Source organism: Falco biarmicus, chromosome 13 (assembly GCF_023638135.1).
Source record: "Falco biarmicus isolate bFalBia1 chromosome 13, bFalBia1.pri, whole genome shotgun sequence".
NCBI classification, from domain to species: Eukaryota; Metazoa; Chordata; class Aves; order Falconiformes; family Falconidae; genus Falco; species Falco biarmicus.
Window position 1 is genome coordinate 6477102 of NC_079300.1, and position 266918 is coordinate 6744019.

At 43.0% G+C, this 266918-nt stretch overlaps 3 protein-coding genes across 6 annotated transcripts; 1 reads left to right on the forward strand and 2 right to left on the reverse strand.

Moving 5' to 3' along the window:
• Nucleotides 1-13083: 13083 nt before the first annotated feature.
• On the forward strand, nt 13084-222712 carry FNDC3B (fibronectin type III domain containing 3B). 2 transcript variants are annotated; one of them, XM_056358484.1, is made up of 26 exons: nt 13084-13290; nt 52901-53039; nt 62397-62472; nt 115727-115803; nt 123522-123765; nt 126225-126515; nt 146652-146710; nt 153003-153160; nt 155372-155431; nt 158231-158369; nt 158705-158758; nt 166934-167058; nt 169650-169824; nt 170394-170480; nt 173421-173559; nt 174132-174203; nt 174647-174765; nt 175585-175690; nt 177426-177598; nt 179781-179894; nt 182034-182183; nt 186036-186316; nt 194144-194356; nt 207022-207188; nt 210383-210510; nt 219175-222712. In XM_056358484.1, exons 2-26 carry the CDS (start codon nt 52929-52931, stop codon nt 219484-219486), a joined length of 3630 nt encoding a protein of 1209 aa, XP_056214459.1. In that variant the 5' UTR covers nt 13084-13290; nt 52901-52928; the 3' UTR covers nt 219487-222712. The 2 variants fall into 2 exon arrangements, with proteins under 2 accessions (XP_056214459.1, XP_056214460.1); XM_056358485.1 differs by lacking the exon at nt 13084-13290 and adding an exon at nt 33281-33482.
• A 10477-nt stretch (nt 222713-233189) lies between these two features.
• GHSR (growth hormone secretagogue receptor) lies at nt 233190-239577 on the reverse strand. Its single transcript, XM_056359165.1, has 2 exons — nt 238500-239577; nt 233190-235455 (listed from the first exon to the last, which is right to left on the reverse strand). Exons 1-2 carry the CDS (start codon nt 239251-239253, stop codon nt 235151-235153), a joined length of 1059 nt encoding a protein of 352 aa, XP_056215140.1. The 5' UTR covers nt 239254-239577; the 3' UTR covers nt 233190-235150.
• A 6430-nt stretch (nt 239578-246007) lies between these two features.
• On the reverse strand, nt 246008-256599 carry TNFSF10 (TNF superfamily member 10). Of its 3 annotated transcripts, none has more exons than XM_056357905.1 (5): nt 256328-256599; nt 252433-252585; nt 250812-250854; nt 249955-250074; nt 246008-249259 (listed from the first exon to the last, which is right to left on the reverse strand). In XM_056357905.1, exons 1-5 carry the CDS (start codon nt 256451-256453, stop codon nt 248811-248813), a joined length of 891 nt encoding a protein of 296 aa, XP_056213880.1. In that variant the 5' UTR covers nt 256454-256599; the 3' UTR covers nt 246008-248810. The 3 variants fall into 3 exon arrangements, with proteins under 3 accessions (XP_056213880.1, XP_056213881.1, XP_056213882.1); XM_056357906.1 differs by having other exon boundaries at nt 246008-249256; nt 256328-256598; XM_056357907.1 differs by lacking the exon at nt 256328-256599 and adding an exon at nt 254314-254436.
• Nucleotides 256600-266918: the final 10319 nt, after the last annotated feature.

Below are 266918 nucleotides of genomic sequence, written 5' to 3' on the forward strand. Positions count from 1 at the left end.
GACTCAATTTTGCCCCATCTCTTTACCTTCATAACTACGCTTACTGACTCTTGCCCGTCAAAGTAGTTCCTTGTCCAGCTGATAAGCACATCCATTGTTCGATAACCCTACAAAGTGACCATGTCCCCTTCATCCCATTGCCACTGTCCTGGCTTCACAGACTGACTTCTGTGAATGCCAGCAGAGGTAGTGAGCTGAGCTTGCACAATGTGTCTTGACAGACAACCAGTCCCCAAGGGATGCCTTGAAGGCTCATTCCAAAACACTGACCTGTCATACTTCAGGTGGGATGACAAGTTCTCAGAAAACCCATGTGCACCAGCAAGAAGCGTAGGTATGCAACGAGGAGGTCAAAGACCAGAGGTCCCAAAGAAGAAAGAAAATATAACCTAGTCTGCAACTAGCACTGATACCATCTGAGAAAAATAAAAATCTTCCTCTCTTTCTGTGCTTTCTTACAAAGCACAGGAAAATAACATAGCCGGATTCCACCCTCCCTGAAACTGCTGAGGCACGTAAACAAATAAAACTGTACTGGACATTAAGGAGAACTTGCATTAGGGCAATACCCAGAGGGGAATAGCTCAAACAGGTGTGTGTATTGCAGAAGTATGGCATGTCCCTTATCACTGTTGGTCATTTATAATTTAAGTTCAAAGTACAAAACCAATTCTGAAGTAGTTCCAAAAAGAAAAGGAAAAGAAAATTGTTCCCGAGAAGTCAGCATGCTGGCTCTGACTGACATTGGCTACAAACGTGCCTGGGTGAACAGCGCTGAACTGAATCTGGAGTTTGAGCACAGACAGGTCATTTCAAACAGTCTTACATTAAGCAACACTCTTCACCCTGGGGGAATTCTCCCTTCCAAACACTTCCATTGTTCCACATGGGCTTTCTCTCAAAGATGTCAGCTGTTCTCAGTGGGTTTTCTTCATCTTTACTCATTTTGAAGATTTTAGGCTGTTTTGGGAAGCTGCTGTATTAATTTTCTCAGATGTTTTGAGTTCTGAAAAGCTTTCACCTGCAAAGGATTTATCCTGATGAGGAATTAATTCCAGCTTTATTTGCAGAAGAAAGAACTGTATACAAACTGAAGGATGCTTGGCTTCTCGGACACTAACATAAGCAATTCTGAATGGAGATCTGTTAGGGTGTTCTGGATATTTGCATGTCAGTATGCAGTAAAAGCAAGAAAATGCAAATAAGTGTTCCTGAAAACAGCACTGGAAAGCAAATATTTCTTTTTTACATACCCTAAAAAGACCTTGTTATAAGGATCATGGTAGCAAGAGTCCAATACCAAGAGGCAGAAGTACTAAACTTCCAGAGCAGGAGATGATGAGAACTGGCTGGCTCACAGCAGCAGAATCAGGACCCTTCCCTCCTAGGTCACAGCCATACCCCAGGGCAGCTGCCTGTGGCACCCATGTCACCACTACCATTCAGGTGCAGTATGGTTCACAAATATATGGGACAGTTAACATAAAATAGCTTAAAAACATAAAAAAACATAAAAAATTGATATCAGAAGAGAGATGCATAAACTGACCCTTCATCTGTGGAAGAGTTAGGAGGTAGGGTGAATAATGGACGGATGGAGAATTTGCCAAGTATCAGGATAAAGAAACTGAGCAGAGTAGAGGACTAACGGGCAGCAGAACTAGCAGAGTTCTCGAAAAAGGACAAATAATGGATAGAGGCAGCAAAGACAACAAGGGCAGTAAAACACTGGCACAGGTTGCCTGGAGGGATAGTAGATGCCCCATCCCTGGAAACATTCAAGGTCAGGTTGGACCGAGCTCTGAGCAACCTGATCTAGTTGAAGATGTCCCCGCTCATTGCATGGGGGTTGGACTAGACAACCTTTAAAGGTCCCTTCTAACCCAAACCATTCTATGAAGTACACAAAATATGAGCTTTTGCTGTGTAAAGGCAGCAACTATTTATATTTACTGTCAACCTACAACAAGCCTGACTCCCGTGACCAGATTCTTCTTGCTTAGGCTCCACCGAGATCCCTAGCTCGGTGTTTTATTTTAGCTGCATCTCAGCGTCCAGGAGGATTTAAGCCTTTGAAAATTCTTTTAGGTGGAATTTGGGCTGCATGAATCTAAATGCAGGAAGCCTTCCTGAACCCCACGGTGTGTGGTTTGTGCACATATGCATGTGAGTGCATGCATGTGCTCATCAGGGAAGCAAAAAGAAGGAACTGAGGCAGCAGACACATGACTCAGGGTGTGTGCGAGATTGGTAACATAACCCTGGTACTGTTGGATTATCAGCGAGTTTTGATCTTCACTCTGCATTGGCTGGGCTACCTCCCAACAGAAAATGCTGCCGGCAGCATTTATGCTTAGTAGTCAGTTATCCATGGGAGCAGGTAAGGGATTAGTGACCAGGTAGGGTTTCATGCCCGTCAACAGGGTCAACACCGTAGCTGCTCAGAAACACTTAGCAGGAGAGAGGAAATAATACAGCTTTTTCTTTCCAAACCACAAGTCCCTTGTATTTGAACTGAAAGAGAATTGTCTCTCTTTGGTGGAATTTGGTATGTGATGTGCCTGGATGAGATGTGGATCAAAGTCATGCTGCTGCATGCGCTTGGCAGCAATGCTGGCTTAATGTATAGCTGTCCTGTTTCATCCACTCTTGCCTCACTCCTGCAGCCCACCACTCCGCCTCTGGGCCACCGCTGCTTGTGCCATCTGCAGCCACTCATGGAGATGCCTGGTTGGAAGAGAAAACGTAAACCCAAGCATTTTTAGGAATGCTGGTTTTCAGACAGATCTATTTCCTGACCTGATTCACAGCACTGATGCAGAAAGCAGGAGGACCATCACGTCTGAGAGGGCAGAGCACGGAGGTACCAGCCAGCAGTGAGGGGCAGCAATAGCTTAAGTCTCACTTGCTGCCGAATGTTCTGCATCACAAACCTGTAGCTGCAGTTTGGGGAGCAAAGCTCAGCCTAACCCAGCTTGTATTCTGACCAATGCAGAAATAATGCAGGTTTAGCTGGTTTTCATCTCTGTCTTTGAGTTAAGGGGCATGAATTCAGGTTTGCATCTTTCACCCAAAGAAACCTTATTAAGCCGCTTGTTTCTGTCAATGTAATTAATGAGGAGATGGCAAAAGATAACTCTTTCATCGCAGATTTCAAACGCCATTCAACACAGCTTTAAAGAAATCCCACTAATAATGTCTGTTAGTCTTTGAATGCAATAGGGTGTTAACAAGCTTACTTTAAAGTTTACCTGCCTAAAATTTCTTCTGCTCTCCTTTTCTTAGCTTTCATTCTCTTAACCTGTGTCCTAACTGGAAAAACACCTGATCATTCAACTGATTTATCACAAAAAATAAAAATGTACTTGTTTTTCCCTTCTTTAGCAGTATCTTTTGGCTCTTTAATATGTAGCATTTGCACCATCTCACTCCAGATGTGTTTCCTCCATCCCCTGATTAACATAGCTAAGTTTTTGTAAGGTCTGGATGTGTAATTTACAGATTGCAAGAGTTTTCTTTTTCAAATTCAGTGAATGGTGTTTAAAATACTCAGGTGCCATTTTTTATTACTAAAATGGAGTCACAAAGCCAATTGATGAATGGAGCTGAGCAGTTTTCAGGATCAAGTTCAAGCTTGTAAAAAGAGATGAGTTACTGAGACTTAAAAAAATAATAGTTTTCTCTGACACTCAAATCTTTCCCCAACAAGAATAACTGTAGCTCTCCTTCTTTCTTTCCACGTGTACCATTATGCAAGAAATGTAAAGTAAGATACAGAGAGATCTTGAGTATTTGTTGAAATTAACATTCTGTTCATCGCTGGATTCTCTTTGTGCCAGACAGAACTAGACTTTCTCCAAACAATTCCATCTTGGACCCTGATCCTGCATGTGCTTACTTGATTATTCTGAATACCTCAGAGTACTCTCACAGCTCTCTCATATAATGAACTGCCAAGTCTGTTTTGAATATGTTAATCTCAGGGTAAAGTTAAATATAAATACATGCCCCAGCACTCTGAAGGACTGAAGCATTTTTGGGTTAATCTCTGAGGATTTTAGTGCCATTCAGAAGAAATGATCAATATCAGTTCATTATTGCTTCCAAGTGGGCACAGTCTTTCATGAGAAATTTAGAGGAGCATCATTACAGAAATGCTGGGATACCTATTTTATAGTTGCAGAAGAACAAAAACACTAAAGGACTAAAGGAGTGGTGGGACAGTGCATTCATTTTTTGGACAGGACAGGATTAAGAAGTGCTGCCATATGTGAGACCAAGTGTTTGTATGGTCTAAACCCTATCTGCTTGTTCCAGTTTATTTTTTAAATTCTGATCAATTAACTTTGAAAAGCCAAGCTTTGTGCCAGGTCATGCACTGTCCATCACATCCATCCCAACTATATGTTGAATCCCAGAGCAGATGCAGGGTTAACATAAAGGTGTCGCGTTGATATGAACTGTGCCGTGCACTCTGACAAATTCCGCAGACACGCTCGCTCCAGGATAAATACACTGTAAAGAAATCTGGAAGTATGCAGATCCAGTATTACTGCTCACGTAACCGTGGCTTTACAACCTCAGCCGAGAAGAGATGTGGTCCGTGGTAAAGGAGAGCACGGCTCTTGGGGCATCTTTGCCCTTTCCCACCCTCATCCAGCAGCTAGCAGGGCTGCGTTGTAAACACGATGGACCACAGACGGTGAGACCCTGCAGATGTTTGTGAATTTGGGGCAGTCAAAAAGGCTTAGTAGTAAACATGGACCAGGGGAACCCAAGTGGATTGCTGGCGTGGAGGGAGAGAGACCAAGGCAGCTTGAAAGAAGATGTGTTAGGTGGCATGGGAGGCAGAACTGGGTGGCATGGGAATGCAGAGGAAGCTGGACTCCAGGGGAAATCTTGAGATAATCCTTTCATTTGGCCTCTTACTGGCATTTCCAAGTATCTAAGAGTGTAAAACCTGACAGCAACCCAGGCACTGTAGTGCTGCCTGGCCGCAGTGAGGCTGAGCCCTTGGCTGTAGGCTGACGGTGGTGAGAGCTGCAGAAGTGTCCCGTGAGACGTAGGCTGGCACAGGCGCGGCAGCGTTAGCCACACGCAGGTACACCTCCGTATCTGCTGCCTGCTGGTGTTCCTAGGTAAGCTCTTCTCAACAGAGACGCTTAACAACCCTGCACAGGGCAGGGTAGAAACTTCACTTGAGACTTAAGTCTCTTCTGCTTCAAGGTGGGATAGCGCCAAGCCAAGGGAGAGGAGAAGCGTGAGGCACATCTCCTGCCACAGCAGGGCCGAGCTCAGGGCTGGCGCGCAGGGATGAGGGAGGGACCACTGTGCCCTGCTTCAAATGGAAACAGGCTGTGGGCATCAGGAATCAGCTCTGCAAATCTTGCAGATAATTTAGGGAAACAAAAATATGTGCTCCAGGGGGAGGAACTGGTAGAGAGTGCAACCCAAAGCAGACTGCTCTTTATTTCGCAACTCCATTTCTAAAGCTGAAGTAATGTGGGGAGAGGGGAGTAAGAAACATCTGAAATACATATGCAAAAGCTTTGTCAATCCTTCTAAAATGTCTATTGTATTGATTTAATCCTTATTGTACACAGCATAAGATTTATATTGTAATAGGAATAACTGGCATTTTTATGGCACCTTTCCCCTGTAACAAATCTCTTTTGGAGCGCTCAAAGCATATTTATAAATACCCATCAATTAAGCCTCAATAATCATTGTGTGGGTAATGGAAGTTGCTTTCCTGTCACTTCAAGATGTCTTTAAATCACATGAATCTTTAAGGCTTCAAAGAAAAACAGCAGCAGAAACCTGTGACGAATCCAACCCTGCCGCCTTATTCAAACATGCCACAGTCATTCCCCCAGCTCTCTGCCAGCTCTGTGGTCAGCCTTGAAGTCAGATATAGGTTCGTTTTTCACCTATCAGCCATCGAATGACTCGGGACCGACGCAGACACCATTTCACGTCACTGCATGTTGCAGCTGTGGTCTGCCAGGGTGCACACAGGCAGGCAGGAGCTGAGGCAGCACGCTGCCTGTATCACCACCCTGGTAGCGGTTGCTCCTCCCTTAGTCAAAAATAACGTCAGGTTTTGTCAACCTTTAGGGCGTGCTGCTAGATATTCACTTTGTTAAAAAGAAGCGTTCAAGGTGGGTAGAATTTGAGTGTGATAGTGTGTGTGACAGAGCATGACGGAGAGGTTAAGCCTGGCTATTTATAGTAGATAGAAGTAACAGAATTGTAAAATAAACATTATTTTTTAAACCATTCTAGCCTGAGGCACAGTTAGCTGAAGAGATTTTTCCAAGGCCATACCAAAACATTTATATTCCAGGCTCAACTATTTATCAACATGAAATAGATACATTATCTCAGGCATCACCTTTTAAGTCTGGAAAAGTTAGCAACTTGGTAAATAATTCTTAAAACGTGATTGCTTTTCAGAGTAACACTTCATGTATTTCCATGCAGTTTTGGGGAAGCTCTAGGAAAATTCCTTCATGGAGAGGAATCTGATGTAGAATTTTCTTTTTTTTTTTTCTTTTTTTTTTTTAGATGCGCTATTGAAACTTGGTGATATTTTTTTTCATGAGGACCTCCCACCTGGCACAAAGGCTCTTGTTTTATTGCAGCTATATAAAGCTTTTGAGGAGGCTTGTTTCACCGCTTTGAAAATCACCATGCTTTTCCATGATGTTTTCAAAGAGGACTTGCACGTGGGCATGACTGGGCATCTCTATTCAAAAGCAGCGAGCCTTCTGCTTCCACACTTCCAGCCAGGTAATCAGAGATGCTCACTGACGGCTAGGGGAGAAAAAAACCCCAAAAGACAGACATGTCTAGGTGTATTTCTGCTGCATTTGTGACTAAAAACACACTAAGCAAAATTCTGAGAGGAGGAAGAAACCACAAGTGCACAGCAACGTGGCAAAGGCTCTGCTGGATAAGAAACGTTGGGAGGAAGGCTGGGGTGAGGACTGGCTCTTCCCTAAGCTCTCACTGGGATTTATGGTGATCTTGTGATCTAGGGGCTGGAACTGCCATTCCAGCACCAGAGGGGTTTATGACTCTTTTATTGTTTTAAAGTTATTTGTGCATTCACTGTACGCATTATGAAACTGCTGTCGGTTTTCTTTATCTCTGAAAAACCAGACTTCTGAGCCACCGGTGTAGCTTCCTAACCACAGGCATGGAAACTCCTGAACTTTAACTAGCAGTGCTATCTAAGTAGTCGTCTTGGTTTTCCCAGGTGTTTTTTTTAAATTACTTTGGGGGAAAATCAGTAATGATGGTTGTTTCAAAAGCTTATATTTAATGCCTTGCTGTTGCAGAGCAAACCTGCTGAGTCACTGGTAATAGTTTAATTCCAAAGCTGGCAACGTTTCTCATTGATTGCCCTGCATACAAAAATCTCCACATTGTATAGGTATGTAATTAATAGTAGATAAGGCTGTCTATTTAAAGCCTATAAAAAAAAATATTCCTTGAAGTTGCACCCTGACGGATTTAAAATGAACATGAACTTTTGACAGAGCACTGTTTGTAGTATGCAGTATGAAGATTCTCAGTGTGCAGAGCAAGGCTTTCATGATGCCACTAGAGAAGTCAAAATAAAGGGCAGAAACTACTTAGGAATTCACTAGAAACCTTGGAGGGAGCTAGGAATAAAACCCCCATGTATAGTGCTTCCATTTGGCAAGCAAAATAAATGTTTACTTACTAAAGCGTTTATTTCTAAATTGTCAGGTGTGGCTGCCCTTTACAGGAAAGCGGGTGCATGACTGGCAAGGAAAAAGAAAGAATTAACTAGCAAAATAAATACTATGAAGAGGAAGGAGATACAGCACAGAGGAAAAGTACTGTGATAGAAAAGGGCAATGAATCAGTAGAAGTTTGCTGGTATGTGCAGAAATGACATCTGATTCTTTTTTCTTACAGTGAGAAGAAATTTAAGCATATTTTAAGTAATTCCTGCTTGTGTTTTCTCCCCGGCTTCTTCCTGTGTAGTTGGGGATCTTTTTTTTTTTGGTTGGTTTTTTTTTTTTTTTTAACAAGAAGGAAGATAAACTGTAAAGAGTGCTGCAGGGGAAACGCTGGGGATATAATCACCTAATTATGAATTTCCTGAATGTGCAACATGACCAGGAGCAACTGGACAGGATTAGTGCTGTATGTTTCATCTCCAGCTGTTTCATGAATACCAATCTACAAAATCGTCCAAGAAGAACATTTTTTTTTTCCATGGCCCTACTTTTGGCTTTAACATCGCAAGCAATACTGCTTTGTTTTCTTTAGAGCTTGAACTGAAACAAGAGCTTTCAACAAAACAAAACCAAAGCAAACCTAACAAGCCAAAGAACTGCTCAGTGTTAGGGAGATTTAACTGAAATATTTGTAAAATATCAAAAGGAGCATCCTTCTCATTGGAAAAAGTGGAACTAACACTGCAGAGATGTGTGATTATGAGACAATAAATGAGACTATTTTCTTCTGGTGCAGTGGTCAGAAGTTATTGTTTTGAATAAGCACAACTGGTGTGTGATCTTCATGGCAAGCTTCTTGAATTGGTTAAGTGCCAACACACTTTGGAAGCTCTGGCAGATGGGAACTTATTTAAACTTATAAAACCAATGTAGACAAAAATGTAAAAAATGCCCTGTGTAAGTCCTCAGCTTGCAAGCAGACAAATTACAAAGACAATGGTTCTTCTCATGGAAAAGAGGGCAACAGCAACATTTTCTTTCCACGATGCCTTTGTAAAGCTTAAGAAACAACTAACAGAATAATATCCCTGACAAACAACAATTTCTGGTGTGTCAGAAATCACATCTTTAGAATAATGGCCCTGGCGTTTAGAGGACTTCTTTTCAGCTGCTGGTGAAGTCCCTGGGTCTGTTGTGACTTCCAGTTGAGTTTAACTGGGCATATTTAGTGCTTAGTAGTAGCCTGAGAGATTCAAAGATCAGATTAAGGTCTTGCCCATTAAATGCAATAACAGGATGCCCAATAGGCACTGGTTTTATCACAGATGGATGTGCAATCCATCATGCACCCCACTAAAAAGACAGGCAGATAACTTTTATTTCAGAATCTTACAGTGGTTAGTCCTTTGATCTTATCCCAAGAATAAGACTTTTGGGGCTTAATTTCTGCACGTGTTATTGAGCACAAGAAATACTGACCTGTGTCCTAAAAAGGGAAAAAAAATCTGCTAATTAATACCATGAACACAAACTCCTTACCAAACTCGGTCAGTTCATGAATGCAAAAAGATGAATATATGCTCAGTGAATAACTGGCATTCATTTCCTCTACATAGAGAGGTACAGATAGAAATCCTGGTTCATGCTGATGTTTACATGCCCTAGTTATTTAAAAAGACCGTCCTGCCAAATTTTGGATTCCCTGCGGTAAAAGTGACCGTTAGGAACTACAAACTGCATACACTTGCCCAGAACTTCTTGCTTGTGCCAGTCTCCACTGGCACCGCCTTGAAAATAAAACATTGTAAAGATTGAAGGAATTCAATATGTTTTAATCTGTACAATCTAATCTGCCTTTAGCTTTTGTTTTTTCTGGATAAAAGGGTGAGAGAAGACTACCGTGACCAGATAGTACTGTGTGATTTTGAGTACTCAGTTGTTTAAATTGCACTAACTTTAATGGTTCATGATACGTAAAGATAAGGACAGAAAACGGGTTCATTAACAAGAAAAACCAGATAATGTGGTCCAGTCTTCATTCTGTGGAAGGAGTAAGTTATGTGATCACAAGGGGGAGGGAGGACAGCCCCTACATAATTTCGTTCTGAATGTTTTCATAAGGAGATCATCCAGTTGTTTGCTTTGAGCATCCTGCCCTTCCCTTTGCAGCGTGAGGTCCGAGTTAGGGGTGCTGCAGCGCCTGCTCTTAGCCTGCTGAGGGGTCACCTAAGGTGCTTCTTGCTGAGTACATCTCTTTTTTTCCTTCCAAGTTGTTGCTGGCCCTGAAAGTAAAAGTCTGAACCTGGAGCTCTTGCTATGGGTAAATGTGACTCGTTAGACACCGAGTCCTGAGCCAGCCCACCCCACAGCTGCTCAGAGATGTAATAACGCACATGGAGAGAAAACTCCTGCGGCTGCAGTCCAACCCGTGTTTGAGCAGAACCATCCACCCTCTACGCTGAAGTTATGTGGTATTAAAAATGACTGAGGGCAGTACACCCCACGTAAAAAAACCCAAAACAACCCTACAACAAACCAGCAGTATTTGTAAAATAAATCAACCAAAGCGTTCTCTGTATACTGTCAAACAGCACCCATGCCAAGATCTCAGCCTGTCTGTCCTCCAGAATGAAGAACGTGCGGCTTGTGGGAAAAGGAAAAGTTTAACTCAACAGAAACATGAGGAAAAGTGTCCTGTGAGAATAAAGACCGTCTTCACAGCCTTTACAATGATGCCCGATCTCCAAGGCCACATCCTGATTGTACAGAGAGAATTTCCACTGGCCCCTCTCTGGGATTTGTCACCAAATAGGAGGGGATGGCTGATGGGGATGATGGCAGAATACAGGATTTAGAATCGGTTTGGACCCAGCCCCAGTCAATGCTGCCTAAGTTGCTACTATGTGATAGCTAAACAATTCCTGCTCGAAAGGAGTTAAGGGTTTCTGTCTGGTCCTGGTGTGTCTGCAGCTTGGGAATGACCCTCCTGGAGACATGGATCCAAGAGAAAGGCTAAAGAAGGAGACAGCATTGTCCCTATGTCCCGCTCCTCTGCAACAAGCACACATGGGAAGGGAAACAGAAGAGATGCGCTACTGCATTTCAAATGCCACTTGCTTCCTGAACAAACAGAAAGATCTCGCTGTGACAAAACAAAAATCTGCATGTTATTGAAAAAAAACCCTGACTCCTCAAAACAGAAAAGCAATGTTCATGGCTTTGGTCTGTATTTATTTGGTTGATAGTTCAGGTCAATCGTTTTCTCCAGCGCATTTTGTCTGTCCCTGCTGTGTCACCATGTAACCTAATCCTTTTCCTTTTTCAGGGGCAAAAGATGTTTCCTCCTGGTCTGATTAATGCTCTTCCTAGATGAGCTGGCTCAGGGAGTAAACCATTAAAGGAACAGTTTTATTTGTTACTTATGTAGGAACTTTCTGAGGAAAAGCATTCCTTGCTTCACTCTCCTTTGCCCTCTTCCTTGGATTATAAGCCATGACCAGCTTCCACTGAACCAGCTGACAGTTGCTGTTAACCATGTAACAATGCTCTTCCAACTCATCAGGGCACTGTGGCTGAACAGAAACGCTCCAAGGAGAAGGTACACATTTGCTCCAGGCCCAGGCTGGCTTTGCTCTCTGTTTTTGTGAGTCTGGACACTTCTGCGGTTCCAGGTGAGACTGGAAATGTCCCCGTGCCTGAGGCCTCTGTTTTGGCTCTGCAGACGAGGACCTCGCCTTCCTCTGGCCCATGAGATAGAAAAGCTACAAATCAGTTCTGTGATTTCATTTCCTTCCTCTTTATTTCTTTTTATTTTGCCTTCTTCAGGTTTGATTCTATTTATTCTTCAATTTAATGTTATCTTTTTTATGTCATTCTCCAACTCAGCTCAGTGATTTCTTCCTCTCTAAACCGACGCCTTTGTTGTCCCTTTTCTCTAACTTTTCCTTCACAAAACAGTCTATGAGACCAAGTAAAGGCTTTACCACCCTAGTGAATAATTAATCTCATCTGACTCTGTAACTCAATCCAGGATCATCAAAAAGTCTGCATGTTTTGGGTCACTAATAAAACAAAACATTTTTCTACTTTTAGATTTTACTCATTACAAAAGTTTTTGCTATTAACGACGAACAATACTTAGTGCTGGCTAACCATTTCACATTGAAAAATCTTTCCCATGGGAAATGGCCGATTTGTTGTGTTTGTAGCAATTATCTATTTCAGATAACTTTATTTTCATTTTTCTGTGTTTTGGTCGTTTAAAAAATAAAAACCCCTCAGCCTGGTTGGGCATGGCGTTTTGGTTTTACTGAACTTTTACGCCAAACCAACTTTTCTTTAGACTTTAGAGTTCCAACAAGAAGTAGAACATCAAGGAGTCCTACGGGAAAACCGGTTGTGTTGATATTTTGATGGAAGCCGATGAAAATACACCTGGGCTGCTTACGACTCCACAGGGTTTTCTAGTTTCTGAAAGAAAACCTCACCCGGGTGGGTAGGGTAGATCAGCCGCTGATGAAAGCTATAGGGAAAAATAGCGCTGAGGAGTCAGTGACGGGGAGGCCGCAGAGCACATGGTGGATGGGTGACACGCTGCTGTGGAGGACGGTTGGCCAGCCCAGGGGCTGAGGCCACATCAGAAGAGCCTTCATGGCGCTGGCTGTGGTCTGTGGCGTGGGTGAGGCCGAGCGCTGGCTCAAACTCTTTGCTGTAGCCAGATGAACGCTCTGCCCATGGCTCTGCAGTGCCTCGGTGCAGCGCTGCGGTGAATGGCCACCACGGCTCCCCGGGGCTCAGCCCCACGGCCAGGGCATACACTTCTCCTGGGCGGCAAGAGTTTAAATAAATCAGGGCACTTCGTAAGCTCGGAAAAACACTGCCTGATGCTTCTCCTCCTCGCTCCCAAGGGATGGAAAGGCAGGAGTGAGCTTCACGGTGGGCCCGAGGGATCCGCTGGCAGGGAGAGCCCGGCCCTCAGCCCCCGGCCCTCAGCCGCCCGGGCCAGGGGGCTCCCGCGGCAGAGGCGGCCCCTGGGCGGGACAGCCTGCGTCGCGGTGCCGCTAAACGGGCCGCGGGGAGGGTCGGGGGGCGGCTGACGCCTCATGGGTGACAGGCGGCCGTCGGTAACGCTGCAGGAACGGGGGGCGGCGGGGCTGGCCCTCGGCATGCTGCGAGGCGATGCCACCCGCCCGGGCCCCGGCCCCGGCCCCGGCCCCGGCCCCGAGCCGCCCCGGCCGCGCTCCCCGCTGCCCGCCCCCGGGCCGCCCCTAGCGGCTGCCCCCGCTGGCGGCGGGGCGGAGGCGGCGGGGCGGGGCGGAGCGGCTGCTCGGCGGGGCGGGGGCAGGAGGCCCGGCGCGCCCCGCCGCCGCCGTCGCCGCCTCAGCCGGCTTTTCGGCGGGAGCTTCTACTCCAGAGTGCGCGGTAGCGTGGGCCGGCCGCGGGCCCCATGTGGTGCCGACATCACTGACATGGCGGAATCCCCGCCGAGCCCTCCTAGCGCTTGCTCCAGCTAGCCGGGACTCACCGCCGCGCCCGGCCCGGCCCGGCCCGCCGCCCCGCACCAGCTCGCCGCCAGGTAAGGACGTGGCGGGGGACGGGGGAAGGGGGTCGCGGGCGGGGAGCGCGGCGGCGGGGCCGGGCTGAGCTGTGCTGGGCTCGGCTCGGCCGGGCTGTGCTGGGCTCGGCGGGCAGCCCCGGGGAGCCGCGTCCCCCGCCCCGAGGCGCCGCTGCCGGTCCCGGCTCTTTTGTTCGGCGGCGGGGCGGGAGCTCGGGGCGGCCGGAGGCGGCTGCGGCGGGACGCGGCCGCACTTGGCGGAAAGTTTCTCCCGGCGCCTTGCCCCCCCGCCCCCCGCCCGGTGCCTGTCGCGGCGCCCCGGGGCCCCGCCGGCTCTTCCCCCGCGGCGGGCGGCGCCGGGCGGGCAGGCGGCAGCGGCGCTGCGAGGGGCTGGCGGCGGGACGGGCCCTCCAGCACCGCCCGGGAACCCCGCGGGGCTGCCAGCCCGGCCGCTGTCACCGCCTCCGGCCGGCCGCTGGGCTCCGGCAGGGGGAACCCGGGGGGCGCTGGGGGCGCTCGGCAGCACGCGTGGGTGCGTGGGTGGCGGCGGCCCGCGCCCTGCCCTCGGCCGCCCGCCGCGGGAGCCGTGCCCGTGGGGCGGCGGGGTGCGGTGCCCGGGGCCGGCGGGGGCGGGCGGCCGCGGGGTGCCGGGCAGGTGGGGACCGGGGCTGCGCCTCGCCCGCCGCCCCCTCCGTCCATCCCTGCCAAATGCCGGGATCCAGGGGGCACGGCGGAGAAAACGCTGGAGAAAGGCGCGAGCGGCTTCTCCCGGCCTCGTCCTCGCCGCCGGCTCTTGCCTTTGGCGGCTTCGGGAGGGAAAACCCTGGAAACTTTTTTTATTTTGCTTGCCAGACACCTTTTTTAAAATGGCATGCTACCAGGAGACGGAATGAAAAAAGAAAAACTCTTTTAAAAGCTTAACCTCTCTTAGGTTAAGACCACATCTGCATCCCTCCCCTCTACCTTCCCCCCTTCCCGCTTCTCAGAAATGTGCTATTTAAATAAGGTTTTGGCGAAGGTACTGCGGCTTGGAGGTAAATGTAACGAACCATTTATCCCATCTATATTTGTAGAATAAAAGGCGGGGGGCAAGCATGCCTCTCTCCATATTAGTGAGTTTGTATTTCATTTGCATTTCTTTGTGCACTTTGAGTACCTAAAATTACTGGCCTGACTCCTTAAAGTGGTAGTTTCCCTGTGACAGACGGGGAAACAGAGATACGGGAAAATGAAGTTTCTTGTTTGGTGGTTTTTTTTGGTTATTTTGGATTTGTTGTTGTTATTGTGCTTTTCGATTTATTTTTTTTTAAACTTGAACGCCGTGCTAGATTTGTGAGAACAGAATTCACGAATCCCAGTTCCCTGTGCCCTAACCGCATTTGCTGTATCCTCTAACCACTTACCCTGCAGAACCCAGGGCTCAGCCAGTACCTTCCTGAAAGGTGCCAAACCAGTCTAACTCGAGCTTAACAATGTGCTAGGTAATGGGATTTCAAACTTGCATGCATTTTTAAGTCTAGAACACTATTTCTCAACCTTTTTTGCAGCTGAGCTCGCTTTAAAAAGGTTGAGACAGGCAGTGCCACTGGTCTGGGCTCTGCTCCTTTCTGATGGGGATTGACTGGTCCAGACACAGATGACATGATGAATGCTTGGCTGAAAAGCCAGATAAAGGCATCGCTTCCATAACCTCAGGGATAGGCAGTGGGCTGCCTCCCAAGTGAAGGCATCTTGCTCCTCTCACCCATTCCACCGGTGGTCTTGCCCACCTACCACCGGCATCTCGGCAGTAAGAGAACATGCTGCCGGTGCTACCAGTAAGAAAATGATTCTTGGCGATGTTCCCGGGGTCATTTCGGGTCTCGCACAGAAGCGGTCTGTTAGTGCTTTTCTCCTAATCTTCAGCACTTTGTGGTTCCCTCTCAGTTTTTGAAGCAGTTGTGCTTTGTGGTTGTATTGGGACCCTGCTGGGACAGAAATGTCTGCTGCCCCAGAAGTATCGCATATTGCTCTTCCCAGTTCAGTATCTTTTAGCTATTTATGCTTATAACGTAGCTCAGAGATGAGTCTGTGTGGAAGTTGATATATTTTACAAATATTTCTCTCTTTTTGTTTTGAACCACCGGGACTCATCTGGTTTGGGTTTGAGGTCACTGCTGGGACAGCGATGAGAGGGGTTTTTCATACTGTTAGCCTATAGTTGGCCAAAGGATAAGAAATGAAGAAAGTTACATCCAAAATAAGCAGATATTCTTCTATAGCCAAGAAGCTCAGAGCTGTAACTCCATACCGCAATCATTTTGTCTTTACTCTCGGAAAAGTTTGCAACTTCCAATCTGAAGTGCGTTTGTTCTGGCTGTGGTTTTTTTTTTTTTTTTTTTCTACGTGTGGTATTTAGTGAACTGAAAGAAGATTTCTGCATCATGCCTCTTCCTTAGCAGAGAATTTATGGGTTTTTTTTCCACCTTATAGATTACTATGAGTGCTCTGATGAGAGAGAGAGAGAAGCAGTTAAACTTCTACAGTTCATAAATATGTGCAAGAAACTATATACAGATCAGGCAGTAAAGTTCTGCATGTGTGGGGTTGAATTCATGAACTTTTTAATTAGTATAATTGGCTCTTCCCTCAAAAACATAGGTTGTCAGTCTGGTGAGCGCTAGTGCGGAACCAAAGTTTACAGTATGAGTAAATGTTTGTAGTGTGGGGATCTTAATTCCTACAAAATACGTATAATTACTTAAAAGTCCAAGAGCCTGTATACAGCTGAATAAAACAAATGATTCTCCACAGTGCTGTTCTTCTCAGTGTAGTTCACCACTCCTCTCAGAAGGGAAGATGTGAGGGAAGATGGAGGGAGCTGTGGGGAGCTGCAGGACGGGCAGTTTGGGATGCCCTCGCAGGGCGTCTCTGCCTCTCCACCAAGGATGCTGTGGTGGTGGGTGTTAAGTCTGGAAATCGGGTGTGCCAGTACATCGGAATGGTTCTGTGCAATATGCTGTAGGTTGTCAGAGTCCTGTTTGTTTGCAGTAGCCTTTAATGTGCAGCAAATAAAGAGCAGAGAAAGCCAGCAGACCCCTGTGTAAGTATCAGCTGTGCAAAATAGCAGTGAGGCAAAGGCTTTCTCAGACTTGTTGTTGCACAGAGGACTTGTGCCTAGGTGATCTTTGCGCTGCTGAGCAGCAGCAGCTGAGCGGTGGAGGATCCTTTAGAAACAGGAATATCAAAAGTCGTGTTGTTTACGGCCGAGGTTTAGTGTCCCTGTGTGATCTGTCCCTGGAGATGGAAGGTATGTGGGAAGAGGGAAGTTCTTCAAACAAGGCAGTGGAAAGAAAGAGAGGCTGGGTACACAACGGTAACAGGCCATCTACAGGCAGGAATGTTGGGCTGTCAGCAAGCAGATAACTCCAACAGTTTCCAGTGGGGATGCGGGGCTTCGCGGTTTTTTTACCAATTTATTGTAAGCGCCGCTTTGCAAAATTGAAGTTGTAAGCCCCCTCTCTGTTGGATTACGGACAGCCAGGAAAAAAAGCACAGACTAATTAAATATGATTTATTGTGGAATTTGTAACAGTGTTGGAGAGATTAGTTGCCTTTCAGAAACACTGCTGCGGGTGTTAAAATTTGTGCTCTGCTCTGGATGAAAAATGATGGTGCTGTTGAGCAAGTACACAAGAAGAGCGTAGCCTGTTAGTATGATCCTGAGCAGCGGTATTCCCTAGAGGTGCCAGGTAGTGTGGCTTTGAGCAAATCTTCACAGTGCCTTTAATTGGGAAAGGATGCCTTTTCTTGAGCTTAGAGGTTAAAACATAGGGCTTCTCCAGTGACATGCTTTCTGCGTTTGATCTAAGGAATCCTTTGTTTACAAGTAAATTGTGGTGTTTGTTAGCAGATAACAGACAAAAAGCCAACTACACCACCAGCTGTGTAAGAAACATTCTTTATTGGCATTTCTGGTGGTGACAGTTTATAACAGTGGTATATACTGAAAGTTACTGTTTAGATACTCTGGTTATTAAGCTGCAGCTATGTATAATGTTATTTATGTGATATGAAGCAACATACAATTCCTAAGTAATATAAGCATATACGTTCTATTATTTTTTGAAGAGGACAAAGGTTGCAGCTCATGCAGTGACATGTGGCATTTACTTCTTCTGGCGTCTGCTTCTAGTTCCTCTAGAAGCCGCTCAGTGAAGCGACAAGATGGATTCAAGAGCAGGGTTTCTGCTCTTGTTTTGGTTTTGTTAGATTTAGGATAACTGAAGCCAAACACTGGAATTCTCTGGAGATGCTAATAGGCTTGTCTGCTTTCTCTTTGTTGACCTGGTGTATAGCTATTCTGTGGCAGCAATGCAAATACCTTAAAGCATGTTTTATATGTGAGTCTCTAATAATTGCCTTATACGTAATTATGGATGTTTCTATTATTAGGTCCTTGCAAAGGACTCTAATAATAGAATGTGTGTATGTGTGCATATATGTATTTAAACATATACTTCATGCTTTCAGGAATGCTTCATACGGAATGTTTTGAAAAGAGAAAAAAGAAATTGCTCTCAGGAGGCTCTTAATAAAAACTTCAATACGCAACAATTTTAGATGACCCTTGCCACCCTCGGAGATCCTTGGGATGTTGTGGGCAGATTTCCCCACGCTTTTAATCTAAGCTAGAAAAATGTCAAATGTGTTCTGCTTAGTTTGTAGGTCATTCTCTGGGCCTCTGTACAGCTGTGTCAATTTTTCATGGTTGCTCCCTGTTCCCCACACACCCACTAATAAAATGCTAACATTTATAAGCTAAATCCCCATGTTATCTTTCGCCCCAAGTATTTCTGCGCGATTCTTTAGTCAAGGCCAACGCCGTAGTGAAGTAAAATGGTGTGATTGTTTCGGACCTGGGTAGCAGAAACAGCATAGGAGTAGCGAATTGTCCTGATTTGTTTTAGGATCACCTTACTATTTTTCTTTAGTGTAAGATTAGTTAGCCGCTAGAATTTATTCTACTTTATAAGTTGCCTTTATTGTGGAAGTATATGCCTAGTCAGTGGCAGTTCATATAACGTGACCTTCTGCTTGCTGACACTTGAGCTGATGTAGGTATGTTATTAAGTATTATGCATTGTTCTTTGCTCGTTATTTATTTATTGATGTGGAATAATGCAGCAGAGAAAAAAAGATGATAGCGTTTGTGATAATGAGAGTAGGTTTTCTTCTGGTCAGTGTATTTCTTGCAGACTCATGTAATGTCAACTCACAGAAGAAAAAGAATCGCTTTCGGTGTCTTGTTACTAGCAAACGTGTGGCAAACTGAAGCATCACTTTATTAGGATAAATTAACAGAGCATAAGCAACACAGAACAGCAGAGGTGGTGGGTTATTTGGGGTGTGTAATGCCTGAACTCAAAAGCCTGAGTAGTGGCTTTTGTCTGTAAGTACTGACAGAGGTGGTGGCGTTGAAAAGCAAAGGCACAGCTTGGGCTTGACTTACTTGACGAAGCATGTTGCTGTACCATGTGACTTAGTCTTTTGCCTTCCATTTGATGTTTTAGCGTCAAGGATAATGGCTTAGATCGAAGTGAAAAGTGGAAAAAAATCCTTCTTTTGTGACCAGATAAGGCATATTGGCATATACCACGTACCTGATTCTTCTAGATGTATTTCAACTGGGTGCAGGTTTGAGACCCAGCTGAATACCTGCCCGCACATTCCTCTGTTCTTAAAGCAGAAGGGTGGTTACATGGCTGGTGTTTCCTTTGAGTTGCGTTTTTGGTTGGCTTGAACAGTTGAAAAGTTCGCCTTGTCTTTCCCAGTTCTTAATCCACTTCACAGATATTAATATCCTGTTCTTTTGTGAGATACTCTAAAGCTGTGAGGAAATTATTTTTGTGGTGTAATTCCAGTAGATACCTTTTTAGTAATTGTATTAAAAATTGAAAAAAGGGGTAGAAAGTGAGGTGTTGGTTTTCACCAAAACCTGTTGGTGCTGTTCCTCTGGAATACAATGCTGCCTTCAGCTGAGGCTACTTTGGGAGCGATGACTTCTAAGGTGAGAAATTTGTTCCTAATCAGTTGCACTGACTGAAGGATGAGAACACGTTTTTTGAGGGCTGGTTTCCATCAAGTCATCCCCTGAGCTGGGCAGAGGGGCACTCGACTGCTGTCAAATCTTCTACTTTGCCAGGTTAACTAGGAAATTTGTTTTCAAAGCCTGCCTTGGGGAGGGGAGAGCAACAACTCTTTTTATTTTCTGATGCTGGAAAGTGTTAGATGTGGCATCTCAAAGAAAAGCAAATGGAAAAACAACTATTTCTTATTCTGGATTTTTGCAGAATTGGCTTCTGCTTTAATGAGTGTTCTTATTCTAAGGACTTCTGCCTTTCTTAGTGTTGTGCTTGCCCATCATTTCTTTGGCACGCTTATTCATTGGCTGCCCATGGTTTCTGATACTAAGATAGGGTTTTTCTTTTAATTATATCTCTGTATGGTTTATGTTCTTCTGGTGGTTGCACAGTTGTTAACCTCGCTGCATGGCTGAGAATCACCTTTATTTCTGCTGTCGCACTGCAGACCGGAGGCTTGGGGTGCAGCATTTGGTGTTGCAGAAGTGTCCGTCCTGAGCAGCCAATGCCATCTGACAATCCATGTGTCTGGGGAACTGAGCGACTAGACACACAGCGCTTAATTTGGCACAGCGTTTGCTCTTTGCTGGCTTTTCTTGAATGCTTCAGATGTGGGTGAGGGAGGGGCTGCAGATCTGTTTGTGGCACGCTGCATTCCCTGCTGTCCTCTTCCTTTTTGCTTCGTGCTCTTGTTCACGCAATGGGTGTGATGCGTGGCCTTTGCATGACTAAAAATGCAGGCATGTGGACACGAGGCAGTTGTATGGGAGGAACGTGTCCATCCACATGCGTAGTGGGGGTGTGCCCGGCATTACTGCCGAGGTGGCTGTGTCTTGGCTCAGCGGTGGGTACAAATGACACAAGAAGGCTGTGGTATGTAATCCCCCAGTACTTCAGAAGAGTCCAAGTGGCCTGATCGGGCAGGACCACAGGGCACTCCTTTTGGATCGTAGGTTGAGTCATTGTTGGTGGTACCTGTCAGCCAGCCATGCAGGGAGAGAAAATCCATGGGCGTCTTCAAAAGCTGGTTTTGAGGAATGGGTCAGAAGTTTTCTGGCTTGTTTGGTAAGAGCGTACATGGATGAAGGGTGATGGGGATGGAAGCTAAGAATTGGAAATGTAGGGAGGTGGCCTTGTGTTGTGGCTGTCATGTAGAGGAGGGACCACTGAGGCATGGGGGTGGCGGTGCTGAAGGAGTTAAGTTGTGCGTGGCTTGCAGCACTGGGTGGTCTATGGAGAGCTTAGACTCGGTGACAAACCCAGAAGCAGGTTGAGCTACAGGAAGGTTGATGGTGTTTATGGGGATGAGAAAGAGATGGCAGAAAAAACAATCTTGACATTAAAAATAAATTATTACTTTCAGTCTAAGTTGTCAGTGCCTTAGAGAAAGGTGCTTTCCTGTGTTTGTGCTGATATCTGAGCACGCGTATACGTTGTTTCCTCTTACATGAGTGACCTTATGCAGTTGGGGGGAGGTGGGGAAAATGGCAACTGTGTGGCAGATAACTCGCCTATTATAAACTCTGGAGTCTGACAAAGTTTAAAATTCCACATCGGTGCAAAATGACTTGATAGCTGCAAGCATGATATGCTGCTCGTATTGCACACCGTGACCCTGCAGGCATTCCGCTCAGAGAAGTTAAAGCAGATTTTTTACCGTCTGGAAAGTTATGTTAGATGTTTTGAGGATGAAGGGTTAATTTTCTAGGAATTCAGTGGGTGTATTGATACATTCATAAGTTTAGCTCCCTTGACGTGGTTTTTGTTGCTGTTCCCCGATCACACCTCTAGTGATTTAGGTTATTGTAGATGCTCTCCTGGTCTCAGGTAATACTGATGAAAGTAGCTCTCAGAATAAGCAAGTGAAGCGTGATTTTTCCGATACTTCTGTTTCCCCTAAGCAAGTAGGTGGTTCACACCTGTGGTGCCTCATCAATTTCTATTTGTATGTTTTTGTCTGGGTTTATTTGTTTTAAAACTAAATTACATTTTAGTAGGGCAGGACCTCAAAACAACAGCAACAGAAACCAACCAACCAAAAACCTTAAAGGACCAAACCAAAATGACTTCATATGCCACATTCTGGTTAACTTCAGATGTAGTTGAGGTAATAGTGTCTTATGTTCAGAGGTCAGAATTAGCCAGCGGATTTCACCAGACACGGGTGTCTTGTTGCATGTTCGTATGCCGAGTATATGAACTGAGAACATCCATATGTATGTTCAATATCGTGTTCAGTGCGTGTCTTGTTGCATGATCCTTGCAGGTACTGTGCTGTGCTGAGCTGTTCTGCGGTGCTGGGAGGGCAGAGTGCCGTACCAAGGCAGCAGCTTACGGCTCACGGAATTTTTTGCTGCTGTGTCATATGTTCCAGTTTTGCTTCGTGAAGGTCTAGAACCACACGTTTACAGGACTTGGTGCGGAACGTGGGGGTTCCATTATTGGTGGAACCGATACACAAGAAACCTTATGACTAAAGAGGAAAAAAGACAAATTCTGGGATTTTCAACACAGCACAAGTTCCGCAGATTTTAACACAAGATTGGGCAAAAGCGATCAGAGTTGTTAAGGTTGCTCACGCTTACATACAGTCAGCCTTAATCCTTGTTTCTTGTATGTCAGCTGGTGGCAAAATTAACTTGATTCTGCTCTGCACATATTTATTTTTGCAACTCCATATGCTGCTCTAACAGATGTTTATTATTGCTTATTAAGTTCTCTGGTGCTTTTAACGACCACACAGAAGATAAACATCCTCTGTGACTTTGTTAGATGTACAGTGCAGACTTCTTGTTGTGGATTTGAAGCCTGTTCCTCAGGTCAGCGTGCACCGCAAGCAGCGGTCAGGGCGCTGGATGCCCACGACTGCTCAGATTATCTGAAACGGAGAGGAATGGTCTTGTTACCTAATTAAAGTGTCAGCTCTCTACAAGCTCTTGTGTGTGTGGTATTTTATCTTTACCTTTTGCCCTCTCGGTTAACAGAGCTGGACGTGCTTGTCCAGATGTTCCAGCTGCCTTGTTCAGTGGGCAGGAAATGGTGATGGGATGGAAGTTAGGCAATCCTGCCGAGTGCAACCCGAAGGGTCGCGGATCTCTTCCATGGCAGCCACTTCTGGATGAAGCATAAGAGCCAAGTCATTCAGATACCCAAAAATTAAAGTGTAGCCGTCTTGTACATTAAATAGGTTGCGGTTACAGAAGTATCTGAATAGGTTGCTTCAGTGATGTGTGAGAGCTGTTATGTTGCAGTAAAGGCAATATTTGTGGATATAAAACACTGAAGTTAGACATCAGCCGTTTTACTTCCTTTTGGCATTTCTTGATCAGGCAGTCAAACAGGATGATATTATGCTCTAAAAAGTTGCTTTAAAATGTTTTTCAGTTCCTCAGACCTTCTAGACTGTTAGTGTTGTCCATGCTAGCAGATCTGGGTCATTTCTCATCTATCTCAATAAACCCTTATTTCTCTATTTCCTTCTTCCTTCCTTAAATTTTCTTAAACTACAAGGTATTCATCTCAGTGCATCCTGAATTATTGGGTTAGTGTAAGGGAACAAAGATGAGTGAATAAGTGGTTGTAGTATCTTCAGAAATGCGAGAGTTGCGAGGTAGAAAATACAAATATGTGAAGACAAGGAATATAATAAAATGAATGAAAAAGTTTGCGGGTAGATAGTGTATTATTTGTGGCTCTGCTGTCATCTAAGATTCTGTGGTGTTCTCTAAATGAAATATAAGCAAGTACAGTAGTATGCTCTCTTACGTGATTGAGTTCAGTTGAACAGTGATAGTACCGCCTTTGAGCAAATTTGATGTATCCTCATCACAGGCAGTGACACGGTTCTGCCGCAGAGCTGTGGGCAGCGCTGGGTAGGGTTGAGGTGCTGCTTTCTGGCTGTGGGTTAGCGACGTGGCAGTGGGAGATCTGCCGCTTCCCTTCGGGAGGGGAATACAGAGCGTTGGCCGGGTGCCTGGGCTAGCCTCGGGTTTGTACTTGGGTTAGAAAGCGTGTGGGGATGGCAGGTTGGATCTGTCAACTTTCCTTCTGTCCTCAGGAGAGGTATTACTCAATTAGGTATGTGTGTGTGTGTGTGTGTATATATATATATTTAAGGTGTCTTAATGATGTATCGGTGTCCTGGCTCTGTAAAGCCAACAAGGTTTAACTGTCTTCTGGTGGTTCCCTGGACGGCTGGATGTGCAGAGCTGCCCCAGGATCGGTGTCCTGCCTGTGCTGGCCTGCCGCGGCTGCTCGTCTTCTTACTGCATGGCAAGTGCAAGGCAATTTGAGGGAGCTATATGCAAAATTTAGGCAATTCAGATGAAGAAAATCTTACAAGCTGACTCTCTGTAAATATGTTGGAAGTGCTTGACTGGTTCTGCAATGAGTATTTTTTATTGGGTATATAATGTTTAAGGTATCTCTGGTTTAGCATTTTTGCACATCCCCACTTCTCCCAGAAAATGTTTCACAACATTCAACAACTAGTGCATTTCTAAAAAATGCAAAGGGATTTGGCAGGTGGAAAGGGGAAACAAATGAAAGCCTGACTCTTGTCATATGCAAAAATACGCAGTTGGGAGGAAGAAACAGAAAACAACCATTTTTATCTATTCTTTTCTAATGCATTAGACAAAGATTTAGCGTGGCTGCTCGATGTTTTTTCTGCCAACATCATCTCTTCCTGACCTTTGTGATCAGTGTGAGCATTGAGGATTTGTAAAGCAGATACAGAGACTTTGCTGTGCAACTACTTGTACTGTTCGAGCATAGTGTGAGTGTGGTCTGGAAGTGGTGGTACAGCCATGAAAAAAGGCATGCACCAAGGGGTGGATTTTTATTATGCTTTTAATAGAGATGGGAAGGAAGAGTCATACTTTTTTGCTAGTCCTTCTGGGACTTACTTTGAAAAATGTATACATTCTGATCACCTTTGTTAGGGAAAGACAGAAAAATTTGAAGTGCTAGTTGTGGGCAAGGGTTACAAGCGTGAGTGGAAGTGTAGAAAACCTTTCTTATAAGATAGAGAAATATTAAACAAGGAAAAAAGTTCCAGTGAACTTCACTATCTCTAAATCCAATAGATGTAAACACTGTGAAGGTGTACAGGACTATTTAAGCCAAAAGCCAGTGTCAGCAGATGAATGCGTGGATGCAAGCTGTCAGTAAAGACTTTTTCAGAATTTGATCAGACAGCTTAGTCCAAAACCAGTCCAGCTATCCAAGCAAGAGACTGCTTATGACAAGCAGAAAGACCTAGTGAATTGTAATGTATAGAGCTTTATGCAAGGCTATGGAAGAGTATGTGGCTGTTGTATTTTCATGTATGGATAAGGAGCGTACAAATGGCAGAGTGATTTGAAGAAGTGGGAGAACAGAAAAGGACCTTTTGTCCTGGAATATTGTGACAAAAATACTCCAGGCATTCATTGCAACAGCAAAATTTATAAACCTGATCTTTTTTTTAATGTATCAACATGATAAAAAACATAACTTCACGTGCAAGCAGACATGAAAAAAAATGGATGTGTGGAGCTGTATAGTATTGGTGCTGAAACTTTGATATGGCTGCGATCATGGTGGAATTTCATTCCTATAGCCTGTTACTGATACTCACTTTTATTGGTAGAAGGTCCTGATGTACCATAGCTTCAGGAAAGGAGATAGGCAGCTTTCAAAGAGCTTTGAACATCAGGTCAAACGATAAAGGTGTTTTCCAAAGCTGTGTTGTGACAGTGGTGGATCACTTATCAGAGTAAAGCCCAGAGGTTTGTATCCAGAATTTTACTAATGATAATCTCTGGGAAGGAGCATGTTAACTTCAGGATAATTGCAAGCTTCAAAGCAAAATCAGAATACAAGTTCAACTTTGTTTATGCTTTGGCACTGGGGGGAAAAACATAACAAGATTGGTGTTCCACAAATATGAGTTCAAATAATTAAAAATCAAAATGTCTGAATTTATATTTGTCGATATAAGATGGTAGTTATCCAGAAAAACAACATGAAACTTAAAAAAACCCCAAAACACCAACACACAAACCACCCAAAAAACATTAGTGAACTGATGTGCAATGCCAAAATAGAAATATTTTCAGTTATATGGAAAGGAAAACCTAAATCGAGTCACCTGCAACTTCGGAAGTGGCTGTACAAACAACAAATTAGTAGTTATGCTCGCACCAGTACTTTAGAAAAGGAAAAATCAGCATGGAGTGAAGGTATTATCTAGCTAATTGCTTGGTAGCTACGCTGAAACTGCTTTAATACTGGCCTGTGGTGTTCCCTTTCTCAGCAGAAAGGCTTTTGTCAGGCAGCAGTTAATGTTTCTTGGAGAGAGAGGATGCAGCGAGTCCTTCTGCCGGCTTTCATCTGAGTGTTTTCTTCTTACAACAAGGAGTCACGGGAACTTGTTGACAAAGCTGTTTTCTGTGATTGAACTGAGGTTTTGTTTTGGGTTGGTTTTTTTATTCCAAAGAGTCAGGTTTTACTTAAATATATCAACACTGTCTCATTTAAGCTTGTGTGATGCGCTTTCATTTCTGAGCTACTTGGGGTGGGGGGTGGGTGGGTGCGAAATTGCTTTAATTGTCTTGATGTTAATGCAGAAGAACTGGGAGCTTGTTTCCATCCATCAGTGCTGGAGACTTGAAACAAAAGCCAAGCAAACTTCCAGATGGTTGCAGATCCTGGATCCCAGCCACTGCCCGATGCAATTCAGTACGCCTGCCTCTATCACTTAACTGCTTACAAAACTGCTGTCTGCCTGGCTTCATAAGCGTGGACTTCGCTTTCCTTGGCAGTGGGTTGAAGGAGGAAGGTGAAGCAGTGTGGTGGGGCAGGAATGGTCCCTGTGGGGTCCTCAGGCTTTGGCCAAGGCTCCTTGCCAGCAGTGTAAGGATTGGCTTGTGAGTTCTCCAGGGTTATAAAACACCCAGCTGTTGACTTTCAGAGTTGTGTGACTGGGCAGCTGAGAACTTGGATGGGCTGGAGGATGAGCTGTATTGACAGAGGAACAATGCTTTCACAAGCATGCACACATACTCCCCTCACTCCCCTTTTGGTGCCGGGGGTGTGCGCTATCAGAAATCCTGTCGCTAATTAATAATCACAATAAGCCAGTGCATGTGAAGTGGGGTTCTTTGTTTGGTTGGTTTGGTTTGTTGTTGTTTGTTTTTTCCATTTAAATTAAAAAGTCTCTGGCAGGGGAGTTAATGAAATGGCTGGGAATGGCGTCTTGCATTGTGGCCTCTTGTTCAATCATGGTTGACTTGGTGCAGAGTATGTCAGAGTTGATTTTATTGTTCTGATGGGATTTCAGCCCAGTATGGCAAGGGAGGAGTTAACATGGGCAATAGGAACTAACTTAACTTCAAGGGCTGGTGGGAGAGCAGGAGGGCAGGAGCTGGCTGGAAGAACCTGGCTGGGAAGGGGGAAGAAGGGGCAGAGGGAGCATGGAGCATCCCTGGGCTGGGCAGGCAGGGGACCTGCCAGCAGGTTGGCAGGGCCACGGCACAGGCAGCAGCAGTGGTCTGTGGGGTTTTATTTAGGAGTGGCTGGATGTGGGCAGCTGGGTGCGGTGGTTTAGATCCCACCTACAAACTGCTAAGCATTTCCTAATTTAGGAAGCTCCATATGACAGAGTTTGCAGTGTGAATTTGTAGTTGTCAATGTGGACAGCCAGAAAGGTCCTGCCAACTGATAATTTTAATTAGCGTTACTGACCGGGACAGGCTGTCAATTGTAGTAAGAAACCATTAAATAAACGTTGGTGAAAAATGAATGTGGTCGTTCCTTTGCTCTCCGTAGATACCAAAGCACCTCACAGAGGCAATGCATTTCATTATCCCCATTTTACAGCTGAGAAAACAAGACACAGAAGTGAAATAACTGGAGATACTTGTTTGCTGGGGCTTGCTCCAATTGAGGCTGGACTAGAAGTCTTATTAGTGGTCTGCATGTGTCTGGGGGTTTCCCTCCCCAGCAAGAGACTTGACAAGCCTCCTGGCAGTGCCTGTGTGTGGTTCCAGTACCTCTGCGAGCCTCTCCCAGAGGAGGATTGCTGACAGCTTGGCAAGAGGGTAATAACTGTTTGCGTTCTACTTAGTATGTTATGTTGTATCTGTAGGAAGTCTTTGTAAAAGGCTGACTTGTTACAGGTGAGGGGGGTGAAAATGGTTTTCTTACAAATGCCAGCTAAGATTTTTGCAAGCTAGTAAAATTGTCAGTAGGCAGTACAGCATGCGCTTAATTTAGTAAAGTTATAGTTCTTTCTTAGAAAGGGTAAGGTTATCCTGGCTTACTTGTAATTTATATTCCTGGTGAGCACATAAAGTCCTACTTCCCTAAGAGGAGGAAATACCGTTCACTTCCCCTGGCTGATCCCATCTACTTCAGTAGCTAATCTTCGGATTTCGGGTTTTTAATGTTGTGCCCAGCTCTGATTTGCCTGGCTGCTGCTTCTGCTCACTGGTTCTTATTGTTCTTGAATGTCCGATCCTTGTTGGCCCTGGGACCACATAAATAAATCTTGCGCGGCGCTGTAAGTCCTGCTGGAGCGCCATGCGTTGAGCTGCACCCATGGCATGGCTGATGCACAAACCGTGTTATCAGCTCCCCATTTAAGCTGTGGTCAGTTAGCTGCCAGCTCTTAATGCTTTGAAGATAATTCTTTTTGATTATGCAGTGCTAACTCATTTATCAGTGTTGCATGGTACTAAGTCAAGCGCTGGCTGAAGAATAGACGTGTGCTAACACGGCTATCTTCCCAGCCAAAGGTGTAATCTTGTTAGAGGGTGCACTTGGATTTGTTTGACAGGACCTGTTTTATATAGAACAGCAATGCTGATTATGTTCATATATTTGAATTCCTTTTCGATGGAATCCTACGCTGACTTTTGATTGTTTTGTCTGAAAGCTGTGCCTTGCTAATGGGATGTAATGGCACTGGTCATCTTGCATCGCTCTCAGCTACTGGTGCTGCATCAGTATGGCCTCCCCTCCGTCCCTCCACACCAGTGCACCCTGTTGTTGACAGTAGGTTAGGCATTTCCTTAAAGGCTTAACCCAAAACTTAATTGCAAGATTCTGGGTTTGACTTGGCCGCTGAGGTAATTCATCAGGCTGTTTCTTGCCTTTTTTGAATACTGAGCAGAAAACCTCATTAAATGCTTTTTTCCTTGCACTGTTAGCTGTATTTTCATTTCTGTTTTGCAGTGGGGTTATACTACTATTAGATTTCAGTCTTTCCTGATTTATTTTTAAAAGCAGCTCGTTTTCTGTTTTCCTGCAAGTTGTGATTATTTTTTTTGGTTTGACTTGTCTTGACTTCGGTCTTGGTTTCATTTAGCAGTGTTCTGTAGTTCTAGTTCACTTTCATCACAGTTCTTCTTTCCCTCCTTTACTCCTTTTTATGTTGCATTACATTTATATTGTCTTTCTTTTAGCATGGAGTCAAGATAGCTTTTTAGCCAAAATTTCCCACTTTTTCAAACAAGGGGATCGTAATTTCTCATTTCCAGTTGTCTGTCTTTAAAAAAATTATATATTTTAAATGAGCTTACAATTGTAACATACATAAATTTTCTTTCAAGTCAGTTTTTCCTCGCAATCCTCATCAGTTTTGGGAAATGAACATTCGTTGTTTTAAATCTAAACTGCATGTACAAACTCCAATTAATCTCCCTCTAATAATGTTTGATTGCTGTGGTGTTTCAAAAGCTCTCATGGGATGGTCCTGACTGGTTCTGTGAAGATGAAACTTCCAGCTGTTGGGAGCTGAGTGTGCAGAAGCCAGAAGGATAGGAAAACACTGACATTTTTTTTCACACATCTTATATAGTTTTTATGTGTATGGTGTAGTGAAGTTTTGTTTGCTCTTGAGCTATGTTTGAATTTCCTTTGTGGTGTAAATCAAATAGTTCTCTAAATACTTCGTAGGCAGTGGGGGAAGGAAATGGTTTCACAAGTGTTTGCTGTACAGAACTTGGCGGATCATCCCAGTGAAGTAGTCAAACATCATGATATTAAAAAAGGAGGTGCTGCAATCCAACTCTGCGTGTATATTGATAGATAAAATACTACAGATGTACATCAAAGTGCAAGTTCATGGCCTGATTACACAGCTCTAACTTCGCGCTGCTGCTGAAAGGTCAGTCCTGCCTCCAGCACCCTTTATTCCTATTGCTCCTCTTGTCTTGCCTCGGCGAGTTAGACCCCGGGGTTGGTCTGGAAGTTAAACTGCGGTCTGACTTGCCTTGCCACTGGGCGAGTGCCATCCTGGCACAGCGAGAGGGGCAGCAGCGGGGGTTCTGGTGTGGCTCCGCTGGTGCTGGCTTGGCAGTAGGCTTGCTTCAGCCTTCCCTGAACCTGGGCTCAAACAGCGGAGCTGTGGCTTCCGAGGTGTCGGTGGCGTATGGTCCTTCCTGCGGCGGCGGGGTGCCCGAGTGGGGCATGGTGTGCCTTGGGGTACCCCCTGCGCCCCGCCGGCTTCCCGCTGCCAGGCTGGCTCCCCAGCCACAGCAGCACCTTCCCCCAGCAGGCAGGGATGTTCCTGCTGGGATGTTCCTGCTGAGGTACAGTGCGAGGGGGTCTGTCCTCGTGCGGACATGTGATGTGTTTTACTTTGGCTTTAGTCTTGCAGTACTCAGGCTTTTGAAACCAAACCATAATCAAAAAGATGTTTGAAACCAAAGCATCAGTGATCATTCTCCCTGTCTGCTAGTCTTGTCCCCTGACCACCACCTCCCACACGAAAGGAAGAGGGTTAAGAGACGGTAAGTGCAGAAGTGTTGGAGCTAAAAGCCTCCTGGTTTCCTCGGGGCTCTGCTGTGCACATGTGGGACAGCTTTCTCTTAAAGTGTTCCTGTAGTACACCTTAGGAAGTGATGTGCCGGTTAAAAGAACAGCTCAGCTACCTGGTTTTGATTCAAATAACTTGCTCTCCTTTAGTGTTTGCTTTAGCTATCTGTCCCAATACCTCAGTTTCTTCCTCTGTTGAAACCGTCCCTGCTCTTTGTTTCTCACATTTGAAGAGACAGGCTTTCACATCCTCTGTTCGACAAGGCGAGAAGGCGTCAGGAAAGATCTTCCCTTTCTCTTCTGAACGGCTTGAGGCGGAGATCTTGTCTGTCTTTATATTTACTCACTGTGAAACGCGTTGTACTGAATAGCAGCCACCTAGCCTTCCTGGAACAGCGTGTGCTGCAAGAGCACAAACACCCGGGATCCGTGGAAGGGCTGGGAGCCGCGGGCAGAGGTGCGTGGTGGCTTCTCCCACGGCCGGGGTGTCCCTGGCAGCCCCTGCGACCTGCGCCTCTCCTGCGTTGTTTGAATGCAGCATTAACGCTGTGCGGTAAGAATCTCTCCTAATTACTCGCTGCTAAAATTTGGTATTTGATAGCTACTTAGAGGCAGAGGCAAGAAAGTTTATAGATAGAAGTCGGTCACTGCTTGTTAATTGAAGTCTGTCTTTTGTCAGGGATAATTAGTGCAGCATTGGTAAGAGATAAACAAAAGTTCAGACGGAATACAGCTGAGCTGTAATCTGCTTATGGTAAAGCTGAAATAGCAAAGGGTGTGTTTGGCTCGAAGTGCTTGTCCACGGATCTTTGACTTCTGTCCTTATGGGGGAAGGGATAGTGAGCTTTGAGGCGCAAGCACGATTCTAATGCTGAAATACAGAGGCAGGAATGAGTAACAGAAAGGTATCTGTAACAGAAGTGCCTCTTCTGTGTGTTGGATCCCGGGCGGTGTAAAGAACTATTAGATTATTAACATGTCCTTTTAGTAACGCCTCTGTTGGAAATCTCAGCTACTAGGATGCATCCAAAAAGAAGCCTACTGAGATATGGAGCAATACTTCATGGAGACTGTGGTTTTTCCACCCAAGAATGTAGCCCTTGGGTCGTGTTTCCCTGTGTGTGTGTAGAGAGATAGAGTTCTGCTCTTAAAGCAGTGGGCTTAACTTAATTGAGGTCAGCTGCGTTTATATAGGTTCACCTACACCATGGCTACATTTGCGCTCACTGTTGTTCTTTGCTTGCATCATTGGAGACTTGGTTTCAGCAGTAGGCTTTGTCTGGCCCAGGGGTGGGTGAATGATTTCAATGTAGGCGTGAGGGAGAGTTGGGATGCTGGACAGGGAAAGGTCTGTGTAATGCAGAAAGAATTCCAAGCATCTTTTTGGTTAATTCTGTTTTTTAGAGGACTGCTAATGTGGCTTGATGGGAACTTGCATGCTGAGTGCAGCTTAAAGTTTCTTGATCATTTCTGAAAATGTTTTTGTAAAGTCTTCCTGAAAATCTTTTTAAATTGCCAATAATTGTACGTAAGACGAAACAACTCAAAGCCCAATCTTTTTACCTTTATTTTTGCAAAACTACTGATAATAGCCTGGCAAATACTACAACGCTGCATCTACTTTACTTCTAATGAAGAAGAGCCCTGATCCCATCTGATTCAATTAAATGTGTGCTTTCCTGCTCAAGGACTGAATTTTACTGTGCTTGGTATAGTGTACTGAAAATGCCTTATTTTTCCTACCAATTGTTTTGATTTTAAAAGGAAAAACTTATTTCCACAATATTTGCAAATGCTACAATATTCCTCTGCAAAATGTGCTGCTGCTGTTTCCAGAACACACAGAAGGGTTTTGGATGCTAGGATTTTGTTACTGAAGTAGCGATGGTGACTTTTATAATTAAAAAGCAAACAAACAAAACCAGCTTGTCAGAAATGGAGATCGGAAATGTCCGTTACACTAGACACTTGGGTTCTGTAAAACTGGATTTGGAAAAACATTGAGGGCACTTTATATCCTCTGAAACGCTGCATTACCTCTTCCCTTTCCCGCACCTTCCTACAGACACTTATTTTCTGTAGCAATTACTCAGGTTAGAATAAAACTAATAAAACTGGCAAGCATATAGGGAGCCTTTTCTCTGATGCACATCTGCATAGCTTCATTGTTTTCAAGATATTTGTCCCCAAACCTGTTAATTTTCTAAGCTGTTAAAATTATGTTGTCAGTGATCTGATAATCTTCAATGGCTTGCATTTAGATTGCACATTCCTGACCGATAATGTGAACCGATAGCATTAGAGAACTGGTTGAGGGTCAAAGAAGTGCAATAACGGGGATGGAGTTTTTTGAAGAAGTTTTTCCCAGATTAATTAATACCTGTCAACATCTATTTCTCAGTAAGCTTAATGGTTTTGGAGGTAGAGATGCTGCTTTGAGAATAAAAGTTGAGGATGCAGCAGAGTGTACAGTTCATATGAATAGTGGAGAAAAACTCAAATACTTTTTGTCATGTCTTCAAATGATTTTTGTTGCATAAGACTGTCTCGCAGGAAGCTTTGAATCTTGTGGATTTGGTTCAGGTTTGTCAGTTAACTTCAGTGGACTGAAAAGGTCTTATAGAACCTCACTGGAAAGATTTTGACCATTGTCTTAGTTTCTTAACTTTTTTTCTCTTTGGTATGACTCAGCAGTGGTGTTTAGCTAGATTGCTTAGATTAATTTAGGAAGTGGCTTTTTTTTTTAATAGGTCTGTATTTTGTTGTACGCTTGAACTGATGGCGTATAATTAGGCACTTCATTTTGCTTCCATTTGACGTCTTTTAACTAGTTATTTGGGTTGCTTTATTTTGCATTACTTTATTTTCGGTTGATAAAGTACACTTCTCTAAGGGTACAAAATTAAGAACATACTAATTGCACAACAATTTTGGCATGTGTAGATTGCCTCGGTGTCACCTAAGGACAAAGACTTCACTGCTTACGTTGCTGGCTCTCCTCCCTGCATGCCCTGTGGGCAGATGTGTCGGAGCAGACGCTCTTCAAATTCTCTTCCTCGCTCCTGCAGTCTAGTCAAAGCTTGCTGGCAATGTCTGACATAAAGTACTTACCCTTGGAAATGGCTTGATCTCAGCTTTTAAATGTTCAGACCCACTAGTTCAGTGAGTTTGAGGGCTTGGTGGTGGGACAGCAGGCTGATCTCAAAGGAGTGGAGACATGAAGGTATCGCATATCCGATGTGAATTACACCTGGAAACCAGCAAGCTTCATCTGGGAGCTGTCATGAGGTGAGTGGGCAGTTGTGATGCTCCTTCGCTGATTTGAGTAAATTGTGATTGCAGGTGTTGAATATCAGAGAAATAATGCTGTGGCTATAAAACGTTTGATGCTAGAAGCACCTTTCCCCCAGGCACTGAGCGCTCTCGAATAAACATGACTTTAGTATGAAGTGCTTGCTCTGATTAGTGAGCAGATCAAGCTGTAGTTTGGATTTTGAGTTGAGCATCAGTTGTTCGTGTAGGGCACAGAGTAGGATCTAACCTGTGCCAGCTAGCAAGGTGAAGCCAACAGAAATTGGGAAAACCCACTACAATTTCCCTTTTGTTGCTGCAGTGCTGGCTGAAGCCTGAGTGTGTCCCAGCATCTGGTGTTTGACAAGATGCATACTTCTTTCTGCAGAGCTGTTTTTAAAAGTGAGTGCTTACTGTTATGAAAACTGGGTCTGTGGCCGTAGTTGAGTAAATATCTTTAGGGGTGCTCTGCCACAAGAGGAGGCGCAGGAGGTTTCTCTTGTGAAAGTGGCGATTTCTCCCTTTGATCCTGTGTGGCTTTTTAAAACTGTGGCTGTGTGTTTATATTTGAACTGTATGAATAAAATCCCCTCTGATATACTTACCTTTGAGCTTGTGTTAAGGGTGGTGTCAAGGAACCTAGCAGGCAATGGCCCTGCACGTCGTGGTGGTCAGTGGGCGTCGAGCGTTGCACTGGGTGCGCCAGGGTTGGGAGAGTGTGTTAATGTATACGGGCTGTCAGGACGCAAGAGTCGGTGCATGGGGACCTTACCTTCTAACGGGTATTCTGTAGCCACAAGACTGTCAGCTGTTGCAAGTATAATTGACTGAAATAAGAATATCCTTTGGCTAAGGCTGTATTAAAACACCCTGAAAAGCCTGATGGCTTATGGGGTGCTAAAAATGGTAGCGGGTGTTAATTTTAAGTCTTCCACAAATCAAGCATTAGCCTCTAGTTGTCTCCAGTCAAACCGCAGTGATATTATAAAGAAGAGAGATATTTAAATAGAGACTAACAAAGATGTAAAGTGGAAGAACTGTTTATTACTGGGGCCAGATTTGGATGTCTGTTGATTAGCAGCATAATAAATGACACTTAAAAACCTTTAGAGAAATCTAATCTAAAAAGATCTGTGTGTTATGGCTGCAATTTTGTGCTGTCAGAGTTTTTGTTTTTCTTCTTGAAATGCTTGCTTTCTGTCATTGAACAGCCACCTTTACTCCCGAGATGGCAGCCTTGGCTTTACCTCAGCTGCTCCTCTGCATTTAGCTTGAGATGTTGGTGTCCTTGTAGGAGGAAACAGCAGGCTACTGATGTGTCCGAGTGCCTTAAGGGGATTGAACCCTGATTTTCATACAAGTCATTTAAAGAAATTTAACAAGTTTACTTGTTAAGCTACTGACTGCTGAGAAAATGTTAGACGTGAATTGTCGACTTAGATACAGTTTGATGGGGCTTGAAGCTGGTCAAGCAGGGAAGAGTTGCATAGCAGGTTATGGTGTGGCTGTCCCCCGGTATCTACATCATGTAATTTTGGTGACTTCGTTAAAAGCTTAGAATGTCTGTACAGTCACTGTTACCCCCAAAAGCCTAATGATGAATGTTTGTTCGGCTCCTAGTTGGTTGCACGGGGAGCCCAACTTCGAGGTGAGACAGGCACCGGGGGCTCCAGCACCACCCCCCTGCCAGATGCTTGAACATGTCAAACTTTCCCTTACAACTACACGTCTGTTACCATAACTTTTGATCCATTCTGGTGAACGGACTGGCTCCTGGCATGGGCTGGAGCTGTGCTGCTCATCCTCGCTCCCCTCCTGCCCGTGCTGCTGCCAGCTGCCTGCCGCCGGGATCTGGCTCTGGAGACCGGACAGGATGTTTGCTTTTGTGGAGTGCGGTCGTTGAGGAAATTAAACGAAGGGATCTCTTGAAAAGCTGAGGCACCTACATCAGATTAGGCCACCAAGATGAGGGTTGTGGGCATAATGTAAATAAAGCAGGTTATCAGGAGAGGTTGAGGAGGATGTGCTCTTGGTAGCCGGCGTTGCTTGGAAAGCTGCCTTGCATCTCGTCTCTTGGGACTGCAGTGTGGTGGCTGGAGTTGAGCATGGAGAAAAGGGAAAACTTAAGGAAATCTGAAGGAGCTGGTTATCCAAAGGTGTGAGGCTGCAGCCGCTGGGGGGGATGCGTGGGGGGCCCTTCCCGGCCACCCGAAGGCATTACGTGCCCACTCACACGCCAACAGCTGGCCTGCGCAGTGACAGTGAGGAGGAATGCACAATATTTTGAGTATCATAAAACTGGATATCCTTTGTGCAGGGTATTTCCTGTCCACAAGATTTTATTTTTCAACAGTACTATTGGCAGAAAATCCACAAAATGGAAGTGGGGGATGGAAACTTGTGCGTTGCAGGAGATGAGAAGTTGCTAGTTGTTACGCCTTAAGTGAAGAAATAGGAAGGCTTTGGAGGAGAACAGAAAAATACACCCCGCTTATGTAGTGGTAAATCACCAGTGTGTCTAGTTTCGCAATGGATATTTAGTGGCTGGTAATTGTCACTGTCAACAACGTACAGCAATTAACCATTAGATTCTTTTTAAAAAGAGACTTTTGAACATCATGATTAAAAAATCCTTGACTTGCAAGGAGGGCTGAGCCTGGGGAGAGGGACAGCTGGAGCAAAGCGCTTCAGACTGGTTCCACGTTTTGCCTTTGCGTTCGTAATGAATTAAAGCCTAAATCATAAAGCAGGATTTAATTGGCGATTTGTGATCTGGTTAACCCTGTAGTAAAAGTAAAGTGTACTTTAGCGCTGCTGCTGCCTGCTCCCCCATTGACTGCAGGGTTCGTTTGCAGTGCAGCGGGGTCAGCAGCCGCTGGAGCGGCAGAGAAGTGCTTGTAGCTTCCTGCTATGAAAATACCTTTGTGAGACTGTTTGTATACGCTTCCTTCTGTAAACTGCAGATAGAATTCACTTGATCTCATGAATGCGGCTGCGTGTTCTGGGATGGCTGTTTCTAACAAAGACCTACAGCTATTAAGTACAATGAGAATTTATTGTTTACCATAGTTTTTTTTCCCTTTGGTGTGTGTGTTTCTAACGACAAGTATAGTCGTAAAGGATTAATTTGCCTGTAGACATATCTCAGTTAGCAACATGTATTTAGCCATTTAGTCACATTTACAGAAAGAAGGCGGAGTAACGAAGAGGTGAGGCATTAACGACGTACCCCTGTTCCTATCTTCCCTGTGCTAATAAAAAAAAAAGACTGTGGTAGGTGTGTGGCGTTCTTAGGGTTTATAGCTGGATTTTGGTTTTGCAAGTAGGAGGATTGTTGTGTGTGTTCTTCCCAATGCATTTTCCCTGCATCCCTGGCACCCAAGAGAAGGCTTTCTGAAACAACACTGAACTCCGCACACTGAGTTTGCACTTTCCGAGGCTGGAGTAACATGTTACAACAGAAATCCAAGTTGATGAGAACATTTTAGTCGTGGTGCAAAAATGATCTGGAATCTTTGGTATGTGCCAGTGGCAGGAGCTGTGCTTCCCGCTACACCGCTCTCTTGAAGCGAGTGTGTGTAAGGCTTTGGGGTACAGGCATGCTGTGCTTTTCGGCTGAAGGGCACGCTGTCAGCCTACAGCTTTTTGTGGCAGGTTAAATCCAGGAAAATGAGAGGGAGAAGCTGAGATGTTTGTCTTTAACGCTTTGCTTTATAGTCTTTAGTAATTCTTTTAATTTGTTTGTTTCTTTCTAAACATGGTTTAAGCATTCTAAGGTTCTTAAGGAAAATGAAGGTAATTATACCCGTTACGTAGACAAACACATATATATGTGTGTATACCTACTTATCTCATGACTTATGCGATGATTTCAAGCCTCTGTGATTAGATATGGGGAGAGTAAGACCCTGAATGTAGACTACAGGAGATAAAGCTGCCAAGGGAAGCTGTAAAAGTAGTTATCAGTTTTATTGTACTGATGAACAGTGGCCTGACACTATTGTACTAGACAGAACCCACCTTGTTTTGTATTTGGGGCCACTGGCATGCCTTTAAATGCTAAAGTTTGGAGCCAGCAGCGAATGTTATGCTCCTGTTCTTTATATCTTCTTGCCACCGATTAGTTTTTTCGGATAACGTTTACAAAAAACATTGTGACCTCTACCTTGTGTTTGACAACGTTACACGACGTTTAACATAAAATCTAATATAATATCCTTTTGTCTGTCATACCTATTTCTATTTGGGATGGGGAGCTCACTTTCTTTAGTTTTACATTACTGGTTTCCCAGTGATTAAGTAACTTGATGATAAATGTTGGTCCTTGTTACAGTATTAGTTGTAGTGCAGTTTAACGTTATATGCAAGCTGTCAGACCGAAGTCATGTTTTCCCCATAGCGTTCCTTCCTAGAGAGAGGGAAGGATGACTTCTGAGAGTGGGTTTCCAGTCTGTTAGCTGGTCTAAAAATTCTGTCAGTTTACCAGCCAAATAGCTCTGCTGTTAGGTACCACCATGTTTCTTCATTTTTTGATTAGTTTTCTGTTAATTTTTGGAAATTCTTAACCCTCCTACAACCCAATGATGCTTCAGCATTCATGTTGTAAGCAGAATGCAGTCGGTGATTGTACTAACTGCTTTTTCTTTGTTTATTATTAGCCTAAGTACTTTCTCCATACGTAACAGGTAGGAGGCTCAACCCACTCATGCTTGTCACAAGAAGGAAATTACTAGTAACAAAGTGATTTTCCTTAATAGATTCAAGAAGTGTTCAAAACAAGCCTTCAAAACTGATGTGTCTCAGCATGTTCTTAATAATAAACATATCATAGTCTGCTCAATTTAGGTGATTATCTCATTCGTTATTTCTGACCAAGTATTCTTCAGGGATTTTGGCACCACTAATGTATATGGATGAGAAGGAGGAAAATCAGAGCATCCACTGTCTCTTCAGCTACAGATTTAAAGACAGAAGTTGTAGCAGGTTGAGCATCTGATTGAAACGATAGTAAATCTTGTTCTGCTCTTCCTTGAACAAAGAAGAGGCTGAGGGTGAGGTGACTTGTAATGGTGCTGAATTTCATAGTACTAATTTCCAAGTACTTAAAACTGTAATGGGCAGTGATTACTTCTTGGTGTAGAGCTGCAGCACTCACATACGTTGTGCTCTAAGCAGTTGCTTTATGAAGTGTAAGGTATCTCTGGCACCTATGGGATGATGGGGAGGTACGCCCAGCAATCTGTGACTTAGATTATTCATAACAGGGCTTTATGAAGCAATGCCTAGGAACACAGAACAAGATTAGAGAAAAATTTTGCAGTTGAAGTTTCATCTGGGGCAAAGGAAAAAATTAGTCAGAACTCATTAAGGATGGGGGAATTGCCTTAGTGAGCATCAGGAGGAGGATGAAATGCTCAAGAGTTATTTTGGTACTGGAGGGGTTCCCTGCAGCCCACTCCATTGCTTACGTACTCCTCAGCAGGCTAAAACAACTCTGAACACGCAGACTGTCTTTCCGTACCATCCTGGAGCTCTAATTAGGGACTAGAGAGAGAAGTGGGAGGAAGAATATGCTCATGTGAGAGAGTGGGAGTGCTTTTTTCCTACACAGGTCCATTACTATAAAAATTGGTGCATGGAGGTGTGTCATCTTCCTCCCTGGCCCCAAGAGCAGTATGCTATGGTGTAGGTAGAGAGTCATTTCAGTTAATTTTAATTATTATTTTTTTTAAACCAGATATTAGCATGTCAAATGATGGAAGAATATGTACCCTTCCCCTAGAAATTAGGGAACAAATGAAACCCACTTGAATCTCTCAGACCTGTGAAGCTTTTTGCTGGAAGAAGTACTGGGGTTAATGGGTAGGCTTTTGTCACTGATTAACCGTGTACTGTATGGTTAAGGTGGGTATCTGTATGGGCTCCTTTCTGCTGTGCGCTGCCAAAATGAGACTGAACTGGGTCAGAATGTAAATATTAAAGAATCCAGATCGTGCAGTACTTTCGGTGATAGCACCTGGGTGTGCCAGCTTATCCACACAACGTACGCGTGCCTCGATAGCGTTCCCCTGGGTGTTAAAGCAGTGGAATAAAATGTAGCTGGGTGGTGGGTCAGTTAGGTCGTTCAGGTGGGACTTCACTGGGGAAGGCTTGTTCCGTGCTGCTGCCTTCAGAGTATCAGCAAACCGCAGAGTTTGCTGATACTCTGAAGTTTCAGCCTCCGCTGTCACAGATAAGCTACTGTTGACCACCATTTTAATTTTTAAAACTTATTATATATATATACTGTACGTATGTATTTGATGTGGAACTCATTCTGGAAGGACATAAACTTACTGTAATATTTTTTGCTCCATGGGGATTTCTGTGAATCTCTCTTGCAATAAGCAAAGTGAGGTGCATGTCCAGGAAAAGCTGAGCGCTGAAGTCCATCAGGACATGTGGTGGTGAAGTGCTTTATATTTATGCAAGATAATGTAGAAAACATTCTCAAAGAATTAGCCTTTCATGTAGGTTCAGTCTTTTTCCTCACATAGGTACATCCAACTTGAGTTTTGAGGTGGATTTTCCTATGTTTGAAGGACTTGCACTTCTTTTTCTGATCTGTTTATTGAAATTCAGTGGATGAAATGTGTATTATTTGTACCTTCTCCGCAAAGATCCAAAACTGCTTACCTTTTTTTTTTCAAGGTCATTTTCCCCACCCCCAGGTGCTAACCAAGTCACAGTCCATTTCTTGAAATTCAGGTTTGCACGTTTTAGGGTGCAAAGCTACTTTTTTCTCTGCTTCGTTATGGATATTTTTACATACTAGCAACAGTTTTATTTTTACGTACTTGTTGCTAGTCTGCTCTGAGCCTTGTGTAATGGATCTACCCCATGTTTGTAAGTCACAAGCAGGTTCTTGATGCCAGCCTAGGAAACAAATGAAGTTTACCTTCTGAAAGCTGGTGGAGCAAAGAAAGAGAAGTGTTTTGACGTCAGTACCACAGACCCTGTCCCAGCAGGACGACTCCAGGGTTGGACGTGGAAAGAGGGGCAATCCTTGCTGCATGGCTCTGTTGCCTTCCATGTGCCTTTGCTCAGCCCAGGCGAGGCTGTTTGTCACAGCCGTATGTGTCGGCAGAGGTGGTGTGAAATGCTCCCGGGACAAACACAGACTAAATAACTTTTGGTAGCGGTTCGGGCTGGAAGGGCTCTCAGCGTGGGGCTTGACAGCAGCCTGCTTTCAGCAACAGGCAGGCCAGGAAGTTTATGGTTCCCTGCTGTTCTGCTGGAGTAGTGTCTTGCATCCGTGGGGCTGGGGATGCCGTTACGGAACCAGGGAGAGGGAGGCATGTACTCGGGTATCTCGCTTACAGAGCAGAAGTAAAAGTGCATTTATCTTATGAAGTCAGGAACTGTTTTTTCTCAATCAAAGACCCACTGATCTTCGGAGAGACCAGTCTTCTCCTGGCATACCTCTACAGAGTGCAACTTCAACCTCTCTGGGGATTTCTTAAATGCGTTTGAACAGACTGTAGACTCTGGCACCTCTGAAGTTTGGTGTGCAGCTATGGAAATGAATTTCTCCAGGTGTAACAATGGAAAATGAAACTGCGGTTACATGTGGCACGAAGCTTGGAAGTTGGTTTGCTTTCTGCTGCCTATCGGTTTAAGGTTTTTTTGCTTGGCTAGAATTGAGTAATTTAAAGGATGTGGAAAGCTAACTTTCATTTCAAGACTTTAATTGTCTTCCTTGGAGCTGTGTGTCATTGTATCAGTAGAGAAGCGTAAAGAAGCATGACTGTCCCCTTTTTGATTAAATAAAAAGTTTGCGTTAAATATTGCAGTTTGTGGAGAAATTTACCTTCCTTGACCTAGCTCAAGTTCCTCGTTCTTATTATTGTCTTGTACATGTGCCTCTTGACTACGCCAAAAGAACTCTCTGTTGCATTCTTTGAGGCCCCCTTTGTTATTTTCTATCTTTAAAATTTTACTTTCTGCAGAGTCGTGTGGCCAGCTGGTGCAGGAGGGCTCGCCTGCAGGGCTGTTGCCCCGTTGCTCTGCAGGCAGGGGTGTCCAGCTGTGCCTCAGCGAGCACCCAAGCTGCCTTCTGTCAAGGCTGGTTTTGATGGGAGCCTGCAGGTTAACGCTGTTTATCCTAGATGGAGTCTGTGTAGGCTTGGATGGTCACGGCTATGTCCTTTTGAAATTCTTAGGAAACAAGGAGCTCTGGGTATCCATCTGCAGACCTAGCGTAAAAACACATTGTTTTCTTGCTTCACTGCCTCTTCTCTCTTTATTTTTTTTTTTTTTTTCTCAGTTCTCCTACCTTTTAGCCTAAGCTCACAGTAACAGCAAGCTGTTATAATGTTTTATCCTGTTTTGGAGCTAAAAGCAGTAGGGTAGGATATTTCGGATGATAGTTTGTAATTAAAAAAAACTCCAAAGAACCAGAAACGGTAGGTTGCTTTTAGATCCACTCTTTCAGGGATTGTTCCCAAAGGAGCCTGGCTGGCAATGTGCTGTGAACTGGAAGGTGCCCGCTGCTTGCTCTGGGCTTTGGGAGAATTTTCATTGGTCTTCAGAAATTTCTCATTATGTGAAAAATAATTAGTTTAAGGTGCGTTAATAACCTTTCAGTACCGCTGTTGCTTCTTCTTGTTCCGCTCACAGTGAAAGCGGTAGTATCAAAGTCAATAGGTGAAATATTAGGAATTCTAATTAACAAAGCCTTATAACTTAGTAATGAGTAACTCCTGTAACTAGGAGTTATAGGAATGGAGCTGTCACCTTCTGACTGCCCTCAGTGCGGTCAGAGAGTGTCACCTGCCTGGCACCATGCCATGGTTCTGGCTGCCTTTCAACCAGCACTGCTGAGTTTGGTGTAATTTTTCTAAGTGATGTTCGTTTCCCAGTTCATGATACAAGTTGCTCAGTACTTAACTGTGCTGTTGTTATCAAAGAACAATGTGTTTTTATTGAGGGTAACTTTCAGCCTTTCATTGCCTGAATGGATTGGCAGAGATTGGGAATTAACTTGGTTGGAAGGGTGAGGATTCAGAATTAAGATTGATACAGATGATCCGAGTGCTGGTAACCCCACTGGGCTGTCTCCTTCTGTATCAACAGAACTTCATTTCCCTTCCAGTCTGCATTGCAAACTGTGCCCCGCTTCAGACAGGTAACAAAACCCAAAGGTTTTCCTTTTTTAACCATTTAATAAATAACTTGAGCTTTATAGCTGCATCATTTGGCATATTCAGCATGGTGAAGATTCGGTATTTTCTGTCTAGACAGAGACCCTGTCTTCAGTTCTTAAAGAAAACACCCCCCCCCCAAGTACGCTGCATTTAAAGATTCAGTGCTTTTGATCCTTGATGCTTTATTATCATCAGAGATAAAAATCAGATACCTGGAGTAGGAAAGGCTTCTTTCCTGTAAGGTGCTGGATACCAGAATTACTCAGTCAAAAATGGGTCAATGAATTGATGAATTTGTGTGTAGTTTCTTTTTTCGTTTGTGGGGTTTGGGCTGGTTTTCTTAATATGAATTCCTGTCTATCTCTAATTAAGAGAAATCTTCTTAGTTAAAATACTGTCTTAATTTCTATGAAGCAGTTTGGGAAAGTAAAAAAACTCTTGCAAATTTTACTTTATTCTGGAAAGTGAGTGATGATGAAACAAAACTAACGTGTTTTTTTTTTCTCCCAATGGTGAAAAGTTCTAGAGTGATGAGGGTTCGGTGGTGGGTTTGGGGTTGGTTTTTTTGTTAAACGTACAGTCTAGGCACTTAGATCCTGTGAACATGATGATGATAATGGGTTCAACTTTCCTTCTACATGGGAAACTTCTCCTGCAGCCATGCAGAGCTGCGCCCTTGCAGCGGCCGCTCCGTGAGAACATGTGTTCTTGAATCCTGGGGCTGAATGGGAGATCTCTCCCAAGCAGTTTCCCACAATAACACAATGAGCCACTTTGTCAGTGCAGCGTCAGCCCGGAGTCAGGTTAGCGGTGAATGGCAACAACAAAAAAGTTTGTCTTGCACAAAGGTGTGCTGAAACCTTGTCGTAAATGGAATTTGGTATGCGTGCTTTTCAAGCGCTGCAGATTGATATGATAGATATCCTTTTTTTTCTTTGTATTTAATCAGTGGTAAAAAAACCCCGAACCCACCCCATTGATTTCAGTAGATTCTCCACTGCACAGGAACTCTAGAAGGGATAACTGAGGTCTTTGTGATATTACTGCAGAGAGACTATTATTTGAGAGAGCAGAGTTGAAGGGGAGGGTATTTGTTGCCAGATGCTATGCTTATCAACCTCTGACCATGATTAATACTTTGGCTATTAAATGGTAGAAGAAAGCAAACGGGTGAAACAACGCCTTATCCAACTTGCACCTTTGTGCAAGAATTTCTCTTCATGTAGAGGTTTTTCCTGTGTGCCTGGGCATGTGCATGGAGTCACAGCCCGGGTCCGGGGGAGCTCAGTACTTGCTAATAAAACTATTAAGAGTGCATAAAGATGTACTCTAGTGCAAATGTCTGCAGGATCGGGGCCCAAATTGTAGCCAGATGTAGGTCTGGATTGAAGGGGTTTGTTCCTCCTCAAGCAAATAGTTGGAATAATTTGGTATTTGCTTGAAACAGTGTTTAAGTTTACTGAGTATCTTTTGCGACGTTGGGACTTTTTGTTTGCAAATTGCTGTTCTCAGAGGCCACACAGAGTGTAGAGAACCTGAAAAGGATTATCATTTTATTAAGAGACATGCAGTGTTGTCTGTTGCATGAAATGGTGCTTTGCCGTTAGGGGACCGGTTTGTGCTGTGGGATGTAGAGCTGTCAGGGCGCCGGCATCCTCCCTCCTTGCGGGGCATGTGGGGGGCCCGCAGCTGGAAGAGCTCTTTCTTCTGCTGACCAGTGCAGAGGAGGGTGTCGGTGAAACAAAGGTCCTGCTTCGTGCCTGTCCCTGTTTGATGTGGCTTGTGGTCTTCTAGAAAAGCACAGAGATGCTGAGTGCGTTTGGTGGTGTATTATACAGCTGTTGATTGATCAGTGCCCAGAACTCTTAATCAAATGTCTCCGCAAGGGTGGACGAGCGGAAACAAATTAGTTAGAAAAGTTGATTACTGCTTGTGTTTTTGCAATTGCATAAAACAACTTCCCTTGAAAAAAATATTTAAAGTAGTTGCCATTGAAAGCAACCTGTCAGAACAAATTTTATAATTGGACATTTTCTAAATGTAAAAAATTCAAATTAAAAATGTAAAAAACAGTGTAAACAGTCATGGGGAAAAAAGAATTTGCCATCATTGTGCAAGAAGTTTACCTCAGCCTGTTGCTGCTGTGAGAATTGTGTGCCTGCAAACTTCTTGATTTTTGCAACTATGTCCCTTGTGAGTCGTCTTTATCCATTGTGATTAATGTGGAGAAAAGTGAGGAAAGGAGGGTGTGAGGATGGGAAAGATGGAAAGGAATAGAAATAGCAAAAATGAGTAACATAATTTTTAGATTGAAGAAGAAGCCCAGAAAAAGCCAAATGGTGAGTGTGAGTTGTATGCAGGTTTTCTCTGTGTAGCTTGCTTTTATGCCAGCGGTGCAGGCTGTAACGGTGGTGGGTTTGCATGTTTTAGAATTGATTTTGAGCAGCAGATGAACTTGCTGCTGTAATAGCGTTTGCAGAAGTGAGAATGCTGTGGAGCCATTGGATTAGCTCGTCTGCCTGTGGCTTTGTGCTCAGCCGTAGCTAATACAAGCCTAATAAAATTTTTGGAGATCTGTTTCACTTCTGGTGTGTTTTATTCCCTTAAATCTAGTGTCATTACGTTTTCACTCGAATATGACTGCCTTTGGGGCACGTGCGCACCGCAGGCGTGCGCGGCGGTGGGAGGAGGGTGGGCTGGCTTTTCCTACACAAGTTTTCACAAGATTCCCCTCCGGAAAACCAGGGAGGGGGGGGCGGGGGGGAAAAAAAAAAAAAAGCCCTAATGGCGTGAAGTTTATCTTGGATAAAAGACTCCTTTGTGCATCAGCTTGATTTATTCTGGTATTTCATCAGAGCTATTATATGCTGATTAGTTGTGCTTGCCTTGTGAAATAAGACACCCCTGCATGATGCTGTTTTGACCTGATCTTCCCATTCCTGGTCCTTGATTCTGGTACGTGTTAGAAACTCTTTGGTTATTCAGTTTCATCCCAGGGTTGAGCTAGGACCCCCCCCCCCCCCCCCCCCCCCCCCCTTTATTTTTTCTTCTTTTTTTATACATTGTCTCTTCCTAAATTACATTTCCTATGAAGGATATGCAGCTAGCTGCATTGCAAATTGTTGTTCTTTAAAATAATGAACTTTCAAGACATGAAAATGTGAGGTAAAATTGTAGGTCTAAAATGCAAACTACTGAAAATCATCGTACCGTTACCCTTCGGATAGCTGCCTTAATCTCACACTAGTGTGGGGAAAAATGCCGTTAACTTTCCTTGATCCCCTATAGAATTGAAAACTGCTGATAATTCCATCTTAAGAGATGGAATGTACTGCAGACTTTGAAATAAAATAAAATTTTATTTTAAATAAAAATAAACTAGAGGGGAATAAACCCACTGATTAATTACAGCGGTTAATTTTGGGGAGGATGTTTATGCTTTTCAGCTTGCTGGAGCTAGGATCTAGCTGCTGGTGGCCTTGTCTGAAATGGCACAGAGAACAAGGGGGCAGGCATCTTACTGCCTCTTCAGAAAGGGCCAGTGAGCTTTGTAGGTATGCATTCCCTCTGCTCTGTTTTCTTTTGTCATAACAGATTTTAAAATTGCATGTATTTCTTCAAAATCATTACGGAGAAGCCAGTCTGTTGGATGCTTTCAAATTAATCTACCGTGTTTGCAATTAAATAGAGAAAGAATGCTTTCAGGTTTCAGTCGCTCTTCAGACGGATGTGATTTAACTAAAGTAATGAACACACATCAGACAAGAACAAATTCCAGACTGTTTGTGCCTTGACCAACCATCTGTGCGCATACCTCCAGGTACTGCTCATGTCTCGAGAGGCTTTTCTACATGAACAATTATTACCACTCCTTTCTGAATTCAAGTGGCAAGCCGTGGCAAGAGTCTCTTGAAAGCAGCTATATTTACCGCTCTTTTTAGTGAAAATATAATTGTGTTATGTATGTTTTAATTAATCTTAAATTTCAACATGTGCTGTATAAAATACAATAGGAAAACAGGGCGTTCATCTCTTGCATGCAAACGCCAGCATCAACAGCAACTCTGAGAAGAAGCACTTGTCATTTGGAGCCTTCCTAGTGGGTTACGTACTCATTTTAGATTCTTAGTGTCTGAGTATGTGTGTGTACAAATAAGTCTGTGGGGGTGTGCATAATACTCTGTTTGTACATCCTGGCAATTTATTTTCCTAGTTGTTTTTCTCTGGAATTGTTTCTGAGTTTGTTCAAAATATCCCTGGAAAAAGCACCCATTTCTTCAACTGTATAATGATCAACAGTGACACGATTTGACATACCAGACTTTGATACGGTTCTTCAATTCCACAAAGTCTCCTGGAAAATAGCAAATGGTTCCAAGAATATTTCTTTTTATGGAAGAGGAATAATGTGTGCTGCAGGTAACGGCTGCTGCAAATGCGAAAGGGTTTATTTTTTTTTATCTATTGCAATTCACTGTGTTTCTTTCCAGAAGTGAGATTTCTTGTGGAAATATTTGAGTTTTCCCAGTTTCTGGGGCCTGTGTTTCTAAAGCTGTGTTTGCCTTCTCAGTGGTGCTAAGTAGAACTCCTCTGACATGAGCCCATGATTCCATACCTCTTTTTTTTAACCATGGCAAAACCATTTTAAGGAACTGCAACTTCTTGCTCCAGTTGTACAACGCAAGTATCTGAGGGTCAGTGTAACGCGGTGGGTGGGGGAGCCTGCCTGCATTCAAGCCAACCGTGCAGATGGCAGTGGAGGGCTTGGGGCTGGTTGTGGTATTAGGATGTGGTTCTGAGGATGCAGATCTGGTAGCAAAAATACTTTCCTGCTGTGGTCAGAGCTGCCAATTTCTCAACGTCCTCATTGCAGAACCTGGTTTGTCCCAGGACAAGCCAGGGAAAATGGCTGGTAGGAGATGGAGTTGTAGAAGAGGGTCTCATAATACATACATATATATTAAAAAAAAAACATGGTAGAAAGGAGCTGATATTAGGCTGTATAACCTGATATTTAAAAAAAATAAAATTAAATGTGTCTGACACAAGCCTCTTCTGTCATCCTCAATGGGATGTTTTACAGTTTCGAAGAACGGGTGGAGACCATTTCTATAGCACACAGCTTTGTTGAAGAGTAATAGATTCTGTCATCTTTGAAGCCACTCTCAATCTTAGTTGTCTTTGCAAGGAATACTTTAGATTGGTTTTCTTTAGGGGGGGACTGGGCATGTGTGTACCATACATGCCAATACCATGTAATTTCTGGGGTGGGTTATAAAGGCAAGATAGCTTATGGTTACTGACTGTGACAGCTAGACATCTATCCTAAATTTTGGAAGACTGAGCAGCAGCGCGCCTCTGGCTTTCTCTGGTGGTTGCCTTTGAGAAGTATTTGAGCCTAATCTCATGGAAAGCAGTTGGAGAAATGGATGGTCTCATTCAATGATGTGGCAAGTGGCCAGGAGGGGCTGTGGTCGCAGCTGGTTTGGGAGGTGGCTGGGCCGTCAACAGATGGCTTGTCATGCCTGAGGACCAATCTTGTAGAAGGTCTGAGGAGTTTTTGTTGGCTTGTTTATTAATTGCTGCGTGCGCTGTTCGGGCTTGTGTGTGTGCATGCATGCACCATCTATGTATTAACTTGATCATGTTGAAATTGTGAGGTGGTTTTTTTTTAGGTTGGAAAGAGTCTTCCATTTAGAGTTTTATACTGTCTGTGTTCCACATATTTTTCTATAGTAACTCTAGGATTGAAGGTGGTGTAGCTTCGTACTCTTCATACAGTATGTTCTTTCCTAATCACATGGAATAATCTTTAAGCACCGCACCGAGTGCAAATTGTGTTTAGTACTGGATTTTTGTTGTACATTAAATGAACTAGGATATGTGGCTCTACTAGGTATTGGAAAGCTGCCTGTCATCTTTGTAGTACAACTTTTGTAACTCCAGATGATTCTGATAAAGAAGCAGAACACTTTGTTCAGTAGCTTTTAATGGTCTGCTGCTGGGGAAATAAAAATTGAGCCTTTGCAGAGAGTGGTCATAGGACTGAATATTCAGAACCCCTCTTGGTTTTGCTGGGTTCTCCGAAATTGTCTGCCGTAGCTGAAGAGGTTCTTCGGCTTCATAAAAGGCAGGAGGTGGGGAAAAAAACCCCACAAAAAGAAAAATGTTCATGGCTTATAGTCCCATTCATAGCATGGGTAAAACTTCTAGGAAAGGTAGGATTTGAGTATCTTGATCTGGTTCATGCTGAATTTCAGGAGAACTCTGATGTAACCTGTTGGGTCACGTGAATTCACCATACATGGACATTGGTTTTTAGATAGTCACCCTTTGTTCTTCTCTGTGTTTCAATTTTTTCTCTAGTGCCATGTGCAACCAGATTATGTATTACTAATTCACATACTGAACTAATTTAAGGAAACAGAGTCATCTCGGTGATCAGTAGAAGACTGCAGAACCGAGCTGAAGATCAGATTTGTAACTGTAACTTGCAGACATCGAATGGTTTGGAGGTTTGCTTTGGAGAGGAACCTCAAACTTGAATAGTTATTTCTTCTTCCTTGCTCTACAACAAGACAGCAAGCTGTGATTTCCCGTATTCCTGGAGGTGGCTAGAGATGGAGATGCAGCTTCTCGCTTCACATTGGCGTTGCTGTGCTCCATCCCAGCCAAACCTAGGGGAATGTAGACGCACAGGAAATACCTTTGTTAAATTTAAATGTAGTCAGCTTTCTAGACAAAACCCCAAATTCGAGTTAGTACCTGAAAAAAAAGCTGTGGGTTAGTATTTGGCAGTTCATATTTTAGCTAAGGAAGAGTTCTCATATCCTGAAATGTGACCTGGCTCTTTGAATTCTGGTCCGATGTTTTCTTCCATCAATGTTCTTGAATTCACAGGAAAAAGAAAGTGCTTGTCCTCAGATCTCACCTTCTTCATATTAATTGTGTTTGCTTATATGAGCATCCCCTGAGGAAGGAGGAATCCTTGGTTTTACGAAGGGTGTGAATGCCTGGTGAATAGATCTGTCTTACGTAGGATGGATGAGCAAATAAGCTAAAAAAGTGCGTGCAGCCCGTTTCCAAAGGTTTTGGCTTTGGTGTGAAGTCTTCCAGTCTCATGGTAGATGTTTTAACCATGTCTCATGTAACTCTGCCCGGCGTACATCTGTGTGAAATACTGCTAGAAAAAAAGTCTGTGGCCAGCTGTGCTTTCTAGCCAGTACTGCTGCTGGCTTTATCTCTGGTGGGGTTGTACCAGACCTGACAAATAAAGGAAGCCCTTTTTATTTCTTTTTCTCTCTTTTTTTGTTTTGGTTTTTTTTTTTTTTTTTCCCCTTTAAAGTGAGGCAAGTGTAGACATGGCTGTAGTGACAAACCATTAATAAAGCAAAGGAATGCAGCTGTAAAACTTTAAATAATGACATGTAGCAAATAAATGTCAGCATATTGGTGGTTGTGCCTGGAATGGAAATATTACTAGGAAAATATGTAGCTTCAAGCTACAGTCTGGCTTTTTTTCCTTAAGAAAATAGCATCAGAGTGATGATTACACTGTGTTAAAGCTGAGGCTTTCAGATTCGGACTAGCTGAAAATGTCGTTTATTTGGGGGGGGGGGGGGGGGGGTATGGTATTACATGGGTTTAAAATAGTTCCTGTGAACATCGCATTCCTTTAAAATAATATTTGTAGATGACAATATATATACAAAAATTATAGATACATAATACATGCATAACCAATGTAGTTCAAGGTACAGCTGACTATTGACTAAATCAGTCTGTTTCCATTGGAAGTTGCTAACTCGTATATTCTCACTGGTGTTCAGTATTAGGCTTTTTCAGTCCTTTTCTTAATCCCAACCATTTAGGAAATGGTTTTAAACCCTCACGTGTTCTCTTCTTCATCATCCCAATTAAAGAAACAAACCCCCCAAGTCACACTGCCCCGTCCCTTCCCGTCCACCCCCAAAACCCAACACCTATGTGTATTGGTTGTGAGCTTGGTTCTTTCTCAAAAATAAAACCTGAGACCGTGAAGTAATGCAAAGGAAAAAGTTTGGAGAGAAGCTCCAAATATTGTGAAACTTCAGGGGGAAAAATGCATTGAGCAAAGCTGCTGGGCTGCTGGACAGATTTTTGTAGCTCACGTCATGGCTGGGGCAGAGCTCGGAATGACTAAGCCAGGGGGGCTTTGGTCACCGATAGAGCTGTGCTGGCTCAGAGCTTGGTTCTGTGGGCTGCGGGAGCGTGCGGCAGGTGTCCTTACTCCTTCCTCCGTGGGTGTATGTGCTGCAGGGCAGGTTATTCAGGGTGGTGGTGACAGTAGGACTAAAACACTGCTGGGCGCTGCGACAGAGCAGTTGATGCAGGCAGGGGATGGGACTTGAAACACGGCTGTGGTTGTACCATCCTCTTGACAGCTGTGTCTCAGGCTTTGCGAGAACTTCGGTCCTGTAGTTGTTTCAAATAAAAGGAGGGATTTCATTTGAAGGTGGGTGAAAATAGATTGCCTCTGTTTATGTCTCAGTGATGATTAAAAAAGTAGTGTTTTCACGTGGATAAGAACATTCAGAAGAGCTCTGAGAATCATGCTAAACTTGGTACTAAGTTAAATTAAAGTGTTGGTCTTGAGATGCATGGCTGGAGGTAATGACAACATTTGCGTGTCTTCAGGAAAAAAACCTGCAATTTTAGTCTTCTGGCCCTACTTAAATGTGATGGGGGGACCTGTGTGACAGCAGTGAAAGGGTAGATGTGATTCAGTCTGTGTGGGCACTGCCATCACTTACAAACCACCCAAGCAGTCCTCCTCAGGAGCTGGGTACCAGCTCCTCGGCAGGCTGATGTTTCTGACCAGTAAGCCACTCCGCAGGTGATGGAATTGCAACAAGCTCTAGAAGAGGCTGATGGAAATGATGAAAGTGTGTTTGAACTGTACTGTTGGTTTAGTTCTTAAACTCAAAAAACCCCAACCAACCAACCCAAACCCCCTTAGTTTAAAGCCTAGCAGCACCTGGGGGCAGAGCAGCTCTGGGGATATTAAGTTTGCAGTGTGCAGCATCTGTGGAACTGCACGCTCCCACCCTGGTGAGGTTGGCTCAGCCCTTCCATCCCCTCCAGAGCAGATGACTTAAACAACTGGGTTATGGCTCTGTAGTCCAGTGCTCCACGTGAATACTAGATCCCACCACACTTCCCTTGTGAGTGGGGATTTCCCTGTTGCCCTTGGCCAAAAATTTCCCCCTCTCAGGTGATCTTGTGCCAGCTGATTATGTGGCTGTTATCAGCCACCTGTTACAGCACTTTTCTTTTTTCCTAACTTGCATTTGTGATGTATATGAAATTATTCAGGAGGACTTTGGGATTCTCTGGCACGAGAGGTACTAAGGAGGCTGCCTGATCAGCACTGGACCTCTAAGGTTGCTTTGCTTAGGAGTTCTTGTGCAAAAATCTGGATAAGCTAAGTATGTCATCCATCTTATTCACTGAAGAACTGGATTATTGCCCCATAAATAAGTATGATGGTACCCTTAATGCTGAGTTTATAAACCAGTCTCCTTGTGGTTTTAGTGATGCTTATATATTGCATCAATTAGCTGTGAAGAGGGAGGGTGTGCTGGAAGCGATAGATGTTTCTTCACAAATCCTTGAGGGAGATTTCTGTTGTCGTCTGTATAGCACAGGGTACTCGGAGCATGAGGATGTGCTGTCCCTCCTGCTCTGGCAGAAACCTTAATTGCTTGGATCATGATTAAGTGGAAGTCAGGTGCCTGTTCGTTCTGTTACAGGTGGCAGTTCACTGTTCACCGGGCCTAGAAAGAAAATAAATATGTTTGGCTTTAAACTGTGGCTATCCAGTGAAACTGATGTGATGCCTTAACCATATGGATGATGCAGCACCAAAAGCTATGGTAGCAAGAATTCAGGAACAGAGCAAATCTTGAAAATATCTTGGAACTTGATTATTTCAGCTCTGTGATGGGGTTGGAGAAGAGTGGAAATCTATTTGCTTTCTGGAAGTCTTGCATGGCAACTTGGCTTCTCACGCTCTTTTAATCTAATGGTGAAAACCTCCATTTGGTGCATCGGGTTCCTGTATGCATCCTCTTACAAAAGCAGGTATCCTGCTTAGGTTGCTGCCTTGATGGCAAAATTCACACAGGTGCTGGTGACCTTCTAAAATATAAGTGGGTTTTCCAGGGTCTGTAACTGATGCTTCTCTTGCAGGAAGCCCGTTGAGGAAAATTCTCCATGAATGTACGTCACAATGATGATGACCGACCAAATTCCGCTGGAGCTGCCACCGTTGCTGAACGGGGAGGTAGCCATGATGCCTCACATTGTGAATGGTGACGGATCACAGCAGGTCAGTGAGCTTTGCAGAAAATTACTTTCAACAGTTTTAAGTGACTTTTTGTAGTTTTAAGCGACTTTTTGTAGATTAAATAAACTATTGGTGGGCCACCAAGGGATTTTAAAGATGGGGAAGATAGGTTTCCCTAGCACTAGGGAGGGTGGAGCATTACCTGGAAGGTAGAAATCTGTCCTTACCCTGGAAAGACATTAAAAGCAGTGCTTTGAGTGTACCGTTAAATTTAATATGATTATTTGCATGTGTGTTCATTGAAGTAAAACTAATGGGATTGAAATTATGGCTAAAAATGCTACATGTTTGAAAGCTTTGCAGGGGGTTAGTTTTATGATTTAATTACTCTACTGTTGCCCAGACATCTTGCTACTATCTGTGATGAGATTTTAAGAACTTAAAACAAAAATGCTGACATTGTGTTTAAAAAAAAAAAAAAAAAGTAAAGAAAGAAAAAACTGGAGAACTTAAGATGAGTCCTATGATGTCTACTATTATTTGCTTACCTAAATGTATGGATCCTGGCAGGCCTATGTATTACCCTGTGCTTCATTTTAAGAAGCAGAAGGGAGTTTTGAGTGGGCTTTTGAAGGGAAGGCAAGTTTATAGTTGCCTTTGTATTTTTCTGGAGGTATTCTCTAATAAGCTTGATTGGAAGTAGGTAGGATGATTATAAGACCGTAACGATGCCTTCATGTCAGGATACAGCTTGGAGGTTCAAGCTGATCATTGGTAGGTTTCCAAACCTGTCACCTTGGGTTAAGCTTTCTCTTTGTAGAACATCTACCCTAGCAGTTTTTCTGTGTTACTGTTTGGTTCCTTCCTGATTTGAGACATTTCAGCAAAGTATTTTAGCAAAGCTAGAAATAAGCCATACTTCATGATTCAATATCAAATGCCATTCTGTTACTACTTATTCCCTTGATCACATGTTCTTCCTTCTAAGCTGTGTTTTGACTAGACCAGCCTTAAGAGGAAGAATAATTTCTACTTTTCTTGCAAGCTTTTAAGTCTGTTGGCTTATCTAGGTTCTCATTATAATAGAGATTTACATGGCTGTGATTTTTTTTTTAAAAGTCATTTCTGCACAGTGTGCTTCAACTTGAAAAAACAGAAAAAGAAAGCTTTTAGTGGCTTCATTTACCAAGTCCAATATTAATATGCTTAAGGAAAGGAACAGTCTTACGATACTGGATAGGATAATTGGTCTTCACATATGCCCTTTCCTCCTTGCTGGAAACCATTTATCAGGTTAGACTGTCCTGTGGGTCCTTTGTGTTACAGAAAGAATAAATGAAGCCTTCTGAGCCCTCCTTTGAGACGGGGCTCTAAGTCCAGTCATTGAATTTCCCCGTCAGTGATGACTCAGCAGCCTTGCTTGGCGGATGCCTCCATTGCCTTTAAACTGGCTTCTCTTCTAATGTGTTGGAGTAAAAAGAATTGCTGACGTACTGGAAGTGCATTACATCTTGCTTTTTCTCTGCTATGCAACTATGACTCGGCAGAACAGTTTTGGGCCAGGTTCCTTTTCTGCGTAAATGTTTGTTGGATGATGCTTTTAGACCTCACCGCCTTATCTCTTTAAGTACTTGTAGCTGGAATACCAGTTTTCTGTGAGACTATTTTTAGCCTCTAGTCTGGATGTGCCCTCATATGTTGCAAAGCTTAGCTGCCTTCTATGCTTTATTATTTTCATCCTATTTGTGAAGCTTTAGTTGATGTCTTCACCTTTTAAAAGTGCAGTTCTAAAAATGGAATGAGATTGGAATAAATGCTTTGATCTTTGTGTAGAATAGCAGCAAATGGACTACATTAATTGCTTTTAACGTGATTTGTTACGGAATATAGAACCAAATGTTAAATGTTTGTTGAAAGAGATTTATCTTAGTTACTTGTAAGGCAGGAGAACAGCCTTCAGATTAGATTTGTGTAAGAGTGACTTCCTTAAGAAAGATGGTTTATATTGCTCCATAAATAGGTGCTAGTTTTATAAGGACATGTGCTTTTCCTGGCTTTAATTACAGTCTCTATTAGAAGCTGGCGGTAAGCAAGCATCATAGCTGAGCTGGTGGGAGACGAGGCGTGTGGAGTTTTCCAGAGCGCAGTGTGGCCAGCACACAGATCAGTGCCGCATACTTTGGAGCTGACAGTACTTGCTTCTGACGAGATGCTCTGGACACACTTGCTGTCTCAGAGAAAAGGCTTTTATTAAAAAAAAAAAAAAAAAAAACCAAAAAAAAACCCCAACAAACCCCCCCCCCCCCCCCCCCCCCCCCAAACCAACCAACAAACAAACAAACAAACCCAACCACAACAGTTCTTATGTAGAAAAGGGCAGACTGGAGCTGGTAAAACAACTTTGCCAGCAGCCAGATGGAGAGTGATGCAGAAGGCAATTCTGCCAGTAAACAGTCCTGTGCTGTAAGACAATTGCAGAGGAACGCTCAATTGTTTTATCTTCCTGGGTATGAGTGCTGCAGAGCACTCTGCTTGACGGTAATCCCTCTTCTCTAGACTACCCAAAATGGCATTTCTAGCACTGGCTTTTTTTAAAGTTTCCCACACTTAATTTCCACTTCTGCTGACTGTATTTAATGTTTTCATGTCCCTTCCAGAGCTGCTGCTTACTCTCTTTTTGCTTCTAATCCACTTCTAACTCCTGTGGGGATTCAGGGAGCGATAATTAACCTTTCGGTCCAAGAATTTCAATGGTTTCCTGTAGGTACTCCACTGCAAACTCTAAAAAGCTTGCAGTATAAAGTGGGAGGGCAGCTAGCTGTGCCATAGCATGTCTGTGCAGAATGCTGGGTGATTTTAATTTGGTAAGTTTTATTTTGGCTTGGTTTGCTCACTGCACCTGCAGTGGTGTAGCAAGTTTTGTGCTTGCCTGCTCTTTGTAAAGGTGTGTTTGCCAAACCCTGTTTTTTCACTGTTTGGCTTGAGCCCAGACACTGTAGGTAGTGCTGTGCGTGCTTGTTCTGGTGTTTTAGGGTCACACGCTTGGAATAAGGGAGATGAGAGTACCTCTGAACGAGGAGCAAGGTTTGGTACCTTCCTGTAGCACAAGTCTGTGCACCCTGCAAGAGCTTGAAAGCATTTAGTTGTGTCTTATACTGCACCTGAGCAGTAGCTGAGCTTTGTGCCAAAAAAAAATAGAGATGTTAAAATTTCACGAAAGTATAAAGTTTGATAGATACTTGCAGGAATGTCCTTTTAGGGGAGAGAGGGTGATAATTGCAAATGGGAAGCTTGTTTTCAGGAAGAAAAAAGTTTATAACTGGTACACGTATAAGGTACCTGAGAAGCATCAGTCCATGAAAAATGGCTATCAGATAAAGGATGATGAAGTTTCCTTCTGTTTAAATATTCTGATTTTTAAAACACTCAGTAGTCTTAGGCATTTAGACTAGAACAGATAGCAGAAGAGTAGCTTTAGCGGAGTTAACCCATAGGCAGTGTTTGCTATCTAGGAAATCTCTGAACTGAACTTTTCTGAAGGAATTTTAACTGAAGGCTGTTGGTGGGCAAACTCTGAGGCTGTTCTCATAAGTATGTTTCTCTGTGAGTACAATGAAACACAGAATTTGCTAAAACTTCATGAATCTTAAAATTTCCTGCTTATCTGAGCAATTTGCTATGCAGATATACAGATTGATTTATTTTGTAAACTGCTGCTGTGAAGCATGTTGAACTTGTGATAAATGAGGGGGTTCAGGATCTGTCACTTGTGGGGCTTGTCTATTGGTAACGCTCATAAACTGAATTGCTTCATGCCTCTATTTGCTGTTCTATGAAAAAAAGGATAGTTAAGCCCAGAGCACCTATCAAAGTATTGATTTCTGAAAGTCACTGTTTTATTGTTTTAAGATGTAGCATATTCCTCGATTATTTTTTTTTTTTTTCTTGCTGAAGAGAGGTTGAAAATACTTATTCTACCTGCTCCTGTGTGGCTGAGGGAGAATGCATGGTCCTGAGAAGAATGTTGCAGATAGCATGGTGTGAGCTCTTTAGCCCTTCCTGTGGGACAGAGCTGGAGACTCATCGGGATCTGGGGAACAGTCTTTTAAAGTACAACAGAGAATGGACCCAAGTGATTATTCTGGTTTTGGTGGTTTTTTTCGGTTGTTTTTTTGTTTGTTTTTGTTTTCGTTGGTTTTTTTTCCCCCCAAAGATGCAATATATTCCAAAAGTACTGCACTATAGAAATTGTAAATACAGTAGATTTTAATAATGTAAAGCATTTGTGAGGAACCTGTGGCTGGATCCCAGGTGGTGCCTATGATGCCATGCCCCCCAGCTGTATGTAGCTTGATATATCTAAAGAGGGAAGGGAAGATTGGCCACATTGGGAAACGCTTAAGGCAGCGTTTCAATAAGCCAAAGTAGTGCAAGTGGCTGTTCAACCTTAGCAAGGAAAAGTTTCTCGTAAAGTGGAAAAATTTTAGAGCAAGCATTGGATTGTATTGCATCACGTGGGTGCAAGTGGGTGTCCTCCTACTTGCTGCTGCGCCTGTGCTCGCAGGTGATGTGCAGCAAAGCAGGCAGGAGATGATGGCCTGTTTTGAATGTGGATTTTCTTGTGTGTGCTTAAAAAACCCACCTGCATAAGTCTATCAACACTGTGCAAAACAGATAATAGCATATGCCCTTGGTCCTTATCAGGGAACATTTTCTATCTCTGTATGGGACTGTTTACCCACAATATATATAGTTTTATATTCCTGAACCTGAGCTTTAAGCCTATGTTAGACTTTGCTAGTCTCTTCCCCTGCTCCGGGTAGGTATGGGAGATGGACAGCAGGACCGAGGGGGACACCAGTGACATGTGTTTGGCTCATAATGAAAACATAGTCTGGACACAGAGCAATTATTGCCAAATTGGGTGTGTGTGATTGTAAATATTTACAGTAACTATGCAACTTAGTAACGTTAATCAGTCTTAACAAACACAGCTTTAAATAAAATGTAGCAACAGTAACATTCTTAAATCCCAAATAAATGCAAAAAAAAAAAGTGTGTTAGGGAGATGGCAAGCTTTCTCTGAGGGTGTAGGAGATAGGGCTGGGTTCAACACTTGAGTGGATTAAACTGCTAAAGCAAGCATCAGAGAACTTTTTAGGGAGAAATAAAAAGCTTTTGGGACTGTGCTGCTGACCTCGCAGCTGTCATGAGCTCCAGCTTTTTGGACGTGAGGGGGCCAGGGGACTGAAACTGGGCTGAAGTGACATGGGACCGCACCCTCGTGGTGCTGCCGGCCAGCAGGGTGGGCTCAAAGTGACTCTTCAAATTATCTCTCCTCTTGTTGCCATCTCATAAACGTGTGTACTTGGGATGATGAATATTGGAAGAGGCATAGGGCAATTAAATATCATCTGTGTTTGTTTGCATTAAAATAAAGATGTTATCTTTAGACTTTTTTATTGCTTTCCTCAGATTTTTAATGAAACGCTTCAGAAACAAGGCGTTCTCGTGAAGATCCCTTGTGTAGAAAGGAAAGAGAAAAGCTGCGTTCCAGGCTGCAGGACACAGTTTCGTTGTTTAGGAGGGCATGGGGAAAAATAAATCTTTGAATTAGTTTGAAATACTTTGTGTGTATAAACAAAAGAAGTCGCGGCATGCCTTGATACATTTTGTCCCAGGCAACTGGGACAAACTGGGGGTGTTGGCTGGAAGATGGAGAGTACCTAGTGCTTGACATGCGCTGCCTTTAATGGTTTGATTTCAACTCTGCAGTTCGTTAGTAAGTGCTTTTGCAATTGCAGGCTCTTGAGGGCGTTGTGCGTGGCCAGGGTGGGTGCGGAGGGGTTTGGGTGGTGGGGTGGGTTATGTGGGCAAACCCCAGTACCCCAGCTTTGGGCGGAGGGGAGGAGAAGAGAGGCGGGGGGGGGGGGGCGGGGGGGCAGGTTGCAGCCTGCTGGAAGGGTTCTGCCTGCAGTGGGGGGGCAAGCAGAGGGTCTTACTTGAGGAGCAGCATCCCGATTGCTGCTTCTGGGTCTGAAGCCACCTCAGGTATGCATGCTTGTGTGGCGACCATCCTCCCTGCATGTCCAGCCCTTGCTCCAGTGCTGTGTCACATCAGCTATCCCTGTTTGCTGTTGGTACAGCTGCCTGCCCCCAGCAACAGCCCTTAAGTGGGGTGTTCTGCTCCAAAGGTGGCTGATGTGAACATCGGTGCAGAAGAATGTCTTTTGGTATCTTCAGAACTTTTTTAACTTTTTAGGAAAGCTACAGTGTTTCATTGCTATGCAGATCTTGCCTATAGTATAACTTCTAAGTCCATGATGTGCACTGGTGGTTACTGGTTTTAGCATGTGCTTTTCTGTACCACTGTAGCTGAAGGTTGATTCCTTCACCGTTCCGAGAAACCCTGCCTAGCTGGAGATAGCCTTTTCAGTTGTACGTGGAGGCTTGACAGCTCAGGGCCTTGGGCTCTCTTTTTGCTCCTTGGCTCTTAATTGTTCTGAATTTTGCTGAAGTGAATGAATTTCACAAATGTTCGTGTTTCTTCTGTAGCACAAAAAAACCCCTGCACTGGAAGTACAGATCTGGTGGGGCTGCTGTCATTAGGTGCAGAAGCCCTACTTGGTTTGATAGCAGTCATTGACCTCCTTTTGAAAATAATTGTGCTTGCGTATATATTTAAATGTTTAAATATGAATAAAACCGGATTGGTAATGGCTTTCAGCCTTGTAAAGTGTTAGGAGATGAGATGGTAAAAATCATGTGCATTTCGGAAATACAATTTTGTGAACATTTGAAGCTGGACAACTTACACAAGAACCTGGGAAACCAGGATTAGTTTTACTGGATTTTAGGTGACAACTGTGGTAGAAGTTGGTATAAATCATTGACTGATGGAATAAAGCACTTTTTTTCCAGCAGCAATATTGCTTTGAAAAGGCTTGTGGCTTCATTGCACAGTGAATAGTTGAAGAACATTATCCCTTCAATGTATTTGATAGTCAACCTCAAAACACAGTCCTGGGTGAAAATATTTTGTGGTCTCTTGTCTTTATTGGGCTGTACTTAAAATTCAGGCAAAATAGTGTAGTCCCTGCTCCAGACAGGCCAAGCAGAATTGGCAGTTGTTATCCTGCAGCATACGAAGGGGAACTTTGCTGTCTGACCGACTTAATCCCATGTTTTGTGACAGTAGGTAGTGCTGAGGTGGTGGTGGGTTTTTTGTTTGTTAGTTGTTTGGTTTTTTGTTGGTTTTTTTTTTTAATAAATGTGAAATTTTTAGGCTGTTGCACTCTGGGAACTGTTAGTAAGGAATTGTTTGTTTCTATATATGTAACATTTTGTATGTAAGTCCCATGGGCTTGTGATGCAGGGACAAAGTGATGGCTGCTGCCCTTCAGGAAACAAATTTATCGAGGGAACAATTTGTTTGTGTTAAAAACACACACAATTAGGCAAGGATAATGCTACTTCATCCTGACTATCAAGCAACAGCTGTTATTGGGGATATAGTCTTTTTTTTTAATGCAGAAATGCAAGGAATTATTTCCAAAGCCCAACGGCCGGCATGCTAGTACAGATGTGTGGGCTGGTGATGGACCTTTGGCAGTGGCTCCTTGAAAAGAAATTTCTAAGTCATACCCTTTTGATATCTTCGGGGTGGACATGTACCTCATGTGGCGAGACCAGTCCCTCTCTCATGGTCAGTCTTTTATCTACCATCAAACTCAACTCTGCTTTAGGGAAAGGATCGAGCTTTTCATGTAGGAGACATCAGTCTGGTTAGGGTGGGTATTTTGAGGAGCTGGACCAGGTTCTTCCAAAGGTTAATGGTGCATCTGGTTTATGTTAATCAAGCGTGTTAATAAATAACCAGCTTTAGAGTGGTTGGTTTAGACATACAGTGCAAATGAGCTAATGAAATATTTTTACGATTTTTTGCCTCTGTTTCTGGTTTGTTGGTTTGTGTTTTGGGTGGTTTTTTTAAAAGCTGAATGACACTGCATAAGCTCTGTGCTGCTTTTGACCTGATGCCCATATCCTGTGATGGATAATCCATGCCTGCTCATAGCAAAAGAGCATTTAAATGCTGTCACTTAAATGTTGATTTTCCAGCGATTAGGGATGGAATGGTGTTAACAGTGCCTTTCACCTTTTCTGAACTATTTGTTGTGCTCTGTGTGCTGGATCAGATCCACCCTGATCGCAGATCCCTGAGAAATTACCGTTGCAGGCAAAATAATGCCGTTCATATGTTATTTTTCTGATTTTTAGCTTGTGCTTTGAAAATGTTGCTAGAACAATGGGTTGCTGTAGGATTACTGTAATTCAGAAGGTCTTCTGGGTCATAATTGTCTTAGCATTTAGTTTAAGGAATTCAGAAACACAACATTAATTCAAATTCTGTCTTTCCGGATTGAATGATTAAATTCTGCATGCAGGTGTCCTGGAATATAAAGATCAGACATAAATTTAGAGAGAGCTTTCACAAAAAGATAAATCTAAATTTTCAATTTATACCAAGATTAATCCAGATTTTGATTGAACTCCTGACAATGCAAAGTTAACAGAAGTGTGTTTAAAGTATTTGAGTACAAGTTTCACAAGTAGCAAGAGCATGGGATAAATGATCACTAGTTCCCAGTGAAACTCTGCAAATTTTAAACCCATCATTTTAGACACCTGAAAATTAATAAAGGTGAGTACAGTGTACACCGAACTGGGATGGGTTTTGGTGCTTCCTGGTCTTTGTTGCATTTCTGTATCTGCAGGGTTAGGTGGTGGGAGACTGAGGTTATATTTTGACCATTTAAAAAAGATATTATTATATTAGTTATTAAATAAATAGTTTATTACTGGTTCTGTGTGCAAATATTGAACTGTGTGTGTCAGGATTTTGCTTAACTAAGTTCTGTAACGTGTAGGATCGAAGGAGAAATTTTTAAAAATGCGATGAATCGACTCACCTTACACTGTAAAAAAAAACATTTATTCCTGTGAAATTGAAATCCTGGTATGCCTTGATGCTGCACGCTGGAGTTTGCGCTCTCTGCTCTCATGTGCCAGTGGTCTAAATATTTATGTCCTTAGCTATCAGCATTTGGCCAAGTTAACAACAATGTCAGGAGTGTGGTGGTGGAACCCGAAGCCATAATTCTCACCTGCACACAACTGAGTTACATCTTTATTTCAGCTCTTAGAGTTTAGATGACTAGGTAGGCTGTAACTCTCTACTGGCTCTTGGCCACTGGTGGTACCCAAAGATGCAGTATGCCAGTCTGTTCCCTCGCTACCCCCTGTATCTCTTCCTAAGTAAGGGGAAAACAGTTGTTGGCTTGGAGAAAATTATTTTTTTTTTAAGAACACTGCAAAACAAATGTGTCTTTCTTTTGGCAGGTCTTTTTGGTTCAAGTTAATCCAGGTGAAACCTTTACAATAAGGGCTGAGGATGGAACCCTGCAGTGCATCCAAGGTAAGAGGATACAGGAATGTATGGATGAGCATTGCTTGCATTATGGAAAACTGGTTCTCTCACCTCCACAAAAATGTGACATGCAGTTCTGAAAATACAGTGAAGCATTTAAGAGTGAGAAGCTGCGGACGTGGCTGCTGTATGTTTTATAGAACTTTAGTATCTTGGAATGAGTCATTAATTTATTGCAAGTCCAGGAGATTTCTCTTTCTGTTCAGTCATTTATCACTGTTTTTAAATTTTATATATATGCATATTCCTTACAATGAAGTAATACATATGAATGAGAGGTCTCCAGTTAGACTAGTAACGGACTAAGTGGATTTCTATGAAAAAACTATTTTGTTTTCATACAGGCATCAGGAGGGATAGAAAATGAGCAGAGAAGTGCAGACAGTGCAGAGTGCTTGGAGAAGCCAGACTGGCTTTGAGGAGAATTTTGAATTAGGTCTTCAAAAGCAGAGATAGTTAATTGTGTAGTATGAAGAAAAGCACGTAAGCAGTCTTTTGACTGCTGTCTTACCTCTTGGTAAAATTGTGCAAATATGATAGGTAGTGTTTCTGGTTTTTGTAAGAGAACCCACATAAAATCTTTCAACAGGTCTGAAGGGAGAAGCAGCAAAAGACCTTTCAGATTGTATATTGAGTAATGTGAAGAGGGTTTCTAGCTAGTGGCAAAATACAGCTTTGAGGTGAAGCAGATGTTTCCCTCGGTATAATGATGTCTACAGTCATACAGGAGGGTTAAATCGAAATTTGAAGGGAATAGACTTTGTGTAGCTGTTTTGCTGCTGCTGTTTCCAGTGATATTTTTTTTGTGTGCTTGTGCTGTTACTTTTTTGAGAAGGGAGGTAGGTGGTGTTGCATCCCTCATCCCTTCCAGATCTTGTACCATTTAGGCAGCAGCCTCGGTGGGCTATTAATTCAAAAGGCTTTCCTAAAAAAGTGATAGTAATGGAGGGGGGGAAGTCAGTTCAATTGTGGAACTAGTGAATCGCCCCTGTATTTTTGACTGTGAATTTCAAATCTACTCAAGAACGACTGTTTCTTAGATCGATTACGAAGGTCATACAGCTCAAGGATGACTATGCTTTTTGTTAAAATTTGGATTAGAAGGGACCCCTGGGGGGTCGGTCACCTTATCCAACCTGCTGCTGAAAGCAGGGATAGTGCCAGAGGTGGATTGGGTTGTCCACAATCTCCCGGATTGTCCACAACCTCCTGGGTTGTGAAGCTCTGAGGGTGGAGTTGCTCCCTGGGCAAACTGCTTCAGTGCTGCACCGCTCCTGTCAGGAAGAGTTTGTCCTTTTTGTCTATTTAAAATTTTCCATCTTGCAGTCTCTTTGCATTTTTCTGTGCCCCCACCCCCCCCCCCCCCACCCCCCTAAACAGTGGAGGAGTTGGTGATTGTTACTTGAAATTTCATCCCCATGGAAATGACAAATTAATAGTTGTTTGAGACAGACATTACAGAAGCTTCCCTGAACACCATCCAGGATTATTTGGTCTTGATGAGCAATAATAGCAGCAATTTAAAACTGCTTGTTAAGGTTTATAGCCAACATGCTGTGTGGTAAGAAATTGGCCCACGTGGCAATTAACAGAGGACTAAAGCTGGCTACTCCTTTTATTTGAAATGAATACTTCATATTGGTTAATGCATAAAAAATTCCCATTACAAATATGACACCATTTATTTATAACTTTTTTCATGCTCAAACTGTTGTTCAGGCAGTGTGTTTAAATGAATGCAATTTGAAATGTCCTGGTTCTGTAATCCCACTAGTTTAACATGTTTGTGCTAATGGGGCTTATTTGGTACTAGTCAGCAGTCTTTCATAAAATTAATCTAGAATTTGTAGCAAAAGATTGTCACCTTGTTTGGTAGAGCTGCGGTATTGACCACCAAAGCATATGTGTTTATTTGTATACACTCTTGAATTTCAGTCTGAAAATTCTGGTACTCTTTTCATGCTAAAGCTTCAACTCCTACTTTATTATGAAATATCTATATTGCTGAAACAAGTACATGCTTCGAACACAGAAGAGCACCTGACTGTATTGTTGTTGCTTTTATTTCTTTGATAAAGCTGTGTTCACAGTGCAATTGCGGAAAACTTAAATAATATTAATGGTGATCTGTTGCAGAAGAAACTGTAATCAGCCAACAAATGTACTAAGGTTAGGATTCGTGACAGTTCTGTTTTTCCTGTGCTCTGAGGTTATTGTAAAAGATGGACTTAATCTGTCTGCAGTGGTTTTGGAAATTACACACTCCCTTGCTCCATAAAACTGACAGTGTCTTTTTTTTTTCCTTTTTTTTTCTTCTTGATATTTCTGTGATACAGAATACTCTGTTTAAAGGTTAATGTATGCCCTTTATGTGGGGCAGCACTTGGACAATAATGATGCATTTTCCTTTGCTCGCACATTGCACTGTGATTGGCAGGCTACGGGATAATTTTAGCACTCTGTTAAAGCAGAATGGAAGTCGCTTTTTGGACAGTGTGTATGCCTCTGAGCTGGTAGCTCCCTGTTGAACGGACGATACTCGCTTTTTCCTTGCTGCCACGTATTCAGTGTTGAGACGCAAGATGTGCTTGTAAATAGGATTAATTGGCATTCACAATACAAAGGACTACATTACTGTAAATCATGTGGCTCCCCTGATTTCAGGGAGTGAACACTGTTATTAAAAACTTGAGATGTCATGACTTGGTTACACTAAAGTGTTCAGGTTACATGAAAGCTGTTCTTTGCTTTGGAATGTATCTGTTCTGCAGGGGCAGTTGTTATTCTATGTGAGCAAAGTGGTTTGTTTTTTTCTTTTCATTTTTTTTTATCTTTGGGGAAAGCATTATTTTTATATATGGCTTTTTGAGATGTTTGAAATCCTTGGTTTGTGCTCCTTGAGCGTGGTCTGGATACCCTGTGAACCAGTGCTTTGTACCCAGGACCCTTTTTGGCTCCATGCCTATGGCGTATCTGGGGGTGGCTGATGGTAATGCGTTAGAGGACTGACATGAAAATAGTGGAGAAAAAGGGCTTAGTGAAACTTCATTTGTCTTCTCAAGGTTGGAAGAATGTCACTTGTTTGAGGAAAACCTCTGCGGAATATCCTCTGTTTTAAATGCCCTGAAGTGTAATTAGCCACTAATTGAATAACCACTATTTAAAACCAGAAAGAGTAGATGCACATTTGATGTTCTCTGATGTTTTGGACTAGTGGAGAAATCCTGAATACAAAGCTTTTTTTCTAGTTTCTCAGAGTTTCACCGGTAAGATAATCAGTGAAAACTTTGAAAAATAAAAATGCCCCTATTTGAGAAACTAACCCCTTAAATACTATAAAACCAGAATACATGTGTACTTTTGATGGAATGTGCAATGTGTTACAGCGAGCGCTCTCTTCATTCCTGCTTCCTATTTGTGTGTAGCCAGAGGTGACTTGTTCAGGACCCTGATTACGAGCCCCGCAGATGACAACTGGGTGCTGGACTGGGCAGCTCACCAGCGCCGGTGGCTGGGAGAAGTGTAGCTGGTCTGTGGTTTCCTTGGAGGGACAGATTTAGAGATTGATCAGTCTGGTCTTTTGGAGAAACGCGGCCCTCGAGGACGGGTCTGTGTGGTACAGCACACACATCGGGAGATGCAGGGAAGCCTCTGAGCGGTTCTGGAAGCTCTCACCGGGACATGTGTTACCAGCTGGCTTCCGAAGGGCTTGCCTCTTCCATCCCACGTGGTAGAAGAGATGCTGTGGTATGTGACTTCTGTAGCCTTTTGTAACAACCACCAAATAAAGGAATAAAGAAAGGCGATGTTGGGGATTCATTGAGAGGAATCTTTTTTTAATAACTGGTAGAGGCTGAAATTGAGTAGAAGACGGGGAGCTGATGCTGCCTGTACCCCTCTAGGCTGTTAAACACTTGAGTGCTTGCTGAGTATCGAGGCTGGCCACCTGGCCTGTGTTATAAAGTGGGAACATAAAGCACATCCTTTGTGTGCGGCTGGATGACCGTTCTTTGTTCCTTTTAAGCCATGGGCGTGTTAATGACACAGTATTAGTGTCCTTCCTCTGAAAACCGTGGTATCCCTGGGGGACAGGGGAGGAGAGCCCTGCTCATCAGCTGCCCCAGCCGAGCTTTGGGCTCTGACTGCAAAACTGTACCTCTCTGGGTGGTTAAAGGCAGACTGATTTAGGATCTTAATTTAGTATTTTTGAGAGATGAAATGTGCATATTTTAAAAGCTGCTCTCTTTATATAGTTTTGACGGATAGTAAATACTTCATAAATACGTCAATACTTCAAATACTTCATTTCCTTTTTGTGTTTTTCCACTTAATTTTTCACAAACTCAGGACTCGACTGTTGCCAGCTCTGCAAGGGAAGGACGAGGGCAAGGCATATCCTCACCTGTTTCTTTGCTTAGCTGGAACTGTAGACCTTGTATTTCCTTTACATGAAAGATTACTTCTAGCTAGTGCTTTGGGGTAACCACATTAAATGAAATATGGAAGAGAGAACGTGGATCTGATCAACTGCAGAATGGAATTGAAACAGCCCCCTCTGTATTGGGGGAAAAAAATATTATTCTGCTTTCTGAATTTCAGGATAAATGAATTCTGGGTGAATCTGACATGTTCAGGAAATTCCCCTTTCCATTATCTTTAGATCTTTGGTAAGAACTTCTATTGCTGCATGAGAGTTGTGTCATATGCTAAATTACTTAAAAACACAGCAGTTTCTGCATAGTGCGGGGCAGTGAAGCTGTACCTGAGGATCTGTTCAGTGCATTTTGATCCTAGAAGGCAATAATGCCAAGCTGTCATGTGCAGTGTGGTATGAAAAATAAGGACAAAATGATTACTCCGGTGCTACATTGCCACTTGAACTTGGTTGTCACCCACAGGTTGAAAATACATATGTATAGAGTATACAGATTGCATAACACTTCTATCCGTTGATCACGCAGAATTGCTCAGTTATTGCTAAATGAACTTTCTGTTGCCATCCATCTAAATGATACCTAAGCTGGGTCTCATTTTCTGCCACAAGCAAGGCAGACTGAGTTTTCTGTTCTGTAATTTTCTGTATGTATGCACAGCATGCAAAAAACTTGTAACAGAAGAAAGAACAGGTAGCAGAAAAACACCTGGCGTGATAAAAATGGAAATTCCTGCCGTATTCAGTCTAGCCCATGCTGTTGAAAATACCCTCTTGAAACTTACCTCTTGACTTTGTTCAGTATCACAGCACTAGGTCTGGAATAGTGAAGCACAAAATTTGTATGCAAAGAAAAAAAATATGCTAATGAAAGAAATTATGCTTTAATTCTAGCATTGCACAGGTGAACAAGGCTGTGCATTAAATGGGCTTTTGTGATGTTTTCAGGGACAAGATACAGATGTGCAGTGGCGCAGAGGGGTTGTAGCTAAGTTTAAGCATGAAGTAGTAGACAAGGACCTAAGCTGCCTTTGGGTGGTTACATTTTGAAATGAAAACAGGATAATAAACATACATAGCTTACTAATCCTGGTATTTGTTTCAAGTGATACTTTCAAGTTTTTGCCATTGATGCTGTACTTGAAGCTCTCCAGGGCCTGTGCTTGTTCTTGTCTCATAAAACAAAGAATGCAAGAATTAAATTTCAGTGCTGCTTTTTCTGTGGCTCTAAAAGCCAGTAACTCAAGAGAAGGGCCAAAAGTATGCTAAAAATCTAGCAGTGGTTTCTCAAATGAAAGATTTCCTGGAATTATTATTCCCTTAATTTGATGGGTGGGTGTGGTTTGGTGTGGTAATGCAAAGGAACGAGTAATGTTAAAGGCTAAATAGCTGCAGATTTATGTAGTGAGTGTGTGTGTCAGTGAAATAGGGCTGTTCAATCTTGTGTAAGCAAACCAAAAGGCGGCTTTATTTTTTTTTCCCCTTTAGTATGAGATTGGAAATGAGGAAGTGAGTCAGTTTCTTGGGGGGAAGGAAGGAGTAGAAAATAGGTGGGAGATGGTGTGAGCAAATGTGATCCCTGTGGCTTGTTACTGGGTGCGGATGGAGGTGCCAAGGTGAGAGCAGTGAAGGGCACGTGCAGGCAGCTGGTGGGTGTCAGAGACTGGGGATGAAAGGAACTGAAGGAGGTGGGACAAAAAAAATACAGGATCAGGCAGCTGGCTGTTTGTGTGATTCTGTAAGCTTACCTGTTGCATCAGCTGCTGAGAGCATCTCCCTCCATCGCTCTGCAGGTACAGAGGCAGATGATGCATTGCTCCTCGGTGTACCTGGCTTTTTTTCAGTCTGAGATGAAATGATAGCAGCACCTGAAATCGTGTTGCTTTGGAGAGGTTTCCAGAAGGCTGGAAATAGGCTTTAGTTGAAGGGCAGCTCATGAAGTCTGAGGGGGGGAAGGTACACTGGGCATTTCAGGACAGCCGCTGCCTATACACTGGTGAGAGCCAGGAGCTGGTGCTGAATTCTCAGAATTTGGTCCTTGGTTAAGTTTGAAGAAATTAATTTACTACTGTTTTCAAAATGTGCTGCAGAGCACTGCATTGATCAGAACGTGAAATTCTGCAGGAAGAAATTCTGCATTCTGCAGGAAGAAAAGCATGCTTCATCTGCCTTGTGTGTGATGCTAGTTGGGTGTCTGCATCAGGTCAGGCATGTTCCTGGGACACGGGAAGGGCTCCTGGGGACACACCTGCCAGGGTGCACGGGGGTGGGATGGGATGGACATGCTTTGGTGATGTCAGGGAAGGGAGGGAGGGGTGAAGTGCAGAGTGAGCTCTGACTTTGCTCCTGCTTGTTTCTCCAAAGTGTTTCGGCTCTTTCCACCTACATGCTGGTGTGCAGACTGGTTACGCAGCTGGAAAAATGGAGTTTCAGTTCAAATTGTTTTGGTCATTAGAGTTTGGAGAAAAATGGTTTGGGTAGTAGTGTTCTAAAATACAGCTGCTCTCTTGATATTAAACAGCTTTTTTATATTTTGTTTATTAATTTTTGGCTCAATTTCTTTCCCTTTTACAGTAAACACCCTTTTCACCCCAATACGTTTTAAGACATAATTCTTACTAATCATTTACATCATCTTACTTGACTCGTGGTACTTGGTATTTAAATTTAATACTTGATGGAGAAACCAGGCCTCCAATACCCATTGGCCTCCTTAGCATATCAACGCATTTAAATAAGGTTTAGATTTATTAAGGTTCTTTCTGTTAATGGATGAACACGGAATTATCAGCACAAGCATCCTCCAGAACAAAACGGTGGTGGAGAGCTCTAGTCTGGAGAATCTTGTGTCGCTGTTTGTAATTTTTATCTAACCAACCTTGCTGTATTGGCCAAAATACTTATTTTCTTCGATCAACAGAGTCAGTATCATCCTTTAGAGGCATTGTCACCATCTTCTAGTTTTGGTCACTTCAGCGTGATGGCAAGCTCGGCTCTGCAGCGCTGGCATGTCCCCCGGCCTGGGTTCAGTCATGCCCCTTGTTGGGTTACGTTTGGATACCCATGGTGTGTACTCTGTAGTTTTTCAGAGGCATAGCTATAAATGACCTGTTGTTAATACCTAACCATGTGATCACAACAGATATTTTATTTTCTCATTGTTGCCTTATTATTAGCCAGAAAATGCCAGATTTTCCAGTGGAGCCTTTTATCCTCGGTGTTATTTTTGGTGACTTCACCTGAAATTCAGACACGGGCTCTTTAGCCTTTCAGTGTTTGGTCACCTTAGAAAACTGAGGTCCTGATTGTGCATCATTTATTCCTTCCATGTGCAATAACTAACTTTCACGTTTCGATAGCTTTGTGTAACTTGTGTTGAAATCTTCTGAGAGAGCAAAGGGATGCTAACTCAGAGTAGATTATTTTTTTTTTTCCCTTGTGAGTCAAATCAGCGTGACAGTGGCACCATTCTCCTTTAATCTCGTAGGTTTTGTTTTTAGCACGCTACAGTAAAGTATAGGAAGCCATGTAAGAAGCCAAAAGTAAACAGTAGGATGCTTTGTTTACTGTGTGAACAATCTTAGTGTTTCCATTTTAAATCTGATAATGCTAAGAATAATCATGGAAATCTGTTTCTGCATGTGTGCAGATTAGATCTTGAGGAAGATGCACCTGCGCTAGTCGATTTGCTCTATGGAGTATATATCCTTTAAAAATACCTTTCCATGAAAATACAGTGAACTGGCAGGTATTACTTGATATAACTCCCCTCATGCAAGACAAAAGAAAAAAGAAGAAACTTGACACGTAACTACATTTTAACTTGGCTCAGTCTTTCCAAATCCTAAAGTTTGAATGTTTTACACTACTCATTGTGAGGAGAGAGAGGGAGAGAAATGCTGCTGGAACCGGGAATACTTTCGGAACACTTGGAAACATGGAAACTCTAAGCAGTTTGTGAGAGCCTTGCTAATGGTCTGCATCGGTGTAGACACAGAGCGGTGGCCACAGTCTTTCCCGACCCTGCAGCCTCTTCTCAGGTCCCTTCCAACGCAGCCCATGGTGCGATTCCCTGGGAGAGCCGGGCTGTGCTGCCGGGGGCTCTGCTGCAGCCGGCCACGGTGTGACCTGGCAGCCAGCGCCCTGTCCTGCTGACGTGGCCTCCCGGCAGAGCAGCTTGGCCAGAGCGCAGGGGCAGGGGCTGAATCATCAGCAGCAGGAGAAATAAATACAGGCTCCAGCTATTCTGGTTTGCAAGTATATAACAACGAAGCATCCTGCTTCGCAGGAGAATAACACATAAGTGAGCAGAAAAGTAGTTCATGAAGTTTGTTCCTTGGTAAAATGAAGATTTTTGATTTGGTTTCGGTTTGTTTTTTTTTTTTTTGTTTTTTTTTTGAATGCCTAAGAATCTGCTGCTGGGAAATGCATTTATCTATAGAATTAGGACAGCAGACTTTGAAGACAAATGTTAGAACATAGTCAGACCTATAATTTCAGACTTTTTTTTTGGCTTTGTAAATATGCAGGACTTGTATTTGGGGTTTGTGTCTGCCCTTAGTTCTTAATTTACTTGTGTGTGTGTGTGTGTGTGTGTATATGTCTGAAAAGATCAGTAAGTGTGGTACATGTAAACTAATTTGAAGGGCACTTGGGAAGACTCTTCCATACCAGCATGCTGTCAGGTTTTGAATGCCACCCAATATCTGTGGATCTCTCCCCGGGACGCAGGGGAGCTATGTGAGGGTGTCGGTACCTGCAGGAATGCCCAAGTTGTCAGTGTTCATCCTGCTCCAATGCAAGTAATCCTCCAAGTGCGAACCCAGTACATTCCAGTCAATGGTGTCAGGATTTTAAAATCAAAGATCCACATTCTTTACCCAGTCTACTCAGACTACAGACATTGCAAACACGTTAGTCGGTGCTTTTAATAGTCTTAAAGCATATTAGTGCAGTTATAGTTCCGAGTCAGTAAATCAATGATATTCAGCTTCGTAATCTGACACAATTATATTGGTTGACCAGAAGAGTCAATAAATGATTCCTTCAGCCTTATTAAATTCCATTACTACTCCTCACAGGCAAGTGTTTGGTTTTCTATACTTGTTACTAGTTATCCTCTTTGATTTTGGTTCATGTTTGTTTTGTATACGTGATGAAAACTCACCATGGTGCAGTGTGATTTGCAGTGTTACATAAAGGTTACCATTACAAAATAAAGCTAGCACGTGCTGTTATAACCAGAAATAGTTCTTTGTATAACATTATTGCACAAGCCTTACCCAGTTTTTCAGTCTCCTGGAGATGAAAAAAATGCAGGGACTAGGACAGCAGGAGGGATGAGAAATGTATAGGTATCCTGGCGTTACTGCAGTGCGAGCTGTGTCTCAGGTGCCAGATGTAACAAGCCTTCGTGCATTTGGTGTGACATGCAGGGGGACGTTCGTCTTAAGAGGATGGAAGGTAGATTCAGGTAACTGAAGTCCTGCCTGTTCCTCTTGCTAAAAACTCAAGTAATTGGTGTGGCAATGGGCATTAACCTTGATTTAAAGAGAGCATGTTACCCAGATGAGAGGAACCGACCTCCAGGTCAGTTCTGCCATGGGCCTGTCTACGTAGCTTGTGCGTTGTATTGCTGTCTGCCTGCATGCATAGACTTCACACCCTCAGGTCACTTTGAGGAAGGACCTCAAGCTGGAGAAATGTAAATTGGGTGTGTTTAACCTGTTCTTCAGACTTCCCAGTGGAGAAGATGTTACCTCTGTTCAGTCGTGGTTTTTCCCAGATTCTGCTGCCTAAGGACTCAAGGTGTTTATTTAGCAGATGAGTTTTTCAAATGCAAGTGTCTGAGGCTTGGGAACCCATTGTGCTGTACAAAACAGTGCTGCTTCTGCCTCTAATGATACACTTTCTGTATTTTAGCATATCAAGAACTATTTCCTTGCAGGGGAAAAAAAAAATCTTTTTTTTTCAAGTTCATAACTTTTTATTAACTGCCAGTTCATAACTTTTTATTAACTTCATATGGTCCATTGTGACTGCCCGAAATTGGTATAACAAATACTTTTCTGGTATTTATAAAAAGGCTGAGGCGGGTATTTCCTTCTATGTAGTCAGACTGTTAACCCGGGAAAACAGAAGTTAAGCAGCAGACTCAAAGTGGAGACTTTTCCTGACTTGCCCATTTGAGGGGTGAAGCAGGGGGAGGTGGAAAGCAGCTTGGTAGCAACTTCCAAATACTTGTACCTGGAACTTCACTTAGGGAACAGCAGATGAAATTCCCTCCCTGAGGGAGGCTGAGGAAACACTCTTCACATCTGTGACAGCCATGTAGATTGTCTATCAATTAATTGTGAAATAAGTTAGGAGCTGTGGGTGGGGGATGACATAATCATTCAGGGCTTTTATTATTATGTTTCTTATTTCTAGTTTTAAAGCAAATATCAACTTGAATAAGTAATGATAATGAATTGACTTCAGATGTGTTGGTGGTAAAGAATGTAAATTGGATTGCTTGTTGGTTTTGCTGAAACTTAAATTGTACTTATTGCCACTATTAAAAATAAATACGTAGGAGTTGTTGGAAGCTCTGTCTGAATCAGCTGTTGATTCTGCTGTTGTCAGATTTCTTGGACTGATTAGCTTTCACTCCCTGAAAGCCTGACCTCGTCTATATTTAGGTATAGTATGTGTGATCATATCCTTAAGAGCAGTCTCGTTTGTTCCTTCTTGCACCAGCATTTGCTTTCAGTTGCTGCAATATGGTGGGTTTGGTGCCTGTGACATCAGTAGAACATTTTCTGTATCATTTAATATTTTCATTAATATAGGTTTGAAGAATACATCTTATTAACAGAAACAAATTACTGAGTCAGTTTTGTAATGAAAACATCACTGGCTTCAAAAAGGAAAGAAAAAAACCCACGCAACCACACTATCAAGTTTGAAATTGTGTAACTTTGGACAACCTTGAAGGCTGTAGGCTGCCATCCAGTAGTATCAGTAATAGTTGTCCAAAAAGCAAATCCAGAATCTGAACTGGTATTGTAAAATATTTAAGGCCAAAACAATGGAAACAAACAAACAAACCTACACTTGGATTTACTCATTTACACACCGCAGAACTTAAGTTTATTTTTTCCTTTCTTTATCAGAGAGCATCAAATACAACTTAAAGATCAAGCTACTCCTGGAGATGAGTGGGGGGTCTGTTTTTTTTTTTTTTTAGTGTTCAGCACAAGACTAAATTCTGTCATAATTCGTGCAGTTTTTTTTTATTGATGTACCCCCTGTGTGTTATAACATAAGGCTGCAGGGTTCTGCAAATGCTTTGTTTATAAGCTGTGTTTGGTTATTGTAAACAACTTTGTGATATATTATTAACAACAGTTTTGGTGGAGTGTGTTGGTTTTGGTTGCCTTTTTTTTTTTTCTTTGTTTTTGTAAGCTTCCCTCTTGTTTCTGTTGGAAGTGTGATGGAGGAACACATTTGTCTGTAGATGGCTTGTCAGCAGCAGTGCCTTCTCCTCTGTGTTACTGTTAATTCTCTGACAATACCCTAACATAGGAGGTTTTTCAAAAAATACTTTGTTGCACAAAGCGCATTAACTCAGTGTGCATGTGAAGTATTTCAAGTTATTAATCAGCAAGGTTGGTTGGGTTTTTTTTTTCTTCTCTTGGCAAGTGAAAGGCTTGTGTCCCCACAGGTGTGGAAGAAGGAAGCAAGTAACCTGTGCAGAAAGCCTGGTGTAAGGCTTGCAGCAAAATATATTCTTGTTGGTACATTATGGGAAGGCTTTGCTGTTGCCAATGGTGGCCAAGCAAGAGTCTTCATTTTATTGTAGCTCAAAATACTAGGGTGTTTTGTCCATACGGCTTTCAAGCAAAGTTTTGTAAGTAACCATGTAGCCTAGAACTGTCTGTGTCCTATTTATCCAAACTTCACCTTTTAAGTGATGCAAATGTTAAGCAAGGTTATACTATATTATTTACAAAAATCTGGCCTAAAATCCGTAGGCTCATAGGCTTTTGATTATCGACTCCTGCTGCTGCTAAGGGGTCAGTCTCTTCCAATGCCATCTTGCCTAGGTCACCACAGATGACCTCGGCATAGCATTGTAAAATACTGTTTTTGTCTCCGCAGACTGTATTATCTCATCATAACATTTTTTGAACGTTTCTAGCTGAATTGTTTTGAACGTTGGAGCTGTGCCTGGAGAGGGGACTGAAACACAATGTCCATCGTTCTCAATTGTGTGAGCCGGAGCCTTTGGGTGTGATGACGGCGTTGGGTGAGGAGGGTGGGAGGGAGAAACCAGTAAGACCATGCCACTCCAGTTCCCGGCACCTGTTGCTTTGCTATTTCTATTAGCTCAAACATGTTTAATTTCGAGTATTTGTGCATGAATATACATGTATGTCTCTGTGTATATCTCTACATATAGAAGTGTACATAAACATACACAAATATATAAATACATACACATGAACATATATATATTTATATAATCATTTCATCATCTACAGACTGTTGCTTAGCTCTCCGAAGGTGGTCCAAGTGTGGCTCTCCTTTTGGTGGAAGTTTATGTATTTTTTGGTAACAGCACGGAAATGGCAAGCAAGTGCCAGTGGGTGATTTGCCTGCAGGATTTTCGCTGAGGGTTCATTAAGATTACCGAACAAGTTAGAAGTAATTTGTTTCCCTTGAGGGAGATTCTGATATTTGGAGTGTTTATCAGTCATCTTCAAAATGGAATGAACATAATTGGTGGCTAATTGTTTGCAAGAGCTGTGAAATACAATTACAAGAGTTAAGCTGAAACCGATTGTGTTTATGAAATCTAGCATAAGAAATACTATATTAATCCTGCCTCACTACCAGGAAACGCAATTAGTGTAATTAAGACTATCATATTGTAATTTTCTTGGTGACTAGATGCTTTGGCAGCCGCTTTCCTCTTCCAGCACGTTTGGAGCAGAGCACATTCCTCTCGGCAGTTTCTTCTGCTGCTGCTGCCAAGGGAATTATAAAATTACTTTGTTTACCCCTGTTGTAGGACGCAGGAGATGCGACCAATCTTGAGTGGCAAAAATGTTCAAACCCCTGCATTTCAGCGACTTGGCTGTGGTCACAGTGTAATTTGGCAGGCTGCTCCTGTGTGGTAAATGCAGCTGGAAGCCCCATCTGCGAGCGAAGGGAAACGGAAAGTTTGGGACTCCTCAGTGGTGGTTCTTAAACGTTCACATTGTTAACTGGAATTTCACCGAAGGAGCTCCTTGGATTGCAGTTCACCTAGCGATGGCTGCCGCTCCTGCATCCGCACTGCATCCTGCGGTGTCTGGGATGCAGAGACACGGGCAGATGCTTCCATATCTGCTGAGTTGGGGCAGATGAGTAGGGTAGATGAGTATTGCTATTAGGCTGTCATTAACATCACATAGTATGTCATGAAAAGTAGGTAAAATAAATAGCTTCAGCTATTTGTATTGAAGTAAACTTTAGTACTTTTAAATTGGTCGTAGAAGTAGTAATTCTGTATATCTCCATGCTGGTAGGGGAAAAACTTGAGCAGTTATGGACCAGCACTCTTAAACTAGCTTTTCGTCAAATATGTATGCTGATGGATTTGTTGTAAAATGTGCCCAGGTCAGAAAAAAAATTTAGTATGGAACATAGTTGTTGTTGCAGTTTTGTATGTCACTGCTGTGAATGCATGCAATTAAGGGATAATCGGTGTAATGCCTACTTTGAGCTCTTCTTAATGGTTTAATTAGATCTCTGAGTTAAATAAACACTTTATGCTTATTTTGCAAAATTTTCCATTGGGAGCTCATCACATGAAAGTGTATGTGCATGTATTTATTTTTTAAACATGAAGGATAATCAGTTATTTAATTAAGCTTCTCCTGAAGTTCTCTCATGGGATATTCTTATATGTTCTTATGAGCTGCTTGAATAACTAACGTGTCGGAATAGATGAGGTAAGAGGGATCACAAATGTGTCAATTGGAAAATGCATGTGCATGGTAATACTCCAGATTATTATTCCAAGGTCATCCAGGTGTCTGTCCTTTGTGGCTAGAAGAACCAGTGTACATTTTCCTGTACTTTGCAAAACACTTTAACCGTTTCAGATCACCGCGCTAGCACCAGATGGGAGGATCTGAGCGTGGCCACGGGCTGTCCGCAGCTAACGCAGTGCCATGGGTACCGGCCGGCCGAGCCCTGTGCGGGTGCCTCCCCTCCCTGCCTGCTGCTGGCCACCCGGGCTGGTAGCCCCCTGGGCTGGGGCCCGGCCCCCTGCGCTGGGTGCTGGACGAGGGGCTGCGGGGCAGCTCTGGGGGGTTGCAGGGATACTTCCCTGCCCCATTCCTGCAGGGAGACTCGCCTGGTGCGCACCCACAGCTTCACTATATGTCAGTGTACTTGGAAACCAGTAGGAAGCTACTGTCCGGTTCTTTTGATCCTATTTTCTATTTATTTTCATTCTGTGCATTGTTTTTTCTTTAAAGACTCTTTCTGTATTTTTGTGCACATCATGTCTATCGACATGCCCATTGGAACTGCCTGGAGCCTGTCGAATAAGTTATACAACTATCCCTTCTACTATTTCATGTCTCTTTGTACAAGTTCACCCACCCTAGAATGCTTGTAAGGATATTCAGTATCTTACTTTATTACCTACATTTCTAGAAACTCTACTCTGCCAGGGTATGAGAGTTCACTTGGAGTTTGGTGGGAATTTATTTCTTACGAAAGGTCTGAGCAGTGTGCAGCCTGGCCAGCAGGTCCCTCCGTGTGCCGGTCCCCCCTCATCAGCAGTGACGTTATTTAGAGCAGGAATGGCGTGTTTTCCTGGTGGATTCCTAGCCCAGGAGTTGTGGCTTACAGAATGCTTTTGGGGAAAGCGCAGTTACTGTGTGAAGGGGTTCTCCCCTTCCTCTATGGGGTATTTGATAAGTTACCTTCAAATGGTTTTAACTGCAGAATTAGTTGATATGCCACTTATGTTTGCATTTAAAGAAACTTCTTGTAACTGTCTGTCTTAGGATTGCGCTACCAGGTAAATAACAACTGTGGCTTCCAGGTGGAGCCCCCACCTTGTGATGCTATTTGTAAATACCACGCTAACCGCTAACCTCATGCGATGTTGAAGGCAGTTGTAATGATGAACGCCCAGGAGAGCACTCTCTTCAGCCGGGGCTGTGACGGTGGGTGGCTGCTGGTGTGTGCGAACGGGGAGGGGGGGGGGGGGCGGTTGTTTATGGCCAGAAGGGTGTACGGAGAAACTTTTATACTCTGCTGGGTCTTACTGCGGTGGGCTGCTTTTGATGAGCGTATATGCAACGCCAGAAATGTTAGTCAGATTCTAAGTTGAAAATTGTCCTTGGAAACTTGTGTCTCAGAACACGGTAAGATGGTGAATCTGAAAGAACCTGTGGTGAGGCGTGTGGGAGTGGTAGACATAATAATTATGGCTGTAATGGCTAATAGTGTTACAGTGGTTCCAATCAAGTAGAGATCCTTGTCCTGCAGAACATACGGAAGCATCCTGAATGTGTTTTAGTGTATGCCATGTGTTTTAAAAAAAAAAAGGGGGGAGGGGAATGCACTGCACATGCACAACACCACAAAACCCCTAAAACTGAAAAAAACCCAACAACCCACAAACTCTAAAGTCTTGGTCCTATTATCATAAGCTGAATTTTTCTCCTTTCCACTTCAGCAGTTCCTCTGCAAGTGGGGCTTAACTCCACAGAAGGGCAGGGTGTGTTCAAAGGCTCTGCAGTTTATTTATTGATGCCCTGTCTTTATTTGAACTATGGCCTTTTAATATGCTCAAATAACATAAGCTTACAGTTTCCTCAGGCTGAATCTAAGACTAAAATTGTTTTGTTGACAAGCACAGCAAATAAAATGAATTAGACTGAATTTCAGTTTTAAGGCCGTTCCAGATACCTGAGCATCAAATTTGGGTGCTCCGTTTTGTGTTGCATCATATACACCAATGGAAAGAAACAGAGGTTTACAAGCCGATAGCTGGCGTTTACCAACTGCTGCGCATTCACATAGTTATTTCCATTCTATATATAGCCAAAAAAACTTATGCACAAGATGGGTTAAGTGAATTAGGCAGTTATTTGAGCCAGCTGCTACACTAGAAATAGAACTATAGCTATTTTCTAACCCCAGGCTGTGTAGTTGCAATATTCCTCCAATACTGCTCTGCCTCCTCTGCTTGCAGCTTTTTTAAAGCCCTTGTTTCATCATTTTAGGAGGTACTTCAAGGACCATTTTGAATATCCAATTTGGAGCATGTTTTTTCTTGCTTTATTTTTACTTTAAGATGGATGTGCTAGGCAGGCGTAGTGGTTAGTCTTATCTGCCTGGGTTTAGTGATCTGCTGAATGCAGTTTGTGCAAATGTCTGGTCAATTTTAAATGGAATTTTTTTTTATAACTAAAAATGTAATGAGAGTCATTAAAGCAGTAGTAATTCTGTTTTAAGTACAAATGCAGTTAGAGACTAAGAAATGGCCTTTCAAACCAGATAGCCCTTAAAAGCTGAGAGCATGCAACGTTGCTGATAAGGAACGCGGCGCTCTCCAAGCCGTGCATGCTCCCACATTGCTGTCATCAGAGCTGTTCATGTTTTCAACAGTTGGTAGCAGAGCTTGCTGTCCCCACATGTTTTCCACCCCCTTCAGTAAAAAGTGACTCTGTTGTACGTGGCTGTATTTGCTGTGTGTGGAGCTGCTTTTTGGACTCCCTCTGGAGACAGCTGATGCTGCTCCCTGTGAGATGTGGCCAGGAGAGCTGCAGGCTCCGCGGGGCGAGAGCCTTGTTCAGGGAGGCCGGTGGTCCCTCAGGTTTCTGAACAGCCAGTGGTGCAAATTTGCCCCCCTTGGAAGGAGTTTCAGAGCCTGTAAGTGAAGTTCTTGCTCTGAAACATTGCTTTTTTAGAGTATTTCTGAGTAAACGGAGGGAACTAGATGCTGGAAATCTTAAGAGAGATTCAGCTGTTTGTCAGCCAAGGTAACTTGCTCCAAAGATAAGAAGTTGTAGAGGATCATGCTTGAAAATGTTAATTGTATTTTCCTGTGTTGAACTTTTGGACAGAGATAACAGTGAAAAATAGTGTTTTAATTCCCTATCTTAATTTTATTTGGTTTGTTGGCACCCACCAGTGTTGTTTCATTGTAGAGAAGAAACTCCAAACCATTTCTGCCCCTCTCCGATTCCTTCTCTTTCACATTTTACCTGCAAATTACTAGATCTGCTGGGCTATCTAACCTACATTTAAGCCTTTCTTCTACTGGTATCTCAGAGGCAGGATGATGATGCTTTTATCTTGCTGTGATGGTGGATGTGGTGCTACTGGCACAGCTTTCAGCTCGGTTTAATGGCTACTCTGTTTTCTGCTGCTCTAAAGTAGTTCTCTTGTCCTTTTTCTATGGGTGGAACAGGGCAAGCCTTTCCTGATAAAAACAGCAGTTGTTTTGTACCAAACCGCAACTTCTTCAAAGTCCAAGTGACCTGACCTGACGATGGATAGCTGCTGCTGAAAGACATGACCTCATGAGGTCTTCTCCACCCCTTGCGTCATCTCCCACTGTTTCCTTTGCCTGATGCTGGCATTTGCCTGACCCATTAGCCTGGTCGGGAAGGCAAAACTGATCGTATTTTTTTTAAAAAAACCACACCAAACCAAACAACCAAACAACAAAACCTGAAGAGTGCTTTTCTGCCATTTAGTTTCGACTCCCATCGTTCAGAGGCAGAAAAGAGGAGCAGGAGGTAAGAAGGAGGAAGAGGGTGAGACTGCCACTTTAGTGGCACTGGCTCACAAACTTATTTACTCAGTCACTAATTATGCACCCTGGTAGGAAAATCATGTGAGTTACAAAGGTTTGGATTCAAGAAAGCCACTCGTTGGATTATTTTGTTCTGTTTATGTATGCTTGGAAGCACCTGCTTACACAGCTTGCTGGGTGTGCGTGCTACAGGCTTTGGCCAACGGTAGGGCATCAGCATGTGGGCACCCAGGAGAGCAGTCTGGGACCCTCCTGTCTTCAAGACCCTTTTTATTGTTTGTTCTGCACACACCCTTACTGTGGGGCTTTTGAAACCCTGCCCGTAAAGAAATCATCCATTGTGCTTGAGGTCACTTCAGGCTTCTTTCTACTGTGAACCGCATTGACCATCTTCTGAGCGGCCCCGAAAGAAGTAGAAACTTCAGATGCCCAAGGGGGACCTGAGCAAAGTAGGTGCCAGGCAGTCAGGCCTGTGGAGCAACACTGGCAGGACTGTGCCTTTTCTTTTAGTTACTTGGGAACCATTTAACTTATTTTCAAGGAAAATTGAACAGACTTGTCATGGACCAGCAAATTGTAAGGGGCACACAAAGGGGCCATCCGTGGAGTCCCTGCTCCTCCCTGGCCCCAGCCTAGGAAGCTCTTCCACTAAAGTGTGCTGCAAGAGAAAATTCCTCCCTGATTTTGGAGTGATATAAATTCTTCAGTTCAAAAGCAGTGGTCTCCCTTTTTATTGTTTGCCTTGTTCTTCTGCCCAATTACCGGGAGAGTAAACGGCTCCTTTTGGACTTAGGAGAGCTTGGCATAACTTATTTAAAATTCAGAAGAGGAATGCCAGTCTGCCCTACTCTAGATCTTCCTGACTTGCAACTTGATCTGCATGTTTTGTATTGCGTTGCTTCAGTGCACCCACTCTATGAGAAACATTTGTGATTTTTGTACCTGCAGCATTTTTCCACACTGAAGGTCAGCTTTGCCACTTTGGGAGCTGTAACTGAGAGTAGCCTGATGAGTTTTAGAACTTCTTTCTGGATGTTTCAGATGGTGTGTTTTGCATTTCTGAGCAATTCACCATGCTGTGGCTGAAGTTCAACAAGCAGACATTTTTCTGATCAACTCAAATAATTAGAATTCTTAGGATTCCTGAGATGCCCTAATACTGAATGGTGTGTCTTTTTGTGGTTGGTTCAGGGGTTTTTTGTTTTGTTTGGCGATTTTCTTGGGGTTTTTTTGTTTTTCTAACGTGGTCATCTGCACCCTTGTGATCAGTGGAGTTGTAGGCAAACACAACTGACCATGTACTGCTTTTCCTAAGCACGTGGTTGTTCCTGGACATCCTCCGAAGCCACCTGAAATATCCAGTTTTCACCCAAGTGAAATGCTACTTGGCATCATCTTCCTCAGTTGATGCTTTATTGAGATACAAGATAGCTTCTCAGTTGTTCTCCAGAAAGTGTTTTTGCTGAAGAATGAGATGACAACAGATCACCCCTGTACAGCTTTTGAGTTAAGTTGCGTTGCCAGTTAGCCTGCTTGAGTTTTGAGTGAATTTGATCTAATTCTGCCAAAGGCTTTTGAATTTTTGATTCTAGAAGTTCAAGATTAAGATAGTTGAAATCTGCTTTTTGGTTATCAGCATGCATCCTTAATGACTGTTATTTATTCTTGAAAACTTTTCCTTTAAGAATTATCTGTATCTGGGGCTTGGTTTGTCAGGGCTGTCTTGTAGCTCTAGTTCAAGTATTCCTGACTCTGTTAACCTGTTAATGCTGGAGTTGTCAGGAGGAAGATGTCTGTAATCAGATCGCTTGCAGGCAGTGAGCTGATGTGTACAGTATCGCATCGGTGAGTACTCATGTCGTGTTCTTTGCTGCTACAGGGGACCTTCATAAGATTTGATGCCTTAAATGGGTAAAGGAGCTGAAGACATAGGTCTGCCTCTGCCTTCACTTTTGCTTCTGGAGTGGAAATAAATATGAAGTCGCTGTGTCTTCAGGCAGGGAATCCACGTATTTAGATTGAAAAAAAAATATTTTTAGCTTGTATGTTCTTTTCAATACACTTACTGTGTGTTAGCTGTGTTGTTATGGCTTTAAAAGCTGTGAAAAATTCTTTGACTGTGGATTCATCTTAAGACAGACATTGATTTATTGTATGCAGGCTGACTTGAATGATCTCTAATTGGTATGTCATTAGTCTATTTGATTGTTAATGGCTTAGTCTGATGCTACTGTTGGCCCTACATGAGTGTTCACAAAACCTTTCTCACCTTGAAGCATCCTGTCTGGCGATCACATCAAAGTAAAAAGGTTTGCTCCCACACTCGTGCTCTGTTTTTTTAAAGCTAGCAGGATGATTTGTAGGGACCCCCTGATTCATTCACCAAGCGGTGTCTGTTGAGCAGAGCGGTGCTGGGCTGTGTGAGCATCCTCCTGCCTGGGTGGCAGCTGGTTCGTGGCGCTGGGGTTCTGTGCCGGCGTGGTGCTGACAGCCGCACGGTTTGGGCTGCAGCCTTGCGTGGGCGTCCTGCACCCACCCCTGCACCACCAGCCCGCTCGTGCTGCGGGGTGCCCGGCTTCGCAGGCTGGCTGTGGCTGAGGGTGCTGTGTGGGCTGTACGTCTGCCTTTTGGGGGGCCTGTATGTGAGGCAGAGAAACAGCTAAATTGGCAGTTCAGTATAAGCGCCTGTATTATCTGTGCATACATGAATTTTTGCCAGAAAGCTTCATTTGCATTTGTAGAGGTGAAAATTTGTCCGTTGTAAGTTTCTATTTGTCCTTGTACGAGAGCACTTCAAAATTACACTTCCCAATAGAAGCTTTGCATATCTGTGAATTAATTTCCTTTCCAGTTGGCTGTTTTCCCTTTCCCTTTTCTAAGTTTCTGCTGCTGCTTGAAAACTGGAAGTGTTCCTGTTGGCCTGTAAGTGTCTTGAAACTGATGGGGATTTTTTTTGGTATAAAATTTCGCCGGCGCACATGCTTCCCTATCATGTTAACCGTTGTCCTGTATCTGCTGGAAGCCGAGGGTTTTGTTACCTGTAGACAAAGAGAGGCTCCTTGGAGGTGTCTGCCAGCAGCAGGACCCAGCTCTCCACCTGGGCCTGCGTACAAAGGGGCTCTGTCCTCATGTTTTTCTGTAGCTTTACAAAGCCTGAAAGCTGAGCTCTGTGGGGAAAACAGACACAAATTCCACGTTCGGATTGTGAGTCGGGTGTTTCAAAGGGGAGCAGTGGTGCACCTGCAGCCTGGTTTAAGACATTATCGTGTAGTTACTATCTCGGTAAGCTTAGGGCTTAGGTGCCATTTCAAACACAAAACACTAAGAGGGAATGCTCTTTGGCATAACATCTCTCTCGGATGTGACAAGAGGCTTGTTAGCAAAATCTATAACCTTGAGCATGGAGATGTTCCGCTGACTTTCGGTTACGAGTCTGTAGCACCGATAACCATTTATTTCCATGCAGGGATTTATCAAGTGGAGGAGGATGATCGTATTTCCCTTACGTAGGGCCTAAGTTGAAGCCTGTCGTCATGATAACCTCAGCCTTGCATCTCTCTATGCTAAAACCTTGCTGGGCACTAGCACCGCTCTCAGTTTAGGCTGAAAAAACACATGGCATGTGTTTGTGTTTTGCCAGTGGGCAGTTGCCTTAATGCCAGAACGCATTTTAATTTACAGTGAAAAATACATACATAGCAGGGAGAAACAATTTCTTTTGACGTTTCTTGAAGCAGAAACAGCTGCCTTCAAGGTTTTTATTTTTTTTAAAAAGCACAGTGGCATCTCCCTTGATAATCAGAATTACAGCTGAGCATGAACAGCAGGGCATAGTTCTGCACAGAGTCACTTAGTGAAGTGTTGCAACACAGATTATCTGACGTGAAACAGCTGTATTCATTACTAATAGAGCAATTTGACAAAACACCAACATGGATTTTTCCCACAATAACAGATGTGTGGTGTAGAGTGCCACCCCCTCCCCAGATTGCCAGCATCTGTGCGTCGTGTCATGCTCCTAGGTGCGGTGCTGCCATATAGCCTGCCAGAATGGATGCATTTATTTTAACGGTATGATGAAATAGTTATGTTGTGACTAATTGGGATCCGTCGTCTGGAAAATTTTAACAATTTGGAAGAAAATGTTTCTGCCTTGTTATTACTTAATAATAATGGTTTGTGGATGCAAATGTATCTCAGCTTCCTGACACATGCCAAGTACATCCAAACTCCCTTCTTTTTTTTCTTGCTGTCAGCTGTTGAACAGGCGATAAAGGATTTGTATTTCAAGATACCCCTCTCTGGTTCTCCCCGAGAAATGTGTAGTTGTTGCTAAACTGGCATATGGGAAAATCCATACGTTGCAGCAAAATGGTGAGAGGTTCTGGACGGTGAGAATTGGTTTTCCTTCTTTCTCCACCTGTGTAAGTCAATCTGTTCCTCCATGTTTAAGTTCTCAGTAGAAGGATCTGTAATTACAACTTGGTACAGCTAAACTGGTATATGATACAGGTCACCCAAATATATTAGGTAGAATCAGCAAGAGTATTGCCTTGGGAACATCATTGGCCTTTGAAGTAAGAGGAAGGGAGGAGGGAGAGCAGCAGGGACTGTGTGGGGAGCGGGGAGAGGTACATGTCTGCAGACACTTCAGAAATAGAGCTTAGATTTATTTCTGTTGTTCATTAAAAATAACAAACAGTCCTGCTTGTTGAAATGCAAGGTATTGAATAGCAGAATGTGATTATAGTTAGTTTTTTAGAAGACAGAAGGATACTTCTCTCTGCACATCAAAGCGCAGAGACAGTGATTTCGTTTCCAGTGTCCGTGCAGTAATGTTTTTCTCAGCTGGCTAACACTGAGACTTGCTCAATTTCTCAGATTTTTGGGGATTTTTTGGAGAGATTTCTCAGGTATTTGTTCTCTATGCCTTTAGAAGCAAATAACTTCAAAACCCTGTTTTTGTATTAGCCTACCAATAGCTGTCACTAAATATTTCACTGGAAGTGTATTTGTGGGGAAAAAATGAAGAGCACAGAAGGTGAGAAATCCAAAGAATCTCAAAAGTCCCGTGGGCTCTAGGAAACCTGAGATGAAATAACTGTGAGACAGTTTTGCTTCTGGTTCACTTGTTAGTGTGATGACTGACCAAAGAGTTTGTGTTCGTATAACTTTGGGCAGTTAGTGGAGGTAACCAGCCCCCTTGGTTCCCTCTGTAACAGCAAGGGCATCCCAAAGGGTGCGGTGCGCCGGACAGCCTGAGGCATGGATGGGGGTGTTGGTGGGCACCTCAGGTACCAAAGGTTTGGTGGGATGGTTTGGGTTAAAGCCTTTACAAAGACCAGGCTTCCGTGAAGCTGGCTGAGGTGCTCGGTCCTTGCTCAGCTCCTGTAACAGGGGCTGCTTTGGTGCGGGAGCGCGGCCAGAGCGAGTGTGTCGGGCAGGAGGTGTTGCTGCTCTGCTCGGGTTGCCCGCTTCAGAAACAGGCACTTCATTTTCAAGAGCAGTAAGGGTATAGCCATGATACTCCATCAATGAAATACGAAGGTGTAAAGAACATTTTTGTTTCAGAGGGTCATAATTTTGGGGCTTTTTGTCTCGTGATCTAAAAAAAAAAAAAAAAGTCTCCTCTTAGCAGCATATAAAATCTTCAGAGTGCAAAATGGAAAAGAAAGAGCTTTCTAACATGGAGTTTTTGGTAGCCCAGCTCTTGCTGGCGCACACGTATTCTGGTTACAGAGGCAGCAGTTTTAGGCAGACGAGGTCTGGAGTCATGTTGCAGCCCAGAAACGATGCACGGGACAGTGCTGGTGGGATGCTGGGGAGCGCCACAAGTGACTGCTTCGATGACTCCAGTGAGATCAACGGGACAATTCCCAGGCCAAGCTCTCAGCAGATCAAATGCGATGCCTGCTTTCATCGCAGCAGCCAAGATAGCTATCGTTAGCCAGACACGCAGTTGGCACAGGAATGCCGAAAGCCTTGTCAGAAGCGAGGGTGAAAGAAACTGTCTTTCAGCATGGTCATTTTTCCCTCACCTTCAACTTTTTCAGCAGATGTTAATAAAGTTTTAATAATGCAAATATTTGTTAATAAGAAAACCTGACTTGATACTTGGAAGCAAAATTATGTGAAAACATTTTTCTGGCTATTCCTGCTTGCAGGTTTTATAATTTAAGTTATTCTTTAGTGTTCAGGTTGCCAGGACAACTTGCTGCATTTCTTCAGTAATGCAGTAAAAACAGTGTCCTTCAGATTTGTTAATTGAACCTAGGTTTCATAAACATGACTGGGGAGACAAAAGTATGTTGTTGCAAAACAGGACAGTATCAAACAAAGCATTCATTTTAAAGTTAGCAGAAGAGAATAGGGGATGACTGCAGGTGGTCTTTCATGTTTTGGTTTAGACACATCTATTTTTAAGAAGGAGTATGAGCAAGCTGGACCGGCTGTCATGGTAAACACCTACAGCAGGCAATGCTCTGCATTCACTGAGGTGCTTGGATTAACAAGTTTCTGTCAGAGCTCTCTCCTCCTTGACAGTGTCGTCAACATTTCTGAACATAGATAAAGTTTTAATGGGGGAGTGCATGCAGCTGGAAAGCAAGATGTCTGCGATGCTATAGTGATCTGACATACAGCTGATGCAAATAAATGCATAGCTATGGTTGTCTTACTGTTAACTTATTATCTGTAAGAGTCCTAGGGAGCTTGAAGACTTATTTTTCTTTAAAAGCATGGCTGTTTCTGGCATATGCTTTTTCAAAATTGTTAGCTTTGTCTACTGCCTGTGCTTTGTTTCAGCCTGACTAGTAAGATTATTTAGCTTTGACATTTTCACTGTTCTAGAAAAATGTTTTTAGAACAAAGTCTAAAAAAAAGTTTAATATATACAGATAGGAACCAGAAAAATCAGATTTTACTTTAATTATCTGCCAAACTTTGTGCACATTTCTTCTTACTTACTTTAATATTCTGCCAAACTTTAAGCACTTTTTTTTTTTAAAGTATAAGAACTCAAACAATAACAGTTGCTTGACTTGAAGCATAAGCTGGTAATGAAATTGTTTAATGACAAAATAATATTAAAAAATATGGAAGTTAGACTGCAGCATCTAACTCATTTTACGACTTGTCTGGTGTTTTCCTATGTTAAGAATATGGGATTCCTTAAATACATCTCTGAAACTACATTCTTTCAAAAAGCTCAGTGAGGTTGGTTTCTGCCACCCTGTCATGTCGTCTTGAGACTATAATGTGATAGTGCATCGTGATCTGTGCCTCTGATGTGTAGATCTGTTCAAAACACAAAGTGGAAGCTTCAAATGCGTGCTTATGGATTCCTGCAAGTATAAAAAAGCAAGGAACATAGTTTACATTGAAGGAAAAATGCTTTCTGTTAAGTCCGACTTGAGAAGACCAGACATCCACTTAAATATTTGTGGGTTTATTTACACTTTCGATTATTCTTTTTCTTCAGCAGCTTGTTATACCCTTTAAAAAAAAAATTAAACTTTCATAACTGTGTGCCCATAAATACTTTGTTAGAGACTGACCTAAACTGTTAGACCACTAGAGTAGAACATGAACCTGTTGGTGGAGCTCCTCAGTATATCCCCCTCTTCCTTCAAAATTTCCAGTGTTTTGTGACAGAAGGCTGAGAAGAAAGAAAATGGCAACATTTGTAATGTTTTGTGTGCAGTATGTGGGGGTGGACTAGCATGCTACAAGGTTGGTTACATACATTCAAGAGAAAACATGTAAAATTTCTTTTTGCTGTCCTAAACTGGTTGGTGTAACAGACTTGCGAGAGACCATGGATCTGGTGTTGAGATGCTTTACAATGTCTCAGGCAAGAGAAAGGTATCTTTCTATGATACGATGGTATGTATATAGTCTGCAGACATATACATATATTAGCATGTCATATATTACGCTAATTAAGATTTCGATGTCGTAGGCCTTAATCATTGTATCTAAAAAACATCACTTGTTTGCTTAGACTTTGTGCTGAGTGGTTGTGATGCCTGAGGCTATTCACGCTCCTGGTGAAGAGGGAAGCGCAAGTTTTTGGTATCCTTTCTTCGTGGAAGTAAAAGAATTACAAACATTATTTGTGTGTTAAACTCTTATCTTCAGTAATCCGTTCAGTTGAATGAGAAGTTGCTAGATTCACGTGCAAGCTCTTTGAGGAATAATCAGTAGTAACATTCAGCCCTCTCTAATTAAAAAAAAAAAAAAAGGCTACAAGTTTTAATGGCTTATTCGCTTCCTTTGTGTATTAATCCTGTTAATTTTTGATCTTCAAATCTGCTTTCAACCTCGGGCTGTTCTTTGAGTTTTGTGACAGCACGGTTTAGAATTATGTTCTCGCTTTCCATTCTCCTTTAGGTGAGTAGTGAGAATTAAGGTTGTGTGCTCTTCATCTGTGTGAGCACTGGGGAGATTGTTTATAAAATTCTTAGAAACTTATTTATGTCTACTTATGATGACTTCAAAAATAGTATGCGCATCCAGTCTGTGTGCTAATGTACTGATTTGCATGTCTGTGCAATGCCGGTGTAGGAGATGTTGCAGACTGCTTGAAATGGGTCTTGCAGCTCACCTTTTGTGAGCCCGTGAAGTCAAACACAAAAAAAATGTGTCTTCACTGCAGCCATTTCAACGGCTGTATTATCTTGAATGACGTACTGCAAAAGTATGTTAGCAGGCTGGTTCACATCACCCGAAATTCAAGCTGATTATTAGATACCGCAAGACAGGTCAGGTTAAAGTATAATTTTAGCCGCTGATGTAACAGCGCGTAACCCAGAAACATGTTCTGGAATCCCAAACTCTTAATGCTTTTCCATGGTGTCTTTATAATTCTGCATGTAGCATCATTTGTATAGCTCTTTCCTATCTCATCGCATTTTTTATTTTGGGATAATGCTTTTAATTTTTTCACTCTGCGCATAGCATGATATGTATATCACTACAATAGGTGTTGAGTGTGTACGTATGCACAGCATGCATTTGGAATGTCATGAAAAAAATTTGCTGTGCTAATTAATACAAAAGGCAGCTTGAACACATACTGAATTCTTAAAACTGTATTTTTCTCTTCCATTAAACACCACTTCCTGTAGGTAGTAATGAGTAAAATAGGAGGTGTTATGCCTCAGAACAGCCTGTGTATGCTTATGAACTATTTTTTTCCCTCTTAGTAGATTGGTAAGCCTCATGCAAACAGTGCATACCAAATGCAAACTGGGACCAGCTTGGCTGTTTCCATCCCTCTCCAGTCAGATATCACAGCAGGCTGTGCCGGTCGTCCTTAGGTCCACAGTGTTATATTTGGGCAGCTGAACTGTGCTGGAAGAGGTCAAAATTAAAATCTCCACCCTGAACTGAAGAGAGAATGGATGAAAATCAGCAGTTTCTGGTTCTCCATGAGACTATCAAAATATTGTAGCTGTATGAGAGCTTCCCCTGTGCCCAGAGCAGCGCCTCTCCCTTGATTTCTCTGTTGTAACTTTCTCTGTGTCTTGCAGACCTTTTAAATAGAATTTAGAGGTTGGAAGTGTTTTACCTAGTGTTCACCGGCACGTGATATTCAGGCACTAATCTCAAGGGGAGGGGGCTTGTTTCATGTGGCTCTGCGCTGATGGGAGTGCTCATCCCTCCTGGTGCGGAGCTGACCTGGAGCTCCTCTTTATGCAGTGAGGATATATCAAGCTATAGCCCAATATACAGTACCAAATATCAGGTGTTTCACTTCCCAAGGGTGCAATCAGATAACCTGTAGAAAAAAGTGCTGATACCACCTTCGTCACGCTTGGGAGCAGTTCAATAACGGCTGCGCCAGCTTTATTCAGGAAAACAGGGGAAAGAGGTGCAGCTGGTGGATGGTCAGAGGTAATGCTCTGCCATAGCAGGAAAGGGAATGGCAGAGAAGTTGCTGCTCGTTTCTGTTTACAGATGGGACACTGGTTGCAGTGGAAAGCATGATACGTGCAGTCGTTTCCCACAGTTAATGGCAAATGTGAGCTGTCATGCCTGTTCGGGCTTTTATTGCTAGAGGAGACCTTTCCACTTGCTGTTATTTTGCTGTGAAATGGAATCTGTTGATTTCGAAGCCGTTCAGACCACCTTTATGTCATAATATTTTATCTACAAAATGGCTACATACCATTATTATTCTTGCAGGGCGTTTCAGGCAACCCTCACTGGCACGGTAGTTACTGTTGCCCTGATGCCAAAATACAGTGCTCAAGCATGCGAGGAATTCTAAACATGGAGTGGGGACACTTCCTAGGAACTGCATACTCTTGCAATGATTTTCTGTAACAGCAAAAATGTCCTCGATATTTCTGAAACTGTCATAAATACTTGCATAAAATCTCTACTGAAATCTGAAAACAGCTAGCTTTTAAAATGAATGCAGAAATACCCGTTCATTTACAAAAGAGACAAGGTAGTTGGTACGACATTCTGCAGAGTTACAGAAAGGTGTTTGGAATGAGGCTGCTGAATACTTGATTTGTTTAATGCACAACCATCACTTAATAGTTTAGACAACTAAAAGCTTTGCTAATTCAAAAGGCAACAATTAATAAACAAGATTAATTTTTAAACACGGAAGAAAAGCCTTTAATTATTTTCAAAAATGTGTAGATCATTTTCTCTCCTGTGTCTGTATGTGCAAAAGTAAATGGTCGTGTCTTGTATACTTATGCCTATTTTTACAAACAATGACTTAACATAAATAGAATTTAGGGGAATAATGTAGCTTTAAATAATTCTCCTATATGAAGACACAGTTTGTGTTCTTTGCTACCATTTGTAGAAGAGCACTGCTTAGGAGGACTGAAAATTCAGCTCGTTCTGTTGTTTGTTTAGAGGTTTTTTTAATGTTTGTAAAAGCATAATTTGCTCTAACTGCTTTCTGTGGGTAGCTCCTTGGGTGACTCTTTTGTTTTGATTTTGGGGTTTTCTTTTTCCCCCCCTTACTAAAAAAGCCCTGCCCAGGGGCTGGTAGCAGGATGGCAGCAACCTTGCAACCCTGCTGTAAAACTTCACCTGATGGATTTTTTTTTTCAGCCCTTCATTTTTTTTGCCTGTTGCAGGCAGCTTTATCATAGAGATGACTCCGACATGGAACAGCTTCCATAGCCCCTGTGATTTGCCTGTTGTCTTGTATCACGCTTTGGTAACGTGCCTGCTGCTGCATGTGCAAGGTGATTGCAAATCATTCTCTTCCGTGTCTCAGTAAAAACCAGGAAACGAACAGTGTTTTGTAAGAACCTGAAAATTTTTCCCATGCGCTAAATACTCTTACTTGAGCGAAGGAACAATCGCGTACGTGGCTCGCCTAGCTGGAACAGGGATGCACGTACACAGCACTGAACAGTGCTGACCCGGTATACTCACTGCTTGGTAACTTCATACATGGTGATGATCGCTGGAAGAAATAGTGTTGCCTTTTAAAACAGCACTCTGATGGAGCTTTTGCTTAACACGAAAAAATGATTGTGTTACGCTAGCTATAGACACAAAACAGGATAATCTTGAACTTGGAGAGAAACTGTTGACGGAAGGCTGATTTCCAGATTTGTTTCTGCGCTGCGCTTGTATCCCGACACTTGAGACTGGGGTTGGTTTGTTGGTGTGGCTGGAAGTCCGAATGCCTTGTTTATTGAGTAACCACTGACCTATTTAACATTCATATACTCAAATGAAGCATGTGCAGGCCTCTTCTGGCTTAACCTGTGTGCGCATGCGGTACCTTGCACCGCTGGGGTGTAACATTTTCTTTTGAGCAGAAGATGCCTCAATCCAGTCAGCACGCTTTGTAAGTTCAGAGTTTGACTTTTTTTGAAGCCTGGAATCAACTAGAGCACCTCTTCTGCTAGAGTTACAGCCCTCACAGTGTTACTGTGGAAGTAATTTTTGAGAAAATAAACTTGAGGGTAATTAATGCATTATTCCACTGGGGTGAACTTGTGTGGCTTGTATTGGAAGCAGTCCCCCAACCATTAGAAAATGTTGGGAGAGCAAAATACATCTTTAAATAGAGGAGTAATTGAACAAATGTTGCTTGGGTCCATCTCACTCAAGGTGGTTGGTTTTACAGATACATGGTAACACCAAACTCTTAAACTTTTTGGATCTTCTTAGTCCGGCTGTACTCCACCTTTGAAATCTCCTTTTTCTTGTAGTACGGATTGTCAGACCTTGATGCAGCTGTTGAGGACTTCCACAAACAGTAAAGTGTTTCTGAGGAAAGAGAAATACTTATGTGAAGCTGGCAGAGAAAATTCCCTTCTTTTAGGGGGTGCAGAAATGAACTGATAAACCCCTTAAAGAAAGGTTCACTAGTAATTCTTAGCAAAGGCCCCCTCCTCCCCAGTCTCGCAGGCAGGTTTCTCTGCCAGCTGGCTGGAGTGTGAGGGTTGCCAGGGATGCTCCAGCAGAAACGGCCGGAGTGACCCCCTGGACGGGCAGGGGTCCTGGGCAGGACTTTATCCCCGTCCCGGCATAGTCTCCTACCCGTGTTGTACCACTGCTGCCTGCAAAATGTTTCTCACCATCATCTGTTGTTTATTAAGAGCTTTTTCGTAATTTGGCCCCTATTCCTTTTTGAAAATAAAGACATCTGGTATATTTTCAAATTAGTACATAGCAAAATATGGCCTGTAAGATTAGTTGCAATAATTTTATAATTCTAATTCCTTCAACATCAATGGAGTTGTGCCCGATTTACTCGAGCATGTTCAGTCCCCAGATGGTAGAGCATGGTTCCCTAAAGCCCTGAAATTATCTGATTATAATGATTTTAATGCTGATCATGAGTAGAAGTGGTACAAAGTATCCAGCTATACTGTTGAGAGCTTAAAAAGATCTTTCTTAATAGGCTTTCTTAAGGGCAGTCTTAAAATGTAATAAAGCAAAAACAATTTCACTGTTCAAAGATGAATGCAGGCTGGGTAATTTTTATCCAGTGAACTTCATTAAATAATTTTGTGCTGTTTGATCGTATCAACAGTGACCTGCCAGGTTTAGGAGCTCTTGTTAATGACATGAGTTTTCAAAAGCAATGCTTTCGAGAGAAAAGCTGCTTTACCCTCAGTGTTGCCTACATGGGAGGAAAGCTAATAGGTAGCAGGATTAAGTTTCCAAAAATTAAATGTCTCAAAAATTCATACAAGATTTTGCTTGGTGTACTCATGCATTTCCATCTTTTCTGTATAAATAATTCACCCAGTATTAGCAAGCATTGAAACAAACTGTGGCAGAAGTGCCCAGACGTTTTCTACCTGATATTCTTCACATTCTTTTCATGCTTGGTGGATTCATAAGAAATGGGTTGTGATGAAGTGGAGTAATTAACAAACCGTAACTCACTTAACAGGCGTGAGTAGAAACCTTGTATTTTGTAAACCTTCTTGATTATTATGATACATTTCATACTGTTTGGATGTCTTTTGTTTTTAATTTTCATATTTTTAAGAAGCCTTTATAGGTAGCACTTACAAGGCTTATGTTCAGCATTAAAACTAACGGATTCTTACTGCAGAGTTAAATCCTAGAATCGCTCCAGTTCGATGGATCTCCAAAGGCCGTCCTGTCCAACCAGCTGCGTAACGCCAGTCAAACGGAGCAGCTTGCTCAGCGGCTTCTCCAGCTGAGTCTTGAACAACTCCAAGGACTGCAATTCCACAACCTCTTTGGGCAACTTGTTCAAGCATTTGATTACCCTTAAGGTGTATCTTTATAAAAAGACAAAAAAAGAATAATCCTTATTATATTCAATTGAAATTTCTCATGTTTCCATTTTTCTGTTGCCTCCCATCGTGTTGCTGTGCACCTCTGAAAAGAGTCTGGCTCCATCTGCTCTCTGTCCTCAGTATTCTCTGTCGCAGTGGATTTTTCTTGAGTTACAAAAGCTATTTTATGCTTCTGGACGAAGGCGCAGTTTGTAGTTAAACCCTGGGCTGTATTTCCTTGAAGACCTTTCTGAAGGTATAAATCACAAATTCCTAGCTTGGTGTTTTGAAGGAGGAGTTGGAGTGTGGGTGGTTTTCCATTCCAGTTACAGCTGATCTACTTCTGTCCATAAATATTCAAAAATTCCATTCGGTAATATTTAAGTGCTTTCCACCTAGCAGCATTGTGCATTTTGTGTTCTCTGACTCTTAATTTGGTAAGTCAAATCCAGACATCTACCCAGAACTGCCCGCAAGCCTGCAGATTACCTTGAGATGTGCGGATCTAGCAGAAGCTCTTGCCGTGTGCTGCTGAGGCACCTCCCCAGTGCGTTGCTGAGTCACTTTGAGCAAGTTCCATACGGCTCCTCTGTGGTGTCCTGCCCGGTGGAGAAGGGTACTCTTTGCAATTGTAATTGGAAGGTGAATTGGAAGAAGGTTTCCAAAGTTTCACCGAATGGCACATGCATTTCAAGAGAACGTACCATTCGTTTAATCAAGCTGAGCTGATTTCTGGTTTACATCTGAAAGCTGTAGACCTAGCGGTGGAGTTCCTCAGCCCTGTGTGCAATTTGCCTCCCCAGAGGACTTGACTCTGCAGAGGAGTAACTTCCACTGTGTGTATAAAACCTGGCTTGTTGGCACAGCTTTGCTTTGAGGTCTAGGTTATTAGTAGGAAACTACACGTAAGAAACACAGCTTTGTGCTGTGCTCTGGGAGGTGATTGGGTTTTGCACGTCAGCGTGTGTGAAGTGCGGGTGACATCACGTATGTAGCTTGACAGCACTGGAAGTAAAACATCCAAACTGGGATGAATGCTCCAGTGCCTGTGTGCAAAGGGAGCGCTCGGTCTTCCCAATTTAATGCTGTATTGCTGTCACTGTTTGTGGCTTAAAAATACAGAGTATGTGTAACTCCATACTTGCCAGATACTGTGTGCGCCCTGGTGAGTCGCTCAGGTTTCTGAAGTCTCAGAATTACATGTATTAAGCATCTTGCTGGATCAGACTAATTGTATGTATTTATGTAAGTAGATTGACAGGTTCACTTAGCGTGCTAAAAATAATGAGGCTCCCTCAATTTATTCAGCAGGAAACTTGATATTTCTTTTCAAAAGAAGGGTGATGATTTTGCTTAAAAAAGAAATGTGATGGCGTGTTATTACTTGTGGGTATGTTTTCATAAGCCTGAGTTGTGGAGCGTGCAACAGCTTTCTTCAGACCGCTTACCTTCTACTAGTGCCTGAATAAAGGATGTATATGCTGTATTGGAATTCCCCCCAATAATTTTCTTCTAGTAATTCCAAACAATTTGTGGTATCTTTCCTGCTTTGATTGTTGTCTTCCTATTCATTGTTAAACAGCTCCTGCCTTTAAAGCCAGAGCCTGTTTCATCGCAATGGCAGACTGTCACCTATATGTGCCTGAACCACACATCACCTGGTGGCAATATTCCTATGGTAAAGGATGTGGTTTCCTTCTCTACCCAGTCTCTTCTTTTGGGGAGTATTACGTATTTTGTGTTTCTGAGCGGTTTTTGAAAGCTGTTGGTTTTGAGATGGGGAAGAAGATAACTGATCTTAGCATGTCCTTTTTAGCCAGGCACATGGTTTCTAGTCTCAGTAGATTTTCAGAGATGACGAACAGGCAGTGTTGAATTCTATACCAGAAGTAAGGCTCAGGTCTAATAACTCGCTATTTTCAGGGCCAAAAAACGATCCCTCAGTGCTGCCAGACCTCTCTTCTTTCATGTGCAAAGCTTCCTTCTTAGTTGAGTGCAGTAGCACCTGAATGCGGAAGACGGGTAATTTAGGTGTTTGCCTACGTATCTAAATGTCTGGATTTGCCCTTGAGTAAATTCTTAGTGTTCAGTGTTCAGGTGTGTTAATCTAGGCTCAATGGCTAGCATAATTTAACATTTGAAGAAGAGGTGAGTAAAAATGGGATGGAAAAAGATAGCAGGAAGAGAGGAGCTAGGTAACCTTGCCTGTGAAGCAGGCTATTCATGTAGAATAATTTGGATTTCACCACCACCACCTTTCCCCTATTTGTATGTGGTCTTCTGATAATAAAGGGCTTTTCCCAGAGTTATTTTCTGTTTGACTTTAATGTCAGTATGGAGATTAAAGATGTTTGTTTTCTGCTGGCTTAGTAAGTCTAAATCCAGCCTTTGAAGTCAGGTCATTTGAGATTCTTTAGATGAAAAATCGACTCTTTATTTGGTAATCTACCCAACACCCTCAGATTTCAAGCTTAAATAAAATGCTGCCTCTGCTACAAGTGATGTCAGTATTGCCTGAGGTTTGTTTAAGCAGAAAGCTGAAGTCAGCTTGAACAAAACTTGGCAAAAGTGGGATAGTTTATTCGTGTGGATGGTTTGAATAATGTCCCAGAGTTTCTGTGGTATAGTTCTGTTGCACTTTAATTATAGAGAGATCCCCGTCCCCCCTCTTTTAGAGAGCCCTTTGGTTGGGCTTCATTTGTAGGCTTACGGTGAGTGGTGTGTTATTGCAATGTAAATACAGACTTTTTCCATACATACATGCTCTCCTAATGTTTATGAAGCTCTGCTGAGGGGTAACGGGCTGTGCCTGAGAGATGCGGGGCTGCCAGTGAGCAACCTTGGAAACTGCGAGGCAAGTGAAAAAACTCTGTGAGTTTCAGGGTTCCCATTTACCCTTTTCCTCCTGCTCCTCCTTACTCTGCCTGGTGCCTTTGGAAGCCTCAGAGAAGGAATTACCCTTCTTCATTGAATGTGTCACGGAGTTCAATAGAAAGTGCCCCAAACTGTATGTGTGTGCCTTTGAGTCCTCTCTGCTTCTGCTGGGTCTTGGTTTCCCGTTTCCAGCCTCTCCTCCTCCTCCCTTGTGGAGCACTGTCTCCATCCCCTCTTCAGGTCCTTGTTCCCTCTTCAGGCCCTTGCAGTCCCTTCTCCCATCACACTTGCAGTGGGGCTGTATCTCGCTCAACCCAGGCAAGGTGGGAGTGGGCAAAATGTTAAATGTTCCTGAGCTGCAGGGGTTTGTCCTTTTGACAGCTCAATTCTCTGAAGATTGTATGTGCTCTGGTGGAAGGCTGTGGAAGGCCAGTGGACTTTGCTGCTCGTGGCTGATGGAAGCCATGGTATGACCAGGAGGCAGGAGCAGAGGTCTGATTTAATGCTGCCCAGGTAGAATGGAGGAGGAAACATAGAGATTCATAAACTCAGAGATTTCAAAGGATGTTATTGGTTAATCTGATACCACGTGATGCTGGCCATAGGACCAAACATAGCTGTGTCAAGCCTGGTTCTTAATCTGGGAGTATATCACAGTAGAAATCCTTCCCTCATTTTAACATCTGCACTTCTCCCCTCCTCCAATACAGACAGACAAACCACAAATCCAAAAAACCCACCTCTGGCTGAGATACTAAAAGCACTGGGGATGAGCATCAGCCTCGGACAGGAGATGGGAGAAAGGTGAAGCGAGGACTGGGACTTTGCAGCATAACCTGGTCGGTTCAAATAGTGCTTTTCTCGTGTACTTCTGTGGTTTTGTTTTCTTTCTCTTGCTGAATCTGCCACTAGATGAGTCTGTCTGAAGGAGGATGTTTGATGAAGTATGTAGAAGTTGCAGGTCTCTCTGTTAAGGTTGTGCTAATGAATTCCACAAGTGCAAAATAGCAATAGTTAAGATGGAGCACGTGTCGGGCAGAGAAAGCTGATTACTTGCTTGGAGGCCTGGTGCCGTGTGTCAGCCTCTTCGTATTAGAGAGGCTTCTCGGCTCCCTGTGGCCGGAGCTGATGTTACGACCACGGGTTGGGATGCAGAGGTGTTGGGATGCAGAGGTGGAGGGAAGGGAGGGGCGCGCCGGTGTGAGGGCGCAGTCCCGGTGCCGTCACCCCTGCCAGGGTGGGCACGCCGAATCCCCGCGGGCAGGGGCTGGCGGGGGGTGTGAATCCCCCCGTGCTCGGCTGCAAAGCAGATGTGACCCGGCCAGGCAGAAGCTCCGCATACATTTGCGGGTCTGGGGAAGGCTCCCACCAGGGGCTAGTGATGCTGTGTGAAAGCTGCAGCTTGCTGATGCTTTGGCTGAGGGTGGTATTTTAGTTTTTAATATCCACTGCTAACTTGCAGCAATACCAGTACTTTCCAGTCTGTTTGTCACTTGGTGATTTTTGTTTGTTGCTTTAGAAACTTCCAAAAATCCATAGCGTTAGGAACCAGATAAGTATCCAAAGACAGATTTGTAATATTGTCCAAAAGTTTAAGCTACTAGAGATACACTTAAATATAATTCCATGGTATTTCCTTCCTGGTTTTCAACTTTTGAATATTTTTTTGGACTCAAACCTAATGCTGAGTGGAGGGAGACAGCGCTTTTTTTTTTTTTTGTAAAGCCTACTGAACTGCAGGCATGGCACAAAGAGGTGTTTGTTCTGGAGCCCCAACCTGATGGGTTGCAAGAGCCCTCGACAAGGGCCAGCAGCGCTCCTTGCCGCAGTCACAGGAATGCTGGTGTTTGCGGAGGGGATGGCTGGGCTCACTGTCCAAACAGATCTCTGCTTGCCAACTGGGAACATATTGCAGTCTCTGTGAGGCACTCCATCACAGCTTGAATAGCTCCTCTTGTGCTCAGGCTTTCTGAATGCGAGAGAGAGAGAGAAATATTCCTTTCAGCCTTCTGCAATGTCAAAAAACCTTTAGCGACCATATGAGAGTGTTGCCATAATGCAGGGGTTCAGAAAGGGAAGGAAGTTAAAAAGAAGGAATGGGATTTTTAGCATTTGTTGCTATATTTTTAGCATTAAACTTTTTTCACAACACAATGTTGCTGTATCTACTTCTTGTAAATGTACATTTTTAACATACGATTCAGTTAATGACAGCAAACATTGGTTTCAAAATAATCAAGTTCATCATAACTCTTTTTGAAGAGACTAAAGTAGTGCCTGTGAAATAATTATTTTCGTCTTCTAAGCCTTCAGTTGTAGTTTGTAAACGTACTTTTGTATTGGAAAATTACCATAGTAATACCTGATTCTACAACAGCGTTTGCATTAACTGCTCTATTACCTGTGCAAGCTCCTCTGATGTTAAAGGATTTTATACAAGCTTAACTCTCTGCATCTGATACTCGGTTGCGTAGTATAGATAACTTGATAGGATTTTGGTGAGCGGATCTGAAAACTGAAATGTGTAGTACGGTAATTTGAGGCCCAAGTAAAATTTTACCCTTGTTCCCTTCCCTCCCCCAAGAAGCATTCTGCCATTCCCTAACTATATTTATATCTAAATTAAATAAACATGGATTATAATTCCTTTAAGTGCCCTGCTCATCTATTTTTGTTTTCAGAATGCTTCAGAAGCAATTTTGCAACTCCAAACTTAGAGAGCTTTTTCCATGGAAGGAAAAGCTGATGTGAAGAGCACAAGTTCCTGGAAATGAAAAATGCATTTTAAAACCAAGGGAAAAATGCTGAACTTGCTGAGTTTTGCCCAGGATTTCACAGTGTGCACACACTGTCGAAGAAATAACAAGAATGTGTTTGTTCCTTGACTTTTGTGTGCCGGGGAGGGAGGAAGGACTTCACTGCTGTCGCTGTTTCTATAGTGACAGCTCATTCTCTGGGTGGTATTGACATAAACTGTAGTCAATCATTTATAGCGAGAAAACTTAAAAGAAAAAATTAACCGCTTCTGAGTGTTTATAGGCTCTTCACAGTATATTATAAATTGTATGTCGAAGTTAATTCATTCAGAGGTTAGTGTAGCTTATTATACGATAAGATGCTGATGTAATACCCCGCTGTGGTGCACGGTTCTATAAAATACCTGTAAACGGCCCTGGTTAATGGATTCAGCGTGGTATATTGGGGTATAAAATATCTGTAAGTGCATGATGTTAAGAAGCTTCTATTTATATTAAAGCTGGAAAAGTTAAATTCCAGTAGCAATTTTCACCAGATGATCCCTTATCTTTTATCATATATGTTTTGCTAATCAGAAGCCCAATTTTAAAGCAGCGTAACCTATACGGGAGTGTTCCGTTATGGCCACATCCTACCAAAATCTCATTTGGACCTGGCCTTTGACGGTAAAATGGGCTAAGCTTGAAACTTGAGCATGCAAATTTATGAATTACTCCTATATATCCTGTACCACCAGCTAATACTGAAAGAACCAGACTTGTGGGCTCCAGCTGTGGCTTCTGCCTTGCGTAGCAGTGGTGCCAGCTATACAGATGGTAATACCACATGTTGTGCAAAATCGTGGGTTTCTCATTTGCCATTTCAGAATGTAGTATTATTTTTTTCCCTTCAGAGGACTCTAGCCAGCCCAGTGCAGCCCAGGCTAACCTCCAGAAGGCAACTAGTTCCTATCAGTTGGCCACACACGTTCTTTGTAGTGGGTGCGAGGGGATCTTGGAAAGCATCTTTAACTTGTCAGGTCTTTTTAAAGTCCTGGTAGCCGGTGGGAGAGCTGGCGTGGGGGGTGGTGAGTGTTGCTTGAAAACCTGCCTAGTTCTCATCAGTGTCATCAGAGTCTTCCTGTCAAATGCTTTGATTCTGGCAAACTTCTGTTTTCTATAGGAAGACCTTTGTTGGAAAACTTTCAACTTGCTCGAAACTCTTACTGATTTGGCGTAGTGATAGCCTTTGTTGTGGGTGAGCGTTAGAAAAGTGAAAATTTTGCTGTGCATCTGATCACTGTCAATGTTGCTCTAAATGGGACATTGTAGGGTATTTTGTGTCCTCCGGAATTTTGCCTAGGTATGGCTAGAGTATTTATCACACGGGACAGATGAAAATCTTTCATGACTATAAATTTATAGGTTGAAATTTCACTGTTCTTAATTTTTCAGCGTTATTTATCTCATGTATGCCAGCGTAAAGTGTATATAAGTATGTGTACATCTGTGCACAACCATACAGAAATGAGAGAGAGAAAGCAGGTAAATCCTTAAAACATATGGTGTGGAACAATATTTCTATTATGCTGACACAGCAAAGTTTGTATAGAAAAGGTAACTTCCCTAATGAAAACTATATTGATTTAATGTAACTCAGATGCAGGGCAAAATGCAAAGTGACAAACCACATTTTTCAGAGAATTCTTTAAGTTGTTTTCTTTTGTCATGGCTCTGGATTGTCGTAAGGCTTATTGAATCTTAGGTGTCAAGGGAGAATGATTTAGTGGATAGAGCGCTGAGCATCACTACAATTTATTTATTTTCCTGGTTCTTTTTCTTGCGGTTGATGTGGCAGTATCTGATAGTTTCTTTTCGTCATTGTGCTCTCCTATAAAAGTGGGTATTACAGCTTACAAGGTAACGTACGGTAGGGTTTAGAGGTCCTTCAATGCTGCTATGTGCAAGATGTAATTTTTGATGCTAAACTTTCTCCTGGCAAATAAATGAGGTAAGTGCAATTCTGTTGTGCTAGGCTGTTCCGCTAGCTTGTGTCAGAGGTTCAACATAAAACAGTTCGTGTCACATAGTCAGTTTCTCTGACTAAAAATACTGGCTGACGGTTTTGTTGCTGACAAGTCAAAGGCTAACTTGCCTTCCAAGGCTGGGGTAACCTGGACAAAAAATTCAGAGTCCGGGTGTGTGATACAGAGCATGCAATGCAAACTTCAGTGGCTGCCTGGTTTTTCAGCAGAAAGGAAAGGAGGTGAGAAGCTCATGGTTAAGACTCTTAATTCTTTGCTTTTGAAAAAAAAATATTACTGCATTAGGCCTTCAGGGATGCTGCAGATAAAGACAAGCTTATCGAAGAAAGACATGTCTGTGGCATGAAGTATTTTTTCCTGAATGCATCATCTTTCTGGGACAGAAACACATTTCTAGGTCTGAAATAAAAGCAGCGGTCTTAGAAGTGAGATAGAAGTTGAGTAGAACTGCTCTGAGTTTAACATAATGAAACTAACTTCTTGAACACTCCCAGCAAATAGAGTAGCTGCGGTGTGAGGTGTGTTTCTCCAGGATGTTTTCTCCTGGTGTTTCCAAAACAATTGCTGAACATTGTTGCAATCTCAGCATTAGAAAGGCTTGTGGTAAGTAAACAGTGCAGTCTTTAACCAGAAAGGCTGATGAATTGTGATTTCTGTAGGCTTCTGAAGAAAATAAGTGTTAATTATTTTTATATATATTCTCCAGTGATGTTAATTTCTCTAGATTATTTGCTTTTTAGCCGGACCCTGTGAATTTCAATAACTCCCCGATGGGTAACTGCATGAGCAAATACAGGGGAAAACGGTTGAGTCACGAGCCTGAGACCCAAGAGAATAGATCTGAAGCCAGAGTGATGCAGTGTTACAGAAGCAGGGCTTTCTTCAAGCGGTGGAGATTCTGAGTCACCAGGACAAATTGTTTTCATTATTATTATTTTTTAAAAAAATTGCGTGCTGGGAGGGGTAATGCACAAACTCGTATGACCCAGTGAGTTGTTTTGCTCGCTGTCAGACAAATACTGTTGGATGTGCAGCAGTGCCGACTCCAGGTATTTCTGTCCCATCATCGCCACTGCTGCTGTCGGCAGTGCTCCCTGATTGATGGGGTCACTGGAATGATTTAGAAATAAAAAAAGATGCTGCTTGCTGCTTGACCTCAGGAGCAGTGTGGTTTGGAGCAGCGGAAGGGATGGGGAGGGCATTTGGGTGGAGGAGCACGCTGTGCTGTGGGCTCTACCTAAGGCAGCATCAACCCGACTGTGTGTGAGTCCCGGGGGCTGAGCTGGAGGCTGGACCGCACTGGGGCAGGTGTTAGGGCAGTGTATGTGGTGTAGACCTGATGGCCAGGTGCATTTTATTGGTTTTCACTTGGCATCCTTTTATCTTTTCACTAAGCCAGAGGAGCTTGCCAGGGATGGCTTGAGTGGAAGCGAGGAGAAAGAAAAGGAAGAATATGCCCGTGGATTTCTTCCTTGATTTGACAGAGAAGCGCTTTGGTTTTGGGTGCAACGTAAGAGTTGCACACTTGTATGTGTGTGCAGGTTTTGTGGCATAGAAATACAAGTCAAACATGGGAGATTTTGAACAGAAATGATGGTTTCTACCTTACAATATGAACATTTGATAGTTTTTTAGGTCCAGAAATGTTGGGAAAGGTTATTTTCGGGTTTTTTTTTTAATGCTCAAAATTAACTTAAATGAAACAAGGTGGGTGATGAGACGTTCTGTTTTCATCAGTTGGAATAAGTCAAGGCTGCTGTGCTCCCCGTTTCTGTCAGGGCGCACACAGTCCATGCCCTTGTTAGCACATGCACTCCTGCAGCCACAGGGACCAAAGTTATGCCTCAGAATTTTACCTTTTGAAGATTGTATTTTTAAATATTGCACTACATCTCTTTTTTTTTAGTTCCTGCCACTTCCCCTCCCTTCCCTTGCTTCCTAAGGAGAAATGCTGTCATACTGGGTTTGGACTCTTGACTTTACTGAGATGTTAGATCCCAACAACAGAGTTGAGGTAGCAAGAAATTAAAATAATTTGGAAGATAGTTTTTCAACCTAAGGTTGTTAGGAGGAAATGAAGTGCGTTTCTTGAATAGTTGCAAAGTGGCTAACCCCCTTCTCCCTGCACCCCGCTCGCTTTCTGCAAATTCCAGCCCCTGTGGGCAGGGTTGTTGCGGTGGGTTCCGCTGTGCGGGGTATTCCCTCTGGGAGCCTTCTTAGCCTGGGAAGGGCCCCGGCGATGGGATTATTCAAACGCAGCCGCCCCATGAAGCCTCCTGAGCAGAGGCACCGCAGCAGCCTGGTCCCCTGCGAGGCAGGGCTCTTCTTCCTCTGCTGGGATGGACACGGTGAGGACTGGAAGCCACTGAAAGGATAACTTTTTGCTCCTATGTTGGAAAACTTTCTAATAACCCCTGTGTGATACCAAGCTGTACGTTCCCCTAAAAACTCCTCGGCAATAAGTACCTGAAGAGTGATGACCAGTTGAAATGCATAGTCCCTGGAGGGTAGCGGATTTTAATCTCTATCAAACGGCATGATTAATGTTTTGGATAGTAAATTAAAGTCACAGTTGCTATAGCCAACAAGAAACTCCCTTTATTGCATTTGAAAAAGCAGAATATTTCAGATGTGCTATGGAGAAACTGTCCTAGATCCCTTCTTTTTAAATTAGGAGTGTTACTTTAGTAATTGGAAGAATTTAGTTAATTACGCAATATTTGCTTCTTATCAGCAGTTAATTTATAAGGAAAGAGAAGAGGCTAATTCTGCCCTCTATGTCATGCTGTGTGATAGGATTTTTTACCTGAGGACACAGGAAAATAAGAATTTATGGTTTATTTTTTGAGGGATGTAATGCTGTCGTTAGCCAAAAGGCATGTTTTAGGACAGAACTCCGCTGACGTGCTCCGTGCAGTGGCTCGGCTTAGAAACATGAGAAACAAAGAGAAAGCAAGGGGTGGGCGATGGGGCGCTTCAGACATAACCTGGTGAGTCACAGCCTTCCTCCTCACCTTTAGTGCTCATAAATGAAAGCAGGCTGTGAAAAAACAAGTTAGTGCCTTCTCTGGAACAGCCACAGCTGAGCTGAGACCTACCAGAGGAGTCTGCTGGAGCAGAAGAGGTGAGGAGGAACCAAAGTCAATGTAAGCAGCTTTTTGTGTCTCGTTGGGAGAATCAGGGGTCTGTAAATGTGAGTGAAGAGAAAACCTTGAAAAAACAGGTGTTGTTTGACCGATGGAAGTGCAGGCTCAAGGGAGATACAGGGCAAAGGGAAGGGGGATGGGTTGGGGGCTTTTGTAAAAGATTGTTGGAAAGAAAATAGAAGGCTCCTCTGCCCGCTGCCATGGGTGGAGAAAGAACAAGCAGAAATTTTTAAGGAAAGAAAATAAAGTTGGACACGTTTCCAATGCAAAGGCAGGTAGGCGATGGAGAACACTAGCTGGGGACTTTGTGGAGCTTTGGAGTCGCTGGAGATGCTGAAGAAGCAGCAGGAGTCAGGAGAGGCTCAGGCAGAGCTGGCCTTCTCTGGGGAGGGGGGAGATGTGCTCTGGCAGCTCTCTGTTTCAGGGAAATAAATTATTTGTCTGCTGCACTCACTGATCCAGAAAGCAATGTTCTGGTTGAGGCTTCTTTACTTAAGATGCAGCTTCTGGTTTGTTTTTTTTTTTTTAATTCTTTATGGGAAACCCCTGGGCTCACCAAGGGCATCTCTGGGCACTGCACTCATTGACACATTTAAAAGTTTAGCTTGTGTCTGTCTTTTTTTTTTTTTTTTTTCCCCAAGTTATTTGGGTGGAAGTGCAATACTGTAGTAAAACTCTCAACAGAGGGACAGACAGTATTAAATATTTTGACATGTGCTTTTAATACTTACTGAATGTATATAAACATATATATAAATGTATATATTATATAAAAGTATATCTAAAATACGTATGTTGTTTTATATATATAAGAAGAAGAAGAATTAAGAATGTGCTTCTACTCCAGGGAGGTGACAGATTTCCATCAGCCTCACAAAATATCCCCACCTGTACCTGAGTACCGATGGTGCTGATGATTCTTCTTCCCTCCCCAGCCCCACATGGTAGAGTGCTTGTTTGTGGCAGGTGGGTATTAATTGCTATGTTTTTGATGAGCACATTCAAATAGAGAACGAGACGATTCACTGAAGTCTGGGATGCAAACATGTCACGAGCAGAACTCATCAGCCCCTGTGATGACGGTTGATGGCACAGTGTCAGTTCCAGGCAGGTGGCAGGATTGAAAGTTAGCTTTATTTTTTGGTGCCTGGATGATATTTGTCACTGTGGGTGGACAAGTAAAGAATAGCCATCACCTAATTGCTGCCTCCTTTGGGCCAGGCAGAAGAGAATGTACTGTGAAACTTTATTGTTGGCTAGGTTTTGGGTCTGTTGCTGATTGTACGGTCCTTGTGTTGTTGCCATGGGAATGCAATAATTATATTATTCATAATTGGAGCTTTTTCTTTTACTGCGGCAGAAAAGTGGTGTTGTATAATTATCAGTACCTTTAATGGAAGTTGTACTCAAAGCCGATTGTTAATCATTTGTATAAATCCGTTGCAGAGAACAAAACTTTTTGCAAGTGAATGCCATTTTAGAAAATTGCCAGAAAGCTAGCACATAACACACACTCCCCAAAAAGGATTTACATCACTAGAATGTGTTAAAGAGCTGTCTCGAAACTGCAAAGGCAAAATCATGTCTGTAGTTGAACTTCCATCCTTACGATGTTTTTGTGGCTTGTTTTTTGTCTTTCTACAAACAAATAACCTCTATTGTTATCAGGCAAATAGTGTCCCATTCTGTATAAATGATAATGCTGTTAATAACTGGTGGAAAAAAAATAAATTCTCATTTTGTGACATCTGTTTCCCCTAAAACTGAGTTCTGGTTAAAAGTTAGTGCAATGGTTATAGGTCTGGTGGGAGCTCAGCTGGAGGATGCTAATCCTTCTGTTGCTTTTCAAACCTTTAGTGGTGTAAAAACTTGATACATGAGATTTTTTGATTCAAAAATGAAGCCTGATGCTGACAGAGATCTCCCGGCGTTTGCATGGGTTGGTAATAGTTATCTGAGTTTCTCCCATTCCCGAGTTCAGCTTTATAGTCTCCTTTTTTTCCTCTTGGAGACTCCTGCAAAGGGCGGGCTGCAGTTTTCTGTGCAGCATCTCTTCTGTCTCACCTTTCTTGGTAGTGCTGTTCCCTCTGTTCATCCATGGACTTTCTGGCATATTTCTGTCACAAAACAAAGGGTTACCAAAGGAAAGAAAAGTTAGTAGATGGGAGGAAGACTTACTTTTTTTCAAACCAGAGTTTTTCTATGCAGTACCCTACCTTTCTTCAGCAGTCTGAAGTTTTATTCAGGCATAAGTATCGTTTTACGACCCAAGCCCTGTTCTGGGTTTGTGTCCAGTGATGTTCCCACATGCTTCCTGTGTGACTCTGCATCAGGCGCTTCGTGTCTTTTGTCCCACAGTTTCACTTGTGAAGCGAGGAGAATAACAACCCTGCTCCAGCCAGATGTTCTGGGGATGGATTCATGAGTCCTTGCGGGTAACATGGTGCTGGGTCACAGAAATGCTTTTGTGCTCCTGCTTCAGATGTCAGGGTGTCATCTTGGGTTAATATTCATGATGAAATGGATGTCTCTCCAGTTTCAGGTTATTGTGTTGTGGCTTGTGTGTTAATGGATTAATTTCAGATGTTTTCAATGTAGTTGGTTGTTCTCTTTGTTTCCAAAGTAGTCCTAATTTATTTAACAGTATTTGCCATTCAAGTCAACTGATTTTAGACAGATGTTTGTCTCTTGTGTTTTAGTCTAGACATGTATGATTTACAATCTGTAGCCCATCTGGTGAATTGCCATGGGAGTATTCTTATTTTCAATGCTTGAAGTATTGCAACATACTCCTTGCAAGTGTTTTTGCAGTAGCGGCTGATGAGCCAACCATCAGAAAAGGTTTATTTTAGCAAAAGAATCCAACTTGTTTGTTCGGATTGGGGCACGAAAATACTCCGCTTCTGTTCAAAACAACAACAAAAAAAGTGTTCTGCTCCAAAATCTTGCCCATAAAATTGAAACTCTAGAGGGATAGATGGGTGTAGTTCAAAAAAGAAACAAAACCCACTTGGGGATGCAGAAGAACAAGAGACCTGAAGAGCCCATCCTGTCCATCCCCTTTCTCTGTGGCTGAGCAAGTAGACTCGTCTAACCTTTTCTAAAGGCTTCAGTGAGCTTTGTGTTGTCAGACTTGCTCCTGATGTGTAAGCTTAATCACCGCTGCAGACCGTTAGCGGCGCTGTCAGTGGCGTAGGCTGGCCCTGCGCGGCGGGATGGGGTCTGTGTCCCCAGGCGGCCCCTGCTGCCCTCCCAGCCCCGCGGCAGGAGAGGCTGCCCTGCGCGAGGGGCGATGTGCCCATGGCCTTGCCCAGGCTGTCTCCGCTTGGTAAATCAGTGAGGAGTGGTGACTCCAAAACCAAGGTGCAGGACGGCGTGTGAGCTCTCGCAGGTGAGGAGTGGGAGGATGCCCATCTCAAACTGTGTATCTCAGGATACCTATCTCAAAACGCCGTGCGCTTAGCCTTTGAGACATCAAATGTTTGACACTTGGAGATTTGTGAATTCATAGGTCCGTGGGAGATAAAAATGAGAATTTAACCTAGCTTCCTCCTCAAATTCAGATGGAATACTGCTGCTGTGTAACCATCTGTAGCATTGCGATAGCTTTGGAGAGGGCACGTTCGGTGCGACTGATGTATTTGAGTTAATTTCCTGTGTGTGTGGGTGACTTTATTATTCCTAGAATATGCCCTGAACCAGGACACAACATCTGGGAGACACGCACTGCAAAATAGCATGCTGCTGAGTAGGAATCTCTTGGTTCTTACATAAAAGCGTAGAGTGCTGTTAAGTCCAAATGGAAGGTACTTGAGCCCCTCGCAGTGTGTAGCAGGTCAAACAGCAAACACAGGTAAAATAAGCTGTTTTCAAGAGTCTCCGATGTAAACAGCAAGGGTGCTGTCATTTAAATAAGCCACAGAATGCTCCGGGAGCTGCCTGCTTGATGTGCTTGGCTTGAGCTTCTGAGTACTTTGATGTTTGGGTGAGTTGGTTTGTCTGCACATGCTGCAAACATCAGTCAAACCAGTCTCCAAACTGGGTACGTCGTAGGGCCTGTGGCTGTAAGGGCCGAGTACTGACCGTGTAAACCAGGTGTACATGATTTGCAGTTTAATGTTGGGGGTGATAATGCACTGAAACTCCAAGACACAAATGCATTTTTTAACCTTAATTATTTTATGTTTCATTTTCAATTATATTTGCGACAAATAAAATTTGATAATGGGGGTGGGGGTGGGTAAAGGACTGTTATAATTTGTAACCTCTTCTAATGTAGTGACAGGATTTAGAAAGGATATTGAAAAAAACCTAAAGTGGTCGTAGAAATTGCAAAGTTTAGCGGCACGTGTTACCTACATCGAAAGTGTTTCAATCTCCACTTTCAAACACTGTGTTTGCAGGTACAGATTGAGGTAACGGTGTTCAGTGGTTAAGCCATGTGGGTACAGGAGACTTCAAGCTGATAGTTTGTTGGGTTTTTTTTAATGTTTCATTTGCATTTAAGTGGCTGTTTGTTGTGGGGGCCAAGATCATTTGAAATCCATGGAGCAAGTTCTATTAAAGTTGAGGGTTTTGGTAATGTTTTTGTAGTACTCTTTATAAGGTGAAGGAATTACTTCCTACTAGTAAATTGTGATCTGAATAGAAAATAAACAGTTGAGGTGCCAGACAACGTGAATGGACACGTGGTAGGCATCCTTTTATTCACATCCTTATGTGCAGGTAAGGTTGCCTTAAAAATACTGACAGGTATGTATGGATAAGCAGTATAAAGCGCTCTATGTGCTGCTGCCTTCAGGCATGAGCTGGTGCCATGGGGATGGCCGAGTGCTGGATGCTTTCATTAACCTATGCCTTGATAAGCTGTATTGATCATGTTATTTTTTTCACCTTTCACAACCCCACCTGTGGCAGGTTGAGTGCAGCATTAGGTGGGATTTTTTTTTTGACATTTCAGACCTCTCCAAAGGTATTTTTCAAAGCTATCGTTTTACCCCCTCAAGCACTTAATACTGTAAAAGTTACTCCTTCTTTTCTTCCTGGTGTGGAGTTGCTTTAATCTACAAATGTATACTCATCCAAGGACAAAGTATTCAAATCTTGATCAGCAGCAAATTTAACACCCTGTGTCCTAGTGACTTAAGTAGACACCTGGGAGTTGACTCTTCCTCTGCCTTTTACCGTAGGAGAGCAGAGTTAACATCTGAATGAGCTCTTTTCTAGGAGAGATTGCATCTCAAAACCGTGGTCATGTTTGTGTGTGAAAGCTCTTCATATCCCGCTTTAAAGGTTTGTATGAAGTGGTCTGACACACTCGTGTTAGCTTGTGCGAACAAGCAGGTTTAGGCTGTGGCTGAAAGGCTAGGAAAAAAACTTCTCTCTGCTGCGAAGGAAAGAAGATGAATGGAAGGATCCAGGGTGCCTTGTTTGTTTGTTTGTGTTTTCCTTGTCATCACCTGGTTTGGTCCATAAGGTGCTTTGAGAACAACCAAGTGGAGGGAGAAGACACGTGTGCCTGACAGCAACGGGGAGCCTGTTTGTGCTGTTTTCATTGAGGAAATTGCTCCGGAACAGCTGCTCATCCATGTGAAAATGCAAACCCTTGGGTCCTGGCCAAGGTCAGCTAGACCTGGGTCATTTGTTTTAGCAAGGCAGGCCAATTTGCCCTTTAATTATCTTTCGTTTGGTCACACCTCTTGCTCCATAGTTTCGCTTCCTGAGAAGCACCCTGTGTGAAAGATGTGATACCAGTTTTGTTCTGAATCAGAGGGAAGCATAATATTTTTTCATGGATTACTTACAACTGTTAAGCTTTATAAAATACAGTGCATTTACCTGGCTGGATTTCATTTTCTACTTTGCTAATACAGTAGGTTCTTGTTATTAAAATGTACAGGATTCTTAAATTCCAAAGTAAAAGTACCCAAATCACTACATTTCATGTTGTTTTGTGCTAACGCAGGTACTGCGGTGTGAAACGGTAAGTCAGTACGTGTTTACTAGAAACAGGGCTGAGAAATTCTTGAACTGCAGAGTTTTCTGTAACTGATCGCAGAATGGGAACTTCGTAACGAAGCCTGGTAGGGTTCGCTCTTAGCAAGTAGCTGTGCAAAACGGTCAGTAGAAACACGGGGTAAAACTTGTGCCCGTGTGCTGGAGCTGGGTCTGAAAAATATTCTACGGTGGACATAATTTAGTCATAAAGAGAGAAAAGCCATGTTCTGTAAGCACTGAGGAGAGGAAAATAGTGTAGTGAAACTGCTTGTTTGACTTAAAATGCGATGCAGGAAGAAGGAAATAGGAAAGGTGCATTGCTACAGCTGGAGGAACTGAAACACTAGATTTTGGTTTCTATAATTTAAGGAAGAAAACCTAATTAAGCTAAAGCGATCTTTAATGCATGTGTAAAAGGTCACTCAGGAACAAGAAAAAAAACCATACTTACTCCAAAACCGGCTTTATATAAGAATTTTGAAAGTGCCATGGATTGCAACCAAGGCTATAATTAGCCTTGAAAACCTTGGGACTGAAGTCTCTCTAGTAGATTGTTACATTATTCCTGAAGGAATAAAAACGGCCAAGAGAACTGACAATCTCTCGGTGACAGAAGCATCCTCTTGGCAGGGGAAGTGGGAGACGGAGACGGAAGGGAGAGTTGCTTTGATCTGCTACTTCACACAATAAACCGTGATAAGAGAAGGAATAGATTAATTGTTGTCACTTTTGTTAGACTGCATGTGCAGGTGTTTTTTTAAAAAGGCAATAGATTTATAAAAACCCCTTTGGTCATCTAAAACGGTCAAAATAATTAGTTTCCATGCCATGGGAGGAGTAACAGGGCAGCACAAAAGAGGGAGCATGTGGCTTGGAAGAGGACAGGCTCTTCCTGGGCTGTCAAGCTGTTAATTAGCTCTGCCGCAGTATGAGGCTGAGTTGCTTCTTTTACTGTTTCTTAATTGTTCACATGTTAGAAATATGAAAGCTTTGTGCTCTTGCAGCTAGGGACAAGTGTGGTCTGTCACCTGCCTGGCTGGCTGGACTTCATTCGGTGCCTTCAGCCTGGTGGCTCCTCTGCTTCTCCCCCTGTGTCAGAGGAAGGGGAATAATCCCCTTGCCCCGGCGTGTTGCACGGAGCCAGCCCCGGTGCTTTGGGGTGTCCCCAGCAGCCGATGGATGCGCTCTGGTTACAGCCAAGGAGCTCGGGGTGGGATTTGGCCTCTTGCTTTGTCAGCAGAGATGGCCAAAGCTCCTCTGGCTCGGTTTCATTATGAACTTGGGAGACAGCCTCAGTTTGTCAACAGGTTCGAAAAGTGTTAAAATTAGCTCGTTTCAGTGTATAGCATCCGTGTTAGAGTGGATGGAAATAGAAACGGGATATAGGATTTTTTCTCAGTTCTATTAAATTTAGCATGGAAAGATGAGCTTCAATTAAAACTTGCAAAGTTCTAATTCCCTAGAGGACATATTACTTGTATCCATCCTGTGGATACAAAGCGACTGAGGAGCATCCTTCACTAATTGTCTGCTTTTTAACAGTTAAAAAATACTTAACAAAAAACCCTCACCATGCCGCAAACCCCACCCCCACTAAAACAAAACCATACCGTTGTTTTTAATTGGGGAATGGTTTCCTTGCAATAACAAGTCTTTAATAATTCCTGGGGCTCATCGTGCTGTAGAGATGGGGCCTGTATTTCAGTTGCTGGAGCTTGAAGTTGTTTTGATATCGTTGATGACAGAGATGAAATAATGTATGCTAAAGTCATTTGGCTAGCCTTGAAATCAAAGCACTGGAAACAAAATCTAACTGCAAATCATTAGGCTGTCATTCTTTTAAAACCTGTTATCCAAATGACTTTAACAGTTTGTGGGTCATACGCAAAGTCAAGAATCATCTTGCATGGTGCACGTTTTGATGATAAAACACAATATTATTTATTTTTTTTTTTATGGGAATGGAAGTGTTACAGTCAACAGTATCAGTGTGGGAGTTCGATTTCTTCCTGCAAGTAGATCGCTACTCCATATGAGCAATTGGCACAAGGTTTGGAAGGACAGATGTGAGGCATGCGAGCAAAGTGTTTCTCCCTTGTTGTATAATGACTATCTGGTCCATACACAGAAACTCCAAAACTGTTTAATTTTTTAATTTATTTCCAAATCAGAGTACCAGTCTTATGGGAAGGACTGGCTCGGGCCAATACAACTGTAAGTAGATAGCATTTTGGTGGGGGACTGAAACAAATTAAGCATTAAAGCTTTATTAAGCAACGTTTACATGCAACGCTTACGCTGTTGTATACTTGAATGGTGAACTGGGGATTTTTGATTTTATAATGACTTTCTTCTTGCAGTTTTTCAGGTTTGAGAAATCACTGACAAGGCACGAGTTGCATAACAATGTGAATATTAATTTTACCTAATCTCAGGCATGTTTCATTCTGAAGAACCAAACAGCACTTGATAATCCGGTGTGGACTGAATCCCCCAAAACAGTGTCATTGTGTTTACCAGTATTGGCTGTTACGTATAGATACATGTCCAACTTACTGTGGAGTGAAACTTGGCAGCGTATATAGACCAAAGTAGTTTCTGAGAGAAATAAAAAAACCCGTATTCCTCAAAAGAAATTTGCAGATATTTTGATAGGGAAAACACATTTACTCAATATTTCTGTGAAGTTCCTTCCGAACGAACTGTCACTTCATATTTTTGATGGGTTTGAATAGAACCATTTAGATGACAGCTCCCCCCAGTAATCGCTTACTGCTCATGCTGATATTTTATTTTTCCCTTTCACACAAGGATTGTTGACTATAGAGTAAGGTGGCAGGGGACTCATGGGCTGAATAATAAGAAGTAGTAATAATGACTTTTTTCTTTTCTTGTTGGGGTTGTAGTATAGGTCAAGTTCCCTACATAGCTAAGTATAGGCAAGTTTGAAGAGCAGCAGAACCACATGCCGAAAATGACTTCTTTTAGTTTAAACCTTGGAGTTTCCATGTGCTTAATGTACTTGATGATAAATTATCCTATTTCAGATCTAGACGTGACTGGTAAAAACCATATGTGCTGATTAGATTATAAATAACAGGTTAGAGAAAATGAGCCGTGATCAGAGGAGATATAAATAACTGGGATGGATTCCTGTGTGTAACTTGGGTTTTGAGAGGTTGGGAAATCCTGCTTATTGTACAATAAGCAGCCTGAGGAGTATAAAAACGTAGATGGATAGGGAATATCTTTCTGATAATTTAATGTGGACTGCTTTTGCTTTTATTAGACTGTGGCTTGCTAGGTTGTTCAGGATTTTGTTAGATTTGCCTAAACTTAGGGAGAAATCGCTCCTGAGGGCCATTACATCCCATCTGTGCCTGAAGTCCTTCATCTGTTCTAGTGTTTAGCTTCCTTACCTAGAATGTGATACAGTTTGGTGGCGTTTGATGGCTTCTCCATCAGAGGAGGTTATGAAGTTATCTCCTGTATTGTTAGCCAAAGCTAAAATTCAGTTTGCAACAACAAGTTCTCTCTGAGCTCTTCTCAAGAGTTTGGCCCTGACTGTTTTTGGGCTAACTACCAGGTTAGTGTAAACATTTTAATGTGTATTAAGGAAGCAATGAAATTAAGTAGTATAAACTCTCACTGCAAACATGCAAACATCTGTCTGACATTTGGGGGGTTCATTTTACCGACTGCTCTGTGTGATGTTCCCAGTTAATGGCTGAGTCAATGAGCAATCAAGCGAACTACTTGCATTTCATCTGGACTCTTTCGTTGAGCTGTGAGGCTGTGTTTGTAAAAGCTGGATGGTTATGGCACTGGCTTTGTTATCCTTGTACTCAGTGCCTCAAAATGGAACTTGCATGTTCAGGGCTGGATTTCGGAGTGGAAACCATAAGCTACTTGCTTGTATAACCACATTCCAAGGTTAGTCTGAATAGCTGAGATAATGAATTTGGTCTTTGTGCATTCTTAAATAGATAGATAGTTTTTCACATATGTGAATTTTTTTTTGCTACAATTGGACGCTTTCCTTGGGAGCAGCCTAATTCCAGGCTGCACAGTTTCTGCTTTGTTCTCTGCTTCCATGCCTTCGACAAGAATAACTTAACCAGATTTCAATATAGGAATTGTGGGCTGCTAAAGGACATATTGTGTTACTGCTTAATGCTGTATAAGTTGATCAGTGGGTAATATAAAGTCTATATTTTAGCTGTTTTATGATGAAAATATTTTTTCAATGGAATATATGGTAAAGTCGTTGAACAGTGATCTTATTCTCAGAATGATGGCACAAGGCATTTTCCATATACCAGAAATTAGTGGAGCTGCTCATTTTGCTGTTGGAGACTTAAAAAATAAAGCTATTTTTAGCCTTTTCTGAGCAATTGCACCATTTTTTAAAAAACTGAAAAAGCTGATATCTTCTTTCTTTCTCTCTGTTAGGACCAGCAGAGGTTCCCATGATGTCACCCAATGGATCCATCCCCCCTATTCATGTGCCTCCTGGTTATATCTCACAGGTATGCATCTTGAAGAATTACATTGTGTATAGAAGCAATAGTATTGATCCATATGGAGAAGTCTACTTGGTTGAAGTACGACTTCTAGTCTAGAAATACTAACGGAAATGGTAATACACGTTTTCATACTGCTCCTCTTTACTGACAGCATACACACGTTTGCGCAACCAGTTTTGTTTTATTTTTAACGCTAACAAAAGCTATGCATACAGATTGAGCCTACATGTGCAACTTCTTACCCTTTGTGAGAGGGAAAGAAGTCCGCGATGGTAGGGGGTGCCTTAATTCTAGTGTGATAGTCGGAAGGGGTAGGAGTTGGAAGTGAGAGGAGACACCACTGTAGCTATAAAATACGCTGTTGTATCTTCCCAGCAGAAATACTGCAGCGTATCAAGAGCTGGGGGGGTGGTGGTGTTTTGTTTTGAAGAATAGATGGGATTTAATTACCTATCCATGGAAAAAATGGAAAACGCTTTTCACAAAGCTGTTGCATTAGGTTTTGAGACTCTTGAACACCTACTGCTCTACTGTGTAAATAACCACTATAGATTACCAGATTGTTTGTGTTCCTGCTGTCTTCTGCAAAGCTTAAACCCTTTCTGAAGTCAGGAAGAAAAAAAAGGTTGGTGTAAGGCAGAATAGCTGTGAAAAATGCAATAAGTAATTTAAATTAAAAAAAAACGAACCGCTTTCATTGAGACCTGGACTGGATTGAAAGCTTCATTAAAAGTATACAAAATACTTGAAATATCCTTGATGAAGAGCATAGGAACTTCTGGTACATACATCCTGGCATCTTATTAAGCAGAAAATAGTTGATGTCCTGGAATTCCTTCCCCTCCCCAGGAAACATGTGAGCTTGTGTCATTCTGAAAAATTGTGGATGGCGTCATACTTAAATCCCACAAAATACTGCAATTGCTCTGTGGTATTTTAACTTCTGAACAGAATGAGAACATGCTTTAAGTGCAGGGGACTTTGTTAGCCAGCCTAGGAGAGAGGGCAGGACGGCAGGGTGGTCCAGCTTCCTCCCGCTTCTCAAGCGTCCCGAGGTGGGTGGCTGGGGTACGCTTTGAGACAGCACTTGCAGTGCTGTTTTAATACTCCTTGTGGGCTGACCTAATTCAATGAACTGACGCATATCATGCAAGGATTTTATTTTTTTAAGATTTACTCTTCCTTTGAAATTACTTTAACGCATTGTAATTATTAAAATGTTTGTACCTTTCAGCCCCTGTGCTGAGATAAACGGTTGGGTAAAATTGAAACTCTTTCCAAACCAGAGTGATAAAAGTCTTCCAGTTGTATCTCTCTCTGAACTCTGTTCCTTTTTAATGCTTTTTGTGGGGCAACAGAATAATTCCACTAAAAAAAGCCTTTAAGTCATTTCTTAACCAGAAACACCCTAACCAAAAACCCTCTTCTGAAGAAATTTTTCCAAGGAGCTGGAAATATGTTGTAAAGTTTTAGGGTAAAACTCTGTGTTCCGTGCTTTTCGGCAGCAGAATGTGTGTTCTGCTGTGTGGCAAGAGAGCCTCTTGCTTTTCAGACTGCTTCGTGTTGAATAGTAGTAGCTGAAAGTGTGTGGTGATCGAATTAGTTCATACTGTAGTAAGTGTCCCTGCCTCATTTGCTCTTGCGTTTGTTGCCTCACAGTTCAAAACTCTAGTTTATGATAAGTAATGAGAACACGGCTTTAAATTTAGAATGGCAAGGGAAAGGCTATAAAGCAAATGAATGCGCTCTGAGATAGGAATCAAAATACGTTTGATTTTTGGTTTGATTTGTCCCTAAAGTGCACATCTAAGAGTCAGGCAGAAAGCAGATACCTCTGTGGAGAAGTAATGGTGCCTATTAAAAAAAGACATGAAATCTTTTTTTCCATTTTGTTATGCCAAGCCTGTGGGAACTGTGAGTGTTAGCCTGAAATGTTACATTGGTGATCTTGTGATTGCAACCTCGGATTAAAATGATGCTTCGTGACCTCTTCAGTATTGTGAAAATGATCAGCAAACAATTGGCAGGAGGCTGTGTGCCCTGCCAGACCAGCCCCACTGGAAGCAGCAGGGAAATAGACTGTGTTTCTAGACTTGAAGGACCATGTTAGTAGCCGTGACTAGAAGCTGGGTTTGTTGATATTAAGGAGATGTTCCCAATGGTGAGGCTTAGCCAGGGTGGGAGAAAATCCAGGAAAATAATAGAAGACAAATACACACCACCAGTTCAGCTATTTCATGCTATGGTTTTGCTTTCAAAGACCAGTTCAATGCAGCCATTTGGTTTGCGTTTCCTTTTCAGCAAACAAACCTCTGTGCACCTCTGGCAGATAGGAACTATCAGATCAGAGTTCAGGTCTTTGCAATTCTTTGTTGGCCTAGGGTTAGTAAAATATAAAAGAGAGAAAAAGTTCTTTGCTGTGCTCTCGGTGGACAATATTGCTACTGTAAAAGTGAGTTGTGGAAGGTGGTGTGGTAGAAAATCTGTATTTAAATGTGTGTTACATCGACAGTTTTGGCTGCAGCTGTTGAAGGTTGAAGGAGCAGCTCCCATGACTTGCCAGGAGCCGGGCACAAGCTGTTATGCCCGTTCCAGTTCCAAGCTGCAGGCGGAGGCGCCTCGGTGCCACAGGAGTCCTGCGGGGCAGGGTGGGAGCCCACCCTCCGCTAGGATGCCCGCTGGAGGCTTCTTGCCATCAGGGTCTGTGGCCCAGTGCCTTCTCCTGGCTCCTCGAGCACCTGACCTCCCTGGTGTCAGCGTAATCTAAAGATCAAAGATCATGATTTGGATGCTAAGCTATTAATTTTGGGGACTTTCTCATGGGTGGTTTTTTCTGCTCTTCACAGTGTGTTATGTTTGGGAGGAGGGAAGGAGGATTTGGGGTGTTCTAATGAGGAGAACTAGAAAAATGGAAATACAAAAAAGCACGGTCATGAACTTGTTTGCTTAGGGCTAGTGCTATTGCCTGAGGACTGCTCTCTCTGAAATAAATCTGGAGCAATTCCACTGGAGTTTGAGGAATTACTCATGTAGTTGGACGTGAAAATTTGGCATGAAATTCCGCTTTTGAATTTTATTTACAGAGTTGTTAATATGTGGTCTCTGCCACAGATATTTTAAGGCTAAAGGACCAATTTACTGTTTGGAGCACGAAGCATGCATAGTGCTGATAAGACTCCTTTTGTCGGGAGGTAACGTTGAGGTCATACAGCCTGAACTGTGCATGTCCTGCAGTTCGGTATTCCTCCATGAAACACGTAGCATTATAACAGAACTAAAGTGTAACTTCGAGAAAGGGGAAGGTCTTCCAATGACATGTGAAGTGGTAGAAAATCCATCATATCCTCAGGAACCAGGATTTTGGTCTCAGGTACATCCTCTACCCTAAGAGAGATGTTCTCTTCCAAAACCATGTTTGGCTGGCTAAGCTTTTAACCACAAACTCTTCGGTTTTGTGTGGCATACTGCTCGGAGAGGTCCCCTGTGTGTTTTGTAGACTGCAGTCAGTTAAGTCATCCACCCTTTAACAGGATGATCCTCCCTAACGCTCTGAACACAAGGAAGGTTGTGCAGATCTCGTATGCGGAGCAAGCGATAAAGTGATGATCCTTTTAAGTTCATGAGCGTTGGTCCTGAAGATCTGTATCGTTCTAGATCTAAAATACCCTAACGTTCTTGCCAGCATTACAGATGTTCATCTGTTTGTTTTCCAGTTTCGAGGTACAGATTTAATACCGGTGTTTGTACGTGATGGATGGCAAAGATAGTGATGCAAACTTGCCAGGGCTGGCATGAACTTGGACTGGCATCCTTAAGAAATGAAGTGAATAAATAAAATGTTGACATCCAAGTTCCTTGTGGATGAGCTCACTCTGTACTGTTTTCTGGTACAGATTGATTTATGAATGAAGTTTCAAATTAGTTTATGAAATTCCTGAAGTATTGGTTGTGGTCCACCCAGTGGCCATGCTCCAGATGTCCTTGCTGGATCTAGCATGCTAAGCTTAAGTGAAATCAGAATTTTTTTTGAAAGCAAATGGAAATTATTTGCATATTGCCATATTATACCCGTTCAGTAAATGTGTGTGTGTTACAGCGTGAGAGTGATCATATTCCTTTAACTGGAACTCTCAAAATACAGATACAATTTACCTGTGCAAAATCACCATGCCTCTTTCGTGGGGGTGTAGTATTACATTTCAGTGGAGTAATATGAGACAATGTGGAGTACTGAAGTACTTTGAATATGTGCATTATCTCTAGTTAGACTGAATTTTCATTGCTACAGTGATACCTCTAATGTGAAACAACTAACATTTAAAATGGTATTCTCAAAATGTGGCAACTGATGGGGGAGGCAGTTTTATTGTGTATGAGTAATGTTCATCCTGATCCTTCTGAAGGATCATCTACCTACCTCACTTGGCAATTAAGCTCCCTAAAATATGGGAAAAAACCACACAGAACTATGCTATAATAATATTGTTATTGAGGTGGCGTGCCAATTACACCAGCAAGCACAAAAAATAACAGCAAAAGACAGTTTACCTAGTAACAGTTTGAAAAACACAGAATAATGAAAGTTTAGCTCTAGGTGCCAAATGACCAGAGATATTTGTTTTCTGTAAATATAAACTGCTAAAATTAGTAGTAGCAATTACTTCTGATGTTCTAATTGCATCTAGAGACCTCAACAGGGATTAGGGTTTCATTGCTGCTGGGCACTGGAGACAGTTTAGCAGACAGTGTGTTTCCTGATGGATTTATGATCTTCATGACAAACAGTTTTAAGCAGATAGAAAGAATTGCAGGTTTCTTCTTCAATTAGCAAAGTTTAACCTCTCTGCTTAGTTGTGTTATCTATGTTAATGGATCAAAACTAATCAGCTCTGTCTTTGATGAGAGTGTCATCTCCCAGAATGACGCTACTACAGTCTACCCACTGCAAATTTTACAAATCCAGAGATGCCTGATGTCTTAACCTGTGCTGGTTTTTTAGCTATCTAATGCATATAATACATAATGCATTGGATTATCTTTTTTTTTTTATCTGTTAATGTCAGGGTAGTACATTTAAAGATTGTATGTGCAGCTTCAGGAATTTACATACACACACACAGACATACATACATATAAAATTCCTAGTTTGGGGAGAAAATGTCTTGTAGGATAGGGAGATACAGTATTTTTTACCATGTCCTCTCTGTTTCTGCATTCATTTGGAACGTGGGCACATGAAGTAACAAGAATGCTGTCAGCATTTGTGGCCTGGGAGGAAACAAATAAAAGATATTAGTCTCTTAGCTTTTTGATGAAAGTCCTTTGGAAGGCTGGCTCATCCTCTGAGTTGGACTAGATGATCGTTGTAGGTCCCTTCCAGCTGAAATATTCTATTCTATCCCACTCATCTCTGGCTTTTCTCTCACTACTGCTGATATTTTATAGTTTTGTCTAGCAGGATAATTTCATCAAAAAGGTCTTTGACAGGATTTTGAGCTTTCTTCCCTGCTCTGTAGAAGATAGTTCAGGAAGAGGAATCCTAGTAATTTTAAATATGGTTTACATTATGGGCTGCTGCAGGGTACAAGCTCTCTGTCTAAATCTGTTCCTTAACATACTCATCTTTCACTAGAGCACAAAATACATGTGTTGTCAGGTCTAGATGTGCACAGATAAGAGCTTGTACCCACCTGAAAGACTGATGTTGTCTTTGAGGCTTGGACTAGTTAAAGCCGTGATGGAAACTTTTCAGATCAGGATGCAGAAACCTGCTATCTCAATTTGATCCAAGTCTGAGAGTTGAGTCCAGCATTTTTGTGCACAGTGCTAAATAAGTATTGCTGTTTTTCAAATGCATGCTAAATGGAAAAGGATTTTCCTCTTCTCCAGCTTCCGGAGAGCAGGTTTTGGACCTGACACCAGGATAAGAAATGCTGTGGAGGTTGAGTGGAACCAGTAGCAAAGATGAGAGGCCTGGAAACGCAGCAGCTACAATGATGTGATAGTCTGTGTCTCTGAGGTTCAGCCATTTTTGAGGACTCTGTAAAGCCTTCAAAATTTAAAGCCAGCAGGTGCCAAATTGCTAGCTGAAGTTGTAAATTTAGAGGTTAGGGTCAAGTATGTTAAACTAAATTCCTATTCTGGTTATTCAATGTCGCAAGCAACACTTTTTTTTAATGTAAAATCCCAATTACAAGTGAATGATTTAACGTTGTGTAGAAAATTGATTTCTGTAGGAGGCCAGCCAGTCCACAGAAATTGTCCAGGCCCGCGGTCGCAGCCTGTAGCTAACAGGTATAAATTCATACAACCCAAGGAAACACGTGGCCCAAAGAAGGAACTGGGCCAGCTAATACTAGTTAAATTTTACCCTGTTTAACGCGCTCAGCTGATGCCTGGGGCAGGGACTTGTGTTTGCTGGAGCATTATGGCGCACAGCTGTGGGCACGGCCTCTTGGGCTTGGCCCTCTGCGGCGGCGTCAGCAGAAATAACCCTGTGCCCGTGCTGTAGCTTCACTTCGGGGTATATCAGCATAAACAAATTTTTCTTTGTGGTTTGGGCTAAGGGGGGGTGATGCGACCAGAGTCGCTGAGGCATGGGGGTCCCTAGCAGGGTCTGTCCTGCTGGTGGTGCTGTGGGGGGTGGATAACTCCAGGTGGTGGTGGTCAGCTGGGGGTGGCAGCATCTCACAGCAGGTGCCCTGGATGCACATTCATTATCTCATACAGTACATCCCTCACATACAGCATTCCATCTGTGTCATCAGTCAGTTTAGAGAAGAACAGGGTTTTAATCACCTATTTGTGTATAAAACTACATTATGCTTCCTTGATGCTTCTCTACCTTATGCACGTCAGTGTGGAGAATCAAAGGGATAGTAATTGTTCTTACGCACTTGTATTTTTAAGTTCCAGAAACAGCAGAAGTTTTTTGAATAAGCTTCAAGAAAAGCTTGGCTCCTAATTCTGGACTGAAATTTGGCCGGTTGACTCTTCTCCAGAAATATAGTTCTGGAAAAATTATAAGCTGAAAAACTTTTTTTCAGCCTAAGCACATTTCCACCTTCCTACATCTGTTTTTACATCTTTGACTGTGGCATTAGGGGCCAAGTTATGCATATTCCAGAGCTGATTTGCACGGGTGTATAGACAAGCTCTGCAGCAGAATCAACCTTCTGCCCTATGGTTTGTCTTGAGCAGATACCTGTTGTGAACAGGGCAATTCTTCTGAAAACGTGTGTCAGCAGAGCGGGTTCCTGCAGGGTACATGGCTCTGTGCACACACGCGGCTGCTCCGTGGCAGCAGTGCCAGCAAATTTCCGAGTGTTACGCACTCTGTACTCGGAGTGCCGTCAAAATCAGTAGCGGAAATTTTATGGGCAGAACGTAAAGCTGGTCCCAATGAGTACTCTTATTTTGGTGCTTTGTGTTCCTTTTTCAATTGTTGTACTCCCTAAATACAGGTTATTTATTTTGTCTCTTACCCACATAGTTATCATTTAGCAGCAGTAAGTTTCCTAGTGATTAGTGTGGCACTCTGAGTCTCCAAGCAAAGCCACATCACCACTATGATTACTTCTGCTGATATTAATTTTAGAAATGTGTTTATGAATAAACCGACCATTTTCTAATGGGAGAACAAACTGTAAACAGTAATGTTTTAAAAATATGTTTGGTTCAGATTCTGCATAACGTGCTCGTTTCCCTGCCTTCCCTTCCAGGTGATAGAAGACAACACCGGCGTTCGGAGGGTGGTGGTTACCCCCCAGTCTCCGGAGTGTTACCCTCCTAGCTATCCTTCGGCCATCTCTCCAACCCATCACTTACCTCCATACCTGACACATCATCCTCATTTTATTCACAACTCTCATACAGCTTTTTATCCTCCCGTCACTGGCCCTGGGGACATGCCACCGCAGTTTTTCCCACAGCATCATCTTCCCCCGACAATATATGGAGAACAAGGTGAGCAGGGAGGGAAGATACTGGTGTTTCACACCTGTGTTGAGCACTTTTTAAGGGCTAGTGAAACCAAGAGTAGAAAGGAGTTGGAGAACTTGTAGAATGGCTTTGTGGAGCATCTTTTTTTTTTTTTTTTTTTTTTTCAACATCCAGAGCAGGGGGTGTCAGCCATCCGGAGTGCAGCAGCACAGGGCAGTCCTACATTGCAGCATTTGGTTGCAGAAACAAAGCCAATTTGAACTTAATTTGTAAATAAAGCGGGGGAAAAATCTCTCATCCCATGCTCCAAACTAAGGACATGAGTCATTCCGGTTGCTGTTCCTGTCATGATGCAGCATTGTACAGAAAACCTAGAGACAAAGTATGTCAATCCTGGCTCAGGAATGAGGATGGATACGGAGGGCTGGAATTGCTGCAGTCATTTCCAGTGGGAAGAGCCGGGTCCTGCTTCCTGTTGGCAGTACTGTGCTTTCTGCCCCCCCCCCCCCCCCCCCCCCAGCCGTGGTTTTCCAAGAAACAACAGGCATTTTCTGTTTGTTATTCTGGTTGAGACTGTGCAGTAAGTCACTGAAAAAAGCATTGCCCGATACCAAAGGGTAGCATGGCAACCCAAATCAGGCCGTGAGTAAATACTTGCCAGAAAAGGAGTGAAAGGGGCACGTTTCTGTCTGAACTATGTATGCACTGCTGTGTCTCTGCCACCCTGGAGATAAGTCTTTGTGTAATCTGAAAGAGGGCGTTAACCAAAAAAGTAATCTGCAAAGCTCCTTTCGATGCTTAACATAGAAATTAGTTCAGGGTTCATGGTTTTATGTTACTGCTGAACTACCTGGACTTTAAGACCCTTTCTAAAGAATATTTTTGAAGCCATGTCACCAGATACGAGGTTCTGCTGGAGCAGGAAGGAAGAGGGAGGGAGGGTATATACTGATGCTACCTCTTGAAGTTTCTGTTGACCAACAAACTTCATTCTCTAGTGAGGAATGGACCCTTACTGCTGATTATACTTCATTATACTGGGGGCTGGGGAAATGGGAAGCTCAGGAAAGCAGAAGGAGGGTGTAGCCACTGTAGGGAAGGGATTATTCCCTTGAAAAGGGAACAGGGCAGTTTGTCAGGTCACTTGGCCAAGTCTTGCATGCAAACACGGTAGTGAGTGGCTCTACGTTCACTCTGCAAGTTAAGTAGACATTGAATATTTCCATAGCCTGGAGATACCAAGAAGCCAATTTAACTTAAAAATAAATTTATTAAAAAAAAAAAAAAAATACCCTCGGTTGCTTTACTGAATGACCTATACCTGCAACACTGAAATAATTGAAGTGGTGAATATTGTACTGAAGAGTATTAATCCGCTGTCTCCCATTTGCTGTACAATGGCTTATATTTTAAATAAAAACTGCATTTATTTGTAGAATGTTGTGTTTAGGCAGCTAGTTACTGCGAGAATACAAATAGGGTTATGTAGCTAGATAAGAAAAGATGAAAACCAAGACACACTGACATAGCAAAGAAAGAAAATCTGGCTAGTTGAAACAACTTGAAAAATTATAATACAATATACATGGCAGTCTCAACTTATAAACAAGGCTTCAAACAGCTGGATAGGATGCTTGTTTGCCTCAGAAGTTTGTATAATAGCATCTGAATGGATGTAGAAAAAATAAGAATATATAGAGTATCACTTATTTTGCTAGCAAAGGCAAAACTGTTGTTCTGAGCATGAATTTGTTCAAGCTTCAGACTCAAAGTAGAGCACAAAAAGGAGGGCTGGACTATAGAGTAAAGCAGAAAACACTCAGATTCCTGCAAGCTGACCTGCCCTTAGGTTAGAGAGAGTAATCCTTGGAGGGGAAAAGTGGGGATTGTATTTAATGAAGTCTATCAGAAGTGTACTTCTGATATTTATATTTCTCAAGCTTTTTTTTTTTTAGGCAGTTTTACTTACCCAGAGCTTCCATTTCATGCTACGCTTCTCTCCTTAGGCAGGCACAGTTGACATGATTGTGAAGTCTATTTATACTGGGAAATTAAATTGCATGTAATCGGTGATGGCAGCTTGGAACCAGGGCATCCCAGATTATTCTGTCCAGTCAGGCCTTGGGGAAGAAACTGCTAAACTGCTGTGAACTTAGGGAGGCTTTTCCGCAAGTATCAGTTTCACTGGATTTTTGCTTGAATGTGTCCCCAAAACACAAGACTGAAAAGGAAAGAAAAAACTATTGCCCTAATTGCTGTGTTTTTCACACTCATCCAAGGAGTTATGGAATTCTATCAGCAAAGGAGCACACTTACTACCAAAAAAATCATCAACCTTGCAGGAAAGCTTTCTTAAGAAAAAAAAAATGGCTTGTTGTAAAATGTCTCCAGGAGAATCTGCAGTAATTTCATTTAGAGATAGTCAGGAATTTGATTTTCTGAAAAAATACGGCGGTTAACATGGCTGAATTCTTTCATTTCAGAAATCATACCACTGTATGGGATGTCCAGCTATATAACCAGGGAAGATCAGTACAGTAAACCCCAGCACAAAAAACTCAAAGACAGGCAGATTGATCGCCAAAACCGTCTGAATAGTCCCCCTTCATCCATCTACAAAAGCCATATAGGCAGCTGCACAACTGTATATAATGGTTATGCAAAGAGCCACAATGGAGCAAGCAGCGGAGGCGGCGGCGGGGGGGCTCCACCAGTAAAGAAACTGGAGCGCAGAGCAAGAAGCAGCCCGAAGTCAAATGAACAAGACCCACATGGTAAAGACAGTTTTATTTATTTTTAATTCCTTTTTATTGCACCTTTCCGGCTTACGACCGCCTGTATATGGATGTAGTAACTATGCCAAAAAACACTACCACCCACACATAAAGACAGTGTTAATACAGTGTGAACTTAAATATAAACGTTGGGCTTGCTGTACTATATTTGTTTTGTAAGATGAACCGGTCGCCTCCCCATCTTTCATGACTGCTCCCTGGTAGATGCAGCAACATTTTCTTTTTATCTACTGGAAACAGAAATGCATTTTATGGGCAAGTTCTTGGTTTTATTCTGCTTTTCATTCAGGCATCTTGGCACTTCGCAGAAATCCTTACAGACAATTGAGCTATAACCAAAACGTGACCGCTAAATACTGCTACTTTGCATCTCCTAGGTAAATGTAGTAAAAGTATTAGAAAGCTTTGAGGTGATTGCTGAAAAACCAGGTTTTTTTATGTGAAAGTTCAACGGAAGTATGATTAGTTGAAACAACAAATTTGAGAAGAAATTGCTTAATCTTAGCCATTGGAGTTAGTGATCAAATAAACCTGGCTATTTTTGAAATAATTTTCTTCAATGCTTTCAGAGGCTTACTATTTAAAAAAAAAGGAAAGTTTACAATAAAACATGAGGTTATTCATCTAATCAAATCTTATTTATCCCAAGCCATTCTGTATGTAGCCAGTTCTACGTAAATTTAGCTTAGTAGCTTGTGATAATCCATTATACATTTCAGCCTTTCTCTTTTCTGCCTGTCTCTTTGCTGAGTGCTGCAACTGCAGCTGGCTAAAAAATACTTTTATGTGGTAAGCAAGCTTATACCTGGCATGTCTGGGGTATTTATGATGTAGCATACTCTGGAATCTCTTGTGTGAATTTATACATGCAGCATAGATTTTCCATTATCTGTATACTGTGTGTATTTATTTGGCTGTCTGCTTTTACTTGAGACATAATTGAAATAAATACTCATAAAAATTAACTTAATTGATAGCTGAAGGGGTAAAAAATGCTACTGGCATGGTAAGGAATGAGGATTTGTAGCCCTGCTTCGGGGTCTTGAGAATTAGCAAAGAGCTGTGTTTGGGAATCCTTTAATCCAAGAAAATTAATCACTGCATTAGACTTCCTAATTCTTCCTTGTCAACCAGCTTATATCACCTTTAAAATTATTTTTTAATGTTTATTTTATTTTTTACTCTAGTCCATGTTGGGATACATGAGGTGTTTGGAAGCACCTACGTGAAAGACATGGAATAGTCGTAACAGCTAAACAGCACAATATAGCTTCAGTGGGTACCAAAGTCAGCCTGGTTGATCCCTTTGAACATAATCTAGATTTATTTTAAAACCATCTAGTTTAAGCGTTTCCTGCAACCTTTGTTTGCCTTTTTTTTTTTTTTGTTTTTTTTGTTTTGTTTTGGAGTAGTCTGCTGTGCTTCAGCTGAAGAGTGTAAGCCCTCTTAAAATGCCAAGAAAATTAGTGAAGTCAGGGCTACGGCACGTCCAGTCTGTCTACTGGAAAGCACCTTAAAACTGGGAACAGCAAATGATGGAGTCTTTCCCCAGACTGTGGAAAAGTCCATAACAGGACACCATGCAAAGAAACATCAGTTGTCCCACACTCTGATAAATCCAACTCACTGGTGGTTTAAACTTAGGTTCTGCATCAGAGCCTGGAGATGGTGGCCCGGGAGCCACTGTCAGACTGCTCTACAGCAAAGTCTGTGGCCAGAGCAGGAATAGGAGAAATTATTTCATAATAAAAGAAAAAATAATTATAATGCTGTGGACCCAAATGTGAGCTTTTTCACATCTGTCTATTGTTATTTTTATAGGTGTATATGCATGTATATGTATATGTGGACAGGTGATCACAAGAGTTTTTGTAATGTGTCTCGCCGAACTACACCCTGAAAGAAGTTCCTATTTGATATTTTTAAGTTTCTAGTAATACTTGCTGCTTTATATTTACCTTCTCTGTTTCTTCTTGAATTTAGGGATTTATTGATTGATGCCTGACTAACCTGGCCATATGGGTAGTTGGGGTGAGAACTAAAAGCAGTCTGGGAGCAGTTGATAATTGTGATTCATGCTGCTAAGATGACTGTGTTTAAAGTAACCCAGGAAGAGAATGTCAGAAGCAGCAAGCAGCGAAGGCGTTTAAACTTCCATGTTTTGTGCATGTGCATTAGTTCAAGCCTTCTAATAGTTAAAAACTTGGTGGTGCTGGGTGGCTGCTTCCAAAATTGCAGAATAGCCTGGAAAAACTATAAAATATATATGTGTAATATGTAGAGAATAAGAGTCTTTATTTAGAAAACCACTTAGCCAAATAACTCTTAAGAGGCAAGTAGGAATGTATAAATTTAGAGTGAATCTGAAGAGTAAGGTGAAGGAGAACTGGACCTGATGGGTTCGTTTGTGTGAAGTTCTTGATTGAGATGGTGCTGTGTTTTATAGCATTGATCGTTTCGTATCTGGTTGTGGTGTGCGTGTGTTTGCACAAGGGTAGCTAGTAGCATACTTACTCCGGGTGTTTGGATGCTGGAGCCATCCGGCGAGCCAGCTCCTGGCAAGCTGCTGTCCCCAAAGCAGCCGCGCTGCCTGCCAGGGAGCGGGGCTGCAGGAGCCCTGTACGCAGCTGGAGCAGACACTTGCACAGCCCAAGCTGCCGCAGAAGACAGCGTGGGTCCATCCCAGGTACTACAGCACGGCACAGCCATCGCTTTCCTTAACAACTGGGCTTTTCGGAAGCAGAGCGCTGGGAGCGTGGGTAGGAGCTGGCTGCTGGCAGGCGGCGTCTCGCCCTGCACAGGGTGCGTGCCACCTGAGCCGGCGCTTGGAAAGGCGGTTTGAGTGTCTGGTTTAATCGGTACAGGAGTATGATCTGCACCGTGGTGTTTGTGATGGGGAAGTGGAAGATAGGTTCTTGGATCTGCTACCCCTGTGTTTCAGTAAATGCTTGTCCTGCTCCTTGTTTCTTGATAGCGGTTTCTGTGGGAGGTGTGTTGCTCCTTACCGAGCACCCCAGAGCAACCTCTGCTACTACTGCACTGAGGTTATTAGAGTACCGTAAGAATAATGTTGAAGAAAATGCCCAGTGTACAATGCAAGGACAGCTCTACTTTTTTCCCTGAAAAGGTATGATGGAAACCACAGGACATGAGATATTTCAGTTAACAACATACTTTTCCATCAAAACATACAGTCACTGCATGTATTGCACCCATGACATTTGAGTAAGTGGTCAAGGAAAATTCTGCTATGTGTCAATAACTTACTGCCTCCTTTCAGAATTAAAAGGACCAGGGATTTCCCCCAAAAGCCGATTCAGCACTGGTAGAAGAAAAGGGGTGACAGCATCATCAGTAGTACTAAAATAAATGACTCTGGGGTACCTTTGGTTCTGTCACCTCCTCAATTGTGGGTCCAGCACGTGCTCCACTGTGCCGCTCTGTACAGCGTGATGGTACATTAAAAGTACATTGGTGCTATGCACCCTTACCCCAGGCTGGCCCTGTAACATGGGTCAGGACCTCTTTCTGGTAGAGAAAATACAGCTTCAGCTTGGGGATATAAGTGCAGTTGCTCTGGCTTTTTCCATTGACAGCATTGTGTCTTTATGTTGGGAGTGGCACTTGTAAATAAAGGTTTCTAGTGATGCTGGAAGAATGCCATTTCAAGGCAAAAAAAAAATAGGAAACTGGTGGCTTAGATTGGTCTGAAAAGTTAGCAGCTATTCTGAGTGTGTGTTGTGGTAGGATGGATGGTGTCTTACACAGGCAGAAGACCTGGAGGTATGATGTAGGGTTTCTGATTTAAAATCCATACTGTAGCTTTTCTGCAGAGCTGTTTTAAAAACTGAATGGGAGAGGAGGGAGCAAGGGGGGGTTTGTTGTGGGTTGATTTTTTTTTTTTTTTCTTCTAAAGGAGCCTTGCCATATAAAAACAGCTGTAAGCGGAAATCCTGTCCCATTCATGCTGTCCTTTATGAATTTCAGTCTGAGTCACTTCCTTCTCATGCACTCAGTGGTTCACTTGGTCATGTAGGGATCTGGTAGTTTGAGAAGTTTTGTGTGTGACTGCAAGTACTGTGGGAACATAGGCAGTTTTGAGCATTCTTACAATGCTTTTGCCTATTTGCTAATAAAACCTCTTTTTTTTTTTTTTTCCCCCTTCAAGTGAGATAAAATCTTTTTTTTTTTTTTTTTTTTTTTAATCCTCATTGGAGTTTGAAGAACCCAAGATAGCCAAAACTAAAACACTTCAAATGGGTAAAAGCAGAAAGCAGGAGATGGATTGTTATGTGCATCCTGTCCAGGAGCTGGGTGGGTGCTGGGAACTGGGTGCCAGAATAAACAGACCGAGCCTGGGCAGGGAGGCAGCTCCAGGGGGGTCGCATGCACCTTTATGTAAGCGTTCCATAAAGAATTTTTTTTGGTGGCGATTTGAGAATATTTGGCTCTCCTGGGTCAGAGCAGGGGGGCCCATCTAGCCCAGCGGTCTGGTTTCAGCAGTTGGCGGAGATGCTGCTGGGGTGCAACCAGCGAGCCCGGCCCCATCCTACACACACTGGTCCCTGCTCCTCCAGCCTCCTCCAGCATCCAGACCTGCCGGGCACAATAGAGGGTTTACTCCTGCCTAGTCCGTTGGGTACCCACTTGTCGACCTGTTGTCTGTGGACTTGTCTTCTAACACTTTTTTTTTTTTTTTTTGAAAAGCAGACTTGCTTTTGCACTGCCCAGGCTGAGGAATGCTGACTTGGTGTCCACCTCGCTTCTCTGAGCAGCTGGTTTCTCGCATGGACATGGCAGTGGCATGTTTTACAAATGGAGAAGGGAGACCAAAATATGGAATGGTCTAATAGTTCCAAAAGTTGTTGTAGACTATAGATAAATCATAAACTTCTGTAGTACCATTGCTGTTGTCGTATGGGTACAACCAGCTTAAAAACGCAAAGGTGTTACTTTCCTGTTGTTGAGGTTTTGTAAATCTGATTTTGTGCACTGAAGCAGCCTTCAGATGCTCCCAAAGGTGGAAGCTGTTGCTCCATACTCCTGCCTGCATGGCTGATGGACATTTCTCAGGAGATATGGCTAGCTCTGTGCTCATTTCTTTGAAGTCAGTGGGCCAAGAACAGATGGAAAATGGGCTTAGCCAGAGACCTTCCTTAACTGTGGTGGGTTCAGTTTGAAAAATGTTTTAAAAGTAGTGAACTCGGCAAGCCAGAAGTTCTGAGATGAAGATATAAATGTGAGTGGTATGGCTAGCTGGGGCTGATGCTAGCAAGAACTAGTACCAGCAAGTATCCCTGAGCCATGTGGGATACGCACTGCAAGCTGCTCGTGTCTGATGCAGAATGGGTGACGATATATAAAAAAACAGAGCTGCTGCTTTCTTGATATAACCCTATCCTGTTCTTTCTCTCTTTTGTCTAGAACAGTTAAATATATTCAGGAAAAGTAGGGTTTTTTTCTGGTTTTGGTTTTGTTGGGGGTTTTTGTGTGGTGTTTTTTTTTTTAATTGTATCAGGTTTTCTGTAATCCAGAGCCTGTGAATTAAAGGGGAATTGAGGGAACTATGATTCAGTGCAGACAGGAACCAGGCGAAGTTCCTCTACTTACTCATTCTAGATGCTGTCAGTTCTTTCCTATTTTGGTTCTGAATCTGTTTTGTAATCTTACTGGCCATATATGTGTTTGTACCTGTATATCCTATAGATTTAAAAGACTAGTTGCATCACTTTCGGTCTGCGCAGGCAGAGGGGCTGAGAAATACTGTGCTAATATGTGTAACTTCTGTGTTCTTTTTGCCAGGAGCTGATGATTTGGTAGGTGCTAACAAAAGACCTTTGTTATACCAATATAGAAGTATTCTGCAGACAAAATTTGTCCTAAATGGTTCTTCTGCTCAAATACAAAATGTCCCTACGTAAGTGCAGCTTCCCTGGTTTCCTTAAATGTATTTGCTCCTGTAAAATAAGGAGATTTAGCAGGGCTGGCTCCTGAAGACAACCCATCAAAACTGACACAGTAATTACATTAGGAACATGGAAAAAACCACTCTGAATTCTAAAATACATCTGTTAGGCTTTGTCAGTTTCAGTATTATACCAAGTAATGAAATGTGAAACATAATATTTAGTGGAAACAGAGACTTGTTGAATCTTGTAAGCATAGATCAGCATCGCATATGAAATCTGAATGGTATTACTGTTCCTGCTGCATTTTTTTAATAGTTTTAGCAAATAATATTACTTGGCTAAATTGTTTAGACTTAAATCTAATTAGAAATATAGATTGTGTATTGTGCACATGCTGTTTTTCTTTAAGTTTTAATAAGTGAGAGGAAATAGATGCATTAATTAGGGCACTAGTCTGAACTTGAGAAACCACAGTTAATTTGTGACGCCAGGGAATTTCCAGTGTGATATTCTCGTGCCTCGACCTCATCTCTCACATCATGACCGAGCTTGTGGTTTTGTTTATTTCTATTTGGAAATATGCCTGCTTCTTAAACATTCCTTGTCTTTTGTGTTTTCCCTAAAATAATAGGGTGTGAAATTGCTCGTCCAGGCAGAAAATAAAATGGTTATGAGTTGCAGAAATTGCTGATGTTACCATGCTGAGAGTATACCTTTGTGTACCAGGGTCAACTCCATTAGCTGGGCCACACAGATTCTTTACCAAAGAATATTTCACCTAATAGTCACATGAAGTAACCACTTCAGTGGGGCTCTATATAGATTGATGGATATATTAGGAACATATTGATGTCATGCAGGGTTCAGGCAAAATAGATACCCAAGTTCATGTCAGTTGGTATGCATGCAAGAATTGATCCAGATTAGGCTTAATTTGTGACTTGTCTTCAGTGAGAATTGCTAAAATGTTTATCCAGTATCAGAGAGAAAGACGCTGCGTTGAGGGAGAGAAACAAGTCTGCTTATCTGCTGTCTTGAAACTTGACTTGCATCATAGGGCTTGATGGAGAAAGGTGAAAACTATCACAAGGAGACCAGTGGTACCGAAAAGCAAGTCCATGCCCAGCGCCAACATACTCGCTCCCTCGGCCGTCGCTTTGCCCAGCTCCAAACCCAGCAGCGTTTTGCTTGGAGCTGCCTGTGGATAGCTCCTTCTCGTGCATCTCGACCAACTCTTTCCCAGAAGTCTGCTGTGTGCAAAATAATTCCCAGGAATTTACAAGCCTGCAAAATCTTGTCTGCATGTGAAACGTCATGAGCATGGTGGTATTCTCCTGATGTACCCATGCTGCAGGAACAAACCCAAAGTTTCTGGGAAGCCCGAGTGCCGTGGCGGTCCTACCTTCTTTGCTTCATTCTGTGCTTCCTTAGCAGAGTCCTGCAAGCTGGGGGGCTGGGGCAGGGAGGGAGCAGATATTCGCGCTCTATTTTTATGCACTTATCTTGAAAGACTAAAGAACCAGCTTCATAACTTAGGCACCAGAGGAGATAAGACATTGTTTTCATTAACTAAATGGGAGCATTGCCTCTTAGTTCAATTGCACAGTATTCTCCCATCTTCGATGAGAGCTACTTTTAAAGGTGAATGTAAATGTGTCAAACTTGGTTTCATGCAGACTTTTTATGACTAGAAACGTAGCTGTGGACACGTGGTCCAGCGTGGTTATAAGCTGCTCTGAGAAGTGGTCGCTTGGGCATCTCCGGCTGTGAGGCACAGATGGGGCAGAATGGGTGACCACAATTCTAGTGACATTTTTCAGTCTCATCACAGAAGCTCAGACAGAGTAAACCTCAGCCGAAGCTCCTTAATCTAAGTGTGCTACGCTGCCAGAAACACAGCTCGGAGTCCACCTAGGAAACCGTAGGGCATAACTGGTGAAGGCTGGGGAAATCTGGATCCAGGGCTCTCGTTTGACCTTAGTGGTGACTTAAAAACCCTTTTGATGGTGGTTGGAGTTTTTCCCCAAGGCTGTTCTTCCAAATCCTGATCAACCCCTGTAAGACTCATATTCTTCTCATCTGCTTTCATCCCTCCCTTGTTTCACTTGGCCAGCAGGATCTCCTCGGGGGGTGGGGGTGGGGGAGCTGGATAAGCTGTTTGCCCTGTGATTTATCAGGAAGTCAGTGTCGAATGACGTAAGGCACAACCTCTTCCCCCAGAGGATCTTCATATTGTCTCAAGAATTTGCAGCTTCTGCTGCAACTGACAGTCAAATCCAGAAGACTGAAATCTGAGTCTTTTTCCTAGGAGTTTTATGTAATGTATAATGCCAAATCAACAGTAAAAAACCATACGTTCTCATACTGCTTTAAATGCTCAGTGGTTAAATCCCCGTGCTGGGGAGAAGTTAGGCAAAGGTCTCAGAGCTTCAGGGTGAGATAAACAGTGTATTCTCACCAGTTCAGAGGAGATAACGTGGACCAGTGACAAAGGAAGGGAACCATGCTTCCCGTATTTGGCCATAGCTGGGACACGGAGCCAAACGGGAGAGGGTGTTTGTAGGGAAGAGGTAGAACATTTCCTCCCTCTAGAGTATAAAAAATAAAACACCTTTAAGTCTAATCATTCAATGATCAACCCCTATTTGTATACCCAGATGTTAGGAACGATGGCTGTCTGTATATTCATCTGGATTTGCAAAGGCGGTGAAATTAAATTTCTCGTCCTGCTGAAGTTAACGGGAGTTGTTTGCCTAACTCTCAGGCTGTGCTTCAAAACCCATCAGTTAGTTTTCCTTTTCTGAGGAAGGGTGGAATTTGATTTCAAAAGTTTTTGTGACCTTCGGTGTATTTTCTTTTGGAGACAGGTGGGATGGCATCTTATTTTTAGAAATGCGGGGCAAGGCTTTGAGTAGTCAATTGACAGAAGCCATAGCACTGCTCCTGAATGAAGCAGCCGTTTCAGTTTTCTCCAAGGTTTATGATAAAAGACTTTGTCCTGGAGCTTGGGTTTGGTTTTTTGTTTATTTTTTTTCTTCCGTAAGGAGCTGTGCTTAAAAGCAGCTGCTTTGATTTACTGTGATTCATGTGACTTTTGCCTGAATTTCATCTCGGCAATGAAATCCAGATCGAGCTGAAATTCCTGTAGCTTTGTTGATGCCTTCCCAGCGAGCTGTAATCAGGTGGATATTTCTGTGAAATATTTTAAATATTTGGAAAGATTCTCAGTGGTGAAACTGGTTGTGCAAATATCAGAGGTTGTATTTTGCCCTCATCCCATACAGGACTGCTAATTGCACGGGCAGTTCTTCCAGCTTACTAGCAGTTGGTTAGTGCAGACATTACAGACCAGGCTTTTTTAAACATTCTTGAGTGCGCTCTTCACACGACAGGCATGGGAGGGCATCGGTAACATCACGTCAGCCTTTTTTTTTATTATTGCATTGTAGAAATTTAGCACCCGATCTTTATCAAACGTTCTGTTTAATATAATTCTAGCTCACATAGTCATAGTTCATCATTCAGCCTTGGCTGCACAACAGTTTAGGCTGGGATTAGTCGCATAAGTTGATTGTCATCTGTCATGGGGAAGAAGACTGGTTTCTATTCAGATGTCAATCTGTAGGTGTTTGGGTTGATGTAGAGAGGGGAGTGGGAGTTCTTTGTTTTCCCCATCTCTGAGCTGTAGTGCAGAGGGGAAAGAGGAAAAAAAAGTTAATAGATTTCCTGGATTACTGCGATCTCCACCACCACTCGTTGCAGTCTGAATTATCTCATAGTTTTCGTCTGGAAAAAGATGGCAATAATTTACATTGGTAACAGAAAAAAGAGGCTGGGGTTCATTCAGAAAGTACCGTGACTCTGCAGCCATTCCCTAGGTTGACATTGAAAAATCCCAATGGAGGCTCCATGAAAAATCTTTGTATTTCAAGTGTTATCATTTGGAATGATTTCTTTCTCTTAAAAACAGACTTTTCCTGTGGAATCTAACCTCTCTTAGAAACATGCTGATAGTCTAAGTAGTATGTGGAAATAACATTTCTGCTTTAATGTAAATGTTAAGACAATACCGAGAACAGTGAAAAGAGAAGGCATTTTCTACTTTTATCCTGTTTTAGATAAAGTTTTCCCTGCTTAATTTCTTGTGAAGAGTGAATAGCTTGCTCTGACTCTGTCCTTGAGACAGAAATAGCAGTCAGCGCTAAATCTGAGCATCCCGAAGCACTTCTCCTTGCCCACTGTGAAATCGAAAGATGACGTTTCTCCGTTTGTTTCTTCTTTGACTCAAGCAAGGCTGAGGAGTTGTGACTGAGGGCAAAATTCGGCTTCTGGTTATTTTCTTAAAAGTTTTGTAAACTGATGGGCAGCGTTATGCCTTTGCATTGGGTAGGTGCTCTGCTGCCTTCGTATTGTTGTAGCAAACTCAGTGGCTTTACAAGGTTCATTGCCAAGGAGGTTGTTAATTTTGGCTGAGGAGCTCCGTTTAATCCCGACCAAGTTTGGGGCTCCTATGGCGTCTGTTTTGGCTGCGCTGCCTGATTGTTTTTCTGTGCAAATATGCAGTTTTGCAGGTTATGTCGCTAGCTTTGTGTTTGATCAGGAAAATGCTATTACTTGTGTAACGAGCAGATTAGGAAAGGTTTTTATCGGTCATTTTTCATATGGTCATATTTTTTGAAGGTCAAGAAAAAGCATGTTTTATGCTGGGTTCAATACCGATGCCGTTGTCCCCCTGCACTACAGGCAGTATTTCAGAGAAAAATATTTCCTGATTGGCATGGGGCAGCAGTCACAGAATGTAAAACTCCAGGCTGGTGACACTGGAGACTTGTCAAAGTCTGTGTTTGATAGGAATTGTGCTTTCCACCTCCATCCTTAGCGGGTGTGGGGGTCACCTCTGCTGCGGGAGGACCCGCTGTGGCTGTCTCAGCAGGGACACCAAGGAGTGACGGAGACCAGCTCGTGCTGCCTGCTGCTTCTGGGGCTGCTGCTGGGATGCAGTGGGGCTGTCGGTGACCCAGCTGGGAAGAGGAGACAGTAATTTTTGGTGCTGTCAGAGTTGTGCTTTTCATCAGTGTAAGGAGAAGAAGGAAGGGGTAAGACTCCTTCCGCTGGCTGTGCTTGTGGTGCTCAGGCTCTTGCTTTGCCTGGCAGCTGGGAGTCGGGTGCCGTGATTGAAGGGAGCCTTCTCCTTCGAGGGGAAAACTTGCCTCTGTAAATGCCAGATAACGTCATTTCACAGCTGGCATTTTGAGTCACGCATCCCGGCTGTCGTAGAAGATTGTGAGAGGTCTGAAGAACTTCATTGTCTCTAGGAAAAGACAAGCATTTGTTGGTGACGTTTGTAGAGAGAGTGAAACGCCAGATCTTTACCTGGCAAGTGGGAGTCAGGAGCTCCAGGGAAGAGCCTCTCAGTGTCAGATCAAAAAAAAAATTCTTATTGTTAGACATGGAAGGCCTTGATGGCAAATGCAGGTAGATCACTTACAAACTCCTGAAAAAGTAGGTGGAAAAATGTTTTGCAAAGATGTATCAGATTTAGGTAGCTCCCATAAATCCAACCAAATCAGAAACGACAGAAACAAGAAAGTCAAGAAAGAAGGGAGGTAATGTTTTTTAAAAAACAAAGAAATAAAAATAGCTTCACTTACATGTTAGTGGGTCTCTCAGCGGTCCTTAGGCATCTTCCTGTGCCTTAAGCAAGACTGATTAAAATTATTACTCAATTGGAAAGGATTGATTGTGTGTGGGTTTGGTTGGGTTTGGTTTGGTTTTTTACCATTTACTTCAGTCTTGTATCACACTTGAACTGCAGTGGGATACGGGGCTGTGGTATGTGTGCAAGGGACAAAACTCAAGAAGTAAAACTTCTTTTTGAAGTGTTCTGTATGAAGCGACTGGTGGCGTTGAGCTGCTGCTCCTCCTGGCACAAATTCAGCGTGCAGCCCAGGGAGCAGTGCCGTCCATCCCTCCTGGGCCACCAAGGCGAACCTGCTGTATCTCCGTGACGAGAAGGGCAGCGCTTTAGATCAAGCTGTAGGGGCTCAAGATTGTAGCCACAAAGATTCAACCGTGTTGATAGCTGTCACACGTGTGGGGGTTTGCCAGAATGAGGAAGCATCGCCACGGTGTCTCTCTGCCTGCCTCGCATGCATGGATGCTGCCTGCCTGCTCAAACAGGAGTTTTGCCTATGCCAACACAACTTAGAAGAGCGCTTTGAAATTGCAGCCTGCAGCGTTGGAATTATGCTAATAAAAAGCAACAGAACTTAAATAGTTCTTCTTGGTTAGCTACTTCTGTGTGAGCCGGCTGTGCTGTTCTGAAAAGCGTGGTTGACAAAGGTGGCGGGGTGGCCCCTGCCTCCGGCAGCCTGCATAGGCAGCCCTGGGTTATCCACAAAGCTTGTGCTGTCGCTCAAACCCACGTAGCGTGCGGGCTGCTGTTAGATAATAGCAAAAGGCAAGCTGCTGAAAATTGGAAAAAGTTATTTTGACACAGAAGATAAGCTAAAGCAAGTCAAAAGTACCAAAGAGAGCGCTCCAAGAAGAGGTCCTGTGTGTAAGCAGTTTGTTGTTCCAGCAGACTCAGCTTGGGCTTTCTCTGTTTCTGCGGGTTGGGTCATTGTTTAATTTGGTGTTCCTTCAAAGCCAGCCAGCTGCAGCCATACGCTGTGCGCTGCCTCTGTTATCTTCTTGGTGAGATGTACAAAGCGCTTTCTTAAGATGTAAAATATATGTGATGGAGGAGGGGGGTTGCTGTATTTTACTAAGAAAGCCCTTTTCTGCCTTCTAATGGACCGACTGCTTGTTCACAGTAGGAATTCACTCAGATCTTTAGCCAATAAAGTAGGAGTTGTTATTGCTGTCTTCCAGCAGTAGCAGCAAAGAAGCAGAGAAAAACAAACCCAACATGTCACTTACACTCCGTTTGTCCCTTGCATCCAGTTTCCCTCGTAGGCTCCTACTGAGCTTATTTTCCTTGCTCCATCCCAACAAAAAATAAACATAGAAAGAATATTGGGGGACAGGGAGGACTGAATACACTTACATTTATTTTTAAAACACTTTTTAGCAGAAGTGACTTCGTTACTTAAATCTGAGTGCTTCCACATCGGCTTGATGAGACAACATCTGATGCTTTTCCAGGCGATAGCAGGTATCTTTTGTTAAAGAAGGATGGCTTGAAGCAGGGAGACAAACCATATGATATGAGCTTGCACTCCAGGTATTTTGGAGTATCCTGCCCCATTGCCAGGAGGATACTGAAGCAGTCAAGGTAAAACTGGCAGGTTAATGGATATGGGCGATGGCCAGGACATCTCTGAAACAAGCCATTAACTTCATGCCTAAATTACAAGGCTGTTGAGGCAAACGCTTCAGTTATCCTTTGCTTTATGTCCCAGTGAGTCAGGATGGCTAGAGATATTTATTTTTTTCCTTATTTGACATCTGAAAATGTACGTTTCTGGGGTTTATGCACGGTTTTTGTTCTGTTTGCCTTCAGCTATTTAGGGGAGTGGCTTTTTTTTTTTTTTTTCTCCACAAATGATTTGGTCTTTAAGGTCAAATACTGAAAGATAAGCTTATAGACATCAAATAAGGCATTTTAGCAGGAGAGTTAAGATGGCAACAGTGGCAAGGCTCTCAGAAATGGAAAACATGTGAGATGCTCATGCACAGCCATTTTTTAGGAATTAAAATGTGTTTCAAATATTGGATCTTTTCTTGAAGTTGGGTAATGTCAATCTCTCTACCTGGAACATGGGAGCTGCAGTTGTGTTTTATCACTTGTGGGTTTATTAGCTTTCATGTAATTAACAGAAATTTGTAATATTTAATAGTTAGATATCTCATTCCAGATATTTGTAGGCTTAATTAATCTTCCTTGGTGTATTACATATTAGCATGGTGTGACTGACTGTTTCAAATGTAAATATTCCTTTCACAAGTGTTTTATTCTAAAGACCTCCCCATTTTACCCACTGTGGAAGTGGTGCTGAGAAGAGTTGCGTAAAGCACTGTGTGTTCAGTGTGATGCTGGATTTGCTCTTCTCAGTGTCACATCTGTTAGCCAGCACATAGCCCTGCGGTTTGTCCGTGACCCTGCCCAGCATCGCCTTCCTGACAAACTGGAAAGATGCATCAAACTGGATTAGGCAGGAATCTGTCCTAGGTCTAATTTTATTCAATATTTTCATTAAGGAGTTGAAGGATGGAATAAGGATTGATGCTTATTAAATTATAGTCCATATCAGGCTCTGACAGCGTGGAGAGTGCTTGGTGGGTTAGGGGGAAGGGAAAGAGGGCAAGACAGGAGGAGAGCTCAAATGGCCTTGAATGAAAAAATTCAGTCAAGACAAGAGCAAAGTAACTTTCAGCCACTCCTCCTCAAATCTGTTCTTATTTTTAATTTGGTTGGTTGGGTTTTTTTTTACTGTGTAGTAGTTCTGGGGGGCATAGTAGACTACAAAACCCAAGAGTCAAGTTACTCTATAGAACGCCGAGAAGAAGAAACCTCAAAGCAAGCTCTGTAAGTGGGCACGTTGCTCCTTGGTGGGGGGAGAGTGGTGGCCAGGGCTGCCACCGCATCTTCGGAAGGATGGAGACCAATTTAAAAAACATTCCAGAGGACAGCAGTAAGTGGGGTCTGTGCTCTGGTAAATTCAGGGGTGGAACGAATGAGCGTGCTTTGTTTAAAGAGGAAAAACCGCCTTCCAGTGTGTGAAAGGTTGCAACAAAGAGATCGGTGATGAATTCGCCTGCGGTGGGTGTGCAGGAAAGAAGTAATAACTTTAAGGTGGAGCAGGGAAAGCCGAGGAGATGGTCTTCCCGGTGGGAAGAGCTGGGTGCTATGGTAGGTTGCCTAGCCGAGGAAGTTTTGAGATTGCCACAGTCATGGGGCGGGAGGTTATTTATTTAATTTTTAGTTATTTTTCACACAACAGGTAGGCAGGCATCTCTGAGGGATGCTTTAGGTGTAGATGATCGTCTTTCAGTGTAGGAGGATGGACTCAATGACTGTGGCACGTTCCCTCCGGTCCTGCTCTCTGTGACACAGCTGCAGCGTGGCATCTGCAGTTTTAGGTTTGTTCTCGTACAAGGAGTTTTTTCATGCACATTTTTACAATTCTCTGAAATGAAAAAAGTCTGTCTGTGTTCTTCTTTTTGTCTGAAGCTTTGACACTGCAGGCAGTTCACAAAGGACCTGGGCTGTGTTTTGAAGAGTTCGTTTTCTGGCGGGTTGTAGGTTGTGCTGTACGTGACTGATAAAAGATCTTTCCTAGCATTAAAGCCGGTCACAGCCCCAATAAATCTGGAACAAATTCTGAGAAAGCATGTCATGTTATGACTGGCATATCTGTAAGCATGGAGTTCTGCTTGAGAATTAGACTAAAAGTTTGCAAAGTGCTAGTGCTGATGTCATTCCTTTGGAATGGAAAGGCTGTTGAAACAGTAAATACTTTCTGTGGCCAGAAGCTAAGTCTTGAGCTAGACCTTTTCCTCTCTGTGAAGGAAAGAATGCAGAACAAACCTAAAATGTGTATTTGCAATGGGAAAATCTTAATTAGTTTAGAGCTTTTAGCTATTTCAAACCATTTACATACACAGCTGCTGTTCATGCAAACATGAAAACTGTTGATGGAAACTTCAAACTTACCTTGAAATGACAACTATTTTTTTTCCTGTTTTTTAAAGCTCTGCTTGGTGTTCAAAAGTATGGTTGGAAAGATCTGAAAATTCTATTTGTACTGTACGTGCAGACAGGAACATAGACACAGGCTAACAGAAGCATATAATAAAAGGCTTTAGTTTAGCAAGACTTGACACTGAAACCTTGTTAGCACCAAACAGCTGTTGGGAAAGTATTTAAATTTTAGGGCTATTTACTCTTGGTTGTATCTGTGGAGTTCTGGTTATGACCCAAAACTCTGGAAAAAGAGAGATGACCAAAATACGGCCTTAATGTGGTCCAGGTCTTACAGCTGGCTTCCCTGCGACGGAAGGGTTGCCTGAAACATTGGATCCACATAACTCACAGCCTGGGAATTAGAACCTAACACCGTAGCTTGGGACAGCTCTAATATCTCTTAGACACTGGGATCTACAGGATAACTCGGGTTTTTGTACTGTCCCTCGGAGGACCCCGTTGAGCATTCACAAGGAATTCATCCCCACCCCCAGCTTCCTCCTAGGAGGAAGAGTTTTGCCATGACAGATGTGGGGAGCAGATGTGGAGAGGAAAAGTTAAAACGGGACAATGACCTGAAGTGTTAGTTGGGGTCTTCCTTGACGTGACTGAACTTCTGTTCCCGACGGCAGAGGAGGAAAGCAGCGTGTGTCCGCTGCCTGCCTCTGCGAGCCCCCGTGCTAAGGTCGGGGCGCTGGCGTACCGAGCTTTTCTGTGTTCGTGTCGGATAACAGTGCTCAGCTGAGAGAGAGAGGGGAAGAGAGAGAGGGGAAGGGGCAAAGACTGCAAAGCAAATCAGCTGGCTGTTACTCAAGGCCAGCCCGTGCTAGGTGGGTGAATCGTGCTCAGCCACCCACCACCTTTCCCAAGCAGTTGTAGGTAATTTTTCTGGATTTTAATCTCCTGTTTTATGTTAAGGCTTCCCTTTCCCTTCCTCCTGTTTTTCCTCACCTTTCCGCCACTGCATCTGTGATGTCTGGGAGACGTTCATGCTCCTCATCCCTAAATGCTCCAGTGAGCTGATCTTGTAGAACAGTCCTCAGCAGCTGACAAGTGACAGCAACAGTGAGCTGGGGGAGAAGGCACTTCACCAATTCTCTATTATCAGCGTAGACCAAATAAAATTTTTTTCTTTTCATCTGTAACTTTCTATTTTGGAAGGATTTCTTCTCTTTGTTGGTTTGGGAGAAAGATGTTGAGCTTGATATTTAATGTGTTACGAGAGAGGTTGGGAGATAAGACCAACTTCCCTACGGAGGGGTTCAGGACAGGTCTCGTTCTCCTTAGCTTACTCTAGCTCAGGGCACAGTGAATAATTACATTTATTACTGAAAGAAGATCAACCATCCATAGAAGCCTGAGAATTTTTTATTGCTCTAGAAATGGGAAGCTAAGTATTTGAAATACTATAAGAAGGTGACAATTCTGTGAGAGAACTTTTTCTCTCCCAAAAAGGTTGGCTTCAGTTTCATTAACAGGTTTTTCCACGGGACAGTTTTGCGCTGTTTTTTTTCTGGCTTTCAGGCAGGGGTTGGACGTGACGACCTTTCCTGAGGTCCCCTTCCAACCCCGATTACTCTCTGGTGTGCTTATAGCCATCACTCATGCATATTTATTGCTTTCGGTCTTTAGTTTTACAGTTGCTCTATTTTCACAGGGCATTTACCCGTTATTCACGGGGGTGGTTTTTAGTTTGAGTTCCGTGCGGGGCTCAAAGGCACACGCTGTCCTTCCCATGCGGTACGGTGATTTCAAAGCTTCTGATGAAAGGGCACTTCTTACTGTAGACTTCTCTGTCTTTGCTGTGTCCTTGTAAAATGATTCATGGCATTAGCAAATGGGCAGCAGGGGTACGTGGGCTCTGTGTGCGCGGCGGCTGGGAAGGGCTTGCGGTGTGCAGGTTATCACTTGCACCTGCCCGGTCTCACGTGTGAGTGCAGGGGGGGGTTAGCATGGCGGGACATCTGACATGGTTGGTCAGCATATGTGCATCATCTGATACATCCTGTTCTTTAGAAAACGTGATGCAGAACCCATTCATATATGTATTGTTCATCGGCTTTAAATTAAACTCTTCATTTTTTTTGCGCTCACACTGTCACCTTAGGTCTGTGTGTGTCCCATTCCCCCTCTTCCTCACCCCAAGACCTTTGAGGAAGGCTTTCCTTCTTCCACCTCCAGCTTATCTGTGTAAACACTTGGTGACACAAATGACATAGTCCGCATAAATGTCCAGGTGTCCCTAATAACTGAAGGCTTCAGTGAATCTGGTACTCTGAGCCTTCTCCTTGTGAACAAGCTACATATTTGGGGAGCCAATATAAAGGGTTTCCTTGGTAGCACTCTTCATTGAGAAGTCTGATTGAATCATCATAATCATTATCATTATTACTACTACCACTGCTATTATTTATTTGCTGGGTAAACCCAACTCCTTTTGGTGTTAAGTCAGTTCCTGTGTTTGGAGCAGTTACAGCCTTCAGCCCTGACCTGCAAGGGTCAGAGGACATGGTTACTGTGTAAAGCGATTGGTTTTCACAGGAGAGGGAAGTGAGATTTCTTCGGGCTTCAGAGTTTATTTTCCTCTGCTGCTTAGTGTGACAGAGATAGCATCCTTGTTAGAAAGCAGAGAGGGGGAAGAAAATTCAGTCCACATGTTTGGGATTTAAGGTTGAGAGTGATTCACGCTTAGCTTCTGGGGGTTGTAATTAGGGGTGACATAATAACCATAAACTTTCAATAAAATAGTAGCAGCATTTTTGTTGCAATCTGTAGCTGCAGAAGCTGCTTCTGATTAGCATCCCTTCAAGATAAACCTACAGGACCTCCGCCGTTTCCAGATCCAGGCTTTTGTGGCGCAGTCCTACTCCTGTCCTGATGCTGAGGGGAACCCTAAATTCTGAAACACCCCAAACTGATGACATTTTCACTTGGATCAGCATCTCAACTTTCTCCTTAGCTGCTTTAGTCCATCTGTGTAGTTTTCAAGTCAGTATTATCTTATGCTGGCTAAATCCTGCTGGTTTATAATACACTCTAAGGGTTATCTAGTATGGAAAAAAACAATCATGCTATCCTGCTCTTCTCCTGAATTATTACTACTCCTTTCTTTTCCGAGTGGCTGAGGTTAAAAGGAGTCCAGGAATGCATGGAGCAGGAGATGTGTCATTCCCACTCCACACCAAGGTGCATTCTTTTAGGGAGAGATGGGCATTTACACTGGAGTTCTGCCACCAGCTTTCAGCCAATTCTCCTTTTTGGCAGCTGAGCACATGGAATTTTTAAAAAGATGATCTACTTCTTTAAAGCAGGTCACAGACAAAAATAAAGGCACATTCTTGGGCTACAAGAAGTAGGTCAGGCTTTGGGGGAATCATTTGCAAAAGCTGTTGATCTGATCTTACCAATTTTTTTATTAATATTTTATGCTTCCTATGTCAAATTTTTATGCCTTTTGTAAAGAGGTCCAGCTCATTTTGCTTTAGGTGCAATGTATTTTGCTTTGGTGAGCAAACTTTTTACGTTAACATTAAAAAATAAAAAAAAAATTAAAAAAGCAGGAAAAAAAATGTTCCTAGTTTTCCATTAGAGAATACTGTAGTGGAAAGTGAGGCCTCTCTGTGCTGCGGTCCAAAAGGAATAAAGCTGCTCTGTGTCACCTCATCACTCTAAGCTGATGTTTTAACTTAAGACTTTATGGGGGGATGGAGGAAAGGCTGATTCCGCTGCTCAGATGATTGCTTCTGTAACACCTTCTGCGCTTAATTAACCCATCTAATTTAGGGGAAGTGTTTCACACCCTGCCCGGTGATAACGCTGTGTAGCCCCTGCGCTTGGGGCAGGAGGATGGGTTACTGCTAGCAGGCACCTCAGTCAGCCTGGCATGACTTCTAACCACCACCTTTCAACTACGTATATTACAAGTAAGGTAATGAGGAGCTTGGAGCATTACAGGGTAACGGTTTCAGGGCCGGTAGCTGTAGGGTGGGTGCCAGGGCTCAGGCAGGCACCCTGCGCAGCTCGTCTGGGCTCTGCCCGCGCGGGGCAGGGATGCTCGTCCTCGCCAGTAGCCCAGCACTCTGGTGAGCAGGTGGGGTAGCCCAGCTGTGCAGTTGATGGAGTAAGGATGTCTTTGCTTAAACAAACTAGGATTAGGTTCAGCAGTAATTGAGCTGTAGAAACCCCTGGGCTTCTTCCATGGCTGAGCTCAGGCAACAGGATGTTTTTTCGCTCTGTGAAGCAAATCCCAGTTAATAACATTGTTTGTGGAGGACACCTCCACAACTAATCCCACTTTTCTGAATATCTGCAATTACTGGAAGTTTCATTCCCTCCTCTTTCATATTTTTTTTAATATTAATCCATGTAACTGCATACTTGAAATTCACAAGAGCAAAACAGCCGATGCTCCTGTGCAGGTAATGTGTGTCTCTCTCCTATTTACAAATCCCTGAAGAATGACTGACATAGCTCACATTTTTATTTAATTTTGGTCATTTATTTTGCTCTGTTTTACAGAATTTGATTCAGAAACAAAAAGAGTTCAAGACATTCTTTCTGGAATGGAGAAACCACAGGTATGTGATCCCAAATTACCACACACACACAAAATAGCAACTGTGATAAGTGGATTGTGTCCCAACATACTGGTGATTTCACAGGGGAGCACCTCTGCATTTTTTTCTGTGGTAGACTGTTGCAGCTTTATGTGTCTTAACTGATTTTGCTGGGATATAAATTTGAAGCATCTTTTCTGCTCGTGGGTATTGGTGAGCTCTGCCCACTGCAGGAATCTCACCAGTCACCTGTTTCCAGGGGCCATGTCCCAGTATTCACGCTGTGGTGGGGAAGGCAGTGCACTGGGGTGACTTACAGAGCTTCTATCCCCTTTCCCCCGAGTTTAATTTTATTTGTCATGAGCAAGTTATGTCTGTAATCATGATTAAATTAAGCTAATCGTATTATTCAATGGCAATTTCTGTATTCTACATTAGTCTGAGCCGTAAAAGCATGTGAATTAATCGTAATGGAATTGAATCACCATGTAAATAACCATAATGCTGGGTGTGACCACAGCCCGGTAAGTTTATTAATAAATCTGGTTGTAAGCCCTTTGAATGTGATGGGTGTTTTTTAGTTTGGTGTGTCAAGTGAAAACCAGGAGAGGATTGTGGATCTAAATGAATGGTCCAAACATGCAGTGGAAGAAGCAGCCGCGAGGCAGAGGGAGACAGCTGTGCTGTGGGGGTTTATCTCCTGTGCTCTCAGGGCTCAGGCCTTTCTCTGTGTGGAGAAAGCTAGTAAACAAATAAGCAAATAAAATAACCGTTGGAGAGCTGATCTAAAGGCTGGCTTCAACAAGTAGCCGGCAGAGGCTGGTATAAAGAAATTCTGCAGTGGGAGCGTGAAGGGGTGGGTATTCCTTGGCTGCAGAAGCGGCAGCGCTCCGGGGGCTGCAGGCGTGAGCGCAGGCTGAGCTTTATTTTTAGGTTCTGTTCTTTTGGCTGCTTTTGTTTTGAACAAATACAAAAGGTTTTTCACCTTGAATTGCTCAGTCGGTAGGTGGATCCTAGTGTCGTGGCACCTACAAAGCAGGTTCAAAGGCAGCCAGAGCCTAAACCAGACCCTCAGGGATAAGTATCGGGGGGCTACAGCCCGGGTTTCTGTTTGCAAGAAGGAAAGTTGCTTTGTTTCATGTAGAAACAAGTGGCCATACGAAGCTGAAGACTTCAGAGAAGAGTTTCTGGGAGATCAGAAGGGAAAGACGGTGCAGTTAGCACAAAATTAGGCTAGTTTATTGTACAGAGTCAGTCTTGTACCGAGAACTACCTGAATGTTGCTCATCTGGTAAAATGCCACAGCTAGATGTCTTCTACAAAGATCTGGAGAGCTGTCATAAAAAACTTGTGATTTCACAGAGGTAAGGAGAGGAGCTATTTGAGCAGTTTGAAGGATTTTGTACAGTGAGATTTATGGTAACCAGAGCATTTAAAGCAGAGGGAAGCAAAAAATAAAAAATAGACAAAAAAATATTTTTCTTGAATCATAGCAAATATAGGATTTTTTTTCTTTTTTTTGAAAGGGAAAGATCTAAAAGATGATGAATGCTAGTTTGATAATACTGACCTTTAGTGAGAAGATGCTGAGGGTTATCTATTACTCACAAATGTCGAAGTTAGAAAGAGAATAGTTAAACTCATAGGAATCTCTACAAACCATTAATTGCTATGAATGATTGGTTGTGTGTATAGTCAGTATTGTATCTAAGAGAAATATATCATATTATGCATAGTCAGCTGGGCCGTATTTCTTGGCAAGCCTTATGTATTATATGAATGAAAAATCGAACAATATCTAAAAAAAACAACTGCGTGAGAGAGAAATGGCACAAAAGTAAAGGGCACAGAGTAGTCAGTCAATGACACGTGGAGTGATGCTATGTCTGCAGCACATGCCTTTGGTGTGCCCAAGCGAGCAGCGCTCGCCAGCAGCGGTGGGGAAGCCATCTGAAGGGATTAGCTGTCTGAGCAGCTGTGGTGTTGCTTGGAGGCATCTTTAATCTGGCTTGTCTGGGTACCTCTGCATGACAAAGTCTCTCTCACCTTTCTGAGCACAAAATATACACACTTCAAAAATTACTAATTAATAAGAGGTCTGTTTTCAATAATAGATGTTGTTACATGTTTAAGATGTGCAAACTATATTTAATTGTGGTTTTATCCTTTTAATGGCAAAAATTTTAAAAGAAGCCTTCTGGGTTTTTTCCCCCCCTCCATGTCTTTATTTAAACTGAAATGTATTTTTAATTCACATTACAGCAGAGTAAGCATTCCCTAAAGCAGATATCTTGGTGAGGGAAGGGAAATTTGATTCTGGGTTTCCAAAGCATCGCTGCATCCGACGGCATGGCTGCGGGGCGGCTCGGGGGGGCATCCCCTCCCGCGGGTCTGCTGGGTCGGAGCTCAGGCATTAGTCTGACTTTCCGAAAGGCAGCCTGCTCCTGCTGACTGGCTCTGCAGCAAAACTCATACTTAATCATCAGGATTTTTGCCTAAAATTGCAGGATTAGAGCCATAGTTTAAAAGCAAAATCTCAACCTGGTAATAACCGTGAATTCGTTTGACCCCCAAGTCTTTCAAACATTGCCCTCGAGGGAGTAAATGAATGTTGCGTGCAGTGTAGTTCTCACACATACAATAAAACCCCGAACCACACGATGCCTGTGAATGCTAACCCGGAATTTGAAAGATAATGAAAGTTGTACAGAAACATTGTTCATTACCTGAAAGACGGGAAGGACCGATATTCATCAGTCTTGTAACCTTATTAAAGTAGTGCAGGAGCTGGGATTCTTTCCCAGGGGCTTTTATAAAATAATTATTTACACCACTGAGTTTTGATAGCATAGAAAGCAGGCATTTACTGTGTAAACTGAGAAGTTTTCAGAAACTAATTAACTGTGCTTTTCATCAGACATTGTGGGGAAAATCTTTTGTTAGGTCTGGGCTAAAAGGCCAAGCCGGTCCCGTTCAAAGCAAGCCCAGCAGTTCTGGGGCCGGGTGGGACAGGCTGGGGTAACTGGGAAGCAGCACGCAGGTTTACCTGCCCAGCCTGTGACGAGGTGCTCTGGCTGCTTATCGTGCTGTGGTCGGGTGGAATTAGTGCACCGTTGGTGGACAACGAACCGGTTTTTACGTCCTGCTGAGTATTTACATCCGCAAGTTCGGCAGCGGCATTAAGCCCTGTGCCGTGCTGCTCCTCGTGGCCTGGGAAGGGCTGCGCCCCGTCCGTTCAGCTGCTCGAGGTCACTTGAAAGGTGCTTGTTTTCCCAGGTGTAAGCAAGAAAAGTTGGAGTTAAAGCTACTGAGCTGGTTTGCAAGTGCCTGCTTGTTATTCTCAGTGTATCGTATCCCTGTCTAATTAACTTAGCCCTTCTCATGGCAAAGCTGGTGCTTCCTGCTCCAGGTAGGAGTGCCTTGGTAAAGTTAAGAGTGGCTTTGACCACTAGATCAGATCTTGAAGAGATACACCTTTGGCTGGTACATGTGATAGGATATCAAGCCTGTTAGTGAGCAGCAGATAGTTCTACCTCTAGCCATACAAATAAATCTGTTCCCGGCACTGGTGCTGACACGCATAGTACTCTCTCTCTACCCGGGCAGTGTATAGATTTGCCTTTTCTGACTTCATCGTGCAGACGGTGACCCCTCACTTGCTTTACTGCGCTTGCTGTGTGTACTCAGTGCAGCTTAGAATTGTATTTAACGATTTCTGGTGTTTATTTTTAAACCTCCACCAGCAGTTGCTGTGTGCATAGCAGCACTGAGGCAGGCCAGCCGCCACTCAGCGCTCCATCAGGAAGAAGTTAATGGTGTGACTGGAGCAGCTTAGCAACTGGGTTTGGACTTTTATCCATGGCATGGAAGCGTCTGCGTGCGGACTTCAGAATAATAGCCTAATAGTTTCTGGCGGTTAGTCCGTAAGATGCTCTCTCTTATTTTAAGAAATGATAAAAGACCTAACTTCTTACAGATTACTAAAGTTCATGAAAGGCCAGAGTTTTTGCCATACGCAGAATATATACGTGTGTCCTTGTGAGTAGTCATAGAGAAAAACATTTCAATAGAACATTGGCAGGATATTGTGCCTCCAGCTCCAAGTCTGTCTGAATTTATGAAAAACAATTATGCAAGCGTATTTCCATAATAAAAGGAACTGTGTGTTGATGGGCTGAGCTGCTATAGTAGTCATGTATGTTAAAAAGAAAAAAAGAATCTATGTGAATCTTACTATCCAGTTTTCTGATCAAAATATTATTTGAAATGCGGCCTTCTAGCTCTAAATAGCTTTCTCACAATTTCCTTCACATATGTGTGTGTGCACCTCTCAAAAATTTAACTTATCTGTCTTAATTGAATCATTCAAGATTCTGATAAGCTATCTAATGCGGTATCAGTGTCTGCTGGTCCAGGTTTTTGAACCAAACATGGATTTCATAGCATCAGAAAAATACGACTAGAGCAAGAAATCCTGTGAAGATTCATACAAGAATTTGCATGTTTGTCTTTTTTATGAAAAAAACCTTTATGCTGCTTAAAACTTCTTGCCTTACAACTTGTTTTTCATGTTAGGTTGAACAGAGGTTTTCTTTTTGGCAAGGCTTAAGTGTGCAGCTATAAATTAAAATCTTTAACTTTTGAGAGCATGATGTTTTAAGTTAAGATGAGACGTTTTGCGGTGTCACCTACTTGTCAGTCTGTTAAATACAGATTTATGACTTGCTCAGAAAGAATCTGCTTGATATATGGGTGTCACGTCCAACAGTTGCAGTACTCTTCAGCTGGAAGCAATGTGTTTTCACAGGAGAAGTTAAATATTCTCCATTATCTAAAGATAACCCGAAGCCGGGTTTGTAAACAAGCAGTCCCTGAAAGGTGATTGCTAGTATGTCATTACCAAGTCATTTATGGGTGAGGCGTTTCAGTTGTTTCCAGGAGAGCGTAGGAAATGTGTACCTAAGCACCTGCATTATTCATCTTACAGCTTCTGAAATACCGTTGTGCTCTGTGTGTTGGAAAAATATCTCCTAAAATGATAGAACCAGTGAAATTTGATGCATAGGAGAAATGAATAAAGAACATAGAACCTCTTGCTTTGATTCATCTTCATGGAGGCTAGCTAAAAAATTACTCTTTACGTTTTCACTACAATTAAGAAAGAGCAATGTAGTTGTTTTCATTACGAAAAGGGGAGAATTTGTGGCAGAGACGTTGAGGCTACGGAGGCTTTGAGGCTTCCCTGGGCTTTTGTCAGAAGTGCATAAAAACGTTGTGCTGTCTTTCCAAGATAGCCAGTGCAACTATTGTTTTCTATTTCTTTTTCTTTTGAGACAGTGGCAGGGGGTGGGGAGGTGTGTGTGTGTATCTTTTTTTCTTCTTTCCTGGCATGATAACAGAAGGCCGTTCTCTGGGAAGCTGCTGTTCGGTACGTGCAGCTGATGAACGATGCCTCCGGCGCTGTGCCAGCGGGCTCTCCTGGTGAGAAAGGCGATGCTAGCTCTGCAAGCTCCATCAGTCTAGAGTTATGTGGACCTGCGTTTCCAGAAGGATACAGCCACGCTGGTGGGGTGATATGTTGTTTTGGTGTGCAGGGGTTTGAGGTATTTTTTCCATGCTCTAATAAAAGAGAATCCTCACCCGTCTGCCACTGAGGCATTGCACCCGGGAGTGACCACAGATCGTATGCGCAGTCTTTCTCTTAGGGCACGAAGTGATTGATTTGCAATGTAATTTTTAATTGACAAGCTGGACTTCTATTATGAGATTTCCCTTATACTGTCGAGTCTGTAACTTCGTAGATTGAATTGGGGTTTGGGTTTTTTTTACTTTTTTGCAGCTGAATTATTGCAGTTTCAAATTGCAAGAAGGAACAGGATGACTGAAAAAGCCATCAAGAGTTTTATTACAGAATCTTCCTGACAAAAGCTTTTAGAAAAATAATTGCGTACAAAACAATCTGTAGGGTCAAGTCTTCGTTCCACGTAGTTCCGGTTCCCTTCTGGTAATGGCCACGGCAGCAGGTACCCCCAGAATGGTGCGAGACATCCTTTGCTGGATGCTCAGATGATGACGAGCCAGTTTGCTGCAGGGGGACATCTCTCTGTATTTCTTGTCTGTTAGAGGTTGGTTTATGCCATGAATCTGGTTTTGTTTGTGTTCCTGATGACCATTTCTGACCTTTTAATTTTCACCTCTAACTCTGGAACTTCCTTTGTACAAGAAATCGATTGTGAAGATGCAAGCAAAAAGCAAATACTTAAGAGAATAGTGCTTTTCTTACAAGTCAGAGTAACTGCTGTTTCTTTTACAGGTTACAAATATTCAAGCAAGAACAGTTTTACTTTCCTGGTCACCTCCCACTGGCCTTCTAAATGCAGATAGACACAACAACAGTTTGCCTTACACCTGTACCTATGAGGTTGCCTTATCGGATAAAGGGAGGGATGGAAAATACAAGATAATTTACAGGTAACAGCATCATTTTTACACGCATGTTTTCATTAGGAATACATTCCCTGGGCTTTTCAGGGTATATTTTGGCATGCCCATCAGCTGCAGAAAGAAGGCACCTTTGAAGACCCTGTAGTTGTTCCCCCACTGTCCTGTCAGCCTGCCTTGCTGGAGGAGCTTGCAGGGAGCTGGTTGAGAGCGTGTCACAAGGTCCCTAATTGCCCTCCCATCCCACCTCCCCGGCACGCGATGCCATCTCTCCCATTGCCAATGGAAAGGTTACTTCTTCTCTTACGCTAAACGTCAAAGCTTCTCGTGTACACCATGCAGGCAGGACAGCTGCCTTCCTAATGGCCTAACTTTGTGTGGGCTTGCACAATTAAGAACTAAAAAGCTTGTTGTTTTGAGCTAATGAGCAATGGTTTGAGGGCTTTACTGCTTTGTAATGTCTTAAGTGAGCAGAGGAGGGAGTACACCAATGAGTAGGCTATAGGAGCTCCCCAGAAAAACCCGAATGCTTGGCGCTCAGCAATCTTCATGAAAAATTCTGAGGGATTTCTCCCTCTCCTTCCAGTGATCCTCTGAGCTCATTCTGTGATCAAGTACATATGGTGTTATGCTTTTTTTTTCCCCCCCAATAATGATGTCTAGGAAAGAAAATTTTGAGATGTGACCTTGGCTGTTGTGAAATAGCTAATCCTTCCCAAATCTCACTAAATAAAGTCCAGGTGATACAGCATTTATGGAATTACCTCTCAAGACTAAACCATCTCCTTTCTTAAGATGTCCTGTGAATTACACTATTCCTCTTGGTGTGCTAGAGGCAGATCTGTGTGAACTGTCTTGGGTAATGTAAAACGAGCATATTAACCAGGAAAATGCTGCCTGATTATTATTAATTTTTTTCTTTTAGTATTTGCGCTAGCTGTTTGTGAGCCAGCGTGGGCATCTCTGTAGGTTAATATGTGCTGCTGGGCTGTTAAAACGGGAAGGACACTTTCTAGTACTACTTGTGCTTGTTGGTGTGACGGCTGCACATTTTCTCCTGGTTATGAAATGTTGTGCATCTGTTTTAAAGCTGCTAGTAATAATTCGTCTCCTGCTTCTGGCCAGAGTACAGCCATTAACTTAATGCTGTACGCTCTGTCATGAGCAGCAGTAATCATTATTACTATAGGCAAAAAGTCTGCAATATGTTGAATACATTGTCTTTGCAAGGAGGTGCACTCATTTCAGAGGGAAAAAAACTGAATTTGCAGAGGATTGGATTGTATGAAAAAAAGAAGGTTTTTCAGTGGATTTCTGGCAGCCCAGCAGGCATGTGCTTTCTGATGGATTTTGTTCTCTTGATTTTGAGACATCTCCCTGTATTTGACCAGCTAGTTATGAAATATTTCTTTATGTAGAATTGAGAAATGTCTTTTCCCATATTTTTATAAAATCATGAACAGCTGAGCACTTCCATGAGATGACTATTACTTATTAAACGCTGATCTGTACCTTAATCTTCACAGAACTGGCACCGCGTAACTGAGTCTAGTGCTCATTTACCAGCAAATGAGCCAAAATGAAAAATAATAGCCCTAACTATGTTGGCTCCATTTGAAATTAATAGATTATATGCTGGGGTTTTTTCCAAAAACGTCTGAAACTGTGCTTTTACTTTGCTTGGTATTGAAAGAGATCTGGGTCCAGCTGTTGGGACATGAAATGACTCCTTGCCATGGTCCTCTCAGAGAGCACAGCTCTGGGAAAAAAAGCAACTAAGTGAAATGCTTGTACAAAACCTGTACTTTTTTCCTCAGAAGTTCAATGACTCACTTTATATATTTTGCAAGAATGAATGTGCAGAAAGTACAAAAGTAATGTGTCAGTTTGGCTCTTCTCAGCTCTGGGAGGGTTGAAAAACACAATGAGCTTTCTGCAAATATCATCAGAATGTAATGATAGCATTGAAATAAACCCGTATAGCTAACTTAGCATATAAAATGAGATTATAACTACTTCTATGTATACAGAGCTTTATGAAGTGTTAAAGAAACATGAAGTGTGTCGACAAATTGTTGGTATATATGTTTACTACTGGGTTTATGTGGTGGGATTTTTTTTCTTCTTTCAAACCATAATACATGGGAGTCAGTTGTCACTGGGAAGTGATTAGCTGTGCTAAGTGTGATACTGCTTTTCATAACTTACTGATTTGTTGGGTTTGGGCTTCTTTTCCTGCAGTGGAGAAGAATTAGAGTATAACCTGAAAGACCTTAGGCCAGCAACAGATTATCACGTCAGGTGAGTTAGTGTGACTGTGAATGTCACTTAAATATAAACTTCTCAATTATATGAGGATAATTGTGAAAGCTTTTTTTCTTAACTATACGGTGTAGCTCAAGAATTTCATGGTCAGTTCTGCAGGTATGTTTTCAGTGGCTTTGTAATATTTTCTGATAGATTTTATCTTTAAGTTATGAGAGTGCTTTTTGAGCAATAATGCATTTTCTGTCATGTTGTTGTCATTGCTGTAGCAAGAGGAAAAAAAGACATCTCCGTATCTGTGTGTCTGTCTGTCTGTATAACAGGCCTGGAAGCGCTTGTGTATGGAAGTGGAATACCTCAAGCTTCTTAAAAATTTGACTCTATCAACTGGCATTTTTTAGTTATGGTAACATAGGTGTGCTAGCACTGAAAGTACTCCAGCACAGCTTCTTCATAAATACTCTGCTTTGTGAAGTAAATCTACTGATTACGGATTCATCTGACCACAGTCATTTAGGCATTTATTAAAAAAAAAAATAAAATTCAGTGGCCTGCATTGGTATTTTCAGAGCATATTTCTCTTTGATTCTAAAGATGTTTTACACATTTGTTACCTCTTAACACATTCTCAGCTTTGCTCCCTGATGTTTTTAACACCATCTGTGTTACCTGCTCACGTTGCATTTTTTCAAAGACTTTGCTTATTAACCAAGGCTTCAAATTCACATCCTGTTCACTTACACTCAATGTCCTTTAAAAGAAAAAAAAATCCTTTCACTCCTGTCTGTTGTTTCCTTCTGTTTCTCCAGCCAAGGGCTAGGTTTGGCAAGGTTTTTCACATCAAGGCTGCTCCTGTTTGTAAAACTCTGAAGAACAAACACGTTGCTTCTGAGCTGTGAAAAAGACCAACACCAAAATGTGTCTGTCTTGCTCTGATACTATAGTTTCTTTTTTTTTATTTTTAAGGATACTTTCTATTGGAGCCCTGAAATGGACTTTTCAAGTAGAAGCATGGGACCAGAAGTGACTTCTTGTAAATAAGGGAAAGACGCAGGCTCCCAGGTTGGGCAGTAGTCCCAGCCCTAGCAGTAAACGGATGGTAGCAAGGAGGAGAAAGTTGTATAACACTGCTGAGCTTCCTGCTGTAAGCAGTGGAGCATCACTTCTAAATCCAGCCCCAAAGAGCAGAGTGGTCCCCATCAGCGTGGCATTGAGGTCTTCTGTGATTTTTAGGGGTGTTGTGCGTATTTGCCCCATGTCCTGGCTGACTTTCCTCCATACCTACAGCTCCCTCCACCTTCCTGCAGGTTTGCCAGATGTATATATCGCTTGTGAACGGTTAGCAATAACCGCTAAATATAAAAGTCAGACTTAAAAAGCAGCAGCACGTGTTGGTAGTGGAGGGAACCGCCACTGGAAAGGCTGGTTGTTGGCTTTCCATGACAGTTTGGTTTTTTTCTTCAGTGAAACTGCATTACGTATTAACGACTGCAAAGAAATAAATCTGTTAAGTAAAGAAATTTATGGGGCCAACAGTTACTTGGCAGATGGCCCTGGGTCTCCTTGACCTTGGCAGCATCTCTCAGGGCTTTGTCTCCACGCAGACAAGCTCTTGCACTTGCTCCTGCCCCGCTGTGCCCTGGGCGGCCAGGACAACTTGGTTTGCGCTGAACCTGCTGCCTGCGTTTCTTCAGGTAGTGTCGTTTTGGTACCTTCAGCGATGGCTGTGCTCGGTGTTTGAGTGACTTGCAGAAAATGCTCGTTAAGCTCTTTTTCGCATGGTTGTATTCCCCGACGGTGTGTGTTTGATGCTTGACTATGTTGCTTTCCCGCACACGTACATACTGCTTGCCAGGTGCAGAGTCAATTAATTAATTGCATTTGTTTTCACTTCTGACTGCTAGCAGGTGATGGGTAAAACAGCACTGCAGCAGTTCTTGTGAACCTGCCCTGAAAGGTTTGATTCTACATAGGTGGCCATTGTACATAAATTTCTCTTATCTACTGAAAGCAAATTTAGAAATTGCCCTTTCTTAAACGCTGCATTCAAGTACACAATAGCTACAGCCAGCTCAGAGGTCATCGTCTGGTCATGGTTTGAACGTTTTTTTGAGTAAGAGACTTCCAGTTTGCGCTTTCGCTGCATGGAAAATGTGAAGGGAGAAAAAATAACGTCCCAAATTTTTCAGAGAAAAGCACCTCGTGAGGAAGTGCTCAACTATACTGTATTTGCTTTCCCACATTATTTGGTATTGTATATCTCCCTCTGTGCTGGTAGGCAGAGGATTTGCCTGAAATCAAATTTGCTTTGAAGATTTTTAGTTGGTCAGAGCAATGTTCCTGTTAGTTCCAATTCATGGAGGTCCACTAAGTGTTGGCACCTAAGCTGTGCAGAAGCTTGTAGCCGTGGAAGGAGACAAGCGGTTACACCACTCAGCATGGTATGCGTGGATCACGTGTAAGCCAGGCGTTAAAGTTTATACCTTTTTCTCATGAGTTCATACTTTCTGTTGTATTGCGAAGGGGATTTTGGCACAGTATGTGAAAGTCTGGCAATGGGCAAGGAAAGAGTGGTGGAAGGAAAAGATGGTAACTCGGTGATCTATGGGTGTATTTGCACAAAACACTGTAATATTCCCCTTCTGCTGTGGTTGGGGTTTTTTTGCATACTTCTGTCAAGTGAAGTAGAATAATGGTAGCCCCTGCTCTGTGAGAAATCTGTCATTAGTGGAGGGTATCGTGGATGCTTTGGTAGTCAAATATTGTGGCTGGGGCAGTGCTGTCTCATCTTGTAACTGTTGGCAAATTTCTAACCCGCTTGAATGTTGTTTCCAGGGTATATGCAATGTACAACTCGGTAAAGGGATCCTGCTCAGAGCCAGTAAGCTTCACCACTCACAGCTCAGCACCAGAGTGTCCCTTCCCACCCAAACCCTCACACAGGACCAAAAGCTCCTTAACCTTACAATGGAAGGTAGGTAATGCTTGGATTGGGCAAGAAAGCAGGGAAAAATACAGTTTACTGACAGTGAGCACGACCGTTGAAAATAATTGGAAGCTGAGACAGTAATTTTTCAGTGAGAGACTTGAACTTGTTGTACTCTGACAAATGCCTCCCCGTGCACTGACTTGACTTTTAAAATGTATGTGTTTCATTACATCCAGCTTCTTCTCGGTATTTGTTAAGAGGTTGCCAAGCTATGTGCAAACCCCAGGCTTTGGTTTCGCTTTAAACTGGACTCATTTGCCTGGGGGAAAATTAGTTTTCTCTTCTTCCCAACATCCCCTTCTGTTTGTTTTTGTTTGTAGGCACCCATTGATAATGGTTCAAAAATCACCAGCTACCTTTTGGAGTGGGATGAGGTAAGTAGTAACTAGTTCAAATAAAGGCATGAATAAATGGCACTCAGACTTTACAAGGATTTGCTGAGTAAAGAAAAATAATTTAATACAGCAGAAAGTAGAAGTAGGAAAATGAAATCCTGATGGCATTAGGTAAAGGGTTGGAAAGGTGAAAGGGGCAGTGGGGGGAGAACTTTTCATTCAGTGTATTTTGTGCAGAGACGGTGTTCTGGTTCTGTGGTCTTGAAATATAACTTTTTATCCCTCATTTAGTGTACTTTCTTTGTTAATCAGCATTACTTATTATTTAATTCCTTGTGGTGTATCGTGGAGTTCTGTTCATGGTCTCTTTTTTTTCTGGCTGCTCTCTGGCCACAGAATAAAAACCTATTCCTGCCTCAAAGGAGAAGAGTCATGATCTCGCAGCCCTTTCTACAGAGAATGTATTCAGGCTCAAAATAACAGTGCCCTTGACACAGTGGCAATTAGTCCCCTTCCAGGCACAAAAGGAACTGAGTTCCCGGTCCCAAATACCTTACATTGTTCATGAGCAGTGTAAATGCAAGGGATGGGGAGTATTTGCGGGAGGTGGTTCTGGCTAGGAGTCCTCCCTCCATCCCCCAGTTCCTTTCTGCCTCCTTCCCATTGTGCAAGCCCTGTTTCTGCAGTAATCATGAGTCAGTGAAGATTATCTTTAAAGGAAAAAATAGTATTAGTTGGTGGAAAAGGCTTGGGTAACGTGTATGTGATGAGTCAGGAAATGAAGAGTGTGAAAGGGTGATGAGCTGTACAGTCGGAGGAGAGTCTCTTGAGGTTTTTAGGAGTCTAAAAGTAATATTCCAAAGGGAGTATTTTTATGTGAATGGTTTTCCATCATCTCATGTAACGTGTACCCGGATCATTCTGCTACATGTTGGATGTTTGGAACCACTCACTGTGCAAGCGTTTGTCATACACAGTGTCCAGCAAGCGGGGTCTACGTGATGGGAAACTCACTGAAGTAAAATGAAACGAATTTCAGAATGGCTTGCTGTCCCTCTCCGTATAGTGGGAGGGGAAAGGTCGTCGGTGAAAAATAAAAAAAGTGAAGTGTGAAGTCTGGGAAAGGAGATGAAAAAAACATTTCTGCCAAAGGACAGGCCAGGATGATCCCGTCACACCATCTGTGACACCTTGACTGGGCGGTTGTGATCTCTCACAAGGCTTCCAGTAACCTGGAGCCATGGGGATGTAACAGCACCGAATGGTGAAGCAGTGGAAACGTGAATGATTCCAGCCTGCAAAGGGAAGGGAAGCAACAGAAGATCTTTTGAAAAGAAAAACCAGCAACAGACCATTAATATAGCACAAATACTTTTGATATTTATTTCATCCACATGGCGCCTAGTCATAATTTTGGGTGTATGTAAGGCAATTCTAAAATGCTTTTGTCCTATAAACCCTTTAATACTGCATATATACCTAGAGTTTGTCTTGAGAAAGGATTGTTATGGTGTCTGTTTTTCGCAGGGCAAAAGTAGTTTGGTTTAGGCCAGCTCGCGTACCGATGGGGAAAAATGAAGGCATCCTGATTCCTGTAGTCTTATCTATTTTAATTACCTTGTTTTCTCAGTAGCAATTCTGAAATCTGAGATCCCGGTGGATAGCTTGCCAGCAAAGATGAAAGAATAATGGTCCTGCACAAATTCATTTGGTACATCTCCAGTGGTTTGACAAGACTGAAATGTAGTTGTCCAGTTGTGGGACAGTTAATGCCACAGGTGTAGCTTTTCCGAAAAAAAATTTCCTCTGATATGAGACAGAAATGCAGCTTCCAGTTGCTGAATTAAAACTTGTTATTAAGGCTTAGTAAAGAAAAAGTCAAAGGATGCAGACTGGCTGCACCTGCATCTGCAGGAGCCTCATCTACCCGCGATGGCGAGCTGAGCGGGCTGTCCTGCTCACTTTTTCATGTGCCGTTGCAAGGTGTGCCTCTGAGGCAGGGTGCAGGGAGCTACCGGGGTCACAGCACCCAGGCACAAAAGTGAATTCACATGCGGTGCCCCGTACCCTTGCACTTGGTTGTGTAAACGCCATGTAAGGAAAAGCACAGACTTTTTTACAATGCCACACTGTGTCCCGGTGAAATCAAGAAATAAATACATCAGGGAAGAGGAGAACGCTTGCCAGACAACAGCAAGCGCTCTGCCAGATCTCAGCTAGAGCAACATTCATTAGCTACAGGGCACAGAATAAAATATAAACACGGGAAAATCAGCAATCAGAAGGAAATTAAATTGTGGCTGCAAAGCAGAGCGGGCTTTGCATGAGCGGAGAACAAGAAATCTATCCGATGATCAAGTTAGAAAAACAGCCTACAATGGCAGTCTGCCTCGAGAAGTTGAGTCCCTTGGGTAGGGAAGGACAGCATGCCCGTGAGCCACGGAAAGCCTCGCTACACAGGCGACCTGCAGATCCTGGAAAGCCGTCTTGCAAGGGCTGCAGCCTCAAACGATAGAAACAAAATGGGCATCAAGCACGGGAGCCGTGGGGAGTGGTGGAGGTGGTTGGGGAGCGTGTCTGGCTGTACCCCAGGCATGCTGGCATGGTCCCCCAGCTGGAGCTGTGCCACCCGCTGCCGCCAAGGGAGGGGCTCCAGCCGCAGCCCCTTCGTGTTGCCACGCGGTGGGTGACGGTTTGTCCCTCTCTGGGTCAATTCAGCTCTCGGACTGTCAGATGCTCAGCAGTACCTCATTTAGTTCCACCTGGTTTTAGAGGGCAGAGGCATAGTTTGTAGCATCCCAAACGCAGGCAGGAGTGTAGCTGGCATCACTTGTACAGGCAAAAAAATAAATCGTTGCTCTGAAATGACAGCAGAAGCGGTGTGTTTTACAGCTCTAGGATGAGGTGAGGCTGTAAATTGTAGTGAGGACACTATCTCATCTCTTCGTGGCTGTGGCTGGGGATTCCCCCAGGGCTGAGGCGCTGCAGAGCCAGCTGGGTGCTGGGGGTCTGCCAGGGACCCTGGGTGCAGTGCTCCTCAGCGAGCCCCATGCCACTGCGCCGACCTCCCGCAGGCTCCCCCCTTCTCTGCAGGGTCACTCCAGGGACTGGGAGCAAGGTTTGGTCTTTCATTTGATTTTACTGTGTCTTGCCGAGAATAGATGCAATACTGTTCCCATTCTCTGGTTTAGCTGTCTGTTGCTCATACGTACTTGAAAAACCTTCTCTGGCGTCATGAGGTGAGCTTCAGCTGAAACACAAATGAGTTGCTTCGGTTTCTTCGTTGGAATTAGGCGTGTTGTAGTCTGACCTACTTTGCTGAAGGGAAGGTTGTACTGCTTGATGTGTCACTGTGCCAGTCCTACCCAGCTGCTGCTGCTTCACTTCTGAGTTTTGGGGCTTTTCTTGACCTGCAGACTCTGGAAGATAGAGGAGCCAGCAGACAACGCTATTCCTGCTCTTCCGTCTTTTTTCCCTCCCAGTTTGGATTAAATGGTTTTTAGCGTGAGTGGTGTTACACTTCTAGAGAATTCAAATACTTCCTTTCTCAGTACTGATTTAGGTCTTTGAATTAAGAGTTGTGATGCCTTGCTAATAAACTTGGTTTTGCTTAAAATGCCTGGTGAACTATGGAGGACAGGCTAATTTTTCAGCAGCAGAGTATAGCAGCAGATCACCAAATTGCCGCTTAGTTACATCGGCTGTAGGCTAGCAAAGTGCCCGTTGACTGCAGAGGGGGTGGGTTCAGCCCCTCATCTCGGGTATTTTGAAAATCAGTAGGATCTGAACGTGACTGCACTTCAGGTGTGGGGAATGGCAACAGCAGTCTGGCAATAAAATCAGTTAAAATTGGTAATTAAGGAAATGTCCACCTTCTGGCTCTTTTCCTATGAACTTCACAAACCTGAACCCTTTGGACCTACAAACCTGAACTAGTCAATTGGTGACGTTGTGCCAGGATTCGTTGTTCAGGGTAAGCAAAAGGCTAATCCGAATAAAGAGCGTTAAAAATACACCAAACAGAAAACATCACTGTGAAGGAGGTGATGCTGTCTGCGGATGCCAACATTCATCAAAATCAGTAAACTGTAACTGCATTGATAAATGCCGCTGGCACTGCTGTAAGAATCAGGCCTTTGTTACTAATTACATGTGAAATGCTCATTCTGTGATTAAGCGGTAGTAAATAAATGTTTCTCTTGTGCATGTGGATAGCAGGAGTATCCCATTCATTCTCTATGGGAAAGTGGAGGACTGTTCCCGAGCCAGAGGCAAGGACGTCCCTCTCATGCAGTGTGTGTCGCTGTTTTGTATATAACTCAAAAGCAGCTTTAATTCTCGTCCAGTAATCACCTCATTTTAATTTGCTCAAGAGAGAGGCAGATACAGTGCCACGCTATGTAATGATTCGGTGATGGATGGTTACGTTTAGATAAACGGAGATAATTTTGTTCTGCCACAAAGTTTTAAACATCTTGAGTCTGGCAGAGACATGCTCATTTATACTAGCTGAAAATCTGGGCCATGCATCTTGGTGATGGCCCACCAGAATTCGGGTGGATGGAGCTCCACGCTTGGGCTTCTGATCCATTCTGTGGCTGTATCGCTCCTGTGAGACAGCAAGAGGAGAGTCTTGGAAAAAAATTGAGCTTTGTGTATGTTTTCAGGGTGTTTCGTAGGTCCTGTGCTGTCCTCTAAATGTTTGTGTATACAGAAGATTCAGTTACTTGTATAAGCTTGCGCGGTGAATGCTTTGCAGAGATATTAGGGTGTGTTACAGTAATTGTTGACAGTTTGCTCTGCAGCTTTGTGTCAGATTGAGTATCAGTCTGTTGGTTTTCAATGCCAATATGAACCAAACCCAGGAGCAGCGCTGGCGTGGCCCGCAGCAGATTGCCATCTTGCCTCCTGGTTGCAAGTCTGACGCTGGCAGCTTTTCCTCAGACTTTTTGCAGCGAGGCCCTGTGAAGGGCTGGGGGCTCTGTTTCTGTGTCCGCTGCACCTGCAGTGGCCCGTTCCTCCTTTCGTGTGTGTTTGCAGGGAATGTGATCAACAAAACCCATTTAAAATGTCAAAACCCTTGTCTCGATAACACAATCTCCAAGAGAAACAGAAGTACCCTGTTTTGAGTGAGCGTGTAGCTTGAACCGTAGCTGGAACAGCCGGCAAAACTCTCAGAAATGGTGTTAAAATGCTGTGTTGTAGTATAGTGCAAATTCTGATGGATTTGTGGAGCTGAATTGTTGTTCCCTCAGGCAGGCCCTGATGATCCTCGCAGTGTGCGTTGTCCTGGTGAAGAACAGGGACCGCAGGCTGGAGGAAGCAGGGCTAGCAAAGGAGTCAACATGGTGCCCTCCCTCTGAAATGCCTGGATTACAAATATTTGTGGAAATGATACAGTGTATTTTAAGCAACTTACGAAACATTATTTAAAGGATTAAAACTTGGATGCTGAGCATACAAAGAATAGGAGAAGGATTCTGGGAAAGCTGTAAGGCTCTTGGGTGGCAGCCAGTACCAGCCTGCCAGTTGTTCCTGTCTATAATTATGCCAGCATTAGGGCTTTCATAAATCTTGGGAGAGAAGGAGCGGAGAGACTATTTCCAGGCTATTAATGCCAGGATAATTAGAAATATCGGCCAGCCTCTCCAATTAGTGCCAATAGAATCCAAAATACCAGCCGGTCTGAGTAATTTGAATACCAGTTGGTCTCTGAATGAGTCTGGGCAGTGTACAATACCAGTTGTAGAAGAAAAATATATACAGTATCAGAGCTTGTACTGTTATAAAGTGAAAGGTAACTTAAATGTTTGGCCATCTTTGCAAAGTTTTAACGTGCCGGTGTGACAAACTGGAGTTTCCCTGGCCCGTTGCTCTCTGCTCAGGCATTGTGCCCCAGGTGAGATTTTTCATGACCTTCCTCTTCAGCTGACCATCACTGTTCATCTGTTCATCAACCACATGCTTAGCATTTGGTCACTTGGTTCTTTTGGAGAAAAAGCATAAGACAATTATTTTTTAAAAAAAAACCCACATTCTTAAGCAGAAGTCAAGAAGAAATTAAATGTTTTCAAATGCTTTACAGGTAGTGAAGTTGTCAAAAAGATAAAAATTTACTTAATGCATCTGAACCTAAAAAAGAGGGTTTGCATTGGGGCGAGGGGAAATCTATTCTTAGTAGTCCTGCACTGATGAACAGAAATTTTGCTAAAACATAAGATTACTAATTAGGTTTTGTATAGTCTGCATTTAAAATACATTATTGCTGAGCTGGGAAGTGTGGTGACCCATTACTTTTGTCCAAAAGGAGTCTTGTCCTCTAATAACTCTGTATCTAGGGATTTTAGATCTGAAAAAGTTTTGTCACTTGCAGAAGACTTTTGCTTTAGGATTTGTGATTCTTTTCCAATTCCTCCCCTTTGTGTACTTGAGCCATACAGTAATGCTACAGCTGGGGCAGGTAGGTGAAGTTGAAAAGATTATGTATAAAACCAGATTCCTAGAACAAGCGTAGGATCACACTGCATAAATAAGTCATAGTTGTTTGCCCGCGCTAAATGTCTCTCCAGGACTCTCAACTTGTGCCGTGCTGGAGGTCTGCATGATCGTTCCTAGCTTGATAAACACATTTTAGGAGCTTTACCACAAACATTTTATGGAGTTCTCCCTTCTGTGTTGCAATCTGAGTGAAAAGAAGTGGAAATTAATAGGGGCTGGAGAAAGGGCCAGTGAAAAATGGATGTTCCATTCGGACATTTTTGAGATCTTTGATGATGGAGTAATGTGTTGAGCATGAAGAACGGTGTGTGGGAGGACAGGCAGAGCCCAGGGAGGCAGCAGCAGGTGAGGCTGTTGGCCGCAGTGAGGGACACCACTATAAATAATTGTCCTGTGTGAAATCTTTCCCGGTGAAAAAAGTAGCCTTGTCTGTGGGGAGATGTTAATCTTGCTGAGATAAAATAAAAATTAAAAATTGTAGAGACGGGTACCAAAAATAGTAAAAAGTGTAGCAGAGCTCTTAAGTCAGAAGAAGTTGCAGAGATGGATATAACCTTATCTCTGCATGGGTGGGCTTTGCTAAGTTTCTATTCTGGTGTGCTTTTGGGTACTTTGTGATGTAAATGTCCATTCATTTTGTATTCAGGTATTGAAACGAAAACTTCTTTAAACTGCTTCAGCTGAGGTAGATATTTATGGATAGTTGAGCAATCCATGCCCTTTCTCCTGAAAGATTTCAAATCGACCGTTTCCCACATGTGACATGGGATGAGAGCAGATATTCTCTGTTGTCTTGGGGCTTCTGTCCCCCAAAAAGCTTGGCTTTGTTTTTATGCCAGGGCATACTGCATTGGGGTGGATTGAGAAGGGTTTTGTTCTGGTTTAAACGTGGTGGGGAGGGAGAGAACTTCTGAATGTCCTTGTGCCCCGCCGTGCAGGTCTGTGCCTGAGGAAGGTCTTGGGGACTGGAGAGGTGTCTCGATACCCTCTCTCGCTGCTGCCCTGTCTTGGTTTTGTCAGGGCTCATAGTCACACTGACGCGAAGCTCCCATAAACCTACCTCTGGTACCCAAGTTGCATGCTTCCCAACAAATCCTCCTCATCCTCACTGCATGCCCTGAGCAGTGGGGTGGGTGCAGAACCTGGCATGTTAAGCGTTCCTCCAGGGTGGGCGGATCTGTTTCACCTTGGCTGGGAGGGGGCTGAAGAGAGGGGTGCACCCAGGCTGTCCCTGGGCTGGGTGGGCTGGTCCGTGGGCAGCGGGAGCCCTCTTGTGGGATGCAGCGTTCCTGAAGGACCGGCGGAGGTTTGCGTGGGGTTGGAGGCACGGAGGGTGGCGCTTGCGAGAAATGCCGGTTGCTGCTTTCCTGTGCCTCTGACAGGGTTGACTCGGAGGTGAATCTCGCCCTTAATTTGCGTACTTTTCTGTTAATGAGTAGGAGAAATTACATTTCAAGCAGAATGGCTGAAGCTGCAGATGCGTCTCATGAAGATGATAACCTGAAAAGAGGAGGGTTCTGGCCGCAGAGTGACAATTGAGCTGTATTGTGTTAGGTGGCATAGCGGTGCTGTCGGTGGCTTGCACAGCTTTCTTTGCACAGCACCTGGATGAAAGCCTCCAATTCTGAAATCATTTCACAGCTCGTTGTTTTTTTTAAATAAGAACCACGTGGTTTTGTTTCATAGCTGTCCGATTACAGATTTCTCTCTTTCTAGGGAAAGAGGAACAGTGGTTTCAGAGAATGCTACTTTGGAAGCCAGAAGCATTGCAAGCTGACTAAGCTTTGTCCCGCTTTGGGTTACACCTTCCGCTTAGCAGCTCAGAATGACATCGGTACTAGGTAAGTTACCCAGGTTACAGGCTTTGTTGAGAAAAAGTGGTAGTTGGAAAGTTTAACAATCAATGACAGTGTTGAGAGGAATCAGGGGAGTGTGTGTCTGTGTGTGTTTTCTCTTTCTGGTTTCGAGTTAAATATCTGACATTTGCTCTATTATTAATGCTTTAGGGTAAGTCGCACCTTCCCCTGGTGGTATCGTTCACCTCCCAGGGAATCAGCGTGTACCTTCAGCACGATGAGGTTAGCCTGAGAAGATAGGCTCCTTTTGAGGTGTTAAATGGTGTTCTGTGGTCTATTCCTAATACAAAAAGAATACATCTGTTATGTAAAATTCCCACTAGGGATCTCGGTGAACCAAGAAAAACAAGCAAGAGGAAGCTGAGTTACAGATTTTGAAAGGAATCCCGATATATTTATTTTTCTGGTTTAAAGCAAAGCCTGTCTGTCTTTTTTCAGCAGCACAGTCCCTTCCTTCTTCTGCAGGACTGGTTGATGGGGTGGGAAAGACAGGCGAGAGAGCTGGGACTGGAGAGAACAGGCACACCCGAGGGCCCTGCAGGATGGGTTTCAGCTTCTCCTTTCTTTTGCACCTGACCAGAGGAGCTCGCATGAAGATGATGAGCAATCAGGCTTATTGCAATCCTCTGGGAGCTGCCAGGGAGTGCTGAGCTAAAATGCGGCACAGCTGAGGGCCAGTGTACCCGAGGAGACACGGTGCTGCAGGGGCTGTCGCTGCTGGGATCGCGGAAGGGAAGCAGGCCAGGAAAAGTTTAGCTGTGAAGAAGCTAAACATCCAGTGCTCTTGTGTACGCTTTTATTGTCCTTCTTAGCTAAACAGGATCTAATCGTTATAATAAGAAGGACAGAAAAAGAAACGCTAGTGGTATGTTACAATGTGTTTTGCTGAGGGAGATTCCTGTATTGTTCTCCCTTCCAAAACACAAACCTCTCAGTAATATATAGCTTTAAAAAGTTTCTTTATTCATGTTCCTGTGTTTTCCCTCTGAGATGCACTGGGGCTGTTCATGCGTGCAGAGTCCCTTTTGCCAACTTGCTGTGACATTACTTCCCTCCCTAATGAAATCACGCTTGGGCTGGGGGAGAGAGGCTTCAGCTGGAGCTGCTGAGCGTCGCTGGAATTGGGATGCCAGTTTTGTGCAAAGTTCCCAGTTTTGGCATCTCTTCTTTTTGCCAGATTCCAGATTTTTAAAATAGTTTAGGGCATGCGTCAACCCTCCCCCTGCTTTTTGTTTGGGGTTTTATTTGGTTCTTCTCTCTCTCTTTCTCACCCTCCTTCTCTCTCTCTTTTCCCCCCTGGCTATTGAGGAGGGAGTGAATGAAGAACAGTATTCATGGTCAGCTGCTCTGTGTTAATCTATGAGATAAGTACCAACAGCAGCACATAGAAATTATGACATGATAATGTCATCTAACACTTCATGTTGAAAGATGGTTTTGGTTAGTTGTAATGCTTGTAGACTTACCATTTATGATGATTTTTGTCTGATTTGGGTGTTAGTTATAGGTTGATTTTTTTTTTCAAATTCTTTTTTTAAATACAAGAATATTACAACAAATATTTTTGAGAAACATGACTCAGAAAAAGGGGATGTGGCTTTCAGTGCATATTAAATTCCTGCTATTACTTCAAGGAACAAAGTACATTTGTACTTTGGAAGCAAAACATTTTGCAAGAACCTTACCTTCAGTTGAGTTCTGATGTTCTCTTTCTGAGAATTTGGCAAATTCTGTCCGTTTTAAATTTTGTTGTTAAGTTTCTGTTGTACATAATATATTCTGCATGGGGTATTAAGAGAACTCTTCCTACACTTGCTTGACACAACTGCTTATTAGGTTTTCAAGGCACCGTGTGCTGGGATTTAAAGAAGATGAAAGTGTTCATCTCCTCTGCCAGGAGTGTTCTCTCTGGTTGCAACCTGAGCTGTGCAAAAGAGCAAATTTAAGCTCAGCTTAAAATGCAAAGAGGTTTGGGCAGGGAAGGTCGGAAAGGAGTAGAGCCAGCCTGGAGGGCTGGAAGGTACCTGTGCCTGCATCAGACAGCTCTTACATGATGCTGAACATGTATGGTCATGACTAGATAAATTATTTCCCTGCTTTCTTTGGAAGAGGATGTCTGAAGTGGTGGAACTAGATCTGCTGAAGCACTCAGAGTACAAATTCTATTTAAGCTACACCTCTGAAAGCTGAGTTTATAAAAGGTGTAAACTGCGTCTTAAATTCAGCACCTAAAAGTGGAACACCTGGGGCTTTTTTTCTTATGTCTTAGGTCCCCATTATTAAATGAGATTTTCCTCTACTTTACAGTTAATAGTAAGTTAATATTTTTAGGCAATCAAATACTATTTTTTCCAATATTATTGTGATGAGATCTGTAAAAATGACTGTGAGGATACATAAAACCCTGCTTTTTTTTTTTTTTTTTTCTACTAGTTCTGGTGTTTTCTAACTGGGTGCTCATCTTTCCCACCTGGGTAATTTTAACTTTGTCTAGATTTTTTGAAAATGTGAAATAATAATCTAAATACACTGAGGTTTGGTTTTTTTCCACTGTCGTCTTCTCTGTCTCTGTGCAGTGGGTACAGCCAGGAGGTGGTATGCTACACTGCAGGTAATATTCCTCAGACCCCTTCTGCACCAAGGCTTGTTCGAGCTGGTGTTACGTGGATCTCATTGCAGTGGAATAAAGTAGAAGGATGTACACCAGAGGAAGTGATTTCCTACACCCTGGAAATTCAGGAAGAAGATAATGTAAGTACTGTGATACTATAAAGTGTACTTAGATCGAGTTTTCATTTATTAATTCAAGATCACTGAGAAAGTGGTGGGTTGCTGCTTTGGGGGGGTCTTTTAGGAGTTCTGGGTATTTGGCAAGACAGAGCTGTGTGATTTGTTCTGCTCCACAGCAGAATTATGAATTCTTTTCTAAAAATCTGTACCGCCATCCTTGATGACTTTACAAAGCTTCACACGAGTCTACAAGGTACGGGGCAGCTTGTCCTTAATAGGTTCAGCCTGCTGTGTCCTCCTCGCTGCTGTCTGGTGTGCTCATGTTCTGTCACCAGTCACTTCTGTTTCTGTAACATCTTAAACTGTCACGATTGGGTTTGTGCTTATTTTACAGCAAAATTGTATTACTCAGCTCGGTTGCAACATCCTTCTAAAAAGAAAATTATTGCAGCCTTGCAGTGTAGAAGTAGTAATGATGATAATAAATAGTAAAAAGCACTTGGCTGTGAAGCCCCTTTGCTGTAACGTGCTGTAGCTGCAGTCTGTAATACAGAGCCCTCCCTCAGACTGGCTGGTTTTGTTTTCTCTAGGACAGCGTGTTTCACCCAAAGTACACTGGAGAGGAGCAAGCCTGTACTGTGAAGAATCTCAGAAGAAGCACACAGTATAAATTCAGGGTAAAATCTTTCTCCAGTTGTCATTGCATAGCATTTTCCATGTTGTTTTTTTTCCAGGAGGGGGTAGGGCCCTTTAGTACTACCTCCAAAACTGGATCATCAAACAGAAATTTCTTTTATACTGTGACCTGACAGATTAAACTGTTAAATGTTAGTTGCATTTTTACTTTTACCACAGGGGCTGCTCATTGCTCAGCTTTCATGAAACAAGCATAGTTCTGGGTACCACGTACTGGCAGGTATGATGTACAAGCATGGCTCAGAGCGTGAGGTGGTTGTGGGTGAGCAGCTCCCCAAAAGCCTGACCAAGCAGTCTCGCTTCCCCCAGGGGAGCAGACGCTGTACGGAGCTGCAAGCACAGCTTTCTCCCCGGCTCAGGGGCCAGGCTTCCCCTCACGTGCAGAAACCGAAGCTTTTCCATCTCACACATATGTGTGGCTGGGTTTGGAGCTGGTTTTATAGCAAGTGTCGGTACCTCCTGCTCCTGGGTGTGCTCCTAAATACAGACCCGCCAGGCAAGACGCTCTGAATTCTTCTTGCAAACACACAATTCGGTCACCTGCCTCGCTGCTGAAGCTGTGGAGCAGTTCTGCCGGGCGCTGTTGGGAGGACAGTGTGGTTTCTGCCGGCCAGGCTGCGGTGTGGCTGCCCGGCCGTCCTGCGGCCGCAGTGGCCACAGTGGCTCAGGCAAGGCCGGACTGCACAAGGGGGTGTTGGGCCATGCCGTCCCTCCCAGAGCTCTCCCCACCCGGGCTGCCGGCCAGAAACAGCACCTGGAAGCAGCGTCGGGGCATTTCTAACCAGTACGAGGAGAGAAGGATGCCATAGGTGTGTGTTGTCTCAAAAACATTTGGCTTCTGAAGGCCTTAGTATATTCAGGAGCAACACAATACAACTTCGCTCAAAGACTCCTTTAAAATGATGTATATTCCATTGTGGGACAGAAGACCTTGTGAAGATGCAGGAAGGACTGCCCAAACAACCACAAAGCTGTGGCAGTGTCCCTCAGAGGGGGACACCTTTTACTTTAGCGTTGTAAAAGCTGCTGTGGCTGCCTGAGGGAAAAGGACGGTCAGTGTTTCTCTGCAACCCTGCTTTCAAATTAAATGTGAATTTTACAGAACCAGGTTTACATCAGAGCAAACTTAGAGCCTCGCGTCGCTGGCTGCCAGCACAACTCGGACTCAGCACCAAGGTGCTCCCTCATTGCATGCGGACCAGCTAGGGAACTGGGGGAAGAGTCCCAAAAGCTATAAAACAAACCAAACAAAACCAAACACAGGCACCCCGTGATCACAGCAGCGTGTTAAGACTCACGGTGGGGGCTCTCTGGTCTGTTCTAGACTTGTCTTGGAACCTGGGCAAAATGCAGTTCTTTGGTGAACCCCCTTAATAATAAATAATTAAGGTGGAAATTTAATTCCAGGCAATGTGTGCTTATAGAAGAAATACCCTGCTAACGTTTTTGATGAAATAAAGGTTGGCTAATGATAATAGAAATGGTGGTGTAATTCACTGCTGTAAAGGCGTTTGCTCAGTACTGAGTAAGGGTTTGGCACAGAAGGGCAAATGCTACCAAGCGCAACAGGGTGCAGCAGCCGCATTGTCTGAAGGGTTTGAGGTGTCGGCGTAAAGGGGGTCACCAGTGGCTGTTCATAGTGAGGTTCCACAAAAAGCAGTGCTGTCTGCTATTTCATAATATTGTCGGTGACCTGGAAACGAACAGTTTTATTTTTATTCCTACTGAGACAATGAGGGACTCCAGGTTGGAGAAGCTGTGACTCTGAAAAAGTGTTGAAGATCCTGCTTGAACAATCCATTTAATGGGAATTTTCAGTTCCTGCCAGGCTAGTGCAATGTTTAGCTGTTTACACAGGGGAAGTGTCTGAATGTTGCATTACATTTGCAGCTCACACTGATTCCTCAGAGCTTTACTGGGGTATTTGTCTAGCTCTAGCTCATGTATCTGGTGCTCATGGCAAGATGTCTTAAATTGGAGAATAGTCAGAGAAGAACCAAAAGATCTTAAGTGGGTGTTTGATAATGGTTTTAGTTAGTTGTTCAAGCATATGGGCTAGAGAACCTCAATTACTTTTTTGGCCTTAAAAAGTGAAACTTGTTCTCCTCAGATGCCTATGTTAGGAGAGAAGATAGAAATGACTGTTCCTGAGAGTAACAGAGCTTCCAAAGTGGAAAAGTTCCTGCTAGCTTATATTTACAGTTAGCAGTTATAGTACGTAGTTTATTGCTCACTCCTTTGGCAGCAGATCTCTGTCCCAGAGACTAACATGAGCTAATACAGCTCTCAGCAGCCACAAAACATTGGACCATTTGGGGTTTCTTGTATGATCCTGATCTGCTCAATCTCCTGGCCAGGTCCTCATGGCTTCTCTTAGCTTAGCAGCCTTCTCCCTGAAGTCAGTAAAAGGTGTTCTTGAGTAGAGACGAAGGATTTGGCTGAGAAGGTTTTCTTTGTGTGCATCCTGCTCGGTTCAGTGGCTGTAGATGTGCTTGTTTGCGTGTCATGCTACTTAATCTTTTAATTGTGTGATTACCGATACTCTGAATTAATTTGTTTTACATAGCAGTTTGAAACTCCTCCAAAACAAAAATAGCACGGTTATTGTTGTTGTTTTCATCTTTTGTGAATAAATAACTGCAAGTTGCCACATGACTGTTTTTAAAAGGGAAAAACAGCAGTGCTCCTATATTAAACATGTCATGATCTATTGTTAGTGGAGGGAGGGGAAAAATCGATGTGGTTTGTAAAGAAACAGCGTGACAATCTAATGTCTGTTAATAGAATCCCACGCGCTTTGTTGGGATGTGACACACTTTCCAGTTTAATGATATTTGTGCAGTTACTAAACGAACTCTCATGCAGAACTGTCAGAAAAAGTTACAGTAAACAACGGTAAACTTATTGTGGTTTTGTTTCAGCTGTTTGCCTCTAATGTGGAAGGAAAGAGTTCTCCCAGCGAAGTGCTGGTCTGTACAACCAGTCCAGACAGGCCAGGACCTCCAACCAGACCCGTTATTAAGGGGCCAATAACATCTCATGGCTTTAGTGTGAAGTGGGGTAAGCCAGTTCAGTTTGTCCTAGTAGAGCTTTTTGGGTCATAATAAATTCAAATAAAATTATGTAAATATGTCTTAGAACTTAGATTTTTTTTTTTTCATGGTGCTTCTCAGTCCAAAGTTGAACATTTTTGGAGAGCTTGACAACCTGATTATTTTAGTATTTTAGAAGTTGCATAGAAGGTCTTATGTTTTCAGAATCAAAAATGTTGCTTGTTTTTGTGGACTAACTTGCACTCAAGTGTATCTTCAGGCTTTTCACCTTCCATTTCATGTCCCGGTGCAGCATCATTTCAGCTGTTTCCTTTATTGATGGGGCAAACCTCTGTGCTGCATCTCTTTCAATCCTTTTCCCATGTGTTTTGTTTGTAGCATCCTTACCCAGTGACCTTAGTCTGACTCATGCTGAAAACTAACATCTGCTACCCACTTCTGCTGTAAATTCCTTGGTGTAGTTACTGGGGCGGGGGGGGAGAAGGAGCAGAAACAGAAACAGTTTCTGTAATCTATTATATTTCACTGCTAATCACTGCTAATATTCATTTACTGACAACTTGCCTTATTTTTTTTCAGATCCTCCACAGGATAATGGTGGTTCAGAAATCCTAAAGTATCTGCTAGAGATTTCTCAAGGAAGTCCAGAAGGTAAACTTGAAACAGGTTGTCTCGATTTCAGTCCATTGTGGCAACTATAAAGAAGTACTGACCCTTTGGGCAATTATCATCATTAACGTACTGGTGCTGTACATAAAATTGAAACTGTGTTATGTACTTACAGCCTTAAAACAGGTATGCTCTTTTTCTCTGAATCTGGTGGAATTTTAGGTTCTTTAGCTGAACCTACTATTTGATATTATATTTTTAATATATTCTAGAAATACTTATAATTGTAAGTATATATAGTTGTGTATGTGTCTATGTGTATGTATGTCTAAGCAGGAATAATATTCATAATAATATTAATACTTAGGACTTTGCTAACATATATTGTTTGAGGAAGACGACACTAAGGTTTTTCTTTCCTCTGAGACATTTCTAAAATCATTGCATTATACTTCTCCAAACTTGGTTATATCTCCATTTTTTAGCAAATCAATGGGAAGTGGCATATAGTGGATCGGCTACAGAATATACCTGTACTCACTTGAAACCAGGCACTTTGTATAAACTCCGGGCATGCTGTATCAGCACTGGCGGACACAGTCAGGTGAGCATTATGAAACAGTAATAACTACTGGGCTTATATTTTCCAGAGATTTACCTGCTATTTTTGGTAAAAGATACCTGCTTTAAAAAAATAGGTGAATATTTTTCGTGTAGCACAGTGAAGATACACCGATTGCAGTTAATCTTATTTTGCAAGATGCTGAATTTCAGAAGACTACTTTGTGTACCTGATGGGTTTTTTTGAGGCAGACTGCGATTTAGTGAGATTTGGTTTCCTCAAAACCAATTTGTAGGTGTTTATTACTTATGCTAGAAAAGACCATCGTGTTTAGTTATCTGGCCGCTTGCTTCAGAAAGAGCCTGTACTGAACACAGTTCGTGGCTGGAGCTGCAGTAGGGGTAGTTTCTTGGAACAATCAATTATGTTTTCTATGGCTAAATTCTGCTTTAAGTTTTTAGCTTCCATTTTCCAGCCACGGATTCCTGTCATTCCCTCCTTTGATTTAAAAAAAATTCAGTACCTACACTTTTCTTCTTCCTGCTTTTTTTTTTTTTTTTGATGATTGAGTACTTTAGGCCTTGATATTATTTTAAAACCAAGGAAAATTAAAATAATGAGCCCCACAACATTAGCCATCAGTTTACTGTGCTACAGTTTTGAGTGTGCTAATGGAAGAACTCTGTTCTTTGCATTTGTAAGGGACGTGCTTGATAGCCTCTCCTATCCTTCATTGTTTATATAAATTCCTATTAAGTGCTTGTTGTAGAAAACAATTTCTTGTGTTGTGTTCTAATCATGCCTCACTTTGTAGGCAGCGATCGTACTGGCGAGCTAACGTCTGCTCCTGTTCTCTTCCAGTGTTCTGAAAGTTTACCTGTCCGTACACTAAGTGTTGCACCAGGACACTGCCGGCCACCAAGAGTTTTGGGGAAGCCAAGGCACAAAGAAGTTCAGCTACAGTGGGGTAAGTGGTTGGAGCATCTCACTGTTGAATAGCTTAGGTCTTGATGGTTAGCTGCTGGGCTTGCATTAGCTTTTATTTCTGTTGGTAGACCTTGTGAAAAGTTGCAGTGTATTCTGCTCGCTGCGAAGTACAAAGCAAAGCCCAGTGAAGTCCGTGCAGGTCAGAAGTGCAACTTCTCATCGGCTGCTGTGGCTCTGTGTTGGTTTCTGAACTTAGCTGTCCTCCAGCTGTCCTTTAGGCCTGATACTGTGCTCCCAAATTTGTTTTAGTTAGGACCCAGCTCTATGTCAGGACTATAAAGTATCAGCTTTATGAGAATATCTATCCTTTTACTGCAAAACCACCGTGTGATTCAAGATCTACTTTATTCCTTTGCAATATTGACTTAGCAGAAGTGTTTTGCTACTTCTAATATAGGACTTACCTCAGGAAATTTGGGTTAGAACATATTGAGGATTTTGAGTGGTATTTAAACCCTTATCCACAGTATAACACACACAATCCATGGGACACCTGTAGTTTTTGCAAAGGACTTGGACCACGGGCGTAACACTAAACTGCTAAAAAAATACGCATTTTTAAGAATACAAGGTACATGCCAGTATCCAACAGATATTTTTTTTTTCTTTACTACAGTAATCTTGCAGCATCCAAGATTCTTTATAGTGTCGTTGGTTAAGCTGAATTCTGGAGCAGTACCATTTCTAACTGACAAATGTATCTCAACATCATAATAAAAATTCACCTGTACATCCAGGGTACTGTGTTTCCTGGAAGACTGTACTTATGGTGGAGCGCTGCTTTTCAGAGCACCAGGTTGATTATGTGGTACTGGCTTGTGATATAACATGCAAATATTATCAAATTTGTTGTTTTCTTGGAAAAAAAAGGTGCCCACAACAAAACAAATACAGGCACAGAAAAGAAATTCAGTTTCCCTCAAAGCTGTTATTCCAGGTGAAGCGCAGGGTTTAGATCATTATACGGAGATTTAGAATTTCATATATGTTGACTGTGTGACTAATAAAATTTGAGGATGGCAGTTCATACTTCTACTGGGTGTTACTGAGGCTTTGTCAGAAATCCCATGTATAAGTAGCAGTTTCGGAGTGTACGTGACCCACCTCAGCCTGTGTCCAACCATCGCCAGCAGCCAGGATTGGGTCAGCCAGCCACTGTGTGCCTCCTCATTTCTCCCTGTCCCAGGAAGGGTGTGTTCGGCCCTAGTCCCCTTCTCGGTGCAGCTTTTTGTACCTTTTCTCCTGCCTCACTGACCCATATTTTTTTTTTTTTTGCACACACCACCACCTTTGCTAATGGGGGAAAGAAGCAGAGTAGCTTCTTCTTCATCCCCAGAAAAGAACGGCAGCTGCTGTGTTCTGCTTCAGAAGTAGCTGGGTACGTCCTGGCATCGAGCACAGCTTCCCGGGGTGACAGGTCAGTGCCTCGGGGGAGCTGCTGCTCTTGCGGGTGACGATCTGACTTGGTGAACGTTTAGGGCTAAGAGTAATTGTATTCGTTTGTTTTAAAAATGTCGGTCGCATACATGGATGAGGTCATGCAGGTAAGGCATCTATCGAAGAGAAAAATCATTGCTGGGTAGTGTGTGTGCGTATAGATACGTAGATACACACGTGTCTGTACACACAAATATTTCTGTGGTACGTGAGGTGAAAAATTAATCTTTCTGGCATTTGTCCTTACGTTATTAATGAATTAGGTGATTTCTTTCTAGATGTCCCTCAGTCAGAAAGCAGCTGTCCCGTCTCGGAGTACAGTGTAGAAATGACCAAACCCGGAGAAGTTGTTTCTGAAGTGTATCACGGGCCTGAGCTGGAGTGCACTGTCAGCGACCTGCTTCCCGGAGCAACGTATCGGTTCCGCGTGAGAGCCGCCAACGACGGCGGGGTACGTGCGGCGTGCCGGGGCGTGCCGTGGCCGCTCCGCACCACAGGTGCCGCGGGGCCTGCGTGGGCGGCTCTGCAGCGCGGCTCTGCTGGTGTTGGGCGTCGGAAAGGTGAAGGGGAGGTGGGCAGAAGAAAACAGTGAGACATGTTTGAAGGAACTTGTGAGGAAGAGCTGCAGTACTAACTCTGGTACTCTGTTAGAAGGAGATTTCAGGTACTGATGCGATTTGGCTGGCCAAAATCAGCTATGCCAAACGGCAAAATCTTTGCTAAAAGTCGTAGCTGCTTACAAGGAGAAATCTGTTTGTTCCCTTTCCACTGCATTCCTTCTTTTTGTCTTAACTCTGTAAAACCAATCACTGAAATGTCACTCACGTATTGATATATTTTGAGGAAAGCTTGCATTGCTAATGACTTTTTTTGTTGTTGTTGTTTTAATTTGAAAAGAATACATGCTTTGTGGATTTGCTGATTTTTGTTATATGATTTCCTTGGAAGATGTGCCTTCCCAAATACATCAGAAATGCTATCTGATGTCCACAGAGATCTGTTGAAAGATCTTGCTGATTCAGCGAGGTTTGGGATGGTTCTGCTTGCCTTTGTGAGAGCATCTTTCCAAGGCTTTTTTGTAGAGGCCATCCCAGCAACACTACATGCGTATTGATGTGTTTTGTTCCTCGGGGAATCTTGATGATAAACATAACACAGAGGTGTAAAGTTATTCACTTACAGGGATAACTTCTTTTAAAACTTACCTTAGGTATTACAAAAATATGCAAGACTGTTAAACTGTTTTGTCTTAAAAATATCCACTACTTTATTCTTGTGAAAAATAAATCAAATGCATATACAAAGAATGGATTTTTTTGCTGGAATGAAAGCCATTACCTACTCCTGTAACTTTGGATATACGATTATATGATGCCTTGCCTTCTTTTTTTTCACTTTTTTTTTTTTTTTTTTCCTTATTTGGCAGAACAGCGTTTAACGTTGCAAAGCATTGTCTAGTCCTGCCCTTTGTTACATGAGGGGGCTGGGTTTGGTTTGGTTAGCTTTTTTACCTGATGCAAAATGGAGGAATGTGTTTTTTACCAGATGCAAACACCGTTCTTCCTCCAATTCATTAGAGAAAACAGCAGAAGTCCATAACTCAGGTTTTTGAAGTGTGCATTCTTTGTAATTCAAACAATGTGATCAGTGTTAGCCTTTCTCAATAGCATGGATACACAGATGTGCCCGCTGAGAGCTTTTATGGGGTTCATCATTTTAGTGCTGTTCACCTTTCATAGTGGCTCGTTTTTTCCTATTTGCTAGTATTGCATTCCAAAATAAGTGAGTATCAGTGTGTTTCCTCTGCTTCCAGTAAAGTTCCTTCGTTCTGGAGAACAACTTCTAATTAGCTTGGGGATGTACAGAACGAACTTTGTTATCCCACTCGAGGCCTCAGAGTCTATTTCCACTGTTATCTCTCTTCTGTCCTTGCACTGCTGGCTGAAGCCAGTTTTGCAGGCTCTTGAAAATTGTCTTTTTTTGTTGCTAATATGCATTTAAATTATTCTGCCAAGGGCTTAAAAGTTGTCTGAGCCGTTGGCTCAGCTGCCGGCAGAGCGAAGCCATGCACGGGGTGTGCGCAGCGTGCCCCTGCACGTTGAACCCCGCCTGGGGCTCCATCACCTGCTGTCCTTTTATAATTAACGTTGCAGACGTGTTTTTATAAAAGACTGGAGTCCAAATCCAGCTTATGTGCTTTACTGTTGCTGTGCCGCTCCTTATATCTGCCAGAAGGCAGCTGTGCCAGGCTGCGGCACAGACGGGTGAACCTGTTGCGTGAAGGTAAGGTGGAGGGGCGCAGACGGCTCCTCAGGGGCTCTGTTGCTGGGTGCACGTTCTCACTCTGGGGTAAATCGGAGATGGATTATGCTTTCACGGGCACTTACCACCACACAGGAGGATGTACGTGCTGTCTGCTCATACCTGAGCTTACCTGACATTCTAACTTTGCAATAATTGACGTGGTCTCCTACTGAACTCTGGTATTTGGTGCTGAGTGTTGGAAGCCCAGTCTGTGTTTGAGAAAGTTTATTGCGCTGAAAAGTTTGTGCGCTGTTCTTGAAAAGCCTTTGAGGAACGCGAGACTGGTTTACACCTATATATTAATGTACAGACTCTTTGTTCCCCTCTAGTATGGGCCGTATTCGGAAGCCACAGAGGTTACCACGGCAGCAGGACCGCCTGGCCAGTGCAGAGCACCTTCCCTGTCCTTCCTGTCCGACACACGTGTACTTGTAAGCTGGGAGGTGAGTCAGGTGCCCTCGTTCTTTAATTTCCATCTTGCTTATCCAAATTCACACGGTCACTGCAAAACTTGAAAGCTAGCTTGAGAGCTATTTGCTGGTTTGCAGCTTTTCTTTTGTGCAAGAAAAGCGTATGCAGAAACTCTGCTATTGGAGAAAAATCATCATCTTTTACTTTTCTCTTTAAAGAATGGCATAAAGTTGATCATGAGTCACCCGGACCAGGATTCAGACAGAAGGCCTCCTACACTGGCGTCAGATGATAGAGCACGGGTCGGGTACAAGGGCTCTCCACAGGCTTTTAGCATGTCAGCATGTCCTGGGGTGGAATTGTGAAGGCAAATATTTAATTTTGGCTGAAGCTGGAGTCTCTGATAGGAAATTAACTCTGCACAGATGCTTACGATGTAGTGTTTTTTTCCTCAAAAATTGTTTTTATCTTCCCCAAATATTTACTTTTATTTTAGTTTCTGTGCATTCCTTCTCCATTCTTCAGGATCTTAGACACTGGACTCTTAAAATAAGTCTTAGCTCAAATGCTGAGGGATTGATTGGTGTAATTAAAAAAGTTACATAATTAAGGCAGAAAGGAAAAGATGTTGTCATAAATAACATTATGGTGTGGAGCAGTGGGACTGTAGTTCTGCCGTGGACTTGCTTTGAAAACCTAGCAGCTGTTCCAGCCCTGCATCTCTCCGGTCCCTCCACAAAAGAATGCCCCTGTTGAGAAAGACAATGCTAATGTTCATGAGATACTTAAAATGATTGTGCTAACAACATATCTAAATATAAAAATAATCTGAGATTAATTTTATAATGAAACGGGTGCATTTGGTGCCATTCAGGGGTATTTGTTAATATTTCTTGCAACATGTTGTGAAACTAAGCTGGAAGTCACACTAAACTTTTAAATGTTACCTTTTATGAGCATATGGACAAGCATTTGCTCTCCCCAGCCATGAGCAAATGCAGCAGTGTTTCTGGTAGACTCTGTATTTATATGCAGGATATATTTGTTTATTCTAGCTAAAAATGAAGCTGTGGAAGGAGTAATGTGGTTTGCAATGGTTATGTTTTCTTGAAGAGTCTATAATTTTTTGGCTGATATAAATATGAAGGAAGAACAGTGGAGAACCGTAGAGGTTTTTTGTCTGGCTAGAGAGCACACTGTGGTGCCTACTGAGTTTTTTGCACATTGTTTTGAAACACTGGCTTAGCCATTCTGAATGCTCCAACTGATGCAGCTGGAAGCTCGGAGACGGAGCTAGAGAAGCCTGCATGTGTGTGCAGGGTGGTCGTTGTGGCATGCAGCGACGCTCTTCGTCCTTTGACTGGAAATGACACCTTGCATGCTGTAATCACAGTCTTTATCATATCCTACACCACCCTTCTGCACATGGAGCAGTGGTTCCCCAAGCTGCTTCGGTCCACGTGGTGCAGCTCTGGGTAGTTCTGGTAAAAACACTAAGTATTTTGTTGTGTAACCGTGCCTTTATGCCTGCACTCACTCACCTCCAGCCAATTTCAGGTATTTATTCTGTGTTCCGCTGGACTTCAGGATGATAAAGGGATTGCTGAGGACACATAGATCCTGTCGCAGTCTTTTAGCGGACATTAATGTACCCAGGTCCACACTCCCGTATCCCATACTGGGGCCGTTAGCTTGATGGGTGACTTTCACTCAGACAAGCTCCTTGCTTGTTGAGGTTGTTCTTTTCTCAGTAACGTGAGTGACTGTTTCAGGCTTGAAGGCCAGCTCTTCCAGGGCTGTGTTTTGATTGCTCAACTAGACTCAGTAGATTGATGCGGTTTTGTGTTCTCCATGCTTGTGCTTCTGCCAAGCCAGTGAAGAGACAATTTATTCCGGAGTGTCCTGATGAAAGCAAAGTAGCTGCATACACTGTCTCATTTCTCTGAATTTCTAGCAGATAATTTTTGCGCAGAATTGGCCTGTTTCAGTAACCTTTTAGGGAACGCTTAATTTGGCACATTTCCATTTGCAGCAGTTATGTTGTATTAATTTAAAAATAAGGTGGGATGGTTGGTGTTCTTTTTTTCATGCACTTAATTCCATACCCAGTGAAACACAGAGATCTGAAGTGCTCATTTTTGAATTGAACCGCATAAATATTTGTGTTGCAGAGTCCTGAATGTTCTGGTGCTGACATCTCTGAATACAGATTAGAGTGGGGAGAAGATGAGGAATCTCTACAACTTGCATATAATGGCACAGATACCTGTTTTGAAATAAGTGAATTGTCAGCGGCAGCGCATTACTGCTGTAGGCTGCAGGTATGGAAGCTGAGGTTTTGCATGCATTGCTATCTTAAGATGTAAACAGTTTCCTTCCACTGTGTTTGTATTTTTGTCATTAGCCGCTATGAAGTTATGTGCTCTGTAAGTCAGGAGGAATGTACATTTATTTTAAGTAATGCAGGCTGTTGCTATAGAACTGAACAGTTTAGATTCTGTACAGTTCAAAGTGATAAACAAGGGAGTTGATGTAACTTTTAGCTCTTGAAAATTGCTCTCATGTATCATGTGGTTTATTTTCAGTGAATAACGCTGTTAACAGCCATCTTGCTCTCTGATATTAAAAAAAAAAGATAACATTTTAGACAATTCCCCAAAAATTGAATTATTTTTTTGGTAATGAGATGTAATGAGATGTAAATAACATCTACCTCCCAGCTGGATGTTGAAGATTCCCCTAGCTTAAATAATAAACTCCAACATCTGGTTCATTTATCAAGTAAAGCAAACCAGGTAAGTAGATCCCTGTGTATATAGGAGATGGGAGCTGCCAGACAGCGAGCCGTCGTCTTTACCATTTTGTCTCTTAGCTTTGTAAGGCTGGACCGTGTATAGAGCCTATATATAATTTCTTTTTCTTTGATCTTTTTCTCTCCTATTATTTTCACCAAAAAGTAAGTTAAAATATAGTTCTTAAATATTTATGAAAATAAAAATACAGCACTTCTCCTTTATGTCTAATGAAAAAATAAATGGAAAGTGAAGTAGGTGGGAGCAAAGTAAAAATATTTTTGCCCTGGATACTTTTGCACAAAACTTATTTGTATGTGAAGACAGAATACCACCAGTAACCCAACCACAAGTTCATGTACCCACCCAGCTGCCAATGTTTGGACCACCTAGGGTCATTTCTTTGATCAAGGACAACATGCTTCTGTTGAGTGTTTCCTCCTTACAGGTTTGGTATTTTTAAACAGGATATCGAACATTTTTTTTATTATTATTAATTTTTTTTATGAAGTAGCTTTTGAGCTGTTGGCCAGCAGCCAAGGAGCTAGGGCCCCGCAGCTGTAAGGACACTCAGCTGTATTTTCTGCCTCGGTGGAGCTCGCCGTATCCCTGCCCTGGCACTGCTGGGGGAGGCGAGTTGAAAGAGTGTGTCTGAGTGGCTTGGAAGTGTCAGCCAGAAAGTGCCTCTTGTGTTCGCACAAGGGGGAGAGCATTCAGCATCCGCTGGGCAGGGAGGAGACTGTGAGACCGCTTCTGCGGGGAGTTCAAGGAGGTTTTAACGTTAAAAATGGAAATAGCCAGCTGTATAGCATCTTTGATTTCGAGTGGATGTTCGTTTAAAATTACCTGCCACAAAAATGTTGCACAAATCTACTCGGTTTTCAACACAGCCAATGCCATTTAATCCATAGGTAGAAGTTAAATGAAATGCACAACAGCACTAAGCCATTTTATTTAAGGCCGTCAGTGACCCGTGCATTACTTTCTAGAGGGCTTCATTCTCTAGATCTGATCTGTGTATTATATGGAGAAGAAGTTGGTGTAAGACACACTTGGAGCATTTGAACAATTACCGAAAAAAACCCATCAATGTATAGCAGACAAAGAAGGGAAGTTAAACAGTTTCAGAAATTTTAGGGGGTTTTTTTGGTTTTTTTTAATAAAAAGGTGAGAATAATAGCTGGTTTTCTTATTTGTTAACAGCTTTAACAGAAAAATCTTCCTTTTGGTTATTAAAAATATATTCCCCAAACGATATTTATCCTGCCTTCTAACAAACACACAGTACTGCTCTCAAATTTACAACAACTCAATAAAAAGAGAGAACTGAGGAATCACGCAGATATGTATAATTGCAGGGCAGATAATTTGTCTTTACTGTTGCTCAACTTTTTTGCTGTAATGAATATTCCTGAAAACAATTGTGGCTTTTGCAAAAGGAAATATTGTATCATTTGGGGGTGGGGGAGGGAGGTATCTAGGAAGCAAAGAAGAATGAAATTCCCATCAGTTATGGTGATGAGATTGTCCAATAAAGCAGTTAAAAGCACCTCTGAAAATAAATTGCTTGGAGCAAGATACAGATTGCCAAACACTGGTTTAGAGGCAAGACAAATAATATCGTTGGCAGACCACGAAACAAGGCTCACTTTTAACAGCTCTAGGAGCGCTTCACTCAATAGAAGATGTCCCTGGAGCAAGATTTGTTTTGAAGGGCTTTTTAAAGGCTGACAGATCTAACTTGGTTATCTCTTTTCTTCAATTGAACAAAACGCCTCCTGGAAAAACAGAACACAGCTTTGTGTTTGTATTATGCATAGCAGAAATAACTTATTTGCTACAGTTAAGCATAGATTACAAATCAAACAGTTGCTTGACATGTTCTTTCCTTGCCATCGTAGTCCTACTGGCAACATTGTAAATCCGGGTTTTCTAATTAATTTTGATCTGGTGGGAGACTCTGGGCTCGTTTTCCCAAATGCAAAGGAAGTGTGGATGGTAGATGATGCTGGGCAATGTCAAAGGTGCTTTTGAAGGTCTGTGCCTTCTGGATCTCCTGTAGCTCGGCCTATACCATAACTACTGTCATAAGCTCTCTGCGTACCTGGTGGGCCGGCAGCATGCTGGGCTGTGTCAGGGGGAGCCCAGCTGCCAGGTCAAGGGAAGGTGGTGGTGCCTATTACATGTCGTTCATGAGAAGATGGAATACTGTCTCCAGTTCTGCTCCAGGCAGAGGCTGAAATAGGAATGTTCCGGTGAGATAAAAAGAAAAAAGTTACTGCTGTGCAGGCAGTTAAGGATTGTAACTCGTCCAGAACAGCTGTGCAATCTCCATCCTTGTAATTTTTCAAGACCTGACTGGACAGAAGCCCGAGCAACCTGGTCTGTGTTCAGCTTTGACCCTGATTGGAGCAGCAGGTTGGACTAGATGTGCTCCAAGGTCCCCTCCAGCCTGCACTAATTGTGTGATTGTGTGCACAGGAGCTTATAATAATCCAGAGGAGGTGATGTGGGTCATTTCTTAGGCCATTCCAGTGCAAGATTTACAGCATTTGCCACTGACTGAGCATCAACTGATGGAAAAGCCAGGTCTGTACAAGAGTGCAGCGCTGAGCTTGCGAAGACAACAGCCTCTGTAATTAATGAGCAGAAGTGGGCCAGATTTTGAAACTTTCTCTGCTGGGATCCTGGATCTGGGAGTCAAGATGAGATGCTTGATAATTGGTTGCTCTCCTTTCTTGTAGAAAATATTGAGCTCGGTGCTTTGGAGGTGGTTTGCTGGTGATCTGTGACTTCTGAGTCACAGCCTTCACGCCGTGCTGGGTTCCTATGTTCTTATATCAGAATCTTTTTAGTATGAAATTAGTAATCCATTCTCCGAGTTAGGAACCAGCGTAGCTCTCAGCAAGCCAGGTGCCCCATATGCCTTAGGGGTACTCTGCTTGTATAAAACATCGCACGTTACACTCTGCGGTGTGTGTGCTGAGGATTTTATACAGGGTGGCTCAACAGATCTGAGTAGCCGGTTTGCTGAACAGCGTGATGTTACCCATCACTGGCAGCACGACTGGCATTTTGAAACGAAGTTTGCTGCTGATCAAAAGGTTACTGTTAGGTTTTAAATAGCTTTTAGGGAAAAGATAAATACTCTCCAGTTTTTCTGAGATACCCCTGAGTAACAAAGGAAGATACTAATTGCTGTAGTATAGGCAGAGGTTATGAGTCATGCTTTAGAGGATAGCCAGCGGTGCATATCCTCTGAAGAATCCATGCAGCTCTTACAGGCTGCACGGTTCAATATTGTAAACTCAATAGTCGTGTGAAAGAGAACATTTATCCTGTAAAAATACTCTTTTTTTTTTTTTTTTTTTAAACATACAGGCTATTAACCAGGCAGGAGCTGGACCCTACAGTGACCTGGTAACCTGCAGGATCCCCGCATCTGTGCCTGATGCAGTCTCTGTGCTCTCGGTGCTGGAGGATGAGCACATGGATGCCTGTCAGCACTCCCCCTCTGTGTGCCTTGTACTGAGCTGGGAAGAGCCATGCAATAACGGAGCTGAGATTACATCATATAACATTGACCTGGGTGACATCAGCATTGCAGTAGGAAACGTTACAAGTTACGTTATTGATGATTTGCTTCCAGAAACCTCATACCGGTGAGTACAGATTTTTTTTGGTGTGATACAGAGAGCGCTTGGGATGAGAACACACAGCTTAATTTTACATGAGGGGGGGGGAACCAAAACAAAAAACCCACAACACCAACCAGCCTAGGGAGCATAGAAATCTGCGATAATTCCTTTATGGAATGAATTGTGGTAGTTCATGTCCAAATGTTGCTTTCTCCCCCATCTTTTTCCCTTTCTCTTCTCCTTGCATTATCTTTCACCTCTCCTTATTATTAAGTTGCTCTGCTAAGGTGAGGTTACGCTGGCAGGTAAATAAATTTTCAAAATGGGGAATAACTGAAATTACAATGTAATAGCTCATGTTTTTCCATCCAGGGGTTTATATTATTAACTGTATTGATCTCTTTGAGGAGATAGCAATTTGCACACAGTGAACTTTTATTCGTATAACTATAGCTGTTTGTTTTCTAGCATATGGAGATTAATTAAAAGATAATCTGAACAATTTCTTTATATTGCTTCAGAGTCTAAATCTCTAAGTGATGTTGCCAGAATTTTATTATTATTTTAACATTCAGGCGTATATGTTTTTTTTCCCTGTTCGTTAATTAAAAAAAAAACAAACCTGTGGTTCCATGCAGGCAATGAACAGCAGTACAGCAGGTGGTGTGACAAAAGAAATTCTATTTTAAGTACTGTTCTAATAAAAACTGGACTCTGATTGCACACTTGTAAAATTAGATATGGCACAGACCTTTTGTAATATTTTTTTTTTTTTTCTTTTTATTCAAGGTCACAATCTCACCCATCTTGTAGAGTTTAAATGAAAAGTTCATTTCTCAAATATTATTATTTACCAAAAAAAGATAACTTCTTGTAGGAAGTATACAAGTATGTATACTAGATGTTACTTAAAGCAAGGAACGTATATTGCTTGCAGTGCCTAGTACTGTGGTTCCTGATCTTTGCCTAGAATATCAAGGTTTTAAAACCACGTAATAAAAAATGAAGATGTAGATTTATTAAAAAATATGTATATATGCATGGAAACATATATAAACACACATATATATATCCATCCCTTCGGCAATGTGGAAAAAAAAAGGCAAAACAAACTTGGTGATTCAGAACCTCTCTGTTTCAGACCACTCGTTTAAATCCAAGCAGTGTGACTACATTATCGCTGTCTCCAGCTCTTCGGTAGCTTGTAATGCTGTGATCCTTTTTGGCAACGGCAGTAACAAAAGTATAAGCTTTTTCTTGTCTTCCACGGTGTTTATTTAAGATCCTAGTTATGTGGTCAATTTAAGCTAGCATTGCTGTCGAGGGAAACGTCTTCTTCCCTCCTGGTGGTGTTCCCTCCTTTGTGCCAGCGAAGCGCTATCGCACCATTCCACACTGGGAAAACTGGTCTTCTCAAAAACTAATTGTATTGTATTTTTTACCTTGTAAATGGGTAAAGGAAGGGGTAGAAGAGGACAGGACCCCCTCCTCTAGCAGACAAGCTGGCCTAGGCTTGTTTGAAGTGTGAAATTGCTGCACCTGAGTGAAGCTGCACAGCAGTTTGAGCTGGTTCAGGTTGCTGTTGTGCTGCCTCCATCTCCCTGTTCTCCCATGTTTCTCATTCTCTGCCTCACGTCAGCACTGGTGTTTGTGTCATCTTACTCTAAGCCAGACCAGAGAACCCAACTGATCAGAGACTAATCAAAACCCTAATAAAACTAGTAAGTTGAAAAGTTTGCCTTTTGACTGGCTACCCAGCTGTGGAACTGCACTGTCTTTGGGCAGTCTCGTACTCCCTGGTTGTTTCTCCTCACGTGCTCAATCCAGTCTCAGAACAGCCAGAGCAAAATGAGATGAGCAACCCAGTCAAGACAGCCAGAAGGACCTATCTACATTCTTCGCTGAAGTCTTCCTTCTTCAGTTTCTTTTTTTAGCTGGTTCTTGGTTCCCTGTAGCTTTTTTTAGGGAGGTGTCCATGCCTTCAAAGCCTGGAAATGGAGATGGGGAATGAAGGGATGGGCAGGACATTACTCTGCTTTATAATCATGCTGCAGTCTTGTCTGTGAAGCTCTTGCTCCTGCTGCTGTAAGAAATACTAGATTTCTTTTTTTTGCGTTCTTATTTTCTTATTTTTTAAAAAAAAAGCCCTGTATTAAATAACATATTTTTAGTCAGGAGTCTGCCTGTCTCTGATCCAGATGGAAAGGCTAAAGCACAAGCATTAACTGGGACTGTTCTAAATGTCAGACTAAAAAAAATAATATTAAATTGTGAAGAGTACAAACCAGGGGATGACTAATCAGAAGTAATAATATATGAAAGCCCTTTCAATGAAACAAGAGAAAGAAACCCCCAAGTCTCGCGTCTCGTGCCTCTCAGGGATGACAAGTGACTGCAGTCAAGTTGCAGAAGCACCTCTTCTGTATCTTGAAGTATTTTTCTGCTAATAAAACCAATTTAATGTGTCTGGTTTTGCTATGAATCGTTAACTCTTTCACTGATATTTGTTCTTCAAGCCTGACTTACCACCTGGCTTTCATCGGGCGATGTCTGTGCCCTGATAACAGTATCCATAAGAAACGCGCATATCAAGCTGTACGCTGAAAGGTGATGGGTTTTTACCTTCCCTGTTTTCATCGGAGGAGTGTTTCAAAACATCACTGAGCTTGTTTTCTAAATTTGTTCACCAGTGTTTTTTCCTTTCATGTCAGCCCTGTTTATCTCAGCTAGCCCTTCTCTCTCTCTTGTGTTTATTCCCTGCTCTGTTTAGAAGTGGTGAACATGTTTTTTCCTAGCCCTGGTTTTTCCTGTACTACTGGGTTTGAGACTCTGAACTCTCTTGCCAGAGTTTCAGCAGAATTTGAGGTAAATCAGCAAAGGGCTTATATGATTTAGTTGCATTGGAATTTTACTGTCAATGTTTTTGTTTGGGAGAACCCAAAACTGAGAGCAAATCTTGGTGATTATGAATCCACCAAGTCCAGATTTGGAAAGGAACGTTGTTTTGTGTAGCAGTGTGCCTCTGACAGCATGTCTGCGAGTGTCCGCCCTACGGGACTTGTTAGCTGAGGTCTGGCGTTGCTTTGCTGCTTCCAGCCCCTGTCTGGGAATCGCCCGTCCATGGCCCGTGCGTGGGTGACTTGACGTGCCAGGCAAACACCAGGCTCTTCGCAGAGGTGGGCTCAAAGCTGACAAGTCTGACGGTTGCTGTGTCTTAGTAGCAAATCCAGCCAGCATGCCACAGGGAAGATTTGCATCCCAACATACGTTCGAGGCAGGAGGAACTGGGACATGCCCTTGCTGTGCTGCTAACGGACGGCGCAGGGCTGATGTCGGGAGGAACCTCTCCCATGTCAGGCACAGAGCAGCACCCCTGCTGCAAAAAGCAGATGCCTCGCAAATGCACTGTGTAAACATCGTTGCTGGTGAGCGGCTGCAGAAATATGTCTGGGAATTCTGCAGTCTTTCTGTTTTATTGACGTAGCCATGAAGCTCTGGAAGCTCTGATTATAGGGTAATAATACATGGACTGGTTTTCTGTGAACTGATGTAACTAGAAGTGAGTTAATAAATATTCCACAATAAATAAGTATTCAACAGTAATAGAAATACCAATTTTCTGTTATACTCTGTGTTCCCAAGCTTCACTCGATGCTTTCCGTAGTTAATTGTGCTGTTGAGATACTTCACCGCAAAACAACTTAGAATTTTTTAGAATGCTTATTTTCTTCTGAAGTTAGTTCACAGAAATGCGTAGTAGTCTTATTAAATGTTAATATCAACACTAAATTTTAATCTCCTTTAGGAATAAAAAAATCTAGATATTTTAATTCTGAACTGTACTGAGGAAAAGATCTTCCAAGATGGAGAGAAGAATGCACATAAATGTCCAAGTTAACATCACTTAAGTGGGTTATAAAACAAAATTTATGCTTCAGAGTGTAAAACTAAGCCTTGTTGCAGCCCCAGAAGAGTGCAGTCGGAGCGGGGATCTGTGGGGTTGGCCTGTCCTGGGCACTGTGTGTCATCACCACCCAGGATGTTCAGGCTGCTGCTGATGAGGGAGCATCCTGCTTCTCCTCCCTTTTGAAGTGCGTGGCATTTTAACTCCCACAGGTTTCCACAGGCATTCCCACTGGTGGCATTCCACTTATGGGAACTAGCAAATCAAACTCTTCTCATGTCAGACTCTTAAGATTAATTCAAAAGTTGATTTTTCATTTTGTTGGAATACTATATGAAGGATTTTGTGACCAATCTGAAAATAGCATCCTGCTTAGTGTGTTTATTTCCCTGGGTCAAGAATCTTCTAAGATAGAATGCTCTGTTAAAGGTCTTTTAATGGTTTCTAAATTTGCCTAGTCTGATTTATTTTTTTCTAAATGTTTAAAAGATGCAGTGGGAAAATGTGAGAATAGATACAAGTATGACTGGTCCTGAGCCTGCAGAATTAAGTACTATCCCTAAATATATATAGTCCATATCATATATCTATATATTTATATAGATAAATAGATATAAATAAATATAGTCAATACATTCTCAAAAACCTCACTTTCAAATTGTGATTGTCAGATTTTAAAACTGCCCTTCCAGGACAGCATTTGGGGTATCTTCACTTAGAAACCATTAGTGAAAAAGTTGAAAGGGATTGAGGCAGTGGTTTCATTTGAACATTTCTGTGTGTCTAAATACTACTTTTACACAAAAATAAGGGATTGATTTTTGCCAGTATCAGTTCTGTGAACAGTAATTGGTTTCCACATAATTATGGAAGTTCCCTTACCCACCGTGGCTGTGCCACCACCCAGCTGGAGGAGCTCAGTGTCGCGGGCTGGGGCAGGGACAGGAGCTGGAGGTGTTCTCCCACCACCGTGTGCTCCCCCTCCTCTTCCAGACAGCCCTCCTTTCTCCCCTGCCTTTTTCCCTTCTTCCTTCTGCCATTCCCTGTGGATGTTTCAGAGGCTTAATATCCCTTGAGGAGATGCTGCTGTGGTTCAGAGGGAAGCAAGAGCTGGGTCTGGGTTACACTGACACGTGCACAGAAATCAGAGCTGGCTGGTTGTTCCTGTCTGGCAAAGCTGGGGACCTGGGAATGACACTGGCCGTTTACAGAGAGTGTTACAATGATATAATCAGCAGAAAAAGGGTAGCCACATCCAGCCATGAGAGTCAAAGAAATCAATTCTTGCTTTCCCAGTATTATCTCATTCATCTGGAAAGATGCCTGTCTCTATTTTAAGGCCTAAGAGTTTCCATCAGTCTTGCTGTGCTCCAAAGTCAGAAGTGGTGGCGGGGCGGGGGTGGGGGGGGGGTGTAGCTGTGTGTGGCGGAAGGCAGGAGCGAGAGCGCCATGCGGCAGGTGAAAGCAGCAGCAAACGAGGGAAGAGGAAGAGAAAAGTTTGTACCTTGTGCAAGGTAATACACCTGGCAAAGGGAAAACAAGTGAATGCAGATATCTAAAAAGTTCATGCACATATCTAAAAAGTACATCTATCCACCTCTGCTTAAGAAAAGTGAGATTTGAGAGAGATTAATTTCAATTACTGCTTGTTTTCAAGTGTGGACATGAGTTAGTTACGATGCTTGAGGATGGGAGAGGCTTTGTTGTTACTGGGACTTTGGATAATACAAAATAAAACGGGGGGAAAAAAGGCTATGCGCTCCAGAGCGTGTTGCTGTAATCAATCCACAAATAAGGAGCAGCATTTCTTAATGTCACTGTTACTGTTTATGTGCATATGCTAATGGACCACTTGCCAGAATCCAGTGAAAATTCAGGGAGTTTTCACTTTTTACTGGAAAGACCATTAAATAATAATGACTCTTCAATCTAAAGCAAACCAGTAACATACTATGGCATAAGAGCAATGTCTATATTAATTACACTTCTTAAGATCCTAGAAAAGTTTTCTGTTCTTTTTATGTCAAATGCTTACGTGCAGCAGTTGAAGAGGGGGCTCCCACTAGATCTGTCTTCATAGCATCCATGCTTTGGGAGGAAGAGGATGAAGTCACCATTGTATAGTGCTGTAAGGTGATCAGGATGTGTTTCCTGAAACCGAATGGAAGGTTAAAAGGAAAGTGCAGCTCCATGCAAAGTGGTGCTTTACCCTTCTTAATGGCTAGGTCAGTAAGCAAAGGTTTAAGCACACATTTACATGTGACTTTGTAAATGCAATGCATTCTTACAGTGTACAATTAGTTTAGCTGCCTAATGAGTAGATAAGGCTCTTAGTATTTTGTGATATGTTTATTAATCATTTCACGCTTTCTATTCTTGAAATTGCAGAAAATACAAGTTTTGTGGGCTTTTGTAACAGGGAATATTGTTCTCTTGAGGGTTTTTCCTCTATCCCTTTAACTCTTCCTAATCTTTTTGTAATGGTAGAGCTGGAAACTTGTTGTTCAAAGCAAAGTCATTTTTTATATGTTGTTTATATAAAATTACATCACTTCACATACTTCAATCAAAATAAATAGCTAATGCCAGCCAAAGACAGTTCTATTTCTCTTCTGCTTTCTCTGAAGCGAGCAGTCATAGGGATCTACCAGCTTCTGCTCTTTTCTCCCCCCTGCCACCTTCCTCAGGGACTTCTGGCTTCTTGGTGGCTGATAGTTTGGGGAAGAAGCAACACTTCTTGTAGAGAGTCTTTTCCCATGAGAAAATATTAGGCTGCTATACACAGAATTTCCAAAGTAAATGGCATCTGTCCAGCTATCTGAACTAGACTGAACTATCTAAAAGAGCTAATTAGTTTGCCCATCCTGTTTTCTCCTACTTTCACTCCGATTGAACAAACTTTTGTAAACCTTTCAGGCTCCTCTGTGCCAGTATTTCTGTTTACACAGTCCCCAAAGCTCTTTAGAAATGCCTGTTTCATATTTTTGTTATGATGTTTTTGTTGATGTTACCATAGTAAAAGACTTTTTACTAGTCTTCGCTCATTTCTGTAAGCAGATTCTCATTGTGCAAGTTATTAAGCTAAGGTGCAGACAGATAAGAGAGTGACAAAACAGAAGACAGGAGTCATTATCTTAAGAAAGAAATAGAATGTAGAAGACTAACTCAGTCTAAAGAATATTTCCAAGCTAAAACTTCCATGACTAGGTAGGTGGTCTGCTTTTGTCTTCTTCTAAATGTCCTTAATGCAATCCAGGTGGCTCCAGAGCTGTTGGGCATCTTGTGAGACTGACTGGAGTCCAACTTGTGTTTGATAGATATTCACTGCTGGTTAATACTTCCACAGTTTGTGTAAGACGTGCAGAAGATATGTGTATTTAACCTTCTTGGTTAGCTCTTCCCACTTGAGTTTCATGTACTTAAATAGTGTGCTTTGTGAGGTGTTGCACACACTGAGATAACTGTTCTTTGGTCTTCAGAGATCTTTACCAACATGGAGATGGGTTTCACAGTAGTGACGCCAATGTTTTCACTTCATGATTTCACCTAAATTAGCTCATGAACTTTGAGACCATCACAACACGTTTCTGCATTTTATTTGTTCGCGGTTACACACTTCAAGTTTTCCAGGTTGCACTTGTATCTGTGCTGCTGTCCCTTGTTCCTGTGGTTAGAGGGTCTGCCATCAGGTTCTGAGATTGCTTGCTCAAATCCTCCCCCCTCTGCCTTACTGAATTTCGTGATATTTTTCACTGCAGCTCTTACTTGTTACATTTGCAGAGCCTTTCATGTTACCAAAGCAAAGTGCTGGGAGCAGGCTTTGTGTTGCTGATGGAGCAGTCAGGTCCACAAAGGCTGTTTTGTATCTTGAGATTTTTTTTTTTTTTTTATACCAAGAACCTCATGAAAGCACTTTATTTAACATTTAACTTTGCTGTTTGTTTCAGGATCAGGATCCAGGCTATTAATGAAATTGGAGCTGGACCATTTAGCCACTTTATTAAGGCAAAAACCAGGCCGTTACCACCCTTACCTCCTCGGTTAGAGTGTGCTGCAGCAGGTCCTCAGAGCCTGAAGCTGAAATGGGGAGACAGCAGTTCCAAGCTTCACGCGACCGACGACATGGTCTATATCTTGCAGATAGAAGACAGAAATAAAAGGTAAGAGAGAGGAAGATTTTCCTTGTATTAATGAAAATTAATTCGTGTTCATCGTAATGCAGTTGTGAATCATGGCAAGAAAAATGTTTTCCTGATTACTTCATATCAACAAATATGTACAAAGTATTGTTTTAATAGGGATTCTGTGCCTGTCGTCTAACTGAACAAATTATGTAACAAAGCTGTTAAATTTATTACAGAACAACTGAAATCAGTGCTGTGCTGTTGAAATTTTAGCAAGACCCTGGCCCCTCTGCCAACAAAACTTAGTTACTGAGTTTCAAGGTCATAGGCCTTTACCTTTTGGAATATACAAAACAACAATATTGCACCCAACGTGCTGTGTGTATTAATAAAACCAAACAGTTACAAAGTCAGAGGTCTAGGAAAGGCAGAACTGAGCAGAACAAGATTTTGGGCAACATGATGGTCAGGATTTTACAAGTGTAATATCTTGGAGCATTAGAAAGTAAGAGTTTGCCATCAGCTTGGTACTATGCAATAATTATGAAATAAGGATGCAGAGTCGCTCACCCACCATGTTTCACTTCCCTAACGTTTTCTTCAAAGCCATGAGAGTTTTCAGTGTGCACGAAACACAAGGATAAACATTGAGCAGTCAGTGCTCAGCAAAAAGTATTTTCCTGTGCAAATTTGTGTGGGAAGATGTGATAATGTAGCTCCAGAGTTGGGATGAGATATAGTCAATTAAAAAAGGGAAGGAAAGAAAGACAATACGTGAGTATTGCCGAACAGTGTGAGTTCTTCAATGAATAAATATCGTAGATGGCTCATAATTGACTAAGAAACACTCTCAGTTAGTTTAATCACATAAAATAACTGATGTATCAAGTAGATAATCCTTAGAGACCTTCAGTACAGATTATAATTTGGTGTAAATTAGCATGATTCCTTTAATTTAAATAAAGCTGTGCTGAGTTTATGCCAGCTGAAGATCTGGCCCAAAAGCTCTAATTATAAGTAATAAAACCACCATGAATAATGCCTAAATACCTCCCAGTATCTCAACCATGCTGATGCAGAGAGGGTACATAGCCCCCTGTACTGATACTGAGAGGTGTCCCATGAATATAAATGCCCATTTGGAAGTCTGACTGATAAAAACAGTTTCTTCAGAATGCAATGATGCTTGGCAGGAGCCCGTCACTCGCAGCAGTGTGTGATCAAGTCAGCTCTAAAGAAACATCCAGCAGGCTGCTTTTGTTTGCTTTCATGTAGCACTGCAGGTAGGATGGTGAAGAACTGTAAATTGTTCTAAACCTGGTTTTATGTTGGAGAAAGTAATAAGTTTCCTTGTAAGAATAAAAGGCGTTATGTTACCTGGCAGCAGAGAAGGAAAGCTTTTTCTCTTTTGCTTTTGCACAAGGTTTTAGCATAACCCTTTGCTTCTGCACAGACTTTTCCCACTGCAAATGGTCTCTTAAGAGCTGTTAATTAGGAGGAATTTGAACTTGTTACTCCGCGAGGTTGTCTTAACTTTGAATTTGGCTTACAGTTACGTGAGCTCCGAAAGATGCAGAGTAACTAGTCATCTCCATTGCGCTGTTGCCTCCTGTTGAACAGAGCCCTTGCATGGGATGGCTTCCTTGGCGGTTGGGTTTGTAGCAATTAGTTCGAGTAATAACTGAAATAAGCCCTGAGCACTCCAGCTGATGAAGCACGGGCTGGCGTGGGCGCAGTGGAGGAGCAGAACGGGTGCTGTTGTCTGTGCTGGTGCTGTGTTTGAGAACAGTTGGAGCTGGCAGGTCTTGGCAATAAGACAGATGTGTTTGTTCCCTATGTGACAGTCCCCTGTTGCTCCCCGTTGTGTGCATCAATCGCGGTGAGAGACGTCCCTGAAAGGATACAGCAGCAAAGTTTTGTACGTTCAGGAGAGCTGTCATTCCTAATGAACAGAGAATGACAGCCCACACGTGGTAGAACCAGCTGTTGGTAACAGCCGTGAGAGTCCTCTCTTGGATCGTTCCTGTGAAATAAACCCCATCGTGACTGAGGGGTTACTTGTGTGTGTGCTTGTGAAAAAAATTGGAATGCGGTTCTTCGAGCATCACTGGCCTCTTCAGCTGTGCAGCGCTTTAACAGGCGGCTGCAAGTAAACTGAGGGCACCTAATAGAATAATTGAATAGAACAGAATATTTCAGTTGGAAGGGACCTCCAGCCATCAGCCTGACCAGTGCAGGGCTGGTCACAAGTTAAAGCACGGTAGGGGCATTGTCCAAATGCCTCTTAAACACAGACAGCCTCGGGGCATCAACCACCTTTCTAGGAAGCCAGCCTCTGGTGAAAAAATGCCACCAAACAAACGATCTGGAAGGATGTTTTGGAGTCTTTGATGGTGTGAAAGGGTTGTAGAAAGGCTCTGTGGTATCCCTTCGGTTGAGAGAAGAGATGGCACCTGACTCGGGGGAAGAGGCTGTGGCGTAAGCATGCGTAACTCGGAATTCACCTCTGTCACATCCTTAGTCTTTCAGAAGATATTGTTGTGTTCCCCAAGATATCTGGCACTACTTGTTAGCAGCTTTATATTGAAATCCCTCAACTCAGAATTACGATCATCCCTTCTTCAGTGAATCTGAGCATGCAGCTTGCTTCATGTAATGCTGCTCACTGATGAGGTTTAAAATTGATGCTTTTTTTTAAAATTTAAAAAAAAAATATTAAAAAATAGCTTTAAAATGCCCTTGAAGCATTTTCACAAACCCAAATACAAAGATGAATAAATACTTTTTTTAAAAAGAAAATCTTCAGTAAGTTAAATTCTGACTCTGGTAGCTTTAATGGCCTTTTTGTAAAGATTTGGCTCTCGTTTTATGCAGTGATAGTGAGCCAGTGCTCTTGAATGTGTCCTGGTCATTAAGAATTGTTTTTAACTTTTCCATGCTGTAATGAGGTATAGCAGGCCACTTGTTGGAGACTAAATGTTTCATTGATTTCAAGACCTGTGAAACAAAATACTTGGAAATCTACTGACACTGATTAATGTAAGGGCTTGAAAAGCTGTGCACATCAGAAATGTACCTGCTTTAGCTCTCATTTGCTCTTCACTGTGTGACATTTAGGAATATCAAATTAGCATCTCTTGTCCTTTCAATTATGTGTAGCATTAAGTGGAAATGAAGAAAAATCTGTTTCTAGAAAGCACAGTACATGGGAACGTTAGTTGAGTGTAGTTGACCTTTATGTAAAGAGGACTATAAAATTTCATTCTTTTTTAAATAAACTGTCAGTTGTGACTTCATTTCCTAACTCTAGTAATGTCAAGAAAATCATGTTAATCAAGTTACGCTGTTTTTCAGATTACAGTGGATATTTTTTCTCCAAGTGAAACAGATGAACTTAATTATAGTAATGCTTTTGAATATTTTTTTTTTTCCTGTACTGGTAATTAGTCTTTAGTTGTTCCTAGCACTAATTATACCTCTTAGTATCTTAAAATACTTGGAATATCCAGTCTGAAAGAGAATTGGAAAGTACATTATTAGTGGGTCATTTATCAGTTGCTTGTGTTCCTTTCAGATAAATGTATATTGCAGTTGAGATGAATTCTGTGGGGTATTTTGTGTGTCTACAGAATCCAAACAAAAAGTAGATAATTAAGTTTTAAGGGATAATCATTGGTAAGGTTGGCTAAGCAGCAGCCTACAAATATTCTTTAAAAGTATAAATGAAGAAGCATTGACAATTCTTAATAAGTCTGCTTTGGTAAGTGAATTGTAAGAGATGGTGTTTACTGGCATTTTAAACTGTAATTGTTTCTGTTATGGTTATTTAGTGACTAAATATGCTATGACCCCATATCACTGTGTTAACTACTACTAGTAGTAGTGCTTCCCTTTCATATCGTATGAAGGATTATCTGTGCGGGTATTAAACTGTTTTAAAATGCTTTGCTAAACTATATACACTTGCCATTTAAGGAGATATTGTTCTTCAATATAAATGAAAAATTGAACACAAAACAGAGCTTGCCTAATGACTGTAAATATTAATTGGGCAGAGTTATTGCGCGCACAGTTTTTCTCGTTAGGATATGAATGGCCCAAAGGCCATGGCCACATATTGATGCAGTCCTGGAAGCTTCTAGCAACTCCAAGGAAGGAATAACATTTGTAACCAAATGACATAATCCCTTGAAATGATTTCTTCTACTTGGAGAATTTGACCTTACCTTGACTAATTATTTCGGGAGGCACCACCCCTCCCACTCCTCATGCCAGGAGTGCCTGCTGTCCTCTGCTGCCTGCAGCGTGGTACCTGAGCTGCAAGCTGGGTGGGCTCGCGGGTGCCTTTCAGTGGCTCAGGTCGCCTGTCCCCGCACCGCTTCGGTGCATTATCACAGCACCTTTGGAGCCTGAGCAGGATCAGGGCAGGCAGGCAGGTTTCTCCCGGTATGCGAGGGAGGTGTTTGGTCTCATCTGGTTCAGTGCCTCCTAACCCAGATGTTGGTGATGCTCCTGGTGTAGTACTGTCTTTTTCAGTTGCGTGGTAAGCTATTCCACTGCGTATAGAAAGCCTATGAGAGAGAGAGAAAAGTATATGATAAAAATTTACGCCAATATTTTCGAAGGTGAGAGGAACCAAAAAAAACTTGTTTGGGGAGCTGGTTTCCAAGGAAAATTAAAACATGCTTTGAACAGTAAAAAGCCAGCGCGGAGATGCACGTGGGCTCATTTTTTCTGCAGAAGGGTTCAGTTCTGTGAAGCTCCTAGCTCGCCCAGTGATTCTCCCACTCTTCTGTCATCTTCACCCAGTGATGTGGGAAACCTTTTCTCCCCAGGCGTGCTGAAGTTGTGTATAGCAGAAGACACTGTTTTCCCTTCCTTCCAGCATAGTTTCTGTTACGCCTTGAAGAAGTATAACAAAGAGCGGGGAATGCACCATGACGTGGAGCCAGCCTGTGTCACGGTGTCCGGTGCAGTTTCCCTGGCTGTAGAAGTGGAATATCACATCTGATGGTTTGGCCTAAGCACTTGTTTTGCAGAATGATCAGTGCCAAGCGCAGCCTCTGCGTCTTAGGAAGAGGTCATATGTGTGAGCCTTGACACGTTCGTTTGCTCTGTATTAACGTGAAGGAAGGTAGGCGGGAAACACGGAGGGATGAGCTGCTAAACATGCTGCCTTGCCTGATGACTCGCATAATCATCACCTGGTTGCTGCAGGTTTCCAGCAGTCTAATTAAAAAATTGTTTACACTTGTGATTTGATCAAGACAATTTAAACCCATTTTAGCAGCAATTACTGATATGTATCAGGCCTAGTAGCTTGTGAAATTCTATTAAAATATAAAATCAGATACATTAACATATCCTTGTAAAAACCTGCAGGAAAAATCATTTTCATATTGGGTAAAACAATGATGAAAGGAAATTAAGGATGAGCGCCAGGATACATGGCATGCCACAGTTTACTCTGAAAGCCTGCTAAATAGAAAGTTAACATTCAGAAAAGTGTTTGGGTGGTCTGTCTTCACTTCGTATTGTTGTATTGTGTAGATGAGTATTGCTGTTAACAGTAATGATACTTAATTGAGAGCATTCTGATCACATACTTGGGGCTTTGCGGTAAGTGCTGTGTAAATCAAAAAAGAGGAAGAACTGTTCCAAGTGTAAAAAGCTTAACTTGTTAATGCATTTCAGCTTTGTTCCTAGGAGCTGGAGTAAAACAGCATTTTTGGTAGATATGAGTTAACTGTATGTGAGTCATCTTTTGAGACAAAGTGAAGCGTGAGAAAACAATGCTAAATGTTTGAGATGAGATGTTTCAGCTATTGGGAATCTTGCAAAACACAGAATGAGGTGCTAATCTGTAAGATTTTTTTTCAAGGAATCTCTGATTTGGTGAGATATTTAGTAGTTGTCTACATAGAAACACAATGGACCAATTTTCTCTTGTCTTTGCATCAGTGTACATCTGCAGGTACTTCAGACTTCATGGGTGTAATTGGATGTTCCAGGTGGCAGATCATAAATAACGGCAGCACATAGACCAAAGGTTGTCACTGTAATGGAAGTTATTTTCTGCACATCTGTAACAACCTCATAAGAAAAATAATGCCTTCATCAGAGTAATGACTGTCTGAAGTGGTGATGGGGTTCAACTTAGAGCAACAGGATCATGTTGGTCAGTTTTCCAAGAGCAACATCTGTAGGTTCCAACTTCATTTTGCTGAAGCTGGTAAACTAGAAACTGCGCTTGGCTTCCTTACCGAGCTTCGCCAACAGATTGCTGAGTGACCTGTCAGTAAATAGCTGTGATGTGCTGGAAGAATTTTGTGTTAAGGTTTCTAGACGCTGTTAGTTGCTGCCATACGAGGATGGTAAAGCCGCACAAGGAAGATAAAAATGCGTATGGCTATAAGAGCAGCAGTTTGCTACTGCTGAACAGTGTTTTGTTCTCTCTTGGTTTTAGCTTTAAGCCCAGTCTTATTTATATCTACAGTTAATAATTAACACATTGCCATTGCAAGCCGTAGTATTGGTAGCTGCCTAGTAATCTAGTTCTTCCTGACTGTATAGTTTCAACAGGCCATTGGATGCTTTCCCAAACTTCTCCCAGATGTTTCATTCACATGCTGTTAATTCACATGAAGTTGTGCTCAGTATTTTCCTTCTTATCAGTTCCTTGGCCTCTGATGTGGCTGCACACAGCAATCATCTGTCAGGCACTTTGCTGAGTAATCTTCCATTCCTCCTGAATGTTCCCAGAAGCTCCTTCCAAAAAGGTGGGTTTTTTTCTTGTTATGGGGGAGGTTCTGTAGGCTAAGACATCTCTGTTTTCAGTAGTTCCAGACATCTGAAAAGCCTGTCCATAGTAAATATGGATTACGCGCTCAAATTCAGCAGCAGATGAAAGATGATCTAGTAGAACCAAGCTAAAAATTGATTTTTTGGCTGCAGAAGTTTGCTTTGTCTAGCCTGCGCATGTGCCAGGTAATTAAGAGAAGAAAAGAAAACTCTTCCCATCTGACTTACTGCTTCTCTTTCTGTGTTTTTGTATTCTCCACTTAGTTTTGCTTTTCAAAGTATAAGGAAGGAAGGGTTGCCTCCTTCAGTGCATTCCTGTTGTTACTACTATTATTACGCCTATAAACACAAATTTTACTGACAGTGCATTGTGGAGGTTGCTTTCTAGATATATTATGAACAAGATGTAGATATATTGTGAACAAGCATACGTTATAATCCTTCAAAAATGTATCTTCTAGAAGACAGATCTTCGGATCAGGGGGGCCAAGGCATCCTGTCTGTTTGGTTCACACCTCAAGTTAGGACTGGAAATCAGGGTTGGGGGAGTACAAAACTCTTTTGGGAGCCCCTTACCAGGTGTTTGACTTCCCTTGGCACCTGCTGGCAAAAGGAGATGCCAAAGACTGGCTTGGAAAGGTGTCCCAAAGCTGAGAAGATTTGGGTCAGCCTGGTACTGGTTATGGATGTGGAGATAGGGGATGCTGCAGATGTCAAGCTTTTCTCTTTGAGCCGAACATTTTAAAATACAGCAGAAATTAAAAAAATAATAATTGTGTATTGACTTTACTCCTGTATCTCTGAATTAGGTTTCTCTGTTTTGAAGCTTTGCTTTCCTTGGTGCCACCTTGTAGTATAGGGAGCTGCTGGTGTGGAAAGAAACTCATGTAAATCAGTGGGTGCTTGATAATGTTCTATAAAGAAAATAGAATTAACTTAGGGAAGTAGGTGGGCGCTATAACTGTGCAGGTAACAGCGATGTTGCAATATTAATATTAAAAAAGCCGCTGGTTTGTGAAATTCGTGTAATTTAGTACCTAATCACGCAGCTGCCTGTGAAATAAAGCCTCGGGTTGCCAGGTTAGACCAGTGCTGTTATTGATTTCTCTGCAGCCAAAATTGTGGCAGATGACCACGTTTTTCTGGGAGGCAGTGACCGAATCATTCAGATGGTCGTTTCAGCCTTTGAACCTCAGCTCAAGGTTGCTGTCTTATTTAGTGCTGTACAGCAGATTTTCTTTCAAATTAAATTGTTGCAAGGACAAATGAGTTAATAAAATATAAACAAAACCCAAGAGTTTGAAAGGGAACCTGCTGATTAAATGTGCTGAAAGCTAATGAGCGGAGGTAGAGCGAGTACATTCCTACTCCTCTGCTTGACTGGAAGTGACTGAAGTGGAGGAAACAAAATAGCTGCAAGATGTGTAACGTTTCCAAGAAGATCTTCACTGAGAATGAAAAGGTATTGATGAAAAACTAACAGCAGTGGTGTCTCCCAAACAATCGTTCTAGGACATTGTGTTCTCTCTCCTCCACTATGTGTAGGTAAATGAGTAATTGGTGAGCGGCATGAGAATGTCTGGGAAGAGGAGAATTGGGACCGCTCCAGTGAGATGGGGGGAGTAGCCTCTTAAGGAGTGACTCCATCCCTGGAGAAAGTTGCTTCGTTTTCAGTTTCCACTGTTAGTTTAGCGGAGAGGAGAGGCAACGCTGCAGCCTGTTGAGTTTGGATAATACGGATGTACTTGTGGGTGGTGCAGACTTTAAAAAACGTAATATTAAAAGTGTATTGAGAATGCCATTAGCTCACAGAGATGGTCGTTTTTCCAAAGGGTACTAGTTTAAGGTATGTAAGCTACTGTCCTTTAAATTAAACTGGACAAACCTCTGAGAACTGAAAATTTCTCGGTGCTTATTTAGCAGACTAGGGGCTTACATGAAAGCAGGCAGAGGTTAGAGAATGAACGAACGCATCTTGGCTGAGACACACTTGAGCATGTTGTGGTTTGGTTTTGTCTGTCTTGGAGGGGAAGAGTGATGAAGAAGTAAGAAATTGAAGTGTAAACGCTTGTATTTCTGTAAGTGTGTTCCTATATAGGAACAGGAGCATTTTGGCTTGTTTAAACCACTTGTGTCCCCTCTCTGTCCTCACAGTTGTACCAATACTACTGTTTTAACATAACATTGGACCAGCTAGGGAGCTAGTCAGCTTAAGACTATCTACTTAAAGGATCTTTAGCCTCTATCAGTCCCTAAATCTAGCTCACCTTCTAGCCCTATACTATTTGTGCTGAAGGAGCAGCGTGGGGATGGAACAGCCAGCTCGGGAAGGCTGGGGCAGGCTTCGCTGCCACTGCAAACATCAGTATATTAATATTTGGGTGCAATTTCACTAAAGTTTAAACAAACTTCTTCAACATTGCAGCTAAAAGCATATCCATTTTCACTGAAGGACAGGAAGCACCAGCTTGTCAAGCTGCGGTATTCCAGTCGTGTTCAACCACGCACCCATCCCACGGCTCCAGCCTAGCCACATGGGAAGGAGGGATGGAGAAGGCTCTGTTAAGCCACGGACCTGCCTCTTCTACAAGTCTCTCAGCTCCCAGTTGCACTGATGTGCAAACTGTGTTGCTGCTCTAAGGAGACTGGGGCTTGTGCCTTCTCACGTTAAGTTTGTGAATGACTGAAAGCTCTGTTAGATGGTAGAAGGGAAAAAAAAAATCGACCCCGCAGCCCCACAATGTAGTACAGCTATCACTCTGCAGAGCCAGAAAGATTTTTTGATGGCTGTGCCTTGTTAATGACCATATTAATGGCATCCCACAGCATCTGAGAAGGAAAACTCATTGTCCACATTCAGATGGAGAACTGAATAGAGGCTGGAAGAGGGTGAGAGGGAGATTTTCTCTGTGCAGATTAAGTCAGTTTTTAAATGCATAAGATATTAAGTCTTTGCAAACAAGCTCAGAGTTGGCTTCTTGTTAAGTATGTCCATAAATATATGGAACAGGGCCTGGATAAAGCACAGTGAACAATGTCAGCCTTGCCAGGGAGGCAAAGGTGTAGAGAACTCGCGTTTGAATGTGCTTTTTAAATTACATTTAGATGTAAATGTAAATCATTAGATTTAAAAAAATGAACTTGCAATAATAGGAACAAATTATCTTTAGACAATTTTTAATGTATGCAGACGTCACAGTAGCAATGTGCAATCACACTGATTGATTCAACTTCATTGAATCAATTTAATTTACTGTTCATTGCGGTCCTTCAACAGAAAGCCCGGGAAACTGGAAAAAGATGGTAGAATATATTGTTCCAAGTATATAGCCATCTGCATCAAATAACTATATTATTTGTAAAAATAACAAAAATAATTCTGGAGGAGTATAAAGTACCTACTTTAGACATGAGAAAAATGCTACATTATCATAAAAAAATCACTAGTCTTTTGAAGTTAAAATGTTTCATCTTTATTATGTTTTTTATATTATGACCTGCATCTTTTAAACACAATTACAAAGCATTTTTGCCATAGTAAAGCCTAACAGCAATTGAATTTGACTGATTTAGTCATCAGCCTTTCTTCTTCTGAAATTGGAAGTCCTCTTTCTTCAAAGGTGGTTGAATCTCAGAAGTTTGAGTGTGCTTCCATTAGTCTTTTCTATTGAACATGGATGCAAGCTCTTTCCATAATGGTTTTTGCTTTCATTACAGATGGGTTTTGAGACAAAGAAGTTAAAAGGGGTGGAGATGGAAACCGGGTGGGAGTTACTTGTCCAGTTCCCAAAAGACAGGAGGAGCTCAAGTGTTCTACCAGATTACTTTTTCAGTGTTGTGAAACTTTAGTCACATTCAAAAGGTGAAAATGTAATTTGAGAACTAAGTTATTGGTATTCACCATACAAACATGTCTAGCAAGTGTACCATGAGCCCAAACTGGGGTCTGAGTGTGCTTGCTGTTAGCTGGAAAGGTACATTTATGCTCCCTTGCTTCTCTAGCTCCATTACAAATCTAGCTCGATTACAAAGAGGTCATTTGTCTAAAATACCGCATTGCATCTTTTTTGCTATCTGTTGCCCTTGGATCAGGGTCAGAGACAAGTCTCTGCACTTCTGTGAGTACTGCAGTCATTTCTGAGCCAGCTGCCTGATTGAGCCACAAGAAGTGGAGAGGGAGAGACAGTAGTCTGGTCTCTTTAGTCCTGCTGCTGTCCTAAATGTGTGTGCTTTGTTCATCATGCAGTGAATCCCAAGAAATTTTATTCCATGAAAACAGGTCTGTGGCAGTCTTTTGGAAGGTACCATAGCTCCTTTCCTGAGTCTCAAAAATGTGGGAGAGCAGGCAGTCCTTAAAACTGTGTAAGCGTAAGGTTGAAAAAAAAAAAATAATCTTCTTTGGAAATTGGCTCTAAAACCTCCTCTTAAAAACGTTGTGGGCATAGATCTTTGATTTTGAGTCAAGGTGAGGGGCTCACTAAAACTCAGTGGGGGTATTAAGTAACTTTAGTCCTCAGAGTACATTTCCAGCAATTTAAATTACCAGAACATATTTTTTTATTACAAATCATTCTTGATCTCTCTGTACTTACATGGATTTCATTCATAATGTAATATAAATTGATTTATTTCCCTGAGAGCTAATGACAGACCCAGTTTCTGTGAACTGTTCAAATTGCTTATACTGCGTATCTCATGCAAAGCCAAAGGATAAAGCTAGCACTTAGGTAGGGAGGTCAAAAACAAATCTCTTTGGCTTCCTGGTGATTAAAAATAGGCTGGAATGATTAAGAAATTTGAATAAGCGTACTACATCATAAAAAAACCTGTGTGGTCCTACGTGGTGAATTTTATGCTCTCCAGGTGCAGGACTGACCTTGCTCCCCAGAGGAGGCTAAAGCGGATTGATGCAACATGCTGGGTGCTTCCTCTTGATTTACCCTCATCCCCATTCTGCTCAGCACCCAGGGGTCAGGATCTTAGTTAGAAATTGCTGGCTAACAAAGTCAGATTCTCTTTAGCAAAGTGTACTACTTTTTTTTTTTTGTTTTGTTTAAGATTAAGTGGTATTGACTTTGTTCTGCATTACACTGTTGGACAAGCTTGTGGCTGCTGATGTTTGGTCTTGTCAGTGGAAGTGTTTTGGAAATCAATTCCTTAGTGTCGTGTCTTTGTCTTCCTCTCGGCCTGCTCGCGAGCAGAGCTGTCGGTACGGGCATCCCTCAGAGTATCCTTCTCCATCCTCCATATCCCACTCACTGCAGTTGTGCTTCCCCTGTTCCTTTTGACTCATGGACCACCGTGTGTTGCTCGGAATCTGTTTCTGTCTCTGCTGTTAGGCTGTTCTTCAGTCTGTGAACTCTTCAAAACTGAGAAGCGTGTGGTGCAGCCCACATGTATTACACCATCCATGCGTTTTGATTTATAGAGTTACTCCGGTGTAAGATAGCACAGATGACTATAAGATGTGGACTTTGGTTCTTAATGCGCAAATAAAGTCCAAATCAAGCAATAAAAGATTCAAAGTATTAATCTTGTTTTAAACATGCTTTTGAACCAGCAACGCATGCGGTTTATTGTAGCAGAACACAGGTTTGAATCAGTTTTGATTACTAGGTAGTAGGAAATTTATTGACAGATGTTTTTCCTAATAATTCACGTCATCATTTTGCAAGGTAAGTACTGGTTGCAAAAGGGACAATGAACTTCTGCTTTCCCTAACCTGCTAATGATTGTTAGTCTGTTGAGTATAAAAATAGCGTGTTACTGCCTTCAACAGCTCTGCAAAGCATGTTGTGCCAGTTTTCCCGATCTGGATACCTTCCACCGATGTCTGTAACAGCCAGAAATGTCAGTGCCACTCCAGTGTAACTATGTGTTCTCATTTTTATTGTTTCCAGGTTTATTCCAATTTATAGGGGACCAAGTCATACGTACAAGATACAAAGGCTGACGGAATCCACTTGTTACTCGTTCAGAATACAGGCGGTCAATGATGCTGGGGAGGGACCTTTCTCAGAAATATGTACCTTCTGCACAACTAAGTCAGTCCCACCTGCAATCAAAGGTATGTAGTAGGTTTTTTTACAGATATGTAAGTAGCGTGTAATTATTTAAGTAGTTGGTAAGTATGCAGTGAGTTTGTAAGGGTTAACATAAGCGTGCAATAACACATGTAAAAAATCAGTTTGGGCTGTTTGTGTATTTCTGTGACTTGTGAAGTCACATTATGGTGGGAAGCTTAAATTATCACCAAAAAAATGCATATAAACAATATAAATGTTATACCAACCACTGCTGTTATACATAAACTGTTAAAATGCTGCTGCTAACAATACTTACCAGGGGATTGCTCTGGGTTGCCACAGCGCTTCTATAAGGGATGTAACAGCTGTAGTATATACATGTACGTACCAACTTAAGCATTAGTAAAGTTTAATGTTGGTTTTGGTTGTGTAGGTGATGGTCAGTGTAGAACTTGAGTTGATTTTTCATTTAATGTATAAGATGAATTAGAATATTTCACACACATAAAGCATTAGATTTAGACTTGGTGTGTGTTCCACTGGAAGAACAAAAGGCCTAATTCAATGAAGTTTTATAATGAATGTCTTTTACTGTGTGTAAATTTTGGCCTAAGCAATTTTGCTCCTTCCTTCCAAGGAGAACTATTACAAAGGCAGTGGATTCACTGTACTGGGTGTCAGGTGAACTGAAATCAGAGGCTCCTTATTTTCCTCTGTGCATAAGACTCCTTTGTCAAGCAGTACCATTTACTGTGAGAGACAGCGGCTGTTAGCTTGTCAGAGAGGTTTTGTTTGCTCCACTGTATTTAAAAATCTGGCTTTGGTGATTTTGACACAATTCATAATCAAAGATTAAGGGGAGAACGCTGCTGGGGTGTAATTTCCCTGGTGCCTAGGTTAGCTGCTCCCAAGCACAGAGGGCTGGCTTCCCCGTGCTAAAACTGGCGTATGCAAGAATCCCACCTTCGTTTCTACCTGGATATTCCCTGGGGTTTGGCATTTGCTTCAGTGCTGGTTCTGGAAGAAATCTGTATGTGTTTGGTGTTAAGTTTGAGGGTAAATATGTTTATTCAACAGTGAATTGTCCTGATTGGCTCTATGCCACGGCTGTAGGAGATGCTGCCCAGCAAAGCCAAGGCAGTTGATACCAAATGAACGGGGCTGGCATAGGTGACGGTGGCAGGGAGGCTGTCCTTCACCGCTTTAGCATCTCTAAGTGGTCAGAGTGCCTGGGCACAGGCACGTGTCACTGGCAGATCCCGAGTCCATGTTGCCATTGCTTCTCGTAGCTGCACAAAGTGCATTAAATTAGCACAGGGGTGCCAGCGCGTGCTGCACTCGCATTTTCATTTTGTTGGATAGAAATCCATTTTATTAAATTCAGATCTCACCTAGGTTTTTGTTTTGAACTCCCTGCCTGCCTGTTTGGTACCTGTTAAATATGAGTCATACACTTAACTGAATATCAAGCAGTTAAAATACGGTGCAAATACTGGGTCATGTGTGGGCTGGGACCACAGGTACATGACAAAACCCGAGCCGTAACAGTGAAAAGGGCATAACAAAACCGGAGTTAGTGAACGCTGCCGTGGGGAGGTAATGCTGTAGGAGAAAGAGATCTGTTGAGGCAAAATGGTGTTGATTTCCTTCTGTTTGGAGCAATACGAAGGAATGTACGTGATAAACTGAATGCAGGTTTTTTATGTATCAGAAGCACATGTTTCTTCTCCTATAAAGTATCCTAATTACTCACTTGGTGATGCCAGCCCTAAAATAGCATTATTTGTTAATGGCAATGTTTTGTAAGTGTCAGAGAAAAATCTACGTGTATCAGGGTGAGGTATGGAAGGAGGAGGGAAATTAATTGAGTATGTTGTTGTCAGCTGAGATGAAGGTGTCTATTATCACTCACTCAACACTGGCAGATGTGCAGAGAGGAGCAAATGGGTATTGATTACATTTGGGTCTGCGTATGATTCATGCGTTCCTCTTGGGTAGTAACAAATTAGTCTAAAATTTGTGTAATGTATGCAGCAGCAGCATTTGTTTCTTTGATAGACTCTCCTGTCGTTAGCTTTCATAGGGTTGGGAATCTAGATTGCCTTTAACAAGCTCATGTCCTTGCACGTGCACATGTTCACCACGTGGTAAAGTGCTCAGCACTCTTGTTTCTCCCAGTTCATTTTTTTGCTCACGTGCTTGCTTGCTCTGCCCGATCAAGAGGCTGGTGGACCCCCTGGCTCCTGTCGCAGTTGTTTTGATGCCTTCCAGTGGCAGATGCTTCCTTGTACATATAAACATGCTGCCACTGTTAGTACTCTGCTCGGGTCACCTGCAGGCTTGCCATCGGGCATAGTGCAGCATCTTTTGGGTTTCAGCTGGTGAGAGATCCTCTCCCAAGGACAGTATTGTAGCAGCTGAAAAACTGATTTTTTCTGGAGTTATAGTGAAAGACTGGTCTAAGCCTGGCTAGAAATAGCAAGTCTGATCGTCTGAATGTCAAGCTCAGGACTACATATTAAGTCCAAGTATTTAAAATGATGCTAGTACTTTTGCTTCTCAGGCTGGACTTAATCTCTAATACAGAAGATTATTTAGCTTCCCTTCTCACATTCCTTCTCCTATTTTACCTGAATGAAGTGTTTGATACTATTCCTCTCTTTCTGTTATGTATAGCATGGGAGACATACACAGGCATTTCCACCGGCATAGGTGTTTGCCCAGAACTTCAAGATACAGCTACTTTTATTAATGCCAATGTAATTCATGCATTGGCTTCTGCTTCGAAAAGATCAAGTGCACAGCATTGTGATTGAATTTTAAAAGTTTTCTGTCACATCCGCTCCCCCTTTGTAGCAGCTCACACAACAGACAGACGAGAGGTGCTCTAACAGCTCACTGCCCTTCTGCAGAAGGGATCTGGCTCCTACAGTAAGCTTCATAGGAGCTTGTTAATCAGCTCGAAATTTCACCCAATTTTCTGTGGATTGTGTCCTGAAATAAATGAGACTTTTGAATGACTTAAAATTTTTACTGCTTCCATTCAGTCGTAATGGCAATTTGATTTATAATTTTTTTTTGCCACATAAATACAGTACAGATTGTGTGCTGCTGACCCCTGTGATGTCCCAGACTTCTCTTGTTAAAATGTTCTTGTGTATATTACAGACATAAAATGGGTAAGATTTCAATGTAGTCTTTATAGCCAATATTAATGCGCTTCATTTTATTGTAGCCCCTCGAGTGACACAGTTGGGAGGAAACGCCTGTGAAATTACCTGGGAAATGGTCCCACCCATGAAGGGAGATCCTGTTGGTTATGTTCTGCAGGTACTGGTTGGAAGAGAATCTGAATACAAGCAGGTAGGAAAATGGGCTTGCTTTAATATTGCTAAATTGATGACATAATGGAAATGTTTTTGAACATTTGCTGTGCTGCTTCTTCTGGCTGTATTGAATTACACCCTATGGTGATGTGTCAGGTGAACTTTGGTAAAGGCTGAATCAAAATTAAGGGCCATAATAGGTTGTTTTCACCCCCGAGGAAGTATATAGAACATCATTACCTTATTGGAGTGATTTCTGCTCTGTCCATAATTAATCACTACTTGTAACTGAACTAACCTTTGGAGAGTTACAATTCCATCCACCCGTGTTTGCTTCTGAACTGGCTGGTGCTGACCATTGTCAGAAGATGAAGTAGGTAGATTATCTTTCTCGTTCACTAAGCCAATTCCAAGACCTTCCATCAAGGGTTTTGGTCAAGTACATAACTTCAAATTGGTTTGTTGAGCCATCCCATTCCTGTCGAAGATGTCAAAGCATGGGTGTGTAATTGCTGTGTATTAGCTGCCCCACAGAGACTGTGTCCTTCCTTGCACTGCGGAAACAAAGTGAATGAAGTACAACTGGTTCTTTCCTTGTCTGTCTCGATTAGAGATCACAAGTGGACATTTCCCCAGAGCACCTGAAATGGAACAACTCATTCACAGCTAGATCTTTTATTTCATCTGTCACATCTCTGAGTGATTTACAGTGCGCTTCATCTGTGCCCTTGTCTTCTCCCTGTCCATCCTTTCATCGTCATACAGATTACAAACAAATCCAAATCAGGGAATGAGATATGTTGTTAAACCTTAAATTAAACACTTAAAAATACAAGTAAGGTAGTACTCCCTTTGCAACTGTGTCTTTGCTCCTCTTCCGTCTGTTTTTGAGTGTTACTGTGAATTAATGAATTATCAAAAATAACAAAAATAAATGCAAGGCAATTCATGTGGGTGCTAAAGATTCAGAAACCTAACTTGTGTTTGCCAGGAAATATTTTTGGTGCTGGCTTAGGTAGTAAAACCTCTGTGTACTGTGCTGCCTCGTAATATCAGTAGTAAGGGGATAAGTGGGCCCCGGTTTGCTGTTGCCTGATTTACAAAGTAGCCTTGATGTATAACCTCCACGTATGGCTCTAGTAAGTATAGCTTCAGCGCTTAAAATGTTCTGGATGTCCTTGGGGGAGATTGGGCAGGCCTTCGTGTTCTTCTAAGGTAGGCGATGGCTTAATCTTTACAGTCAAGAAACTGTGATATAAAAGATGAGCAATAAAGGAAATAAAAAATACCTTCAGGGTCTTACATTGAAGGTCTTCATTTCTCATGAAGCATGCCCTTGATGAGGGGAATTTTGCTTGAGTTTTCACAATAACTCGCTAGAAGAAGCCCCCGGTTGGGATGCTCACAGCTGACACTGACTTCTGCAGCTGGGCTGGCTGATAACCAGCTAAGGAAAAGTGGAAGAGTTCCACTGTTTCACCTTCTCAGAAATCAGTTTCACCCATCAAAATGACTTACCTTCATCACAGGTGTGGGTGTTGTCTCAGCACTGGGCCATATCACTGACCTGCTGTCCCCGAGCTGACCTGCTCTAGCGATATGCATGCTCGTAGCTCCTGTTATGTCAATAGGAGATCAAATACGTAAACATCCCTCAGTGATTCTTCTGGCCAGCGCATTTCACGTTACCTTTGCTGTGGCGTGTGTGTGATCACTTGCTAGTGTTTAACTGAAAAGTAATGCTAGTGATACGTTAATTACATTTGAAGTACAAGTGACATGTATATTTTGCATACCTATCTCAAGGGGCATATTCTGTTAGAAAAGTTTTGCAACTTGTTTTGAAGGGTTGCAGAGATGAAAAATGTTGTAGATTTTCAGGCTATTAAATACACCCATGAGAAAGAATAGTGTCTTAAGCAATTGGAGTTTCTATAGCAGTCGCCACTGCATTTTGCAAGATCCAGGGATAGTATAGCCGGATGAGGAGGAAATAAATAGCTGCATAAAGTTATTTATGTCCCACTGGCATGGAAATAAATGCAACAATAGTTGTTTCAAGCCTTTATGGCTTGTGCAGGACTTCATATCACATTTAGGGTGACACATCATCAGACACTTTCTCCTTCATTCACCCTCCAGGACACAGTTGGGTCTGTTCTGCGACGCCGAATCCTAGAACATCTCAAGTTGGAAGGGACCTGTAAGGATGGCATGTTTTACACCAGCCCAAACGCAGATGTGTTTCACAGAATAAAAATCCACTTTTAAAATCACCTTAAAATTGAAACTTATAAACTAACGAATGTATAAAATTGTTTCTCTGATCAGGTGGTGATCCTGTCAATAGTCAGATCACTTTATATGCAGCAATTTAAAGGCAACTATTTAAGACAAGGCATTAAACAGTTTTAACTAGGAAGACATGTTACGAGCCCCTGGAGCTGTGTCTCTGGGTCTACACCTATTTGATTTACTTAAGGTGAAGTAAACTCGTAAGTGACCAAAACCAGTTTCTTCATTTTACCTTAAAGCCCTAATTGTTGTTTTCGGTGTATAAATTGAGTACAACCTTATGGATGTAAGTTCATGTGTGGGCATATCCTGGAGCAGAACAAACCAATTAAAGGGTAAAGCATTTACTGAACGTTACCGTCTGTAGAAGTGACTATGCACGGCAGAAATCAAGATGATGATGCATGGCAACCTACTTTTTGTGTCGAATGTTTGATACATGTCTGTGTTTCTCCCCCAGGAGTTTTTACAAAGATATTGTTGTTCTGGCAGACTTATTAGGAAGATGACAACATGTCTTTTGTAATATTGGCTTAGCATTCATACTCAGTTATGTTTCCCAAACTGATGTGATGGTGTTTTATTGACAAGAACGGTGTATGCTTTTACATTGTTGATTTTAATCTTTTCATCGCAATAAAACCTTGGAGAAGAAAGATCCTATCATCATAGAAACAGAGTTAGAACTTTGTATGATGATTGTGTTTTCAACTATATCCTGTGACTTTCTGGGGAACAGTTGTGCCCGCAGAGTGGCATGGTGTTGAGCATGGAGTAGAAAGCTCACAGAAATCCTTACTTAGGTGGCACAAATGTGACACTTGATTCCTATATCTGGAAAGATTTTATGTTATGTATCTTATCCCAGCTCTTTGCTAGGAAGCCCTTCGGAAGGTGCAGAATGCAATGTTGTCCACGTTAATTTCATTAATAGGGGAAAAAAAATCCACCTGGGCAGTTTCTGCTGACTAAGCATGAAGTAGTCTGCTTCAGTTTTTTCTGGCATAGTCTCGGGTGCACACTGGAGCAGGTGGCCTTGTTTTACTTCCCCTGGTCACACAGTGTAGCTCTTTAGCACACAGCACTGATTTTTTGCAACTGCCTGTGGATCAGTATAAAGTAGGGCATCGTAACACCTGTCTTGTGTGTTTTCTATCTGAAGTGAATAAATACATTATTAAATAAAACTTTAATAGGGGAAAACCAAGTCTTACTGCCATCTGTTAACTCTCAAAGTTTGAGCTCCTTGTTAATATGTTGCTCTGTGTGCCATCCTAGAGATTAAGCTCCTGAGAGATGCAAGAACACCACCGGTCTGTACTTGTACCTCGCTTCTGTTGTAGAAACAAATTCAAGTTACGGAAAATAGTCATCATTAATGTATAACATAGTTTAAGTCACTTTAGCAATTCCTTCACTTGCTGCAGCATTAGCCATTGACATGCTTTTGGGTAAAGCTATAGATTTTCGCTAGACCATCACACCTGAGCTGTTGCCCTGCTGCCACAGCCTGATGTGTATGTAGCCCTCCATGGCCCAGAAGCCACGGCTTCCCCACCGTTTGGCATAGCAGAGGGGATATCAAAGCACCCAGAAGCCCTTTTTTCAGCCTGGGGCTATAGCCATCCCTGCTGTCCTCTGGGAGAACAGGTTGTAAATATTTCAGTGCTGAGAATTGTCTGAAGAACTGGATTTGCAGGAGCTAAACAGATGACAATTTAGCTTCCTAAAAAGTGTGTTTAAAAAAAAAACGAAAACCTCCTTTTCCTGCTTCTTAAGCCATGCATTCCTTTTTATATATTTGCATGCTTGATCTATTTGGATACTTCAAAAAAGCAATGGCATGTGACAGTTCTTTTTAGGAATCAAATTTTCCTGGTTTACAAATCAAGATGTAAACCATGGCAGATTCCAGGAATCGGTGGCCCAGATCTTCTGTTTCTTGCACTTTTATCTAGCAAAACTTTTTGTTAAAACTTAGCTTTAAAGTGTGTTAAAATAGTCTCCAGTTTTGCCTAGTTTTAAACTGGAGTTAGGGGAGCAGGCTGGGCTGTGCAGCGCTGGCACGAGCTGGAGCTTGGGATAATGGCCGTAACACCCAGCAGCCTAAGTTTTAGTTTCCCAGTTGAGCAGCTCTGGGGATCCAGTCACCGAGGAGCCAGCTCTTCATAAGAACTGACCACTGGGAAGCGAGAGCTAAGCTTTAAAGTTTCTTAATCCTTAAACTGTTTGCTAGTGAGACAAAATGTTCTACCTTTGAAATTTCCAAGAATTTGGAGGCAATGGTGTTTCTTCAGTTTCTGCCACATCTCTTCCGGGAGGAAACTGTCCCCAAATGCTTTCCAAAAGAAGAAAACATATGGGTAGGATACACTGGCTGTGTAAAAATCCCCAGCAATGCAGTGGGAAGCCTGCTGGGGTCTGCACCGGAGGGTGGATGTCTGGGAGAACCCAATCAGTCTTACCAAGCTCTAAGTTTTATTAATTGTTTCGTCTTTGTTTCAGGCTCTGAAGACACACAATCTCTGAAATGCATTCAGTGCCCTTTTAATTTGTGTAAAGGTCTGATCAGCAAATAATTTTTTCCTTCTCTATTTTAAGTAGCAAGTCAAAGGCACTTGTACTGGTTGCATGCCAAAACACAACACAGTTGTACAGTATGCATTGGCATTTCTTATTAGCGGTAATTGCATGGAGTATTTTCTCAGCCTCCTGATGCCAATTTTGTCATGAGACAAGCAAATAATTTCCTTTGTTAAGAGTTTTTCCGTGCAGCCCAAGTGGAAGGTGATCTGAGGGACTCTTTGCTTAGGAGACAAGGCTGTCCACACAACTCTTTAAGACTTTATGAGCATCTCAGTGGTGGAGTTGAGTACAGCTGGTTCTGAGTTTCAATAAAATAACAGGCAGTTTCTTAAAGAGAAATCTGTGAGATGTCTTAGAAGAAGTTAAACCTTTCAAGTGGGCTTGCTTTCTAAGTAGACTGAAATCTGCCTCTGGTTCTTGATCTTCTTATTGCTGTGCAAAATATGCTTTTATTAATTATTAAATAATTAATTGGAATGGGGTGCAACAACCAGGTAAATTAATCTTACACTCCTCAGTGTGTTGCTTATAGGGCAAACATGGCTGTCATTTTTATTGTTTGGAAAAGACGAAGGGGGGTTGGAATCTTTTAGTGACATCATTGAAATTGAGAAATACTTGCCTACAGGAATTCTCTGAGCTGTCTAGCTTGATCAGTAGGATCAAATGCCATAAGAGGCTTCAGCAGCGGTTTAATACTTGTGATGATATCTTCACTGAGGGAGCCGGGCGAAAAGCTCATCATGTTTTTATTATATTCTCAGGTGCCTAAACAGACAAGCTGGGTTTAGGAACTGAAAGTGATAAATTGGATAACCACTTTACTTTGACTTGTTGACCACCAAAGTATAATGTGCTACATACAAAAAAAGAATGCTGCTTTATACAGTTAAATTTGGTTTCATACTTGTTTAGCAAATTTAAAGAGCTCGTACACAATTGTCAATTTTTTTTTCTCTTGTGTGTGTAATGTCCATTCACAGAGTGTAACTGTTCACGACCAAGCATCTGTCTTTGTGCTGAGGGCATTCTGCATTGGCTTAGCCTGGTCCTGCAGACGCTACTGCAGGCAAAATAGAGCTGGAGCCAGTAGTGTCTCCAAGGCGCTCGCTGCAGCCAGCTGGGGAGGATACAGAGGCCTCTGTCAGGAGTAAATGACAATTAAGCACAATCATTTTTCACCTGTTACTGTGAAAGGACATAGTTCCACTGGTGCTAAATACTCATCAAACCACTGATAGCAGAACAACTTCCACCACCTTCCTAGCTCTAGTGCAGGAAATGTTTTGTCTTCATCATTAGTGAATATTAACTCATGTATTCTGTGTATTTTTGGCTATTTTTCAAACTTTCCTTAAAGATACATTCTTTTCTGCCTTGACTGGCCTTTTTCTGAGAAGCGCTGTTGAGTAGCTGCCTTGAGTGAACTTGGTCATCTATTTTTATTAGAATGTAATGAAGATACAGGTCTTTGATTTAGCCAAGCAGCCTCCAGTTACACTGGTATTCACCACCCTAACGGAACAAAACAAGTAAAAAACGATTAACTGGATAGGCTTTTTCAGTTCAAAGACAGGCTGTATATATCCCATCCTTTGTGTCTGTTAAATGTAATTTATGAAGCTTAGATTTTAAAATTATTAAACGTCATTATTTGGGTTTTACTGGATTTTTATTTTGGTTTAAAGTGGTCATGTTGGTTGCAAAGGCATGTAGAGCTCCTCTAATTATATATTTTGAAATTAAAATAATTACATCAGCACCAGAAAACATACCTTGTTTGCAGTTGTTTTGTAAGGCTAGATGCTTTGAGTTACTGTGTCTCGGAGTCTAAAGATACGGGAATTAACCAAGTCTGCCAAGGAGAAGATTCCTGACTCTGGTCCTGTGGAAGAACACATTGGGTTTTTAATTAGCTGCTGAACCTACATTTATGTGCCAAATGTATGCAACTTTTGTTCGCATGATCATTTATAATTGGGAGTAAACCCGAGTATTAACTACCTCCAAGGTGGAGCATTGATGATGGAGTAGGTGCTGAACAGTTGTCCACAACAGGTGGGTATTAGAAATGGAATTGTCATTGGAAGATAGAGTGGCAGAGATGTTGCTGGGATGAGGTGTGCTTTACAAACAGGTGTTTCAACCTTCACGTTATTTCTGCAGACCACTACAGCACTTGTTGGGTGTTGGGGTTTTTTGCCCTGCAGTTACAGCATTACTGTAACTTAATGACTCCCGTCTCATTGGCATTGGGAAGACAAGCAAAGATGACAAGAAAGGCAGCGGTGCATATCTGTGGTTAATCGCAGAGATTTGTGGTATGAATTTGTTGTTTTCCTGTCACCTGAGGTAGAGCGAACTTCCTGTGCATGCTGAGCGTGCTTGAGGAAGGTAACGTGATTTTCTTTAAACATTGCTTCTTGATTTGCACCTCGGGGCCAAGAAACATGAGCCAGTTAGAGGACTTCTACTTAGTATGGAAACTCAGTGTCACCATCATTCAAACTGTATTTGGGAAAACGGTGAAAGTTTAAGAGGAGGGGACAGAACAAATGAAAGAAAAAAATTTTGTCCCAGACCTTCTCAAGAAATCAGCAACTGGCTTTTTAACTGACGGTTGAGTTCTTGGAGACAAGCGTAGGCAGGAAAAGTGGACTCTTTAAGTGGTGTCTAGCTGAGCACGTCTTTTCTTTTTCCTCCTGTTTTTATTACTCCAGAGTAACACACAGGAAATCCTCTGCTGGCCCAGGTTTAATTTCCCTCCTGTTACCCTTTTCTAAAGTTTAGTTCTTAACCTCTGGGAAGGCAGAGATGCTCTCAGCTTTCTGCTCCCACAGTGAGGAGGTGGGCTAAATGAGCAGAGGAAAAAGTATCTGACATTCAGGATGGTGGTTTTTTTTCCCAGCAGACACAGGCACTTCGTGACACATTTTTCATTTCATAAAATAGCAATTTCAACAACTCTCCATTATATAAAAATTGTTGACTAGTTACTTGTTTGCAGAGTTCGTAAATGTTTCCAGTGGTCTTTTTCAATTTAAAATGTCACAAAGCTGTCTCTCAGATACTCAGTTATTTCTCTTCCTTCTCATATTGTGACATGTGCCCTGAGTCATGCAGTACCTACATTTGATTAACTTAAATATGTGATAGGTTTGGATTGCTGAAGAACCAAATAAGACGCAACTGAGAGGAGGGGTTTCTTTTATTCCTTAATATTACTTTGTTGTTTCCACAATTCTGAAAGCGTAATTTCTGGCAAGATTGCTGACTCTTGAGAGATATGTGAGGAAAAGTACATTAAACTAATATTTGTAACCAATTTTACAATTACACAGTGAATGTCTTCCAGCAACCTTAGTTTGCAGGTTTTCTTCCTTCTGGGGCCAAACACGGTGCTTAGGTCTTAAACATGTTTTAGGCATATAGTCACGTTTTAAGAGTACAGAAGCATGTTTGTAGAATTCATCACACCCGCAAAAGATGAGTACGTCTTACGGTTCATGAATTGCCTGAAGTTTTGTCTGTCCTTGTGTGCATTGACTCTGTTGAACACTCAAGATGGAGAAACGGTTGGATGTCTCTTACATAGTCTTCCGCATGCCTCTGTTTTTCCAAAACCTGCAGTGACCTAGTGAGCTCCTTCCCTTGAGAGCTGCAGAAGTGTTTCCTTAAGAGGCTCGGACTTCACCTAACTTTCTGGCTCAAGTCCTTGCAAAAATCTAACGTTACTACTTTTTTAAATTGTTTGGTACTATGAAAGCAGGAGGGTGTCTTGCTCTTTGGTTTTGACTGTGCTTGCTGTTTTGTTTTGAAGGTGTACAAGGGAGAAGAGACCACATTCCACATCTCAGGCCTTCAAGTCAACACAGACTATCGGTTTCGCGTCTGCGTCTGCCGCCGGTGCTTGGATACCTCACAGGAACTTAGTGGACCTTTCAGCCCATCCGTTGCCTTTATGCTCCAGCGAAGTGAGATCATGCTTGCAGGAGAAATGGGAAGCATAGATGATCCTAAGATGAAAAGCATGATTCCTACTGATGAACAGTTTGCAGCCCTCATTGTTCTTGGCTTTGCAAGTTTGTCAATTCTATTTGCCTGTATATTACAATACTTCTTTATGAAGTAGACAATTCAATGGAAGTTTGAGATACAAATTTAACTAATGCTACGCATTATAATCCACACATTTATTCAGATATTCCTTTTTTGAAATCCTTTTGTTCTACCATACATTTTATATTCTCTTGTTTTTACAGTTCTAGCTTGAAGAAAGATAAATCAGTGTTTTGATGCACCTTTTTGAAATTCAAAACTAGGAAGTGGTCAAACTGGAGAAACAAGCAAACCAGATACCAAAAGCAAGATTTTTTTTTTTTTCTACCTTCACAGTTTCAAAATTGTCACCAATTTGCCTTTTCAATGTTGTTTTGGGTTTTTTTCACTGAAGTTCGTACCGTCTCTTATTTTATCTTACTATTTAGGAAATTGTAATCATGAGTCACTTTTTTTGTCTCTCTTTCCTTCTAAACATTAGTCACAAGTGTGTATAGTGGTAAGACTAGAATACAGTGTTAGTCAACAGTACCAGGTTTTTCTTGAACAGTATTAGCAGTGTCGCCTATGAATTATTCACTACATTTGCCCCACTTTTTTCTAGATAAAACGTAAGTTATTTTAATTGTTTAGTGCATTTAAATCGGAACAATATTCTGCAGTTGAAGAACATTTTAATTATCTATTATTTTTACATTTACAACACTATAGACTGCCTGTATAAGAAATCAAATAACCGAACTGCATATAAATTATGAAGCATTATAGATTTTTTTACCATTTTGATTCCTAGCAGTAATTTTAAGTAAGAGGGCATTGTGCAATAGTTAGTTATTCCCATGTTCAGCTATTTAAAAGCTGCTTTAACTTGTCTGTTTGTCACTGTATATAACTATTCTTAATCTAATACTAGATATTATCCTATTATGTTCAGCCAGATTTATATGATTAGAGCTGGTGACAGCTAACTGCCTCTACTGAATTAGGTGAGATTTACACTCAATGTAAGCAAAACTTTACTGTCAGTTGATCTTTTTTATTATTATTATTAGTTTTGTTGGGTTGTTCGTTTTTTTTTTTTTTTTTTTTTTGTGGAGGGGGTATACATTTTCTGGAACTTTCTTGGAGGTATCAGAAATCAGATCCGTTTATTTTAAATACCTTAAACGGGTGACTGTGCTATTCTTGCCACAGGGCTAATTGAAATAACTTGGTACATGGCAAAATTCAAAGGAGAGTCCTGCAGAGGAATAGTCCCTGCTCCGATGGGAGTGTCCCCCCCTCCTGCCTGCCCCTTCCCAGACACACGTTTTATTCCACCAAGATACTAGATTTTTAACTCTTAATTCATTGGGTTATTTATATTAAGTCAACATTGTGTGAGTACCTCAGGGACATAAATGAGCTGGAGGTGCAAATAGATTCCAAAAGGGTGCAACAGACACAGTGTATTTCCCTGCCTCTTGTTTTTGTATATTTTTGCTACTTGGTTTGGCTTTTGTCCTAGCTATTTTGTGCTCTGTCTCCATTGTCTAAGATTCAGTGTCCTGTACTAGCATAATATTCCCTTAACCAAAGTAATGGGGGAAAAAACAACATTATTTTTGTTTTAGGTTTATTTATACTATATACTGCATACAGTACTTTAAATACCAATTACAGTGCAATCTTTTATTTATTGTAAAAAAAGAAAAAAGAAAAAGTGTACTTATGTACTAATCCCCCTCCCCACCCTCCCCACAGCATGTTATATTTTGTCTGTTTTATACTGTTGTACTTTAGGTCAACTTTTTACCTGGCAGCATTCCTAGTATTATTAATCTTCTTACCTTTCCTTGTGTTTTTGAAGATGGGAGCATCTAGTACATGAAATGCCAAAAAAACCCATTATCAGTGATTCAAACGTTTACATGTATCCAAAAACATAATCATCTCTGGAAAGAAAGTGCTAAGATCAATGAATTATTCTGTGTGCCTCTCTAGATGTAGCAAATATTAGAAATGTTCTGTATTTTGTTATTGACTATAATTAGTTTAATTTAGCCTTGCGAACTAATGGCATTGAGCTAAATATATATATTTTTTTGTTTTTTGCCAAAGTCATGGCTTGTCAAATTTATTTACATCTTATTTAAATTTATTTGTGATATGAAACTTTGTGACCTTGCATCTGTATTTTGTGAGCAAAGCATATACAGCTGTTTTCAATGGAGGGGGAAAGAGTGTATTTTTTAAAACAATGAAAAGACCGCTAGTTTGGAAACCCAGAAATTTGAATAGATTCCCATTTTTTTATTTTTGGACTATTGTTTCAGCAGTGCTGCTATGAAATCCAAGCTTGACACCTTTTTTTTTTAAAAAAAAAAAACACTTTATAAAAAAACAACATCCTGCTTTAGATGATTTGATCAGTTTTGAAAGTTTGAAATACAAATGATACTAAAAGCAGCGAGCAGAAGTGTAGAGAAAAGCAATCAGTTACTCTTGTTGAAGCATTTCTGTCATTGCTAATTTGTTTGGTGTCCCTTATTATCCTGCTAATGAGAATGCCCAGTCCAAGCCTGAGGTTGTCAGAGAAAGTATTCTGTAGGAGTTGGGACAGGCCCTAAATAAGGTAATCAGACCTACTTTTCATTTGTATATTCTGCCATAGTGCTTTGATTGTCATTCGTATATTAACAACAAAATAAAGTATCAGAAATGTTAAACCATTCCTGTTCTGATTGCTTTTGCCGATGCCTTGTCTTTCCCCGTAAATCTTTGTGCCCTTTGGTCCGGCAACGTCAGGCATTGCATCCGACCCGAGGGCACTCTGCTCTCAAAGAAGTTACAAACAACAACACAGAACAAGGTAGAATGAAACACTAAATATTTAAAACTGTTAAGGAAGGAGAGAGATGTTTTTATATTGTTCTGCCTTTTTCTTTATGAACTTGAAATGTTTTCTAATCCTGTTCGTTGGTTACAGTAGCTCAGTATTCAGTGTCACGATTGAGAAGTGCCCTAACTGAATGTGTATGAACCTTATCCTTGCACAGTTCTTTAAATTGAAAAAAATAAAATGTTTTTACCTCACTATGGGAACATACATTCCAAGCTTTTCAACTTTAAAGAAAAAATAGTCATAAGTTTTCTTGTATTGTAAATTTTAGACTATTTCATATGCATTATATTAAAACTGCCATATCAATTTTAATGTATAGATTTTGCAAATACTACACTATGTATGTAAGACTTAACTGTATCTGTAGTGTATATGTAATATATTTATGCCCAATAAATGTTTTAATTCTTTCTGATATTGCCAGGAGGTTTCTTAATTGAATGCAGCCCTTTTAGCCTGTGCGGGAGCCCTTTCTGGCAGGTTAGTGATGTCACTGCAGCCCGAGGCAGGAGTGGGAGCCCCGCATTTAACTCGGGATGTGTTGGTTTGTAGTTGGAATGATTTAGTGTTACTCATGAAGCGTTTGCTGGTGCAGTTCAGCAGTTTATGCCGTAATCTTTTCTTAGACTAAGCTAAATACACCGCAGATTGCTCATCCACTGCCTGGAAAGCTGGAGTTCAGCCAGGCTGTTACCTGCACCGTGCAGCTGAAGGCTGCTGCTGTTTTGACCTAAGCGTAACCCAGGTGAATGCCAAATTGCTCCTCACCTGAGCTAGTCTCTGTAGCCTTCTGTCTCCTCACCCGTGGGAATTTACAGTCCTCTCCCTGGGGCTGCCCCACTTTAGGCAGCGTTGGCCGTGACAGCGAGCTCTGACTGCTGCCCCATAGTTTGCTTCCTTGGCAGGGCTGACGTGCAGCAAGCACAAGTTTATAGAAATAATCTTAAAGTCAGGTTTCTGCGGTGTTTTAATCACGTCTTGTAAATAGCTGGCAGGAAAATTTACAGATGTTAAAAATATACCTAGTTTTGTCATCTCTTTGTAATTAAATGCTTGAAATATCAGAACTTTTTACTTATTTGTTAATTATGTGCAACAAATTCAATTGCTCATCATAAAAAATTAATCTAGTACATATACGTGTTTCTTGGCAAGCACATTAATGTTTGTTTTTATAAATAGCTTTTCTTCAAATCACTGTATAAATAAAACATTTTATCTGTTTACTTTTTTTAATTACAGCAATTTACGAGTGGGTTTTTTCCTAGGGAAATACAGTAATTTTTTCACTCAGTTGCTTAGCTGTGTTTTATTTAAATGGTGCTTATCTAAACAATGTCTAACAAAATCTCTTGAATATGGCTATAGAATAGTAATGAGTGCTTTGGTATCTGGAGAGCTCTTTTTATTTTCGGTAGTCCCTGGGTTGCAACATCGCCGTGGTTGTCTGCAGGGATGATGGGGGACAGCTGAAGCCTATGGGAGCGAAGGAGCGGTTTGGTATTTGCTGTTTGAGCTCTGAATGTTATCTTTAAATGTTATATGTAACCCACAGGTTTGGTGCAGAGGTACCGGGTCACCTTCCCACAGCCAAACTACGCAGAGGTGGGGTAAGTAGCAGTAAGTTTCCGATGGATTTTGTTTTGCAAGGTGATACAGAGCATGTTGTAACCAGGCTTGGGCAACATTGTATTTACCGACATCACTCACCTGCTCATACCTGTTGAGAGAAAAGTATCTGCTTTAAAGTTCTGAAACAGAGTGGAGGCTCATTTTTTTAGATATTTTTGTGGCCTTAGAAACAATCTCTAGGGTGGTACAGTAGGTGGATGTGTACCAAGGCACATCTCGCAGTGTGAGCAACGTGCAGGTCTGCCCGCAGCAAAGCATGGTCACCGGGCTGGTAGCTGCTGTTTCTATAGCAGCAGCGATTCTCTCTCTTCTTGGTAATGAAAGAGCCCGTTCGAAAACAAAACGGGTAGAATTTGTTTTGCTTCTGACTTCAGTTGCTGTTGCAAGTGTGGAGGGCGTTTGGTTTGGTGGAGGAGAGTTAAGCCCCTTCTAAAGGTGGTCTCTGGGTGAGAAACCGGTGTGTGAGATGCATGGCGTGCTCCGAGCCGCCCGCTCCCTGGGACCAGAAGGGAAGCAAACGGGACCTGGAGGCAGCATCAGTCCGTGCCGTTCAGCTGCAGAGCTCCTCCTGCCAGGATCGTTCAAGTCACTTGAATTTTAGGAGATGCTGGAATTCAGCCCGCTATGAATAAATAGCACTTGCTTGAAGGGAGGTAGAGCTCGACTCTAGCCTTTGTGTCAGGAGCCCGAGGCTTTCCTGCCCGTCCCTCCCATCCTGAAGTGTAGCAGAGGTACTTGAAAATACCCTTGAAAATGAAATACCCTGGGGACGCCAGCCGAGGCCTCCAGGACGCGCTGTGTAAACCGGCGCAGCTGGAGCTGCTCCTGCCTTGCGGGCCAGGGCACCGCCGCCACCATGTTCTGGGCCAAGGCGGCAGCTTGGCTGCGCCACCAAAGGCCTCGTGCCGCTGGCAGGCTGGCAACGGGAGATCTGTCCCCTGGGGAGAGCCACTTCGCCTGCCTGAGCGGAGGGGACGGTGCCGCTGGGCGCGCAGAGCCCATGGCAGCGGGGGCAGCCCATGGGCAGCGCCGTCGTGAGGTGCCGGCTGGATGCGGGGAAGGCCGAGGGCCGCCAGGGCTGCTGCGTGAGGTGATTTGGATCACCGCTCTCTTCAACCACCCCGATGTATTGTTGTCCTTCTGCTGGAGTTTAAGGGAGTTACACGGGTGGAAAGCACTGGGCTGTGCCCTGATGCTCGCAGCCCGCTCAGACCCCAGCGCCAACCCCTGGGAAGCTGGTGGCATGAAGCGGCTCAGCTCCGGCCAGGCCTGGACCGAAACACCTCTCCTGCTCGTATGTGTGCTTGTTCGGGGTTAAACGTGTGGTACAGAAAGAGGGCGGTTCGTGGGTTGGAAGAGGAGTCCAGCTGCAACCTAATCTTTACCCCCTCCTGCCAAGCCTAAGTGGATCCTTCGAGCTCTCAGCAAACCTTGAGCAATTGTGGTGAGGGGATGGGGCATCTCCCTGATGAGGAAAGCGGGGAGGGCTGGGCCCGTTCAGCCTGGAGAAGAGAGGACCGAGAAGGGACCTTATCCGCGCACACAAGCATCTCAAGGGCAAATGCCAAGAGGATGGGGCCAGGCTCCCCTCAGCGGTGCCCAGTGATGGGACTAGGGGCGGCGGGCACACGCTGCAGCACAAGAAGCTCCATCTGAATGTGAGGAAAAACTTCTCTGCCTTGAGGGTGGCGGAGCACTGGAGCGGGCTGCCCGGAGGGGCGGTGGGGTCTCCGTGTCTGGAGACACCCACAACCCGCCCGGACGCGGCTCTGTGACCTGCTGTAGCCGGGGTCAGCCTCGGTGCCCCCCCGAGGTCCCTTCCCACCCCGGCCGCTCTGCCATTCTGTGGGTGTATGGACTAGGGAGAGGGGGGGATTCCCCCCAGCATCAGTGACACCTACATGAACCGGACGGTTCAATTTGACCTGTCTGCACCCAAAGGTATTAGAGAAAAGTTAAAAAGAAATTGCTGTGTAAACTAAATTTCCTGTGCAAATCTTTCTCTAGAATTAATAGTATTATTGCAGAATTCATGATGCATTGTGATTCATTGATGTGGAATTATATTCTCTGTCCTTAATATTCACCTGTCTTGGAGTGAAGACAGCAACTTTATTTCTCATTCTTCTCAGAAATGAGAACCACAAGGATATTTTATTTCAGTATTTTTGTGGCTGAGGAGAAAAAGCCACCTGAGATCCCTTGAAGGGGCTATTTCATCAGTATTGCATTTAATAAGTTCTAAATACATGTTTCTGCTCTTGACAGTTGCTTTCCCATAATGTGCAGATTCTTGGCTGGGCAAAATAAAATATAAAGTTTCACAAGATGCTTTCAAACACAGCGGATTAGCCTGCTATCTGGTGTTATTTGGGTGAATATGCTGCTATTAGTTTGAGTAGTTACATTTATTATACTAATTGCTGACGTAGATGGCATTGCATGCAATCAAAACTATTTTTAGGTGTACTAGCACGGTTAATAAATAACTGCTTGGATCAGTGTGCTCAGTGGATGTCATTTCTTCATAATTTTATTAGCTCATCTCTCTCCCTTTTGTCATACGAAATCCATTATTGTCTACAAATAAAATGGAGTGAAAGTAAGGACGCAGAAGTCTTGTGAGAATTAATACGTGAATAATCCAATGCAAATATTGTATTTATTAATTGGCACCTCAAATGCCCTTTCTTGCCACAAAATGCTTGCAAGCTGGTTGCGGTGCCCTCAGTTCAGAGGGCTGTGCAGGACTGTATGCAGGACTGTACCTGTTAATGTCCCCATTAATGTCCCCAGGCAGCACGCTGGGTGGGATGCTGCTCGGTGCCTGCCCAGCCGTCACTGCGGTGTGTCGGGGTTTGGCGTGCTGAGAAAAAGTGGGTCTGTGCACGCAGTCGGGCCGAATTCCCTTGGGATGTTGCTGTGTGGACTTAGTACGGCCTTAGGTGTAGCTCTAAAGTTGTGATTGCTCTGGGTCACAGTGCTTAAGCTGCTACTGCTCCTGGCTTTGCCTTCTCTCCAGTATGAGGGTTCGGCGTTTCTTCTGCACATTATAGCTCTGTCTTGTGATGTTGTTGTTTAAAATATGATGTGGTTGACTTCAGTGTGTTGAAATGGAAAGTGTTACAGCTGTACAAACCTTTGGTTATTCTCTAAATAAGCCCTGCCTGGGCAGTTGATGGTGCAAGCCCCTTCCTGTGGCTCACATCAGCCTGTCTTGCAGGAAGGGACATCTGATAGAGGTCTCCCCGCAGCCTGTGGCAATGGCACTCCTCTTGCTACATGGCAAGCTCCAAATTACGCTGCGATGTGGGAAATCAGGCACAAGGCCACAGCAAAGACCAAGGAGAAAGAAGGTAAATAAAAACCTCTCGTGGTTTTAGACACCGTGGCAAGAGTAATTAGCTGATCTGAGGTGACTTTGTCACAGGTGGGGGCAGTGGCTCTGCAAGTGGCATTGGTTAGCCCTACAGGTTAGCTTTTTATAAAAAAGAAACTACTGTTGTGATCTGAGTACATCTAAACTAGTTTTGTTTCCTTATATGTTGACATTAGTCCGGAGATGGTCAGGCAGCACCCAAGGAAGCCACTCATCTGAGGGATGAGCCCCACACCAGTGTTTCTCCGCTGGAACCAGGGCACCAGCCAAGGCACAAGGAAACCCTTGTGCTGGCCACCTGCTTCCCTTTTCACAAATCATCGATAGTTCAGTGAGGTCAAAACTACATGTTCAATCGAAACCAGCTCAGAAGATTACACCTTTTGCAGCCCCATGCTGGTGCCCCTGGCACAGGGTGGTGAATTTTACAAAAATCAATCGCATTGTCGCCGCTTGATAAAAATACCAAGGTGCTATGGACTGGGCAGAGTACATGCCCACGTGTGATCGTGAGTATTGGCTTAACTTTTGGTGAGAATTTGTAGTATGAGTTTTTGCTGTCTTCTGTAATATTGGTGTGTTAAATCTATTTAAATCTCTGCACCTTGGAGCTTGCCGTGCTGCGGGCTTATTGCAGAATAGGCTCGTGGTGTTAGATTCCCTGCCAGCCTGCCCTAATGAAGGCTGATTTGCGGCACCAGGTCATTTGTGGAAGGAGGCTGTGCAGGGAAGAACGATGTGAATAAAGGCTTGGAAATCGCCAAGCCTTTTCTTTCTCAGGGACAGCACTGCAATCATGCGAAAAATCAATCAGAATGTGAGAAAAAGGGAGTAATGCTCTACTCTTTGGATCCAGCAGCATTCAAAAAAGGGGCAAGTGCTGGCAGAGCATCTCCTGTGCCCTCAGAGCAGCCTCTGAAGTTGAGCATGAGGTACTTCAGTTCTGAGAGCGATTTCAACTTACGGACTCGCACACGTCACCAAACCTTCATTTCGCTCACAGCGAGGGAAAGAAGCAAGCATGGAGGACAATAAAATGCCTCCATTGCGAAGAGTTTTATGTCTAAGTACAGATAGAAGAGCACACTGTAGCATTTCAAAAGGATGTATTTGTGCACAGAAGAAGAGTGTGGTAGGCTCCAACCAGGCAGCACTCACTTTAGATGCCAACTTAGGAGTTGGTACCCTCCTAGCGAGGGGCAGTCCTGGGGTCCAGGCAGCGGTCTCACCACTGATGTCTGTTTGGAGCTGACCCCGTGTGTGCAGGACATATCTCCTTGTCCATGAATGCCCAAAACCCCAGGGAAGACTACAGAGGCTGGGGATTGCTCACATCCCATCGGGTGGTTTGCTGGGGTGCTGCACAAAGCTTGTAGTCCTCCGCCTACATTGTGTTTGCCCCTCAAGCCTGCTCAAGGCCAGCAGTGTGAGAGTGCCTTTGTAATGTGTTAATGATGGGAGCCACGTTACTCCCCAACAGTAAGTGTGCGTGACAAGTCTGGAGGCATTTGCTCTCCAAAATTTTGCGGCAGAGCTGTGCTTCTCTTGCTGAGGAAAAACAAATCAATGTGCTTTCAGGACATGGAGAAACATACAATCAGCATCACCACGTGCAGCTCCAAGATGAAATAGAGGCTGCTTTTTTTTTTTTTTTTTTTATAATTTCCTTTATGGTCCAAAAAATAGGGTTAATGAGAGGCTCAGGATTTTGCTCGCTCTTGAAGTCACTGCATGCATCAGCCCATAACTGAGATTGGGAAGGGCAGTAACACAAAAGCACTGGGCTTGGAAGGGAACAGAGACTTTTCTGCTGGTTAGAGTGCCGAGAGAGCCTGTTAAATGCCCCCCCAACATATTAATTATATTTGGTTATACTGATGTATTACATTGTGTGCTGAAATGACAGCCCTACTAAGGCTCAACAGCAAGCAGAAGTGACTGCAGAAACCTGTAAACCTGTGTTAATACAAGATGGATTAAATTTGTCTTTTTCTTCATCCTCTTTCACTGTACTTGCATAATCACATTTTAGAGGTAAAAGACGAATTGCGATCTAGCATTCACTTCTCTCTTCCCCCCTGCCCCTAACAGCAACAGCCAGGGCTTCTGGGAAGTGGAACTGTGATTTTGCTGTCTGATAGAGCTGGCAAAGCTGGACCCCATCACCTAACAAACTGCTTTGTGCAAAAGTTTGGCCAAGGACATGGGACTTGAAGCCAAACCCCTGGAGGTTTTACTTGTCTCTGGCCAGAAATCATGTTTCAGAGTGAAAAGCCATTAGCAAGCACATCTGCGTGAGGAAATTATTTTGCTCCTGTGAAGTTCCTGGTCTTTGTGCGGAGCTGGGAAGGAGTCTGCTGTGGTACATCACGTGGGGATGCATGGGTGGGAGGAGATGGCTGGGGTCAGTGGCGGGGGGGTGTACCCACTGCCCTGTGTGGGTGATGGACCTGCCAAAATGAACAGAGAGACTCCATGTTCCAGCTTCTCCAGGTGCTGCTTGCATTATGGCTGGGCAGTGTGTAGCTCCAGCTAAATGAGCCTGACAGCAAATAGTGTACAATAGTCTCAGTCATGCCAGGTGTTCCCAAGACATGCCAACTCCTGCAACCCCATTTGCTGGATACATGTCCATCTGGATCATCTGGAGGATTTTCTGGGAAGCTCCTGCATGTGTGCAGCCCCAGGGACCAGTCTAAGGGTTCATGGGCAGATACAAATCCCACTGTGGGAGCAGGTGTTGCATTGACCACTACCGCATGTTCGCTGCTGACGGTAGGGATGCAGAAGCAGGGCTTTGGAAGCATAGCCTGTGTTTCCTGTGCTCAGGCTCCCGTTGGCTGAGCTCTCTGGATGCTGCAGTGTCATCCAGGGGTTACTTATTTCTCATATAATTTTTATCTTGGGCTACTGTGCTGAGCACTCGAGTGGCACAGCTTAGAAACAGAAATGATGCTCGGAGTTGCCTGCACCAGCCCACAGCCTAAGGACTAACACCCAGAGGTGAGTGGATCCGCACCCCATCGCTCTGAGACAGTGTGGTTAGAACAAGGGGTTAAAACACCAAGTGCTTTAACTCCCTTTTTGTAAAATTGGGCTAATCTTGTTCATTGTGAGAGTAAAATCTAATCGCTGTGCTTCCACCTGGGGGTGAGGAGGGTGGTTCGGGGTGCGTGGAACAACAGAAGCATCACTGGGGTACGAGGAGTTAGGTAGATTATTATTTTTTTTTTGCTACTGAATTTTGCATTTACTTCTCAAGACTGAATTTACCTCCTCAGGCCACAGGGCTTTTGCAAATGATATAAATGGTACGGAAGCCTGTGAGGAAACGTTGACTGAAGGGCTCAGGGAACTGCTAGCAGTAGTAAGGAAACGCGCTGATCGATGCAAGCAAGTGTGGGGTGTCTCCCACGGAGCGGGGCCAGCTGCCTTCAAACCTGCCAAGGGACCAGCAGCACCAGCAGCCGCTGCAGCCACCCTCCCTCCTGCCTCCCCATGCCTCATCCTTGCCCCTCAGCAGATGAGGAGGGATCCACTACGGCAGATCCACAATGGAGAGGAGGTTCTCCTAGGTATCTAGGTATCTAATGGCTGCTGCTTTAAATATGGCTTATGCAAATGTCATTTGACACAAACTGACATAACTGCTGAGTATCTATCAACTGAAAATTTGACATGTAAGTGCCATTTTTCTAGTATATTTTATTTTTGGCAAGAAATACAATAGGACATGATTTTTCTGCCTGTGCATGCCTCCATCAAAGGTACTTCTCTAAATGAATGAAGCTTTCTGGTAAAGTGCTTTTGACCTATTTCATCACCAGTTTAACACGCTGCCAAGAAATAAAATGCAGCCAAATTGTTCCTGCTTATTTTTGAAGCTGTGGTAGAAAATGTAGAGTTAGAAAAGCTTTCAAAAATTGAACTGTTCAATGAATGCACCTCCAGCGATATCCTATATGGGCTGCTCACATCCAGGTCAGTGAGAACACAGAATTTTGACTCATAAAGCCCCTATATGGTTTTTTTTTCAGTCAGAACTGGCAAAGTTTGTTCCTACAGGAGTTTTCAGGAATGTAGCATGGTTCAACAGACTGAAAGAAATCTTACTGCAGAGCTACCCTGTCTTTCACACTTAATGAGCAGCCCAGCACCTGTAAGGGCTCTCGTCTTCCTTGCATGTAAAACAGACCTCAAAAGCCATGTCCAGACCCAAAATGGGGTGGGCTAGACACCCATGCTCTCTCACGTACGGAAGGCTTTGGGAAGAAGATGCCAGGAACGTGAGGTGCTGCAGAAATGCCCTGGGAAACAGAGGAGAAATGCTTAGCCTCTGCTAGAAAGTATTTGCCAGGATAGTCTACGCTGCAAACGCTGAGCAGCTGCAACAGGTGAGAGAGACGATTAAACCACCGCCAGCATTGCTTTTGCCAAGGCAGGTGGTTTGCCACCGCGTGCTCTGCCTGCAGCATCTGCTCTGCCTGCAGCATCTGCTCTGCCTGCAGCATCTGCTCTGCCTGCAGCATCTGCTCTGCCTGGGTAAAACCTGATAGAGCCCAGGCGGGAGGAACTTTGCCGCATGTTACCACCTGAGACAAATTCACGATACCTATTTTGGACTGACTTCAGTTAGCTGTTCCTAAGTAAAAAATGCTATTGAAAACTTGATTGCACTTTTTTTTGACAGTGGAGTTACTTCTTACAACTTGGGCAATAACCCTTGAGGCAAGCAATGCCGGATTCATCCAGCAGCACTGGTGGGGAGGTATGTATCTTTCTGGAGGCATCTGACAGTAGATGATTTTATCATGCAAAAGTGAAGGATATCCAGATGATTTTTCTTGTTTTCCATATAAAAGCAGTTCATTACGCACTGGCACCTGTTTGAAGAAGCAGACCCTACCCACCATCTGCTTCCCTACCAAGGGAAGCAAAAATAATGGATGGTATGGTGCCAGCTGCAGGAGGGACAGCTACAGTGTGAGTTAAATGCTTGAATGTTCCCCGCTAGATCTGAAATATTTTCCTGCTTGCGCAAGAGTCATATGAAGGTGGCTACTCTTATTTAATGAAAATGTGTGTATTTTGTTAGATTTGGCCTAAAGTTCAATGACTTGCAGAAATAAGTCCATTTCTGAAGTGAGGAGGAAGGAAGAAGCCCTTGTCTTCTCTCCCAATAAGCAGTCAGACCCCTTTCTTTCTGATTTCTGTGTCCCCAGATCAAATGTTTTAAATTCTAGACAAAGTTGTGGCAATTTGACAGTGTTGGTATAGTTAAAATTTACAGTCTTTCCTGATGGAGTGTTCAGCGGAATGAAATTGTTAGTATGTTTATAGTTTATATGCAGAAATTGAATGTGTTTACACTGAGCTTTGTTACAGTTACTCTAGTTTTAAAAACAAACCAAACAAACAAAACCAAACAAAACCCCCAAAGCAAAACAAAAAGCTCCAACCAACCAAAACCACTATTGTCTGATCAAGTTAGTTATACAGGTTTGGGGAAAAAAATTAAAACCCAACAATGCAGCTTCTCTGCTAGGTTAAAGCCTCTGTGGGACCATTCTGGCCACGCAGTTGCTTCCTATAACTGAGACACAGGTTCTACTTGCAGGGAACGGAGGCAGCCCGTGAAGTCTCGCACGCTGTGTGTGATCCTGGTACCCATTTTGTACCCCGTCCCGACACTGTGGGTTGCCTGCCCTGCCTGCTGCCAGCCCTGCAGCCCCTGGGGCCGTGCCCGGCTCCCCCGCACCGAGGAAAGGTACGTGGCAGCGCTGAGAGGACCTGATGGAGGCTCAGTTCTCCAGCCTGCGTGCAGCTATACCAGGTCCTCCAGCACCACTGACCCGGTAGGGCTATAAAGGGTCTCATCACTTTATTTCTTTTTCTGTTCACATTTAATACCACAGATACAGCTGAGATTTGAAACACTTATGTGACGCTGGGTGCGTGATCAGTTCATTTACACAGACATGTTGTTTTGTGAGCGCACATCTTCACAATCTTTTCAAGATTCCCAAATGTCTTGTTTCCCTGAGTTGCACGACATCTGCCATCAGATCTGTCAGTCAACGAGCGAGAGAACAAAATGGGTAACAAGGCGGATGTGGTTAGAGATGAAATGGGTGATGATCCTACAGTGCTGCTGCTCGTTTGTCCCCCAATTCCTTAATTTATAGGTTCACATACATCAAACCGGTGCTCACTGCCAGTGCTGGAGGGGGGGGCAGGACAGGCTCAGGTGCCACACCAAGGAGCAGTCATCAGCCCCCTGGCCCTAGCAAAGCAGGGGGTGATATAAAAAGACACAGTATATACAGAAGAGGCCAAATTCTCGAGTTATACCTGAGCAGCACCATCAGCTAAAGGTGTAACAGGCAGAAAATGGCCCATCAGCGTTAATAAGGAGTTTGAAGGCAGTAGGAATTCTGCTAACAGACAATTCATTACGGAGAATCGGTTGTGGACCAGCTGGTAATAAATACTAGAACAAAGTAAATAGAAAGCTGCTATTGTACATGCGTACTCTGAAGTCTATTAGCTGGACCACAAATTCTACATGTTGGTGTGACAGTAGATGCAATATAAGAAATAATTGTTAGCATAAAGGATGGAAAGTTCTCTGGTTTGTCTTTTCATGACATACTTGAGTTATAAAAATCAATTGAATTTAAGATTTTTATGGATCAAGTATGAGAATGTGTCTGTCTGCCTTTTTAATGCAGATTTTTCTATTACTTTGTCAAGTCACGTTGGTTAAAAAATGTTCTCAATTTAATACTGCAGCAAACTAGTACAACTGCATATCGGGCTTTACGGGGGGATGTGGTACTGGTAACCAGCTGATATGCTTTAAACAGAAACAAGTGGTGGTTTACAGGCAGGAGACTTGTACTCAGCAAAGTTTGGGGGTACAATGGTGCACAGCATAGGGACAGGTAGCCACAGACTTGTTACAAATATCGAAACAACTAAAAGCTTCCAAGTTCAAACACACTGAGTCATTCACAGTCAAGCTGAACAGAACAAGTACAGATGATTTAGCTAGTAAAAAAAAAAAAAACTTTGGTGGGAGATTACATTCCATATTTTTATAGCATCACTGCAATCCTGAAGTCAGCACTGTCCTTGTCCTACTGATATGTATTTTAAAAAAATATTTCAGTACAGTCATGTTCTAAGCCACTTCTGTGAAGGTTGTTCTGTTTGTTTGTTTCCTTTCTACTCGGACATGACATGAAGGTCATTGATTTTTAGCATGTTTAAAAATTATCTTTTTTTTTTCTTAAGAAATCATTTTTCTCATTCAGAGAAAAATGTTAGTTTCTTTAAAAATCAAAATTATGAAAAGTGTATCAAATTCCATGTTTAATATTCCAAAAAGGCAATTCAGTTTTCTCTCTCTAGGGTCTGGTTATATGCTAGCAAAATGCTTAGCAAAATTAAAGCTAACTCTGGAAAAATTCAGCTCAAATTAGCTGCTGCTGAAGTCACACAAACTCTCAAGTGGACTGGGCTATGTTTGCCTGTTAAGGATGGTAACGCCTAGCTCTCCTGCTACAGTCAGGGATAAAAAATCATATGGGCAAAAGCAGCAGAAAAATAATACTTGAGTGTTGCCAAATTCTGTAGCCATGTGTTTCCTTTTACAGTCTCAACGTTTAGTTTGTTTTTTTAAAAAATCTTTAACTGCCTACATTACATCTTTCAGCAAATCCAGATGATGACGAAAGTCCCACTTCAACGTTTCGATGTGTGTTTCTTGTCCTCTTCCTCTTCCATTATGGCTTTCTGGGAAATACAGGTAAGTGATGCTCTGGTACTAGAAATCACATGTCATGTGATGACGCTCTGTTCTGTCCAAACACGCGAACTTTCTTGCTTTGTGCTGGAGAGTCTTTTCTTTGGAAGGGGTTTGAGCCCAACCAGTCGGCAAGCGGCAACTCGGTACTTCTTTGACATGATGTTGTAGAGGATGGGGTTGATGGCTGCGCTAAGGTAGAAGAGGACAAAGGACACCAAGTTGCAGTACTGGCTGATCACTGCTATCTCCAAGGATCCAGCTTCAAAGGATTTGGAAAATAAGTATCGTCCTACGTGAAAAGGCAACCAGCAGAGTATGAAAGCAAATACCACCACAACTAAAATAAAAACAGCAGAAGAAATAGTGTTAAGTACAAGTATTAAAATATGGGTGATTAAAATCCTATCTTTTAAATCTATTTCTTTAACAAATTAATCACAAAGTGTGAAAACACATTTGATAAGTTTTCAGGTTTGTGCCTCTCAATACATTCTCTAGGAGTATAAATTAGCAATGCTTAATACACATTGATCATATCTAAACAGGCTTCCTGTATCTTGCACAACTAATCTGATGTAGCACACTTCTGACCTATAAAACTTATGTTTTCATAAATAGAGAATTAAAGAAACGAAATGGTGACTAAAAAAGTATAAGAACCTATCATCTGCAGTGTTTTAACAAAACCAAATTACATACACAATGTGGCAGACTCAACACTGTAGTTTATAATGAAACATGTAATCACTGGGAAGCAAAATTATTTAATACAAAGCAAAATTACTCAAGGCAGAACAAAATTATCTAAGGCAAAGGCCCAAAAATAAAATAAACCACCAGAATGTGAACTCACACAAGTGCATGTGCCGAGGCAAGAACAGAAGAGTAGTGTACCCCTCCATTTTGTTTGTCCATTTTTTGAAACATGAGTTACTCCAAGAGCAAAACTAAATACATAGCTGCATAATTATAGCTATATAGTATATCTGTGATATTACACTACCCCTGTGGTTGCATTTATATATGTAAATATGATGTATGTAGAATAATAGGGAAGCGTGTATCTTTGAACACTGGCCCGTTTGAATTTCCGTCCTAGAGAAAGGGAAATTTTCTGTTCATATCCTGTGTGCTATTGACCTTTATTATTTTTCATATTGCTTTGAGTGTGTCTATTAATATACCAGAGAGAGAGAAACCAGGGAACTCGAGCGAGGTTTTTTGATGTTCTTAAGCAATTTTTACCAGTTACCCTGTTCCCTCATGTTAGCAGTCTTGCTTTCTCATGTCAAGTCACAGCAGAATAATAATAATCAAAGAGCTAAGAGGGATGATTATAGACATCTTTCCCCCAAAGCTTTCTCCACAAACATTCCCAAGTTTAAAGGGATACTTATGCAGGACTTATGGTGGACTGTAAAGCACAGAGCCGAGGTTCAGAGGATGATTTCCAGCTCTGCATCTTCTTGAGCCAACCACTTCCATTTTTTCCTTCGTGTATCTTCACCTACAAAATTCAGATACTGTTCCCCTAGCTCTCAAGCAGAGTTTAATCCATGTAATGGATTTTACCACGATGGTCATTAGGAACAAATTTTTATGCATAGTCAGTATTTTACGTGTAGGCATGTATATCCCTGGTCTTTCAAATCAAATAGATCAAACCTAACAGTTTGATCTTCACACATGCAGAATCACACTGACTTCAACAGGAACAGGGTATGATAGCTCCTTTGCAAGTCAGGCTATACATTTAGGCGTTGAATTATGGACCTAGAGGCATAACCTTTCTCTACAATTTAAAAGAAGTGTTGATGCTAATCCCATTTACTTAATGTCCCATGACTTGCTAAAGTCTTAGAAAGAGCCTTCTAAATGTTGAGCAGAGTATTACAAGCAACGAGAGCAGACTGCATGGAGCATCTGCTGATACTGCACCCTTGCTAACTTCTTTCCATCAGACTGTTACCATTCAGAGAATATTGGCTCCCTGTCAGAAAAGAGTCTTGCCACTGCCTTGCTGTTCTCAGACCTTGTAAAAGAAAGCACAAAAAGGTGTCTGAAACATTGGAATGCTTGCAGCAATACTGCGGGCAGAAATTAACAGTTATTTCAAAAGTCATTATGGGTAAGTATATAGAAATCTAAACATGGTAGTAATATATGCTAGCTATGTAGTTATTGTAAGTAGAGATTCATAATCCTGAAACTCTAGGAGTGTAAATCATCATTTACTTCCAAGGTCACGCTTACCAGACTGAAGTAATTCTATTGATTATAAAATGTGGCTGAAAGGGCACAAAGAATGCCGCCCTTTTTATTATTCTTCCTGCTGTTGCATAGTGATAAAGTAGGATATGAACAAAAAATAAGTTAGGCTCCCTTTTAATAATTAAGGTACTTAAGACACACTGCCACCTCTTCATCTAGCTCATTAGCCCATCACTTCAACATAGATGAAAAAAGCACAGCAGAGATGCCACTTGTGAAGCCGCCTTCTTGCAAAGCATCTCACCCCCACTGAAATCCACGGAATGACTTGCACTGTGGAGGACTTTTTGCTTGAATAAAAGTACGCAGCAGCAGGATTCTGCAGTTTTCAGACACTAAACTGCAGAACAACTTTTTGGTTTTGTGCATCAAACTCCCACCACATGCACTGACTTAGTATGTTAAAATTTGTGTTTCCATGTGCCAACAATATCTGTTGTTTAAACCATTCAGTAATGGAAACAGAGTTAGGAATGGCAGTGTCTGTCCTCTAGATCCTGTTTTCTTGAAGTCAGTGAGAATTTACAGGATCTCAAAGGAGACACAGTGCTCCCTGTTCAGCACATCCTGGTGTTTTGCTAATATAAAAATGCAGATTGATTTTTATAAGCCTACACAACCATGCTAGTAAATAACCCCAGTTGGTTAAAACCCTGGTACTCTCTTCTAAGTGCACATCATCTCCTGCTTGCTTAGTTGTCAGCAGCTCAACTGTGTGTTTGAGAAGGGTTCGGTTTTGTTTAAAAATCAGATAAACTACCCTTCTGTAAATAATGTCAGTATCCACAACCGAAGAGGAAAAATGTTCAAAAATCTCCAGGGCACGAGCTAATTGTAACAGTCACATTTGCCCTTGCCGGTGATTGTTATTAACATTTGTTTAACTGCTTGAGAGTCCCCAGCTCAAACCCATTAGAAATAAATCTAAGGATGGAGGAGAGTTATTTTACGAACACCTTGAGATGTAGCCCTTTGTATGAAACCTTTTCAGCAAATGCTTTCCTTTGGAAGCACCTACAGGGAACTACCAGGGCGCTCTCAGCCTCTCCGTCTCTCTCACACACACAAGCACACACATCCTTTGGAAAAACAGAGCAAGAAGAGTCGTACCTAACATTTTCACAGTTTGCTTGTTGTTCTTATCCCTGACGACAGTGTTTGGACCGATGTTCTTTCTCTTTCTCCTCCAGAGCTTCCTCCCGATGAGGCTGTACAGCACGGTCAGGCAAAACACGGGCAGGAAAAAGAAGATGCTGGAGGTCCAGACCATGATGGTGAGGAGCCCCGAGCGGATGGCGTACTCCGTGGCTCGGCACTCGTTGGTGCTCAGGGGGTTGGTGCCGTTCTCGTGCTCGACCCCCACCAAGATGAAGATGGGTCCGGCGCTGACGAAGGACACGGCCCAGAGGAAAAGGATGACCAGCTTAACCTTTCCCTTGGTGATGATCACTTTAGCTCGGAGGGGGAAGCAGATGGCGACGTACCGCTCCACGCTGAGGGCGGTGATGTTGAGGATGGTGGAGTAGGTGCAGCTCTCGCTGATGAACTGGAAGAGCTTGCAGAGGAGGTCCCCGAAGTTCCAGGGCCGGTACTGCCAGAGGCGGAACAGGTCCAGGGGCATGCAGAGGAAGATGAGCAGGTCCGAGAAGGCCATGCTGGACAGGTAGAAGTTGGTGGTGGTCCTCATGTCCCGGAACCGCGACACCACCAGCATGGTCGTGAGGTTGCCGACGATCCCGATGACGAAGAGGAGGACGCAGGCGACGGTGATGCCGGTGAGCACGGGCGCGGGGAAGAGGTGCAGCGGGGGCTCGGCGCCCGTCCGGTTCTCCGCGCCGCGGCCGCCCGCGCTCCCCTCCCGCATCCTGCCGCCGCGGGCTGCGCATCCCCGCGCGGCGCCCCCGCGCTCCGCCCCGCGCGGCCCGGCCGGCCCCGCTCCGCGCCGCTGCGCGCCCTGCGCCGCGCGCTCGGGCAGGTGCGGGGGGCGGGGAGGGCCCAGCGCCCCGCTCCGCCTCCGCCGGGCCCGCCGCTCCCCCCGGCCCCGGGAGGGACGGCGCTCGCCGCCGCGTCAGAGGGGACGTGGGCGCGCTGGCTCCGCGGGCGCGGAGCGGCCCCGCGCTGCCCCGGGGCCGAGAGCCAGCCCAGCGCCCGGCCGGCTGCCACAGCCGCACCGGCACCGGCTCTTCAACTTTGTTCCCCGGCGCCGGAGCCCTCCCCCCGCCTGCCTGTCCCCCCTGCCCGTCCCCTGCTCGTCCCCCGCCCCGCCCCGGGCAGCGGCGGCTCCCGCTGGCGGCCGTGCGCCCCGAGCAGCGGAACTCGCTTCCGCCGGCGGCCGGCGCGGCTGCCCCGAGCGCACGGCGCTGCGGGGGGCGCAGTCCCGCGGGGGCGGCTGCTGCCCTCTCCTTCCTTTGTGCCTTTGCTGTGCCCTCGGCTGGTGGCAGGAGCCCGGTAAAGCTCCAGTTCGCTGAAGCTGCAGTAATCGCCCTCTCCTATATGATCTACCTACGGTTACGTTTCGGTTCGGCACGTTTCTGCTGCCCTGCGCTCTGCCCTGTGCGGACACGGACGTTACAACCCCGTGTTTCCCCAGGGGCAGGCTCCCGCCTGCTGCTACGGGATAACGTCGTGCCCGAGAAGAAATAAGGTGGGAGCAGCACAAAGCGAGATCGGGGACAGCAAAGTGACCCCCAGCACACCTGTAAGGGCTGTAGCTATCTTTTGTCTTTTCCAACTTGTCCCCGCAAAGTGTTGGAAAGGGTGTGCTGTGGCACAATATGTTTTCATTCCCGTCTTTCCACCCAGAGGGGCTGCATCCCTTCCCTTGTACCCCCTCTCTCAGGTGGCAACCAACACTCTGGATGCCTCTCAGCACCTGGCTTAATTCTGCTGAGAAACGGGTCTACGCCGGTTTTCCAGGATGCGCTCACATACGTGTGTACACCGCCTGCGAGCATTGCTATCGCAGAGCTGCAGAGCTATACTTCAGGAGGCAGCACAAGTGTGGCGTGACACAACGCTGCGTTGCTCTGCCTGTGCCTCTGGAAGTGCCTGTTTTCTGTAATTTACTTCCCGTAATAATGCAAGCATTAGCCTTAGTGCCTTACCCATATCCTAATTTGAATGATATATTTTTGCAGTTTCATCTGGATCAGTATTTGCCACCCCTGCTCTTGAACCATGAGAGAGTGTTGTAGCAAGTTACTGAACAGTTGTGAAATTTTACGGGGGATGGCTACACGTTAATTGCAGTCGAAAAGAAGAAACAGTCTAATGTGTGCCTCACTTTGTTTACCCAGCTGCCTGTATAATTGTTTTATATATTTTTGAAGAAAAAGCGTGGGCCCTATACCACCAATGTACAGTTATTTCATACTAGAATTTTGTGTACGCCCTGATTTAAACAACATTGCATTATATTATGGAGGAGCTGGTAACTGCCTCTGGTAGCTGCCAGATACTTTGTGTTATTATAAAGAATTATTTCACTTTTTTTTTAATATATAATATCTCAGATCAGTGGCATTAGCTGCAGGATGCTGATATTTGGCAGAGAAAATGGCCTGAGCTATAAATGTGACTTTTCTACATAGAGAGGATCCTTCATTCTCATGAAATTCTTCTAGGTTTTGCTGAGCTGTGTCTTGTCAGAGATGACTGTTCCCCTTTCCCCAGGGAGCGAAAAGCTTTCTTTTACTTTTTTTCAGGAAAAAAAAAATATTCCTTATTAAAATAATACTCGAACTGAGGTGTGTGTAGCAAAAGCAAGCAGCCAAAAGTGAGGTAGCTCCAGATTTATATACTCTGGGCAACTTGAGCTTGTAATACAATGAATTAACACTTAATTCGTTGGGAGTTTGATGTGCTAAGTGATGAGCCACTTGGATCAGAAATGGCAGTTGTGCTTTGAATCCAGCAGCATCGATCCCCTTCTTGTTTAAAGTGTATCTCGAGTCAAGGGCTTCTCTGACTGCTTTTCCTTCATGGGGTCAGCGCCAGAAAAACTGTCAGCTGAGACAGAAGAAAAGCAGCTCCAGTTTTCTGATTGCTTCTGATTTCTTTGGCAACTGCAGGCCAAATTTTGATGGGATATAAAGAATTGACATCTCACAAACTTTGCAAGATAATGAATTCCTGTCTCGGCTTTGCATATGTTGAAAGACAGTGGTGAAGATAATGGTGACAGAAGATATAAGAGCTGTGAGAGAGGATGGCTTTAGGCTCCAGAAAGTTATCTACTAGCCCTCAGCTGCAAGAACAGTACTTGCATGTTGCCTTAACAACTGCAGAAAAGGTTGAAGTCACTGATGTGATAGGGATGAGAAATATGGAAAGAAGCAGAAGTTAAGCACTTTTTATTCACGGTTTTATCCAATAGCTGGATGTATGAACAAAACAGATTTAAAAAAATATTTTTAAAAAAGCATATATAATGCACATCTAGTTTTCATGGAACTCCTGAAATATTGGTACTTCTCTTCAGTAGCTTTAAAGCTGTGTTGAGCATTGGAGATAAGGTAGAAGAGAGTTTCTAATTATGGACTTTTGAAATCTCTCTCCGATGTTCCAATCTTTCCATTTTCTTCTCATCCAAAAAAGTTTTAATTCTTGTTTATATTATTGTTTGTTGTCATGCAAATATCTGAAGGCTTTGAATATAGAATGGTTATGGTTTTATTGTGGAGAGATGAAGAAAGTGGAAAACAGACTTTAAGGGAGAGATCTCCCATTTAAAAATGATGCACCTCCAACAACTCGCAGAAAAGCAAATGTAGGGTTTTTTATTGTATCCAGGAGCAGAAGATGTTTTGACTTGTATCATAAATGTGTTTAAAGAACAGAAGGTAGCATCTGGTGTATGCTTTCAAAGGTTATGGTTTAGCAGCTATCATCAGTGAGTAGTGCCGATGAGATAGTGGCAATCCAACTTAATAATGTCAAACCCAGAATGTGCTCAAATGACTTTACACGAGGCAGTAAACATCCGCAAGCAGACTTCAAAACAGTGCTAGTTTATTAATCAGCAGAGCTGTGCTCTAATGCCACTAATTCAGAGGCATCTGTTTTAGCGTAGCTTTTCGCCTTGCTCCAGCTCATTGTGCCGCTAAGTCACACCCTGGGCATTCGTGTCCCTCCTCCTCAGACTTGTTCACCAAGTGGAGAGAGAACGTGGTACATCGGTGTCGCTGTCTAATGCCCCGCACAGCCGCTCGCTCGCTCCCCTCCAGTGGGATGGGCGACAGAATGGGAAGAGTAAAAGTGGGAAAACCGGTGGGTTGAGGTGAAGACAGTTTAACTGGTAAAGCAAAAGCGACGCACAGGAGCCGAGTGGAACCAGGCATTCAGTGCCCACTGCCCACCGCGGGCAGGTGTTCAGGGCCACCCCCAGGGGAGCTGGGCTCCATCACGCCCAGCGGTGACCTGGGAAGGCAAAGGCTGTAGCTCCAGATGTCCCCCCCTTCCTCCCCCAGCTTTGCGTGCTGAGCGTGACATCATACGGTGTGGGAGACCCCCGGGGTCAGCTGGGGGCAGCTGTGCCGGCCTCGTCCCCTCGCAGCTCCTGGTGCCCCCCAGCCGGCTGGCTGGTGGGGCAGGGCGAGGAGCTGAGAAAGCCTTGGCGCTGTGTAAGCGCTGCTCAGCAGGAACTGAAACATCCCTGGATTATCAGCGCTGTTTCCAGCACAAATCCAGAACACAGCCCCGTACCAGCTGCTCTGAAGAAAATTAACTCCACCCCAGCCAACAGCAGCACAGTCGGTCACAGGTATGTTCACTCTGGGTTAAAGCTACATAGTGTTTATTAAATTATTTCTATCATGACAGTAGATGTATCCAGTATGTTTTTAGTATAATTCTACCTATAGAAGATCTGCAGGTTTTGACTCAAAGCTGTCCTAGCTTTAGATGGAAATGTTCACCTGACCTACATGTGTTTATTAATAGTCATTATGTTTTGAGTTCTGTTAGCACCAGAACATGCAGGGTGGGATTGCACAGTTAAATATTCCCGGTCATACTTTCTTGTTGATGACTTCTGTCTCATGTTAAATGGGGAGTGACAACTTGGCTTGCTTCACCAGCAGATGCGCAGTTAATCCACTTTGTCTTCACCCAGTAGTTATATGGGCTAAATACCCATGACTCAATGCAAAGTGAGAATAATATGAGCTGAAGAATTCACAGTCAGACAGAAAAGAAAGTATCTTGAAGAGGGATGTGTGCCTGGGATTCTATTGTGTTTAAATTGCTGGTTTCTGAAAGGCAGTTTGAACAAATTTGTATTCCCTAATGTTTGCTGATGCTGTGAGTGTTATATACGTGATGTGTTTGATGCAGAGCATTATGTGCATCGAAGACAAGGAGTGTGATTTCTATTAACTCTGGTAGAACTGCCCCCAAAAATGGGAAGCCGATTAAAGTGGCAGGCTTCTGCCATAAGCTGTAGCCTTGTCTCACTGACCATGAGCAGTTTGACAGCATTTCTGCCACAACCCAGTGTCTCAACTCAATGTCACCTCTAAAACTTTCAGAATAAATTCATGGAAATGTCTATATAGGTTTGGATTATGAATGTCTTGGAAAAAGGTATGGTATTACAAAGCAGCGGTGATCAGGCAGTTAACTGTGGTACCCTGGTAATCAGAGGAAAAATAATGATTTTTAACGTGTGACATAGCATGCAATTTCAGGTTGTTAATACAGAAAGAAGTTCTAGAGAACCAAATTTTGGATGATTCTGATGAAAGTTACTATAAATTTCCATGTAACTCTAATGAAAAGAAAAATCAACCTGTGAAAATTGGATCAGACCCAAGGAGGCTGTAGCGAGGTGGGGGTCAGTCTCTTCTCCAAGTAACAACAGTCGAGCATTGGAACAGGCTGCCTAGGGATGCGACTCAGTCACCATCCCTGGAGGTTTTTAAAAAACCTGTAGATGTGGCACTTGAGGACATGGTTTAGCGGGGGATCTTGGCAGTGCTGGGTTAACAGTTGGGCTTGATGATCTTAAGGATCTTTTCCAACATACATTAGGATATCATAGAATCATTTATCTTCCATTTCTGCTACTGAATAGCACAAGGTGCCTTGGAGGGATGAATGAGATCTTATCTCCGGGTGCTTATTTATGCTGTATTGATCATTACATCCAGTCTTTCTTAGACCCTAATATTTAGATGTAATCTGAAAACTAAAATTACGAATCTCAAAAATCTCAGTGTCTGAACCAGGCTTTTTAACTGCAAACACAGCCCTGATCCTGCCTGGGCAGTGAATACTGCTGCAATACAAACAATAATTTTTACTAAGGCAAAGAGAGGCAAAAAATAGAAGTCCTTTTCCATGAAGTATTGAAAGGTACAATAAAAGCCAGTTAGCTGGCATGTCCTCTTTCCCATGGAAACACCAGAAAAGTAAGAACCCTCTGCAGAAATAAAAGCAGTCTGTATGAAGGGAATAATTTCTTTTCAAAACCTGTGTGCATCACTTCAATATGGGGCTGCGGTCATGGGGGCCGCTCCTCCCTGGCGATGGCATACTGGTGCCAGTGAGGCTCAGTGTGGATGGGGAGAGCAGCACACAGACCTACGCATCTGACTCCTGAGGTTTAAAGCATGCCTATCTATTCCAAATAAAGCCCAACAAACACAAACACTGGGCTAAATGTATTTAGATTATGAATCCATTAGGGAGGCAAGCATCCTTTTGTTAATCACGTAGATGTGCAGCGCGTAAAGCAGTGATGAGGGTCTGCCAGAGCCCATTACTGTGAAAATAAGATAATGTTGGGTATTGCTATGAGGGGACGATGTCAAAGGAGACACACAGAGGTGAAATAGTCCTTGGGGTGGCTAAGGTCGGGGCAGTGTTCCTGGGGGTTTGTCCCCCAGGTCCCTGCTGCGGCACGTTGCTGCTGTTCCAGCCGTGGCCCTTCTCTGCCCGCGTAGGGCGAAACCATCTTCTCTCGCACCTCAGGGCTGGGGGTCAGGTTAAGTGGTGCCTTTTTGTTTCCAGTTTTCTTGAGTTTCCAGGGTTTGCTTGGGTTTCATACACTTTTTTCATCGGGGCAAGTTTTAGAAGTGGAGCGAACAGACCACAGGATATCCCATGTTTGCGTTTGGGGCAGGGAGTGCATTTGTTTTCAGCATTAGGGGATCTCCAGTTTACTGCTGCTTTGCAGCATCTGTGTAAATGGTCCTTGTCCCTCTGAATTCAATATATCTTCTACTGTAGCTTGGTAATGGGTAAGGATCAGATGTTTTCCTACTAAACAGATTTCCCAAGTGTTTAAATAATTGCCAAAGCCCAGAAACACGAGAAGAACCTCAAGGGAAGGGCTCAGCGCTTTGTAGTCTCTGGTCATGAAATCATTTTCAGCAATTTCTTCAGTGTACTGCTTCCAGATGCTGTTCACCAACTAGGGGGGTCTGGAAGCCAGTTACATGACACAACACAATATGGCATTGCTCAGTGGTTTGCATTGTGTCCTTTGCATTGCAACTGTTTGCGGCATTTAATGGATTATAACCGATACCAACCAGTGTCGGAGAAATTAGTTTAGACAGGGTTGTTGTTATGGAAGCTATAAGGTCACAGCAATAACCGTTGCAAGACTAAAAAACTATTTACTAAAAATGTTTTATATAAAATGCATGTAGAAAAATTACACTATTTACATGTTACCACAACCTATAACCACAAATAAAAATTTGCTACATTCGCCATTCAAGGTAAAGTGAGATGAAAAGTATGATTCAGCGTGCAAATGTACAAACAGAAGTTTCTGTCTTTCCATTCATCTTCAAATGCATCCCATCTGATGTTCCTTGATAATCTCCCCCCAAAGTAACATCGGCAAGCATGCCTTTGGATTACTCAGGAATAAAATAGGATTATTTGGTGTGATCCCTGTTGCGATATGCTCTGCATGCAGAGAACAAGAACATGTACATTTAGATACAAAAGGCAGGCAATGCCAGGGAGCATTCCCCAAGTGACAGTGGGCACAGTGTTACATAATGAGAGCCGAGGGGAGAACATGCAGCAAAAAAATCGGTGTGTAATAGTTTCTCTCAGCATCAGCTGAAAGTTTGTGGAGTCCCCCACGGTTTCCTTCCAGTCCTTTCTAGCAGCCACTAGTGCTCTTACACAAATCGGTTCTTAGCCAGAGAGAGTTTCTGACTCTAAGCTGTCACCAGTACATCCAAAATAATTTTTCACAGTTCAAATAACTTTTCTTTCAAATAAGCTCCTAAAATAACATTTCTTAAAAAAATTTAATAATTAACTTTTAAATATACTAAATTGTGAAAATAACCTCAAACCTGCTAACATGGGTCAATCCTGTGCCGAGATGGAAAAGCCCGGTCCGTTTGCAAAGTGAACCTACAAAAGTCATTTCTCCAATGTAGCAAACACCCAGATATGTAGGGAATGGTTTTGTTCTCCCCAGCATTTTCTGGCAGGCAGAAAATTTCTGAATACAATACTGAAATCAAAAAGAGAACTGTAGAAACATTTTTCTGATCTCTGTTGAAACAGGTGATTTGAGAATGGGGCAAACCAAAGTGTTCCAGTAAACGATGGAGAATTTCATGTGTTTGCCACTGAAAACAGTATGTGTGACGCTACGTTAAAACAGCAGGCAAAAGTTAAAACTCATCGGTTTAGGCTTACGGCAGTGTGTTTCTTTGCCCTAACTTGTGAAATGGAGGGTATTCCTGAAATTCTTCTCTGGCTGCTCAAACACAGGTATTTAAGGGCACCAATGTACCTGCTTTTCGGAATGGCAAATAAATGCAGGGGCTTATGCCTATTCATTTCCTCTTGTTGACAAAGTAGTAAGATGAACGATGCCCATTTACTCACGAGGCCCGTATGCAAGGGCTGTAGGGTGATTTAATTACCAGAATGGGGAGATGAATGTGAGGGTTCCCACAGCAACATTAGTGTATTAAAAAAAGAAAAAGAAAAAAAAAAGGAGACAACCAGACTTTCCCCTGACATCATTCTGTTGACATACAGTAACATGTGCAGAATAACCGTCTTCCTTTCCCTCCAATTTTTTTCCACTTTCACCTTCTTTTCCCCGCTGTTTTCTCTGAACCTGGGCAAAATGCGTTTGTGGTGCAAACTGGCATCGCTCCACTGACAGGGCTGCAGATGTACTGATTTATGCTGCCTGACTTTTGCTGTGTCTAGCTTACACTTGCAAATCTTTCGTTTTCCTTTATTATATTTTTTTAATGTAAGAGTTAGAAAATATAGTGGCCAGTTTTTTTTAAAAAAAATATGTTTTACACAAAACTATGAGAATTTCCCACCCATTTCTAAAAATAAAGTAAAATCAAAACAGCATTACCTAAATATGCAGCTCTCGATCAAGTATAGATAGTTGTGTCTGTTCTCCTTAAGATATTAGTCATGGGGGTGTTATTTCACATTACATCCTACCAAATACAGGCCAGTACAAATAAACATGGAAGAACCATGTCATGCTTAATTTGTGGCAAATGTCTCAATGGAATTCAGTATTTACAGAAAAACACCTTTTTTTCTGGATCAACTGCTGTCAACAGTTTTACAGCATTACTGAACCTGTTGGAAGCGGGGTGAAATCTTTGCAGTACAGCAATGAAGTAAATAGGCGCTATCATAATGCACTGATCAAAATAGTAATTGATTTCAAAACCTCTTCTGTGCCATTTCAGCAGTTGTTTTTATGTACAATATCCTGATTAAGACAGACTAATGTGTTTACTCAAGCCATGATCCTGAAAAACGCTTAAGCACATATTTAGTTTCAAGCACGTAAATACCCTGGCTTAGACACACTCTTTGTGTGCTTAAAATTAATTAGGCGCTTAAGTGCTTTGTTAGGTGAGGTGAAGATGTGCAGTTTGAGTTTCTGATGGCCTTTTAACTTTTCTAAAACTCAGGTTCAAACAAAAACTTCCAGAGGAATTCCATGGGCATCTGGGAAGCAGTACTTGCAGACAGGATCCCAATGGAGACCACGAATAAAACGTGATGGAGCATCCTCCATCCCACCTGCCACGGCTGAGCCAGCTGGGGAGCATCTCTGCGGAGGTGGTGGCGAGCGCTTACCTGCCTGGGGTTCTGGATGAAGGTATCATCTGTGGTGTGCGAAATCCTCACACACCCCCGGCCTGGCGGGGCGGCGAGCCGTGGTGCCCGTGCCCGCACAGAGCATCGCCAGCATAGCTGCAGCCAGCTGCTGCTGCTCCTTCCCAGCTGCTGGGAGGGTGTCTGGCATGGTCGGACCTGGCGCTGAGTGAGCTGAGAAAGGGGACTTTGGTATTGTCGGTATTGCTACAGTGTTTGCTTATTATCCCCTATTTTACAGAATTTTAAGCCGGTCCTGACTAGGAAAACTGGCTCCTTTTGGAGCACCATTTTCACCTTTTAACTGATCATAAAGGCTCCAAAAAAACTTGCTTCCTTGTCCATGTCAACTATGTCACCATTACTGACAGAGACAAAAATCCTGTCCTCTCTTTTCAGCTGAAACACGCCACCTTGGTAGATGGAATAAAGTCCATATTCTGCCTTTTTAGACCAGCAGCTTGTTCTTGCGCTTTTCATAAGCAAAATGGGCTCTGGGTAATTAGTCAGTTTGTAAACATATTGGACAAGCTGTTTGGGGTTCCTGATCTGGGCCAACAAATCTGAATCCTCATTCTCATTTTCACGGAAACGAAAGTAAGTTTGTGCGTAGATGTAATACAAGCCCATCTGGGGTATCACTAACTCGCCGTTTCTCAGCTCCACGTTGTGAAGGAAAGAGTGGCCTTTCCTGGAGGACTCCCAGTTGTTTAGCTTTTGTCCGTTCCCTCTTCTGGGTGAGGAATCTACTTGAGGAAAAAAGAAGAGAGAAAACATGAAATTAAGCCAGATAGTGAAGCCAGGTGTCTGCTAGTTGGGCAGTCTGGTTTTTAATAACGAAGTAAGGAAACCTGCTCTTCCCGGCGGTTCGTTAGGTCTGTTCTCCAACAATTTAAGGTCCAGAAGTGAGCTGTTTAGCTCTATGTGAGAATTCACACGAACCACCTCTATTTTTCATTTTTGTGCTCCCAAATAAGAGAAAATTTATCATGTTGTTACTTAGTGACAAAATTACAATATCCCTTTGTGTCCGATGCCCTCCAAAGCTGCAGGAACCCTAACGAGCCCATCATTAATATGGCCTGAATGTCAAGTCTCTCCTGTCTGTCTCGCGTTTCTAATGGGTCTGTCACCATAGCAGCTGGGACTCACAACTAACAGAAGGAAATTAAAGAAGAGAGGAAAAGTTCATGTTAGGAAGAAGGGTATTTCCCTCCTCCCCCCACCATGAAGGTTCCAGAAGAAAAGTTAGGGATGTATCCAGATGTATCTCCTCGTTGTACGAGAATTAGCCAAGAAAAATACCGTCTGGGACAAGACTTTGTGATGATTTGTTTCTTACTATACACTCAATGCAAGTATTAAAAGGTGTATGTAAGCATGAGGCTAGCAATGAGAGAGTAATTTCCGTGACCTTTAACTGTTTTTAAAGGTTTTTCCTTACTGCGTGGGGACGGGGACAGGGAATTCTTCCTATTGCTGTTGCCTGTCAGATGCGCTGCGATCCTGTTGCTGGGGCTGCGTGGGGGCTGCCTGTCCGTCGGCAGCATCAGGGCTCCTTCAGCTGAGGAGATATGAGAAAAGGAACCTCATGTTAGAAGCAAGAACATCAGAAAGTGAATCTGTCTCATCTGACCTGCTTTTCAAGAATAGGTATATATTTTTTTTAATTGACTGAATCACAGACTGAACGCTATGCATTGGGTAATGAGGTTTACATTTCCCTTTTCCTCTTGCTCTCCTTGAAATGTCTTTATGTGCCTCTCTCTTCTCCTTTTTCTCACCCTCACCCCCCCCCCCCCCCCCTCAAAATTACCAGCAGACAACCTAAAATAATCCACGGTACCAAATTCTCACATTCACGATCAGTACCTTTCTCAGTCAAGTATTCACAACCTTTACTCCGAATTTCCACCTGGAGGTTGAAATGCATTTGCTCAGCGTGTTTGATGCCGCACGAGCTTCAGCAGAGCTACTCCTTAACTGATCTGTGTGTACAGCAGTTCAGTGCTGCTTGTTCACAGGAAAGCAGGCTTTTTAAATGTTCCTGTAACACTGTGGGACTGAGGTCCAGAAGCAGAGTCCTCTGCATCCACCTTGGTTACCTTGCTCTAACCACTTGACCGTATTTCTGGCTCCTGAAAAATTTGCCTTCTAGTAATAAGTAATCGTTTTTCAATGACTGGCTGCCGGTATGAGATTTAAGTCAGCGTCTTCTGCACTTCTAAAAAACTGAGTCACTACCCATCAGGTGCCACTAACAGCTCCTTTTTGCCACAGATAATAAAATTATTATAATACCGTTGACTGCAGATATGTTTTCCTCATAGCTTCTTGACATCATCTGCCAACACAAGAGAAAATGAATTAGTTTATCAGCAGAAACTGATAGGTAGAGGAAAAAGACACTTTCTCAGACCCGTGAAAATAAAGGATATTCTGGATTTGATCAACAAGCAAATCAAAAAGAGCCTATTAATTTGTTGTAATGAAGTATTTCTCCTTCTACATCTTTTATGTAACAGCATACGTGGGAAAACATTTTCCAGGGAGCTCAGCCATCTAGGTGTTAAGTCTATTGGAAAATTTGTCCCTCACGCTTTTTTCCAATAAGAGATACAGGATGCAAGCACAAGCTTCCATTTGCAGAATACCTGGCAGCATACACTTCTGTGAGATCCTAGCTCTGAGAAATTTTTATGCCTTTACCTATCTACCTAAGCTCTTAAACCAGCTTATATTACTTTCTGCATTCCCCTTCTTTATAACTGTTTGCTGACTGCTGACACGTACTAGTGCGGTTACCGACGGTGGTGCAGCTGCAGCCAGTGTGCTGATGGCTTGAGGCGATTTCCCTGCGTGACTAACATGGGCCCTGTATTGCCACTTACTGATGGGTTCTGCCCTGCCACCTTTCTATTTATCTATCTAGCCATCCATCTATATTATTGTATTACTATTATTATTATTGTTGTTGTTGTTGTTATCATCGTCATCATCATAATTTTCATTATCATCATCATTATAATTTATTATTTCTAGCACCCAGGCTATCTTTTTTTAAGCGATCAGGGAGCTGGTAGGTATACTAGATGTGTAAATGTCCACCAAATAAAACAATATTTTCTTTACACAGAAGTTCAGGGACTTCACTGGCATAATTTCCACCAAAGGAGCAGAGATCTCTGAATACAAATAGAAGATTTATTTTGGGTGGCAAGACCTGCCAGGTAAGTTTCAGCAAGATGTAAATTTGTATGGATAATTTTTTTTTTTTTTTTTTTTTTTTTAATGTGCTGGAGATTTGAAAACTGTTCCGGATTTTGGCCTTTCTGATTTTTCAGCCAGGCTTATTTTCTTCTCTGTCGCCAATATTGTATGTATTGCGTGTGAGTCATGCAGAAGATGGTGTTCTCTGAACACTGAGCTGGGAAGGTGCTGTGCCTGATGCTGTGCACTTGCTCGCTCTTTCCAACCCTAATACATTACGCAGCTCATGACTAGACCATTCCTCAGGCACCTTTTTACCTTTCCCCATGTTACATTTCATTTCATTTTCTCATGTCAGTCTCCCTACATTTCCAAGGAGGGAGTGACACCTCTGCTAGCACTATGAGCTGTATGGTCAGGGAGAAAACAAGCTCGAGTCAAACACTTACCCCCAGGTATTTCAGACAAGCCAGCCTACACTGAAATTCGCTTAGAAAAAATGGATTGTCTCTGCTTTGTTATTTCCTGAATGTAGTGCAACCACCGTCCTGGCGGGTTTTTTGCTTCTGTGCAAGCATTCTGCAGCTGAAGCTGCGCCATGACTATTGCTTTGCAAAAAATCTATCCGAGAGCCCCCTTTATTCTGCCAGTAGGATTCTTTGAATTGTACCATCACCCAGCACACTGTTCCAGTGTGTCGGTTCCCAAATACCTTTTTAATTAACTTTCCCAGGTGCCACTTTACTTGCCAGCAGGGATCAGCCACTCTGTCTTCACTTTCAGTTAGATCCAAGTTTTGGATGAAATCTCCCATTTCCTCACTGGTGAGACAAGCAATGCCGCTCTTGGAGTACGTGTCCCGGAGCTGCAGCAAAAGAGAAAGCCAGGATTTTTCTCCTGTGATGCGCTCACAGAGATGCAGCTGCAGTATGTCACTAAATTCATTATGCTGAGGAACACACTTTCTTTTCTTTAAAGCATTTGCTAGTACAGTGCAATGTATATTATGCAAAAATATATATGACTATGTAGACAGCATGAGTAATTCATCCTGGTTTAGCTTATTTATTTAACTATGATGGCATACCTAATATGCAAAAATATACTTGCATTATCTCCATGGACATAGTTTTGGTACCCAGCACTCAACTAAATAAGCTTTGTGAAAATTCAGTACCCAAATCACTCAGGTTGTGAATTCTTCTAGTTCTGCATTAGAAATATTTCTTTTGCAGAAGGGCTTTTTCTTCACAAATTATTGAGGATGAAATCAAATACTAGACCTTAAAAGTATTTTCTATTCTGTCTGTTCAGCCAATGCCATTTTTAATCCAGGCTTTTGCTGTTATAAATCCATACCATATCCTCCTCATATCCAGTCTGGGGTCTCCTCTTAACTGTATTTGACCTAGTAGTCCAGAACAAAGTCCAGGCAGCAGAAATGACATTTGGGTCCAAATCAAATTAAAATGCTGAATGCTTATGACATGGGCCTGTGTCTATATCCTCTAGTCATAGAGAAAACACCTTTTTTTTTCTGATAAAAAGAAATAAGTTTGAAAAGAGTGGCAAGACTCCTGTTGGCTCCCAGGGAATCCGACTGGGAGAGCTTATAGCACCGCAAAAAGCTCTTCCCGAGCTCTGCAGCATCCGCAGGCCAGGCGACACACACACAACTCCAGCTGGCGCTGTTGGTTAATGTACGAGCCCACAAACCTGCGCTGCCTCCAGCAAATGCCACAAGACCAGCTCCTGTGCGCTTGGAGCTGGGCTGCGGCTGCATCGGCTCCAGCCTGGCAGGACTTGTGTGCAGCAGAGGTGCTGCAGGAGCTGGGAAGAACCAGCAATAAGCTCGCGCAGATGGACTTCTGGTTGCAACATTGACATTTCGCCCTTGTTCTGTTTAAGAAGTTTGGTTAGGTTTGCTAAACAGATACGTTTAGGAAGAGATTTCCCACTCCAGAAGGATGGGGAGATTGAGCCATACTGCCCTGCCGAACAGCACCTTGTTGCAGCAGCACGCTCCACCGAGCTTCGTCTGCTCCTTGCAATGGTTTTGTAGTTTATAGGCATCAGAGTGGCACAGGGCCAGCACTACAAGTGTCTGTGAAGGTTTCTGTGTCTTTGCTGAGGAGTACAATGATAAATCAGGTTTCTTGTTTCAAGAAAGTGATTAATATGAGGTGCTTGTAAAGGCAAAACCGCACTTAAAATTAAGGGCTCTGGCAGATTTAACTATGCTAGCTTCTACAACAAAGTAATCTGAGGAAGCGGGGTTTTTAAAAAAACATAAAATATATGTGAGCAGTTGAGCTGTTACTGTGTATTGTCTGACCAGATCTCCTCACTTCTGAGCTTTGCCCTCCAGTCTGGAAGCACAGTCCTCCTTCAATGCTTCTGCCTTCTCCTTACCTGCACACTTTCCCCCTAACAGCTTTAGCATCCTGGCCTTGGGACAGTGTTTTGCACACATTTTGAAATCCTCTGGGAATGCAACCTTGTGTTAGCACCATATGGTACTGAAGGACTGGTATTTCTGTTTTATGGGTAGAGAAAGCAAGGGTGTTGTAAGACTTGCTCAAATGAGGTTTACCTGTAGCACTGAAGTCTTTGAGGACAGAAGTCCTGCAGGAATACTGTCTTGTTAAAGCTTCTCTCCTATTCCAGGAGCTGTATGTGGACTATGTTTTCAAAACAGAAGGAAGTCTGAGGATATTTCCCTTGCAGGCCTGTATCCTGAAGCATAATGAACTTTATTGTGCTCATGTCTCAGCACTTCCTCCCACAGCAGAAGCGTTAAAACAAATAGCCATATTCGTAGTCCTACTCAGATTACTGCAGCTGTAGAGAAAAAAACCCTGCTAGCTATACATTATTCTTTTTCTAAAGATAAAAATATTTGTAGTCTGGGCAGACATAGTAGTTTGGTGAAGGTGTAGAAATGCAGATATTATGAACGACAAAGGGAAGAGAAATGGGCAGGCAAAAATTGCAGTTTATCTTTTGAGATTTATTCCACATGCACCACGTGGATGCATGGTAGCAGACTGTGTTTCTGGATAAGCTGCTTCCTTGTTTATTGTGCACCAGATGGCACATGCAAGAGTATGTGCTTAAGGAACCCCCTCCAGAGCCAGTAACCTTACTCTGCAGCCCAGCAGAACTCCAGGGTGGGCAGATTTAGCTTTTCACACCAAGTGCAGGCTTTTTATTCTTCTGAAAAAGTGAGTTGTATTTTGGGCAAGTATCGCTCGGTACAGTTGTGTCCCAGGTACATGTTTGAGTAAAAGGAAGGGAAAGGTAAGTGTGGTTACTAATTACTTAGATTGGCAAGCTTGTTAGCAAAGGACTCCCAACCATATGCATGAAGAGATGAGAATGCATGAATGTGTTTTTCATTAGCAATATTATGTAACCAGATTTCCTAAAATCAACAGGTTTCTGCTACACACACACACACACACACACACCCCCAATTTCACCAAATGTGGGGCAGCCACAGCTATGAACTTAGCAGGAAAATCTGTTTTGTGCATTTCCCAAGTGTGAGCACTGGCTGCAGAATGACTGCATCCCCTTTGCCATTTGCTTCACAGAGGACTTTGACACCTCAGAGGACTCCACCTATTAAACCTGATGTGGAATAAATGCACAGGTAACGTAATATTTTACATTTTTGCAATACTCTTTGAAGCTGTGTAACTATAGCACACCTACCTGCAGTTAGGTTTATCTTTGTGCCAGGGAAAGAAACAAAACTGGTACAACTGGCAGCAGGACTGGGAATTTGGGGCAAGGCACTCGGGGAAAGGCTGAGTGCTGGAGGGGCAGTGAAAAGCAGGACCCCATGGGTGCAACAGGCTTACGGGGCTCTCGGCTAAATGCAGTTTTCTTGGCATGCCAATGATCTTTGGCAGGAAGAGGAAAGAGTTAAGCAGCAGCTGGACGGTGGCTGCAAGACCAAAGCATCCAGACTACACAATGGGTATTTTCCAGGTCATTCCGGGGAATTCAGTGGTGTTTGCTGTCTGGGTGAAGTTCCTCTGGGATTAGTCATTGTCTTAAAACTATGCCTTTTCCTAGAGAAGGCATTTAAAAGGCACCTCAGCCTTTCTCAGTGTTTCCTTCCCCGTCGCCTCTGTGCAAACCCAGTTGCCAGAGGCTGTTGTTGTCCCCCGAGCGCCGCGAACGCCGCCGCAGCGCTTGCGGGCCCCGCAATGTGCTGAGGCAGCAATCCAGCGCTCTAATGAGAAGCATATTTGCTACTTCTCTGCAAAAGCGCCTAACTTGGAGGGGGGGGGGGGGGGGGGGGAGGCAAAGCAAAAACTTTTGGGTCGTCCTTGCCTCGCTCTCCCCGCGCTGCCTGCACGTCCCCGGCCCGAGGGCGGCGCGGACAAAGGAGCGGGCACCGGCGGCGCCAGGCGCTCCGTCTGCGGGGCGCTGGGCACGGCTCCGCTCCCGCCCGCAGCCCCGCTGCCCCGCACCCGGCTGCTGCTCGGAGCAAGGCCAGCCGCCGCGCCGGCTTCGGGCCGCCCTGCCTTTTCTTGGCCCGAAATGAGGGAGAAAGGGAGAAAACGGCCCGGCCCGGGCCGCCCGCCCCCACTAACCTGTTTGAGCTCGTTGGTGAAGTAGAGGAAGGTGATGGCCACGCAGACGGACTGCAGGAGCACGGCGGACACCAGCACGGCCCCGCAGGTCTGCGCGGCGCTGGGACCGGCCGCGGGCAGCATCATGGCCGGGCAGCGCTGCGCCCCTCGCTCGGGGGGACGGGGGGCTTGTCCCTGCGGCGGAGGAGCGGCCCGGCTGGGCTGGGGGCTCACCGGCCGCTGTCCCGAAGCAAAGTGCAGCCCCCGGCCGCCCGCCCGCCGCACACCCCGCCCCGGCTGCGGCAGCCCCAGCCCCGCGGGGGGCGGTGGAGCGGGCGGGACCCTGCCTGCCCTCGGCCCGCCCCGCCCGGCCCGGCCCGCCGGGACGGGGCTGTGGGGGGGGGCGGGGGGCGGCCGCCGGGACGGGGCTGAGGCTGGGGCAGGGGGGCGGCCGCCGGGACGGGGCTGGGGGCGGCCGCCGGGCGCCTCCCGCTCCCCCCGCCCCGAGGTGGGGGTCGCTTCTCAGCCGCCGCGTTGCAGAGCGTTTGAGCGACCTTTCTGAGCGAGCGCCGCCGGGGACCGGTGGGAACGGGCTTTTTGGGGCGGTTGAGGCTCTGGCTAAGAGGGGAGAGGCCCCAGAGCTCCCCGAGTCCTTGCTGGGGCCTCTGAGCTCCTGTGGAGCTGCTGGGTGGCAGAGCGGGGCCTGGGGGCCCCGACCTGGCCAGGAGGCCCAGCCCGGTGCTGCACCGCTTCTCCCCCCATCATCGATCCGTAGAATCACATTGGTTGGAAAAGCCCTTTAGGATCGCCAAGTCCAACGGTTATCCCAGCACTGCCAAGGCCACTGCTGCACCATGTCCCTTGGTGTCACATCTACACATCTTTTCTGTTCCTCCACCACCTCCCTGGGCACCTGTGCTTGATGTCATAGTACGTGAACATCGGGTGCATCTTGGACTGGCTTGATCTGAAACCACTTTTGGGTTGGTTTGGCTGTTTTTCAAACCTTGAAGACTCCTTGCAAACTTTTCTGCAAACGGTTGAGCCCAGAGAGAAGTTTTCTGTGGGTGTGTGCGAGTTAAGGTGTGGCCACTGACTTTCACTGGGGTTTTGACACCTCCACGTTGCACAGGCTGGGCTACCACTTCACAGTGATCTGCAGATGCTTGAAAACAAGCAGAGGTAGCGCCACTATGGTCTGCTAATAGCATAGCTGTGGAAAACTGGGATTTCAAATCCCAGCGCAGAGGCTTGAGTGTGTTCGCTGTCACGCTGTTACTACAGGGCAGTAAGAAATTTTGGCTCTTGTCCAAAATCCATAACCCGGGTGCTAAGATGCAGGTGGGAGTTCTCAGTTACAGCCAAAAATTGAAAGAAAGATCTCTCCATCTCTCCTGACTACGGACAAGACCTTTAGAAGATGTAACCACAGTGTATTCAACCATTTACAGGAAAATTGATTGTTTTTTCTCCATCATAATGTAGCAAAATGATCCCTGGATCCCTGTTCATCACAGCAAAGCAGGCAGTTTATTTGTCTGGCTCTTTGCAGCATTCAGTCTGTGTGCCAAAACAGTTCAGATCTGTGTAATTCCAACACATATGTCAGATGGAGAAGATGAACGTTTTCTTGAAAGTGAGATCATGGTCTCCTCCTATGACTTCTCAGCAAAGTCAGTGTGACATTTTGGGCTCCTGCTTTGGAGCATCCAAGCCCCTTGCTGAGCAGGGCTGGTGGGACTCCTGTTTGCTTTTACTTAATGCAAAGTAGCTCTCTGTAGCAGCTTCGGAACAGGAGTTTCCTATAGATTTGTAGCACATGCACAAAAGACTCTGATAAAAAAATGGTCTGCATCCTACTCTGTTTATCATGGTTCATAAAGCGCTAAGAAAGACATTCCATCTGAGGGAGCCATGTAAAAAGTCAATCAAAAGGCGGTGAGCTAACCTGGAGGGAGATTCCTGCCTGATGAAGAAAAGTTTGGGCAGGTTTTCTTTCCCAGTGTTTAGGGAGGTGCTGCCTTGTTTGAAAGAAACAAAATTTCCTTCAGGGTTTCCTTTCAAAGAGAACAGAAACAAAAGTGAAAGGAAATCCAGGGCACTACAGAGCGCTCTTGTTATTGTTCACATTTAGGAGCTGGGCTTTACTCTGTGCTTTTTCAGCCTCTTCACAGGTTTTCTCCCAACCTATGGCTCAAACTATTTTTGTGGGTTAACGTACCAATTCATGAAACATTTTTTCAAAAGCTATGTACTCAGCTTGTAGATGTCTACCGGGCATGGCCCATGTCCCCCTGACCCATCATTTGAAACCCTTCCTGGATATTCCTTATCTCTCTGATTTAATACTTGTTTAGTTAGTGCCAGTGTTGGTTGTAAGGCAAAATTAATGAAGTTTGTTTTGAAAAGAGCAATGGGGAAAACAAGGAAAAAACTACTCACATCCACCTCTTCCAAAAATGATCAAATCGTGTTTCTTTCTGAGGTTTTTAGATCTTAAAATCTCATTGTGCAATGATAAAATGTTTATGGGTTTCCACACTGGCATAGGATACTATGAAAGCCATTGAATAGATTTGAAAATCTTCGCTACTTTCAATGCTTACTTTTCCACGGTCAATTTTTGTCTCTACTAAGTGTAAACTTATACTGAAAATAATTTTTTTCAAAAGTCCTGAGTGTGTAAAATTAGTGTTTGCATGAAATTTTGCTGCAGTAAGACTGTGGGGTCGTGACACCAGTGGGAAGGAATGCCGTCAGCGCCCGTTTAAGCAAAACCAAGTTCTGTGCATTTGTGTAGTGCCAGACCGAAGCAGCTCCCCAGCAAAACCCCTGATTCCTCCCAGCTCCTTCATCCTATTAAAGCTTACTCGGTGAACCATTTAATTAGAGATAAACCTTAATCCGCCCTGTGGGCTCAGGACCTGTGTTACTTGGCATGTCAAGGAAACACCTGGCAGTGGACCTGTCGTACTTCTCCCCCAGCAGCGTGACTGTCGGGAATCCATAATGGCTCTGAAAATGTGTAAAAATGAAGGGAATTGCAACTTGAAAAAGTCCTTAGCTCTCATTCCTTACTGACTGCAGCGATGGCAGGGGTGAATATGTTTTCAGAGGAGGCCAGAGGTTCACCCTTGTTTATGCGTGTAGGTCTCCCAGTGGTGCAGATGGCTCTTGCCACCACTGCTGTCGCTCCCTGCCAGCCCTGGCACGCAGCAGGGCTCTGCTCGTTTCCCAAGGCAGAGAAAGCAGAGTTGACTTCCAGGTACATAGCAGTTCTCGACATTGATTTCCCTGCCGAGCAGCAGAGGAGGCTGTGTTTTTCATCACAGGCATCAAAGCGTATCAAAGCACGTAACTGTAGTGCTGTAGTTGCAGAGAGCTAATTCAGCCATTCTGGAGCGGAGAGCAGCCCCATGGCTGTGCCTTCTGGCTGTAGTTTTCACCTCCTGGGAGCATGGCTCGGATAGATTGAGCATTTTGTCACCCGAGATGGCAACTTGAGTCTTCCTTCACAAGTTAATGCCTAACGGAGGTACCCCATTCCTACCAGAAGACACCTGAATGCTGATGTTGATCTGGGCTTTGCTACTCCAGCTGCTAGTTTCTACCACAAAGCCACTGAATGCTTGGCTGTAGGAGCACACCAAGAGATTACCATGCCCTCTCTCCTTCCTGAAGGGAAGAGGCAGTGGATGCTCACCTCCGCAGCCTCCCAGTGCACATGTGGGGCACTGGCACACTCTGCTGCAGGTGCACGGGTCACCAACAGCCTCACCCTGCCGAGCCTCCCGGTTAAGCAGGCACAAAAAGCATGATTCGTGCCAGCCAGCACAGGGTTAACCTTGCACAGTGGTCCTTGTTTTTGCACATGGGCCGGACAAATCATATCTTGGCTCTTGCGGTTTGTTCATTCCTCCGTGGTCCATGCGCCAGATTCAGACCTCATGTTTTACTGTCAATTGCAAACCATTGCAAATTCATGAGTTAATCATGATTTGTGCTGTCATGGGATCAGAATGAGGATCTGTTTATCTTTTTGCCTATGGTGTTACACAAACAACGGCAATAGGTCTAGCTGGCCCAAAATGCACCTATGAATTAACGTATTCAGACCTGCTGCCTCTGTTTCAGTGCCCCAAGCAGTGGGTTTGATAAATAGAGCAGGGAATATATGTGCATGCACACGCCGCACTAATTTTCAGTAATGCTGTATCATTAGCACTCTAGATCTTTGGATCTCTTCTCTTTAGTTGACAAAATACTTAACTTTGTGCCTGTTAATGTACCATATAGATCTTAATCTTTTTCTTTATTTATGTCAATTATATAGGGGTATTCCCAAAAATATACTGTCACTTATGAGCGCTCGTCATTTTTAAAAGGATTACTACTTCTTTAGCTTTTTACAAGAAGGTTGTGCTTAGAAAGCCAGCTCTTGAGTAGGATGGGAGCAGTGGCAGCAGTATTCTCCAGTGTATACTCTGTAACCCTTCACAAGGTCATTAACCACAGATTTGAGGTTTGTTGGCAGCATCTCTGGAAACTCAACTCCTGTGCTTTATGCTGTCCTGGGCAACCAACCTGGTTTATGACGTTGCTGTGGCTTCAAAAGGAAAGAGCACCTTCCTGATGCTGAACTTCCCTGGGAGTTTTGGTGAAATTCCAGCCTTAGGCTGCAGTGCCGCCCACGGTGCCTGCTCCTCTGGCGTTCACTGCCTGAGCCAAACGCCAGGGATTGTCACCAGGCACATCCCAGCAGGGCACCTAGATGTCACTCAGCAAATCAGTGCAATTCGTTTCACTAGGGGGCCTTGGTCCGAGATTCCTTGTCAAGTTTTTTAATGTAAATGGTTCTTATGTCATTGTTTTCATTATTATTTGTAGTGCCACAACACAGAATTTCAGTTCCATGGGGAAGTCTCACATTTAAGATTTTCTGTTTGTCCTAGAGTTAAAGATTTTGGATGAAGAAAAGTTTCTAAAAACTTCATTTTGGAATAATTGAAGGGACTTTATCATTAGAATAACATATATCCACTGTAAGGGCTATATAGCTATACATCCCTGTATGTCCCTTGAGAATGCTACAGTAGAAGCAACTCATTTCAGCTGCAGATCCCAAGGCTGGATCTGGTCATGTGGTTATTACCTTATTGCATGACCAGACTTGTGTGAAGCACTAGATGATAGAATCATAGAATAATTTAGGTTGGAAAAGACCTTTAAGATCATCAAGTTCAACCATTAACCCATGACTGCCAAATCCACAGCAAACTGTGTCCCTAAGCACCGCATCTATGCGTTTTCTGGACTCTTCCAGGGACGGTGATTCCACCATGACCCTGGGAAGCCTGTTCCAAGGCTTGACCACCCTTTCAGTGAAGATGATGGTAAGGCCGCCTTGCTAAGGGAGCAAAGGGGGTGTTTACAGCTGCTTTTACATCTTTCTCTGTATTATATTACCAAAGTGATAATGTTGAAACAGGTTCCTTGCAGCCTGAGCTCTGGAGGAAGCTGAGAGGAAACCCATAACACACCTAGCTGCCTCTGCAACATTTCAGAAAGAGGAAGAATTGTCCCTAGCACACAGCAAAGCCTTGAAGCATGAAATTTGATTATCTTTACCATAGGTGAGTGCTTTTAACTGCCACTGAAAGTGGAAGACAAATATTTCTCTGTAAAGTTCTAGATGTATATGCAAATAAATTACTTTTTTGGAGGCTTCTTCACGGTAAAGCATCTGTCACACAGCTCCCTATCTTCATCTGGGCTACAGTTTCTTTCTGGGACAGATCAAAATCCATAACAAGGCTGTAGGTAGAGAAGTGAATGAGAATTCTGCTTCCTCGCTGAGGGAACCTGCTGTTTGCCTCCTCTGTGCTGTTGGCATTGCAGCTGGGGCTCCCGCTCAGATGTGTTCCCCAGCTGGCAACAAAGTCCTGTGGGTGCAGAGGAAATGGGGAGAAGCAGCTGGGGATGATTTGTACTTGTGTGAAACCCCTTCCCTGTTCCCATAAGTAGTAAAATAGGGCATAATGGATTGGACCATATATTTGCACTGTATTCATTGGATGGACTGTTTTCTTTCTTGTGACTGAAAAAACATGGAGTGAAGTTAAATTCTCAGCTCTGTCCAGCAGAATCTGTTTTCCTGCAGCCTGGGTTTGGCTTGGTCTTCAACATACCTAATCCACACATAGCATACATGGATTTGGGTTTGTATTTATACCAGCTCAGCCATCATGAGGATATACTAATGGAAGTGGGAAACAGGTTTGTTTGTGTTTGCATGTTCTCACCTACGCACCTACAGCAAGAGCGTCATGTCATATAAGGTGGTACCCATTGCTGTGTGCACGCTTTCTGGGTTTATTCACTCTGCGTCCTGCTGCTGTGGACGTTTTTAAGACTGCTTGGTGGCTGCTGTGTTCTGAGGAGGGGTTCTGGTAGCAGGTGAAGTGGACACTGCATATACTGGTCTATACTGGTCTGTACTGGTCTATGCATTAGCCTCAATACAGACACTAGGAGATATTGTGGACTGCTCTGATCTGTGGCATGTGGATCTGGCTCCTGGATGATTGCTGAAGTGCTGCATACTTCAAACTAGACACTGACTATTTTAAGACACAAAGGTTTTTCTACCATTTCTTTTATGCCTATTGAAAGACTTCATGCTGGTAGCTGGAAAGACTCATCTGCTTCGTCTTTCATGCGGTGTGATTAGTATAAAGAGTAGGCAATAACCAGAAGAGAATGTGCCTGAGAATATTGTAGCTATTTAGCCCGGAGTGAGGGACATGGGGGACTTTCTGGGAGTGGGGTGTCGTGACTCTCAGGAAACACTTTTAAATCCTTCAGGGTGGTGGTAGCTGCACCATCTCAAATGTTCTTTTCAGATAAACAGCTGTGAATTTAGGGGGGCTGTGAGAGCTCAGGGACCGCTATCCAGGTTAGTTTGGGCTAGACAGGGCTGTCCGGGGTGTTAGAGGGAGACTTCAGAGGCTGGTGAGCAGGAAACACAGGGCAGTGGAGGCAATGCATGACCAGCAGGACTTGAATTCCTGGTGCAGATTGCTGGGTTATCAGCTAGTTGAAGCAAAGCTGAAAGGAAACATCAGCCTCAGTGAACACGCCAATATCACGGTGGTAATACAAAACGCACATGCTTTTCAGTTATAGAAAGTATTGCATAAATGTTATGTAAACGTTGTAATGGCATTTTGTGTATCTGGGTCTTTGGCAGCCAGTTTGTATTTTCAGCAACACCGACCAGCAAAGAGGCATTTTCCTTCTGTCCTGAAACATGGGTCATTATATGGTAGGGAGGAGAAGTTCCCCACACCTCCTGGCAAAGGCAGTATTACAACAGCTCTGTGGCCAGATTGCCGCAGGGACGGAGTAGTCTGAATTCATCTGGTGTTGTTTACAGGTGGCATATTTTGCCAGGTGCAAGATGTTTTCATGGGTTTGTATGGCACTGAAAGTCAGTAAACAGAAAGGGCTTGAGGAATAGAAAGCAAAGCTGTCTCCTGGGTCAATATGCGTTTTAGTTTCATCATTCCTACTCCAAAGTTGTGTAATATTTAACTGAAAAAACATTTATAACAATATTTAACTAAAAGTAAACTGCAGTGTACTTCACTGAGCTGCAGTATATTTACTCTTAGGGCTAAGTTTTTCACTTTTCCTCACTCAAATTTTTCAAGTTAAACTCAAGCTGACATCGATTTGCAAAACAAGAACTTGAGTGTCTGGGAATAAGAAACTTATAACAAACATTTCCCCAGACTCTTCAGAGCAGGATTTCCTTATTTACTTGGGAAGGAAGCTGGGAAAGATTCCTGACAATAAATAGCTAATGTAAAAAAATCTTAAAGGGGAGAATATAGTATTTTTTAAAAATCTCAGTGGTTTAGAGCTGTGGCAATGATGGCGATTGCTATACGCAACCCAGTACCTCGTTCTGGGCAACCCACAGCACTTGTTTTTTCGCATTAAATTTTAGCTAGCACCAAGCTGTGGGTTAATACAGGAGTAGTCCACCAAGCAAGCCCTGGAGACTTTTTAATATCTTAGCAAACAAAACATTCCCAACTTGTGTATTCAACTTTGTTCAGTCATCACTCTTGTTTGCCTGAACACCACAACAATATCAGCAGATTATCTACTACTCTGGTCATACAGAGTTGTTAAGTAATGTATTAACTAGAAGGTTTATTCAGGTAATGCAAATAAAGTCCATCTGAAAACAAAATGCAAGATGTCAACATTTAGGAGGAAAGAGCTTTAGAGAGGTGCTTTGAGTCTTATCAAAGTCTCATCCTTCTTTATCCCAGGTATTTCCTCAGACCCGAGTGCACAGGATTCAGGATTCCCTATAATTTCAGATGGTGCTTTCAAGTGATTTTTTGGGGTTGTTGGGTCTTTCTACAGGCAGAAATACAAGCTCCTCAGAAACTGCCTCCACCTTAGCGTAGGCACGATTTCTGACCCAGGGAGAAGGAAAGATGACCAGGTCATTCAACAGGAGGGAGCAGCTGTGAGAGCTCACACGTAGGGTGCGTGCAAGACGCCTACGGTGGGTAGGGTCTGGAGGCTTTGCAAATCCCTGCTGCCCCCACATCTGCAGAGGAGCCAAGCAAGCCATGGAACCCCCCGGACCCTCGTGCACTTGCTTCTTTCGCCGAGGTTTCCTTGACAGCCGAGGCAGTGGCAGTGCCTGTGCCTGGCCAGTCCTTGCCTCGCTGTGCTGGAGTTGGCCAGGGCAACGGTCAGTGGGGCCACCATGCAAAGACAGGTCACAGAAGGTGTTAAAAAACCACTTTTATTAAAAAAGTTTGTGTTCTGGGAGCAGTTTCACAGCAGGGACACCAAAACATTGTAGGGGCACAGCTGAAAGCATGACAAACTGTGTAAGGGCAGCAAAGGATGGGAGGAAACACTTCAAACAGTTTTCCTGCCAAAGAAAACATCCATATGATGACATCATGTTGATGTAGCTGACCTTTTCTAACGCCTAGCTCCTAGAGTTCATACAGGTTCTCAGATGTCATAAGCAAAAGAAAAAAACCATTTTTTTCAGATTTTACAGTGAAGGAGGAAAGATTGGAAATGCAGCAAAGGCACATCCTGGGGGTTCAAACACAAACACAGATATTAAAGGAATCCAGACTTGCCTGTAAAATGTTTCGCAATAGTAAAACCGTTTCAAAACTTTTTACTGATGAGTGTTGAAAACTTGTGTTGGCAGAATCAGTGCATGAGATCGCCATGGAGAAGGCTGTGGAGGATGTTTGTGTCCTTAGTAAAGATATATGGACATGCATAGACAGATATGGAGAAGCACAGCTTGAAGTCTACGTTGCGTGTCAATGCTACCAGGCTGGGTAAAAGGTTGTGCTTCTTCAGTCTCCTGGATAATTCTGGATTGTGAGTGTATACTGGTTAAGGATTCGTGGGGTTTGGGATAAGCAAAAATTGGAAATGTTGCAACAGAATGTTTAGGTGGAAAGATTAAATACGGAAGTAATTTCTGTATAACTAGGGAGAATTATCACCAAAAGGCACTTGAAAAATAATTGATGACTGCAATCAGCCAGTGAAATAGTTCTTCAGCACAGTTAGATTGCACAACTACCTCCATGACTGACTGAATTAAAACAACCACCTAGGGGCTTGCCTTGGCTTAAAATAATATGTTCCTTTCTATTACTTTTGGAGGCAGGTGAACTTGATTTCCCTGGCTTCTGCAAGTCTACAGTCCAGTAATATGTTTGGGACAATTAGCTCCTTAATCACCTAGAGGAGAAGCATCACAGCGCACCTCCCAGCAGGGAGCCATCCCCAGCACAGAGTATTCTGGCAGCAGACAGTGGCACTGAAACGGAGCAGCCGCATGCAAAAGGGAGTGACTCGAGGGCTTAATTTTAAGAAGTGGACCTTAATGTTGCAGATGCAATTTTGTGAAAGAAAACCACCAGGAGACGGTGATATGGCATCACAGAAATAACTGCTCCCTCTCAACCAGCTGCTGTTGGCATCAGTGGCAGGGGCGGGATGCGGTAATTGGATAGGATATGATAGCCATCCATACAGGCAAAGCACAAATGGTGAATGATGCTTATGAGACACGCAGCGCGGTGTTAGATGTGCTCACCCCTTCTCAGAGAAAATAAACTCTGCTTCTGGCTCATTCCCTTTTTGATTGTGGACCCATAATTTTGCTGTTTGCCTTGGATCAACTCTGGCGCTCATCAGAGCCAGCACAGCTCATTAATCCAGCAAAGAGCCAGATAGCTTTTCTCTGGGCTAGCAATGAGACCTGGCTCAGTGAAGAGCCCAGCGAGCCCAGGGCAGTACGAGGAGAGGTGGGAGCCAGTGCCAGGGCGAGGAGGACCCTGCCCTGGCCAGGCGGAGGGCTCAGGTGCCCACCCAGGTCAGCCTGAGCTACTCCAGCATCTCGCTTTAGTGCAGAGGTCGAATCTCCTCTCCAGGCCCTGGTTTCTCTTCAGCGGTTTCACATTTGAGAAAAAAAAGAAGAGCCAGTGAATGGCTTTCCAGTCACCCCGTCACACATTTTTATAGAGTATCTTCAGGCTACTGAAAC

What these genes read in the sequence shown, in the direction of transcription:
- GHSR (XM_056359165.1), bottom strand. Translation starts at nt 239,253, where the DNA reads ATGCGGGAGGGGAGCGCGGGCGGCCGCGGCGCGGAGAACCGGACGGGC. An exon ending in GCAAACTGTGAAAATGTTAG is followed by an intron (nt 235,456 to 238,499) that starts GTACGACTCTTC and finishes TTTTTATTTTAG; the next exon opens with TTGTGGTGGTATTTGCTTTC.
- FNDC3B (XM_056358484.1), top strand. Translation starts at nt 52,929, where the DNA reads ATGTACGTCACAATGATGATGACCGACCAAATTCCGCTGGAGCTGCCA. An exon ending in CCTTAACCTTACAATGGAAG is followed by an intron (nt 158,370 to 158,704) that starts GTAGGTAATGCT and finishes TTTTGTTTGTAG; the next exon opens with GCACCCATTGATAATGGTTC. An exon ending in CAGAATGACATCGGTACTAG is followed by an intron (nt 167,059 to 169,649) that starts GTAAGTTACCCA and finishes GTCTCTGTGCAG; the next exon opens with TGGGTACAGCCAGGAGGTGG.
- TNFSF10 (XM_056357905.1), bottom strand. Translation starts at nt 256,453, where the DNA reads ATGATGCTGCCCGCGGCCGGTCCCAGCGCCGCGCAGACCTGCGGGGCC. An exon ending in TGGGAAAGTTAATTAAAAAG is followed by an intron (nt 250,855 to 252,432) that starts GTATTTGGGAAC and finishes TTGTGTTGGCAG; the next exon opens with ATGATGTCAAGAAGCTATGA. An exon ending in CCTGTCCCCGTCCCCACGCA is followed by an intron (nt 249,260 to 249,954) that starts GTAAGGAAAAAC and finishes TTTTTCCTCAAG; the next exon opens with TAGATTCCTCACCCAGAAGA.